This window comes from Ornithodoros turicata, unplaced genomic scaffold (genome assembly GCF_037126465.1).
Source record: "Ornithodoros turicata isolate Travis unplaced genomic scaffold, ASM3712646v1 Chromosome49, whole genome shotgun sequence".
Lineage (NCBI taxonomy): Eukaryota > Metazoa > Arthropoda > Arachnida > Ixodida > Argasidae > Ornithodoros > Ornithodoros turicata.
The window spans coordinates 598631-886988 of NW_026999379.1; the positions used below are offsets into that span (position 1 = coordinate 598631).

Consider the following 288358-nt stretch of genomic DNA (forward strand, 5'->3'; position numbering starts at 1 on the left):
GCGAGCCTGATTTCGAAGCCACTGAGATAAAGTTTAGGTCAAAGGATGTGTACCTCAGGCAGATCGTGGAAACGCAACTCATCATAAAACAAGGTAGAGATTGTGTTAGTGCCCCCACTGCGGTGCTTACAAAGAAGCAAGAAGAAGTGATAAAGAAAGGTTGTTGGTTTGGGTGATATCGGTGTTTGGCATCAAGTGTTATCTGTGACATAACGTCATGTGGGGGGAGTGTCGTTTAGAATGTATGTTTCGCTTGTTTTCAGCGTTAGTAAACGGTTGAAAGTTGCGTCGTCGCTGTCTCGTTGTTTCCTCTGTTGTCGCCTGGCCAAAGGATATGTGCAGGTTGGGACAAAAGTTAACGGAACACGCGAGCGGCGTACTTTTTCTTCGGTGCGACACCCTAACGGCTGCAGGAAGCGGGTGAGTTCACTGTTTCGGAGGGGTGGAAGGGTACGCTGTTAGCGACACGCAGCGGTAGCTTCCACTTCCCAAACAACCAGGCGATACCAGAACTACCACTGTGTCTCTGGCATCGCACGCTTGCACCCCTCCGAAGCAGTGAACTCACCCGCTTCCGCCAGCCGCTAGGGTGTCGTACCGACGAAAAAATACGCCGCTCGCGTGTTCCGTAAACTTTTGTCCCAACCTGTACCAACCGGCCCCATACATTATGTGTATGTGTAAGGAACATTACACTGCGCTGTGTATACCACACTCGGTTGTCTCGCGACGTAAACCCCCCATTTATTATATTGTGTACTCCATATGTTCAACGAGGCAGCACTTCCCATACCCGATTTTTTTAAACATGTGTTTAAATTACACAACTGCCACTCAAGTAACTTTGCCACGAAATTAGTCAGTGACAAAAGGTATATGCACTTTATGACAAATTTAATAACCTTGGTGGAAATGGTTGATGCCCTCTGCCTTTTACAGTGCACTTCGTAGCAAAATACACAGAGTCTAAATGTTTTCCTTGTCCACAAATGCCCTGTCTAAGCTGAAATACCCTTATCGAAATAGGGAAGGCGGGCTTGCTCGTCCAGAGAAACAAATATGAAACTGCAACGCTCAACGTAAATAACTGCATGCTCAGCAACTAAGGCTGCTGATGCCGAAGACCTAATATTTCTAGGTTAAAAGGAACAAAGGAGTAAAGACCACTGCGGCGTATTAATGTTGTTTCAAAAATATAACAACACAAAATTTGTTAGAGTCAGTTGGTGTATTTAGTTATGTTGGTCACCTCCTGCACTAATTTTTAATAAGGTTCAATTGCGTTGCTACCAACCAGGACCTAAGCCTGACCTATGATCTAATAATAATAATAGTATCTATCTATGACCTATATGGACCTTCAACACTAGTTTGGTCTAGGTTTCACACCTGGCTTCTAGTGAAATTCGAAGCTGCTCTGTAGAGCTGACAGGAGACTTGCAGAGTAGAGAATTTTTTTATTTATATTTCACAAAGAACATGTAAAAAACAATGTGCTGTACCAATTGCATTCAAAGAAATACAAATACACTTTGTTTTAGCTATGTGCATGTTACCAGATTACAGGTGACCGATGACATACAATGGGCGTCAAGGGTGAGAACACAAGTATACTACCACTGCAGGCACTGTCCTGAAATTCTAAGTCACCATTTGTCAGAGAGCAATGACCACGCACAGCATAAGGATCATATTGAGATCTTTCCATTATTCTTTTTATTGACAGCATGTTGGCTGCCATCCAGTTCATGAAAGTGACCTTTATCGTTGAAAGAACGGTTCAACAGTAAGCGAGCTGGTGATAGTGTCCATGATGGCGAGACCTGAAGAGGAGATACCAGAAAGGACATACACACACTATGTTGAGACATTGTGTATGTCCCTTCCTATCCCTCGTCTCAGGGTTTTTTCTCTATGGACCTTCATGATGTTTCCTTCCGGAAACTTTACATATTTTTATGTAGAATTGTGAAGGTACAGCCAGGCGCTGTTAGCAAATCACGCAGTACGTTTCTTGAAACAAGAGTCCGGAGAAGGTACACAATCATCTTCAGCATTGCACACATCTATGGGACATGTTAATCACTTTGGAATGTCACAGACATGTCATGGAGGCCGGCACATGATTAGTGGTGTTGAACAGACAACTATTTGTCATATTTTAGGCACAAAAAGCAGTTTTGGCGCCTGCATGTTGAGACAGGTGTATCTCTACATGCTTTTCCATGGCAACAAATGTACTCTCTACTTTATTATGGTTATTAGTCAACACTGCCAAGAATGTGGGAACACAGTCTGGTACCACCTACACTCTTCAAAATGACATTCACACACGACACATTGTAGGTCAACGAGACTCCAGAATGATGTCCACCTTCCCATTGGCCGAAAACATTTTTCTACTACTTTGCATAAGGGAAAGTTAGTACAAGAAACGCACACATTCATTTTTTTAGCAAATCAGTATTCAGAGCGATACCATACTGTGGTGGGCCTGCAGTGCATTACGTGGTACAGCACACACTGTAAAAAATTTCACCGTAGAACATGTCCCCTGTTCTAATGACAGTCTTCTCCAGGTTTTCAAACTGCCATTTCCAACAGTACTTTATGGTATGACACAGTATTTCTAAATCTTTACTGTAGTTTACCGGTTGCAGCAGAAAAAGATACCGCTGTTTCCGATCAAGGACGCAAGCCATAAATGCTATACGGCAACAGTACATGCTGCTGTCTAGCAGTTGTTTGTGTTTGGACGTGGTATGGTGCATGCAGGGCAAATTCCATGGTTAAAATATCCAACCGTGAACAACTGTTAGATTACATGATGTAGAATGCTGTATAGTACAGTAAAACCTCCAAAGTCAGACACCTCCCTATACCTCCGACAACTCCCCATGCCGGACAAGATTTCATTGCACTTGCAGGCTCCCATTGAAACTACATGGGGAGGAAATTCTCTATGTCGGACACCTCCCTATCTCGGAAGTAGGACAGGGTTTTCCCTGCTAAGTCGGACAAAACCCTGGCCAAATTACCTCAATATCGGCCCATCTTTGCACCAAAAAGACCCAAAATGAGCCAGTGGCCTTGACTTTCACCCCTTTTTCCCCTATACTGGTCTCAGCATTTTGTTGCTTTAGTTTTTAGAGTCCAAAAAGAAGTGCTGTCAGTCTACATTGTAATTCTTTGTGTAAGCACTTGTCTTCGGTTTGTCTAGAGGCTTTTAACGCGCGCTGCACCAAAGCAATGAAAAGCTGTCTGACGCTTCAGAGACAAGTCCTAGCTGCTCGAAAAGCTCACCAGGTAATGCCATTAAGTGGAATCTAAACGGAATTGAATCTACTAAAATCAGTAATAATTATCAGTGAAGAGTGGGTAGAGGTACCACTACCACTAGGTGCCGCTAAGGACAATAAATTGAAGAAGGGCGACATTTCTGGCAACACAGCTGTGATCTTTTCCATTTTTTGTTTCCCTCATATTCTGTAACTCGGACACCTCTATAAGTAGGGCACAATTCGGCTGCACCGCGGGTGTCCAACATAAGAAGGTTTCACTATATTTATATCCTCTGTCATGTGACTAAAAACAATATGTGCGTTTGCTCATGCTGCCCAGCACAGGCGAAATGAGCTGCATGTGAGGATAACAACATGAAACACGAGGCGCGGAGGAAAAGGCATGACTTTACGATCTCTGTGGGAGTCGTTTCATGTTGTAATTCCGTACCAGTTCTCCTGTACCTGAGAATAGGTTTGATGCATTGTACACGCACCTTAGACATGCAGTGTGTTGTGTGTTGTGATGCCACTGCCAATTGAAAAATAATGCTCCAGGTGGTACAATCTTGCACTAAGCATACCAAAGGGTAAGACATCTCCGTGACAGGTTTACCTGGAAGTAAGAATGTAAATGTTAGCTGAAGTCATTGAATAATTAACATTATCAATATACTGCTGCAGATCATACCAACAATAGCACACAAGATGCTCCGATATGGTCTGCAGGAATGTCTCTGTACTCACAATATTAGTACAGCAGCTACAGAAAGGTATAAAACAAGTTTTTGTATACATGATACCACTTGAATGCAACACAAGCTTCTGCTGCATTGCCAGAACACAACAGCGGACAGATTTACCTTACTTCACCTGAGAAAAAGAATGTACTGTTGCACACATCATGCTGTTTGAATGTAATCCTGAAACGTCTCGAAAAACATAATTTATGACCGAAACACATCAACTGGAAGATTTCGATTTACCTTACTCAAAACTGGGAAAAGGTATGTGTTGTTGCATACATGGAACTGCTTGAACTGCCCTTGAGCGCTCTGGAAGAACACCTTACTTGTGACCAAAATACAACAGCTGAGCCAACATTTTAATTTATACCTTACTCGAAATACACAAGATGTGCTGCCGTGCATATGATACGATGATACTGCTTAAATGTACTCTGAAAGCGCTGGAGTAAGAACACAAGCACCTCAGGCATGGTTGCTCTAAGCTAGCAAGCAACAGCAAGGGTATACGAATAAAAGAAGTCGAGCACAAGTGATGCAATGCACTTGATTCATCAGAAAATGAAATGTCTCAGTACCAGGCGTCACTGTTCCGTCAACAAAAACAGATGAACTTTGAAGGAGCGTCTGGTTGGCACTGGTGACAGCCTTCAGCTTGAAACCCCGACGGTGGCAGTTGAGACGTGGAGTGCAAGCTTTTCGGTGGTGCCAGAATGCCTGCGAAATCATTTAACAAGTAAGGCATTCCAAAATCTGTACTGAGAATACACTCGCTGGGCCTCTCTAAAGGATGAAGCAGTAACTGACAGATAGCGTACTTTTCTTTTCTATGTGATGGCATTTGCACCGCATGACTGACTTGTCTAACATTACGCGTCTTACCTTTATCTGCTGCCTAGTCCTGCCCCTGCAATCTCCTGGTGCAGATAAGGTTGGCACAGTGTCCCACACGAGACATCTCCGGCTTCCTGTGGGATAAGTTGCGCATTGCTTCCGTAACATTCGTATGAGCCAAATGAACAGATCAAATCGCTGCTTTCGAAGGTGGCACCCAGTTGGAGCTGTAACCGAGTGTTGCAGTCAATAGCTTTTTCTTTCGCCTTTTGGAAAGTTGTGGTTTGAAACATTGGAACTGCATGCTGAAGTGTGGAAGTGTTCTTGCAGACGGGAGCAAAACGCTCACTCATTCTCGGCACGCAGCACAGAACACGAAACACACCAGGAAGTCTGTACTGGCCTAGCTAATGCTTTGCAGTCGAAGGAAGCAAAACTCACGTTCCTCGTGGGTTCAGTGAAGCCCAGAAATGTACTGGCTCCCTAATAGCGAACTGTTTATCACTTCCCCAATGTCAATCTGCGCAGCAGACGGCTAGGCAGAAGAAACTAGCCGGCTTGGCTGAAGAAACCAAGCCAAAAATCATGCCAAGCCGTAGCACGGGCAGACCACGAATGTGTCGTCGACACAGGGTTTGCGGGCCACAAGACCGAATGTCAGTGAAACTAAAAATTCACTTTTTCGAAGTACCGCGAGGAGTTTGGGATAACTATTTTGCACACATAATCAGTGTTCCCTTATGAACACATCCTGTGAGTACCATTCTATTCTGTAACACTCGAAAATCGGCGTAGCTGAGCTTTAACGACAATTGTGTTTACGCGCACTGCGTTTCACGGAATGTGGAGTTGCAATTCACTGATGCCAGCCTACACAGTAAATTTTTTACACCCTTTCAATGTAAAAATCTTGTCCCACGGTGAACACCTTTTTGGTGTCGCTTTACACCGTAAAAAAGGTGGAAATTTGAACACACAGTAAACCTTTTTACACTTTTTTGGTGTAAATGGCTTGTCCCATGGCGCACACCTTTTTGATGTTGGGTTTGCACTCAAATGGTGGGTGCTTTCTAAAACACCCTTTAGTGAAGTGTGATCCTAATAAAACACTCTCATAATGGGCGTTTAAAAACAAAAACACCCTTCAAAGGGGAATATTCTATTGAAAGCACCTTTTATGATGGAATTGTTTCCTGACAAATATTCCCTCTCAAATAGCAATTGTAATACAAGCTTCCGCGGCAGCTTGCCGAGACCACTGGCCGAGACGTACAGTTCGACGCTCTTGTTTCTATGGCAAACACCATCCTGAACATGGTAGATTTCCAGCCGTGGCTCCATCGTTGAATCTAAACCGGAGCGCAATGCGTCGCAGGCACGCCTCGTTATAGCTTGGTAACACTGTGGGACCAACGTGAGTGCCCAGGTTTGAAGAGACCTCGGGCACCCTCAGTAGCCTATATTGGCGTGTCGGATGGATCGCATACTGAAATACAATTTGTTGTGACACGTTCGTTACATGTGATGCGGCGGGAAACGCTTGTAGCCGTGACGGGAATGCGTTTTTTCAATCAACACCCATGCCCGCAACGAGTCAAATATATCAGCTAAATTCCTAACATCCTTTGCTGTGAAATGCTGTGTTTTTAACTCAGGTTATCGTCTATAATGTGAATACTTTCTGAGCGGAGCTGTGAAACCAGCATAATTTTTTCCTCACGAATTAAAACACCATTTTACCACCATATTCCGAATTCAAATGGGATGTAGAAAAGGTGTATTTAACGTACAGACCTGTTTCAACACCACACTTTACACCCTTATAATCGACATTGGATAAAACGTGGTCTATGTCGATGTTACACCTTTAGTAATGCTCTTCTTGTGCGGGAATGGAAAGGGTGTTTTTACTAAAATACACCTTTTTTGAGCGAATAAAGGTGTAAAATGATTTAGTGTGCACCCTTAAAAATATGTGTAATTCATGCAAAGCATCCATTCTATAGAGTGTAACATCCTGTAAACACCACGTATGGGGTGTATTGTGCCAAAAAATATGTTTGAGAGAGGTGTTTTTGAACAGTAGCACCAACTAAAAATGGTGTATTACTACATGCAGAATACTGCTTGCAGGATGTTGCATGCACTTGCAGGATGCTGTGTGTGCAGGTCAGACGTTCTGATATGACGGTATTCCAACGAAGTTGTGGCAACCACGCGTGGTGCCAGCAAGTGGACTTGTGCAGCGGATTAGAGCTTCCTTTGAAACACCTCAATGGAGAACATCTGCTCCATAGAGGCGTTGGACAGGCCTCAGCGCATGCAATATGTTTTACAGATCTGGAACAAGGAAATGGAACATAATTCATGACTGATCAGTTTATTGCCAGGGCAAGGACAGTTACCAACAACTCCGGTATGCAAAGAAACCTGACGTATCAATTAGGTATCTAATGGACAAGTAATGTTCACTGGATAGACAAAAAAAAACAGTAAACCCTGGAAACTTCAATGTCCCGCGTACCTTGCACAACGCAATACAATAGTGACTTGTAGTTTCTTGGCACTACCGTCAAGAGCAATGGGCTATCACACTATACGAGAGAAAGGCACATGTTTAAAGTCATACAAAACGTATGTAAAGACAAGGCTCTCCTATATGCTAAGAACAGGGTTACTGTGTGTTCAAATTTCCACCTTTTTTACGGTGTAAAGCGACAACAAAAACGTGTTCACCATGGGACAAGATTTTTACATTGAAAGGGTGTAAAAAAATTACTGTGTAGGCTGACATCAGTGAATTGCAACTCCACATTCCGTGAAACGCGGTGCGCGTAAACACAATCGTCGTTAAGAGAGACTCTAGCTCCCGTGTCGATAAGGGAGATGTAATATCCTCCCAACGGTGTAATATCCCAATATTCGAACAGCGGTGTTTGGTTTGGTCAAGGATGTTTTCTCGGGCAACGAGTGGGAGCTCCGAAACACTCGAAAACAAAACACTCAACCCAAACAAAAAACGCCAGCTCAGAAAAAAAAAAGAGAAGAACGACACCCCGGAAAAAGAAAACGGACAAACCGGCGGAATCCTAAGGGGAAAAAGAAAAAAACTCGTACCCAATTAAAAAAGGACCACACAGTGCTGCGTCCTCCTTGCTGTGGAGGTCTCAAGATTCCGGTTTCCTGGCGTCAATATGCGTGGAATTTCCCGCAGATAATCATGTATGTACTGTGTGTTTAATTATCGTTGAGCTTTTTAATTACAAATATGCTCTTTTCTTTTCATGATATACTGCGAAATTAAAATATACCTAGTGCTTGTGTCACAATCACGTGAATACTGCGAACATTTCAAAAACTGCCGTGTGACGACAACAAACTACGGTTCACGGTAACCGCGGTTCGCTCGGGTAACGGAGATTAACCGTAACCCCGGTTAAGACTGCACGTGTGGCAAGGGTATTACAAGTGTGAACCGCCGTAGCCCGTCGGCCATCCAAGATTCTTCCCGTACATCGTGTTTACCTGCTTTATACGCTCTGTAAGCGCGCGGGGTCACCGCGCATGACGCGAGAGTGACGTTTCAAGCAGAGCCGTATATTAAAAGGGAGTCTGGCCATTAATGGGTCATGCCTATACCTGAAGCTCCACCCACTTTTTCAGCTTTCCGACCAATGAAGTCTTGAAATATGGGGCGCTATCAATCAGCCTATCCTCACTATTTGCCCCCCTATCCAACATGGGCAGCGCCATTTTGGGTGGCAAGTGGATTGGATGGGATTGAAATGGATACCTCTCGCAATCTGCAAAAGTAGTGGATTGTTGGTGCAAATTTGATAAGCGCCACCTAGGGAACGTAAGGCACGTTGGGAATTGTCGTCTGCTTCCGTCGTTGTACCGCTGCCGTCAGAACCACGTGCTGGGACACATTCTGTTGTCGGTATGATTTTTAAACAAATCTACATGAATAGGTGGAATATAAGAGGCAATAATGTTTATATCCATGAAATCCAGCTGTTAAAAATAAGATCGTACAGCACAGCGCCGTTTTTGTTATGATTTCCTTGTGATCGCCGTGTTCACTAGGCCTAACACCGGCGACAAAACGTATTATTTTCAGTTAGATATTGATGGATGAGCATAAGTTGAAACTGATTTCCGAGAAATTTATATTAGGATGTACATTTGCAGCATAAAATCAGGTTAGTCTGTGAAACTTTTTTGTCACGAAATCCCCGCTTCACTGTGTTTGTTTTCGTCGCCATTTTGGGTGGCAGTATGGTGTCATGGCGACCCCCTTGGTAAAAAGCAAACCAATCAGAGGAGCGAAACTGTGATTGACAGGTCGAGCCTCTTTTTGTGACTCCTCCCAATGGCCAGACTCCCTTTTAATATACGGCTCTGGTTTCAAGGACGCCTTTGATTGGCTGGAGGAGAGTAGAGTCACTAAATACGCTACACTTGGCAGCATCGACACTGAGTTCCAAGAGCGAGAATCGCCATCTTGTTACCCATCCATCGTTCCATGTTCGCCATCCACGCTACCCATGCGCACGCGCAATAAGCACTTTAGCGCACGATACGATCTATCGTGCGCGGGTGAAATGTTCCTTTCGTTTGCAAGCAGCAGTTGACGGCCTTGAGCTCACCTTGACATCCTCGGGACACTCTGATTGACAATACATGCACTATAGCCCAACAGTCATACACGCTTCTCAATCCCACAGGGAACATTATATTATCCGTCTTTGATCCCCAAATGGGGATGATACCGATGTCGTGCGGAATCAAGGTGGCACTCCTACTCTCCCTTGGACCTCAATGTCAATACTCTGAAGCGAAGCTTATTTAGTGACTCTAGAGGAGACATGTGCTCTCTCCAAAAAGGTAAACAAGGCAGCGTTCAGCCGAAGCGGAGCGGTAGAACAGCGAATACGGCTCTAATATCGACATCAAAAGTATCGTTTTCCTTTCGTGATGATCTTGGCTGTTTGAACCAACGTAAAAAAAAAGTTAAACGTAGGAACGTGCTTAAGTTTGGATTCCTGGACGTCTGTATTAGTTCGAAGCGCGTGTTTCATTCAGAGATCGTTAGTACAGCGTGAGGGTTACGCTGTCAACCTATGGACGGATACAGTGTGCTTTGTGTGAATGCCCCAACGGAAATGGGAAATGTAGTCCTATAGCACGCTACATTGGGGCATGCTGCCATCAAGGACGTGTCAAAGACTGATGTACTGCAACAGTAGATACGCCGCCCCAAAAGTAGCATACCACTAGACTTGTACAGTAACCTGAGTAGTGTATTTAAGTATATTTTTTAAAAAGTCGAATTTAGTAATCGAACTTGAATACTTTTTCGGTACTGCTACGCATTTTCCAACTTACTTTGAAGATACAACTCTGTGCGTCAAGTGAAAGATTTCCTTTTGTCGCCGCAATGCGTCATGTACATAGTGCTTTTGCGACTGATATATTCGGCACATCCACGTCCCTCTTGGGAAGGGGTAGCGTACAGTGCCTTGGGTGGTTTGGGGGCACGCAGGAGGCGATGTGAGCTCCTGAATGATATGCGTGTAAACTATCCATACCCTATCAGACAGGATGGAAGTCCTGCGCCGAAATATTACTTTTAAACGCGTTACTTTTAAAAGCTCTGAAGATTGTGCCTCGGTACTGCGGCGTCAAAGTAACGACTACAAACAACTCTGGTATCCGTAGCTTGCCAGTAGCGACGGTTGACCACTTTTTCCCACCGCCGCGGTTCCCGTTTGTCTTTTGGAACACGGAAGACAGATACTCCATCCAAGTGTCCATAACACGTATTTATCACAACACGTACTCCACAACACGTATTTGCCATTTCGCCGCTTAAAAATGAAGTAAAACACAACAAGTAAATTCACAGCGTGAAAGCTACCGATCCAGCTTGTGCAATGGGCTTCTCCACGAATAGGAGCACGCCACATCACCGCGCGCGTCACCCCACCCTCTCCCTCTCCTCTTGTGCGCAGAAACTGACTTACAAAGCGTATGTAGCAGACGACGATGAAGTGGTCTGCGGCCACCGGTTGTATTCTCGCGAGCTGTTGTTCTTTTCCATTTAGTTTGGGGCCAGACAGCCCAGAGTAAACCTCCACTGTTGATCCCTCCGACTGTGTCGTCTGTCTCTACCTCAACACTGGTGACCCGAACGTTGCCCTGTCATGGCCAGCCCTCTGCAGAGCGCTGCCACAGGAGCTGGAATCGACGCCACCACGGCTGAACCCGCCATTCGCCACATCGCCGTCCGCCTGCCTCCCTTCTGGCCGCAGAACCCCACAGTCTGGTTCCTGCAAGTTGAGTGCCAGTTTTCCCTGGCAAGCGTCACCAACCAGCTGACGAAGTTCCGCCACGTCGTGTGCGTGTTTCCGCCAGACGTCGCCGCTCAGATCGCTGACGTCCTTGGCGCTCTTGCTGTTGCTCCGTACGACGCTTTGAAGGCGGCCATCCTTGACCGAACGACTGCGTCCGAGCGCAAAAGGATACATCAACTCCTAATCGCAAAAGAACTCGGCGATCGCAGACGAAGTCAGCTTCTGCGCGACATGCAAGCCTTACTCGGTGAGCGCGCGCCGACGTTTGACCAGGCTCTCTTGAAGAAGCTTTTCTTCCAGCGCCTTCCCGCCAACGTCCAGATGATACTGGCCACAGCCTCCGACTTGCAGCTTCCACAATTGGCGGCGCACGCTGACAAGATAATGGAGGTGTCCACCCCGCACATCGCCGCTGTTTCCAACGCCGCACCCAGCATCGCCGAAGTCCTTTGCGTACCACCCAAGCTTCCACCTCACACCCGGGTGTTGCACCGCCACAGTTCGCCAGCGCACTCGATCCAGTTGCGCAGCTGCGTGAGGATTTCACCCGTCTATCCGAGCTGATGGCCTCTGCGATTCACCCGACCCCCCTTCGGTCGCGCCGTCGGAGCTTTGACCGACGTCGATTCCGGTGCGGCAGCCGTCGGCGTTCTCCACGATTTCATTCCCCCGACCAAGAAGCTGGCCCTTGCCACTACCATCGTCGTTTCGGCCCCACGCCCGAATATGTAGGAGTCCCTGCTCCTGGCAGGGAAACTTTTACAGGGTCCGCTAACGGCTGCGGCCGTCTCCGACGCCTCCAGCAGCTGTCTGTACTTCGTCACCGACCACACGTCAGGGATAAGGTTTCTCGTCGATACCGGCGCCGAAGTCAGTGTGCTGCCCGCAAACGCTCTTGACCGGCGACTCAAGCCCATTTCTTACCTTACTGCCGTGAACAACACCGGCATTCCGGTCTACCGCCAGGTGTCCCTTACGCTGAACCTTGGGGTGCGCCGAAATTTCCCATGGCTCTTCCTCGTAGCGGCCGTCGACAGAGCGATCTTGGGGGCGGACTTCCTTCAGCACTTCCGCCTTACGGTCGACGTAGCGCGCAAGCGTACACTCCTCGACCCTCGTACACTCGTCCACGACCTTGTCTGTCCGAGCTTTCTCCACTAGTGACGTTCCATATCCGACGCTCAGGCCCATTTCTGCCTTGCTGTCACCGTACGCTGCCATCATTGCGTGAATTTCCCACCCTTACGCAAGCACCTGATGGTCGAAGCCTGTCAGTCACGGCGTGGTTCACTACATCAAGACCTCCGACGACCCCGTTTTCGCGCGGCCTCGTCACCTCGCCCCGGAGAAGTTGAAGATTGCGCGCGCGGACTTCGGCCATATGTTCGCTATCGGTGTGGCCCGGCATTCCTCAAGTGACTAGTCATCCCCGTTGCACATGGTCCCAAAGAAGACCGGTGACTGGCGCCCATGTGGCAATTATCGTGTCCTTAATCTTATCACCGTTCAGGATCGCTACCCACTGCCTCGCCTTCAGGACTTGCACGGCACCACTCTCTACAGCAAGATTGACCTGATGAAGGCGTACCACCAGATCCCAGTCGCAGCCGAAGACGTCAAGAAAACCGCAATCACCACCCCTTTTGGTCAAACAGACCAAAAGGGGTGGTGATTGCGGTTATCTTTGAGTTCCCGCGCATGCCGTTCGGCTTGTGCAATGCGGCTCAAACATTCCAGCGGTTCATTGACTGCGTGGTTCGTGGACTACCCTTCGTATTTGCCTACATCGACGATCTCTTATGGCAAGCTCGACGGCAGAAGAACACGAACTGAACCTTCGGCTGCTCTTCGAACGACTGGCCGCACATGGAATTGTGGTAAACGTACAGAAATGCGAGTTCGGCGTCGTCTCATGTACCGAATTTCTGGACCACAAGGTGACACCCGAAGGCATTGCTCCTCTCGAGGCAAGGTAGAGGCGATCACCAAATTTCCTCGCCCCCATTCCTTGCGCCAGTTACGCCGAGTCCTCGGCCTCGTCAATTTCTACAGGCGTTTTATACCCGACTGTGCCGAGACTGTGCGCCCTCTGGACACCCTCCTCGCCGGGCAAAAACGCCTTCGTCCGCTCATCAGTGGAGTCCAGAGGCCGATGCCGCATTCACTCAGGTCAAAACCGACCTCGCCCGCTGTACCATGCTTTGCCATCCGAAGCTGGGCGCCCCCACCTCCCTGATGGTCGACGGGTCAGGCATTGCTGCCTGTGCAGTACTTCAGCAGAAGATCAATGAGGCGTGGAAACCCGTCGCTTTATTCTCCAAGGCCCTCAAGCTGGTGGATCAGAAGTACAGTACTTTCGGCCGCGAACTGCTAGCTGCCTATCTTGCACTGCGCCACTTCCGCCACTTTCTCGAGGGTCGGCAATTCACCATCCTAACGGATCACAAGTCGCTTACGCACGCATTCCGGTCGGCGAGCAGCCGATACTTGCCACGGGAAATCCTGCACCTGGCCTATCTCGCAGAGTTTTGCGCGGACATTCAGCACGTCCCCGGCACCGCAAACTCTCCTGCAGACGCCTTCAGCCGGATTGTGAGCGTATCTCCCATCGTCTACCGGTTATTCCCGGCCGAGGCAATCGCTGCTGTTCAGGCCACTAACGACGAACTTGTGCAGCTTCGTCGACGTGGCACATCCTCGCTCAGGTTCACCGATCTCCCCATACCTGGCTCTCACTTGACCATCTGTTGCGACACCACCGGGGCAAAGCTTAGGCCTTTCGTCCCGGCGCCGTACCGCCGCGCGGCCTTTGCTGCGGTCCACGACCTGGCCCACCCCGGTATTTGTGCCACCCAGCGCATGGTGACCGCTCCCTTTGTTTGGCCCTCCATCAACGCCGACGTCAGATCCTGATCCGTTCGTGCATCCCGTGTCAGCGATCCAAGGTGCACCGGCATACAATATCGCCGCACCAGCAATTTGGCCTCCCGGACAGCCGTTTCGATGTTGTGCACGTCGACATCGTCGGCCCACTTCCGCCGTCGTCGGGCTTCCGCTACCTGTTCACAGCAGTGGACCGATACACCCGGTGGCCCGAAGCCTGCCCGGTGCCCGACATGTCTGCCGAAACTGGCGCTGCCACGTTCCTAGCCACATGTGTTGCCCGTTTCGGAGTACCCACCCAGGTTACCACCGATCTCTTTGTCTGCGGATTCCCCTCTTGCAAATAAGGGTTCCTAATAAATCAGATGAAGGCATTTCTCTGTTTTACACAAATATTCGTAGTGTATACGTGCTTGTGAGAAACGTGAGTGTCTCTTTAACTACATCAATGATTGCGAGGCTGATTTGATTGCTCTCAGCCAAACTTGGCTATCACATGACATATCTAATGAAGAAATCTTTACTTATAGTGATGTGCCATATCATGTGTTTCGTTGTGATAGAGTTAACCGTATTGGTGGTGGTGTAGTGATTGCTGCAAAAACTTGTCTTAAGCCTCAGTTGATAACATTGTCTGTTATTGATCTCGAAATGATTTGGATCTGTCTCCATGGTGCATATAGTACGATTGTAGTCGGAGTTTGCTATCGCCCGCCATCTTCACCACCCTCCTTTATTCACTCCTTCCGTGACGCTCTTTGTGAAGTAACTACCCGATTAGCCTCTTGTTTGTTATATGTAATAGGCGACTTTAACTTTCCTACCATTACTTGGGGATCACTCCGTCCTCACACCCTCGAAGTTCTATTTGTGACGATTTCCTCAATGCTGTATCCACCTTTAATTTAACTCAGTTAATCTCAGAGCCAACCCGCTTTGGGTCATCTTGCTCGAGTACTCTCGACTTGCTGTTCAGTTCTCATCCGGACACTGTCAAGTCCGTTCAGGTCTTACCTGGTATTAGCGACCACTCCATTATTGTTGCGACAATTCATACACCCTTTGTTAAACAGCACACGGCTACCAAAACCATCACTTGCTATGCAAGAGCCAACTTTGAGGCCATTAACGCAGACCTCCACACCTTTTCGGAAAGCTACCTTCCTGAATTTTCTTCGAGGTCCTTAGAGGAGAACTGGTCTCTTCTGAAGAATGAGTTCAACCGTCTTATCGATCTGTATATACCACGCATTTCCATTCCTGTCTCTAGTAATACGCCATGGTTCAATCGTGAGCTTAGGCGTCTCCGTAATAAGAAAAAGCGCCTATTTCGCAGAGCCCGTAGAACAAGTGACCCCATGCATTGAGCTTCTTACTATTCTAATGCTAATCAGTTCAAGGAGTCCTTGCTATCGGCAAAGACCGCTTTTTTTTAGTTCAACCCCGCCTAGCCTCCTTCGTTCCAACCCCAAACGATTCTGGCATCCTGTTAAACCGCATGAGGACCGAACAGTACATTTATTTCTTGACGGAGTAAGTGTACCTGCCACCTTGTGTCCAGCTGTTCTGAACGACGAGTTCACAAAATCGTTTACTGTTTCTGACTATCTGGGGACACCACTTGTTAATGTTACATCCCCTGCTATCGTATTCCTATGGATCCTCTGGCCCTTGATGTAATAGGCATTTATAAACTTATAGACAAATCAAAACTCTCGTCTAGTTGCGGGATCGATAACATTACAACCAAGTCCTTGAAAAACACGAAGGATATATCTAGTGTTCTATTGTTTAAACTATTTTCGCATAGCTTGCTCTCTTGTAGAGTCCCGGAGGACTGGAGGGTTGCAAAGGTGATTCCAGTTTACAAGTCAGGTAGCAAACACGACCCAGGTAACTACAGGCCCATTTCATTAACGTCAGTTCCTTGCAAGTTACTCGAGCACGTAGTTTACTCTAATCTCATTAAATTCCTTGAATCCAATTCATACTTCTCTAACGTACAACACGGTTTTCGCCGTGGTCTCTCATGCGAAACGCAACTAGCTTCCTTCACCTATGACTTATTTTCATCTATCCACGCTGGTTCCCAAATAGCCGTCATATTCATTGACTTCCGCAAAGCCTTCGATAAAGTTCCTCATCACCTTCTCCTTCATAAACTGTCTCTCCTAAGAATTGATTCAAATTTACTCGCATGGATTGGGGGCTTTCTTCACAACAGAACTCAATTTGTCTACGCAAATAACACCACTTCCTCAATTACATCTGTCTTATCTGGAGTTCCACAAGGTTCTGTTCTCGGCCCACTTCTGTTCCTAATTTACATTAATGACTTACCGCATGTCATTTCATCAACCATTAGACTCTTTGCAGACGACTGTGTGATCTATCGTATAGTTACAACACCTCTGATAAATCTGCCTTGCAAAGTGATCTCCATACCATTTCTTCCTGGTGTAACACTTGGCTTATGCCATTGCACATTAACATGTGCAAACACATGTCATTATGTCGTACTAACCATACACTCTCAGAAACGAAACGGATAAATTTACGCTTACGTGCAGTCTTACCCTTACTAAGCGTAAAGTTCGACAAAATCGCAGACGCCGTATCCGTCAAGCTCTGTTTTATTCCTAGTACCCGTAAACGCGCTCGCTGTAAGCGTAAAGGGCAGAGTTTTATGCGTAAATGGGACGGAGGTTATGATTTACTCTTATATCTTGACGCGTACGATTTCGTCTTGACGGATAAACTGAAGCTCTGCGTTGGGGTATTAGCTCTTTACGCGTATATTGACGCATATTGTTTTTTCAATTGTTATACGGGCCCTGCCTTCTGAGAACACGTGCATGGTTCCGTGTGGAAAGCGTCTTTCCTTTCGCTTGGTTAACGGTCACTCTGGCTTCTGGCGTCTCATATTATCCATTTACGCCTATATTGACGCTTATTGTTTTTCAATTGTTATACGGGCCCTGCCTTCGGAGAACACGTGCATGGTTCCGTGTGCAAAGCGTCTTTTCTTTCGCTTCGTTAGCGGTCACTCTGGCTTCTGGCATCTCACGGTCTCACATCATGCACGGTCGAGCAAATGTAAGTTGTCACATTTTGCGCTGGGTGTCTGTAGTTTTTTTAATCCCATATTTCATTTGTGTCAAACTTATCAGAAAAAGAGATGGCATCGAACTAGACAACGTCGCACGATATGTGGGCAAGGCGCGGGGACGATGCTGCTTGAACAGTTGTGATTCTCCACGCTATCTCCGCGCTTCAAATTCGTATGCGTATGCCCATTGTCCACCAGGTGAGACTCTTTTTGTTCTCGTTTTTCTCGGATGTGCGTTTCTCCCCGTTGAAGCATCTTTGTCAACGATTCCTCAATCCGTTCTTGTAATAGGAGTTCGGATGATTATTGCTGATTATACCGCAGCATGATGTGTTGACATGAAGCAAATCGATTTTCTGATGGTCACGATTTTCGATAACGTGGTGCAGGTGGTGGTTGTGGTGGTGCTGCAAAACACGTGTGGAATGCCACTTCTTAGACAGCTGAAATGAGCTACGCGTCTAACATTATTCAGTTAACTGTTATCTTAAAGGACTAGAGTGTTTTCAGTTATAGTAAGTGGTTTTTGAAGTCCATGTTACGTTTATGACTATTTCATATAAGCGGCCTCTGCGGGGATGGACTCAGGTCTGGCAAAGAGCACCTCATCGGCATGATTTATTTCGGCGTTACCATATTTACGAGACTAGCTTTCCCATTTAAACGCTAGAAACAGTATCAGTTCCGCGATATATACTGCTGCACAGACACGTGCACTCATTTGACAGTACCACAGATCACATCGATGACATGATAAAATAATTTACGGGTCTAACAAAATTCAGTTGAATGCTACTTAAAGGATGAGAAAGATTTCAGAATGCTATGTTTGCCAGCCTGTGACAATTTCATGTGGGAGGTCTCTGGAGATGACCCAGGTTCTGCGAAGAAGACCTTATCTGCATCACGTATTATGACGCTAGCACATTTTTGAGATTAGCTTTCTGATTGAAATGCAATACCATATCTTTGGAATCTACTGTTGAACGGACATGCGTAGCCATTTGACAATGTCAGCAAGCACATTATTTTGCGCTCATGATTATAAACTTCTATGTCCAGCATCCCAAGGAACAGGACACGACATGCTCTTCGTAGCCATGCTGGACTGCATAATACCACGCATGCACCCTCAGCTGCATGAGGTGGTGCTCCTAAAATTTCTACTGTGCGACACATTCTGGGAAGAAATACACAACACTCTACTCCCTCACGCGTGTACAACCAGTACAACTCACCTGTAAAGATGACTTGTAAGTTGTTACTGCTTCATGAGTAATGATGCATTGCTAGATAAATGCAACGTCTGCAATGCACTGAACTGGGTGTTCACAATTAAGCTTTCACGAGCGCTGCGCAAACACAGCGATGACAGGAAACCGGATGATACCTTTACGCTACTTGTGTAAGAAACAGCTGCTGCTAATTATGTAGCACCTGTTTCTTACTCAAGGAACAGAAAAAATAGCAGCCAGTTTTCTTTTGTTCGCTATTTATAAAGTGCTAGTGAAAGCTTAATTTTGAACACCCTGTATACTTCAGTTATTATACGGTGATTTCACGCCGGATCATGCACGGTGGTGAATTTTTTTTCTTTCAAACATATATTGAAACCTCGTCCTTAGGAGGCATATTGGCGCTGAAAGTAGCTGAAAATAATCGGTGGTTCTATTTTAATGAATTGTCATTCTGATGTGGACATTTCGACCATTGCGTTTCCTACGCAGTTTGACGCCACGTATCTTCATAACTATTTAACACTTTTTTTTTTCTTTTTTTGTCTGGGGTGGGTAGCATTGCATCGTAAGTTGTGAAGATCCTAAGGTTTGCCTTTGAGGAGATAAAAAAATTGCAAATTTGCCTCACTTGTAAAATATGGTACGTTTTGGGAACCTCACAACTCGGCTCCCAGATGAGATACCCGGATCTGATACCCGATGTCTAAATGACATAATTAACATTGATGTCAATTGTGAATTTATTTCGTATGCGGACAATGCAAGCGTGTTTTCCAGTGGCTCTGATATTGATCTAATCGCCACTACTACTAACGAGATGCTCTGCGACTAGGAAAAATGGGTTAATTTAAACTCTTCACACATTAATAGTAGTAGAACTGAAGCAATCATGTTTCGACCAAAAACAGGAGTGTTAGTCTAAATAAAGAGGTAGTATATCTTAATCGTCCTGTTGATATTGTAAAATGCATCAAATGTTTGAGTGTCATCTTTAACGAACAGTTGCTATGGGATGAACACATTGAATACGATCGTTACTAGATGGGCAGGTTGATACGTGATCCTTCGATGCATCCAAACAGGAACGAGGACAAACACGAGGAGACACACTACGTTCGCATTGAATACGTTCAGAATAAACTGTGCAAAATATTAGGCATGACCGCTAGGCATATACTCGTGTTTCCTTTTCGAATAAGCTACTACTATACCGTTCACTGTTCATGTCTCACCTAAACTATTGCCATTTAGTCTGGGGTACGGCAACTAAGAATAGTCATGATGAACGCTTGCGAGCAAAATGAACGATGTTACGAGTAGGAATATATGGGATGTGCGGTGTCGAATTTACGCATTTTCCGTAGATATCCCTCACATAAAGCCTATTGGGAGCGTCGCCCCAATTCACAATACGACGTACTCGCTATGCGAAGAAAGGGCATTTCGAGACGAACACAATGATGTAGATTACTTTCGGGTATCACAACTGGGGACGAGTTGTGAGGTTCCCAAAACGAACCCTATTTTACAAATGAGGCAAATTTTCGATTTTTTATCTCCTCGAATGCGAATCTTAGGATCTCCACAACTTAGGATTCAATGCTGCTCACCCCAGACAATACGTGAAAAAAAAAAAAGAAGAAAAATGAAAAGTGATAAGCTGAGTATGCCAAAAAGTTTGAAGATGCGTGGCGTCAAGCTGCGTAGGAAGCTCACATCCGAATGATAATTCATTAAAAATATCCACCAATTATTTTCAACTACTTTCAACACCCATATGCCTCCTAGGGCCAAGGCTTTAATATGTGTTCGACACACAAAAAATGAAGAGACCGACCGGACCACCCTGCCTGATCCGGCGTGGAATCACCCTATATACATGTATAATTAGTTTATGACCTGTCTGCTACGGATTTCTTTTTGTATATGTCTGATATTCTGTGTACCTCGATGCCTCATCCTGTGATATAACGCTCATTAAATGTTTTTCCATTATAAAGATGATCTAATCAAATGACTAGCTCATATAGCTAGTCTACAATTCATATTTTGTTGTGTTGAAGTGTTGTGAAGATGCACAAATGTCATCTCATAATTCTCTAAAATATTGCAGGTGTTGTAGTCTGTTGGTTTATGACTAGTATGCTGTTCCCATTTTTTTAATGTTTGGTCACGTGCACCTTAAGACACACCATTTTCATGCCATAGGTGCAATATTCTATAAACACATGCATGTATCTATTATTCTGGGCGCTTTCCTGCAATAAAGTGGAATTATTTGGCGAATTTTTGTTGCATTACGGTGTAAATGCGTGCTACTAACGCTGTGGGAAATACTTCCATGTATTCAGATGTTCTGATTTAAATGAGATAGCGGCGTACGCGGTCTATAGTGAGGCGATGAACCCGGTTCAAGTGATGCACTCGTGCTTCTTATTTTTCTTTTGACTGCCGCGAGAACTCTTGTATATTGCTTGCTTTGCGCAAGTACGTGCTTGCCTTGCGCAAGAACGTGCCTTTTATATCTGTTATTCACGTGATGGATGGGTTTGTCTGTGTCATACGATTTTGCAGTGAAGTGGGCCTAGCTATTGTGGCGCACTGTCAATTGCCAAGTCTTTTGGATGAGCAACAAAGTATGCCTATACCATGGATATCTTTTAAGCGATAGCATATAAAAGTGAACGGGCTTCCGTCCGTATACGTGCTTCGTGCACCTATGTGGTACTGCTGACGAGTGTCGGATGATACCAACTGTTTTTTCACACCCTGTGAGATTCGCATCATCGAGATCCTGTTGTAGCAGCTGTTCTTTTTTGCCTATGAAACAATTTCGCATGGTATGCCGTCTTTGCACAGATAACTGCATCCCCGAGAATGCCTCACAGTACGCACCATATCCGGGAACCTTACGCGCTCCGATTTTCCGTCTACTGCTCTGGAAGCTTCTTTCTGATGCTTTTGGCAATCGGGAACCACATACTCTTTTCCAGAACAGCCGCCGGAAAACCGCATTGCCAGTCATTTCAGAATTGCAGCCGTTGCCTGTACAAGGACCGTGAGGTCACGTGTCGTCTACGGTGCTCAGGTTTGACGCGTACTATGTGGTATTTTTAGGTGCAGTAAGCGGTATCACAAGGGTAGCCAAACAGCCCATAGAATAACCGGCATCGAACACCGCTTAAAATAGGGGTAAAAAATTTGACGATTTTTACGCTTACTATCCGTCATACTTTTATGCGTAAGGTGTTGACCCTTAGAATATGGGTCAAAAATTTGACGATTTTTTACCCTTAAGAGGACATACCACCCCCCGTTTTCTATGTGAACTTTGCATAGGTTTTGTGGCTGAACTACGAGACAGATCGGAATGCGGAAACTTTCATTGGAAAGGTGACGTCAAGATCTCTTAACTCTGGGAACTGAAATATCGCTCTAGCGTTCTAATTTTTTTTTTACGGACCCCTGAAGGTGGGAACCACTCTGTTTTCTATGTGAACTTTGCGTAGGTTTTGTGGCTGAACTACGAGACAGATCGGAATGCGGAAACTTTCATCGGAAAGGTGACGTCAAGACATCTTAACTCTGGGAACTGAAATATCGCTCTAGCGTTGTAATTTTTTTTTAAAAAAGAAAAAGAAATGAATTTTGTCGCTACAGCTTAAAAAAATCCAAATAAATAAATGAAAGCAAATAAAAACAATCCGCTTCTGAGGTTAACCGGGGACATGTTTCAGGATTCAAATGACGCGTTTTTTGTGTGTTTTTAGCATTCTGTTTTTCCGAAAAAGAATTAAAAGTGAGTACAGGCATGCATCCAAGGCGTTTACCACTGATTCCGGAAGGTGGCGCCGTCCGCTCGCAGCGCCCGAACGTAGTCCGCTCGTAACCATCCGCGTATTGCGCAGCAGCTGATCGGCGTCCGTGGTTTCGGCGGTTCGTCCTGAAGTGACCAATTCGTGGCTAAGTTACGCGTTTTTTTCACTTTCTTGTCCTGTTCATTTGCTCTCTGTCCTTGTGTGTTTTCTGCGTGTTCATAGTATTTACCCATTATGGCTCGAAGTCACGTCTACGGACAACGGAAACGTAAGAAGAAGGACTTTGCGAATTTACGTGGTAGAGGCAGGCATGTGACGGAGCCTGCGGATTTGAGAGATTTTGGTAATGCAGGATGCTCCAGCCGTGCTGTTCCCAGTGATCGTTGCACTTCGACGACTCCACATCGCGCAGATACCCTTGTAGGCTCAACCTTTGGTGGTAGTGTTGTTCCTCAAACTGTAACTGATGCCGGTCGGAATGCTTGTTTCGCTTCGAGCACAAGCGAAATTCGTCCTTCAAATTCGTCATTTGCTGATTCAGCTGAGGTAGATAATGTAGTCCCCTGCAGTTCAGGTTGTGACGAGCTTGCCGGTTCCAGAGCAAGTCCCGTTCCAATCACTGCCGCTGTTACACCCAGTCGATCTTCATCTTTCGATACTGGCAATGTTCACCAGACACAGAGTCAGCGCACAAGCAGTGTGAATGGTCGGCGTATAGTGGAGATTGATCACTTCTTCTCGTCTTTGCAAAGTTTGTCGGTACATAGTCCGTTTGGTTGCGGCCTGGCTGACATGGAAATTGTATCAGAACATCGGCGAGGTCTGTGTAGCTCTTTCAGTTTGAAGTGCAGGATGTGTCTGAGGAAAGATGTAGTCACAACAGAGGCACCAGTTGATCAACTTGTTCAACAACGCATGGACGTCAATTCCTCAGCAGTGAACGGTATCGTGTCTATAGGTTCTGGTTTCTCAGGCCTTCTCGAGCTCCTAGGTGCTCTGGACATACCCGGCATGGCTAGTAGCACGTACAGTAAGTATCAGGATATTGTTGCTAAAGGAATCGACGAAACAGCTTGGGAAGAAATAAGAAAAGCAGGCATTGAGGAAGCTCGGTTAGCTAGGGAGGCTGGGGACGTCGATGCTGACGGTTTTCCTATAATTACGGTCGTTGCGGATGGTGCTTGGTGCAAACGTTCATACAAGAACAAGTACGACGCTCTTTCTGGCTTGGTAAGTAAAAATTTTTATCTACACTTAATAAAGGTGCCCGAAAAAGGAGGATTTATCTTGCACACCGCTTGGCAGACGGGATATACAGGAAGTCTGTGCCCACCATTTGTGGAAAGAACACTATGAGCATTTATTTGGAGGAAAAAGTTGACCCCTCTGGTGCTATTAGTGGCACTGCTGTCTTTTGGTAAACACACTTTCTAGAGTGGTATACATCCTGTGGCATTAATTCGTATGATACGCGTACAAATGCATAATTCCTCGAAACATTGTCATTGGGGGTAGAGTTTTGTGGAATACAATCCTGACATTTTTTCGTTTTTGCAGGCTGTAATTGTTGGGTACCGCACAAAGAAAGTACTGTTCCTAGGCGTCCGGAACAAATTTTGTACACTGTGCGCAAGTTCCAAGGCAGGGTCGAGCCCAAAAAAGCATCTGTGCTTCAAGAACTGGGACAGCAGCTCTACCAGTATGGAGAAGGATATCGTCGTTGAAGGCTTCAGGCGCAGCATTGAGTTGCACGGGGTAAAGTACTTGCAGTTGATCGCTGACGGTGATTCGAGCACATACAAGTCAATTCTTGAAGCTGCACCGTACCAGCATCAGGTAGTTCAGAAGGTAGAATGTCGCAACCACCTTCTTCGAAACTATGTAAGTCGTCTTCGAGATGTTGCTTTGGCAAAGAGAACAACCCCCATTCCCCCATCGTTGAAGAAGCTACTTCTGGATAATGCTGTTCGACTAAGAGTTGGAGTTGCTAGGGCTATTCACTATCGCAAAGAGCAGGCCGAGTTCAGCAAACAAGATCAGATTCGGAACCTGGTGGCTGATATCCGTAATGGGCCACTCCATGTGTTCGGCGACCACGCAAAATGTGCGGGTTACTTTTGCAGTGGTCCAAAAGAAGGGGAAGTCAATCACGTCCCAGAGCTCAGGAAATGCGGACTTTTCAATGAAATCCTTGTAGCGATGAGTCGTTTGGCAAACAATGGTAGCAGCTTGATCCTTGACGTTAACAATAATGCTGCAGAACATTTCAATTCTCTCGTTGCAAAGTTTTCTGGCGGTAAAAGAATAAACTTTTCCCAGAGGGGATCATTCGGAATGCGGGCTTCAGGAGCTGTCGTGTCTTTCAACTCTAAGCAGTACCATCGTGCTCTACATAAGGCAGTGTACAACACCAGCCCTGGGAAGTATGCAAAAATTATGCTGAAGCGTAAAGCAGCTGTTCGTGCTGCTTGCATAAGGCATCGGAGTTCTGGGGCTGCTCGCTGTAAACGTTCACTTGAAGGTGCGCCTTGCAAGCGTGCTTCCAGCGACAACCACTATGGTTCCATAGTGGATGCTCCAGACATGAACCACGATGACTATGTTGAAGCTGCTGCGGCGTACAAGGATTCCCTTGTGCTCTCCCAACCAGATGCAGAGCAGCTCGAGGCTGATACTCGAGGTCAAGAAGGGAGAACTTTGTGGATGCAGGAGAGGCGAAAGCGACTCACCGCTTCTAATTTTGGCAAGGTATGCAAGATGCGAGATGCAACGAGCAGTGCAAGTACTGTTCGTTCCTTGCTCTATGGTCATTTTGACACTGAGGCTCTCCGATATGGTCGCGACACTGAGCCCATTGCAATTGCTAAGCTGCAGGATGAGTTAGGGGTGACTGTTTCACCATGCGGCCTTGTTGTTGATCAGGAGTTTGCATACCTTGCTGCAACACCTGATGGGCTTGTCGGTGACGACACTGTCGTGGAAGTGAAGTGCCCTTATTCGGCTCGGTCCCTTACCCCTGTGGAGGGAGTGCGGGCAAAAAAAATCACCTTTTGCACTATTGATAACTCTGGTAATATTTCGTTGAAGGAAAACCATGACTACCACTATCAGGTGCAGGGACAGCTCCACATCACTCGACGTCAGTTTTGTCTTTTTGTGGTATATTCTGGTGAGGAAATTTTTGTCCAGAAGATCGAGAGAAATGATGGGTTCTGGAGCAAAATGATTGGCCACCTTCAACTGTTCTACTCGCATAGCCTTCTACCGGAGTTGGTTGACCCTCGTCAGTCCCGTGGGCTGCAGCTCAGAGATAACAAGAAGAGTGACCATCAGGTTGCCTCGCTCTGTGATGCCGCCAAAACAACTTCCAATCAGGGCGATTCATCCAGAAAGAGACGGAAGACTGGTAAAGATAACTAACCTGCCGCTGTTCTGTAATTATGGCTAGACTGTGGATTTACGTGTCATTTAGTTTGTGCGGCTCCACCTTTGCCACGTGTTTTAATGCATATTCATCCATTTTGCTTCATAATTTACTGAATGTTTTTCCATATCGACTTTGGCTCAGGCTGCATATCTTCACGTTTGTGTTTCATATTTAAGTTACCTTTTTCCATTTTGACTGTGCATATCTGTGCATATTTTTCAATTTTCCTAAATATTTGTATTAATATATTTCTATGTATAAATCCACACACTAGTCGTGGGATGCTTGTCATATTTTAAACATGGCGTAAGAGTGTGAAATCTGAATCCAGCCATCAGCACGTGAGGATCTAAGTATGAGAATGGTGCACAGTCTCCCAACCGTAGAACCGTCTTCCCCGGCATTGTTGAAACACGTCCACACGTTGATGCTATATGTGTGAGGCCATCATGGTATTCTGCCTTGGCTTGAGTGTATGAAGATATAGCAAAGCTGTCCCCAAACCGTCGTTCTTCCCAGGCATGGTTGAAACACGTCCACACGTTGATGCTATATGTGTGAGGCCATCATGGTATTCTGCCTTGGCTTGAGTGTATGAAGATATAGCAAAGCTGTCCCCAAACCGTCGTTCTTCCCAGGCATGGTTGAAACACGTCCACACGTTGATGCTATATGTGTGAGGCCATCATGGTATTCTGCCTTGGCTTGAGTGTATGAAGATATAGCAAAGCTGTCCCCAAACCGTCGTTCTTCCCAGGCATGGTTGAAACACGTCCACACGTTGATGCTATATGTGTGAGGCCATCATGGTATTCTGCCTTGGCTTGAGTGTATGAAGATATAGCAAAGCTGTCCCCAAACCGTCGTTCTTCCCAGGCATGGTTGAAACACGTCCACACGTTGATGCTATATGTGTGAGGCCATCATGGTATTCTGCCTTGGCTTGAGTGTATGAAGATATAGCAAAGCTGTCCCCAAACCGTCGTTCTTCCCAGGCATGGTTGAAACACGTCCACACGTTGATGCTATATGTGTGAGGCCATCATGGTATTCTGCCTTGGCTTGAGTGTATGAAGATATAGCAAAGCTGTCCCCAAACCGTCGTTCTTCCCAGGCATGGTTGAAACACGTCCACACGTTGATGCTATATGTGTGAGGCCATCATGGTATTCTGCCTTGACTTGAGTGTATGAAAATTGTGGAAAGAAACATGAATGGTATTCCTAGCACTTTTGAAGCTCCACCAGCCTGTTCAGATGTCGACATCCTGAGTATGAATCCATTTTGATATTTTGACAAGGTCGGTAAGTATCATAATTGTGCAGAGCTGTCTCCCAACTGTCGCCAGTTCCCCGCATTGTTGAGCACGAGCAACATCCCAACATGTCGCTCTGCGTTACGTCCTCTTGCCATCTTGCCTTTACTTGGGTGTCATTTCAACATATGAAAATTGCCTTTTCAGATTCAGGTATCCAGTACTACTGCAAATATGATGGCCAGACGCCCAAAGGTCAAACTTCCTAAGTGTTACTGTCTTTATCTGTCATTTGAAAATTTCCCACCCTCTCCCTGATTATGAAGCACCTGCCCTTGCCAGTGTTGTACCTGGTTCAGCATTATGTGGCCAATGATGAATGGTGCCCTGTTGGACATTTTTTTTCCATAAACACACACTCTGAGGCCTTAGCTGCCAACTGACAAGCATGGCAAAAGCAACTATCAGTTGCTACTTCATTGCTCAAAAAGGAAACTCGTTGCTGAGTAACACGTTCCAAGTTTTTACTATTCCCATATTATGAATCTGGCTGTGTCCACCAGGATGCTATATGTTGATGCCGTATGTGCGAGACCTTCATGTCAAAGTGCGCCTACATGCAGCGGACTGTATAGTACTTCATTATGTGTGTATGCCACATCGCCAATGATGAAATGCTGTTGGATACTGTATCCACGAATGAACATTCTGAGGCTACAAGCATGAGCTGATACGCATAAGTAATGCAGAAAACGTGACGATGTATACATGCTGCGTTCTTCAATAAAATATCTCCAATCTACCAATAGTGAACACATGCTACTGATTTCTTTTTAATCTTTCGGGTGCTGGCTGTCTAGGATTTTCTGCTTGCAGGAATCTGTGAACCAGTGGTTACTAACAATGGCTATTGGTCACCTTGACCAGATTTCATCTGAAGAAAAACTTGAGACCGGGGGAACACTGCAAACACATCTGTACGGACCACAATACGAATTTGAGGAGAAATACATTTTTTCCCTTGAAAAGCTTGCTATGAAGCAGAATATATTTTATTAACCAAAACATATCGCACGAGTTGCACCCGTAGGAAAATACCCAGCCATCTCATTCAGGCTACAGTGGGCATCAGTGACTCGCACTCATAGTGGCAAGCAACGCAGTAGTCTTTCAATTTCAAATTTCACACGCATTATCATGCACCACCTCGCTGTGTTTAGAGTTTCTGCTCCAGGAAATATCACGAGGAGGGGGGCATATGTGCCCTGGACCAACTTCTAAGGAAACTACTGGTCTCAGGGTGCCTAGGGTAACGAGCAGACAGCCCAGCCGGAAGCTGGCAGACGACATGGAGCCATTACAAAATCGCCATTGGAATGATGATAGTTGTTTACAAAATTTTATCAGGCAGGTCTTGTGTAAGATGTGGGGCATTTGTACACTAATCATGGGACAAAGTATGCGATGGCAGGAGCAACAGGTTACAAAAAGCTTTGGCTACGTTGCTGCTGCTGACAGAAGTGAGCATAGGATTGGGGATCAGATGACGTGGTTGTTATAATACAGCAGGTAATGGCAGGTAAGCGTTCACCACGGTGAGCGCACAGGCCTGCATGCACTCGTGGGGTGTCCCTTAGCACGACATTCTTCACACGACTCCATTGGCTTGAGTACGATGCCACGACGCGGACCCGGTGCTTTCAGCCATCGTCCATAGCGTTTCACGAGGGCTGTGCGGAGGATGCCTGCTAGGCACGATAACCCCCGTCCCCTCGAAATGTGATAGCCATCCCGTGAAAGCATCCCCTCTTTCACCTCCTTGTTCCTGGTAAAGACCTTGTGCTGGAAAAGATATTTGAACATATATACGGAATGTTTTTGCAAACAGCACTTCACAAAGACAGCAATACAAATAAACCGGAATTCCTGGTAGGCATGTGCCAGTACTTCGTACGCATTTTATTTTCGGAAAAATTGCGCGATAAAAAGCAACTGGAAACTACCTTTGTCATACTTGAATTACAAACAGGTACCGCATCAAGACCATCATCTGTTTGTAATTGTAATTCAAGAACCACAAAGGTAGCCCCAGTTACTTTTTGTCGCACTGTTTTTCCAAAACTAACGAGCATTATAAAATACCTACCATGACCACCAGGAAGTTCCAGAGTTAGCGTTCGAGAAGCGACTACTCACGTCAATGCTCAACACCGTAGCGTCACCGGCACGGACAGCTGGAATCGTGCGCAGCATCGCGTTATATCCCTGAATTGTGCCAGAAAGTTCAGGCCGCCTTGTCTGTGGCATCAGCTTATACAGGAATATATGCTCCGCGTAGCCTTTCGCCACCTCAACGGTATCCTGTGAAAGAAGACAATTCATGGAAATGAATCTTCCCTGGCGTGTCAGAGGAAATGGGTTTTAGCAGCACAGAGATTGAAAGCGTTGCAATCTGTACTTACTGAGACTTCCCGCAAAACAGCTGCGGCACTCTTCCCATCCTGGATATCGTTGCCACCGATATACATGACGATCCAGTCTACTGCTAGGTGCAGTCGATGGATTTTTTCTCTCAGACGGGCCGCTGTAGCTCCGGGATAGCTAAAAGTGACGATTTCCACGTCAGAGTCCACGAACAACCTGTCGCGCGTCATAAACTTCAGCTGGCTACTGCCAACCAACGCACCTTTCATCGTTTACGTTTCTCTGGGATCACAATGCGTGATGCGGCGAACTGCAAAGTCAGTTGAACGCTAAACAAGTAAATCTCCGAAGATGCTGCAAGGGAGAACCATGCGTGCGTCTGTGCCGTGCGCGAGACGCAGTTGGCGCCGTTGCGTAGTCCTCCTCTCCACAGCTGTCTGGTCGTCTGCTCGCTGAGGTGGACGCGACCACCAAGCCTTTGGCAGCCCGCTCGTGCAGACGCGGATGTTCTGTGACGGGGCCCACACAACAAACCCACCGCATGCAAAAATATAAATGAAATCAAATGCGTTTGTGGTGTTTTGCACATTGGTTTAGGGCCTTATGGACCAGCCAAACCAAATATATTGGGATGACCGTGAGGGTGGGGACGTTTGCCACAAGATTTCGCGGCACGCTACCCAAACCCGGATTTATTTGTCATGAGCATTCTGCATTATTCCTAAGAATCCTTCGCTGTAGTGGGACGATCATATGTTTAAACACTAAAAACAACAAATTATTTATCGAGCGGTCAAAAGCTTCCTTTTATGAACTGTATATGCACCGCGGAAAGGATGGAAATTCGCCTGAAATCTCTGACGGTGAAAATGAAATTATAGTTCGATTGCCGCGGAAATAAACACTTTCTTTTATTTTTGAATCGGATAGTCCGCAATTGATACAAACTACACTATGATAAACAGTCGCGTCCGAAATATCGAATATTCAGACAAACAATTCAACACGTCAGCCTGAACAGACTGGAAGACAGGTTGCTTTATCTTGGAATTATGAAATTTTTATCGTGGTTGAGGAAGGCCCGGCTAGCATTAAACCCCATAAAAAAGTAACAATAATACAGTGAAGGAAGTAACAAATTGATACCTGCCGTCTGCACGCACACTGTATCACGAAATTGGCCAAGTCCGGCGGCCATTTACTCAAAATCGCCGCCAAAATTTTGGCACGATTTTCGGGTACGTTATGGAGCTATCCTTCCCGAGAACACAGAAAGAAAATTGGAATGGACAAATGGGACTGGCCATCGGGCCCGCTGCGAGCCTGGGGAACACTTAGAGCAAAGGTGGGTTTGGATAGGGCCTCAGTATGGAAATATTGGTGGGCAGGGCACGGGCCTGAAAATCCGGCCCATGCAGTGCTCTACCCCTTCTCAAGAGGCGAATACAGTGCCAAAATGCGCATGACCTGTGCAAACGTGCTCTGTTTGGTTTGTTTGATAGCTGAAGAAACTCGGGACGGGGGACGAGACAGCCGTTTCTATAGAAAAGCGCTATCACGCATTTTGTTTTCCCAAATGTTCGCGTAAGCCAGACGGACACTTGGTAGTTTGACAAAATGGGCATTTGGACCGTATGACGTGCAACCCATTATTTGAGGGTGAAATCCATACCCGACCCCTAAATCCCCTGACAAGACCCGCCACCCGCGCTCTACCAGAAAATGAAATCCGCACCCAACCGGACCCGACCAGCAGGGGCTGCGGCGCCTTTGTTTACTTATTATTTGGTATGATCTTTTCTCTTCGTTGTTGCTGCTGTAGCCGTTGCTTGTTCGTGGCCGACCCGCCAGCAGTGCTTGTGCCAAAAACGCTGCCCGCAACAGTCTCGCTACCCGCGCGGGTGTCAATAATATCACCCGCAACCGACCCGTTACCCGCGGGAAACTCCAAACCGGGATCCGCACCGCAGGATAGAGCGTGTCGTGCAGAACCCTGCACTACGCCTGAAAACTCCGCACTTCGGCTTTCCTCTTGATCAGCGTCTCACTCTGCTTCACGGAGAGAGCGGTGTCGTGTGTACGCGGTTGCTCCTCTCTGGCTTTGTTGAAGGACGCTCCTGCTGCTGTTCAAACGCGCCCACCACGCCTGTGGGCCCCAACGTGTGTGAGTGCATGTGTGTGGAATTTTGAGTAGCAAGCCGTAGCCATCTGGCTGACATCTCCTAACCCCTATGTAGAAGAAGAACCGAGACCCGACACAAACATTCAGCTGTCGAGTCTCATGAAGTCTGTTGACGTACATGCCGCACCATGTGTTGTCGAATCCGAACCTGGCACGGGCACGTGCGAAAAACGTAAAGCCCGGCCCGACAAGGCCCGCGCAATGCTCTAAAGGGGAGTGCGAAACCCTATCGAAATTTGCTAGCAGTCCTGTGCGAGCGCACCGGCCTTGAGTTCTACTATGAAATAATGGGAGCGCTTTCACGACACCAATCGACAGCAACGAACGTCATGGTTCAACAGCGTAAGTGTCACTGGCAAGAAAAGCAGGGATGTTTTGCAACGGGATGTTGCAGTGTCATATGACCGTCGACAACCCCGCGTCCTTTCTGGATACTGCTGCCTCTGACAAAAATCGCTATTCAGCTCAACTGGAGTCCCCCGATACTCTCAGGGACACGTGATCCTGTGACACCACGAAAACTGAAAACTACGATTACTATATCACGAATAGACACCTCCACGGACAGTCTCTGCGTATCGGGTGAAAAGCTTTAGCCCGCTGCTACCGATCAGAGCAATCTTCATCCACGAGAAAGCGAGGTGGTAACGGCGGTACGCGACAGTCACACGGCATGTTCGAGAAATGCCAGTAAAACGTAAACAGCAAACGCGAGACAACGAAATCCACCGCGCAAAAGCAAATCGGGGAAAGGAGAAAATCTAAAAATAAAGGAAACACAACCCAGCTCATAGGTCTCCGCCTGTCACGTGGGCTTGTCGTGTCCTCCAATCAGAGACGCGATGGACTTCTTACAAAGTCGGAGGAGTGAGGGCCCTCCTCACTCCTCCGACTTGTGGCGCCATCTATCGCAGAAAAAAGTTCATTTTTGAGTTGAGACGTATGTGATATGTCCTCTTAATATCCGGTTTCTTTCTGAGAGTGTACGCTCAACACTTATTCTCAAGATAATATCGTACTTGACACTGTAAGTTCATATAACTATTTGGGTGTTCATATAACTAACAACCTCACATGCGATCTTCACATTAATCATGTATGCTCGAAATCTAACCAGATGCTATAGGCTTCATCAAACGTAACTACTCCAAAGCACCTATCGAACTGAAGCTTCAACTCTACACCACACTAGTTGGCTCTAAAATTGAATACGCGGCGTCTATTTGGGATCCTTACCAGGATCACCTAAAAACGGATTTTAGAATCTGTACAGAACAGGGCTGTTCGCTTCATTTTTTCTGATTACCCCGTCATTCCAGTGTCAGCGAGCTCAAATGTCGCGCTTCTCTACCACCTCTTTCTCTACGCCGTAAACTCTCTCGACTGTTGCTGTTTCATAAAATCTACTATAATGACACTCTTCCCAGGTATTCTCTTTTTTCTCTTCCTCACCGTATATCTAGGTACTTGGATCATCCTGAAAAAGTCCTCATTCCCTTTAGTCGAACTAATCATTTCCAGAACTCATTCGTTCCCAAGACAGCAAGTGACTGGAATGACCTACCTGCAGCCATCGCAGTGGTCTGGGACTCAACACGATTCCGTTCCTTACTGCACGACGTATTTCATGTGTAACTTTGTATTTTTTTTCATTTGCTGCCTTCCACTCCCCTCTGTAATTCCATGTGACTTGAGGGTAAATAAAGAAAGAAAGAAAGTAAGAAAGGTCGAGGTCGCCAATTGGAGAGCAACTTGTTCTCCGCTTTCGCACGAATCCTTGGCACCTCCTGCATTAGCACGACATCCTACCACCCGGCATCTAATGGTTCGTGGAGCCTTTTCACGGCCACATGAAGACCGCCCTCATGGCATCAGAAGACGGCGAGCACTGGGCCGCTAACCTTCCGCTGGTTCTACCCGGCCTACGTGCTGCATTCAAATCCGACCTGGGTTGTAGTCCTGTCGACATGGTGCGCGGCCGCGTCCTTCGCCTTTTTTCGCCTTCGCCTTCGCCTTTCGCGAATTTTTCGCCGACACCCCCCGCCGGCCTGACCCATCCGTGTTTGTTCAACGACTACACCGGTTCTTCCGCACACTGCGCTCGGTGCCCCCATGTTCTTCAACCTCTTACACCCCTTTCGGCCCGCTGGATCTTCCTATGGCGACGCATGTGTTAATCCGCACTGACACCGTCCAGAAGTCCCTGGTTCTTCCAAACTCCGGTCCCCACCCGGTTATCGGACGCTCCGGCAAGAACTACCGCGTCAACGTCAACGGTACCGAAGACACGATCAGCGTGGACCGGCTCAAGCCAGCCTACATTGGAGCACCGCCCCCCTCCGACCTTCTCCGATTGAACCACTGTGACTTCAGCCCTTCAAGGGACCGAAAAGTGAAACATAACCCCCATATTTTGGCCCACCATCCTGCACATTATCATTGTTTGATAACACAGAGAAAGCATTACCTCACAATTCGGAATATTTTTTACGTATAAATATTTTGAAGGTTGCCGGAACATGGACGGTGCTGCCAACGAACGGCAAAAAAGAGTAACTTGGGTTTCAGGTCCAGGGCGTCCGGGATTGGTCAACCTGTACCACGTGACAATTAGTTTGTAGAGAACAAAGTTGACACACATTATCGTTATAGCTAAATGTCATTTTAAAAACGATGTTCACTTCCAGGCATTTGAAGAACATAGTTTCTATACTAATAAAACATTCAGCTACTTCGCCGGCACGACCCGCTGTGCCGTTTGCAAGGTCGTCTGCAAGGCCGTCTGTGTTATCGCGTTTATTGTCTACGCCGTGGGTGGTCATACTGGCCGCGCGAAGCAGAAAGTGAAAGTCTGTGAAAGTAATCAAATCACTTGTCTGTCACTGTTGTGTCTCTTATTTACGTATGCCTGGTGTACGTTGTGGCGTTCGGGGATGCGGAAATCGTTCATCTTCGACGACCTGCGTTTTTTATCACAAGATTCCACAGGACAATGCGCGAAAACGAAAGTGGTTCGAAGCACTCGGCTATGCGATACAGCAGTCGTGTCGTGTGTGCTCAGCCCATTTTGCTGCCGGTGACTACGAAGATGCCGCAGTAGGCGAAGTGCGAAAACGTCTGAAGCAAACTGCCGTTCCGTCACCTGTTATTCTGCTTCGCATTGGTGACGGGCTCAACACAACGTCTCAGGTATGTACAGGTGTCACACATGTATAAATTATAATATAGCGATGATGTATACCATTTAACTTGTGTTACCCTACCTACTGGACATTGTGAACATGAACATTCCGGATTTGAAGTGGCGCCAGACTGCTTCCTAGTATGAAGACATCTCATCATTTGGTCATCTTTTGAAAATTTCTCTTTTGAAATAGTTTTAAAACTGTTTCAGGTCGACTGCAATAATTTCATGGACTAGTGGATGGAACTCACCGTATCGAATGACACTACTGATGCTGCCAGCACACATTGTCCACGTCGACGGACACTGTTTGTGAAGTACGCAGTAAAAAAGACTATTGTCCAGATCTGCACTGCAAGAATTCAGAACCAAATATACTCAGTAAACTTGAACTTTCCTGCTTTGCGGGAAACAACTGTAATCGAGTTCTGTTGCCATCCTCGCCAGCTGATGTCCGACAACACAGGACCTCGACTGACTTCCACTTCTTCTCCAGTGAATAATAAAAAACAGCTGATTGTCACGGGGCACGCGATGACACACAGTCATTCTGCCCGCAGCCTCAAAACGGTAACGATGCCTTTTGTCTGACTCTAGTCCTGTCTCATCATTGGTTATGGGCCCAGGGACGTACATGGATTGAGCGACTGGGAAGATTTGAAGTGGTAAGGCAATATTAACCTTTTGGATTTCTCTGGAATTCTTCGAAGAGGATGGCGGACGACGTAGTGAAGAGTTCTTGCATCGAAAAATTGGACGGAACCAATTATCCTACTTGGAGGTTTAAGATTATGCTTTATTTGAAGACGAATGATTTATGGAGCGCCATCGACAGCTTGCCACCAACGACCGCAGAAGCACGGACCTTGTGGGACAAAAACGACCAAAAGGCGTTGAACATCATCGTCCAAACCCTGTCAACTAGCCAGACTACTTACGTGCTTAATCAAACAACAGCGAAAGGTGCCTGGGACCGCCTAGAAGGAGTCCACAGGGGACGAATTCTGGAAAAGAAGCTAGGCCTTCGACGGGACCTTAACTCTATAAGATGGCGAAAAGAGGAGACTGCTACCCAATACATGCAACGAATTGAATCTTTGGGAGAACAGCTTCGTGGCCTCGGCGACAGTCTTGATGATGCTGAAATCGCCTCCATCGCCATCCAAGGGCTCCCACGAGCATATCAAGGTGTGGCACGAAGTTTTGACGTGTGCTCTGCCTCGGATCTCACACCTGAGAGGATACGATATGCTCTTATAAGAGAAGAACAGCGGCAGACCGCCTCTGACGCTACCGATGAGACCGCCTACAAAGTAAGAGCGAATCACAGGCCAAGGGACGTCGAATCTTTCAAATGCTACAACTGTGGAAGACCGGGTCATATTGCACGAAATTGTTATGCTTATGCAGGACGAGGTCAAACTTCACGAGGAAACATCGCGCCTTTTAAAGGACATGGAAATGCCCGGACTGTTCACCGAGGAGCCTATCAGCCAAAGGCACGGATAGCTAGGCTTGAAGAACAACCCGACACTCCTCGTGATTTCGCCTTGCGAGTCGCTTCATCTCAACCTACATGTGCTGACACTGCCTGGTCACTCGACTCCGGCGCTAGCAGCCACATGACCGGCAGAAAGGATGTCTTACATGACTTCAAGGAGGATACTACCCGCAAAGTTACTCTAGCGGATGGGGCTGAAATTGACTGCGTCGGAACCGGGACAGTCATATTCACTGTCGACAATGAGGGAGTACGCAACACATTGAGAGCGTCTGATGTATTGTACATTCCCAGCATGGTAGATAATCTCGTGTCTGTTTCGAAGTTGACGGATAAAGGTATGGACGTGACTTTTTCCGGCAATACGTGCGATGTATATCTCGGCAGCGACTTCGTATTCGGTGGAACGAAAATCGGCGGAACTTACAAGATGCAAGCGAATGTTGCATTACCTATGGCACAGCAGGCAAGCAGAGCACAAGAAATTGAGACCGTAGGATGGCACCGCCGCATGGCCCATTTGAATCATACTGCACTCCTCTTTATGGCCCAAAATAATATCGTACGTGGATTACCAAGTCTACTTCCTCCGGTGACTGATTGCGAATGCTGTATTTTGGGGAAATTCGCGCGGCACCCATTCAAGCTCACCAACAGCCTGCCAAGGCGGAGAATTCATGACTTGCTTCACATGGACCTGTGCGGGCCTTTCCCGCCTTCATTGGGAGGAAGCAGATATTTTCTAGTCATAATTGACGATTGCAGTAGGAAGATTATCGTCCATTTTTTGAAACACAAGGATGAGGTGCCATCACTCATCCGTACAGCGATTCAACGGGCGGAAACTCAAACTGGGGCAAGAGTACGCACCGTTCGTACTGACAACGGCGGAGAATTTACTGCACATTGGCTCGAAACTTTTCTGAGAGATAAGGGTATCAAGCACGAAAAGACAGTCCCCTACTCCCCGGCACAAAATGGAATAGCTGAGCGCACCAACCGCACACTGCTGGACACTGCCCGGACCTTACTCCAGGATGCGCAATTACCACAGGATTTCTGGGCAGAAGCGGTTAACACGGCAGCATATGTACGAAACAGGTGTAGCAAGCAAGTACTGAAAGGAGGCATCCCCGAGGAAATTTACACAGGACGAAAACAGTCAGTTAGTTACTTCAAGGTTTTCGGATGTACTGCTTACGCCTGGATTCCACCGCCTTCTAGAAACAAGTTGGATGTTAGAAGTTCTCCATGCATATTTCTCGGCTACTCCGGAGACACCAAGGGATACAGGTTATACGATCCTCAGCGTAAGCGAGTTTTCATCAGCAGAGATGTCACGTTCATGGAGCATAAAAGAGGTTCTGACCTTTTGACCTTGGAAGCGGACGATATCGCCCGACATCACCTACGTCCTTCTGTTGTGACCCTACCTGATTTAGATGTGCCAGAAGAACACAGTGACAGCTTTATAAACAACGACGATACCTGGTCCAGTACCCTGACTAACCGTTCGAGCCCGGGCTTAGCTGATCGCTCTGCATATAATGAGGAATCATCCACTAGTACCCCCAATTCTCACTCAACCCCCACATCCGTCAGTGAGCAGATAATACCCGCGATCCAACCGCCGCGTCGGTCGACCAGGGTATCAAGAGCCCCCCAACGTTTGCAAGTTGATCCGACAAAAACGACTTATACTGAGCAGCCCGAGGCTATCCAACAGGCCCAAGAAGTTGGGACTTCTGAGCCGCAGGAGCCTTCCAGCTATCAAGAAGCACAATCGTCGCCAGAGTCCGGAAAGTGGAAGGAAGCAATGGAAGACGAATTACGATCACTGCACGAAGCACGAACATGGATACTTGTCGACAGGAAGCCAGGAATGAAGGTTGTAAAGTCAAAGTGGGTGTACCGGATAAAACGAGATGAAAAAGGAGCAATTCAAAAATATAAAGCTCGCCTCGTTGCAGTCGGTGCTAGTCAAGTTCACGGCATCGATTACTACGAAACGTACTCGCCAGTAGTCAAGTTGGCAAGCTTACGATTGCTACTTGCTCTTGCTAATGAAGAAAGCATGCACTTGCGTCAACTCGACGTCAAGACGGCGTATCTGCATGGTGTTCTCGAAGAGGAGGTATACATGGAACAGCCGCCCGGAAACACAATGCAACCACACAAAGTCTGTAAACTGCACAAATCCATCTATGGCCTGAAACAATCCGGAAGAACGTGGTACCAGACCTTAGACAAAACTCTGCGAGGCCTCGGTTACAGACGACTCGAATCAGATAGATGCGTCTACGTTCTGGAAAACGCGAATGATAAGATCCTCCTGAGCGTTTACGTCGACGATATGCTTATGGCCGCAACTAGTCAGCATGCGTTGGTCAAGGCAATCGGTGACCTGGGGAAAAAGATAGACCTGAAAGACTTAGGAGAGCCGAAATATATTCTAGGCATTGAAGTGAACCACGAAAAGCGTAATCGCTGCATAAAACTGCATCAGCGGAAGTATATCGACGAAATCTTGGAGAAATTCGGAATGGCTTCATGCAAGGAAGTCGGAACGCCGATAGTAAAGGGCTTGGGCACAAAACAAGAACACAACGTCGATCAAGATGGCGTTCACCATGCAAACACGCAGCAACAGTGCACTCCGAGAAACATCCCGTACCAAAACCTTATCGGAAGCTTAATGTATCTAGCCCAAGCAACGAGACCTGACATCGCTTTTGCTACTAGTTATCTCAGCCAATTTAACAACAACTTCACCGAATCACATTGGCAAATGGCTAAACGAGTGCTGCGTTATCTCAATGGAACGAGAAGCACCGGGATCACGTATCGTGCTTCTGGTTCTCAGTGAATAATAAAAAACAGCTGATTGTCACGGGGCACGCGATGACACACAGTCATTCTGCCCGCAGCCTCAAAACGGTAACGATGCCTTTTGTCTGACTCTAGTCCTGTCTCATCAAGTTCGACCATGCGTACTGCAGCACTATCTCTCCAACCACTATGAAGTCTGCATGTAAGAAATGTATACAAGATTAGTGCTCAATGTGATCCACATTTCTTATTACTCTTTTTGCTTGTGTGTGTGTGTGTGTGTGATCCAGGCACTCAAGTTAACATGACAGGAATAGCTGGAAGCTGGTATGCTAAAAATGATGATCAGGATTTGCCAGGAGTGACAGCATTCCTACCTGTGGATTCGTGAATCTAGGTACCTTAATGCTCTTTCGCTCGATGCAGCAGAAAAATGCATGTGAGACAATTGAAAGGGTACAATAGAAACAGAGTGTGTATTGGAGCAGCCCATATCCTTGGTCCTAACTATGCCAAGTTATCCAATTTCGGACGCAAGTCGTTTATTGCTCTCCCGATTCTACCTTCCCCGAGATTATGTGGTTCTACAGGTGTTGCATGGACGATACCTTTTTTTACTCATGCTTTCCGTTTCTTGTTCTGATGAATAATTGTGAGTTTGCAGCCATCATGTTGTCTATGTTGTCATGTATGTTGGTGTGCACTAATGACCTTGTGAACATGCCAAATATTTTTTCTAGCCACAGATTATAACTTCCACCTCTGCACCCTGCCGCGACTGAAGAATGTCGAGTAGTCCTACTTTTGGACGGAAACTACATGAGGTAGTAACATCTAGATTTCTAAAATTTTTGTCAGCAGACATTTGCTGTTTCTGTACAACTTTCATCGTATATTTCTTTTGTCACAATTAGCACACTCTCGAAGAAAAGTTCTCAGCTTCATCTATGTGCTCCATTATTATTCCTGTACCCTTTTCATCAACAGGAGAATACAAAAGCGCCTATATGGTAAAATGTAACTTTCTTGTTAAGCTCGAAGGTGAAAGGCAAAACTGTTTATACTTCTATTTTCTTTTCGTTTTTTTTTAGGTTTTACAGCTCTATGAAGTACATGGAAACATCAGAGGGCAGAAAGTCCTACTCTGTCTTTTGAATTGCTGGACATTAAAAAAGAAAAATACAGAGTTGTGACAAAATGTTGTTTCGGCAAAATATTATTTTGTTCTAATGTTGTTACGAGCTAGATCATGAAAGTCCCACTCTTATATAAAGCGCTGAAATAAATCGAATATACCAGTTTTCCAAGATTAGACCCCGGGTTTGAAAATACACATTCAAGTGGATATATGTTTATAGCATTAGGCGTAAATAATATACCTTCTGGAAGGTATAAAATTACTTTACCTCGAAGCGTTTATACCACAAATGGTATGCGCCCTGGGATAAGCCGTTTATACCCTAAAAGGTACAAACTTTTCTAACAGTGTGTACGTGGGCTGCTCTTTTTGACAGGCGGAATAGCTTCCTAAAATTTATTTCATCTAACTGAAATCTATCTTGACGGTTACGGCTGCGTGGTTCACGGTTCGCAGCTTCCGTTATCTTACAGGCAAAGAAACCTTCCGCCATTTTAGGTAGAAATCCAGCGAACCGGTAGAATGTAGGAAGGGAGTTGCCTCAGGACAGAAGCCGCTGATATTTCGAACAGAGACTGTTCAACAGTCTCTGTTCGAAATATCGGCGGTTTCTGTCGTGAGGCAACTCCCTTCCTTCCGCCATTTTGTTGTTCTCTGTGGGCGCATGCAACGTTAACATCTTTTCACTTGGGTTACCCTCTCGTATAATACCGATCACGGTATGTAGTTTGCCTAAGCCAAAGATTGCTCCACTTTTAACGAAAACGAGGAAGTTACGTCATGCGTCACGAGGAGCAAATCACGGGCCCGCTAGACAGGCTGTGACAGCCTCGTTTCCTCGTTATGCGTGCAACTTGCAACCTGACGTAAGGAGCCATCGATATTTGCAACCAAAATAGGTATCTGGCTGTTTATTGGGCGAAGAATCAAGACGAGACTTCGTTATGAAACAAAGTACCCCTTTCCTGATAACGAATTGTTTCTCGTTCGGCGATGTGAGAAGCGCAGTGAAAGTGTACCATTTTATTTGCGGGTCATTTTATTTTCGTTATTTTATTGTTCTGTTACCTTCTCCGCTTCGCTGTCTTTGCTGACCGTTTGCCTTCCATTTGCTTTCTTTTATTGAAGCTTATGTTTACGCCATTGCTTCTCAGTCTGCATACAACAGCAGAAAGCTGGAGTTGAGGAAACAATAAAGACGTATCCGTGGTACAACCTTATTAACCCTTATACAACACTGGCATCTTGTGCGTCTTGTGCGTGCAGTCCATTAAATTGCATCCGGCAGTTCTTGTATGTCTGCTTGTTATAGTAGTTATTATTTTGTGTGTCGAACATTTTTGTTCATCTCCATATGCCCTATAGATATCGCCGGGAGTGCAGGAAACGTCAATCAGATGTGTGCACAACAAAGCGTCGCTCACTCGTCTCTTTTTGTGCTTTCATGATAAATCCATTTTAATCGATTACATAACGACTCTTTGCTGGAGACTTCGGGTATAAGATGACCGCCAACCGGAAACTCCGTTGTTATTGGTGTGTGCGCTGCGGACTATGTTGCTGGATAACCGTGTCCCTGTTGTTGCGCTAACATTGCTGGCCGCCGTGTTCTGCGCTGGTGAGTCCCGCATATTTCGCTAACATGCACACTGAGGGAGGAATGAATTTGTTAGTAATGCTTTTCCGTGGCTCGCCTCAGGAATGCGGGAGGCAGACCTCCGACTTATCAATTTTCTGTAGCAAGCGTTAAATGCATTGCCTCGCCTCGCCAGGAGCTACCGGGCGAAGGCCAACCCCAACATTTGTTCAGGATCCTGGCCTGCCAAAACAGCTTCCGCTTTGCGTTGCGTGGGGGTTGGAGAACCTGAAAAATAAGTGTAACGTGTGCTATACGTGAGTTTGGGCCTCAGATGCTGTCATGAATAGTGAACATTCTCAACGATGCTTCACGCTGAATTGTAGGCAATAGACGCTCTTTTTCAAAAAGCGGAAAAGCGAGAAGCTCTCTACTGACGGCAGTTTTTGTACAGTCGATCGCATGATATGTAGGATTTCAACGAGTGTTTTGGTTTCGAAAAGAAAAAAAACGTATTTGACCAACCGAGATCCATGCCGATGACCGTCCTGTATGATGTCTGCCCGGGAACACTCCAAGAGAATAATAGAGAAATTTTAGTAATTTCGAGGATTAGATGCATTGCGGTAGTCATTGGTCCCTTTCCAGACTAACTGCACAGAAGCTTATGCGAAACTTAAGAACTGTTTGCAGTGATATAAAGTAAATTTCAAGGTTTGTCGAAATTGCGCAATAATGGCTAGCTGAGGAAGGAGAGACTGCAGTTGTTCACCAATTTACTCAATTTATTTCGTAGGGTGCAGTCGCAGAGATCCACCTGCTGAATTATGAGCGTTGTGCTTGCACTGCTTCTCAAGAAAATTCCTAAAGTTGATTTGGAGCACAGCTTACAGCTTTATTAGTTGTGTTCATAGCATAAGTCCTGATCAGAATACCAGCGGCATGGCCGAGTGGGCTAAGGCGTCCGCTCGTTGGTGGTAACCAAGGTCGTGCTAAAGACTGGGAGGTGGTGGGTTTGAATCCTACCGCCGGCTGTGCTGTCTGAGGTTTTCCCTGGGATTTCCGAAGTCTTTCCAGACGAATGTCGGCAGAGTTCCCCCTGAAGTCGGCCCAGGACGCATACTAACCCCACTCCTTCCTGCTATCCTCTCTCCGTCTGTCCACATCTGTACGTCGCTCATAGCCACAGTTGCTTCGCGGCGCTAACACCCAATCAAGAAAAAAAGAAACCTGATCAGAAAAAAAAATTATATGCAGTTACACTCACAAGGTGTCCGAATTTATTCGTTAGATATTTTTACTTAAAAAATCCAGGAGACGAGCACAGATGCGCGTTCCTTTTTTTTTTTTTCAACATATAACTAGTATAGGGACGTTGTTAAACTCAGACAATGTTAAACTCAGACATGGACCCCTGGGCCCTGCCCCTGAGCCCTGCGCGTATTTTCCCAGCGCGGCGCCAGTGCGGAGGGTTGTCCGCGCGCTTATAACATGCAGAGACATGCAAAGAAGGGTCATACACAAAAAGTACAAGTGAAAATATATTTCTTAATGCCAATTGTAATGCCAATCAAGTTGAGATATGTTTATTAAAGCCAATTGTGCTGGGAATTGTGCCAATTGTGATCAGGTGAAGGAGAAAAACCCAGCCTGTGCGGAGGGTTGTCCACGCGCTTATCGGCGAGGGGAGGGTTGCGTGCGTTTTCCCTCTCACATTTTTTCAGCCTGGGCCAACTTCTTTCGTCATTTTTCAATCTGCGCCGACTTTTTTCGCGACTTTTTTCCAGTGCGCGACAGGCGGCGCTCGGGTGGAGGGCTGCTGCGGTGGGCAGAGCGTGACCGGAGGGTTGCGTGAGCGTTTACTCGCTCACATTTTTCAGCCTAGGCCGACTGCTTTCGTCATTTTTCAATCTGTGTCGATTTCAATCGTAATTTTTTTTCATCTACAACGGGTGTGCAGTAGGCGATTTACATGCAAAGGATAGCCATACACAAAAGTACAAGTGAAAATATATTTATTAAAATCATTAGTGTCGAGAATTATGTTATGACTCTGTGTGAAGGAGAAAAACTTAGCAAAAAATCTGATGCAATAGCTTTGAAGTGGTATTTTATTAGTGATAATCACGCAAGTTTTCAATTAAGCAGAAGTGGTAGCACATTTTAATCAAAGAATATCAATACGATTACAATCAAAATTAAAAGTTTTATTATAAAAACTCTAACGTGACCACAATAGTGGAGTTTTAATTACAAAGTTCTGATATGTAACTTCAAGAACAATATCTAATATTCCATTATGATACATTTAATCAAAAAAGATATTTTTAATCAATATGATTACAATCAAAATTAAAAGTTTTATTATAAAAAGTCTAACATGACCACCACAGTGGAGCTTTAATTACAAGTGCCGATAGATGTATGTGGACAGCAGAGAACCTGGAAGACCATGAGACACGAACACGAGAGGAAATAAAATCTATAACACTACATTGGTTAATCAAAACAACAGAGGAGGAGACTATCATTTTAAATATCATAAAATCATCCTCGTGACTTCCCCATGCAATTTTCATTCTAAGAGACACTACAAACCTTACTTTGTTTTATGAATTGAACACAGAAAATATATATAAAAAAAAATGAACATCAACACATAGCACGCTCCTTGCCAACAATCAGCTCTAATAATATCTGCCATGATTTGTTGAAGACGGGAGGCGTACACCTGACAGTTATGAACATTTTCGAGCGCAATAGGGAAGATTATTCCAACATTACACAATTAATCGATTTCTTATTAAGTAAACAGCATAGACATACGGAAATAATGAGAAAAACGATCAACAGCTAATAGAGAACCAGAACACATCACATAAACAACAGACACATGCAAGAAAATAAATGGAAAAGAATATATCAAAACGGTCAACATGCACGGATGAATGGCAGAGAAACACTTTGTACAGCACATGATGAATAATTTAATACAGCACAGAGGGGACGCTGAATAGCAGAGAAACAATTTAAACGGCGCATCTGCCAACGTGTAAACAACAGACAGGAAAATATTACTGAAACAGCTAATAGAGAGCCAAAATCCAACACGTAAACAAGAGGTACACAAAGGATAAATAGTTGAAGAACAATCTAACAAAACAAGAAACATGCATGGATGAATAGCGGAGAAACACTCTAAACGGTGCATCTACCAACGGTAAACAACAGACACATGCAGGAAAATAATTGAAAAAGAATCAATCAAAACGATAAACACTCACGGATGAATAGCAGAGAAACGCTTTGAACGATGCATCTACCAACATGTAAACAACACACAGGAAAATAATAGCGAAACAAACTATCAAACATTACAATTTGAAATAATATATCTTTTCAACTATCATAAAATTAACCTAGCGAGCTAACAATATAGAATTTTCATCCTACTCAGGCACTATAAACATTACCTTGACAGAGTTATCCAAACACGCAACACAGCTATGCTTTACACAATACAAACAGACTCTAGACTCAGTGGAGTCACTCTCTCCATCTATGCAGCCTGGTGGGGTCACTCTCTCCATCTATACAGCCCAAAGCAAGGAACCGGTTGTCAATCTGTGGGTGGGGAAACCATCTCTCTTTTTCAAATTCAAATCCTCCAAAAGGAAGTACTCTTAGGACCAGTGTACAGAGGCGAAATTTTTATTGATCGCAAACAGACATTGGAATTATTCGATTCTCAAGAGCACAATAAGAATTCTATAAAAAAAAATCTAGGAATTGACATTCTAAGCAAACGAGAAATATTATCGACGCAAACAATACCAAACGAGAAACGATGCATTTTAATGTATTTCAGATCAGACACAACTATTAGGCAATCATTATTCTCAACTTACAAAATATCAATTGAGTGAAAGTCAAATTTATTCAATGATAGAAACAATACTCACTCTAAAACGAGAATCAAATTTAATTAAGTCGTTTTATGTTAACTTTGCAATACATGCAGAAGCCGCAAACAACTCATCTGAAATGCAAATTATTGTGTTTGCTATAGCGGAAATCAATGCACACAACATTCCCAACTAGTAGAATATTTTTATTAATATCAATCGAGTGATCATCTGAAACAAAGTCAAAAGCAGTAATTAATTTAGGCAAACATTTTTCGTAACCACGCAGCGCAAATATACATCACAGAAACATGTCTTTTTTCATTCAGGACCCACTAGTGGAAACAATGTGAGAGAGGGAAGCTGATTTCCCGCACACTTTCGTTAAGGTTACACCCGCAGGGAGTAAGGGAATCCAACAACGGTCTTGGTATACAAAGCCATAAACTCGCTCCTACAAGTCAAGTTAGGGAAGGAGGGGCTCTAGCGCTGTCTTGTACATAGAATCACTGAAAGCACACATTTTTTCATTACGCATCACATCTTTTTTGTAAATTGACTTTCCTAATTCTAACGTCAGGTGGAAGATTATGAACCTGATAATAAAATTTTTATAAATAAAATTAGCACCAATATGATTTAATTAAATGTCGGGGCGCACTACAAAACAGAACAGACAACTGATATACATTGAAGAGATGGACAGATTTTGTACTCGTTACCATTCGTCATGGGAGGACCTGATAAAAAGTTGCTTCGAAAAGGAGGAGCCGCGAAACGATTCATTTATTGCTGCATTTCAATACGTCCTAGACATGGTCGTATTCGGAGATATGGTGCAAATTATGGAATTCAAGATGCGAGAACTTGTATGTCGAATCTACAATAGTTATAAAAATATCTGCACATCAACGTCGGGTAACAACGGGTAAACAATGATGGCTCCATGTGTATCTTTGTGAAAACTGAGGGTGCAGTCTCTAATCTTCTTGCCCTTCCGTCTGTCGCCGGCATTGATGTTACCGTTGCCATCCCAACGTCGTATGTCACGAATCAAGGGAAAATCACTGATGTGCCGCTGGCGTACTGAAATCAAGACCTCGCCGCCTATTTGGAATCAGAGGGTGTTCTATCGGCTCGGAGTCAAGCGCGTCATGTCTCCAATGAAGATGGGTCCGACAGGAACATTCCCTTGAAGAGTGTCATACTCACGTTTCGGCCCACACAGAAGCTACCCCAAGAAGTTCATCTGGGATTCTCCGTCCACAAGGTACGCGAGTACGTGGAAGGTCCACTGCAATGCTTCATTTGCCAAAGGTTTGGCCACCTTGCCCGTAACTGCCGTTGGCCTCAACGTTGTAAAGTTTGCTCTGGCCCACACCATGTGAAGGATTGCACAACTCGTCGTCAACCGAAATGTGCCAACTGTGGTGGCCCTCGTGTCGTCTCCCATTCCCAATGCCCTCATAACCGTTCAGCAATACGACGTTTTCAAGCAACTCCCCGCAACCCCCGCAGCAACCTAGCCAGTGTGGAACAGGTTCCACCAACACCCCTGTCACTTATACTGGTGCTGTAAGCAGCCCAAAGAGTATCACCTCACGAAAGTCGGTGACCTCGAGTTGATTGAAGCGGTCCTGTAACACAGCATCGAGTGCTGGCGCTGTAATGCCTGCGCTGCTTCCTCTTTTGGTCGCTGTTCTCAAAGCGATAGTTTCTGCGTTCCCTGCCACTCCATCGTTGCCTCAGGTTCAGCAGCTTTTCGCTGTAGATGGCATGCTCGCATCGTTCCATCACGGACAGTCTCTGTAAGAGGGCCACGGTGATGCAGTGGAATGCAAGAGGTCTCCGCAGCAAGCTCCCTGAACTCAAATTGTTTTTGGTTAAGTAGCCTATTCCGATTCTGGCTTTCAGCGAAGCGTACGTCAAGGACGACTTCAGACTCAGTGGTTATAATATTTTTACGTCCGGGAACTCAAGTATGTCATCGAGAACTGTATTATGTGTAAGGACAGATTTGATACCTGTCCGTTTGCAAGGCCCCCAGATTGCTTCGACCATTGACCATGTAAGGTGCAAGGTCCGTTTGGGTAATCTGTCGCTTTCAGTCGTTAGTTTGTATACCCCAGCATCTTCACCCCTGATGCCGCAGTACGTTCAAAATACCTTTATATGGCTAGAATCACCTTTTTTGGTTGTTGGCGACATCAACGCCCACAATCAGGTGTGGGGAAGTAGAACGACAGACAGAAGAAGAATCTGGAGTGATGCCATCGAAGATCTGAATCTCTGTCTCCTTAACGATGGTTCACCCACTTACTTGCGCAGGGACTTCACTTTGTTCCAAGGACATTTCTAGGTCTTTATCATGGGCTACCGACGTTGATGGGCGAGGCAGTGCTCACCTGCCTATCTATATCTCGTGTGATAGGTATGTCTCACAACCTCGATGCAAAACGGATAGATTGACTAACTGGAGCACATTTCGCGCGGCGGTCACCAGTCATGTGCACCAGGGCATGTCGGCATACCAGTTAACAGAACTACTGCCATCTTCTCTTCGATCATCATCTGGACATGTGAAGGTCACATCAGGTCACATGGGTACAAATCATCGTGTTGAACAGCTTAGAGCATGCAGGAGCAGGGCTGAACGGAAGGCAAGACGGTCGGGATTGCTCGAAGACATTGCAGCAGCTCGGCGTATCGCCAGATCTGTACAGAGGGCACTTAAGGTAGTAGATCGTCAGCGATGGCGTTGCTTTTGCTCAACCCCCTCGCCCTTTCACTCTGCCACGACAGTTTGGAGCGTGGCTCGTTGTCTGAAGGAGACTCCACCTCAGAGAAATCCGCTGCGTGTGTTGGCCATTTCGCTCAATAAGACTGAGCATGATGTTGCTTCCGCTTTTTGAACAGTCATCACAGCCAGTTCTCGGGCTGCCAGTAGTGGTTAGTATCAAGCACATACCTCTCGTCTTCAGGAGGTAGTTGCACGGGCGGACCTGGTCACTCACCGAGAAGTGGACATGAATTTTTCTTTGTCTGAGCTCAAAGCTGCGCTATGTTCATCTCGAACCCAATCATCGCCACTCCAAGATGGCATTACTTGTAGAGTCCTCCGTTACCTTAGTGCTGCTGCTATGTCCTATCTTCTTCACGTGTACAACGCGTCGTGGAACAACAGCGTGGTGCCCAGGGGCTGGAAAGATGCCCTGGTTGTTCTTCTGTTAAAGCCTGGGAAGCATCCCTCAGACCTTGCATCGTTTCGCCCAGCCAGCCTGGCAAGATGCCTCGGCAAAGTGCAGCAGCGCATGGTGCTTCTTCGACTATAATGGTGGCTCTTACGGTATCGGGTAATTCCGAACGAGATGTCTGGCTTTCGTCGGCGTCGGAGTCCAATGGACTCCGTCCTTGACCTTGTCACCACTGTCGAACAAGCAAAGTTGTATAAGAAAATCGTAATGGCAGTTTTTTTGGACGTGAAGAGAGCGTACGACACCGTCAGCCATGCGGTGGTGTTGCATGAGCTATTACAAGCTAGTGTTCCCGCTAAACGTTTCCGGTGGCTCGCTGACTTTCTACAGCAGAGATTTGTATCGGTGCGCACACGTGATGAAGCCACGCCGGAAGTCGTGGTAACGCAAGGAGTACCACGAGGTAGCGTGTTAAGCCCTATATCATTTAACCCCGTCATGGTGGGTCCGAAGTCCTGCACAACATCCAAGGTCAATATCTCCATGTATGCTGATGATGGTCGTACCTGGACAGTTGGAAAATCAAGACCTGCGATATGGCGTCGTCTGCAAAGCTCTCTGGACAGAATCATGCAGTTCTTGACTAAAGTCGGCTTGGATATATCAGGGAACAACTCTGAAGCTCTCGCGTTCACAAGAAAGCATATCAGCTGTCTCTTGCTGGCTCGCCGATCAAGCAGGTGAAACATCACAGATTTTTGGGTGTCGTCCTCGACTGCAACTTGTCCTGGAAAAAACACATCGATCACCTTGACAAGAAGGTTCAGCGGTGGACCTTTGTCCTTCGTCATTTTGCTGGCGCCAAGTGGGGTATGGATGACCAATCACTCCTGGCTGTTCACAAGGCTCTTGTTCGTGGTTCACTTGTGTATAGCCTTCCTGTTCTTCACGTCATTTCTGAGACGCAAGTTCAGCGGCTTCGGTGCTTCCTTGCACGCAGCCTGAGGATCTGTCTTGGCGTCCCCAGAGCTGCAGGAACGCGGATGGTCATCGCCGAAGCTCATGACATACCAATTGAACTCCGCAGAACGAGGGAGACTGTACGCCACTATTTACGCCTTATCGTCATTTTATCTACGCCGTTACCCATTGGTAGCAAAACTTATTGGCGGAAACAGAGCAACCTCTACAAAATCACTGCGGAAGCAAAGCCTAAATTTCCCTCGTTCGTAGTAAACCCAACAGCGTCTTCGTCTTCCCCGTGGTCTCTGCCACTGCCCTCGATCTCCCCCGGCATTGCGGGACTCAACGTTCAAAAAATAAAGTGCCACCGTCAGTCCTTCGCCAGATGTCATTGGACATGATGTTAAGCGTCTACGCTGAGCACACTGCCGTGTACACCGACGGGTCCTCTACACCTGTAAGTTCATCGGACACCTTTGTTATTCCATCGGTCCAGGTGTCTCACGGGTATCGACGGGCACATTGCACTTCCTCTACGTCCGCAGAGATTTACTGCATCTTGTCGTTCCTGCGGTATGCTCTGCACGAAGCTCCGCGAATGTAAGTTGTACACACGGACTCCAGGGCAGCCCTGCAGTGCATAGAAAGCATGGGTTCACGAGGTACATTGGCTCCAATTGTCACGGACATCCTCAGCGACGCTCAGCGTCTCTGCGACGTAGGTCACTCCATCACTTTTCAGTGGATCCCAGGTCACTGTGAACTAACCGGAAACGAAGAGGCTGACAGAGTGGCTGCTGCTGCCAGACAATGCCAGGGGTGATACCGAATATGTTGACCGGTGGTGACAGGAGGGCATTCATGTCGGCGATGATCCTACCAATGGCGTCCCAAGAATATCGTCGGGACATTACAGACAGGTCCTTGTTGCACGCCGTCGATGCAACTTTGTCGTTATCCCTCCCTGACCGTTTGCCCCGCTGTCTCACCTCCCTTCTGCATCGGCTTCGCCTCAGCGTGGCCTTCACCCCGCAGTTCAGACACAGACTTCTGGTTACGGTTATGCTTCAACCAGCTCGTGTTCCAACTGCTGCATAGTGGCAAGCATTCAACACGTCCTCATCGACTGCCCTCTATACAGTTCGGAGAGAGCAACGCTCAACTGACCCGTATCAACAACAAGCCCCTCAGCCTTGCAGCAATTTTGGGTCCTTGTTCTAACCCTGTGCAGCACCGTCAATGCCTGCACTCATTCTATGTGTTCCTGACGTCTTCTAACCTGGTTGAACTCCTATGACCTCAGAGCTGTTGCCATGAATGCGCAGATGTTATCTTCACAGCATTTCACCTCAGGTGGCCGACCGGATGAACTACTATCCCCATCAGTTACGACGCACCTGCGTGTGTGATATCTCATGTGCGTGTGTCATGTGTGTGCGCGAGTGTCTATGGCTGAACTTTTTCATCGTCATCCCACTCAAATACTAACCTACATGCACTGAGGAATGGTACCGCAATTGTTGCGGTGAATCACTTCATTCCATCGTCATTCATGTAGTAGTAGTTGTTGTTGACAACTCCAAACAGAAGGGTATCGTCATGGTCATGTAGAAATTAGGAAGGTTCACTTAAGGTGCATCTCTCCCCTAGAGTGTAATGTACACGTAGCGATTAGCCGTTTGCGTTTCTTCACTTCCTGTTGCGGGGCCGGCAACAGGGAATGCTTTGTATTCATCTGTTCACACGTGTTAATCTTGGTCTACAGCTCCGAGATGTGAACGCCGCTTCCTGTTTAACCCCTGAAGTGTACGAACTCTATATTACTATGCACGGACTTACATCACGGATACAGGGGGTGCACGGATACAAGTCCACTGTGACACATGCGCAGGAGAGCAGGATACGGAAACGTACTCGGGTGGTAGATGATTTCGTATATCTGTACGAGTCTGGCAGATAATTTTTCCTAGATTGAAGTTATGAATAAACTATTAGTACACACAAAAACCACGCGGGTGTCGTAAATATTTTGTTTACGATCGTACCTCTGCTACAACACCCGGATCACACCATCACTCGCGTCACGGAGATTACATTGTTGCCGGGTCAGATCATTTGGTTTCGCTTTTGCTACCTGGCTAAATGTACATTGTATTATCTTCAAAGGAATGTCCTACTGGATGCATAACCCACCTGTAAAGATGGTATCTATATGGTGACTTTTGATTTAAAAAATATTATCTGTATACATGATGTACATCAAGCATAGAAATGTCGCAAGCTAGAACTCAACAATACAAATATTAAATTGACAGCTCAAAATATGAGATAGAATGCTGCTTTCCAAAATTATTTTATTGACGGATTTATTCGCTCTGTCACTGATGTATTCCCTGAACAGAATACACATATTGATTCTATAGGAACGAAACAAAGCACTCTTTCCACTGCATATAGTCACAAAGAATACTGCAACCACGTGACTGGTTCTTATTGTTCTTATTGTCCTGAAAATTGTGCTCAATCTACAGGGTGTGTCTTTTATTTCGTTACATAACTTTCCTAGAAAACCTAGCAGAGCAAAATAGAGGTCGTTTTACCAGGTGGGATATACGGCCATGCGAACACTTGTAGGACAGCATATGCAACTTCTGGACGATTAATTAGCTATTAATTATATGTTTTGTGGGAAATGTGAGATGGCCGTATTGGAGCCAGTCATTATTCAAATTAATCGTCCTTAGTAAACACCCCGAGAAGCGAACGTACTTCGAGATCGAAATTGCGAAATTTTGCTATGCAAATGAGCCGAAACCGGAACTAGTACGCACCACTCGAGCGCAGACACAGCGACCATGTGACACGGCCACGTGCTTTGGAGCGATGGAGGTGATTGGAAGAGGCACTAACCTGTTGGCCAGATAGACCGCTATCCGACTCAGATAAGGCAAGGGTCGCGTCGTTTCTGCGCTCCAAAAGCGGGTTTTGGCTCATTTGCATAGCAAAATTTGAGAGTTTACATTTCAAGGTACGTTCGCTTCACAGAGCGCTTAATAAACACTGTGGATCTGAATAAGGACTGGCTCCAATACCGCTGTCTCGCATTTCCCAGAAAATATCTAGTTAATAAGTAAATTATTAAATCTTAGCGAATTAGTCGTCCAGTAGTTGCATACGCCCTACCGGATGTTCGCCTGGCCGCACCCCACCTGCTAAAATGGCGTCTATTTTGCTCTGCTAGTTTTTTTAATAAAAATTCTGTAACGAATAAAAAACAACACCCTGTATGTATCGACAATCAATGTGCAACGCTCCATGGTACGTTTGAACTGTAGTAGTCGTTTGGGCACGAGGTTGTCGGGAGGTGGAAGGTACCGCGTACCGTCTGGCTTCAAGGTTGCTGGAAGTTTCTTCTGACGGCACAGAGGTTGCGGTAAAGACAGCAACTTGGGTAATGGGAGCACGATAGTCATACTTGCTGAACACTTCTGGAGCGCATAATGCGGAATTGTCGTCCCGAAGGCGGCAGCAATGCATAAGCTTGGCAGCGAACTTGCGCGTAATTCTAAAGCGAATCCACGATGGGCTAGTCCTGGGCAGACGTCAGGCAAACGCTATCACTGCATGATAGCAGGGTTTGAGAGCGGCTATAAAGAATGAGAGTAGTTCTGAAGGACAACACCGTGCTGTTTTGTATTCAGTAATCTACTTAAAGGCGCGCACAGTACTAGCCTAACCGCTCATTTCAGATTTTGCCCAAGAAACTGTCGTGTACCCACAAATCGTTCAAGGCAGGGCGGATGATGGCGCAACAATACTCAAACTCACCGATGATTTGACACTAAATCTCCGACAGAAGCCAGCTTACGGGGATCAATTGCTCCTAAGGACCACACGTGAAGACGGCGTTCTTGTCAGCGAATATGTAAGTTGTTCTGGAACTAACAAACTCTAACGTCTTTTACGAATCCTCTAGTTCTATGTTTTGCAGATCATTGCTTACACGGTTTCACGTTTTCTACACTCTTAAAAGAGAACTTTACCACATAGCATGCTGAAGGCCAAACATTGCACAAATTGATCACTCCTCGTGCGTGGGAAACACGGGCCGTATACCTTTCTGTGACAGTTATCAAAACAACAACAACTTTATTGTAAGATGATGAATGGGGAACAAACTCGATTATCATAGCTGCATACTGTCCCAGAAAGGCGTATGCCTCCCGTTTTCAACAAATAAGGAGATAGAACGATGTCACTCGGGATGTCGATTAGCTAGGATCGTGCTGTTTTGTTTTTTGAGTGTGCTGTATTAAACGACCATCATATTTTTAGAAGAAAGTTCACAGAAGGCTTGTCATTGTTATAATAAAAGCACCATCGCCTTGATAGAAAGTATCTGCTCTGAGGGTGGAATATATATACACGCACACAGACGAACAAAACACAAGCCTCAAAGTATCTAAGAGCATGAATGATTCGAATAGCGGACTTAACGGCAATCACGAGGTGCATGGTTTCGATCTCTCCTTGCTACCGGGCTTTGTCGACGGCTGCCATATTTCAATAACCCATGCACTTCTTGATCCACTGACGAATTACTCCAAAACGTGAAAAGGGTACGATATGCGCCATACACGTGTATTGCAGACAGCCGCTCGGCTGTACATGCAAAAAAGCCAACGACGCAGGTCATGGCGTTGACTCCAGGTGCTCTTACTGAGACCCAAGTAAACATATATTATGTTCATCCCATGAACTTTGAAAATGTATAGATTTAAAATTGGTGCCTACAGCCAGCGCTATTCAATGCATGAACAAAACAAAAATGCATCTTCTGGCCTCATGTTTCTATGTGTTCACAACGAATTCCAACAGTGCCCAAGCAAGCATACTGGAAAGACATAAATCTCTCAAAACCGCATTTCCGTTCAATTGTGCCACGCAGGATGTGAAATACCATATAGCGTCTGGTTAACAGCAAAGCGAGACAAACATATGTGTTGCAGCATCAATTTTTCGGCTTCTGCTCCCAGGCATGCGCAAAATGGCAACTGTTGCGTCTTTAGTACGACGGACCTCAAGAATGAATCAATCATCGATTGGTGAACAACGAAACGAATACGCAGGGAAACAATGAGTAATTTTTCTGCGTAGTTCCCGTTATTTTCAATACAGGTCCGTCATCGTTTGGGAGGAGCCTGTATTGCAGTAGAGAAGCATTTTGTGCTTGTGCGGCAGGCATTTATGCACCGCTTCTTACATATTTTCATCCGATGCAATTTACAATTTTTGCAATTTTGAATTTACTCCTTCAGGCGGCCCAGGACGTGGTAGTTCGATGCTCAAGATCTGCCGAACAGGGAGATGTGGAAGGAAATCAAATCGATGATCGCAAATGGTTGAATTCGTCATAGGAAACCTATGCGTTGTGTGCACAGGCGTATCATGCTGAACAACAGCCCACTTACTCAGCCATCAATGGCGTTTTGTTTCAGAATTTTGTTTCGTGGCGGGTTCCAGATGTAGCACTAGCAGAATACAATTTGTTTTTGCGTTCATTGTATACCCCGTAAGCGTATAATGATCTACAATAGTACCCTTGTGATCCGAAAAACGCGTCGAGAGAAATTTCCCCACACTCGAGTGACCTCGAAAGTTCTTCGGTTTCGGAGGCGGGCTTTTTCGCCATTCTATTTTCACCAGTGGGTCCGATATGATGAAATTGGTTAACCCAACACTCACGGGCAAAGATTTGAGGGCGATTAATGTATTTAGTGCGATGGCAATGCGTTAGCATTAGACGTTCATCTTGCTTTTAATTGCTTCCTAGTGCGTCTTATTCTGACTAGTAGAAGGTCCGGGATCCATTGGAAAACGTTGCAGTTTCAAGAGATTATGTTTTTTTTTTCTTGTTTTCATCAGAAAGAAAACGTTTCCCTGAGTCTAGAATGAAAAATTTTACCTTCGGATATCTCCGTGACGCCAGCATCCGCGCGATGGTCGCAGTCTATCGCAATCGCATCCTGTAGTGTTTGCCGATGCCGAGACGATGTTGGGTGGGTTGTTGCCCTAATTCACGTCAATATTCGCCGGGCATCGAATGCCATATGCTTCCCAGTGACGAGAGGGACAGCCTTTGATGGCACGAAGCAATCGGACCGCCGGAATGGAAGGACGGTGCGGTGCCATCGACTGCTCGTGTTTGCAGCGAACATTTCCATGATTGGGGATACGAAGGGGACGCTGGATCTCTTCAACGTTCTGGGTACCGAGCTCAGTGTCGCTTGAAACAAGGTGTAGTGCCATTATAACACTTGTCCACAACGGGGAAACAACATACACCTAAACGGCGCAAAAGCGTGAGTACTTTTCGTTATTGGGGCTAACAAGGATCGCTCAGTCCGTGTGGTCCAAATGCTATGACTGATGTCAGGATTGTGTAAATGGCTTAATTCGCAACTGCATGGCTTCGAACCTTACGGCCACGTACGGCACACAAGAGGGGGAGTAAAGGGAGTTAGAAGAATAAAAGAACCTAGTCACTAAACTCGGGTGGTGCACTGTTCATCAAAATAGACTTCGCTTAGCGTGATCTTAGAAACCATACTTTAACAGAATATTTATGTAATATATTGGACATATGTATCCATTCTTTTCTCTTCACTCATCTGCTTTCATGTTTACAGGTAACTTCTTCAGCGGAGCCTGAAACCCCTGAGGTGAGACAGCATGATCACTGCAACCCACTATTCAGAGCAGACAAATGCTGTGCAGCCTGCTTTTAGAGACCTTGAAGAAGGAGGAACCAGAGACACGGAGGAGATTGGGACGGACACAACACATTATCAGTCATTTTTGAGACCTCTTTGCAACATTGTCTTGCCTAACATTCGGTCTCCGTATATTGCTTGCAAGTTTTGTTGTTGCTGTTGTTCGATATCAGTTTACTTTATCATGTGCACAAATGTGATATTGAGGAGGACGTACCATCACAATTACCTTAATAAGCTAGGTTGCTTTTAATAGCTACAGACTTTTGTTCCTTATCTTATAATCATTAGTCTGGTGGATTATATTCATTTGCATTCACCGGAACTGGAGCTGCATACTGTGTGTGTTATTCTCTTTCTTCTCTCAAACCGGGGCGGCGTAAGTGTATGGCAGCTAACGTCTTGCACCGGGGTAACATGCCAGAACGATTCCAGCAAATGCTCTGGAGTTCACCTCTAAAATAGAGACATCTACGTTTGATGTACCATGTCGTCAGGAGATTTTGTTCCTGCTACAACTGTGTTGTTTGTTTTACAATGCAAAACATAACCTTACCAACCATTACTATATCAGTGGTGTACTGCTGTATTCAACCAGTTCAACTTGCCCTGGACATCCTGTAAAGTCTGTGCAGTGACTTCAGCCCTTATTTTCTGATAACATTGATGCCAATACTGTTCCTAAATGAGCTGTGTGGCAGTGTGAAATAGGATACATCGTTTGCTTGCATACACTCCAAGTCCAAATGCGCCTATTGTACAGCTTGCGATGAAAAGAACGCATATTTCAAGCCTTTTTCATGTCGATTTGTATGCGATACGAGGCTGCATGTGTCATTTTACTCCTCATACGCGGCACAAATCAAGGCCTACGCAACATGAGAGGAAACATGAGAGAACTGATGTACTGAGGCTGGAAACACATAGAAAGGACAAATACATACAAAGCCTCAAGTGCCTAAGAAATTAATGATAAAAGATGGAAGTTACTGCAAAGGCTAGCCAGCTGTAGGGATCGAACCCACATCATCTGGATTACCGGTAATCCAGAAGATGTGCGTTCGAGTCCTACAGCTGGCTAACCTTTTCAGTAACTTCCATCTTTTATCATTAGTTTCTTAGGCACTTAAGGCTTTGTATGTATTTGTCCATATGACATCTGACATGACATGTCCATATGACATGTTCATATGTTTCCATATGACATGTTCATATGTTTCCATATGACATGGGCATATGACTTTTGCCCTCGAGTGTTTATGAGGATTAGATTCCTCATCTGTGTCTTGGAAAGGTCCGTCATAGGGAGCAGGCTTGAGGCGGTTCGCGTGTACAACCTCAATTTTTCCACTGGCAATGCGCTGAATTCTTAAATTGACGGGAGAGATCTGTTTGACTACTCTATAAGGGCCCTTCCATTTTGGGGTCAACTTTTTCGCGAGACCCGGAGCACCTTCGCCTTTCTCCAGGTAGACACGAGCCCCTGGATTAAAAGTCACTCATTTCGCCGCTTTGTCAAATCGATACTTTCTGGACTTCCCGGTGGATTTCAGTGTTTCGCGTGCAATTTCATGAGCTGTCTGCAGCGTAGCCATAAGCTCTGCCTTGTAATCGTCGGCTGTTGCGTAACTGAACGCTCTGAAGTCCCCAACGCCCACATTTGGAACAATCGGATCTCTTCCGTGCAACAGGAAGAATGTGGTTTCGTTGCAGCTTTCGTGGACGGCAGTATTGTATAAAACATAGCGTATGGCAACCACGAGTCCCAGTCGCGCTGGTCTCGCGCTACATGATGGGACAAGATCCTTGCGACCGTTTGGTTGAAGCGCTCTACTGTACCATTACACGCCGGGTGATACGGAGTAGTGCTTAGTTCCTTTATGCCTAGAAAGCTGCAGACACCTTTAATTAAATCCGACAAGAAGTTCCTGCCCCTATCTGTCAACTACTGCTTCGGAACCCCATGTCTCAGTACAACTTTTTCAACGAATTCCCTGGCAACGGTATGTGCCTTTTTTTCCGGGAGCGCGATTGCCTCACTGTACTTGGTGAGGTGGTCTGTGAAAGTTAGGATGTATTTGTTTCCCAATGTGGTGACAGCCAACAGGCCCATGATGTCCATTGCTGTTCTTTCAAATGGGCTCGTTACCTCTTCGAACATCTGTAAGGGTGCAGGCTTCCTATGCTTTGGGGTTTTACGCTGCAGACATGACTCGCATTGTGAACAGTAGTTACGGATATCCCGGGTCATTCCCACCCAGTAGTAAAAGCGCTCTATCATCCTCTTTGTTTTATTGGCGCCAAGATGGCCAGAAAACGGGGCATCATGGAAAGATCGCAACAAATCCTCTCTCAGAGACATCGGGACCACTATTCTGTCCCATGCCGCGCCTATCCCTCTGCGACTTCGGGGAAAGCTGCGGTAACGAAGGATACCATCGTTGTCGATGAAGTAACGGTCGTTGGCTGCCTTTTCATGTTTTACTTGAACCTCCTCATGACTCCTTGCACTGTGGTATCACTCTGTTGTTCTGAGCGTATTGTTCTTAAGTCAATATTAGGCACAAATTCCGCAACAGCATTCACGGGTACTGCTCTGCTCACGGCATCCGCATTCGTGTTCGCTTTTCCGGGTTTATGCTGTGTTAAATTCGTACTCTTGCAATCTTAACTTCCATCGTGCGAGACGGAAGCTTGGTTCGCGTACATTCATGAGCCATTCCAAGGCTAGACAATCTGTGATGAAATTAAACTTCCTACCGTATAAGTAACAGCGGAACTGCCCCACAGCCCACATCACAGCCAGACATTCTCTTTCAGTAGCGCCATACTTTTGTTCTGCCTTATTTAATTGTCTACTACTGGATGCTACTGGGTGCTCCTGACCTTCGAACATCTGGGACAACACGGCTCCTACAGCGTTCTTAGACGCATCTGTGTCTAGAATAAAATGCTGGCTAAAGTCGGGGTGCCTTAGAATGGGGGCGTTAGTTAACATGTTTTTAAGCGTCTTGAAGGATGTTACTTCTTCCTCTCTCCAGCGAAAAGTGGCATGCCTAGATGTTAGTGCGGTTAAGGGTCTTGCTAGCTTTGCGAAATTGAGCACATGCCTTCGGTAATATCCAATCAATCCTAGAAATTCTCGCAAAGGTCCCACGGTCTTAGGTCCCGGGAAGTTTCCGACGCTCTCGATTTTGCTCGGATCAGGTTTTACACCACTAGCTGAGACGATGTGACCCAGATATTTTACTTCTTCTCTGAGAAACTGGCATTTTGAGGGTTTTAGCTTCAGCTCCGCTGTCCGGAGTCGTAACAAAACCTGTTCGATGTCAACGACGTGCTCTGAAAATGTCTGGCTATAGATGATGATGTCATCCATGTACACGAAACATTTCTTTCCCAGAAGACCCATTAGGATAACATCAGCAGTCCTTTGCAATACGGCAGGACTATTTACAAGACCCATCAGCATTCTTTTACATTCATAGTGGCCGCTAGGAGTATTGAATGCTGTCTTTTTGCGATGTCCTTCATCCATTTCTATCTGCCAAAAGCCACTAGCAAAGTCAATGACTGAGAAATATTTGGCTGAACCTAACTCTGATGAAGTCTCTTGAATGTTGGGTAATGGATATGGGTCAGCGCGGGTAGCGGAATTGAGCTTACGATAGTCCACTACAAGGCGATGCGATCCGTCGGCTTTCTGTACAAGCAATGCTGGTGACCCCCATGGCGACTTAGAGTGAGCTATAATGACCTTGTCGAGCAGATTTCGCACTAGCTGATCTAGCTCTTCCCGCAGGGCGTAGGGTACTCTACATGCCCTCTGATAGACCGGAGCGGCGCCATTTGTTTGAATGCGGTGTTTAATAATGCCACACTTTCCCAAATCTAAACTGGATGTAGCAAATACATCGGAGTATTTATGCAACATCATCTCAAGTACATCACGCTCCTGTGATTCGAGACATCCTAAGTCAAACTTCAACGCCTCGCCTACCTTCCCCGGAAGATGCGCTTTCCCACATTCTACCTGTATCGCTCGAGCCGCTTCAAAGTCGCTGTCTACCTCCGCCCAGCTGAAAAGCGCGACGGTCTTATTCGGCGGGAGGACCAGTTTTTGATGGGAAGAGTCGACAACTGAGAAAGGCACAGTCCGCTGCATCCCAACCTTAACCAGACAGCTGGCACCTTTAACTCCGTTCGTGATGTCTTCTATTGGGTCAAGGACCCCTGATTGGGAGCTATATATATATATATATATATATTGGGAGCTATATCGAAAGGAACCACACAGCTGACAACGCACTCCGACCTTGGAGGTAGACGTACCTCCCGAACTAACGTAACCACTATTGCTAAGTGAGGAAATATTGTAGATGCATCTCTCCTGACTACGTATCCATCTGACGTTTTGCGCAAGGGTATTTCCTGATTTCAGATTCGAGTTACTTCGTTGGCAAAGGATATTTCTACACATTGGGAGCTCAGTATATCTTGTCCCAGTATGCCCGATACATGTTCTGGGATCGCAAGCGTATCAGAACATATGAGGCAAATGTGTTCGAATTCGCTTTCACCGAGAGTTACATTAAGCTTGCACTGACCATTCAGGGAGATCGACTCTCCAGTCACACCCACAAATCTCCTGTCCGATCCGCGGTCACAAGGTGCCATTTGAACACATTTTCCTTGCAATTCTTTGACGGCACTTTCATTTATAAGAGTGACCCCGGAGCCCGTATCAACAAGGAGCTCAATCGGATGACCATTCACTTTACAAGGCACGACCGGGCATGATTCACTCACATGTCTAATAAGCACTACCTCGCCGTCGTCACTCCCACAGCTCGTCGTCGACAGCTGCCCTCCCACGCGCGTGCCCCGCGTGGGAGTTTCTACACGTTTTTTGACTCCCGGTTAGCGTGCCCTGGTTGGTACACTTCCTTTGGAATCGTGTGATTTGCGTAATCCCTCGGGTGACTGATTGGCCACGACTCATAGAAGACCCCACTTCTGACATCAATGTGACGATCGCATTGACTGGCGAAGCGTCCACGCTGGGAGGAAACACACGAGAGACTTGGGTGCAGTTAGGAGACATTCGTTTAATTTACATAACGCAATTAACTCTGCAGCTGCGGCGTCAACAGAAACGACAAAAGGTCTGAGCTTACAATTGCACAATCGCGGTGATCCGACGACCTAGTTCAAGGCGGCTGCATCGGTATCATCTCATACGGCCGGAGTGTGCATAAGGCCCAAGTGATCAGAACGCCCAAATGTTCATAAGACCCGGAAAAAGATTGAGCCTTTTGAGCATTTGGGTCAAATAAACAGGGCAAGGTAAGGTGTCCAGACAGCCGAAATAGTCATATGACCCAAATGGTCATATCGCCCGAAACCAGGAAGGAAGACTATTGTTGAATTCCAATGGCAGATTCGGAGCGCCTCCCGAGCAAGTTTTGTTGCTCCGCCGAGAGCAAGTCTGTTCGATTGGAGTCTTCCAGTTCTGGAGTCTTCCAATCGGAGCTTCGGAGCGGCATTCGAGCCAAGGTCGCTCCAGGGAGCAACCCAGACTGCTCCGCCAAAATAGGCTGATTCAACCGGAACTCTATGTGACGTGCCACTTGTCGCTCGTGCTTCCTATTTCCTGTCTCTGCTTCGCCGACATGGCCCCTTCGCAACGCATCTTCGCCGTGACTAATCTTTCGCGTCGTATGTTGGCGATTTTGTTTCATGAAGGAAGCGATAAGTCAGGCATTACAATGGCAACGTTAGGAGATTCGAAGGACCTTGATGTTGCAAAACATGGCGTTATAATGGAACATGAGTACCTTCTTATTCTTCTTCCCCTGTCTCTGGCCGCCATCCACTAAGGGAGATTGGCCAGGGCTAAACTCCAAGTTGGGCGCAAGTGTTCCAGTCGCAGATTCGGATCACTTGCTCTAGGCCAGATCAAGCCGCTCCATTGCCGAGCCTGCCACTTGCTCCGACTCTGCCATTGGAATTCAACATATGAGTGACCTAAATATTTTCTTTGCTCATATGCCCAATATTAAAGGGGCACTAAACAGCTCCAGGAATATTCTGCAGTTATTATGCTCTATGAAAGAACGTGGCTCACGGTATCCAATTATGAAACTCATTTACTTCTAGCGAGCGCCTTTACCACGAAACAATGCCATTCAAAGAGCATAATCCGCGTGAGACTCTCCTTCCTACTCGGAGAGCACCTACGTCACACGTCTCGCACGTGGAGCAAAGCTGCATTCCAGTCACTGGAGATGGGGGAGATTTCGGACTCCTAGTCAATGACGGGCCTCGTTGACACAAACAGCAGCGTGCGGGGGAGAACCGGTTGTGAGAAACTCCGCTGTGACCTCGCGGAGCAACACAACGCTGAAAACATAGTGCGCACATGAAATGGAATATTATGGGCTTTTGGTACCTTTTGATCTGGCTACCTTGGGTTTGACAAGTGTAAATATGTTTAGAATTGACCTCAATACCCGATATTAAAACAAAATCAGTGTATAGGCGCCCCACATTTTGAATAGTTGATGGTCCGCGACGTCAAAATGACGTGTGGCTATTGTCGCCAGGGCATCCCAGGGCGGGGCATGAGCGCGAAAGTGTCCAGTGAATATTCGGTTGGTTTGGAGCCATTACTTACTTTTTTGCGACAAAAACTTTTGCTAAACGTCACTCTAGGAAACGAATCACACTGCATTACAAAAAAGTGCACCTTGCATACCTGTTTATTGCCCCTTTAATTAAATGCAGAATGCGACAGAGGAGGAAAAGTTATCTGAATTAAAAATATTAATAAAAGCACAGAAATAAAGTACTGAAATTTTCAAGCAAATAAGATATAAACGTCGCAAAAGGTAAAGTACAAATAAATATGAATCCTTACAGCGTTCAGTATTTTCCTGTGCCTAATATTTTTATTCAATAGCCTATTCGTTTGCCACATTAAAAGCTTTTCAACCTTCCCTTGAAAACTGCTATGACGCACCATAAGTAGCGCTGTTTCTGCGAAGGTAACCAAACCGTGCACGGCAGTAGCGTAGCCAGAAAAAATATTTCTGGAGGGGTTCATGAGGAAATTTGCATAGGAGAGAAGGGTTTACACCTCGTTTCCACTCTTGCAAACGCGCTACCAAAGGTACGATTTCGGGAAGGGTTTGAAAGTCGCAAACCATGCCTACGCATGGGGCTGCTTTTTCCGCTCTAACCCCTCGGGACCATTTTTTCCGAGACCATTCCATGCGTTGCCAAATTTTCCAGGCCATTTTTTCGGGGCCGTTCGATCAAATGGCGTTCCATCAAATAGGCGGACATCTTCGAATTGATTCTGTAACTGAACTATTTGGAGACTATATTTCACACGGCGGAAGAAGCCCATTGTTTGTGTTCAAGTCAGATGCACGCTGCAGAAGAAGCATATTCCACTGAGTCACCGAGTCCAAAATGAACACAACTTGATGAACATAATAAATCTTAGTCCCGAGCAAAATACCAAGCCGTAGCGCTTCTCTGAAATGTGTTAAATTCCTGCGCTCTCACACCTGAAAAGCGATTTTACAGAAAAATATTCCTTACATATAACTCGCACTGATAAAAGTACCATATTTTTCTCCGTATAAGCGCCGTTATAAATTTTAAAAAATCCTCTGCAGAAGTCCTGCGCAGGGTGATGACGCGCATATGATGAGATTAAATGACGCGCGGCTTCGTCAGAGAACCTTTTCAAATGTATGTGTAACGGCTCCTATATACACAGAAAAATACCGTGCATTTATCACTGTAAGTTTTGGGAACCTGAGGCAACCGAAGCCTTCCTTTCAGGTGAGGGAGGCTTGGGGCTGGCCTATTTCTATGGGGAAATACACTTCCGTTGTTTGCGTCCTCACGTGACCTCAAAGGTCAATCCGATGCCTTCCTGGTTTTCTGCCATATGACCATTTGGCCCTTCTGGACATTAGAGCCTTGTGGACACCTTATCCTGCCCTGCTCATTTGTCACAAATGTTCAAAAGTACCAATTTTTTTCGGGTCTTATGAACATTTGGGCGTTCTGGTTACTTGGCACTTGCTCGTAGATTCCACACCGTTAGATTGACTGGCAGAGATTCCCCTGGCACTCTTCCCTGTCCACCGCTTTCAAAGGGTGTTCAAGGTCCCGTCCTTGCTCGTGACCCAAAATTTGGGTCCATCGGGTGCATTCTTTTGTCTTGTGAATAGGTTGCCGTCCTTCGTTGAAATACACTCTCGCGGAGCGGCCCCGCGATGTTTCAATTTCGGGAGACGAGAGTGTATTTACTACGTAAATACACTCTCGTCTTGGCTTCGAGGAACCCGTCTTACCCGTATTACGGGTATCTGCGTTTTGCGTTTGTGGGTAGTGTTACCCACAAATTCTGGCGATATCTTTGGGGTCTTGCTCAGATCTTAATGATATAAGGAATTGCTCCTCAAGTTGCAGGATAGAAAAAAATGGACAGAACGCGCCAGGCGTTGCGGTGCGCTTTTCCGGTCCAAATGTGCAAATGCAGGGAACCACAATACCCGATGCGAGGACAGCCGTGCCGGTGGACGACTGCCATAGGCACACGCACAAAACGAGAGCAAGCTAGCCGCAGATCGGGAAAGCACTTCGCATATCACACAACCTACACTTTCGTGTGAGGTAGTTGCGCATGTGTGGTCCCCCAAACACACCAGAGAAGGTTTGACTCATCTCCTCTCTTACCTTGGGTTCCAAACAAAACAAATCGGCGACGTTGTAACGGTAACGTGTCGGCTTGCTGAGCTCAAGCTCCCGGGTTTGATCCCGGTCGAGGACCGTAGCAATGTGGAGGAGGTAAACATTGCTTCCAGCAGCGCGTGTCTGAGATTTCCGACACACGTCAAAAGAACCCCAGGTGAGTTATATTATCCGCAGTCCTTCCCTGCGACGCGTGCAACATGTCGCCACGAAAATAGGCTGACACACCTTACGTGTAACATCACGGCACCATTATCATTATTATTATGTTGTTGATAAGGGCGCAGTTACCAGAAGGACACAGCTGACCCCTCGCTTGCATCACGAAGAAGACCTAAGCCGCTTATGCTTGGGACCATTGGCCCACTACGGACCGCTTGGCCCACACTCTAAATCCGGCACCCGATATGTACCGCCGAGGGCGAAAATCTGGACTGGTCCCAGAATGATTCCAGTTGAATCTGGACTGGTTCCAGTTGAATGTGGATGGTCCCAGCTGGATTACTAAGTGGGGTGGCTGGTTCCACTTTGGTGACATGAGTGGTACCACTCTGGTCTCGGATGGTTCCAGAAGCTCCAGCTAGAGCCTCACAGGTACCATTTTGTTCCCAGAATGGTCACTTGAGACTCAAAGTTGGCTAACTTCCCAGCTTCCCCCTTTGAGATTTCATCTTGTCCACACTTGCCATATATCCTTCTGGTTTTGTTTGATCTATTACTCTGATCAATTTTAGCACATGTATGATCTCTTTTTATTGTTGTTTATCCAGGTGCGCGCATCTGCCATCAAATATATGCTATATCCTTGTAACTCCAATTCGTGCACATATTCTCACCTGAAGGTAAATATCATCACAAGATATTAAGTACCAGAGAAATGTAAAAAAATACATCTCAACAACAACAAAAATTAAGCTAAATAACTAGAAGAAAGACAACGAAAAAAAAAGAAGAAAAGGTAATTTCAGAGGCTGATGCAATGTGAAGACGCCACGGCGGCTACAAATTCAAACTTCAAACGGCGAGAGCCGAGAGGGAGAGGAGAGGGCAAGAGTGGCAGTTGGAACTTGGACGCGTCGCAGCAAATTGGTTTTGTCTTCAGTTGCCGTCGCAAGGATAGTGTATCGCCTGTGCAGTATTTGCGTGTGTTTTAGTGCGCGTTCTAAGACAATGCGATGACAATGGTTACTGTGCAACGCATTGTCGATTTCCCGGAAGAGTTCTGACGCTAGGAAGACGTAAACGGAGTAGCGGCAAGAACGCACTGCGAAAGGCCAATCGGACTGCACGTCGCGAATGTTTGCAGGTATGAGTGATGACCGTGATGTTTTGATTACTATTAATTAGATGTTTCATTTTAGAAACTTAGGAGGAACTTGAAGAGAAAGAGGATAAGAAGATTCCGAGCGTACGGTAAAGTGGAAGGGGTTGTATGTCGCGACCTGCATGGAAAACATGAGTGTCATCTTCTCTAAGAAAATACAAGATGTGAGGTGGCCAACGAACGAAAGCTCCATGCGGTCCGTGAGTGCATCGCACAGTCAGGCATATGCTTTGTGTAACACAGTGAGTGATCAGACTTATACTACGCAGTATGTACATGTAGAGATGTATTGGTTATTTCTTTCTGCTCAGTGTATGCTTTTAGCAGAATAAACGATATTTACTTGAGCAATATGTGCATTTCTACGCATTATTTTCGGTCATGCATTCAGTGGTCCCAGCTGCTAAGTGGCCGGATCCCGGACCACTTAGCAGAGGGGACCACTGGATCCATTCCACTGGTTCCACTTCAAGTGGGACCATCGTGAAACTGGTTCCACTTTGGCCACTTTGAAGTGGTCCCACTTCAGATTTTTGCCTGGGGCATGAAAGAAGACCCGCACCTGCGCCAAGTGGTGCAAATGAGGTACGGACCTCAACCAGCAGGTACAGTTCGTGACCACTGCGAAATTCAAGCGGTACAAGGGCTCCGACACCCCATCCGTACCGGCTAGGTACCGTTTTAAGGGCAGTCCAGCAGCTGTACCTCATGTCTACTGCGTGTTTCCGGCGCATGAGTACGAACGCCTTCTCACGATCTCCATGCGCTGCAATAATATTTCGCGTGATTCCGAAAATCAGGCAATAAATTCCCTTATGCGCCAGTGCCGTAATGGGTCTGCACTATCATTCTATCAAATAAGTGCAATAACTAGAACCTTCAAGAGTCTGTTATCAGCATATCCCAACCTGTGAGAGACCATCATGTGTCCGATACTCGTGTGCAACATCACCGCCCCCCTCTGTCTGAGGGTCCCGCTACGCCACCGCGGCCTTCTCGAATTGGACAGAAGCCCCCTCGTCAGCTTGATGGCCACGGAGCTCGCGTCTTCCACAGTAGTAATGTGAAAAAGACGCTAATGACAGCTACACCTGACGCCGATACACTCCATCTTTCACGGGCAACTTATGCTGAAGCTACACGAATGCCTTGGAAATGCGCTACGCCGAAGCCAGTGGTTTCCCGACGATCAAAACACGCACACACAGCAGTGTCGAGTGACAGTACCACAATCTGTCCTCCTCCCTCTAGTTCAGGCCGCACTGAAAGCGATTGTGTCCTCTTTCACTGCTGTTGCGTCTTTACCCGTAGTTCAGCACCTTGTTGCTGCGGAAGGAGTGCTAACATCCCTGCATGGACAGTTTTTATAGGAAAGCCACAGGGCTGCAGTGAAACACGAGGGGCATTCGCAATAAGTTCCCCGACCTCAAGTTGTTTCTTCTAAAATATCCCATTCCCATACTAGCCATAAGCGAAGCGTACATTAAGAACGAGTTTAGACTCAGCGGGTACAACGTATTTACATCTGGCAGCCAAGGCATATCAAGGACAGTGCTTTGTGTACGGAAGGACCTAACGGCTGCCCAATAGGAGATATGCGAAATGAAGCGCCCTCTCTTGCCCGTTAGCGAAAACGCACTCGCGCCATTTTCGTTGAGGCGATGCTTGGAAAGCATGGCTCCGCTGTTCTGTGTACACGGTTTGCATTGCCCGTGTGTAAGTTTGATTGAATAGTGGCAGCTGAAGAGGGCTTCTGTTGTTCTTGTCATTCTATGTGTAAGCACCCCATGTACCACTGCGTTAGTAAAAGTTCGTTGTGCAGCAAGGCAGCATAGTGTGAACTGCGACACTGCAAGCTTTCCGTTCTGCTTAGTAAAGAATCGTCTGAATACCACAACTTTTTGTCGTGAAAAGGACTGCGTATGTCGAAACTCTGAAGACCAAAACACAATGTTGTTTAGTAATGATGAAGGTGCCACCGCACTGCTGCGCCAAGCTGTACTATATAGCAGAGAGGAATAAAACGACAAAAGGGTGCGTATTCATGAATCGCTGTAACTGAGCACTAGGAAGCGCCTGAAGTAGTACCCTGTAGTTGAGGCTACTATCGGACCAGCCTAAAGCTTAACGAGTAAAGCTTAACATTCTCGATAATTCAGAATTAATATGCAGTGTCTCATATCACTTCATCATTCTCGATCATTCAGAGTGAATACGAGTATGCAGTCACTTTAGAATCGGATATTTGCCGCCCGTTTATGCACCACTGCTGCAGAACCTGAGGGGCAGACCAATGTGATATGAGTGTTCCTGATTTGACTCTCTTGTAAAATCACTGAACTTATGGTGAATTATATCACAACCCGCAGGTGAATTTTAAAGTGTGATAGATTGGAACATTGTTTTGCATACAGCTTGGGACAAAAGTTTACGGAACACCGGGGTGTCACACTTCTGCATCGGAGCGGCACCCTAGCAGCAAACGGGAGCAGACAAATATACTTAGAGATGGCTAGCACAACCGGTCACCTGTTTCTTATTCGAACTATTCCTGATATGTAACAGGGGGCCGCTCCGATACGAGAAATACGCCAGTGGCATGTTCCGTAAACTTTTGTCCCAAGCTGTACCTAGTGCGCTCTCTTGACGTACAATCTAACTCCAAATAAGTATGTGCACAATAATTAGCGGTCTGTACATGTGTTCTCTACTGTGTTCCAGTTTTTCGTGCACAAGGGAAAGTAGGAAAAGAAATTAGTCGAGCCACTAAATAGGCCATAACACGAGAATAGGACATCATCTATGAATATTTGTTTTTATATCTTATGTGTGTGTGTGTGTGTGTGTGTATGAATTGCCTCACACAGTTAAAAGGAAAATCACTTCTTGTAGTTGAACTACATAGGATAAAACCACGCTTATTACAGGTTCAGTACCATGGCATTTATGTTGATCAAATGCTTATTTATTAAATAACATAAATAAATGTTCCTCATAAAGTCACATGCTCGGCAAACGGGTCAAGTCGTGGCTTAAGGAGAGCAAGCAGCAATGATAGAACCAGATACCTTTCAACATCTAAATCTGAAACCTAGTACTATATCGTCTAATTATATATCACAACTACCAAATGCAGCAGCACTACAACCGTGGCGTGGTTCCAAGAATCTCAAAACATTAAGGAAAACATTGCTCGGCGCACTGCGGCAAATGGTATGAAACACTCCTGTATCAAAATATTCCCCATTTATGAGACCAGTATCTCATTTAATCTTATCACAATAGCTGCTAAATAAATAAATAATAAACATAAATAAATAATAAACATAAATAAATAATAAACATAAATAAATGAAACTAAAAAGTGAAGTATTGCAGAAAACAAAGTAAATGCAAATGCCGAACGTCGATGATAAATGTCATGTGAGATCTCGCTGAAAATGGAATCGGCCGCAAAACTGTAGGACTATTTCTGCTGAGACTAGAGTTCTGAACAGTTTGTCATTCGTACATTCCGCCGAAATGTTCTGTACTCCACCGAGGAGTCGTGCTTCAAAAATTGCGACCGTGGATCCCTTTTTAGCGGAACCTCCCCTGACCGCGCTGCAGCTCGTGAGAGATCTGCCCTAGCCACTGCGATCGGGAGCGTCGGACTCGACAGATGGCGCTATTTCGCATATCTCCTATTAAAGGAGCCTCATATTTCTCCGGCTGACCAAGTGAGATGCAAGGTTCGACTGGGCAACATTGACTTACTGTTGTAAGTTTGTATCTCCCGCCTTCTATTACCTTGTCGCGGCAGAGCATACGGGACATATTTCTTGGGCTACCACCGCCGTTTCTGGTAGTGGGGGACATCAATGCCCACCATCCACTGTGCGGAAGTGCGCGTACAGACAGGAAGGGAATAAGATGGGTTGACGTCATCGACGAAATGGACCTGTGTCTGCTCAATGATGGTTCGCCAACGTCCCTGCGTAGAGATTTCTCAACTGGCGTCCTGGACGTGTCCATGTGCTCAAAAGATGTTTCCAGGAGTCTCTCGTGGTCGACAAATGTCCATGGGAAAGGAAGCGACCATTTGACCATCTACATTTCATGCGACAGGTATAGTGGCAAACCCAGGACCAAATTTGTTAGGTTAATTAACTGGAAGGACTTTCGAACGTCTTGTACAGAATTGACGCAGCCGAACATGTCTGCAGAGCAGCTAACCGAAACGCTGACTACTTCTCTTCGATGCTGTTCGCGAACCGTAAAGGTCACGAAAGGACATATGGGAACAGATCCTCGCGTGGAACAACTACGAGCGCAAAGGCGGAGAGCTGAACGAAAGGGTAGACGATCGGGGCTGTTTCAAGACATCATAGAAGCCCGGCATACAGCCCGCGTAGTACAGAAAGAACTAACGAATGTTGACAGAGAGCGCTAGCGTCAATTCTGCGCAACGCTGTCGCCTTTTACTCGCGCTGCTAGAGTGTGGAGCGTGGCCCGGAGTCTGAGAGAGACCCTCCCACCCAAAAATCCTTTGGGTGAGCTAGCGCTGTCTCTCATGCGGTCCGAGAACTCTGTTGCGCGGGACTTCTGCAAGATTGTATCCGCAAATTCGCAAGCTTCAAACACTGACGTATTCCGCGCCTTCACTTCCGAGATACAGGAGGCGATCTCACGAATAGAACCAGTGGTGAACGAACAGATGGATATGGACTTCACATTGGGTGAATTCAGAGCCGCGGTGTACCTGTCACGAGTACAATCGACGCCAGGTGGAGATGGAATCTCCTATTGAGCCATCCGAAACCTTAGCGACGACTGTGTTTCCTGTCTGATCCATGTCTACAATACATCATGGAGAAGCAGTGGAGTGCCGCAGTGTTGGAAAGATGCCGTAGTATTCAAGTTGTTAAAGCCTGGAAAGCTTCCATCTGACCTGTCATCCTTTCGTCCAGTTAGCAAGACGAGTTGTCTTGGTAAAGTCTTGGAGCGAATGGTCTTGCATAGACTGGAGTGGTGGCTTGAGGGTCATCGTACCTTCCCCGGAGAGATGGCAGGCTTTCGTCGGAATCGTAGCTCCATAGACTGTGTTCTCGATCTCGTCACAACCGTCGAGCAAGCGAGGATCCAGAAGAAAATAGTCATGGCAGTATTCCTGGACGTCAAGAGAGCCTACGACACCGTCAGTCATGCCAACGTTCTGCATCTATTGTTGCAAACAGGCGTTAACGACAGAATGTTCTTGTGGCTGGCTGATTTTTTGCACCAGAGAACACTCTCTGTTCGCACGCGAGAAGGAGTCACTTGGCAAGTTATCTTGACTCAGGGCCAACCACAAGGCAGCGTTTTAAGTCCTATCCCTTTTAACCTTGTAATGGCAGGCCTAAAGTCCTGTATCGCCTTTAAAATCAATATATCTATCTATGCTGATGACGTCTGCATTTGGACTGTTGGGAAATCGAGGCCTGCATTCCTACGCCGTCTTCAGCATTCCCTGGATAACATCTTGCGGTACCTAAGAGAGGCAGGCATGGATATATCAACGGAGAAAACAGCAGTCATGGCTTTTACTCCGAAGCACACCGGTGGATTTCCGTCATTCGGCACTTTGCTGGGCCGAAGTGGGGAATGAATGAGAAGTCTCTTCTGGCCATCCACAAAGCCCTAGTCCGAGGGACTCTGCTATATAGCCTACCGGCCTTGCACGGAATTTCACAGACGCAAGAACAACGACGGCGGTGTATTCTAGCACAAAGCTTAAGGGTATGTCTTGGCGTCCCGAGAGCTGCTGAAACGCGGATGGTGATAGCAGAAGCCCGCGAAATACCCACTGAAGTCTTACGGCAGAGGGAGACCATTCGCTATTACTTGCGTCTCAGAGCACACCACCGCCGTCATCCACTAATTGCAAAAGTTTGTCGCCGGAAGCAATGTAACGCATACAACTGTTTCATGGAAGTGAAACCTAAGGTTCCCCCGTTTTCTGCAACATCAGTGGTGTCTACGACGCCTCCGTGGTCGCTTCCAGTACCATCGATCGCATTGTCAATTCCTGGTCTTTATGTCAAACGAAACCAAGTGCCTACATCAGTTCTGAAACAGCTTGCGGCGCATATGATGCACAGTCGATATTCTGACCACACTGCAGTTTTCACTGACGGATCCTCCAGTCATGAATGTTCATCGTCTGCATTTGTTATACCAACTGACACATGGATACCATCTCTCACACCGCTGGCCATCAACGTCGGCTGAGCTATATGCTATCCTGTTGTTTCTACGTAGGACGTCCTGTGACGATCCGCGGGCCTGGGTCATCTACTCAGATTCAAAGACTGCTCAATCTATAGCCAAAATGGGAATACGTGGATCGCTCGCCCCAGTTGTCACTGACATACTCCATCAGGTTCATGCGATGGAGTGGACTCCCTGGTCTAAGCGATCACGGTCATCATATATCCCTGCAGTGGGTCCCGGGTCACTGTAGTTTGAGCGGAAACGAAGAAGCCGACAGAGCGGCAACGGCTGCCCAACAGTCTCGAACTGTTGTACCAACGGTGTTATCAAGAGCAGACAGGAGATCACTTCTGAATGAGCTCATTCAGCTACTAGCTCGCCAGCAGTGGAGTCGGGACATCACTGACAGGTCTCTCATGTATTCGGTGGATCCAACTATGTCCTTCTCAGTTCCTATCTGCTTACCACGCTATTTTACGTCCCTCCTGCACAGGCTACGTCTCAACGTAGCCTTCGCTCCCCAATTGAAGTGCCGAATCGAATACTGTGACAGCAGCCTATGCTCCAAATGTGGCGTCGTAGCGAACATTGAGCACGTCCTAATAGAATGTAAGCTGTACGAAACGGAGAGGCGGCAACTCTGTGCTCAGCTGAGCGGTGCTAACCGACAGACGTTCAACCTGGCTGCAATTGTTGGCCCATGTCAGAGCCATGTCCAACACCGTCGAGGTCTTGTGATGTTGTTGGAGTTCCACTTGGCTACCGGCTTCCTCCAGACGCTGTAGGGTCCTTCCCTGCATCTCAAGGACCATTGGCTCTTCTTTCATGTGTTTCTTTCTTCCTTTTGTGTGACGTAGCGTTGCGCAACCAGACGAGGGGAGTTCAAGAGTTGTACTTGCACATAACTTCATTTTCATATTTCACATCTCATTTTTCTCGTGTAATGGGGTCGTGTACTGCTCTCAAGCGGTGAATCATGGCATAGTCATGATTTATTTGTTGTTGTCGTTGTTGTTGCTCATATATGCGCGCAATATATGCATTGAACAGTCACTTTCAAATGATTTTGGACAAACGCATGGTACGATCATCCGCATGACTATGGTCCTACAACCCAAGTTTGACAGTACAGGATGTAATTCACTGCGCCGGACTCACTACCAGAACGTCTTGGTGGGGTCACCTGAGAAATTTCAGGGAGGGTGTCGCAAAAATGCAGGGAGGGTGTATACCCCTCGCCGCAGGGGGGTGTATGTAGAATGCAGGGGGTGTAGGGAAATCCCTGGAAAAAAGCGGTGACGTGGTAGATAGGAGTATCCCATGAGGCCATGCGGAGGCCGGCACCCTGCTCCCCGTTGAAAAGAGGGTGAGAGGCCGCGCCTGTGTTCCCTTCTTTCATGCTTTGGTCGAACGTCTCTGCCGTGGTCGCTAGAGGTTTGCGTTGCTTGTGGATATCACTGTGAACTATCAAAATTTACGTCGCCTTCACGTTGCGAGGCTGAATGGAGGAAGCAGCCGAGGCAACAATGCAAAGTGTAGCTGTCGTGTAGCACATCATTTTTCTTTTTTTACACCTCGAATCACAAAAATGTACAGGGATGCCGTGAACGTTTTGGAGGTGAGGTTGTAGGAAGTGCATGGACTCACCATTCCTGGTTTATCAATTTGTCCGCTCTATGAATTCGGCAACATTCCGTGTGATGCAGATAGATAGTGCACAGCAGTTGAATCCGAAGGTATAGGCGTTTTTCTCCGTCTGGCGAACCAGTTACCGCATCATATTTTTTTCGGTTCAGTGCCGGTTCGTTCAAGGCGAGACAAAAAATGGTTACGGTTCGGTTAGGCAAAAAATAACTTTTTCTGTGAACCGTGCGTGACGACACGAACGCGAGCAACGGAAAGGCAGCAATATTTCACACGAACAAAAACGGTATTTGGAACGTATATTCCGTTACGAAGGAACCAGTGTTATTCAAACGAGGTACTATGAAGAACGCTGTCATCATCATGCGCTTCCGCGGTTACAATATATCACACAGAGTCACATGCACGAAACGAAAACACTGAACATACCTATAGCGCTTAAGGCAGCGTGCTTCGACGGGGAATGATCACAGCAGCAGCACTGCACCCTTGTTGCACAACCTTATCGTCGTGGTCCGTAAGGAATTCATCATAGTCGCAGTCCTCGTCACAGCAGCGTCCTCTTGGGACGCTACGGATGTCGACGTCTGTCAAAGGGTCATTCCAGCTCAAACATCCCAATGGCGTGGCTCGACCATCGCAATTTTCGTGAAAACAATATATGTCCTTCTCACTGAAGTACATACGCTCAGTGTGAAATATTTCTTTCGGGATCCGCGCGTAATCGCCGCTAGGGGACTTCGAACTTCCGCTCCGAACCCAAACCGTAATGCTTTTGAGCAGGCGCAGATGGTGAACGGCTTTACATATCTGAAAAATTCGAACCGGACACGCTTCCGAAAAGTTAAGACTACTTATCATGGGATTTGCAGTCGCCGCGAGTGGAGAAATAGCGAGCTACGCTTCGGCGAAACAGACGCAAAATCGAACGAATTCAACATTTCTCTAAAAAAACACCATAAGCAGAAATTACTAAGTTACATTTTTTATTTGTAGGGGCCTACCAGTACATTCCACCAAAAAAGTTTGACGCCAGAAAATTAAACTGTTGGACTGTAAAAAAATCGGTAGGTTTAGGAACAAATTGAAAACTTCACCGCAGAGAAAGTGGCATTGGCGGACGAACGAACGAAAACAAAATTTCCGCACAAATGGAGGATAGTTTCCCTGTTATAAGTGCACAAAATTTCTCCAGGATGTTTTTTGTTATACGATCGCGACGAATTTTTAGGTTCACCCTGGTGCGCCTCTCGCGACGCGACGCACGGGATGGGCTTCCTTGCGCCATCCTCCACCTTTCCGCTCAAAAGTCAGCGCAGAAACACTGGCCTTGACAAATTTCAAACCGTTACTCAACTCTGATGCACGATTAAGCATTTATGAGACTGACGGTGGTCCTGGATAGGGAATAGCAATAAAGCAAGCAAGGTTCCCCCAACACCCATTTGCGGCCCTCATAAAACAGGCTTTGGTGGCTAACCCGTTCCAAAGCTGCGGAGTTAACCCTCTCATACGTAAATGAGCATGTTGCCGATTTTCGTTTCTTTTTATTTATCTATTTTCTTAGCCCCAAGTCAGATACATACATTCCTGTACATACGAGGGTGGTTCCATAAGTTTCCGGCCCGACCAACTTTTAATAGTCACAGAGACGAAGCAAGTGTGTCACTTTACGACATAGTCACCCTTAACTTCGATGGACTTTTGACATCTTTCAGCCAGCATTTTTATACCCTTGAAAAAATAGTTCTAAGTTGTGTCCGCAAAATGCTGGAAAACTGCCTCTTGCACCTCACTATCGTTTTGAAATCTCCGTCCTCTGAGATCCCTCTTCAAGTTTGAGAACAGGAAGTAGTCACTCGGTGTCAAGTCTGGACTGTAGACTCTAAGAAAAAAAGGAGTATTTTTACTCCTTTTGGGGACTAAATGCATTGCCACAAAAAATAGTCCCTTTCGAGAGTAAATGCGTGGGAGTAAATGAATGTCACGGAGTGGACACTGCATTTCACGTGCTGTTGTAAGAGTCCCAGGTACATAATTCGTGTGCATGCATGAAAATACTTCGAAGCAAACCATCAGCCGTGATATATCGAGTGATATCTTGCGCCATACATAGGGGACAATTCGCGAAGAAAGATGCGCCAACTGTTTCTTACTCTGTGTGGCTGGAAAATTGCTAAGTTGGCTGAGTTACATACAGCCTTGTGCCATCAAATTGACAAAGGGCACATATTTACGTAGACTGTTGCATTCAGGAGACCATTCGCGATTTTCACCGACAATTTCCAGTCCTGGGGAGTAAATGTCGAGTTAGGGGACTAAAATGGGGAGAAATTGCAGTCTAGGGGAGCAGAAGCTGCAATTACTCCCCGTTTTACTCCTTTTTTTTCTTAGAGTGTAGGGTGGGCGGTGGATTTCTCGAAGCCGCACTCCTTCAGTGCAGCATTGGCAACAGAAGCCGTGTGGACAGGGGCATTGTCCTGAAGCAGCCGGACACCTCGACTCATCCTGCCGCACCTCTTTTCCTTGATGGCGTCTCGCAGTCGGTGCAAGAGCGAAGCATAATAAGTCGCATTTACTGTGGTGTTCCTCTCTTTGAAGTCGATGAGGAGGATCCCGTGAGAATCCCAAAATATTGTTGCCATGATCTTCTTTGTGGATTGTGTGACCTTGGCTTATCTTGGGGGTGCTTCTCCTACCTTCGCCATCCCATCGGCTCCTTTTTCGAAAGGGGATCATAGTAGAGCACCATAGTCTCATCCCCTGTGGCAATTGTTTCTTCTTCGTTCTCTTGACAGAGCTCCAAAAACTCATTGGCACAGACGACGCGGTGTTGCTTTTCAACTGACGAAAGAAGTCGTGGCACCCATCTCGCATTGACCTTTTTCATGTGAAGGCCCTTGCCGATTATGCGAAAAACGGTTGTTTTGGAAAGCCCCAGCCTTACTGAGATTTCCTTCACCTTCAGACGCCTGTCGCTCAGCACTTCTTCTTCGACAAGAGACAAATTTTCTGGTGTCACCACTTCCACTGGACGACCATCGCGTGGATCATCTTCAATGGACTCTCGCCCCAGTCGAAACTGCTTAGCCCAGTCTTTTACCGTTGTGTACGACGGAGAGGCTTCCCTGTACACGTTGTCCAGTCACGCTTTAATTTCCTTAGGTGAAAGTCCCTTTTTTGCCAAGAATTTTATCACAGCGCGGTACTCGATTTTTTCCATTTTAACTGAAGAGTGCACCTTGGCTGTTTGAAATGCCGCTCTCCAACCGACAAAAGCATGGAGAGGGTTAAGGGTGGTGCTCCGGCCCTCCAACAGATGGCGCCACGCGTCCTTAATCGCATTTTCAAATTCGCGCGCTTTTTCTACCTCGGGCCGGAAACTTATGGAACCACCCTCGTACGTGCAGGAATGCCGTACGTCACATTCCTCAAGCTCGGAACAAGTGTTTAATGTCTCTGCCATAGGTACACGATGCTCAGGCGACAAGCGATTATCCGGAGACACCTCTCATAAAACAGTGGGACCCTTGTACGGTTCTGGCGTGAATGAGCGATGTCCACCTGAAGCAGAATCATGCTGAGATGTGAATTATATATTCTTTTCCCTTTCTTTTTTCTAATCCGCTGTTATCTGACTTGGGGCTAAGAAAAGAGATACATAAAAAGAAACGGAAATCGGCAACATGCTCATTTACGTATGAAAGGGTTAACCCCGCAGCTTTGGAACGGGTTAGCCGTCAAAGCCCCTTTTATGAGGGCCGCAAGTGGATTTGGGGGGAACTTTGCTTGCTTTATTGCTATTCCCTGGCCAGGACCACCGTCAGTGTCATAAATGCTTAATCGTGCATCAGAGTTGAGTAACGGTTTCAAATTTGTCAAGGCCAGTGTTTCTGCGCTTACTTTTGAGCGGAAAGGAGGAGGGCGCCGCAAGGAAGTCCATCCCGTGCGGCGCGGCGCGACAGGCACACCAGGGTGAACTGAAAAATTCGTGGCGGTCGTATAAGAAAAAACACCCCGGAGAAGTTTTGCATACTTATAACAGGGAAACTATGCTAAATTTGTGCGGAAATTTCGTTCCTTTAGCGCGTCCACCAATGCCACTTTTCCTTCGGCGAAGGTTTCAATTTTGCCTAAAACTACCGGCTTTCGCATTTATTATTATTATTTTTTTACAGTCTAACAGTTTAATTTTCTGGCGTCAAACTTTTTGGTGAAATGTACCGGTAGGCCCCTACAAATAAAAAATGTAACTTAGCAATTTCTGCTCATGGTGTTTTTTTTTTTTTTTCATAGAAAGATGTTGAATATGTTTTATTTTGCGCCTCTTTCGCGGAAGCGTAGCTCGCTATTTCTCCACTCGCGGCGACTGCAAATCCGAAGATAACTAGTTTGAACTTTTCGGAAGCGCGTCCCGTCGACATTTTGGTATTTCCTTTTAGACAAGCACACGCAGCATGTCACGTGTCCCGAATTCAAAATCTTGGCGACATATCGTAACTGTCTTTTTCTTTTTTAAGGGTAACTCAGGCTATGCGTAACCAGTCTTTTACGAGTAACGCGCGTGGTGTCTAAAAACCGCTCAGACACCAGAAGCCACTTATAAATCTGTCGTAACCTCTACGGTCAACAACAGTAACTCTTATTCTGGAAGTTATGCCGGCTTAAAAGTAACGTCTAAATAATAATTGAGGGTTTACGTCGCGACACAACTGAAATCATGAGCGACGCCACAGCGGTTGGTGTGTGGATTGCTTTTTCCCACCTGAGGTTTCTTTAACGTGCGATGAAAGCTCATCACACAGCACCCCGTATTTAACGTCCCTCGCGGAAGACGGCGTGTCTAGGCAACTTATACCCTGCCCCGAAGTTGGTAACGTCTAAAGTTACTGGATTTAGAGTGGAGTCACGTGAGGGGTGTAGCATACGTCACGACTTCCTCTCGTTCTGCGACGCGCTCTTTGCACGAGAAGAAGTATATTTCAACGGTGTGCGAGACAGAACCCTCGCACTCGCTCTGCAGGTCACCTGTGCACATCGTTCTTTGGCATGAACTCATTTCATTCGTTGAAAAACACTCCACTGAAAAACGAAAAAAAAAAAGACTTTGGGGGGTCACCTCCATGCTCCTTTAAGTCTACGGAAGGATCAACTTATTCAAGATCGTCTACGTTCGAGTCCTGCGATCTTTGTCGTCATCTTCTTCTGGCCACTTGACACACAAGCAGGACAATTGCACAAGCAGGACATTTGTCGATATTTAATTTACGCAGTGCTGCCGTTGGCAAGAACTGACGCAGGAAAGAAATTGTCACCGATACATTTTGGGATGTCTACGGCTGCAAAAGAAATTCTAACAGCTATAAAATGTCTGCAATTGTAATAAGCATTTATAATCACATCTTACCTGCTTAGACTTGTAAATAAGTCGCCGCAGCAATTACGAAGGAGTGTAGTTAATTGATCGAACTTCTTTACGGGGGTTCACATATGGTGATTCCCTACATGACGTCACACTTTTGCGCTGCCGCACGAACGGTTCAGGCGCGGTTACACCTTATATAGTGTCGAGACGTAAACACCCGTAATATGAAATACATAGATTTGTCTTGTACTGGCTCAAACACCTAGGCCTCCTGCAATAGATGTGCCTCCAGGTGGATGGTGTTTTCATTTCAATAACATCACGCACGGCGGTGTTTCGGACGTTGCTGTTGTTATTGCATTTCTGTTGTTTAGTCATTTCTGATCCTTTCGTACCGTAATTCGAGGAGGATGTGGCTAGACATTGGCCTCACACACTCGCCCATATTCACTGGACATCGCGTGCTCCATGCCCTTACAAGCAGGGTACACAAGTGTTTCAATAATTCGGGCAACTCGTAAGGAATCAAACAGCCGAACACATGTGCACAATATATTTATTTCATCCCACAGCCACCGGGCGATGCGCACTGAACATATGCAGAACACGATTTTTGGGGAACACTCAAGGCATTTACATATGGGCATCCGTTCGCCAATGCACGGCACTTTTCAGGTCTTCCGCCACCGCCATGAGCAGGGTTCCTTATCGGCCAAGGTTTCGAAGTAGCCATCCCCGCCGGGTAACACCTGATCGTGCGGGGTGTGTTCAACCGATACTCGAAAAACGATGCGGGGTGTGTAACCGATACTCGATGATGAGCACGGTCAGCGCGACGAGATCACGGTGCCACGCTGAGATCAGAGAGGAAGCGAGCGAGCATACTTAGGGCGCACTTTGGTGTTGTTTCATTATGCGTGTTGGACCTTGAATCTAGTCTCCCTTGATGACACAGTCTAGAAGTATCTGCACCTGCATGTAAACTGGAAACTCCATTTCCAGGTATCTGCAGCCAGGTACAACGACAGGCTCTTCCAAGACGACAAAAAGATGGCGTCTGTTGTTCTCACACAAGGCGGAGGAATTCATGTGGTGAGAACAATGTCACTAATGTGTGCGCATGTTATATATCAAACTTTAATTCGTACGTAACTTATTCGTGCCAAAAAGAACGGAATCATCGGCGAGGAGCTGCGAATCAAACCCCTGCCCACAATGGAACGATCCTCAGAAGGACACTTACCACATCTATTGTACCGTGGCGATCCAGTTGATAGTTATACGCCGTTGCAAGATTACAGTAAGTATAGTTTGAAGATGCAGTGAACATTTTGATATTCAAGATAATTAATAAGCGGAAAACGTCATTTTCTTTATTGTGGTGAACATCCGGGCTGGACAGGAACGGTAGCGCATGGCAAACAAGGAATCCGTGGAGTACCTAAGTGGGAGTGGTTCTTCGCTACCTCCATTCACTACAAAGCGCACATACTGTTGTACAGGTTATATGTATTTAGCTTTGGCGTAGAGTACCTATCTGAAGTAATTTAGGCGGTGGCCCGATGGCCAGCACCTAGTGTTCTAATTGATGAGAACAGAGAAATATAGTTGTCGCTATCATACTTCCTCAAACATACGGAGACATGAAACTGTACACATATTTCGGTTATTACTATAATTTTTATAATTCTTCAATATCCGTGTCATACCCTGCGACATGTAACCAGAGCATCAAGCCGAACCGGAACCGAAAACCGTAAAGAACCGTTTTTTTTTTTTTTTTTTTGCCGTAACAGAACCGTAACCGACCGGATTTGGAAACTTTCGGCTACTGTTTCAAAGCCGGTTTCAAAGCATCGAGAGTTCGAGACTGACCGTTTTTTTATCTACCTTAAAGGAGTACCGAGAGACGTCCAAACAATTTTCAGGTTAAGACATCTGATGAAAGTGCGTGTGTCATTTTACCGAATGGCGCTGCAGGTTTTGATGCGTGCAATTTGTTTCCCAGAAAAAAACTCACATAAACATGGGTCCGCACTTTCACCCTTAACTCGCCATTCCAGGTATTACGAGGAGAAGAAGGTATGATGCCACGTCAGTGATGACACTGGAAGGAGAACTCGTTCTGGTTCGCCGGTCAGTGGGGGTCAGCGCCTTGTCCCTTTGCCGCCGCAAACCAGTTTTGCCAGTTCTCCCGGGGAAATGGGGATAGAAGGAGCGGCCGAATCATTAACGAACCAGGAGAAGGGCTTTTCCAGAACCCCGAACAGCCGAGTAGCAGACATTTCTCTAGACCAATCAGTGAGCGTTCTCCTTATAGCGTCAGCGCGAGGTTCCAAGCAGATCTCAGGCTGGTACTGCTCTTCACCGCCGTTGCGCACAGTCGCTTTTTTCGACGTACTGTAAATTCAATTTCTGCGATAATTCTGACTTTGGGGTGTGAATTACTTTGCATGGTGCATCTTACTGGTCTACTTAACAGTTTTACAGGAAGAAAACAAGGTGTTAAAAATGACTTCTGTGCTACTTTAAGTGCCTGAACCTGTTCCAAAAGCGACCGGTTCATGCGGACGTTTTTTCCAACACGAGTCTCCCATGCCCAGCAATTCGGTTCAAAACGTAAAGCAGGCTTCACCTTATACTGCTCCCATAGAAGCCATGTGTTAGCAATAGAAAAGCACGTGCAGCACGTTCCGTTGTTACCGCTTTGCATTCGTTCTCTAGTGGGACGTTGCCTGTGTCATAACGAAACATTTGGTGAAGTTTCGTTGGCGAATATTGGGGGTCTTCGAGGCTCCATTTTCGTTCCAAATTTCCGACCTGTGAAGGTGGCTTCACGAGATGCACTGAAGCTTGAAGCCTCCTTGTTCCACGATGATTGGTTGAAGCCCTCAACCTGGTGAATTAAAGCAAATACACCATATATTTTGCAAGAAACGCGTGAGTTGAATGCTCTGCACGGCATCTCAAGCAGCCTACAATACAGATCAGTTCGCAAAATTTGTTGCCCATGCAAAAAAAAAAAAAAAAAGAAATAATAATAATAACTTGCTGTCATCTTGCTTCGATGCACGCAGCTTGCGAGGAGGTCTGAAACCACCCACCACACTATCACCTACTTACGCAAACGCGATAGTGTACTTTGCACTAAAACTCGATGTTCGATACTCCGGTAAATAAGGTACTCTTTACATTGGCGATTGAATGAATGATGCGAAAAGTAAAAATATAGAGTCAGCTAAAGGGAAAGGATCATACAGTGCTGTTTTTTTACACCGGAATTTTTGGCTGATTCGATTACAAGCAGCTCAAGAAGTACTACATGTCTTCCGCATAACACCAACAGCAATTTACCTCAGAAGCGTGATGTAGAGTACGATTTGACTTTTCGCTTTTATTTCGTTTTTCCGTGCGAGTGATCCCGAGCAGTCTGCACCACACTATTGAGGCGCCTCAGTCTGTATTTTGGTTTGGTTTGGTAGGAAAAACACTGAAATTTCAGTATACAGAAGGTCACTGAGACAGAAAAGCACAAAACGTTTAAACAAGAAATGCAGTGGGAGCTTTACGGTTGTTGCTCCACGCACATCGCAACATTTGCTTGAGCTTTCTTATGTCCTTCGAGGTGTCACTATGACGTTTGCCTCGAGCTCCGTACGCAGTTCAGCGTGCGTCATGGAGTCTGATGATGCTTGTGTCTTCCTGTTCTTACCTTTGCCGCCGTTCTTTGCAGCAGTTATTCTATTATGTTTTATGTACTAACTATCCCAATACACTCTTGGCGTTTGTGGTATCTTGAATAAATAAAATAAATACAGCCCTTTGATTCAGGTCATGCAGTCCACTGATATGTGGTTCGATCAACCTGAAGATAAAAAAAGATATGGTGCGATTTGGCGGCGTGAGAGGCAGCGTTGCTTCCCTATTACGTGTCTCTGAAGTACCGATAAGCAATAACTGTAGGAGGGCGTTGTATGTTTTCTCATTGATATTTTACTGGTGAAGTGAAGATGACGCGGTTCTATCGTGGCACGTTGTATACACTCGTGGAGCTTCGTTATCGCATACAGCATGGTGCTTTAAAAGCGTCTGGATGTCACCTTTATGTACGGAGATGTTCAAACGAAAATTTCTGGAACTGTGCGCTGCACTATGATGACCGTATACCCAACAAAGGGGGTTGTGCTTGCCTTTGACGAATTCTGCCCCGCTGCTGGACAGTTGGTCTTCCGCTAGATGTACAGCTTGGGACAAAAGTTTACAGAACACTATGGTGTCGCATTTCTCCGTTGGAGCGACAGCTGAGCAGCAAACGGGGGAGGACACACATACCGAGAGATGGATAGAATAGCCAGTCACCCGTTTCTCATTCGATCTCTTCCTCGTAGTTAGCAGACGGCCGCTTCGATGAGGAAATACGTCATTATACGACATAATTCGATACGACGATAATCAATACGACATTATTCACCCCCAAATCTGCATTTAAAGGCAACGCCATAAGAAAAACAACGCACTACACGCGCTCTTCGATTTTCAATGCGCGCATACCGCAGCGGTAGGTTGATGATGCCTGCTTTACGAGGCGAAAGGAATCGACTCAGTGCTCTACTATCGGCCTCTGTGCTCGTTTACCACCGCTCAAATCACGATAATCCTTGCCTGCGCGCCACTGGACTCAGAACTCCTCACAAGCTGCGCGCATCTAGCAAGAGTCTCGTGACAACAAGATATTATTCTATTTTTTTTTAGCTTTTTTGCATGCGCAACAAATTATGCGAACTTATCTGTCTTGTAGGGTGTTTGAGATGCCGTACAGAGCATTCAACTCACGCGTTTCTTGCGAAATACATGGTGCATTTGCGCTAACTTACCAGGTTGAGGGCTTCAACCAACGCTTCAGTGCATCTCGTGAAGCCTCCTTCACAGGTCGGAAATTTGGAACCAAAATGGAACCTCGAAGACCCCAATATTCGTCAACGAAACTTGCACCAAATGTTTAGCAATGACACAGGCAACGTCCCACTAGAGAACGGATGCAAAGCGGTAACAACGGGACCTGCTGCACGCGCTTTCCTATTCCTAATACATGGCTTCTATGGGAGCAGTATCAGGTGAAGCGTGCTTTACGTTTTGTCCCCAATTGCTGGGCGTCTAGCTATGCATTTCCGATTGTATTGAATACAAGAGGAAATGCATAGCTAGACGCCCGCATCGATGGAGACAACGTCGGACAACCACGCTGTATAGTTTAGTTTTCCTGTGGGCAAGCGTTCTTGTCGCAGCTTTGCGACCAGCACGTTCGCAGAATACGGAGGCCCATACCTGAACCGTTTTTAAAGGAAACAGGTGATCTCGCTGATGGTCGTTTCGTGATACAGCAGAGCTTGTACTACGTGTGTGGCGACGTCTGTTGTGTGACAGTTGGCGGAGCGATATGTAGGTCACTGAAATATTGGCATTCCTCCCCTGCGGTTGGCATTGTCATATTGTAAATAAAAACGACATCAATGCTAGTGATTGATTATTTAAATTGTCGAATATTAATAGTATAGGCAGCGCGTGATTGTTAGAGACAGCAACGATTGGAAGATGTCATGTCACATTACACGATTGTAAGCCACAGTTTCAAAACCGTGCACATAGTTGTGCAATAAGGTCATCTGCTTTGTAGATAATGCGGCTAAAACGAAAGTTCATATGAGGTACGGCGCAGAACGACATACTTATATGGACAGAGATAGTTGCTAGGTGTGCTTAATTGGAAAAGACCCAAAATAAGAGCTTCCTTCTTCTTGTAATGTGCATCTGACTCGATTCAGGATGTCCAGCAGTTGACATGATGCTTTATACATTGGTGTAAGCAATGCAAGAGAAATACCTCAATCAATGTATACTCTGGAACCCTGCAGCCAACACAACAAGGAATGAGCTGACATTTGTGCTGCAAGGAGGACCGTATTTGTGATGTTGGTTGGGCAAGACGAATGCCGACGTGTAATTAGCGTTAAACAGTCAGCAGCGCATTCCCGTTTTTCTCTGCGACTTCGGCGGGGGAAGTCATAGTTGTGAGAGTCAGGAAATGGTTGCAAGGCATAAATACATGATCACCGTTCGCTCGCATTGCAAAGTGAGATATCGTATGCTGCTACCTTAATATGGAAGACATCACCTTAGATTGAGACATTGCGGTGCAGATTGAGGTTGAAAATGCTGCTATCAGAAAGAGACTCGCGTATATTCACAACTAACTATTTGACTACCTCTCGTGTTACAACTAGTTCCAGTTCCTCTCAACCAGTGGGATGCGTTGCCCCTCCACGAAGAAGTTTACGGTAAGATCACGTTTCCTTGTTCTTTAGATTTCTATTCCAGTGCACAACTTTATTGGGACTTTGCACGTAGTAACAGTATGCGAGCTAGCTGCTGTAATTCCCACGATGGTAGCATCTCTTCAAGTTAGAGTTCAGAGCATGGACAATCTGGACGGCGTAAAACAGAGTGAGCCGTGACGTGTGGACCTGTTCTCGCCGTTTCTTCGTCCAAACTGTGTTAGAAAGTGAGCGTTCATCTTATTAGCGCTCATCCTATATTCGGACCAACCGAAGAAGCGCAGGTAACCGCAGCGATGCAAAAATATCGAAACTTTCGGTATCGATAAATAACAAGATCGTAAAAAATAATCTATGAAATCAATTAAAATATCGACATTTTTGTATTTTAACAACAACAACTTTATTTTCGGCCTTGGAGAGTGGGGAGTTTCATCGCAACAGGCGATACTCTACCCCAGTGCTTGGTGGAATGGGGGGAATAAAATAACGAGCCCCTTTACAATAACGATCGAAGTCCGATGGTGTCCAGAAATGTCAGAAGAGCTTTGAGCGCAGAGCGTTGCTGGGCTGGATTGGGCCAGGGACCAAGCAATTTCGGTAGGGAGAAAGGGCGAGAGTCCAGCTGACGAAGAGACTCGGAGAGTGTCATTCGGGAAGGTTCGTAGTGAGGGCAATGAAGAAGAATGTGCTCCAGATCCTCAAGAGAACCACAGTGGCAACAGGTGGGAGAATCAATTTGTCTCAAGCGGTAACGCCACTGAGCTGTAAAGGCCACATCGAGGCGCATGCGGTGGATTAATGCAGCATCCTGACGAGATGTGTTTCGTGGCATGCGGAAAGCGAGCATGGGATCAACTCTGTTCAACATAGAGGGGGGAAGAATGTCGGTTGTCCGTTGGCGGGAAGCCAGGGGTGTCACTAGACGTCGCAGAATTGAACGGCGGTCTCCTCTGAGCAGAACAATACGGGTCCGGTTCCGAGACGAGAGTGCTGCTTCTGCGGCGCTGTCAGCCTGCTCGTTCCCCACGACACCACAATGGGCTGGAACCCACTGGAGAACCAGCCTGTGGCCTGCGGCGTAGATAGTGTGGTAAGCCATTAACACGTCGGTGACTAGGGGTGCGGATGGGCCTCGTATGCCGGAAGTTTCAATTGCTTGAAGTGCAGATTTGGAGTCTGTAAAGACTGCCCATTCCCGGGGTGGAAAATCAGCGATGTGTTGTAGAAAGAAAAGGATGGCATAGAGTTCCGCAGCTGTGGAGGAGGTTGGATGTGAAAGGCGTCTTCCGTGCACGACGCCTTCGGATGGAATGACGAAGGCTGAGGCGGACTTGTTGTTTCGGGATGCGCCATCAGTATATGCTGCCGTAAACGTAGAAAACTTCTCGTCTACCAGAGCATGAAAATGGGCTCGGAGGACTTGAGGGGGGACCTGATCTCTTCTTTGCAGAAGGTTTGGGAGGCGTACAAACGTGGGCGGTACCGGGAGAGACCAGGGGGCTTCCGGCGGTATAGTGTCCTTAGTTATAAAGCCAGTGAGAGTCTGGCGTGTCCTCTGCGCTACTCGATAGAAGTCGCTTCCAGGGCGGTATCGAATTTTCCTGAGTAGCGGGTGGCGGGGAATGTGAGCACGCAAACGGAGGTAGTGCCGAGCCGTTTCCCGTTCACGGAGAACTTCAAGCGGGAGCTTACCAGCTTCAGCCAGTACTTGTCGTGTTTCAGCCATTCTGGGAACATTTTTGTATTTTGAAAATAATGTTGCTAGTTGAAAGCAGTTATCTATGTTTAAAATGCCATCACTCCATTACTGGAACAATATAAAAAACAAATTTCCCTTGTTTTATTACCTTTCATGCGTGCCCAAGAACACCAACTGTCCTTAGACGTCGTCAAAGTGTCATCGCGCCCTCAAACGTGATGGGATGTGCGGAGGAGATGTACAAAGTGTCAGCATATAGGAACTGCCATTGATGGCCATATGCGTATGTCCCGCGGTCGTCAACTGGAGAACATGTACAGAAGAAAATTATTTTGATACTGCGTTGTGCATTTTATTGCCTGCTCAGAACTATTAAGGTTCCGGTTTGTTTGCCATAACCAAATACAACACAACAAGTAATGACGGTTCTGACGTGTATCTTTCGGCTTCGAATTCTTTGTATCAAATCTACTCGATTTCACGTTTCCTGACCACATAGTTACCCGGTTGGGCAAGCTCACGGAAGAGCCGCTTGCGGGCTCTGAGGTCCACGCTTCGGCTGGAACCCCGAAAGCTCCCAATTCCCTTGCAGGAAACGGGGAGGGCTCACCCGAGACAGCAGTGTATCCTGCTAAGCGCCACATAGAGGAGAGTAGTTTCACTGAGACCAATGAGATCACTGAGATCATGGAGGATGTTGAACTGGAGGTAGATGGAGATACTACGAAAGCCGGGAACGGTGGTTCTGGAGGTGATCATAACGACGATAAAGGCGGACCCTTTCAAGTCGTGATTCCGTGTACACATTCCCGTGTACATTCGGACGGTGGATCCTCTACAGTCGTTTTGGACAGTTAACCCAAACTCTGTTGCAAAAGATATGGTCAAGGAGACGCAAGGAGAAGATCATACGTTATCGAATAACCAGAGATGGCAATCTGATAATCGTAGTTTTCTCTGAGGGATTCGCAAGAAGTTTGCTTCTCAGGAAGTTCGTGGCAGCGGTGGAGGTAGAAGTATGTGTGCCGACTGCCTATCTGAAGACAATGAGAAAAATAACCGATGTTCCAAAGTGGTACACGAAAGATCAGCTGTTAGAGTGTCTCCTTCCTTGTGGAGAAATAGCAGTGAGGAGGGAAATGTTTTTTCTCCATGCCGTACACCAAAAGGGGCGTCATACTTACCTTTCGTGCGGGTCAGCATCTACCTCGGGAGGTAAAGCTTGGTTTCAACTGCCACCCCGTCACAGGCTATGTTCCCCCACCAGTGCGCTGCTTTAAATATTAACGTTTTGAGCATATTGCGAGAATATTGCATGGGGAACCAAAAGTGAAAAATTTGTTCAGGTCTCACAATCTTAAGTCATGCACAATACGTCGAGAGCCACGGTGTGTGAATTGTGGAGGACAGCATGTGGCATCCTATAGGGCATGAAAAGCGGCCAGGTCGGCGGCAGCAGCCCATCAACGCATGGTGGTTGAAGGGGGAGAACGCATTGGATCTTCTGCGAGACCTGATCCAGATTATGTCAAACCATGGGTCAAGCATCCTTCGCCAATGCACAACGATGAAGAGCATCAACGACCAACGGCACCATGTGCAGATGCGGTCAAGGTAGTACCAACTCTTAAGCCACTGCCGCGGAGAGGTGTATCCAAGCAGATGTCACGCCCTGCGGCTCCGGAAGACCCGGATCAAATCAGTGGAAACGTACATCCTATCGTGTCCCGGTGTCCTAAGCAGACTGCACCGCACCAACCTAAAGTGAACGACGCGACATCAAGCGGGCAACATCAACGAAGGGGCTTTCTGGTGATAGTCCACATGCTTTTTGCTGCCCTTCATGCAATAGTCAGCGGAATGCCGCATATGAGAAATTTACCTGAAGTTCAGGCGCTTTTGGCATTTGAGCCACTACTTACACGTGTTGACACCTGCTGTACTTTATACTGGTAGTTGCAAATAAGTGTCCTCAAACTGCGATTCTTCAGTGGAACTGCAATGAGCTCCGTATGCTTTGCATAGGAGGAATATTGCGCATGACCTCACCGAAACGACCACGGATGATCAGTTTGAGTACGTCGTATGCTCTGTTTTTCTGGGATTCCGGAAGGTAACTGTGGTAAGCTGTTACGCTGCGCCCTGTGTTGCAATCACTGAGCAACAATTCCTGGACTTGTTTGCATCGCTACCACAGCCGTACACTGTGTGCAGAGATTTCAGTGCGCATAGTGGACTATGGGGAAGCGAGTATACCAACGGACGCGGAAGGTTGTTAGAGAAGATAGTAGAAGATATGGACATCACCATGCTCAATAATGGATCTCCTACATTCTTTCGAGGGCAGAGATCTAGCAGCTGTTTCAACATTTCATTACGCTGGCGCAGTTTTCCTCGTCCAATATCCTGGATGGTGAGCTACGATGCTATGGGAAGTGACCACGTCCCTGTGCAAATTTCTTTCCCTCAGGGACAAATGCTAACGCGCAAGGTTAACGTTACTGAAGTGTGTCAGTTCAAAAATGTAATGGAGGCAAAGGTGCACAATGTCACCTCATTTCACGAGCTCGGCACTACAATAGCCAAATGCAAAGACCATGTCACGAAGTCAATCACTGCACCTTTGCGATATAGCGCTGTGGACATTAGAGACTTTTAGTATATCGTACGCCATCGCCTTTGCGTACGTAAGGGATCGCGTTGGTGGTTCTGCGCACGCCCATAACAGAAGGAGAGCTTCGCACAGTGCGCAGAACCACCAACGGTATCTGCTACGTACGCTACCGCCTTTGCGTACTATGTACTAAAACTATCTATTGAATTCGAGAGACTTCAGTCCATCCGTCGGCGAGCAGAAATAATGTTCCGCAGAACAGTGGAGTACGTCCACTGCAAAGAAGCCTGCAGACTTCGTGGGATCATCCGATGTCATCTGGCGCGGCTAGTTCGTCAGTTGTGGATGAGCTTATGTGCGTCACTAACTCCCTCCCCACCGTCTACATGAACTTGGCAGATTGCCAAGAGTCTGAGCACTCCTGTTACCCAACTGAACCCTTTTCATGATCTCGCCTTGCACAGCAGATTACATGAACGATCTCTAGCGGACCAGTTCTGTCAGTTAGTTCTGAGCCCATCTGCCGCATCGTCTAGCAATGTCCGCTTGGAATCAGTGGTCACGGCAAGTTAAGAGTTAAGTGCTGCAGCTCATGGAAGCAACAATGATCCAGTGGACACAGGCTTTACGCCATGGCAGTTGGAAGCAGGAATCCCTTCGTGTAGGAAACGCTCTGCACCGGGTCCGGATGGGATTACCTACAAAGCGATTGCCAGCTTTGGCCCTCTGGCGTTGAACTTGACTTTAGAGTTGATCAACATGAGATGGCGTGAAGGTGTCCTCCTCGGATCCTGGAAGACGTCGCAGATCATTCCAGTCCTGAAACCAGGCGAGTCTCCACAAGAGCTGGGTTCCTTCCGCCCGGTCAGTCTGACGAGCTGTCTGTGTAAGGTAATGGAGCGTTTAATTCTCAACAGAGTCGAATGGTAGCTGGAGTCAAACAGGCTCCTTCAGGACTGCATGACAGGGTTTCGGAAGTCCCGCTGCGCAATGGACTGTATACTCGGCCTAGTTACAAGTATTGAAGAAGAACAGGCTAACGGACGCCTAACGGTCGCCGTTTTCCTTGATATTAAGAGTGCCTATGACAGTGTCATACACGTGCATGTGCTACACTCGTTGTATAACCTGGCCTTATCCGGTCGTTCATTTCGTTGGATTGCGGCATATCTGCAGGGTCGCAAGGTGTTCATGCGCACAGGCAACGGTGACAGCCACTATCATGTACAGGAAACGAGAGTGCCTCAAGGTGGTGTTCTCAGCCCGTTGCTCTTCAATGTAGTACTCTCGTTCTTGCCACATTTGCAGCCACGGGAAGTAAAAATCAGTTTGTATGCGGATGATATCTGCCTCTGGACTTCAGGGAAGCAATGGCCGGCACCAGGGTGTCGAACCGAAACGTTTTTCGTTCCGGTTTTCGTTCCGGTTATATCATAAACGATCCGGTACCGGTTCTGCTCCGGATAAAAAAAATAACGGTTCATACCGGTTTTTAACCGGTTCCGCTTCTGCTGGGAATATTTATCCCCACACAAAAAAAAATCAATGTTACAAAATGTAAACCCGTTTATTCCGCATACATGGTATTTAATATTAATAGACAGCTGTGAAATTGGTAGCTCCTGGTTCCTGTAGGTTACTGTCTGTTCAAATAGGCTTTCTCCTTTCTTGAAGCACATGCTACAAACGGACTTGTTTGTCGTGATGTCATACGTAAAGTACTTTCTTGCTGGGTTGGAGGGATCGCGTCCCATCCGAATGTCTGTTGCTACTGTCTAGCCAGCAAGCACCACCGCACAAGTACGACGCAAATCGAGGAACACCTTTACTCACAAACGCGCTCGACGGCTCCGTTTTATTTTCTTTGTGTCCTGTCCACGAAAGAGTTGCTACTTCGCACGGGCTTGCCCTCGCGTATGTATTCACCTTAGCTGTATTAAATGTATTCAACTTAGCTGCTCTCAAACAAGGGACGCGTTGCACGACATTACATATAAAGAAGCCGGTATGCAGCCCCCTTGGGTCGCTGTTTAGTTGAGGAGAGTTTGCGGGGATCAAATTAGAACGAACAGTATACGGCACATTGCTAGAGAGTCACATGTACCTCTAAGCCTGTGTGCGTGCGCGAACGATAAACCATTACAAAGGGAGCCTAAGGGTCATATTATACCGACACACATTCCACCGTAACCGTAACCCTCGTATGGTACCCATGACATGACTTCAGAGCACACGACGTCTGTTTCATTCGCCTATCCGTAGTCCAAACCGGCGAAGTTTTATTTTGGACCGAAAACCGTTAAATATATTTTTCGGTTTCCCTCCTGAGCGAAAAAAACGTATACGGTTTCGATTCCGTTCCGGTTCGCACCAAAATAGCGGTTTTTTTCGGTTTTCGGTTCGCTCCGACACCCTGGCCGGCACTGCAGGCCCGGCTGCAGCGCTTCCTTGACCTGGTGATGAGGTTTCTCACAGAGCGGGGCATGAACGTCTCTCCGGTAAAGCCAGCCTTTCTTCCGTTCACGCGGAAACGGTTGCTAAGGTTACAGCTGGCGGTACATCGACATGCTATGTCACGAGTTACGCATCACCGGTTCCTTGGAGTCATCGTGGATTGTTCGCTCTCATGGAGACCTGAAGTCCTAAGCCTGAAGACCAAGTTGCATGCTAGTACCAATTACCTACGCTTTTTGGCAGGTTGTCGATGGGGATCATGATGTACATCAATGCTTTCCCTACATACTGCATTGGTACGGTCACCCCTCATGTTCCACCTCCCAGTTCTTCAAGATCTAGCGCCGTCGTCGGAAATGATTCTAGAACGTGCGTTGGCAAAGAGCATGAAGATCTGCCTTGGTGTTCCCAGAGCAGCGTCCAATCCAGCTGTTGTAGCCGAGCCGAGACGGCCCCCACTTGCTGTGCTACGGGTGGTAGAATCGCTTCGCCATTACGTTCGACTAACAACGAGATTTCGCCGGCACCCGCTCCCGAGAACTCTTTCAACACGAAGTTGTTCGAGGTTCCATCAAGCTATTATGCCGTGCCGCGCTTATGTCCCCCGGCATAAGCCTTTGCCAGTGCACTTCAGCCCTCCCTGGACTTTGCTGCAGCCGCGGGTGTTCGCGAAACTACCGGGTCTCACGGGAAGAAAGTTCGTGCCGTCAAGTGTTGTGCGTCAGCAAACTCTTCAGGTAATGCACAGTCAAAGGGACAGAGTGTGCATTTTCACGGATGCGTCTACAGGATCCACGTGTGCATATGTCGTCCCTGAGCTCTCCATTGAGGGCTGCGTACGATTGCCTCATTGCACGTCGTCCACGGCCGCAGAGCTCCATGGGATGATCAAGGCGACGCAATTGATAGAAGGATATGAAGACCCCAAATCATAGGTTGTTTACAGTGATTCACAGACCGGATTGCGAGCATTACAAGTGCCGGGCAGATCAGCAGGTCTTGCTTCAATCGTACACGACGCCATTATCATCATCCTTCAGTGGATGCCTGGCCATTCCTGCATACCTGGGAATGACGTGGTGGGTGCAGCGGCTTCCCGGGCACATCAGTTTGTCCGGTTCGTAAGGTGTATTTTACTCTCTTTGACGCCCGCTTAGTGTTGTCTACTTTGACGAAGAGTCTAAGCAGAGACCTGTGGCATAGTGATTCTGGAAGGCCTCCACTAACCAGCATAGACCCATACCTTTCGTTCGTGGTCCCAGCCTTGCTTCCTCGGTCCATGGAAACCCTAATCCACCGGTCTCGTCTGAAGGTCCCACACAGCCGTAGCTTTCTACACATGATCGGAAAAGCAGCCTCCCCAAACTGCTCCATGTGCGGTGTTGTTTGTGCAGTGTGCACATTTTGATGTCGTGCGTACGATACACTGAAGCTGGTCGCCTTCTACAGTCGGAACTAGCAGCAGTGCAAGGCCGTACGCTCAGCGTTTCAAAAGTATTTGGGCCCTGGAATCACAATGTCAGACACCGGGCGTTCTCCGCCATAGTGAAATTTTTCAGGGACATTGATGCAGACAACAAGTTTTGAGCCTATGTGTGTTTTGTGGGTTTTGCTGTTCGAATGTTTGCGTGTTGCGTGTTTGCGCGTTCTGTGACATCTCAGTGTGTGTGCGCTTGCTTTCTGTCGGAATCACCACCACCACTAATCATCATCATCAGCATCATCATCGCCATCGTCATCATCCTGCGTACCGTCATTGGCATCATCATTCCAGAAGTTTTCCACCAAAGTAAGTGGTGCAAGTGATGTGGAGTTGCGGGCCTCACATTAGTGAAGACAAAATCTCAATTTTATTTTTGTTAAAACCAAACAAAACCAACATTACTACAAACCTACATTATTACAAACAGAAAATACAAACAGATACAGGGGTACAAATACAAAAAAAAATTTTTCCACGTACTGGTTTTGACGTGCAATAAAACATAGCTTGCTAGATCTTTCATTTTGGTCTTGCTGCATGACCGTCCGGGAAAGGTCCCTAATGGGATGTTACATGCAGCATATATAGCGAAAGAGACAGAAAAGCGATAGTGCACATGTTTGACTTTCGATATACGTTTCAAACCGAAGCAGTAACAAACGTGGACGTTATCGTGATTGTGGGTGAATACTCCAAGCAATTCCTCATTTCAGTGTTAGTCATATAAGGAATCCAAGTCGACTCAGGCACCTCATCCTTCGTTTTAACTCAGATTCAAGGCACGCTCTCGAATTTCGCAAGTTCGCGAGTCTCGCGAGTTCGCAAAGCAAGCAATATGTTATGTGTTTTGTCTTAAAAAAGAAGTGCCACTATCACACATTCCTTTCAAAGCATGCTCCCTTGACTTAGAGGCACAGGGACCTTTTATTTCCATTTTTGCGTTTTAAACCGCGGCACCCAGGTTTCTGTGAACAAACGAAGAGGAGAAAGAGCAATCAAAAGCCACTAGCCGGGATAGAAAAAAACATCAGAAATGAAGTGTATCGGAGCGGGTTATAGCAACATAACACATTCGATACTAATCAATAGGGCTACATGTCGAGTACGAGCGAGTGGCTCCGATGCTCGAAGAAAACCGACTTTTTGCGAAGTGAGAGTCCACCCTGACAGCGTGGGTGCACTGTGACACGATGTTATGGGCGCCCCTAATGTGGGCCTCTCCGTGTGGAATGCACCATTGGCTTGGGTGCCGCGACTGTTGTCTTTTAGCCGCATGTTTGGCACACAGCACACCTCCCCATTTAGTATGTCACCGGTTGCCCATAGCTTAGCGGAGTCAGGAGAGCTCAGTTGTGAGCTTCCACATCAGACATCCAGGTGTCATCCTCTGTGGCGATCCGCGACGCAGGTCGTCGGCGCATTTGGTCGGAGTGACGCGTCATGTCTCCGACCGCCGTTTTCACAACAGCCATCCAGGATCGTTTTTGGTTCTGTACCACTCCACGAATCCATTTTTGTCCTCGCCCGTAATTTCGAGCGAGCACGTGCGCCCCTGGCTGGAGCACACCTGGTTCCGAACTTGAACCTTTTTCTGGGCTTGGTCGTGCCGGGTCAGGTTTCGAGATAGCTGCATTGTACAGTTCTCGGATGCTGATTGGGTCCAATCGTGACCTGATGTTGTACCCAAGGTGCATTTCCGAGGGCGATTTACCGGACAGAGTGTTTGGAGATCGACGGTATGAATGCAACCAGCGGTCCACATTTGTGCGCAAATCCCCAGCCTTCATTTTTTTCAACGCATCCTTCACCGTGCGTACTGCCCTTTCTACTGGTCCGTTTGACTGCGGGTGGTATGGGGCTGTACGACTATGTCGTATCCCATTAGCTTTCACAAAATCCTCGAATGGTTTTCCTGTGAACGTTGCGCCGTTGTCTGACACAACGCAGTGTGCAATTCCAAAACGTGCGAATACACTGCGAAGTTCATTCACCGTTTGCTCAGTCAAAGCATTCTTAACCGGAATTACTTCGATCCAATGTGAGAAGCTGTCCACTACGATGAGTAGCATCATTCCCTTGATTGGTCTGGCATAATCAATATGCACGCGTGACTATCTTATAGTTGTCGATGGTTAGGACAGAGGTTCCTTTGATGGTGGCATTGGCTGTGCCTGTTGACATTCCAAACAGTGCCGTGCCGTGCTTTCTATGTCGCCATCTACATATTCTATTCGCCATCTATGTCGAGGAAGAATGGCTGTTGCCATTCCAGAGTATGTAGAGCGGAGTTCCAGTTGCTATGCACGGCGTGCTGTTGCTGGGACGATTAACCTCCTTCCCCACATGATCACTCCTTGGTACGTCAAGAGCTCATCTCTTCGACTCCAATACGGTTGCAATGCCTTGTCTTGTAGCTTATGTGGCCATCACCGCTGCATGGCATCCCTGAGTGATGACAAGGTAGCATCTTGGGTTTGTCAAGTCAGCTAGCTGCTTTGCTGACAGTGGCCCCTCCTCCAGGATTTGGATGAAACATACTGCTTCTGAATTTGCGAGTTCTTCCTCAGTTGCAGTTCCTTTTATGGGAAGGCGGCTTAGTGCATCCGCATTGCCGTTTCGACGTCCAGGTTTATATTCAATTTGGTAATTGTAGGCGCTCAGTGTCAACGCCAATCGCTGAATTCTGCTAGCTGCCGTGGATGGTATAGCCTTGCTTTCTTTGAAGAGTCCTACCAAAGGTTTGTGGCCCGTCCTGAGAATGAACTGTCGTCCCCACAGATAGTCTCTGAATCGCGTGACTCCGAAAACAAGTGCCAATGCTTCCTTCTCCAGGTGGGAGTGGTTCTGTTCTGCAGCCGTGAGAGTTCTCGACCTGAACGCAGTTCGTCAGTCTTGCCCATCAGTGCGGTGTGATAGAACTGCTGCTATTCTGTACGGTAATGCATCGCACTCAAGCTGAAGTTCTCGGGACGGATGAAAATGTGTTAGAATTCCATAATTTACCAACACATCTTTCGCGTTTTTGAATGCTTCCTCTTGGGCAGTATCCCATTTCCAGACGGAATCATTTTTCAGTAGGTCGTACAAGGGTGTGAGCAAGGAGCACATGCTACGAATGAAGCTGCGGTAGTAAGTAAGCAGCTCCAAGAAAGATCTCAATTCTTGTACGTCTTTCGGCGCTGGCGCTTCTACTATTGCTCTTAGCTTATTTTCTTCGGGGTGAAGTCCTCTTTTCTCAATGCAATGTCCCAAGCACGAAATTTTCGACTTGTGAAACTCGCATTTTTCCTCCCTCTGGCGAACACCGTTGTCCTGTAGGCGCAGGAGTACCTTGCGCAACTTCGCCTCCTGTTCTCCTACCAGGATGTCATCGAGAAAGACTTGCGTTCCAGGGACTTCTCTCAGCAAGAATTCCATCCGATGCTGGAAGATCGCGGGTGCAGAAGCTATGCCATAGGGTAGACGCTTGTAGCTGTACAGGCCTCGAAGGGTGTTTATTACCGCGACTCTCTGTGAGTGGAATCCAGTGGAATCTGCTGGTATGCGTCGCCTAAGTCCAATTTCGGAAAGCACTCCGCTCCACTAAGCGACGCAAACATGTCTTCAATCTTCGGAAGAGTATATTGTTCAACGTCACAGACTTGGTTCAGGGTAACCCTGAAATCGCCGCGTATCCTTACTGTGCCATCTTTCTGCATGACGGGCACGATAGGTGTCGCCCATTCGGAATGGGTCACCGGTGTGAACACTTCCGCTTCACACAGCCGATCAAGTTCCGCGGACACCTTGTCGCGCATTACATACGGAAGAGATCGTGCTTCGCAGAACTTCGGCGTTATGCCTTGCTTGAAATGCAGGTGGACCTACCATGAGACCGATTCCTGGCTCAAAAAGGGATTTGAATTCCTGCTTCAGATTGGCCACCTTGCCTTCGCTGTTAACGGCATTCACGTTGACGATAAGCAGATCCAGCGCACCAATGCCGTCACGACCACATAGGCTTGGTCCCTCACGGTCAACGACGTAAAGCGAAGCTGTTGCCGTCCGGCGTCCGTAAGTGACTTCCATTTTCAGAACGCCCAGCACTGGTAGCTGACCCATGTAGCATGATAACTTGCGTTGGCATGGCAATAACGTCGGCCAGGAGGCTTGATATTTCCTGTATTCGTGCTAGCAGGTATCAACGTAACCGACGAACCTGTGTCAACTTCCATGTCGACCGGATTGTAAATCCAACGAGTGGTGATAATCCACGGACGTGAGCTTGTCTGGGTGTCGACACTGTGTATTTCATGCAGGTTAAGGCTTGCCTCTGAGGTCACCCCCTCTGTTGAAATAGCATTTGTTCGACCGTGTGCTCGTGGTCTCGGTGTCGTGAGTCTGACAAGCACATTTTTGCAAGATGTCCCCGGGTCATTCCACGCCAAACGTCCCAGAGTTGACGCTCGACCATCATCGATTTTAGTTTGCAAAATCACACTAATTTATTAGCACGAGAAAACACTATGCTGAATGTTTTAGACTCGTGAAAAAAATATTTGTCTAAGAATGTACATTTAAAAGAATCGGAATTGACTGTGACCGGCCATGTACGAAACAAATAGCTGTAGCGCAAAAATCAAGATCAGATCTCGAATATTTTTGCGCTAGCGCTATTTTTGCGCTATTTATGCTTTGCAAGGAAGAAGAGTTGGTCTACGTGTCTGGAAACTCAAAATGTTCTCATGACTCACCGTATGCGATGCCACGGGTGTCTGAAAGGCGAATCCAACCTCAACTTTTGCTATTTTTTTCCCCAACACTTCGAGTAACGGTGTTCAAAAAATATTTTAATCTACGAGATATCGAAGAGATGTATGAGCTTAGAAATTTTCGTTCGCAGGCAAGGACGATAAATGGGTGAAAAAATAGCGAACTCAGGCCAAACTCGAAAAAATGACAAATTCACCCTCAAATATAAAAAAAATGGTGGACAACAGAAAAGTATGCGGCAAGTGTTAGAACATAATATCATGTTCATGGAACAAACTGAGCAAGTTTTAGAAAAGTATATTTTTTGATTCACGAGAAAATAATTTTTGAACTTTGGTGTCCGGAGGAGTCACGGTCTGATCGGCAAACGTCGCGCTCGCTTCTTCGCGGCAGCCCATCGATGCTGCATCAAGCACTATCCGATGTCGTCTGCAACTCGAAGGGGGCACTTGAATGGAGAGATCTTTGCGCGGAGATAAACTTGTAGTGAAAAGCACCTTTCCTGAGTGTGACGTCAGGGCAACATTCATAGTACAGTCATCCACTGAATCAAAACAGTGGTAGCGGCATGTACCCGGTATGGGCGTGCACTTCGGTACCGTTCTTCTAGGAATAATCTTGCCTCCTGTACAGAAACTTCTGAAACCCAGGTCGGTTTAATGTTAGTGAGGCCTTCTTGTGCCCATGTGTATAGCTGCGCAGGTTTTAGGATTTGATCTTTCAACGGTCGCTGGTAAGCTCGCTTTTGCAGTTAACCGTTTAAGAGTTCCTCCAACACCGTCGCAGGGACTCTTTCCAAAAAAGTTCCACGTCGCGGCGACGCCGAAGTCGTTGGTGTGGTGGTAGAGGTTAATAAAAAAATATATTCTTATATTGAGATGCTGCACCGTCGGCAAAATAGTGAATTTTCGTTACATCTGGGAGGATGGACTTCATTTTCTTGAGAAAATGTTTTTGAAATGCGTATACTGTGGCATTATCGTGAGTCAACTGATCGGAAATTATGGCGAAGGACATCGCGTGGAGGGTACCGTTGGCGTCACCCTGCTCGTGGTAGTAAACGCATACAGGGTGGACAGTGGCTTGTGTGTTGTTCCAGTGGTAACCTTGTGGAGCGTCCTGTACAATAAAGCCATAATTCTCCGCAAAATCCATTATCACAATGGCTTACGATCTTGGCAGACGGCTCTTGAGATCACGCAAATACTTCGCTTGTGATTTGCTGAAAAAAGTGGTGCGCGGTAAGCTCGGTGATCGGTTCTACCATCCTCTCTCTGAAGTCGTCTATTGCAAGAGTCAAAGTTTCCGGTCTGTATCGTTTACCACTCACACACTGTTGGAACGCGACAGACTCCGCTGAACCTTGGCTGAGAGCAATGGTACTGTCCAGAAAGATTTTTAGATTCGTCGAGCCAGGGCATCTGTAGCAGCCGACGGAAATGGACGACGAGCGCCGCCATGGACGTTTCGTCACGACGCGTATCTCGCGCACGATTTCTATCGAGCGCGCGTACCATCGATTCTTTCAGTTGTTGGCCTGGCTGCCACATTAAACACTTCGCATTCAGCCTTGTCTGCTGGTCCTTCTGTACCCTACACATTTATCGCAGTTTCCGGTCATACACTCCTCTTTGTGAATGCCACAAACGATGTGTGAAATAAGACTTTCACAGTCGTCTTTTAGGCCGGCTGCATTTAACATTAGCTTAGCGTTCTGGTGATACTGGCACACGCACACGGAGTGTGTTCCCGAGGCACCAGCCAGGACACACCATTGTGGTCTCAAAGCGGCAAAGCTAGAAAACCCAGCTTCCATATCAATATTTTCCTTTTTCCATACTTTGAACGCTTTCATTAGGTTTAACAACATTAGTCTTTTTTGCTTCCCACAGACTATATCTTTTTTTTTTTCGGGCAGGCAGACAGATACAGAATCATCCTCGTAGAATGTCAGTATGCTGATGACTTGACTGACTCGTGGAGTGGCCTATTCTTTCTTGGCTTTGGTTCGCTTAAAATTCCATAACAGTCCTTAAGTTGCCTTGCCTGTCGCACCAACCTTTCCGAAGAGGCGAAAAAGTCGATGATGTTATCACGGGATCAAGAACTCGAAGCTAGTGTGAGAATGGCTGTTTTTTTTTTTTTTTTTTTTCGAACGACTTTGCTCCGTCTGGTACTTCTCTTTTGGTTTATTCATCAGAGTTCGATAATCGTCTTCAAGGAATGTGTGGTGCTCGCTTGTACTGGTGTGTGCACTGTGCTGAAGGTCTACTTCCAGTGATTCCCCGACTTTACTCGGAAGTTTTTTCTGCAATTTCGCGATTTTGTTTCTACCATAAGTTCGGCGCCGTTTGTAGTTTTGCCTCCTGTTTAGCGGGCTTGGTCCAACTGCTGTCAAAACGGCGTTTAATGCCGCTACATCGGTGTGATCTTCCTGACAGGAGCCGGACGTCTCAGTTCCCAATTCATTCATAGACTCTACTTGTTCACGTTGTTCTTTCGCTTTACTACACTGTATGTAACAGCCCGGGCAAAGTCTGTTGCCAGGTATAAGCTTCAAAGAGAGCAACTTTCGAGCGAGTTTTAACGAAATGACGTTCGTCCCTCGTCTTCGAGACACGTGCCGAGACAATGGGTCCATACATTTGTTGGGTGCGAAAACAGACGCGTACTTCTCTACGTATACCTGATAGTGGTGCCCGCATATAACTCGTGGAGTGCAACTTGGCTTAGCTCGAAGTACGATTAGTTCTTGTTCAACCTCAGGAAGGTCCTCAGCGTTCATCAGCATCCTATGCGAATACACAGTTTGGTGGCAGATGGTCCAAGAGAACAAGGTGGAAGGGCCCCACCTACAAAGTAATATCACAATGTTTAAATGATGTGCAGCGGACTGTGATAGTGTGGCACTCGGAAAGGAGGCAGTGGTCATTCAGATCAAGAGAGGGGCCCCTAGATTATTTTCCGATTACAAATTGCAGCAGGGTTAAGAAAACCTCTGTACCTGTTATGTTCTGTAACAGATGTTGTCGTGATGTGGGCTTAACATCCTGTTTAATGTCCCTGAGCATGGATTGCACAGTCCTTTTAAACAGATTCCCAGGAATGGCAATTACACTGAAAAGCGACACCAAGAAAGGGCCCCACGAGCCCATATGAAGAGGGCGCCACTTACAACATACATAACATGCCCACCTTTTACATATAACATGGAAATCAGTGCCACCTTAGAAACTGGAAGAACAAAGGTCACATTGCATAACGCTTCTCATTAAACAATGCTGAATTAGAAAGATCAACTCAAACAGGAAATGAACAGCCGGCCAAATTCAACGCACTGGGAGTCCGAAGTCCGTGATGGTCATTCAAAGAACTAGAAAGGCAACAACCATCACACCCCTTAACTAGTAATTAACAGTTCAAGACATCGCTATCCACTTTTCCATTAGACACGTAACTTACAATTAGCCAAAACACTTCACTTATCAGTTAGCAAGTTACTTAGCTTACAATTGTTCAAAACACTTCACATAAAAATTAACGAGTTCAAAAGTCCCATGTTTCCATTAGCACTTCACTCACGACTGATACCTTACAGGGGGCACAACCACGCGGCCGCTGCGTGTAACATATCCGTCTAAATTGACACGTCTAGATTCTTGTGGCTCGATATGACACTCAGGTCTCATAGCAACGAATTCCTGGGGCACGGGTGCGCTACCTGTCTCTTCTCCTTGGCTTCCTTGACGTTCAGTTGTTTCGATGTCGTAAGCTTCCGCTGATGGTGGTGGCACGAGCGGGAAGGCTGGCCTTATGTGGAAACGGTTGCGCCGATAGTGTCTGCCCTCACGTGACCTTATCGTGTAGGACCTAGCTCCTGGCCCCACACGTGCGATAACACCCAGGCACCAGCTGGTGTTACGTCGGTACCAGACATCTTGTTGAAGACGCTTTGACCTCACATCGCCATGGATGTGTTGACGTGTCTGCCGTTGCTGCAGTGTTTTCTGTGTGCCTTGACAGTCAAAAATCGAAAATGGTTAAAAATTGGGCTGTTCGGTACAGCATACTTTAAAAGCGATAAAACCCCCGTGCCGGGGAACAAGTCAACAGACGACACAACACAGACTGTGCCTGTGTGTTGTGTCGTCTGTTGACTTGTTCCCCGGCACGGGGGTTTTATCGCTTTTAAAGTTAAAGTTGGCAGTCAAACTGAGGCATCAAGTTCGACGGCAAAGTAGCCCCCCCCCCCCCCCACACACACACACTTTAGTTCTAAGCTTTCTTCCCATTAAAAGTTCTGCTGGTGACTTGAGTCCATTGATGGGTGTACTTCTGTAATCCAAGAGTGCTTCAGATAAGTCTTTACCGTCCTCAGCTGACTTGATCAACGAAGCTTTAATTGTCTGCACGGCACGTTCAGCTTGCTCATTTGAACGTGGATTATACGGAGAGCAGGGATTGAAGATAATGTCCCAATCTTTTAAAAAGCACCGAAATTAAAAAAAGTCAAAAGGCGGTCCATTATCACATATTACTATCTCTGGGACACCAAACCTTGCAAAGCATGTCTTGAGTGCGTTGACAAGTGCTCTCGCATGAAAGGGTTTCATTTGCTGAACGTCCACATATTTACTGAAGGAGTCAATGACTAAAAGATACGTGATGCCATTCAGATGAAAAAAGTCCATGCCAATTTGCTGCCATGGTCGTTGTGCTAGCTGTCTGTCAGCCTGAGGCTCATGCTGGTTGCTCCTTTGACGTCGTTGACAAATTGCGCAAGTTTTTATCATATTGTCGATATCACGGTTCATTGATGGCCAATACAGTGCATCCCTAGCCCGGTTTTTACAAGACACTATTCCTCGGTGAGCGTCATGAAAGCGGTTTAAAGCATCATTCCGACACGATGATGGAAGAACGAGACGCTTACCTCTGCATACAAACCCATCAGTAACGTACAGTTCGTCTCTTGTATCGTAGAAGGGTCGAACCTCGGGTCGAACTAGGAACCTGTGTTGTGGCCATCCGTTGTTGAGATGGAAAATCATGGCCTGCAGTGTTTCATCCTGAACAGTTGCAGCGCGTATCTCTAAAGCGCTAACCGCATACGACGAATTCTCGACGGAAAAATGGCCACCGTCACCGTTTTTCCGGTGTGCCGACGCGAGCAATGGGAACTTCACCGATTTCTCGACGACGGCGGTGAACAGAAAACTTCGGCGAAGAGCGGAAGCGGCCACTCGACGGCAGCCAATAGTACCGCTCCACGCGCTGTCGTTCCACGAGCGGATGTGCCGGACCAGTGGCGGGCATTTCGGATGCCCGTATGGCTAACCTGGGAAGTGGGAAGGATGCTGTCATCCGCTCACTGCTGTCTGAAGGCGCTTTTGTAGCGCTTGCTTCGAGAATATGCTTTGACCGCAAGAACTCTTCTGTGTGCCACTATAACTTTTCTATGTGTAGCAAAATATGTATCAGTTAATTTGAAGTCAAAATTTAACACTGAGTAACGAAACGCCCGCTAGAACGCCACCGTCCGCCGCAGTGGAAATCTGTGCATGCGGTTCGTCCTGCCGTTTTTCACTCGAGTCGTCGTGCCGGTGGGAAAGTTGGCCGTTTTTCCGTCGAGAAATCGTCGTATGCGGTTAAGCGGTAACCGCATACGACGATTTCTCGACGGAAAAACGGCCAACTAATCCACCGGCACGACAACTCGACGGAAAAACGGCGGGATGAACCGCATGCACAGATTTCCACTGCGGCGGACGGTGGCGCCCTAGCGGGCGTTTCGTTACTCCGTGTTAAATTTGGACTTCAAATTAATTGATAAATGTTTTCCTACACATAGAAAAGTTATAGTGGCACACAGAGGAAGTTCTTGCGGTCAAAGCAAGCGCGAAGCGAGCGCTACAAAAGCGCCCTCAGACAGCTGCGGGCGAGCGACAGCATGCTTCCCACTTCCCAAGTTAGCCATACGGGCATTCGAAATGCCCGCCACTGGTCCGGCACATCCGCTCGTGGAACGACAGCGCGTGGAGCGGTCCTATTGGCTGCCGTCGGGCGGCCGCTTCCGCTCTTCGGCGAATTTTTCTGTCCACCGTTGTCGTCGAGAAATCGGTGAAGTTCCCATTGCTCGCGTCGGCTCACCGGAAAAACGGTGACGGTGGCCGTTTTTCCGTCGAGAATTCGTCGTATGCGGTTAGCGCTTTACCGCTTAAAAACTTCGGCGTAGAAGCCGTTGCGAGGGTGCAAACTGTTATCGGATATGCGCCTTCGTTATCGTCGATCATCTTTGCCGGGTCAGGAGCGCGTGATAAGGCATCGTTAGTCATCTATCGTTAGGTATTTCCCCGGAACGTAGGTAAGAGTGACGTTGTAATCGTTGAGACGAAGCAGCAGCCTTTGTTATCTTGAGGACACCGTATCATACGGTTTTTCTTTTAAGCCGATGAGCGGTTTATGGTCCGTGCGTATTTCAACCGACCGGCTGAAGATATAGTAATGAAAATGCGCACATGCGAAAACACCAGCAAGCAACTCCTTCTCAATCTGCGCGTACGATTGCTGTGTTTCATTCAAAGCTGCGGACGCGTAGGCATCAGGGCGACTATCTTGCATAAGCACTGTGCCGATGCCGTAAGAGCTCGCGTCGGTAGACAACGTGACGGGCTTCGTTTTGTCGAAGTACGCCAGTACAGGTGCCTTCTTCAGGAGTTCTCTGCTGTAATCAAACTGCTTAGTCTTATTTGCGTCCCAGAGCCACGGTACATCAGATTTTAGGAGTTCACGAAGCTCACTTGTCTCCTGCGACAGATGAGGCAGAAATTTTGCGAGGTACGTAACCATGCCAAGGAACCTCTGAAGCTCTGCCTTATTTGCTGGCAGCTTCATTGCCGAAATAGCCCGTATTTTATCTTCATCGGCGCAGATGCCTTGGTCAGTCTGAACGTGTCCAAAGTACTTCACACGAGGCTGAGCCAACTGAGTCTTTGATGGATTGAGTTTCAGATTATTATTTCTGGCTAAGGTGAGGACTCTCCGAAGCTGTTCCTTATGCTGATCCGTAGTCTTTGCGGCCAGAAGTATATCATCGAAGTATGCACGAATGTCGTTATGCCAAGCAAGACATCGTCCATAGCGCGTTGAAAAATCTTAGGTGCACTTGATAATCCGAATGGTAAGCGTGAAAATCTGCAACGCCCCCACGGCGTGGCAAAGGTGCACAAATAAGAGCTCTGTATGTCAAACGGGATGTGCCAGAACGCATGATTAGCGTCAAAGTGAACAGTTTACATTCGCCTAAGGTTTGCTAACATTTCTTCTTCCGTCGGAATTTTATAATGTTCATGTTTGATGGCTGCATTGAGCTTTCGAGGATCCAAACAAACGCGAACAGTTCCGTTCTTCTTGGACACAACTACAATGGGGTGGACCCAGTTTGTTGACTCCGTTACTCTTGTTATGACTCCATTACTTTCCATGGATTCCAGTTCTCGTTTGACACTGGCTTCCCAAGCCAACGGGATTTTCCGGGGAGCGGACACACTGGGAGTTACTCCCTCCTTTAACGATATGCTGCATGTTCCGGGCAAACAACCAATTTCCTCGAATACACCACGAAATTCCGCAAGGGTAGACTGGAACTCTTCGTTGCTGCGAGTAGTACTCTGCACTTGTCTAACTCGTTTCACCAGATTCAACTCCTCACAGGCTAGTTTCCCAAGAAATGCACTCACGTTCATTCGTACTACCACAAATTCTAGCTGACAGTTCTTTCCATTAATGACACAGTTCAACTGGCATTTTCCAACAATAGATAGAGGCTCTCCGCTGAATGTTTGCACCTTAATCTCTATTGCCTCGATCACAGGTTTGCAGGAACAAGATTCAATAACGGTGTAGGGTAACACATTTACATCAGCACAGTGTCAAGTTTAAATTCAATAGTGCGATCCTGAATTTGAACACTCGGTAGCCATTGAGATGAGCTTGAACGGGACAAGGTGTCAATAGTGAGCTCACCCAGTAACGTTTCGCTGTCCGTGGCTATCCCATCGGCGTAGCAGTGTCCAGCATATCGATGCGGCGCGCTCCTGGGAGCATCCTGTGGCGACACATTCTAGCGAAATGTCCGAACTTTCCGCATGAAAGACAGTGCTTTCCATATGCGGGACAGTGCTGTGGACAATGGCGCAAACCATACCGTGAACATGAAGCTGCATACTGTCTGCCGGAGGGCTGCGGAGGGGGGGGGGGGTGGCAACCCAGGAATTTGCGGTAAAGGACGAAAGCGGTCTTGTTTAACTAACTGGCGTTCACCTCCATGTGCGCGACCTTGATGCTGTGCGCTCCGTCCTTCTTTCCATTGCTGCTCATGTAATGCGCTGACCGATGCTTCCGGGCCCATATTGTCTATATCGCGCATATGTTTCTTGGATAGTTCAGCTGCCTTGCAGAACTGTACAACCTTCTCCAGCGGAAGGTCACATTCTCGAAGCAGACGTTCTCGAAGTGCCGGGTCCCTTATCCCCAGAATAATCCTGTCTCCGATCAGTCGACTTGTTTTGTCTCCAAAATCACACCTTTGCGCCTGCAGCTGAAGTTCCGTTACATATTCGTCGATAGATTGACCTTCCCGCTGGGCCATCATGTTGAAGACAGCCGTGGCATGCGTCACATTTTTGTACGGCAAATAAAGTTCGTCGAACTTTCCCAGGATGTATTTCACGGAATCCGGGACACTTCTTTCCGTTGCGCCTTTTTTCGTCGAAACACTTTCTTCTGTTGCGTCTTTTTTCGCTGAGTCAGTTTCTTCTGTTGCTGGCTGAGGCGCAAAAGTCTTGTAGATATTTCTTGCCGTAGGCCCGAATGAATGAAGTAGCAGGGCGCGTCGAACGTTGTCTGGCTTACCGGAGTAGTGACAGGCGGCTTCGTATAACTGATAAGAAGTTTTCCATACTTCCCACGCCTGAGCCGGATTATCAGTAGGGACGAAATGCGATGGTGGTTGCACAAAAATGTTAGCCATTTGTAAAAGGTCCAACTCACTTTCCCGCCAAAAATTCCTGTGTCCCGGACCACTTCTGACACCATGTTATGTTCTGTAACAGACGTTGTCGGGACGTGTGCTTAACATCCTGTTTAATGTCCCTGAACATGGATTGTACAAACCGTCCTTTTCAACAGATTTCCCAGGAATGGCAATGACACTGAAAAGCGACACCAAGAAAGGGCGCCACAAGCCCATATGAAGAGGGCGCCACCTACAACATACATAACAGCACCCACCTTATCTTACACAGCTTACTATAATTATGTGTTACGTTATGTTTGAGAACTCTGTAATTCTACTAGTAGTAATCTAACCAGCACAATGGCTAAACTGGTTTGCCTGACTAACCTTTCCTTTTCCTTTTTAATAAACATATCCCCCCTCCCCACCACCACCACCATCTACTGAAAGTGTAAATGCAAAGGGCTGGATGGTGCTTGTCAATTTTTGTGCGCAACCCTGCGAAATCAAGCATCACGCTTATTAGATACCCGCCAGCCAGCCACCCCGTCGACTTTTAGAGCATTGCAATGATTGGATATGCAAAGGGCCCGACTTTTTCGGGTTAAATGCCTTTTCCAGATTCTGGAGGGTTCTGGAGTTTTTCTTTCTGTTCAGCAAGCGCCCCGTATTGCTAGAGGTGCACATATTGATCAAACATGCATTCTTCGCGACTTATAGTCACAAGCACCACACAATTTAACATTAGTAAATGTGCTTCGCGTAGTTTAGCGTTGCACTCAAATAATATTTTCATCAGAAGTGTACCCAGATGGCTACTAAATCGTGTACGTGGTACATAATACAACCTAATATGTGATCAGAATTCGGAGAGAAATCGGGCTTAACCCGAAAAAGTCAGACCCTTATATACCCAGCCCCATCTCCGGTTGAAACATTGTTCGGCTGCAGTACAGGACAAGAGACATCTCAAACAAAGCTACATGTAAAGTGTAACGCTTGCCTTCCTCACTGTCACTTGCTGGATGGTACAGTTCTGGTATTGCATCTCTTGTTCCGGCTTCCATCGCTTCCGAAATCGCGTGCGATTGCTCGCTTCCAAGTAGCAGACGACAACAAACGGACGTGGTGCTGATGCAGCATCGATGGGCTGCCGCGAAGAAGCGAGCGCGAGGTCTGGCGATCAGACCAGGTCCCCCAAGGTCGTCATTTTCCCATGTATTTGTTCCTTTCCCGATGCGTGCAATGCCGGAGGCCGCCCTTAGATATCCCATTGTTACCAGACGTTGACTTGCGTTGTTTGTAGCGCGCTAAAGATCCAGTTGAAGCACAATCCAAGCCAGGCCAAGTCACCGAAAGAGAAATGGACGACTGCGCCTGCGGCGCCTGGTACGACAGGTACGCTATGTGATGCACGCGGCCGTGCACTAGATCCTTCCGATCGCTCAACACGTTCAAAAACGGGACAAAAAAGTGAAACACGACACAGAAAGTTGTTATACGCGTTTTATTTGGACATATAAAGACTAGATTCATTCGCAGAAACAACAAAAACATTTTGCCGCTAAACTTAGCACGCTGAAGTGATCCGGAACGGCAACAGTGGGGTATCTAGTGGCGGCCTTCTTCGTTGCACGCTTTTCCGAGGTGAGTTTGGGGGACCTGTATCAGACCCTGACTCCTCCGGACACCAAAGTTCAAAACTTATTTACTCGTGAATAAAAAAATATACTTTTCTAAAACTTGCTGAGTTTGTTCCATGAACATGATAGTAAATTCTAACACTTGCCGCATATTTTTCTGTTGTCCACCATTTTTATATTTGGGGGTGAATCTGTCATTTTTTCGAGTTCGGCCTGAGTTCGCGTATTTTTTTTTTTCACCCATTTATCGTCCTTGCCTGTGAACGAAAATTTCTAAGCTCGTACATCTCTTCGATATCTCGTAGATTAAAATGTTTTTTTAACACCGTTACCCGAAGTGTTGCGGGAAAAAAAATAGCACAAGTTGAGGGTCGATTCGCTTTTCACACCCGTGGCATCACATACGGTGAGTCATGAGAACATTTTGAGTTTCCAGACACGTAGACCAACTCTTCTTCTTGGTCAGAGTCAATTCCGATTCTTTTAAATGCACATTCTTAGACAAATAATTTTTTCACGCGGCTAAAACATTCAGCATAGTGGTTTCTCGTGCTAATAAATAAGTGTGATTTTTTAAAACAAAATCGATGATGGTCGAGCGTCGCCTCTGGGACGTTTGGCGTGGAATGACCCCCCAAGGGTTCTTTTTGTAGCGGTGGCACTCAGTAGTCTTAAATAGGCATGCTGGTGCTTCGTGATCACTTCCTCCGCAACGTATGTACTTGAATTTCTTGAACGTATGCACTTGCCTGTCTTGGTGGCGTTCCCTTAGGCTCTCGACCAACCGGACGCTGTCGACCCTTTCGGTCGATCATCCGGTTCACTGAGTTGTCCGGAGGCTGACTCAGTTCCGTGGCATTCTTGGTTGCCATCTCTACAGCGCACGCAAGTCTAGTAGCTCTTTCCAGGGTCAATTCCTGGTCAGCAAGCAATCGCTTTTGTATGCCAATGTCGGTAACAGCACATACCAGCCTGACCCGTATCATCGTATCCAAAGTTGTTATGAATTCGCAGAACTCAGATAGTTTTCTCAGTTCAGCGATAAATGTAGATACAGTTTCGTTTTCTTGCTGGACACGAGAGTTGAAACGGAAACGTTCCACAATTTCAGACGGCTTCTGGGCGAAGTGACTGCTGAGTGTTGCTACTAGTTCCACGAAGGTCTTTGTGCTCGGCTTGGCCGGGGCCAGGAGACTCCGAATTTTCGGTCCCCTCAGGTTTTCGGTCCCACAACCGAGATAAAAATACCAGTGCGCTGATTCCCGTCTGTAATCTTGTTTCCGACGAAGTACTGTTCTAACCTTTCAACGTAGTGGCACTATGGTTCCACGTCTGCGTCGAAGGCTGGGGCGGTTCCGAAAGTAGCCATCTTGCTTCCTCGCTCCGGAGAATAAAGGGAAATGCAGTCTCGTCTGATCAGATGTTTTCAGACGTGCGGTGACTGACGTGTGGCCGCGTACTGGCGCAGCGCCGTCAGTATCCCATCCTTGTGGCCAGTTGAAGTGTATCCAAGTGGGTTATAGCAAAATAACACATTTAATACTAATCAATAGGGCTACATGTCGAGCACGAGCGAGTGGCTCCGATGCTCGAAGGAAACCGACTCTTTGCGAGGTGAAAGTTCATCCCGACAGCGGAGGTGCACTCTGACCCGATGTTATGGGCGCACCAAATGTGGGCCTCTCCGTGTGGAATGCACCATTGGCGTGGGTGCCGAGACTGTTGTCTTTTAGTCGCATGTCTGGCACACAGCAAGAAATAAAGCAGATTTCTACTGAAAACGTCTGCTCATTTCTTAAAACAATAAGAATAATGATTCGATTACTACATAGGACAGAATATATGTTCCTCAAACTATCCCATTTTTATGTACAGTTTTTCTTTTTGTTTAATGGAGCCACATTTTCAATAAAAAACTATAAGGGCTATAGCCATGCTAATTTCACTTTATCATCTCTTGGCCGGCGGACGTTCTTGGCCATGTGTTGCTCAACAGTCAAATGACCAATTACCTAAAATCGTTAATTAACTTTTTAATTATAAAAGCTACGAAGTTGTCCCAATGAGTGCATCTGTTCCTTTTGCTGACCTGATATAGTAGCCGTTTTCAGAACAAAGATCCGTTCGGTAGATCGTCCGCAAAAAATTCGTGAAGGAACACCATTTTTTTTCTTTATTTTGTTCACTGCGCATCTTCTTGACCCGTCTTTCCTTCACACAAGTGTTTATGTATTGTACATTTAACTACTTATTTTATTTCTTAGCTTTCACTTTCACCAGCGTATCGCGTCAAGCCATGGAACATGATCATTTTAGTAGCCAGAGCAGCTGTTGAGCAGCACAGTGAGAACATAGCCCGTGTGTGTTTGTCTTTTCCGCCGTACCCCTTGGTTTTCATCCCTGATGCTACACATGTTAGGGATAGGTTTTAGAATCGGTAGTTCCAGCAAAGTGACAATTACTTTTCAGGGGATTATCGCACTGGCAGATGAAAGATACGGTTAAATTGTTTGGTGGACAGGAATTGCGTAGCTTCACACAAAAACTACTACTACTACTACTAGGACGTAAGAGTAGTTTCAAATCTAGCTTTCTTGTGTTCCTGACATTGTCGCACAAGATGTAGTATCCGCTATAATCCTTTATATGGGGGGTATGTACAGTGCAATCAACAGATGCTATTTACAAATCTGTGTTTCCTACTGTGTTGAAATGGGGCAGTTTGTATCTGAGAGATATAGTGAAACACAGGCAGCCAAGGTGCCCTCGAGAAACTTGGCAACACATTGTAGGGACCCTGGATGCTCCTTAAATTTCCAGAACACAGAGAGCAAGGCTGCGTTTCAACAACAAGTGGTTAGAGAAATTCAGGATAGATGCATGTGTAAGCATTCCGCTGTTGGATTTGCTTCTGTCCCAGGTACGTTATCTGAATGGGGACGCGGGAAGATATATAACCCTTTTTCTTGTCTGTGATTCTGTTGGTTAAATTATCATTTGTTTAGCAGTGTGTGTATTCGAGAGTCTGCTAATAAATATATCAGCTGAGGGCTAGGGGTTGTGCTGCAGCTGTATCAACCGTGCTTGGGTGCTTGTGTTTCGCTATGGCCATGTTTGCTATAGCAAAAAAAAAAAAAAGGAAAGAACGACCATAGAAAAACACGAAAAGAGCGTTGAGGAAAGCTACCTGTTCTAGTGCTCACATGGAGACAATGCAATGAGGTAGCATGTTTCATTCATGAACTGTACATAGTAGTGCAGATCAAAATGGCAACCAATTATTCAGATTTCGCGGGAACTATTTTGTCTTTTGGGGCTTTGAGTGTCTAGCCTATTACAGGCGCGTTATGTGATTCCCCACTCGAGATATTTTAAGATTGCTGGTCCTGTACAGTTCGTTAATTTTGAAGCTGTACTGTGCTAAGATGCTAAAAGAGAATTGTCATATCTGCATTTGAACTTATAGGAATAGTTCGTAAGTACATTCCTTGTTGACATTTATATTTGCACGTCCCAATATTGCTGATTGATGGAAAGTATAAATAAAGCGATTTATTTTATTGCCAAGCAGCACACAAGTGTTGTCTTTTCTAGTGAGATATTCTCTTTTCACAAGACATAAGTTGCAAGGCAAAGGGTTGTAGGGGCACAATGATGGTAGACTCTAGCATCGTTTTTTGCCACTTCATATATATTCAATGTTATTCGTGTGCACATGTATGACTAGGAAGGTACAGCATGTGCATAAAAAATAATTTCGTATGCAGCATCACATATGGTTCAGAAGATTAGACGGTGCAGTGCATATGCACTAATAATTGAAGAATGGAGCAATCTACACTATGAAATGTGTAGCTCCTAGTCGAATGTAACATAGTTCCACGTAACATAGTTCAGATTCATTTCGCAAAGCAGTATCTCAGCTCCTGTTGTTATAACGTTGTTCTTTGTTATAGTATTGTTATTTTCATACTATTTTTATATGTGTAGTTTTGTGTATTATTTTGCCTCACTCCTCTCTGTAATGCAATTGCGCTTGAGGGTAATAAAATGAAATGAAATGAATGCAGGTTTTACAGAAAAGCTGGATTCCCATTTCAAATTCTCATCGTAGGATCCCAGACGGCTTTGATACCAGTTGCTTGCCTTTTTCTTGCCTTTTTGCCTTTTTTTTGCCTTTTTCTTTTGTTGTTAGTTGGTTGCCGTGTGTGAGTGTACTTCCGATGTTGTTGAACTTACCGACTGTTGCAACGGTTCCAGGAAAGCCAGCGGTTTCTTGAAACAAAGAAATACGTAAATATTAGACCTCCAAGTATATATAATTGACTTCATGGCCGATGGTTATGCTAAAGCATAACTTCCATGAAGGCTTTGATTACACGGGCCCTGTACTGCTGGCCTTTGCGAATCGCTTGATAACGTGTCTCTAACTGTAAAAGTAAGAGGCTGACGTGAATGCTGCAGACACGGTTGCATCTTACAAATCGCTTCTCATGTGCTACATGGTAAATATTAAATACGATATGTGAAACAATTCTTAAGTAATTATTTAATTCAGAGGCTGGCCAGCGAAGTCATCCATTACGACAGTCACATAAATTGCTTCTAACACTTTCACGCCCCTTGGGCTGAGTTGTGAGTGGATAAGGTGCACCTACTGATTGGATTTCTATGACCTATGCTATGCCCTAACTCTTCAGACACCTGAAACAACATCTCTAAGTGCTGCAACATGTGATCTGCTTTTTCTTTTGAGTCTGCATGGTGTGCAACCACACGGCTACTGGAACGTTCGCGTGCACATTTTGGTGCTACGGTGCCCATTAAAAACAAAATCCAGATGTTAGACATGAAATGCAGTAGATTGTAGCGTACTATACAACGCAGCATGCCATAGGAGAAAGACAGCATCTGGAAAGTGCACAGAACCCCACAAAAAGTTTAAAATGCGATTGGTACTTTGCTTGACGTCGCTCGTCCTGTTTGTCGACGGTGTTACACATTGATAAATCGTACGTAAGACTTGTTCCATAGCATTGTGCAGTTTCTCAAATACATAGCATGCTTTTTTCCTCCAAAAATAAAACGTTGTCGGCATGTTCTTGCTAAAACGACTTTCGCAGCGTCAATCTATTTCCTGAAAATAGTTGACCCTACACTGGACAAGCGCTGTAAATGGGATAACGCAGACGCGACTTGATACAAATTGTTCGAGCACAAAAAACACAAACGGCGAATTCCAGTCACAACATCGCACAGAGCTTCGTTCACGAAGGAGTTCGTACCTGCTGCACTGTACCTTTACTCATTGCGGAACCAGTGGAACATGGATGTCCGGAATCTTCAACCATAGATAGGTGAAGCCATGAAAAGGCGAAGCTGGAATCCACTGACAAGTACGAAGGCGCGTACATGTCGCAATGTCCATTCGAGTGCATCTATACCTCATCAACATGACTGTGGCCATGTGTGTTTCGGAATGACTTTTACATGGTACTGTACCGGACTAAGAGAATGAAGGTGCATTTCGGGGAGAGTTGGATGCGGGCTTTCAGAATATCACAACCGTTTCGACTATTTGGGATATCGGCATAGCTGACCTTTAAGGAGACGTGATAAAGATAAAGTGAATTCGCATCCTGCTGGCGTTAGCAATACAAAGAGGAAGGGTCTCGCATCACATAGACATAACAGTGGCCTATCTGAATGTGTCGTTAGAGGAAACTGTGGAAATATCTACGTGGAGCAAACTAGGAAATAAAAACCACGTTTGTCTTTCGAAGAAAACTCTGTATGACTTGTGTGTGTTACGACGACAATTTAACATCCGACTGGATGAATTTCTGAGCCAGGGACTAACGAGACCAAAAGCTGATCCTTGCGTTTATTTGAGCCGCGAGGAAGAAATTATCGTAGCAGTATATTTTGATGATATCCTCAATTTGACTTAACGCGAGGAGAAGGTCAAACCTTTCACAAGACACATCGGAAGGCAAGCCACGTTTTGTCTTCATAATAGGTAACCTGTAGTGCATGAAGCGACCGTAGCCGCGGGAACTGAAGTCGGTCAGGACATGGGGAACGACAACGCTCCCAAAGCTTTAATGGAACAGCAAGCGTCTCCAGCACGAGACACGGGACGTGCAGATTACTGTACAGAAGAAAAGGGACAAACTGGCCAACAGCCCGCTGGAAGCGACACATTGCCATAAACAAATATAACCTAACAAATTGCCCATGTTATGAACCTGGCACACTCAAAGAGATGCTACCACCGTGGCGATGGAACTTTAGTTTTATGTATTATGTCATTCCTTCTTTGACAGAAGAACGCAATGATCTGACGCTTGATCCAGAGGTTCACGTCGTCTTCGATTCGACATATGTGAAGCAGTACAACAACAATACGACTGATATTATCGTTTACTTTGGAGCCGCCCTGAATTCTGTGAGTAACTTGGAATGTGCTTCATAAACATTTTGCGCGAACACTAACGGAAACAGCTGTGCAGCCTGTATTGATGATTTAAGGAGCGTTTTAGCTGCGGTCAACCAAACGGCTACATTACATTTTAAAGTGCGAATTTGATCTCACAACAACGTGTTCAGTGGAGTGCAATGCGACTGAGTGTCATGATTCAGTGTGCTGAGTTATTTATGTTTCCCTTCTATTTTCAGATTAATCTGCGATATAAAACAATCGAGTCAATAAAAGTAAGAATCCGTGTCGTTGGGTTTACGTTTAATTCCCACGTAAGTTAACTTGGTCCTTGTCATAATATCCGTTTCCACGTAGAAGTGTGAAAAGCTAACGAAATGTGGTGTGTTTTCCTACCCAAAAATAGGTTCGCGATGAGCCATACATACTGCGAATCCGGAATACTAGGGTAGGCGACTTTAAGGCAACACTGTACAGCTTTGGGAACCATTACAGGGTCAAGGAGCCAGGGTTGTACGAGCAAGTGGATATGATGGCATTGATCACAGGGTGCGTATAGGCCGCTACGCCGCCAAAAACTGGGCAAATTTCTCGGCCATGACACGATACCGACCGACGCAAACGAAGGCCCTGCGAGAAATGTTTGGGACAGGGTCTCCCCACCGCAACTCATTGCGCAAGTAGCAGAGTCACGCGCTATATAGCTGTAACTCCTTTTTATTCAAGAATTTTAAAATTTTTAAACAAAGAGATGCTTTCCCAAATTAGCGTTATAGAAGATACCTTATACTAAGTCACGCGTGTTTATTTCAATCCGTTTCCGTGGCTCTACTTTTCACACGAGTGTGACGCGCGTTCATTTGGGGTGAGTTCAGGTACCATCGCTATTTTCGAAAAAATAGACTGCGGGACTCCGATGCGCCAAGCACAGCTGGAGTACTGAGCACGCGCAATGAGACCACTTACCGAGCAAACGCTTGCGTACCTAAGTCTCAAGCTGCCAAATTATCCCTGAATGTGATAGCCTATAGCAGCGATTTCGCGTGAAAATTTTCGGTGTTTAATCTCGTTTAACATGCAGTTTTACTAGAATATTAGCCCTATTAATACACCCAAACAAACAAACACACATACACGCAAAAAATTCCTAATACAAAACCATTTTTTGGCTGTTTAACGTGGAGTGAAACATAGCTATCGTCACGTCTACAAACTGTTTGACTGTTTGATTTGTGCAGGAGAGACCTGTGTGCCGTACAGAACAACAGGATCGTATGCAACGTGTACGGTGCGTGGTCATGTTTATTTATTATCATCTCTCTCTATACAGCACATGTTTCCTGTGACACCATGAATAGTACAGCTCGTCCAACCCTACCTTAAACACGTCCAGGGCCTTCGGAGCAAGAGGGGCGACACCCTAGCGGTACTCAGTGGAATTATGGGGTGAGAACGTTGAGGGTTGTCCTGCTAGCGTCACAGGGGTGCTCGTCTCGGCGCTTCGAACGGACGGTGACTCTTTTGTGGACAGCTGTTATCTACTCCCCGTTAGTCTGCTTTCGATATTTTTGCGGGCGATTGCGATCTCTTGCATCTGATTAACGATTAGCAGCTATGTCAAGAAAAATGTCACTGGTATGGGATTCAGTGGCATCACATTAGTTGTTATGAAAAAACGGAATTAAAGCAATGGGGCAATAATAAATGCGAATGCATGGCAGCTTTATTCAGTTGTTTAGAGCACTACATTACGCGCCATGTTGTATCACATGTTTACGATGGCTTTTCGACGTTCTGCATAGCTTTGTGTTGAAGGAACTCCTGTTGGGGACAAATGGAAACCTTTAGTGTCTTACGCATACATGAACATAAACACGGCAAGTGTTCCGTAAGAGCAGAAATAAAATGATACGACGGAGATGGAATAATGGATAGTGCTTGTGAAGGAAGTGATTAACGGATCGTTTACAGTTCATTGCCATTACATGCTGCTTCAAGAATAGAGGAAGTCTGTTATGCGCGTGAAATCATCTTGGTTTGTTGTGAATTGTTGCATCTGAATGCACGAAGCCTTTCCCATGCAATCAACAGAAAGAAAACGAGACTTTTGACGCAACTGATCGCTTCACAGCAATATCGGATGGCACAAGCTCGCGTAGTCACGCGTAGTCGTCTTGGATGGACGTTCAGTCTTAGATTCCCCCCCCCCCCCCCACTAACACAATCATACGGCTGGCCGAAATCGTCCTTAATGCTAATGCTTTTGAGTTTAATGGGGCTGTGTACAGGCAGAAATATGGTGGCCATGGGTACCAAAATGGGCCCGCCTTTTGCAAATCTTTTTATGGGTTTTGTTGAAGAACGTTTCTTCACTTACTAGGATAAGCCCAAACCTGAATTCTTCAGATGTTACATCGACGATATATTTGGTTTTGCAAGCATGCTATCTCTCACCGAGGTCCAGCAGTTTATAGATTCGTTTAACAACTTCCATCCTGCTTTGAGATTCACGCACGAAATTTCTCAGAAGGAGGTTAACTTTCTTGACCTTACTATATCAGCTGCGTCCTCCACGCTACAAACTACTATGTATTATAAAGAGACATATTCGCACAATTATCTCTCTTATTCTTCATGCCACCCACGGCATGTTAAAGACGCTATCCCCTTTTCCCAATTTCTACGGCTCCGTCGCATCTGGAGTGCTGATTCTGACTTCTTTGATCAGCTGACCAGAATGAAACGTTTGAACGTAAATGAACGTTTTTTCATTGCCCGCGAATATCCCTCACATCTTTGTGATAGAGCATCAGCCCGAGCAGCAGCCATCACCAGGTCTGCGGCTCTTAATCCTTCATCATCCAAAAAAAGGTCACACTTCCCCTTGTAGTTGGATTCCACCCTGCCATCCCTCCCTTAATGGGCCAAATCAAATCTGGTGCAGATGACCTCTTCACTTCTGAACACCTTTCTGCGAATATTATAGACGGCCCCTCAACTTGAGGTATCCTAGTGCATAGCCGCCTAAAGTCTGTCAATTCACAAAATGGAACTTTCCCTTGTCAGGGACCCCGTTGTCTCACAAGTACTCATGTGGGCCCGAACCACCAGCGCCTTAATAGTTCCAATGGCCGGGTACGATAATATGTCTGGTCGTTACACATGCAAAACCACTAACGTAGTCTACGCTATCTTCTGCTCTATCTGTCCCAACATTCTCTATATAAGTGAAACCGAACGAAAGCTTCATGAAAGGTTCCGGGAACATCGTCGACTCGTATATTTACAAATTTCTGGAGGTATCAGCAACCACCAGATAACCTTGGTTTCTAAACATTTCTCTAGTCTCGGCCACACTATTGATAACATTCGTGTTATTGTTCTCGGCTCCGGTTTCCATTCTGCAAACGCGCGAAAACGAGAAGAGAGTCGCCTGATACATTATCTGAACACTACCCATCCAACGGGCGAGAGCGAAAGACTGGGTCTAGGCTTCTAATCAACTGTCGACCGGTGTTACACATGCTGCCCTAGTTAACATGTTCACGTGCAGCCCCCTAGCGGGCTGGGCAGTATGTTTAACTTCCTCCGGCACTATTTTCCTGTTCCTCCTTTTTTCTGATGAAGAGCGTCCGCTCGAAACGTTAGGTATAGTTTTCCCCCCTCCTTTCCACTTTTTAAGTACATCAGTTCCGGTTGTTACTCCTCGCGTAGTTACTACGAGCAGACTGAAGCGATGTGTTCGTAAAAACCATGATGGCCCGTTCGAAGCAGAGCGCCAGGGCTCAGACGGGCACCCCCGTTACGCTAGTAGGACAGCCCTCAACGCTCTCCCCAGATAATTCCAGTTAGAGCCGCTAGGGTGCGGTCCCTCTTGCTCCGCAGGCCGGTGCAGTGTTCAAGGTAATGTTGGACAAAGGTCTACATATTGAAACATTCAGAGAAGGGATAACCTTATATTTCCTGTCCGCATCTTGTATAACGCCAGTGGAGCCTCTTTCACCCGAACCTAAAGACACCACGAAAATCGGTTCAATCGATGAGGATTCGCAATTAGTTCGGAAATGAGATATAGGATAATAAATACTGCCCTGCATTATTTACAGAAGCGCACAAGCTGTAAACGACTCTTGTGCACATATTGCTTACAAAAAGTGGAATAACGACAAACAAATTCTGGTTAATTTCTGAGCTGCAAAAAATGCGACAATCATTGTTTGCGACATCTCTCGAAGGCGCTTTTTTCTGAACCACGTTCTCCATGGCTGAGATGTTATGCAGAAGGAGTTCTTAACCTTCTTGTTAAAAGAAAAGAGTCGAACGACTTCAAACTTTTGTTGAAGCATCCGCTATATAACTTGTTGTTAGGGCTGGCTATTCCATCTCAAATCGAACAGTCCGGTACACTTGATGTCTCGAATGAACGGGAAAAAAATATATGTTGAAGCCATCGGTGAGTTAGGAGAAATAAACGCTTTCCGAATTCTCTGCGCTGCGCGGTTCGGGAAATAGGAGAGGAGGAAAAAACTGCCTCTCATAAGGCGACGTCGTCGCGAGCGGGTTTGAGCGTTCGCTACAAGGCCATTTCTTCTCGCATTATAGTAGTTTCTTGATCTGGCTTTGGACCACGTAGGGCACAATAGGATCCTTCGTTGGCAGTGCTGTACCGGTTTTTGTTTGTCTGTAAAAAAATATCAAAGTTGACTCAAAGTGCCGAGAAACACCATATTCACTGCAGCTTTGCGGACGATGTACAAAACGGATAAGACTGGGCTTTATGCCGTTTCATTTGCCATTCATAGGGCTATCGAATGATGTATAATTTGTTGCTCTGCTGTGTAAGGAACGTAAGCGATACTTCTTTTAGGAGCACCATACCACCGAAAAGTGACGAATTTCGGAAGCCTTTATCTAAAAAACCCCACCAAAAACTTGCCTCGAAAATTCTATATGTTGTAGGTAGTTCCTTAGACTATGCACAGAAGCAAAATCAAAATTCGGACTTGATCGGTAGGCGCACTGTGAATTTTTTGCCAGCCCTATACGCGGAGCGCATTCAAGCGGAGGAACCGCGTCCCGCGTGTTGCAAAATCGAATTTTCCAAGGGGACTTTCAACTTCTGTCTTCATATAAAAAGTAATTGCTGTCATTTGAAACCATTCTGTGGTTTCAAGGTGTCCTTTTTGAAGGTTCTGATCGTTTGCGTTCATAACAATGGTGTAATCGCTGAATCTAGATTGTGGAGCAACCAGATGTGCTCGCATTTTTTTTGCGGGATGTCACACATGCATTGCAAGTGCTGGGATCCCGGGAAGAACAGAATGGAATGATTTTACATGTTTGTAAGAGGCATATCTGTTCAGGGTTATTCTCAACAAGCATGTTTACTGTACGCATTATGGCAGGAGGGACGCAGTGACTTCCAGTATTCTTTGAAACATTTCCTTTCCTACGGCCCCATGACCTCGGACGGGGGAAATTGCACTGAGGAAAATGTTGTAGTGTCATACGCACACACTCAAGGCTAATTCATGGTGCCTTTTGTGAACCTTGCCGAAACAGCCCGACTGGCGCCGCTGTCCAATATGTTATTCGGTTCGACATGCTGCGACCATGGGAAGGTCCTGATCGAATTTACTCCCTGAAGACACCTTGCGCAAAGTTTCGCCTACACACAGAAGACGCTTCACTCACTTCTCGATTACAGAAGTGCATGGAGTGCCCTTATACAGAAAGTGCGACGACATCTGCATTACTGTAGTGTGTCGTCCTGGTATCACACCTACCTCCATGGCCTCTTCGTTGTACAGTGCTGATCGTGTGGATTTCGCTGACTACTACCTCATACACAAGAAAAAAGTGCTATAGACAAAGGATTTTCGCTTTGCTTCGGAGATCGGCGTAGCTGCCATGAAGACTGTGGTTCCAGCAGATCAAGCCGAAGGCGTAACAGAAATGGGCCAGCTATGCAGAAGCTGCTTCAAGTACTTCACAGCAAAGGTGGCTGAATCACAACACGCAGCAATGTTGCCCACATTTGAAAGAAAATCTCACAAGAACCTGCCATCAAAAGTAACATTAAGGAAAGTGGCTTCCACAACGGCCTAAAGCAGTTCATGACACGAGCACTCTCATCCACCCGGAATGCTCTGCATAACTTACGTTACCTTCTTACCTTCGTCACCTTGTCTTCTTCGCTGTCAAGTTCTTGTTATTCTGTGTACTCTAAATATGCTTCGATATGATCACCGTGGACAAATATACCTCTTATAAAGACGTAAAAGTATTCTAAAGCATTCTGTTCTTCACGGGCTCCCCTCCTGTCTGTGCCTTATTGTGCTATAAAAATTAGTGCTCAAAAGATTAAAAAAGTCACAATATAACTGCATCATCATACACTCGTTGAAACAAAATCGCGTTCTGTCACGAAAGGTTAGGGTAACATCTGCCAGTAATGGGCGCCAGAACACCAGCTGTACGACGCCCCACATCCTCCTCATCACCATCAGAACATTGTTGACGGGAAGTGAGGTTGCGTATGATTGAAGCTGCCATTGAGAATGTCGTGAGGTACGTAGCCTACAGCGACGTAACTACAGGGCTATGGAGCATAAAAAGAGGGGGGGGGGGGTACTGCAAGGGCGCGTACTGCAGGAATTTTGCGATGCGTACCTGATAGAAACCAATGATAATGATCGTATGTTGTCTTGACTTGTACATCCATCTTGCCATAGACGGGACATGTCACCTTGACTCTTGCCGATAGGGTACCCATGTGTGCGAGCAATGAGGTATAGACAAGAGTAGAAGAGTAGAGGTCTGTGAGTTGCGAAACGAAGACGAGGTCTGGAGGGGAGTGGGTGGCAAATGACGTGGAGAGCAGCAGTGGCGAGAGAGGAAACTTACCAGATGAGGTAGGCGGGCTCTATCCTGTCGATACCGATGTTCTCATGTCGACCGGAAATGACCATGGTGAAATGCTTTGCGTGTCGGGACATGACTGGAAAAGGGCCGTCCTAGGGCTGCTGAAGAGGACGGCGCACGGCGTCATGTCGGATGAAAACGTGGGTGGCTGATTCCACCCATGATGCCTGGTGACGTATGCACTGGCGTCGTCGGGCGCAACAGGGGAACATATGAGACAAAGAACTGCCCGGTGACGCGGCGTGAAGTGCCATATCTAGCTCAGCAGCAGAATACACCATGTCTTGCTTGTAGGCTGTTCTAATGCCAAGGAGAATAAGCGGAACGCGGTCGCACCAGTGAGTAGGATCTTCCGAAGTCCGCAATGCAGCTTTCAATTGACGTCGGAATCGCTCTATCATTCCATTGGCTTGAGAATGATATGCAGTTGTTTGGATTTGTTCCGTGCTAATGGCTGCACAGATGTGGCGAAACAGCTGGGATGCGAATTAGCGGCTCGATCTGTGGTGATAGTTTCTGGCGGTCCAAAACGGGCGATCCAAACTTCGAGAAACACACGGGCTACCCTCTCAGCACAGGCAGAGGGCACACTTCAGTCCACTGAGTGAAACGATCAATGCACGTGAGCACGCAGATGATGTTGCGGGAAGGGGGGAGTGGTCCGACGATGTCGCTGTGGAATTATGTATCTTATGTATCCACGTTATGTATCTACTTTGGCTGATATGCATGATACACACACTATGGAACCAAAGCTGCGGACTTTAAGCCACACTAAAAATTGCTGGAATATCATGGTGGGTGGAGCAAATGGTGTCAATGGTGCGACAGTGTGGCGAGTTATCTCCGAGGGCTGGCAGGGTATGCACGTCTTGTGCCAACGTCGAATGTCGACGTGCATACTCGGCCATACTTGACTGGATGTAATGAGACGTTGCGTGGCACACACTAATTTTTTTTACACCTGTGTTAGTGTAAGAGAGGTGTATTTTGAAATATACACCCAGATCATACTCTTATTACACCCTTTCGAGGCTGATCCTCTCATACGTGGGTGTGAATTGGGTGCACATCTACATTGGTGTGTTAAAGGTGTACTAAGGGCGTAATAAGTTTGCGATGGTTTAGGGGCGTTTTGCGTTATTGTGAACATTTCATGGAATATAAATGGCGTGTACTCTGAGTCTTAATTTTCCGTCATACCAAAACAAGTAAGAAACACAAACGTTATCTTGATGGTGAGTTGATACACCAAGCAATTCCTCGATTCAGTGTTTTTTTTTTTTTTGTGTATAATCAAATTAAACTTGGACATCTTATCCTTGGTTTTGACTGGAATGGGAGCAGGGCTATCGAATTTGCAGACGCTCGCAAGACAGGCAATGTATATAGTGTCTGTTTTGCTCTTAGAAGGGAAATGCCTTTGTAAGTGAGCTTGGTTCGTCATCACATTTATGTGATGTTTCGAATTTATCTCTAAGCGCGTCTAAATGTAAGCGCGTATATCCTTATCCGTATATCATATTGGTCCAATATGGCACCAGTTCGTAATTGCTATATTGGGAGCACACAATGCATTACATGTTCACGTTATGTATCTACTTTGGCTGATATGCATGATACACACACTATGGAACCAAAGCTGCGGACTTTACGCCACACTAAAAATTGAATCAGTCTCAGTTATATGGCATCGTCCAATCACCAGTGTAGACCAATAAGCAGCACACTCGCTAAGTAGATGTTACAACCTTTCAGAGGTGTGTATGTGTGAGTGTGTTGTGAAATACACCCTCAGAGGTAGGTGTATTTCATTACACCTAAAAATTTTTACACTCAAAAGGGTGTGAGTTATGGTACACCCACCTTACACTGAAAATGGTGTAAAAAAGTTTAGTGTGCACGCATTCCAGGATGACACAAGTTACGCAGCTAGTGTAATACGGTGGGTCTTTAAGCCATGGGCAAGAAAGGACGAAGTGTACCGGTGGAAACGACGCATATAATGGGTATGCTCGTACCAGCTGGGATGAGCTCTTGGAGCACATGGGAGGACTGGGTGGTGGTGATATGGTGGAGCTCTTCGTCGGCGCAGCGTCTTGGGCAGCGGCGAGGTCGCCGGGGTCGAAATTGCTGACATTCGATGAGCGTGACGCCAGAAGCTTCCTGAGAGTCGGATAAGACAAATTGTCAGCAACCGCGTTCTTGTATCCCGAAATCTATTGAACACGTCGTGAACTGGCTGATAAAACTGAGGTGACGCAATTCACCGGGAGAGTGGTTCTGCGAAGCAGCATGAATGGCGTGGATGAAGGTTTATGGTCTGTGAAGACCGTGAAAGGGCGACCTTCAAGGAAACGACTGAAGTGGCGGTTAGCGAGGTACATGGCAAGTAATTCACGTCCAAAAGGGCTCTAACATGTTTTGGCAGCAGACAACTTGCATGAAAACAAACCCAGAGGAGTGTATGTATTCTCCGATGTGCGCTGATGGAGAGCTACACCAACAGCAGTACCTGAATCATCCGTCACGAGGAAGAGTGGCGCGTCCGGTATCGGATGAGCGAGGAGCGTTGCTTGTGCGATATGGCTATGTATATGTCTGTGAGGGCAGCTGTGGGGTAAGGCTTCGAAAACAGAGGATGGGGTATAATTGCGGACAGGCCAGGATGTTCTTTAATAGCACCAACGTGTGAGCGCAACGACGGATAATTCACCTGAAGAAATTTACGAGGCCGAGGAATTCCCGGAATTTTCCGCGGGGAACGGGCTGGGGAAAGTCATGGAGGCCTTTGGAAGGGAGAACCGTTATGCCGTTGCCGTCCATGATGTGTCCAAGGAACTGCAGCCTCCTAACGGCTAACTCGCATTTTGAGGCATTGACAACGACGCCAAGTTCACGTTGTCGTTGAAAAAGTTGGCGTAGGCGGTCCTCGTGTGAATAAGCCGTCAAGCATAAGCATGCCGTGCAGCAGTAAGCATGCCAAGAGTGAATAAGCCGTCGAAAGGTCTGCGCAGCATTCCTGAAGCTGAACGGCACACAGGTGAATTCGAACAGGCCGAAAGGTGTGATGATGGCCGTCTTTGGAATGCTGGCTGGCTGGCTGCGTCGAGTGGAATCTTTTGATAAGCTTTGGAAAAGTCGACTTTTCAGAAATCGTTGGCTCCTAGGAGATGCAATATCATGGATGTGGGGAATGCTGCTACCCCAGTCAGGGACGGTGTTTCAGAGCACGATAATCGCCACATGGCCTCTCCAGGCTCTTTGTTTGGGACGATGTGCAATTGCGAAGCCCATCATTCACTTCCACAGTGCCTATCTTCAGCATGTACTGGAATTCCTTTCGAGCAATGGCAAGGCGATCAGGTGGTAATCGTCGGGCGCGGGCGTGCACAGGTGGACCAACAGTGAGGAGGCTGTGAGCTGTTGGATGGGAGCTTCATGGTTGAGGGGTTGAGTGAACTAAAAAAAGTCCTTGACGAGAAAGATGACGAGGCAGGGCTGGTACCAGCAGTATGTACCAGCAGGCTGCGGTCGACGAGGGACAGACTCGAGGGGTTGAGTAGATCCGAGGGGTTGGACGGCGGTAATGAAGTGGACTCGAAGAACGGGGGCGGGCACGAGTGACGATGGCGCCCAGCAGCTGAGTAAGGTTGTTGGTAGAAGCAGGAAGCTTATGTACGCTCGCAGGGAGTGCGGAGACATTGGCAAAGATAGGGTCAGCATGAGGGGGTAAGGGCCCGTACCGTGTCATCGCATGCTGCTTAGTCGTGACAGCTGGAGGAAACGAGGTAGTCTGAACAATCAATGGAGGACCGGCACGAGCCGAAAGGTCCACAATGTTATCGGCAAGACGAGCCTGCTCTTCGAGAGTGACGTTACCAGCAGCTGCCAGGAAAACCTGAACCTGCGTTGGCAGATACTGCAGGAAAAACTGCGTCAGAAGCGGAGTGTCAGCAGTATTATTGCCCAGTAGTAGTTGTGTTCGTTTCCGGTCCCCGAGGTGTTCGTCATGAAGCTGCTATTGCAATCGGCGTTGTTCCGACGTCGAGGTGCGGCGGATAAGTTCTTGCTTCAATACGTCGTAAGATCGTTCCGGAGGTGGAGAAAGGATTAAGTCACCAATTTCAAGTGCCACTTCCGGGTGTACGGCGGCAAGAACGTGACCAAATTTAATGGTCGGTGATGTGCAGTGCCTCATTATGCTTCAACTTGTACGAATCAAAGCAGAGGATCGGTGGCCCAGAAAAATGGCAGGTACAGATGAACGGTGAGAGATGACGATGACACATGGTAGGTGACGAACGGAGTCTGACGTACCCTATCTGAAACGTCTGTGGAACGGGCGGGAGCCCGAGTTCCGATGCGATGAAGATGAGGCTTCCACACCTTCATGCGCCTTTTGGTCTTCCTTGCATAAACCTCTGCACTTTTTGTGACATATAAGTTGAAGCATTACTTGTGTACCTGTTCCAGATGAAGTTTCATTTCGCAAGCCTCGCGATAAAGTAGAATGCCCTGTTTTTTTTTCTTCTTTTTTTTCGGCAAATGATATTTGTTTCTTGAGACACTGGTTCACAACACCCAGACGTCCTCAAGTCATTTGCTACTTGCATTGCGGGGTCGATAATAGAGAGTTTTAGTAGATCGTACGCTATCGTGGTTGGGTACGTAGGGGATAGCGTTGATGGTTCTGCGCACGCCCACAACAGCAAGAGAGCTTCGCGCAATGCGCAGAACCACCAACGCTATCACATACGTACGCAAAGGCAACAGCGTACGATGTACTAAAACTCTCTATTGCCTTAAAATAGATATACGGTTGAATTCTCTCGTGAATTAGGCCAACGAGGACATACGAGGTGTATAAATAAAATCATGAGACTAGTAGCGTAGCTTTCGATCTGGCAAAACTGGTGACCTCAGGTTTGGAGAGAAGGTAGGTTAAGATGTGATGCGCCGCTAGTACAAGTTTGAACTCAATTGAGTCATTTGGTTGTCTGTAGGAATTTTTTTTTGTAAACCGTTTTTTTCCAGTGCGTTCTGAAATTGAGTAGCATAAATTTCGAGCGACCTTGTGCGATCAAGTTTTCCTTGAGACTTGGGAACCGTGGGACAGAAACTTTTACAAAGCTTCAGCAGGGCTATGGAGACAATGTTTTGTCAATGGCCCAGGTTATCAGGTGGTTTAAGGCATTTTCTGAAGGACACAACAGATTGAAGATGGACCTCGCAGCCGAAGGCCATCAATTACAAAAATTGACGAAAACGTTTTCAGAATCCTGGATTTTGTGACCGTCGCTTGACAGAAAGAATGATCGGGGAACACTCACACCATGAGGTTTTGACCACTGAATTGGGGATGAGGAAAATCTGCGGGAAATCGTTCTGAGAAACCTTTTCACACTGCATTTTCAATTCATGAGTTTTTGGCAATTAAGAACATCCCTGTAGTTCCTCAGCCCCTTATTCTCTCGACTTGAGTCCTTGTGACGTTTTGGAAAAATTACCTCACAGGGCGTCATTTTGGGACGCTAGAAAACGTTAAAACGTTCGTGACCGACCAGCTGAGGGCTATTGCCAGAATCCGAGTTCCAGCATGGCTATAAAGAGCGGAAAGATAGCCCCTATCGCTTAGTGGCTTCCCAAGGCAATGACTTCGAAGGAGACAATGTAAAATTGCAATTTTAATTGAATAAAAACTCCGTCTATAATAAAAAAAATCCGTCTCATTACTTTATTTACACGCCACGTACGTAAGGATTGCTTCCTATGAAAGGAAGCTTGTAGACTGAGTCTCGAATGTTTATTTCGATACTTTTGTAGTTTGGTAATGTTTACGTGGGGCCAACTTTCAGATGTGTTAACACCAGATTAAAAGAGCATTTTCCTAATGTTTCCAATAAATATAGCACGCCAGGGAAATCACTTCAGAACGTGTGAAGCTTGTGAATCAATGTTTTCAGGCACCATGGAAGAATCCTAAAAAAAAAAAAATTCTAATATCTCTAACGAATTCCTGGACGCCAACGAATTCACCTTGTGGGATATCAACCGAGCGTTGGTTAAAACACGGCCATTTCCGCGTATCGCTTCGCCCGGGCAGGCGGGTGGATACGTAGTATAATTCTATTTTTTGAGAAAACTCACGTGACCTCTAGCGTCGGGCCAATCGTTGGGCGGCCGTTGAGTAGCTGTTTTCTTTCCTTTGTTTTTTGTCTCCCTGCGTGGTATGTGACGCTGGCGAGGCTTTCCCTTTCTCATCTATCTCTCCCTCTCCCCCGTTCCGCCGCTTTGGCGGTTCTGGGTGGTTGTGGATGGAGCAGTCGCGTGCCGAGTTTGCGCCAAGCGCAAGGCAGATCAGTAGCTCCCCCCACCCTCCAACCTCCCGTTGCAGGCAGAAACCCTGTAAACAAAGACGACTAAATGCTTATTTGCACTGCTGAGATCGTGCATTCAATTTTTTTTTTCATTTCCAGTTTGACTGTGCAACCAACCTGCTAGGGACCAGAGCCGTATATAGAGAGAGTTTGGCCATCTTTTGAGCTTTTGCCGCTTCACAGGAGGAGCCTGTATTGACGTCAGAGTCGCCGTTGCACCACCCAAAAAGCCTCAATCGAAGCGAAATCCGCTTATCAGCCAGCAGATAGGCGTCATTTTGACGCAGTCCACCGGCTAGTCCACATGTGCTATTGTCGCGCTCAATACAATCTACCGCAATCGCCGGCTTATGACCTACAGGCGCCTATGTTAAAAGGAGATTCCGCACCACAAACGTGTTGAGGTAACAGTGAGACATCAATCCGTACCGTGAGATATTTGCAGTGAATACAATCTCTCATCCTCAAGTGGCACAGATAATTAGAAAAGGAATATTTTTCTTCGAGTGATTAGGCGCTCCTCCACGGAAAAGCAGTCCATCAACACTGGGCTTCACCTCACCGGTATTCCTCGTGTACGGCTTTCGTGTAGGTTTTGCTTTTACCGCTGGCAAATATTTTAGAGCGAAATCAAAGAAGCAAACGACTGATAATCCATGCGACACGAAGAAGTTACAAAACACGTGCCCGAAAAACAGCCGGTGGCCCGCACGAGACTGCCGGTGACGTCAGTCATGGTACAGGAGGTAGTAGAGGTAACCTTCAGAAGTTTCGGTTTCGTTTTGAGCTTACTAGTTTTTTTGGCAACTACCGGGTCCCCGATCGCCAAACCACTTATACTTCTCAGTCTGGAAGAATGTACCGAACTTCTTTACACGGCTATTATATTAGATTTGGATTGTCCCGGAGTCTCCCTTTAAGGGGGGGGGGGATTTGTTACCAAACTGATGATTCAAGAACGAAGGGTTCTCGAAGGACGCGACACGCACGTGTCTTCCCCATTGTATGGTGAACTGCGCTCTGCATCAAGATGGCGTCGGCGACTGGTTGACAACTGGACAACACTAGAGCACATTGCGAGAGGTCATTCAGCCGTGACGTCGCATGACGCGGTACAAGTTAGGCTCCTCTTAATGGCCAAACTCTCTCTAAACGGCTCCGTCAGGGACTGCCGTTGGGCGCCCTTTTTGGAAAGGGCGCCCGCTGCGGCTGCCCCTCTCGCACCCCCGCCGCTACGGCTGTGGATTATCGTCCGCGTCGATGAAATAAATAAAAAAAAACGCGGAAGCGCTGGCTGTTTCTGTCACACAAAGTGTCTTTATTTGTATGAATAGGTATTTCCAAGCCACAAAGATGCAGTCTGCTGTAGCTGCACCAAACACGATCATGACATGCACATTGTTTCTGAAGTTCGAATGATATGCCGAAGCAACTCTGCGTTCGTTGGTATCTGATGTCTCACGTGGAAGATTTCACAGTTGAACAACAGTGCATTGACTACACAGGAGCACACATTCACAGATGCAGCATGACAGAGAACATGTCTATATCGCTTTGCTGCTTGAGCAGGCGTCTGGTTCACCCGTCACAGAGGAACTTGTGCAGCTGGTATGCCGAAAGATGAGATGCCTCAACCGCTCAGAGTGGCTTCTCTTTCCTGAAGCAGATATCCCTTGAATACTTACCTGAGCAAGAAAGATCAGAATAGAAATCAGAAACGTGAAAACCAAAAATTCTACGTGCCGAAATCATGCGTATATGCCACAGGTGTGGTGCTATGCTATGCTAAGCAGAAGAATGGAGTAGGAACTGAGGCATCGAGTAGGTAATGGAAAAACAAAATTTTTTGTCCTTCTTGAATCGTTGTCGAAACAAGGAAGCAAAGCAGACCTATAAAACAGATAGGGCGCAGACTAACTGGTGCATGATGATGAAGGAACGAATAACCGAGAGACACCAGGCCATCCTTTATCCCTCCCCCTCCCCTCCGGGAGTTGTTAGGTATTTAGGAGGCTTGGTGTTATTGAATCATTACTGTGTCTGAGAACTCTTCTGCTTGTCTTCGTGTCCCGTGTCTCTCGGTTATTCGTTCCTTCATCAAAGCAGACCTGCCTTCCAGTTATCTATCATTGAATTGACTTGCAGAAGTATCCACGGGGCCTCGAGTTTTTCAGAGTCAATATTGACACCATGTTATGGGAAGGGCACTAAAAATCATCCAACCGGTACTGGCATGGATGCTTTGCTGGCGTCCCTGCTGCTCCTACCATATTTCAAAATTTCACGCCTAGTTGCTCCGGCATCACCGACACCAGTGGAGTGCAGCTGTAGCTACCACAGTTTCGCCAGGCTCCAACATCTCCCCATAGAGCCCATAGTTTGAGATAATTCACACAACACTGGGCACGCGACCAATCAGAGTGCAACGTTGTAGAAATTACGCAATGCCGGTCGGCCAATCAGGATCCTTAACTTTGGCTGAGCTTTCGGCCGGTTCTGGCTACCACCGACTTCTACCGGATTTTACGCCTACCGCCGTTACCCGATATTCAAAATAACTGAAGCTTCTTTTGGCTAAAAGAAATATTAATTTGACACAAAGCACTGAGTCAAATATCTAATACATGGGTGCACTGTGAATACAATGTCCACTGCGTTGTTGACGCACTGTAACTAAGTTCGAACTTGAAGCAAAACGAACAGCCTTCGAAATCCGACACGGCCCGAGCGTGTTCTTCACTCTCCAACCGCTCCAACTCACAAAGCATTCCAGTTCCGGAGTTGATAGACTGTTCGTGGGATAATAGTCGTGTCCAGCAACAGCACAACACACGTTGAATCACATCGACGCATGAATAAACCAGCGAACACTTCTACAAACTGTTCTGCCGATTGACATGACTGAAACACGGAACACAAGAGGACGCCGTGCCGGCCGATTTTATGATGGGCATCTTCTTTCGTTGCTTGCAGAGCAGAAGGCACCTGTGTGGCACGTAATCGTAATCCTGTCTTTGTCGTTAGCCCTCAAAATCCAACGGCGCAAGAACGCGTTCTTCACTCTCCAACCGCTCCAATCCATGAACCATTCCAGCAGTTGATAAACTGTACGTGGGGTAATAGTCGTGTCCAGCAACAGCACAACACGCGTAGAATCACAAACTGTTCTGCCGATTGACATCACCGAAACACAGAACACAAGACGACGGACGCCGTGCCAGCCGATGCGAGCTATTTCGAAACTATGCTGAAACTGTTGAAACTGCCTCCGGGACGCTGCACGCACATGCGCGCGAAGAAAATGCGATTTGAAAACATTGTCGACCAATCGGAGCGCGCGCGCAGTCTCGGCCAATGAGCTTGCGACGTTGTAGATTGGCGTAGTGGTACATACTCTACAGCCGCATCCTCGGTTACCTGAGGAGGATTGGTTTCGCCACGAAAACCACCGCCCCCCTTGGCCACGTGATCATCCGTAGCGAATCGCGAAGAGCGGGCGGGAAAATGGCGCCAAAAAGCGCGCGCTGACTTGCGCTCGAACTGCGCATGCGCTCTGTGTGCCCTCCTCTATACCCTCTCATTCGGATGCTCCCTCCCCCCTCTGTTCCCGGCGCTTCGCCAGGCCATCTGCTAATATGATTGGGAAGCAGAAAATGAAAATCCAGAAAACGAAGGAATGCACATGTACAAATTGTTGACACGGTAAACATATAAACAAGAAGCAACATTTGTATCTACACTATTATTACAGAATACTGCAGAATAAATAAATGAAGAATAAATACTGCAGAACAACAAAAACCGTGACTATCATATTATACAATCTTTAAGGGAACGTTTTCGGTTTGGAGAAAATAGATTTTATTATACACATACAGAGCACGTAATGAAGCGCAGGACCCATTCGCTTCATCCCAGCATAACTGTCGATTTTTCAGGTGACAGCGGCTACATACTTATGAATCGCAGGGCCACGAACAGCTGTCGATATCTGAATGAAAAAAAAGAACGTGTTAACGATATGGTAAAGCAGAGCAGAGTACTACAGAGAGTATTACAGTATACTGCAGAATAAATAAATAAAGAATAAATACTGCAGAACAGCAAAAACCGTGACTATGATATTATACAATCTTTAAGGGAACCTATTCGGTTTGGAGAAAATAGGTTTTATTATACACATACAGAGCATGTAATGAAGCGCAGGAACCATTCGCTTCATCCCAGCATAACTGTCGATTTTTCAGGTGACAGCGGCTACATGCTTGGGGATCGCAGGGCCACGAACAGCTGTCAATATCTGAATGAAAAAAAAAAGAACCCGTTAACGATATGGTAAAGCAGAGCATAAGCAACGCTAATTAGCAAAACACGCAATGTAAGACATGCTATCGTTACGCACCATTCGGGGAGCCGGGCGCACACGATACATGATGTTTTCCTTTTCTTGCACACCAGTGTATTACACATCAGACACATTCAAATAGCAGAGAAAAACGCAACTAGTAACGCGATACAGAATAGCACATTAAACCAGGTCATGACAGATGACCGGCAGAAAGTGATGTAATACGGGACAAGGCGTACCTCAGTTATGTACACTGTTAGGCGGCAGTATTAAACGTCTGACCACTGACATGCATCATACTTACTTTTCATTCCGGTGTTTGTCTATGGCTCGAACATCTTGGAAATCCACGAAACGAAATCACCGTCTGCCCACATTGACGCCAGCCGCACAAAGGTCAGACGGGACGCGAGCGAATCCACCAGTTAAATGAGCCTGAATGCCAATCATGATCGAGAATGGTCACATGTCGGGACCGGAGCCAATGAAAAGCAAGTAGCGGGAATTTGGCGGGGAATGCCAACAGCGACATTATTTTCGCGGCGGCGAAACCCGCTTAGTGCCTCCTCTGCGGACACGGCGGCACCCCCTTGCGCGCGCCACGGAAAGTTCATGTTTTCAAACTGACCACTCAGCAATCGGTGGTGGTGGTGGTGGTGATAGGGCTTGCCGTTGTCGGCCTCACGTATGTGGGCAACGTCACGACTGACGCCCTGGGGGAATGTGCGTCCTGGGCCGACTTCTAAGGGAACTGTGCCGACATCTGTCTGAAAGCGTCTGAGGAAAACCCAGTAAAAACCCCAAACAGAACAGCCGGCACCCGGATTCGAACCCGGGTACCTCCCAGCACTCGCATACCACGGGAGCGGCCACGGGAGCCAATGGGCTGGTGAAGGTTGAGAAGTCGCGCTTCGACGTAAAAATTCTGACATTTCATGACGCTAAAAGCTTACAGCGCCTCACTTTGTTCCGCAAAAGAACTGGGGATCCACTTACTCCGACCTGCCGTTTTAGGGAATCAGTAGTGAGCTGTGATTGTAGAGTTGCGACATTCCGTCGTGCCGGCGCTGCGCAACGCGGACGGGCGGGTGGGGAGGAAACGCATATCAACTTGTTGTCATCACGCGCTGCACGTATTTGGTACTTTGTTTTGAGGTACGGGGAGCCTGCTTGTGCAGAACGGTAACTGTACGACTGAACTCAAATGTGGCAGCAGTGATCGGCGTTGAGCACGACGCAGAATATGCCAAAGAACTCTTTGGTGCCGCTATGTCCGTCAACAGTGAGGACAAATTCAGGCTTATCGTACCACGAGATACCGTCGGACCAGACAGTTCGTGATGCATGACACAATGCAATATCACGTGAAGGTGAGCGAAAGGGAACGCGCTTGGTGCCAGCCTTACGCTCGGTCATTTGTTGACAGCACTTCAAAAAGGACTTAAGGCCAGGAGTAAAAAGAACTCTCGCAGGTGGATTTTTTTGCAACTGATGTATGAAAAGATTTCCACTTCGAAGAACCCCTTAGAAATCACCAACTTAAAAAAAACAACAACAACAACAAACACTTGCAAGCGGTTCCACTTCTGTAGCCCGCTTGTAGTAAGCCATAGGCACATGTTTAAGAGCATAGTACCTTTATTTCTTACTTTTACAGTCACAGCTGATTTTGCAGCAATGTAAAGCAGCATTGAAGTACAAAGACAGAAATAAATACCAAACGGGTAGAAACACGTGACCTCACGCTAAGCTGTCACGGATAATTCTACGATGCAGTTATTTGCACCGATGTGATCCCATAGATGGATAAGGATAACAGAAACGCAGAGAAAACATGTAAACGAGACTTCGAGGCACAGGTGCGCCGCGTTCCTGAGTGCCCGATGTCGTCTGCTCGTCCGCGACGCGTGGCGCCCCTCGCGGTTCCAAAACGAAACTCCGCTGTCACAGGGATCTCCGCGATGGCGTCAGGACGAAGGAGAGAAGAGACGTGCGGAAGTGGCCGCTGCCGGCGCGACAGAGAAAGTGATGTGACTAAATGATGCAAGTGGCGTAAGTCCGCTTGTAAAGGGAGTATCTGTGTCACAAATAGTGATTCTGGCGTATTTTGAAAAAATTGTTCGAACATGGGTTATGTAGACAAAAATACGGTAGCCGAGGGTTGCAGTTGCCGTTTTTACTTGTGCTTTGTTTACACGATGAAATTGCCTTTTTCCTGGAAAGAGATATCTTCTGACCGAACAAGGAGGGGAGTGAACCCCTGGCCGTGTCATCGCGGGTGTCAAGTGACAGCACAGAGACTATGGCGTGTGGAATTCCTCCACACCTGGACTGAAAAAAAAAGGTGCAGCACAAATAAAACAAGCAATGGACCAGACCAAGAAACGCCAGTCATGCTTTGGAAACAAGCGTGTGCGCTCTTTGCTTTGCTTTTTGTAGCGCCCCTGTACTGTCGTTCTGCTATATATTCCATCACACCCACAATCTCTCGAATGCAAAAAGAGATTCCCTTGCCTACTATTTTTATTGTTGCCGTGCTCCCTTCGATGTCTGCTAGGCATCTGCCCGTCTGCTCAATATAGCTTTTTCTACAGCCGAATGGAAAGTCATAGAGTACCCTCGACGGGCATTTTACATCGGGATCTTGATGCTTGACAGAACATTATGCCTTATTCTTGTTATTTACAATCGCAGGCAACCCTGATAATTTCCTGTTGTATTCACAAACAGCATTTACTTGATACCCTTGTGCCACTTTTTTCAGTCTGTGAGATAGACCATGAATATATAGAATAAGTGTTTCTCTATTATTCAACACTTGCGTAATTCTCGCACCTCTATGGAACTGTTTAACAATCTTCGAACATACACTAACAAGCAGTTATATCGAATACCCTGCATGCGTAAGCCTTGTTTTCTGCCTGTTAAATCCTTCCTTGACCTCACGTTGACACGATCTGGAGATGTCCTCTTTAGTCGCACGCTGTATCAGATTTCGTTTTACAGTTTTCGATACATTTGACGCAGGAGGCATACACGGTTTTTTGATCCTCTTCTAGTATATCCAACATTCGATCTTGATCTTTTGAAAGTATAAGCAATTCCACGAATATTTCGGCAACCATATCTTCTATGGTAACCTCTCTGTTCGTGTTTTTAGCGCTTATAAATGAATGTTTTAGGTACCGTAATTTCACGCGTATTAGCCGCGGCTCACGCGCGATTTCGTTTTCTCACGGGCGCTCTGCGGCTTTATCCGCCGGTCCGGCTTATCTGATGACTGTTTTCCCTGGTATTTTCCCGATACACCGGTTTTAACGAGAGGGCCGATAGTGTCTCTGGAACAGCACCGTCCTGCCGATGCACGAACAGTAAGTAACAGGGGGGCGTCCACATTCTAGTAGATTGACCTTCCCGGTGCCTCCCGCAAAGCAGCGAAAGTGGCGACAGTGATTCGTGTCTTCTGGAAGACCACAGACCCATGGATCCATGAAAAACACGTAACAAGGGCGCAGTCCGAACTTGGTAGAACATTGAACTGAGCTCGGAGGTGATGGTTAAGAACAGCCTGGTTGACCATATTGCGAATGCCTGGCAGTCACCTTCCAGTGCAACGTATTTGTGTGCTCATCCCATACTGCCGACTCCAGTTTTGCTTTTCTGTTCCGTGTTGTACACTGGGGAGACATTGATGGGGATAGCTAAGAAATAGTCCATCTTAAAAATAAGACTCAAGTGCGGTAGTCGTAATCAAAAGGAAAGGCTTCCTCCGCAGGTATGGCCTTCATTGGTGGGGCATGCAGCCACCTGAAGACATCTGTAGAAGAAGACAGGCCGTGGTCTTTCAACATCGTCCGCACAATGGCGCACGAGTTAGCGCACAAGTAAGCCATTCTTAAGAATCGGTCTAGAATTTGAACCTAGTATAGTGTACGTCCATGCGGTTCCTCCTTGCTACAGTGAAAGGACGACAACTGAGAAAATGCCGGGAAGTATACCAGTGACGCGACTGTCACTGACACCTTTGCTGCCCTGGTGTTTATCTGTATGCGCGTAATATGAAAACAAAACGAAGCGCTGGACAATGCGACGTGGAGGACTTTCTTTGTCATGTTCGACAGAGAAGATACCGCAACCGTTTCGCCCTTTCCTTCTTTCTTTCTTTCTCTTCTCTTATCGTGGGAGATACGACTGCCAAATTTGATGCTAGTCAGGAATCCTATCTGGTCCCCGCGTATAAAGCATATGCAGTGGACTTCTTTACGTGCTTCATAATGTGAACAGGCTCGGTTTGGGCACAAATATGTTTATTTATGTCTCGCTACGTTTCTTTTTTATCATGTGTGTGATTTATGGTGCTTATAGGTCGTGAGTCAGGTGACAATGTTTGTTAACTTGATATCAGTACGATTGTATGTTACCATGTAACTGCTTGGACTCGGGATGGGTCTGTGCTAAATAGAAAAATAAAATGAGGGATAGGACAAACACGCAGCTCAACTGAGAGTATATCATAAATGTGGACCAGCTGGTGGTCAGACTCCTTAATGTAATAATAATAATTGGGGGTTTACGTCGCGAGACAACTGAGATCATGAGCGACGCACTCCTTAATGTGAAAAAGTGAAATAAAAAAGGCTTTTCACATTATCGAGTTTGTCCACCAACGCTATATAACATGTAAGGTGGATGTTGTACACCACGCAACTGCGGCATTCATGTTTTATGTTGGAAACAGGGCCTTCTGGCACTCCGTTGTTCTTCCTGCGCAATCGTTTTATTTTAACGGGTGCTCAAAAACACACACATACACACACGCAGAAAAAGGAACACGGTATGCCATTGTCCAACCTTCTTGAAGTTGTGCAATATCGAGTGGATATATCGAATAAGGTATGATCGCTGGCTTACCGAAGACCCTTTCTTTTGCCTCTTTATGTCTCGGTAGCTGTCTTCCTTCTTGATTACTCCGGATATAAGGTAGATTTCGAGTAGTTCCATGAAGGATTGCATGGGCATCCCACATGTATACTGGAACGTTACAATTCCATTTTTCTTAATGGAGGCTTCCACACCAAATAAAAGATTGCTCTGTGGGAACGAGTAAAAGAGGTCTTCCACGTCAATAGAGAATATTTTAAGCTTGATCGATTGCTTATTTTGAAATTGCGCCAGAGGAGTAGAATTCTGGATAGAAAGCAGGTCTGACAGATGCAGCTTGTTCCCTTGATGTGTAACGTAAAAAACGCGACACATGACTTTGCCAGGAAGGACTTTCCGATACAATTGGCCTGAGCGGAATGCCAACCTTTTGAGCTTTTGTGGTTAAAGAAGTCCTCCAGGAATCCATGCTTACCAACTAAAATGCTCACCCTGACCATGATAAGTGATTGCTGCGCTCATTGTACACCTGTATCATAGATGGCTCGTTCACCGAATACAACGCCTCAAATGCCTGTTTGACATAAAGTATGGTTTCTGCCTATTATATGAGACGTCTTCTAGATATTTCGAATGATTGTTATTCGCAAAGAGGGAGATTGATGATTATACGATTTGACCCTAGCCTGTATACTCCACACTGACTCTCCGGATGTCCAAACTGCAGCGTTTGCACCGATTCTGAGGGTCTGAAATTTGAGACCTTCAGAATCGCTGATCAGAATCACTTATATTTATGTCAGCATCTGCAGATGGCCTGGCCACGTATCAGCAGAAAACGCACCCTAACTGAGCATACATTGCGTTCCAGTAATACTAGGTCATGTCCGAATTTCTGCAATAAGGAGAAGGTCCTGGCAGCCTCGAGCTGGCGCTCACAACATTTTGCCATCTAATAATATTACCGAGAAGGGACCTTGGATTACTCATTTATTCATAAATTGATATTCATAAATGATTTCGGCTACATATGCAAAGAGGATGAGAGTACAGCGCCGCCATGACATCACGTCACGCTGTTTCCTTTACATGTCGTTCAACCGTTATTTCTCTGATGCTTCCCAATCAGTTATCATGTTCATTTTCAGTCGTCTTTCTTCTATATGCAGTTACACGGCGCAATCGAAATTTCTCCAAAGCTCACTCAAAGAGCGTCTTGACCTTGCAGCGTACCAGAAGCATGCGGGAGGGGGTATAAGCATTCGCTAGTTGGTGGTGACACCAAGGTCGAGGTGGTGGGTTCGAATCCGGCTGTGCTGTCCGAGGTTTTCATTGGGTTTTGCCGGCCCAGGGCGAGTATACTACCTGTCCCCCATCCTTTCCATTTGTCCACGTCTGTAAGCCGCTTTTAGCCATAGTTGCGTCAGGCGCTTACACGGCAAGAAAATAGGCGACTTCCTGTTCTACTTGTACGACATGCTCATGGTGTGTATCGGGTCGTCGCCAGCAAGGGCGCGAGGTTATGTAAACGGCGATATGGAATAAACTGAACGCTGCATTTCCAAAATTGTGGGTCATGGTCAACTACCTTACATAAGCTTCTGGGTCTTCTGGAAGCTTTCAACGCAGGCGTGCCTCGCAAACCAGCTGTAATGCCACGATGTAATCTAATCAAAATTGTCCCATGTCATTAACTCTTCAGACGGCGATGGAGGACAGGTGGGCCTTCACGGCAGACAAGACTTCTGCATTGTTATCATATCTGTATATTGCACTTCCTGTCTGTCTGTCTATCTCTCTGTCTCTCTGTATTTGTGGCTTGTAGTTCTGCCGTCTCAACCAAATCAATCAAATAATTCGTTGTAGAGTCATCACGATTTAATTGCTATTTAGATACGACTAGTGCACTGAGATGTGCCATGCTGTTCCAGCTTAGGCTGCGTTCATGACGGGGAAGGACCAAGACAAGGTTTCATCGGTCATCCCGGAGCCATTGACTGCCCCTGGGACTGGGGTTACATCATGAGTTATATTCAGAGAGACACAAAGGAATACCACTTCTCCCAGTGCTGCGTTGATCAGATCAAATACTTAGCCCGGTAAGAAAAAAAATAATTCTCTTTGTTTGCCTTCATAATAGGGATTCTTGTGGGCACTGTATCCAAGGATGCGGATTCCTGCCCACATAAAGAATATAGCTGTTGTTAGAGAAAAAGGTGAATTTCTTTCAATTTATCTTTGAATTTGTTTTTGAATTTCGCGATACCCGACCACGAGACTTCCGTTATCCGGATTTATTTTTCCATAGATTCCTGTCGGACCGGAGATGATCAGCGTCGGTTCTGTTTTGAAATGTCAGAGTGTTTAATGATATTTAGTCTTGAAAATAATTGTCCAAATTCAGGTCCAAATAATTGTCCAAATGCCAAACACTGGAACATCGTTGTGCGCGTTTCCTCTCGACTCGCTCCGCACGGTCAAATGGGGAGGAGGAACAGAAGACGACATCGGCAATGTCATTATGGTTCAAATGGGTGACCGCTCTTCTACTGAGGTCAGCGCTAACAGGTTTTCTTTTCCCTTTTTTTTTCTTTTTCGTTGCTTTCTCCCTGTCAAGTGGTGAATGATGGAGGACTTCGAACTGCCTATGGAATATCGACACGTGTTGCCACTTTCAGAGTGGAAAATTGTGAATCTGCAGAGATGCAGAATGATGAGCTGTACCCGAACCGTGATGTGCCTTACATGTCAGCAGGCGCCAACGTAACCGGCGTTGTCGGTCATCTTAGTAGTAATTGCCCTGGCCGAGGCTTCGGCCGGTCCAAACTAAGGCACCCCTGCCCCTGAGCCCTGAGCGTATTTTCCCTGCGCGGCGCGTCCCTGCGCGTATTTTTCCCCGTGCGGCGCCAGTGCGGAGGCTTGTCCTCGCCCTTATAACATGCAGAGACATGCAAAGAAGGGTCATACACAAAAAGTACAAGTGAAAATATATTTATTAATGCCAATCAAGTTGCCAATTGTAAAGCCAGTGCTGGGAATTGTGATGCCAATCAGGTGAAGGAGAAAAACCCGACCGAAAAACCTTCACAACCTGTAATAGAAGAAACACAACACACATAATAAAGAACATACTTACTCATTACCAATTTCACATATTCCATATGGATATGACTCAATGGCATTAAAGAGGTATCTCTTATCAAAGTGGGCCAACTTCTTTCCTCATTTTTCAATCTGCGCCGAATTTTTTCGCGACTTTTCCCCGTGCGCGACAGGCGACGCTCGGGTAGAGGGCTGCTGCGGTGGGCGGAGCGTGGCCGGAGGGCTGCGTGAGCGCTGACTTGCTCACATTTTTTCAGCCTGGGCCGACTTCTTTCATCATTTTTCAATCTACGTCGACTTCAATCGCAATTTTTTTCCCGCTACAGCAGGTGTGCAGTAGGCGATTTACATGCAAAGGATAGCTATACACAAAAGTACGAGTGAAAATATATTTATTAAAGTCATTAGTGTCAGGAATTATATTATGACTCAGTGTGAAGGAGAAAAACTCAATCAAAAAATCTGATACAATAGCATTGAAGGGGTATTTTATTAGTGATAATCACGCAAGTTTTCAATTAAGCAGAAGGAGTAGCACATTTTTAATAAAAGAAGATATTTTTAATCAATACGATTACTATCAAATTAAAAGTTTTATTATAAAAAGTCTAACATGACAACCATAGCGGAGTTTTAATTACAATGTTCTGATATGTAACTTCATGCGCAACAGCTAGTATTCCATTATGACATATTTAATCAAAGAATATATTTTTAATCAATATGATTACAACCAAAATTAAAAGTTTTATTATAAAAAGTCTAACATTATTATACGTGACCACCATACTGGAGCTTTAATTACAAATGCCGATATATGTATGTGAACAGCAGAGAACATGGAAGACCATGGGACACGAACACAAGAGGAAATAAAATCTATAACAATACATTGGTTAATCAAAACAACAGAGGAGGAGACTATCATTTTAACTATCATAAAATCACCCTCGTGACTTCCCCATACAATTTTCATTCTAAGAGACACTTTGTTTTATGAATTCAACACAGAAAATATATTAAAGAATGAACTTCACCACATAGCACGCTCCTAGCCAACAATCAGCTCTAATAATATCTGCCCTGATTTGTTGAAGACGGCAGGCGTACACCTGACAGTTATGAACATTTTCGAGTGCAATAGGGAAGATTATTCCAACATTACACAATTAATGAATTTCTTATTATGTAAACAGCATAGACATACGGAAATAATGAGAAAAACGATCAACAGCTAATAGAGAACCAAAACAGATCACATAAACAACAGACACATGCAGGAAAATAAATGGAAAAGAATCTATCAAAACGATCAATATGCACGGATGAACAGCAGAGAACCTGGAAGACCATGGGACACGAACACAAGAGGAAATAAAATCTATAACACTACATTGGTTAATCAAAACAACAGAGGAGGAGACTATCATTTTAACTATCATAAAATCATCCTCGTGACTTCCCCATACAATTTTCATTCTAAGAGACACTTTGTTTTATGAATTCAACACAGAAAATATATTAAAAAATGAACTTCACCACATAGCACGCTCCTAGCCAACAATCAACTCTAATAATATCTGCCCTGATTTGTTGAAGACGGGAGGCGTACACCTGACAGTTATAAACATTTTCGAGCGCAATAGGGAAGATTATTCAAACATTACACAATTAATCGATTTCTTATTAAGTAAACAGCATAGACATACGGAAATAACGAGAAAAAACGATCAACAGCTAATAGAGAACCAGAACACATCACATAAGCAACAGACACATGCAGGAAAATAAATGAAAAAGAATCTATCAAAACAATCAACATGCACGGATGAATGGCAGAGAAACACTTTGAACAGCACATGATGAATAATTTAATACAGCACAGAGCTAACGCTAAGAAACAATCTAAACGGCGCATCTGCCAACGTGTAAACAACAGACAGGAAAATATTACTGAAACAGATAATAGAGAGCCAAAATCCAACACGTAAACAAGACGTACACAAAGGATAAATAGTTGAAGAACAATCTAACAAAACAAGAAACATGCACGGATGAATAGCAGAGAAACACTCTAAACGGTGCATCTACCAACGGTAAACAACAGACACATGCAGGAAAATAATTGAAAAAGAATCAATCAAAACGATAAACATGCACGAATGAATAGCAGAGAAAGGCTTTGAACGATGCATCTGCCAACATGTAAACAACACACAGGAAAATAATAGCAAACATTACAATTTGAAATAATATATCTTTTGAACTATCATAAAATCAACCTTGCGAGCTAACAATATCCTACTCAGGCACTTACCTTGGCAGAGTTATTCAAACACACACCACAGCTTTACAATAATTACAACCAGACTCGAGACATGGTGGGGTCACTCTCTCCCTCTATGCAGACCGGTGGGGTCACTCTCTCCATCTATACAGCCCAAAAAGCGGGGAGCCTGTTGTCAATCTGCGAGGTGGGGAAATCCTCTCTCTTTTTCAAATTCTTTCCTCCAAAAAGGAAATATTCTTAGGACCGGTGTACAGAGGCGAAATTTTTCATTGATCGCAAATAGACATTGGAATTATTCGATTCTAAAGAACACAATAAGAATTCTGTAAAAAAAAAAAAAAAAATCTAAGAATAGACTTTCTAAGCAAACGAGAAAATATTATCGGTGCAAACAATACTCAACGAGAAACGTTGCATTTAATGTATTTCAGAGCAGACACAACTATTAGGCAATCATTATTCTCAACTCACAAAATATCAATCGAGTGAAAGTCAAGTTTATTCAGTGATAGAAACAATACTAATTCGAAAACGAGAAACAAATTTAATTACATCGTTTGATGTTAACTTTGCAATACACGCAGAAGTCGCAAACAACTCATCTGAAATGCAAATTATATTGTTTGCTACAGCGGAAATCAACGCACACAACATTCCCAACTAGTAGAATATTTTTATTAATATCAATCGAGTGATCATCTGAAACAAAGTCAAAAGCAGTAATTAATTTAGGCAAACATTTTTCGTAATCACACAGCGCAAATATACATCACAGAAACACGTCTTTTTCATTCAGGACCCACTAGTGGAAACGAAGTGAGAGAGTTCCCGTACACATTACGCCCGCAGGGAGTAGGGGAATCCAAACAATGGTCTCGGTATACAAAGCCATAAAATCGCTCCTACAAGTCAAGTGAGGGAAGGAGGGGCTCTAGCGATGTCTTGTACATAGAATCACTGAGAGCAAACATTTTTCCTTTACACATCACATCTTTTTTTGTAAATTGACTTTCATAATTCTAACGTCAGGTGGAACATTATGAACCAGATAATAAAATTTTCATAAATAAAATTAGCACCAATATGATTTAATTAAATGTCGAGGCGCACTACAAAACAGAACAGACAACTGATATACATTGAAGAGATGGACAGATTTTGTACTCGTTACCATTCGTCATGGGAGGACCTGATAAAAAGTTGCTTCGAAAAGGAGGAGCCGCGAAACGATTCATTTATCGCTGCATTTCAATACGTCCTAGACATGGTCGTATTCGGAGATATGGTGCAAATTATGGAATTCAAGATGCGAGAACTTGTATGCCGAATCTACAATAGTTATAAAAATATTTGCACGTCATCGTCGGAAGGACCACTTGGGCTGATGGTGGAGTTTTTGAGGTTCGCTAACGAAGAGTTGAAATACACTAGACCAAACGTAATTGTAATCATTGCAATGGGCATTGCATTAATCAAGAAAGCAATCAGATCAAATTATCATATACAAGCAGTCTATATCGCACGATTCATTACGGATTTGTTGAAATTACACCTAACGGTTGAAATGGAAAGTACATAAAAACATCTTATCACGTGGTATATTCCACCCTAGAACCTCTACACATTTATTTTATTCTACCAGTCAAGGATGTCAAATGAACAGAAGTTCAATATTGTCGTGCAAGGTCTGATGTATTATCACCTGTTGAAACTCAACAAACATATCAATTGCGGTGGACCACCAGACGATTTTCATCTAATACTCTCTTGTACACCATTCAAGAACATTCATACAAAGAAAGGAAGCATCAATAAGAGATTGTGTAAGTTCATCGCGACAAAGTGCAAGTTGTTGAAGCAATACAAACACGGCGACAACATATCACCTGCCTTAATCAACGCTGGATTCAAGCGCCCAATAATCAGAATAAACTACCTGATGTCTTCGGAATTCATCAATCAAGACAACAAACGAAAACTTCGGAGTTTGGAATAGAACTGTAATTTATCGAAATAAACAAGTGTATAATTGAAATAATAATTGTATTCTTTGTCATCATTCTAATGTATTCTACACAGCGCAACGAAAACAGCTTATGACTAGATTGCTAAGGAGACACTACATACAAGGATCTTCGCATGGAATCAGCGCCGGCAATCAAAGAGATTTTTTTTACACGACCACACTCTATACAACACCGACACCCGAAGGAAAGAATTGTAGAAGAATCGATAATAGAAATTTAGAGGCATGTTACATCAATCTTTGTTTACAAAGAGGATCACTAATATTTTGCGAAAGCTTATTTTACGAATTAAATTGCACAGTGTATATATTTTCTCAGACTATTGGGCAGTTGACAATACTATATTGAAAGGAATCTATTATCAAATGACGCGATGCAAGTGATGGACATGCATGACGCGCTAGCGGAGTCTACAATTCTAATCATCATAACATGCGGCACACAATTCCAATAAGATTTTGGGAGAATCGAATCACGCAACTGTCATCAGAAATACTTAACCAATGAAGATGTGCACTATCCATAAGATATGTAATTATAATAAGTAAATATTCCTTTTGCAAACTTAACCAAAGCAGCACCCATAAACAGAGCTCCAATTCACAGAATGTACCCAAGGTTTTTAATTAGCCATACTGAAAAACTATGAGTCTGTTCATTATGTCACGACATATAGGCACTACAAATGGGAATGGCATACTTTAATTTTAGGAGATTTTAGCTCATAATGAAACAAAACGCAAACTGCAACACCAAAGGTTCTTGTTTAAATTTTCAAAGTCAAAACTGTATACTCTTTCTTACAATTTTTTAATATATAGATTAAAAAGCTGTCTATATAGTCACACATTGTATACAATATATTTGTTTGTACATTAATTGCTAAAATTTATCAGATCACATTCCGGAGCAGTGGTGACTATCGGTAAGTGTTTAATTTGAACTGCTGCCGCAATTTACGAACTGAGTTGTAGAAAGTGTAATTTCACGGCTTTGGCTGGCTCACTTTGATATGCGAAGGTTTTAAGAACTCTTTCACGACGACAAAGAATTTAATCGAGTGTATTGATGTTTTCTATATACTCTATAACGTAATGTGAATTCTCCACGACGTGGATAGTAAAAGTTACGAATATTTTTCGAACAAAATTTACTTAAAACTCGGAGAAAGGGTCACCCGCGTCGACGAACCCGTTTCCGGAAGAAAGCAACACGCTCGCGTGGGATGCCGCGTTAACGCGTTGGGCGCCGAATCGCGTTCGGTTTCGGAAGGGTGTCCGGGAAACGCTGCCCGGCGTGTTGCCGAAACGCATTCGACGACGCGAGTGACCCTTTCTCCGAGTTTTAAGTAAATTTTGTTCGAAAAATATTCGTAACTTTTACTATCCACGTCGTGGAGAATTCACATTACGTTATAGAGTATATAGAAAACATCAATACACTCGATTAAATTCTTTGTCGTCGTGAAAGAGTTCTTAAAACCTTCGCATATCAAAGTGAGCCAGCCAAAGCCGTGAAATTACACTTTCTACAACTCAGTTCGTAAATTGCGGCAGCAGTTCAAATTAAACACTTACCGATAGTCACCACTGCTCCGGAATGTGATCTGATAAATTTTAGCAATTAATGTACAAACAAATATATTGTATACAATGTGTGACTATATAGACAGCTTTTTAATCTATATATTAAAAAATTGTAAGAAAGAGTATACAGTTTTGACTTTGAAAATTTAAACAAGAACCTTTGGTGTTGCAGTTTGCGTTTTGTTTCATTATGAGCTAAAATCTCCTAAAATTAAAGTATGCCATTCCCATTTGTAGTGCCTATATGTCGTGACATAATGAACAGACTCATAGTTTTTCAGTATGGCTAATTAAAAACCTTGGGTACATTCTGTGAATTGGAGCTCTGTTTATGGGTGCTGCTTTGGTTAAGTTTGCAAAAGGAATATTTACTTATTATAATTACATATCTTATGGATAGTGCACATCTTCATTGGTTAAGTATTTCTGATGACAGTTGCGTGATTCGATTCTCCCAAAATCTTATTGGAATTGTGTGCCGCATGTTATGATGATTAGAATTGTAGACTCCGCTAGCGCGTCATGCATGTCCATCACTTGCATCGCGTCATTTGATAATAGATTCCTTTCAATATAGTATTGTCAACTGCCCAATAGTCTGAGAAAATATATACACTGTGCAATTTAATTCGTAAAATAAGCTTTCGCAAAATATTAGTGATCCTCTTTGTAAACAAAGATTGATGTAACATGCCTCTAAATTTCTATTATCGATTCTTCTACAATTCTTTCCTTCGGGTGTCGGTGTTGTATAGAGTGTGGTCGTGTAAAAAAAATCTCTTTGATTGCCGGCGCTGATTCCATGCGAAGATCCTTGTATGTAGTGTCTCCTTAGCAATCTAGTCATAAGCTGTTTTCGTTGCGCTGTGTAGAATACATTAGAATGATGACAAAGAATACAATTATTATTTCAATTATACACTTGTTTATTTCGATAAATTACAGTTCTATTCCAAACTCCGAAGTTTTCGTTTGTTGTCTTGATTGATGAATTCCGAAGACATCAGGTAGTTTATTCTGATTATTGGGCGCTTGAATCCAGCGTTGATTAAGGCAGGTGATATGTTGTCGCCGTGTTTGTATTGCTTCAACAACTTGCACTTTGTCGCGATGAACTTACACAATCTCTTATTGATGCTTCCTTTCTTTGTATGAATGTTCTTGAATGGTGTACAAGAGAGTATTAGATGAAAATCGTCTGGTGGTCCACCGCAATTGATATGTTTGTTGAGTTTCAACAGGTGATAATACATCAGACCTTGCACGACAATATTGAACTTCTGTTCATTTGACATCCTTGACTGGTAGAATAAAATAAATGTGTAGAGGTTCTAGGGTGGAATATACCACGTGATAAGATGTTTTTATGTACTTTCCATTTCAACCGTTAGGTGTAATTTCAACAAATCCGTAATGAATCGTGCGATATAGACTGCTTGTATATGATAATTTGATCTGATTGCTTTCTTGATTAATGCAATGCCCATTGCAATGATTACAATTACGTTTGGTCTAGTGTATTTCAACTCTTCGTTAGCGAACCTCAAAAACTCCACCATCAGCCCAAGTGGTCCTTCCGACGATGACGTGCAAATATTTTTATAACTATTGTAGATTCGGCATACAAGTTCTCGCATCTTGAATTCCATAATTTGCACCATATCTCCGAATACGACCATGTCTAGGACGTATTGAAATGCAGCGATAAATGAATCGTTTCGCGGCTCCTCCTTTTCGAAGCAACTTTTTATCAGGTCCTCCCATGACGAATGGTAACGAGTACAAAATCTGTCCATCTCTTCAATGTATATCAGTTGTCTGTTCTGTTTTGTAGTGCGCCTCGACATTTAATTAAATCATATTGGTGCTAATTTTATTTATGAAAATTTTATTATCTGGTTCATAATGTTCCACCTGACGTTAGAATTATGAAAGTCAATTTACAAAAAAAGATGTGATGTGTAAAGGAAAAATGTTTGCTCTCAGTGATTCTATGTACAAGACATCGCTAGAGCCCCTCCTTCCCTCACTTGACTTGTAGGAGCGATTTTATGGCTTTGTATACCGAGACCATTGTTTGGATTCCCCTACTCCCTGCGGGCGTAATGTGTACGGGAACTCTCTCACTTCGTTTCCACTAGTGGGTCCTGAATGAAAAAGACGTGTTTCTGTGATGTATATTTGCGCTGTGTGATTACGAAAAATGTTTGCCTAAATTAATTACTGCTTTTGACTTTGTTTCAGATGATCACTCGATTGATATTAATAAAAATATTCTACTAGTTGGGAATGTTGTGTGCGTTGATTTCCGCTGTAGCAAACAATATAATTTGCATTTCAGATGAGTTGTTTGCGACTTCTGCGTGTATTGCAAAGTTAACATCAAACGATGTAATTAAATTTGTTTCTCGTTTTCGAATTAGTATTGTTTCTATCACTGAATAAACTTGACTTTCACTCGATTGATATTTTGTGAGTTGAGAATAATGATTGCCTAATAGTTGTGTCTGCTCTGAAATACATTAAATGCAACGTTTCTCGTTGAGTATTGTTTGCACCGATAATATTTTCTCGTTTGCTTAGAAAGTCTATTCTTAGATTTTTTTTTTTTTTTACAGAATTCTTATTGTGTTCTTTAGAATCGAATAATTCCAATGTCTATTTGCGATCAATGAAAAATTTCGCCTCTGTACACCGGTCCTAAGAATATTTCCTTTTTGGAGGAAAGAATTTGAAAAAGAGAGAGGATTTCCCCACCTCGCAGATTGACAACAGGCTCCCCGCTTTTTGGGCTGTATAGATGGAGAGAGTGACCCCACCGGTCTGCATAGAGGGAGAGAGTGACCCCACCATGTCTCGAGTCTGGTTGTAATTATTGTAAAGCTGTGGTGTGTGTTTGAATAACTCTGCCAAGGTAAGTGCCTGAGTAGGATATTGTTAGCTCGCAAGGTTGATTTTATGATAGTTCAAAAGATATATTATTTCAAATTGTAATGTTTGCTATTATTTTCCTGTGTGTTGTTTACATGTTGGCAGATGCATCGTTCAAAGCCTTTCTCTGCTATTCATTCGTGCATGTTTATCGTTTTGATTGATTCTTTTTCAATTATTTTCCTGCATGTGTCTGTTGTTTACCGTTGGTAGATGCACCGTTTAGAGTGTTTCTCTGCTATTCATCCGTGCATGTTTCTTGTTTTGTTAGATTGTTCTTCAACTATTTATCCTTTGTGTACGTCTTGTTTACGTGTTGGATTTTGGCTCTCTATTATCTGTTTCAGTAATATTTTCCTGTCTGTTGTTTACACGTTGGCAGATGCGCCGTTTAGATTGTTTCTTAGCGTTAGCTCTGTGCTGTATTAAATTATTCATCATGTGCTGTTCAAAGTGTTTCTCTGCCATTCATCCGTGCATGTTGATTGTTTTGATAGATTCTTTTTCATTTATTTTCCTGCATGTGTCTGTTGCTTATGTGATGTGTTCTGGTTCTCTATTAGCTGTTGATCGTTTTTTCTCGTTATTTCCGTATGTCTATGCTGTTTACTTAATAAGAAATCGATTAATTGTGTAATGTTTGAATAATCTTCCCTATTGCGCTCGAAAATGTTTATAACTGTCAGGTGTACGCCTCCCGTCTTCAACAAATCAGGGCAGATATTATTAGAGTTGATTGTTGGCTAGGAGCGTGCTATGTGGTGAAGTTCATTTTTTAATATATTTTCTGTGTTGAATTCATAAAACAAAGTGTCTCTTAGAATGAAAATTGTATGGGGAAGTCACGAGGATGATTTTATGATAGTTAAAATGATAGTCTCCTCCTCTGTTGTTTTGATTAACCAATGTAGTGTTATAGATTTTATTTCCTCTTGTGTTCGTGTCCCATGGTCTTCCAGGTTCTCTGCTGTTCATCCGTGCATATTGATCGTTTTGATAGATTCTTTTCCATTTATTTTCCTGCATGTGTCTGTTGTTTATGTGATCTGTTTTGGTTCTCTATTAGCTGTTGATCGTTTTTCTCATTATTTCCGTATGTCTATGCTGTTTACTTAATAAGAAATTCATTAATTGTGTAATGTTGGAATAATCTTCCCTATTGCACTCGAAAATGTTCATAACTGTCAGGTGTACGCCTGCCGTCTTCAACAAATCAGGGCAGATATTATTAGAGCTGATTGTTGGCTAGGAGCGTGCTATGTGGTGAAGTTCATTCTTTAATATATTTTCTGTGTTGAATTCATAAAACAAAGTGTCTCTTAGAATGAAAATTGTATGGGGAAGTCACGAGGGTGATTTTATGATAGTTAAAATGATAGTCTCCTCCTCTGTTGTTTTGATTAACCAATGTATTGTTATAGATTTTATTTCCTCTTGTGTTCGTGTCCCATGGTCTTCCATGTTCTCTGCTGTTCACATACATATATCGGCATTTGTAATTAAAGCTCCAGTATGGTGGTCACGTATAATAATGTTAGACTTTTTATAATAAAACTTTTAATTTTGGTTGTAATCATATTGATTAAAAATATATTCTTTGATTAAATATGTCATAATGGAATACTAGCTGTTGCGCATGAAGTTACATATCAGAACATTGTAATTAAAACTCCGCTATGGTTGTCATGTTAGACTTTTTATAATAAAACTTTTAATTTGATAGTAATCGTATTGATTAAAAATATCTTCTTTTATTAAAAATGTGCTACTCCTTCTGCTTAATTGAAAACTTGCGTGATTATCACTAATAAAATACCCCTTCAATGCTATTGTATCAGATTTTTTGATTGAGTTTTTCTCCTTCACACTGAGTCATAATATAATTCCTGACACTAATGACTTTAATAAATATATTTTCACTCGTACTTTTGTGTATAGCTATCCTTTGCATGTAAATCGCCTACTGCACACCTGCTGTAGCGGGAAAAAAATTGCGATTGAAGTCGACGTAGATTGAAAAATGATGAAAGAAGTCGGCCCAGGCTGAAAAAATGTGAGCAAGTCAGCGCTCACGCAGCCCTCCGGCCACGCTCCGCCCACCGCAGCAGCCCTCTACCCGAGCGTCGCCTGTCGCGCACGGGGAAAAGTCGCGAAAAAATTCGGCGCAGATTGAAAAATGAGGAAAGAAGTTGGCCCACTTTGATAAGAGATACCTCTTTAATGCCATTGAGTCATATCCGTATGGAATATGTGAAATTGGTAATGAGTAAGTATGTTCTTTATTATGTGTGTTGTGTTTCTTCTATTACAGGTTGTGAAGGTTTTTCGGTCGGGTTTTTCTCCTTCACCTGATTGGCATCACAATTCCCAGCACTGGCTTTACAATTGGCAACTTGATTGGCATTAATAAATATATTTTCACTTGTACTTTTTGTGTATGACCCTTCTTTGCATGTCTCTGCATGTTATAAGGGCGAGGACAAGCCTCCGCACTGGCGCCGCACGGGGAAAAATACGCGCAGGGACGCGCCGCGCAGGGAAAATACGCTCAGGGCTCAGGGGCAGGGGTGCCTTAGTTTGGACCGGCCGAAGCCTCGGCCAGGGCAATTACTACTCATCTTGTGGTAACCAAACAAAAGGCACCGCGACTGTTCCAATGAAATCAAAGAAGTGGCGTGTCTTTTATATATACGAGGGGTGTTCAAGTCAAACCGGGACTTTTCACTTTTCGCAAAACTAAAATGAACTTACAGACTAGAAATTTTCCAACGTAATCTCCAGCTGCACTAATGCAGTTGTCCCAGCGTTTCACGAGGGCTTGGATGCCAGCAGCGTAGAAATCCTTGCCGGCGCGTAGCAGCCATGATCGAACCGCATTCTTGCCATCGTCGTCGCAGCTGAAGTGGCAGACCCCAAGGAATGCCTTCAGTGGCCCAAAGAGATGGAAATCGCGGGGGGCGAGATCTGGACTGTAAGGGGGATGTGGCAGCAACTCCCAGCCGAGTTCCTGTAAGGTGCGTGTCGTGAGATGCGCGGTATGCGGGCGTGCATTGTCCTGTAGGAGGAGGACTCCTTTGGTGATGAGGCCCGGCCGCAGTAATACACAGTAAATCATTTTACATCTTTATTTGCTCAAAAAAGGTGTATTCTTATGAAAACACCCTTTTCTATTCCGCAATGGGTGCAAGAAGAGCATTACTAAAGGTGTAGTATCGACATACACCACGTTTTATCCAATGTCGATCATTGAGGGCGTAAAGTGGGGTGTTGAAACAGGTGTTTACCGTCAAATACACCTTTTTTACACCCCACTTGAATTGGGACTATGGTGTTAAAAATGGAGTTTTATTTCGTGAGAGAAAAATTATGCCGGTTTCACAGCTCCGCTCAGCAAGTAATTACATTATAGACGATAACTTAGACGAGTTAAAAACACAGTACTTGACAGGGAGCGATGTTAGAAATATAGCTTACATCTTTGACTCGTTGCAAGCGTGGGGGTTGCTTGCAAAAACGCATTCCCGTAACTGTCACAAACGTTTCCCGCCCCACCACATGTAACGAACGTGCCCCAATAAATTGTATTTCAGTATATGATCCATCCGACACGCCAATATAGGCTACTGAGGGGTTGGTTTTCCACCATGATGCCAATACATACTGAGGGTGCCCGAGGTCTCTTCAAGTCTCGGCACTCAAGTTGGTCCCACAGTGTTACCAAGCTAACAAGACGTGCATGCGACGCATTGCGCTCCGGTTTAGGTTCTACGATGGAACCAGGGCTTGAGGTCTGCCGTGTTCACGGTGCTGCTTGCCATAGAAGCAACATCGAACTGTATGTCTCGGCAACTGGTCTCGGCATGCTGCTGCGGAAGCTTCTATTACACTATTTGTGAGGAAATATTTGCTAGCAAATAGTTCCATCAAAAACGGTGTTTTCAATAGAATACTCCCCTTTTAAGGGCGTTTTTGTTTTTAAACGCCCATTATAACAGTGTTTTATTAGGAATACACTTAACTAAAGGGTGTATTGGAAAACACCCATCATTTGAGTGTAAAGGCAACACCAGAAAGGTGTGCGCCATGGGATAAGCCATTTACACCAAAAAAGTGTAAAAAAGTTTATTATGTATGCACTATTGATGGTGGTAACACTGGACAGAAAATCAACATGAACACCAGCCTTGTCCCAGAAAACCGTGGCCATGACTAGAGGTGAGTGCGGGTAAGCAAACTTGGACCCGCATCCGCACAGTACCCGCGCGTGTGTGACCCGCACCCGCAATAATTTTATCTGGGCGACCCGCACCCGCAGTGCTATCTGTATACCTGCATACTCGCATTGGGACCCGCAGGGGGAAGTGTTTCTCGTCCATTTTACCGCTGTTCCTACTTTAAAATAATGGAAATTCTGAGTGTTGGCTACGTGTCTCGGACGGCTTCAATCGTACGCCAATAAAATTGAAATTCAACAGTGAGCGATATATTTATTTATTTATTTCAAAAAAACCCAAGGGTTCGAGGGACATTACATGGGGGGTGGGAACATCATATTGGTATGGAACATTGAGAAGGAAAACACAAGGAAATAAGGAAAGAAAACAACAACAACATCTTGGAATAACAGGATAAGAACAATACAAGTAAGTATACAAAGCGATAAATTCAGCACAACAACAGAACTAACACTAGTATTGAAGACGAAGAAAGCGAGAGAGGGAGCTACGAAAAACTGTATGGTCGTCAATGGTAGCGATTTATGATGGGAGGTTGTTCCACTCAATGGTAGTGGTGCAAAAAAATGATTTAGAGAACGCGTTAGTAATACAGTGGCACTAACTGCATTAATAATCGCATTAATACCATATAATTAATACTAAGTGCATTAATAATCGAACTCGTCCGCCAGCACTTGTCTGCTGCAGTCTGCACATGGATTTATACGGCCAACGACATAGGGCACTGCTGAGCTCGCTTGTGACAGAGAGGGATCACTTAGTTGGCCATGGAGTGAGGGTAATGCGAGTATACCCGCACTACCCGCGGTCGCATTGCGGGAACACCCGCATTTTACCCGCTACCCGCAGCGATCGCGAATTCCTACCCGCAAATCATGACTTTGTGCTGGGTGCGGGCGCTTGTCCAAAGTAGTGTGAGTAGTGCCCGCTTTCGCTGTCATATCTCCAAAGCAGCCATGGAGTGGCATCAGTTGCAAGCCGCGAGGCAACCGTGGGCGGTCAATACTGCTGTTCGTTCCCGTAAAATACGTGACAGATAACGACTGTAGTCACAGACACAGCCTCTCCACGCAAATACGTTGCGAGGTAAGTATTTCTTCTCCTACGCGACAATCGAAAGTTAAAACAAGGTCGGTTTACCATGTGCTTCATGGTGGCTTTTACAGCGGAACCCTTGCAGAGGTTGCATTACCTGTGGCAGACAACCAACTTTTATGATTTCCTACTTTGTAATGCTCACCTCATGTCAACTAACTCGAGTGGTAATTGAAGGTCATTTATTATACTGCCCAGTATCAACGCGGGTACAGATTGCTACAGTGTACAATTGAATGTCTCTACGGGTACAACGTGGAGGAATACGTAACCGAATCCTAGCTTTTCCTACATGCATAAAATGAACGAAGGAAAAGAACATCGTCGAGGGCCTCAACACTGAGCTGTGTTCGCCCTCTTGACGCTGACTTGCGTCGCTGGAACCGCAAGGGCAACAGTGGCAAGGGAGTAGAACTCTGAGCGGCGACACTTTTCTTGCTCCCGTGATGTCTAGAATATTAGCATTCTTGTTTATCCGAGGCGTTTTCTCAAACGCATCGAGGCGGCTGGCTATTTCTTCGTACAGCTGGGAGTGATCGCTGAACTGACGGCCTTCTTCTTTGTCAATGAGAAATGCTTCCACCTCGTCAGCTGCACAATGAGATCTTTCAGGAGACACACCTGATCGCCTCGCCGTTTGCTGGCATTCTTGCTGGAGCGTAGTAAGCCTCTTCCAGGTCACTAGCAAATGTTGTTTTGCTCTGCATCTCTCTTCAGTAGTTAACGCTACATGGTAGCGAGGATCCAAAAAATAGCAGAACAAAATAGATCATTTCCCAGTAGGAGCTTCTCTCGCCGTCTCATGGCGCTAACTATACGTTTCAGGAAATCCCATTTTGCAGTCTTGACATGTCAATACGGCACTTCAGCCAACATGAAAGAATTGATGTTCTTTCATCGTTAACTTCAGCCAAATTCCGTAGAAATCTCCAATTGTAAGCTGATCTCCTTGGAGCTCAGCTGTTGCACGTTTCAGCCTGCGTAAAGGCGCTCACCATGTTCGTGATCTCCTGCCAATCTTTTTCGCTCATGTGCGCATTCTCTTCAGGCCCAACAAAATTGCTGCAGGACTCTTTGAGTTCGAGGAGACGGCGGAGCATTGCAGAAGTAGACATCCATCTTGTCGAACAGTCAATGATTGGTTTCTTTAGTCCTAGCTTGCGGAGCATTAATAATAATAGCGGCTCAAGGACATCGCCGTTTGTGTCCGCATTTTTTTACAACACTTCGGGATCTTTCTAGAATGTCATTGGCCGGTGGGTACTTCAGAGCGTCGTGAACCGCGAGCTGGAAAGTGTGTGCCGCGCATCTCATGCCTTGTAGAAGGGGCCCGTCATCTGAGAAAGCAAAAGCTCCCTCGAACTCATCAAGGGACAGAGTAGGTGCAATATCGAACGAATTTTCTTCTTCTTCCTCTTCGCCTGAAACTACAAACACCATGTGCAAGCAGCCTCGCATGTTTCAAAAGTGATGACAGCACTGAAAATATGGAGCGGCAAATCCCGGAGCCGCGAATATGAGCTGGGAGGCGCATTATACGTGTATGTTTTCACTTTATTATTTTACTTTGTAATTGTCTAAGCAAGTGCGAAATCATTGTTTGTCCATGGCATATTAGCAGAGCAAACTTTGTACCCATGCGGCTTCTCGCGCGCCTGTTTTTTTAAGGATAGCAAGCCGGCACTTGCCTGGCTGACATCTCCTTTTTGTGTGAATAAACATATACCCCCATGCGTTTTACTGCTACTACTATTTTATAGTTTTTGATTACTATAGATTACTATTACTATAGATAGTTTTTAACTATCGATTGTTCAATTATTGAGTGAACCGGAATAAAGATAGTATCGCCATAGTTTTTCGGACTATGGATAGTATCGTGACTGGTGCACTTGGTGCGTCGGTGGAGCTCTTCAACAAAGTTCACGTTGCTTAAGCCAAGCCAATCCAGCACTGCGCTCCTGCCTACAAACTATCCATACTTTATTCACTCCAAATTTAAAATTTTAGCATGCTTCTTTTGAAAACGAAACCTTCAGAATTCGCGTTGCGCTTCTGCACACTATCAATAGTTTGCCGAATCCGAAATTAAATTTTAGTTTCGCTGCTGCAAACTATCAAGAGTTTCTTCACTCCCAATTTTAAATTTGAGCAGGTTTCTTTTGAGAGCGAAATCTTCTGAATACGCTTTTGCTCCGGCAGTTTGCTATTAAACACTAAACCTTCTCATTTCGCGTTTTACTCCTGCAAACTCTCAATGGTATGTTCACTCTAAATTTAAAATTCGAGCATGTTGCTACTGAAAACTAAACTTTCTGATTTCGCGTTTTACTCCTTCACACTCTCAATAGTATGTTCACTCCAAATTTAAAATTCGGGCGTGTTGCTACTGCAAACTAAACTTTCTGATATCACGTTTTACTCCTTCAAGCTCTCAATAGTATGTTCTCTTCAAATTTAAAATTCGAGCATGTTGCTACTGAAAACTAAACTTTCTGATTTCGCGTTTTACTCCTGCAAACTCTCAATAGTTTGTTCACTCCAAATTTAAAGTTCGAGCAGGTTGCTATTGAAAACTACTACTCTGATTTCGCGTTTTACTTCTGCAAACTCTCAATAGTTTGTTCACTCCAAATTTAAAGTTCGAGCAGGTTGCTATTGAAAACTACTACTCTGATTTCGCGTTTTACTCCTGCAAACTCTCAATAGTTTGTTCACTCCAAATTTAAAATTCAAGCAGGTTGCTATTGAAAACTAAACTTTGTGATTTTGCGTTTTACTCCTACAAACTCTCAATAGTTTGTTGAATACGAATTTTAAAATTTACTCACGTTTCTTTTAAAGAAACGTATGACTTAGCGTTTCACTCGTGCAAACTGTCGTTTAGTCACTTGCAATTTAAAAGTGACCATATTTCCATCGGAAAGAAACCCTTCTGAAGTCACGTTTTTCACATGCAGTTCGACGGTCGCGTGTCGCTCGTGACTGATAATTACCTCTCGGGAAAAAGCAAAAAATAAAATAACTCTGACAATCGGAAATAAAATATGAAGTTAATGAAATATGAAATATTGGAGTAGACATCTGCGCACAGCTATAAAGTTGGCATTCCTGAGGAGGAATTAGTGGCCTTTAATTGTCACAAAGCCGTATTACTGTAACAGCAACATAAACTAGTTACAGTTTGACAGCGTATGCCGATGCTCCGAATAATACACGCATAGCGCACAACAATCCACGAAATCTCTTTTTCTGCTTTGTTGGTTTAAGCACAACAGGAGTTCCCGTTCGTCTTTCGGAAGAGCTCCTCTGTTTTATGTAATCGTTTTTTTATGCTAACGGTGCGAAACTATTTGAGAGACATCTACTGTGCAACTATAAATTAAGGTATTTGATTAGATTGATAAACAACTCGGAGCAGTGACTTCTACATTTTTGCAGCAAGCGGGTTTGGACTGTGTTCAGCTTACTATCGATAGGTGAAACTGTCGATACTCAAATGAGTAGTCATCTCAACCACCGATAGTACTATTGATAGTGTTTCGATGACTATCGCCCATCACTACGAGCAGCCGTTTCACGCAGTCTCACGTTTTGAGGACACTGCTGGCGTCTCTACGGGTCCACTCTCCTCCTGTTCTCGCACACAACAGATTCCGCCCGAAGGAGTGCGAGAAGGAAGGGGGAGTCATTGTCGGAGAAACGGCGAAAGGGGATAAAGCGCTCATTTGACGCCCCGCGGCTCCCTTCTTTTTCTAGAGTGTGGCGTAATAGATACAAATATCGTGTGGCACAGTATGGGAACTAAAACATTTTCCACGAGGGTTGCATGAAACACTCTCGCAGTATTGTGTGCACTTGTGTGTGACACAAGCCGTGGGGGCACACCCGCCTCGGACACACTTTGAGAAGCATACAACACAGCGATTGTTAATACGGTGGATGCTTTTTTTCTTCTTTTCCGCATTGATGAAACATCTTCTGCCAAAATGAGACTACCTCCGGCCGTAACGGGACTTCGGCCGTAATGAGATGTTACCCTTACTACAGCCGTGGGGGAGGCCCCACGGCTGTCGAATACATAACAGATTGTAAGGTTTCCCCGCACTTATAGAATTTGTCGTACTTCATTGCCAGCAGCAGAGTTCGCATACCCGCCAATCGCTAACCGTTTTAAATTGGACATGTGCCGTGCTCGGCGTAGATGATTTGTACAAAAATAGAAGAGCCTTCAAAGGCGCATTAGTTATCCTAATGAATACGTATTTTGTCATCCTCTCAAAGTGACGAATATAAAAGAACATTTTGTTGTGTCATAGCAGAGCAGAGTTTTTTCTTTCAAGACATTTATCTTCAGTTAGTTTTCTTACTCTTCCGCGCTTCATATGAGATTATTGTGTACCTAAATCACGATGAACTTGTTTCGTTGTGGCGCTGTATGTAATGCAACTCTACACCAGATAACGCATATGCAACGGTTAAGCACCGCTTGGGCAAGACGTACGGTTTCTAACAAATGTACCTCTTAAATTTAAGAATAGCTTAGGATACCTAGGACAAAATACAATGTAGAAAGACATCTAACAACAGAAAGGCTTGCCTGAGAAACATGCTTACTTTCTTGTGTAATCCAGGTATAAAGTGCAATCTAGACTTCTCTAACTCACGGATCAACGTTTGTGCATGAAGCGCAGAGTTCGTTGCCTCCATCCCTCAGTCGTTGTGTCCAGCCTGCCGAGGAGCGAAAGAGGAACGAAAATACGTCGTGCGGACCAATAATTGCTTCATAGATATAACACACACCTCATACGACTCCAATTTTGAATGTGAATCTTGAATGTGTGTGTGGCTGGGAAGCTAAATAGACAAACAGGTATCACCAACCAAAAATCCACCAAATGGATTTCCCGCCGTTCGTGGCTGACTTGGCTCCTTCTTCACGATTGAATAAGTTGGGCAGGAGTAGCGTCTTTTATAATGTAGGAGGCGAAATCGGGACCACTTGCGGGCGTTGATTGTGGATGACATGTCGGAGGCCGTTGACCTAAACCGCAGGTAATGTCCCAACCCAAGCAGCACAATGTACTGAAAGTCCAGTGCAATAGGGGTGGACCGGTAGGTGGAAGGCCTTGAATAGACTCGTGCAACTAAAGAACCTTGATAAGACACACACCGTCCACTCCTATTCCACTCGTCTTTCCGCACACTGTGCTGCTTGGGAAGGGATCCGTTGATCGTTCCCGGGGTTAGCTAGAAATACCAAGTTTCCAAGAAGAGTCTCCTTGTCAGATTAGTCTCTAGGTCAATGACAGTGGCGTTCTCAAAGTCGATCACATGGTCGCGGGCGTCGTAATGTTCGACCAGGGCACTCCGTTCTACATATGCACGTCCTTCTGATGTTGTCGAAGTCTCTCTTGAAAGTTCTTTGTTTCGCCGCACATCGAGCAAGAGATGTTGTACACGTCCCCTTCGGCTTTTGTTCTGGGAAGTCGGTCCTTCGGGCGGGGGATGCGGAGGCCGATAGTAGATACGGGTTTGTGGGCGACCTAAGTTGCCTCTTTCCCTCGAACACGTGCCAAGGCTTCTCCATTGAATCTAAAGAACGGCAATGCGCCTGTTACGGACGCAGAGTTGTCCGTCCGAGGTGGGCGGTGACGGATGTCGCCGTATTGACGGCGGACGACCCTGCGTATGAAGCTCTTCCTCTAGCCATTCTTTTCCAAGTGTGTCCGTACTGCTGCCTCCTCCTGTCCCCTGCTGCATGGGTCGAACAAACTTCGCGTGCGCTTGATAGAAGCTATGATACGACTGACGCCTTATCGGGTGGTGGGAATCAAACTGTAGATACCGTCCACTGTGCTTTCGGTATGCAGTGTACTTGAGGTGCGTTCCTTGTCTCTTCACAAGCACATCGAGGGACGGTAAACTGTTGTCTTTCTCGCGCTCGACGGTGAATCGTATCGATAGCTCGATGCCGTTGAGGTACCACAAGAACCTATAGATATCCGTTTTCTTTAAGATGGCGAAGCAGTCGTCTATCGACTCCAATCTTGAAGGCGTCCAGCGCGTTTCTTCAAAGACCGATCCGGCTCATCCTCGCTCCCCGACGTTTCGAAACAAAAGGATTTGCCAGCGGTTCGAAGAACCGCATTCTTCCCAAACGTGTGATGCCTCACTGACCAGCCTCGCTCACATTGGTATTTCACGTTATCTGGTGAGTGTGCTCATTATATTAGCACGCTTACCAGATAACATAACACCAGTGGCCAGATAACGGCAAAGTAACACAGGCTCAGGTCAAAAGTGAAATATTATCTGGTGAGTGCGCTAATATGTAGCACAATGAAACTCAGGATACCCCATGTCGACCTCACGTAAGTTAATGGCCCTAGTCTGAGTTCACACCTTATCAGATGATTGTCATCATGCGTTCCGCGTCCCGAAATGCCGAGGTATGCTTGTGGGACATAGAAGGCTGACGATGAACTGTGAGCAGTGACAGACCCGTCTGTGGATAACATCTTTCGTGAAGTACATATCGCATCAGTGTGACGCAGCCTTAACTGTCCTACCACTGCAGTACTTTTGGCTTAGTTTTTCCTGATGCCAGGGATGTGTAGGCATACCGAAATCGGTAGTTTGGTCCTGAATGGCTTCACAATGCCGCTAGAGAAGAGAAGGTTGTACATGGCAACCACGCGGTGATAACGGCAATGCTTTAGACATGACATGCTGAGCACTTGTGTCGTGACGAGACCCAAAATGTGGCAAAGTATTCTTGAAAGTGGCAGGTCTGACAATTTTTCCCCAGTGTTTTTTTTTTGTACCGAGACAACAATACTATCCCTTCATACAGGGTATTTCACTGAAAGTGATAAAAAATTCTAACTGGCGACATACTCACCGGAGGATTAATTGTGGGACTTCCCGCAATTGCCTTCTGGAAACTGTTACCACCATTGAGGAAGGCTTTGAATTTTTAATTCTGGAATATTTATTTTTCAATTGAACTTTGAAAATTACCAAGCGAACCTGACTTTTTGACAGAAATATGAAATACTCCACGTATAACCACAGTCCCAACGAAAATTCTGCACAATATCGCATCAGAAATTGTCAATAATTTTTTTTAAACTTCCGCTTTAGCACCGCCTGCTTGATTGTCGCAAAGAAGCGCGCGTGAAATGTGCGTCTACAGGAGGAAGTGTTCCTGCCTCCATTTGTTTCGCTTTCTTTGTGATAAGACGGTAGTCACCAGCATCAGGTGAATGCGGGTATGCCGGTCACAATATCAAAGCAGGGTAGGTCAATGTGGGGTCTGTATAACAAATTTGGTGAACTATTTGTGTGCCACCTTGGATAGATAGAACCAACGCGCACTGTGAGGCCCATCCAACTCGGTAGAAATTTCAGCGCGAAGAATGGCATTAAAGGTTTCCCCCTCTCCTTCTCGCGAACGTTTCGTCGCTCGAGGCCATCTTGTCTGTTGGCACGCCGTTCAACGTACTTTTTTGATTCACATGAATAGAAATGTCGATTTTCCACCTTGATCGATGTAAAATGGAATAGCCAAGTGGTTACAGTCACAGCGTAGTTTCCGAAGAAAATTCAATACACGGAGGTTTTTATTCGAATTGTAGAGGTCCTTCTCGGTTCATTGAGAAGGACAACTCGACCAGACATGGCAACACTGCAGCGATTTTCCGTAATGCCAATGCCCAATTCTGGGACGCAAGGACAATGATAGACGACACACGTCAGTGCGTGTTGTTGACCTTTTGTCCCAACACTGTTTTCCATTTCTTTTAGCGATTTAAATAGCTCCTCATAGAGTGTTTGATGAACTGAGCAGGGCTCGAGAAATATCAAACGTCACATAACGCCTCTTGTCACTCAGACGTCTTGGTTTCTCACCCATGCAGGCTGCGTTCACGGACATGTTTGTACACGAACGACACATACAGGGAGGTGGAGGGATCCCGAAAACTGCCCGGGTCTATAACAACGCTGGACATGATGTGCAACATCACTCATGCTAACTCCGGGTACACCCATGTTTATGACAAGGTAAGCCCAAATAGTTTCCATTTGTGTAGCGAGTATTTTTTTTTTTCAGATTCGATAATTCTAAGTTGCGATGTAAAGCAATAGTAACTCATGCCGTAAGGTCGCCAGACAACCGTGGCCCTATGATGAGTTCCATGGGAACTTTAATCACAGTCTTGTGGAAGTCCGTGAGAGTTGTGGCTACAGACCACGCTCTTAAAAATGAACTTCACCGCATAGCACGCTCCTTGCCAACCACAATCTCGAATGATATTGTTATATGACCTGATTGGTTGAAAACGGGAGGCGTACGGCGTTTTTTGTGACTATTATGAACAACATAAGTGTCAAAAAAAGACGTTGGCCTTCCGTTCTAAACAAATTAGGGCGGAAGAGTATATCATTCGAGGTGGTGGCTGCTTAGGGGCGTTCTATGCGGTGAAGTTAATTTCTATGAGTTCAGATGTTCATGCACTAAAAACGTAGTTTTCGGTGCCTAATTTTTTTTTACTTTTTACGCTTTTTACTGCCTAAAATAGGAAGTAAAAATGTCTGAGAGGCACATATAGGCACAGTCATTACTTACGATAAGAATGTTTACTCTTTAGATGAGGAACGACAAAATGAATACATTTGATGCGGCGATACCTTTATTTCTTCAGTTCAATAAGAGAGAAGAAAGAGATATTCACGAATGCAAGTACGCTTCATAAATGCAGCACTCAGCGGAACACCTAGTGTTACACACATACAAAGACCATTTCCAACTTCGTGGGGTGTTAGTTGTGCTTTGTCACTCAAACTGAACGCTCAACGTCCACTGACGGTATTGGCGCAGTTATGTTTGCTGAGGGTAGCATCCATTGCAGCACCTGGAACCTTACTATCTTCACCGGTTAGTGATTTTGCCACTAAACCAGATATTGGAAGCAGATATTATAACTATCCTCCATGGTCACGCTTTCCTCCTCAATTCCCATTGCCCGCGCTCCGAACGGCACACTTTTGCAGCCACGGTGCTCTCCGGCGGTAGCAATTGCAGGAATTGGAGCCACCTAGCGGCGATTTGGAAAAGCTGCGAGAGCGGGTCCGGAAGCACGTCCGGGCAGGGGAAGCGGTACACGTATCTCTTGTTTTTGGATAGAATGCCGAAAACAAAGAATGTATCGAAATCAAAAATAATTATGCTGCACTCTTAGAAGAGAGAAAGTGCATACCGGAGTAAAAGCGCTAATACGAGACAAGACGAACGCGCCGAAGCGCCAAAAGCAACAAGAACGCGCCGAAGCGCTTTGTTGTTTTGTGTTTCATTGGTGTCGTCTCGTTTGAGTGCACAGTTAGGCACTAGTTAGGTGGCGCCCAGAAAATTGTCTCGTAGCGGTGCTCTGTCTCGATGGATCGGCAAGCTCAGGAGACCGAGGATGACGGAATTGCAGATACGGTTTGCAGTTTGCTTCATTTTCTTTGGTTCCTTTCTTTTGCTTCGTCTTTCCCCATTTGCTTCTTTTCTTTGGCTCCTCCTTTTTCTTCCTGTTTTTGCGTTTCGGGGTTCGTGTTACCGTTTAACCAAAGGAATTACCGTAAGGCGTTTCGAAAGGGTTATACTGACGCATTTCCAAGGAATCGATGAATGGATCACCCTAAAGTTTTTCATGATTTGCGCCACTCTAACTAAGGATCCAGAGGCGTCGTTTGGTAGACGTGGTTCACGCACGTTGCTCGGTCAGTGGTGATGGAACCTTTTGAGGACAGGAGAAGGAACAAACCACAGACAACGCATATGTACGGCGAACTGAAAATCTTTAAGTCGGACTCACCTCTTGAGAAAGTTCATGGGTAACTTTTGTTGGCGGGGATGTCGTAAACCACGCTAAATTTCTACACAAAGCAGGTACAAGCATGTCCCTCTCGAGTTTTTGCTACGAAATGACACATTCTTGAATGCCTGAAGCGAACCACTCATTTTTGGCGAAATAAAGTTTGTCAGATTTCGAATACATGGTAGTCTATTGGAGATGCAGCAAAACGGCTCGTCACGGCACGGACGGCTGCGGTATCTCGGCCAAAATAGGTCATTCCCTACAGTGACAATCTAGGAACTGATTTCAATCAACAAATTCGACAAACTTACACTAGTTTTCCAGATCCCTGCGCACAAAAATAGTGGTTTGGTAGTGCAAGCATCCACTGCAGTGTGGCGCCATCGCTGTTTTCTCTCGGTACAAAAGGCCCTCTTCCAGTTACCTTTTTCCTTCTATTTTGTATCTCATTTCCCAATGGCGGATGTGGAGGCAGCGCGTGATCGTACGCACGGTTTGGGCTCTGCGCGTGCGCCTTAGAGCTGTTGTTTGGCATGCTCGCTCAGCTCGGGGGCCGCTTGTAGCTGCATCATGATTTGGTGGAAAGCTCGTTCTGCCGCGTCAGCGACTGGCGTCCACATTTTTGCTGTGGTTTAGGAAACTGGTTCAGCCAGGTGTTCCGCGCGAATGTCTCAAAATGAAAGCACCGGCAGCTCCTTTTTTTATTCTTTTTATCACGACTCTAAAGGAGTCGAAAACACACAAATATATTTCGGTGTTGTTTTGTTTTGTCAAGCTTGTTTGAGCTGCCAGTGGTCGGCACGGTACTTCAGGTGTACAAAGTGGAAGAGAAATGAACAAGGGAAGTACTGAGCAGAGCACAGCCAGTTTGCGCACTCAATACGTCCGCATCGAGCAGCGTCAGAAGTTCTTCACGGCAGTGGCGGGGGGGGGGGGGGCACGGGGGGGGAGGGAATGTAAATGGTGTACAATTGTTTCTGTAAAATACAACTACCTACAGCGTGCATATCCAGACAACCGCTGATTGATATATCCAACACAAAATACATTTACAGAGCCAAACAGTACTTTCAGTTGCAACGACGGCAATGCACCACAGGCGGCGGGCGGAGGGGGTAATCATTGTTCTACTGGGCCATGGTTATGAATTATGCGTGACTGTAAATCGACGAGATATATATACAACACATTCTTGACACTTTGAATGCAGTGCAAGGATGCAGCACAACAGACAACTTTGGCAAAAGCGACAGAGGTACGCAATGATTAAGAATGTTATATACTTTTATGCTCTGTATTCATGTGGCTCTAATAAATCAGAGCCAGCAGTTACGTAAGAAACTGGTGTACGGCCTCGATAGCTTTCCGACACGAAGCAGACAGTCCCATTCGACGCAACTGCTACTAGGAATTTTACTGTGTGGCAATCTTTGTGGATAGAAAAGAAACACACACACACACACATAAAAAAAGAATCACGTTGTGTCTTAGGTGTCTCAGTGCAGTCAATTATGAATTTGCACCCTCCAGTGAAGGGATAAATATCCAAGTCGACGTACATCCTCTTGACAACTCCATCCGGAGGTGGTTTTCTCCGTCTTTCCAAATCTCCGTCTTTCCAAAATTCGTGCGAAAAACACCGTCGCCCAGTCACTCGCCCGTTTCTTTTCTCCACGACTGACGATCTTACTCCAGAAATGCCACCTTCCACAGCACGCAACAGTTGATAACTGGCGACGGTTCGGCGATCATGGTGTTCAAAATGGAGTTACGATTCCAGGCCGCTACCCGGTGCCTGACTACATCACTCTGTGAAGCGACATTCGCAACCACTTATGTCTTTGCCAGGCTGACCAGTAAAGAAAACAAGAAATGTCTGCGGTGGTCGAGCCACGCGATTCAACCGCTTCTTGTGGAATAACCCCCAGGCAGACTTGTACGTAACGCGTTACAAGTAATTGCGTTACTAGTAATCAAATACTTTATCGAGTAATTTTGCGAGGAATCGATTAGTTTTCCGAGCAAATAATTTTCCAAGTATTCCAAGAATTAATTAGAAGTAATATGATTACAGGTTAGAGTGATCGCTTACAAGTAATCGATTACTTGTCGACTTAATGCACCTGTCAGACGTACTAATTTAGTGTCACTTTTTTGAAGTGCACTCCGTCCTGTAATGTCAATTTCTCGACGCTCCTGCTACACGGCATAAATAAGTTCACTAAATAGTGTTCACTAAATAAGTTCGGCATAAATAGTGTCACTAAGCAGTCATGGTGATGACGATGGGCGATCTTAAAGTCCCACTTAACATCGGGGAGTGCACCACACTTTCTTGGTAAAATCGTTTTTCTTAGGTCCAGAAACATTTCATAAAGATCTTCTGCGCAGTTGAAGTCGATTTAACGTCATAATATAATTGCTGCGAACCAACACAAGTATATTTATTTGACAAATTTTCAATCTTCTTCTTCACGTCTTTGGTGGTCTTTACTATGTCTTACGCGTGCCACTGGCCCGCGATGTCAGCGTACACTTTCGTGTTTCGCTTGGTCTTCCCATGGATAGCGTAGGTTTCTATCTCAGACCACGACGCCCTGTCTTTTTCCCTTAGAAGTCGGCACAGGACGCACATTATCCAGGGCGTCAGTCGTGACGTTGCCCACATAAATGTGTGGCTGACAACGGCGAGCCTTTTCACCATCAACATCACCACCACCACCACCATGTCTTTTTTGTCTTCCATTATTCAGTGCTTCGCTGCGAGTATTTCGCGATTTCGCCGGTAACAATTAACCATCGTGCAATGTCAACAAATATGGCTGCCGTGAAGTGGATTACGAACTCTACTGAGCAGTCTGTGAACGAGAGTACCGGTAAATCACGCCAAAAATCCTTACGTCTTTCTTATATAAATCAGCGCTGTCTTAACAAATCTCTCCAAGAATAAATTCCGAATGGGTTGTTTCTTTCCTTTTCCAAAAATATGCTTTTTGTTACGCAATCCCTGCCGTGGAGGCTACGTACTTGATTGTCGCAGGCAAAGTAAAGTGAGTTTGGCGAACTCACTTCATCGTAAGTGTACTTTGCATTTAGTGTCACTGAAAGATACCGTGTGACTCGTAAAGAATGACACCTATTGCAAGTGCACTCGCTGAAAGTGACACTAAATTAGTACGTCTGACATTCGTATACGAAACCAAGCCACAGGCTCCATCACAGCCTTTCCTATTTGTTTTGCTTTCCACTATAACCATGAGTGGAGGTCATTGTAATAGTATCTCACACATGCATTTTGAGTGTCTGGGGACACCCTAATCACTTCCCACCGCAATCTGATGCTTCGCGCAGCTTCGAACATAGTGAGTCACCTGGAATTTTCAAGTTAGAAGGTAGCGCGGTCGAGCCATCCAAAATGCTATGACTAAGTAATTGCGTTGGTTTTCGTAGGTATTCATCCATACAGTGCGCCATGGTATCGGAGGATACTCAGTCTGTAGCAGAGGCTCGGTTTCAGGCCTCCCGTACGGCTGGCATGTCCCTCTTTTGCGAAATGTGCGATGTGTTGGCTGTTGCCTGCCGCCATACATTACCTTCTCGTAAAGCTCCGCGCGCCACATATTGACCCTAAGTCTTACAACTGGATCCGCGAGTTTCTCACTAACCGTTCCTCATTTGCAATGTGCAACGACTGTCCTTCTTCCTCCTTTGCTGTGACGTCTGGTATCCCCTAGGGTTCGGCACTTGGTCCCCTTCTTTTCCTAATCTTCATCAATGATCTCCCTAAGTACATTTCCTCCACTATACGTCTTTTCACCGATGACTGTATAATCTATAGGAAAATATCATCACCTGCTGACCAGATTGCATTACAATATGACATCTCTCTAATTCACTCCTGGTGCCTGACTTGGAACATGCCTCTTAATCTTGATAAATGTAACTTCATTTCTTTTCTTCGTCGCAGTCTTAACCAAATGTTTTCATTTCCTTATTCGCTTGACAGCTACGTTCTTCTCGGGGTCGACTCTTACAAATATCTCGGTATTCATCTTTCCCAGGATTTAACTTGGAACAAGCACATCGAATCAATAATTAAGAATGCTAATCGCCCCCTGGGGTACATTAGACGTCACGTTAAGTCGGCCCCACAAGGTATCCAAAAATTAGCTTACCTCTCACTAGTTAGATCCAAATTGGAGTATGCTTCAGCTATCTGGGATCCCCCTCAGCGCTACTTGCGCTCTGGTTGAGAGGCTGTCCAGAACAGAGCAGCTCGTTTCATTGTCAGCGACTACTCGCGAAGTTCTTCGGTAACGGCAATTAAACAGCTACTTGAGCTCCCTAGCCTGGACAGTCGCCGAACCGTCGCCACGTTATCACTTTTTCACAAATTCGTCCACAGTATCCCACCTAACCTGTCCCCGCTTACCCGCTCTACAGTTATATTCCCACGTTTTGAACATCAATGCAAAGCAAATCCTTACGTCTTTCTTATATAAATCAGCGCTGTCTTAACAAATCTCTCCAAGAATAAATTCCGAATGGGTTGTTTCTTTCCTTTTCCAAAAATATGCTTTTTGTTACGCAATCCCTGCCGTGGAGGCTACGTACTTGATTGTCGCAGGCAAAGTAAAGTGAGTTTGGCGAACTCACTTCATCGTAAGTGTACTTTGCATTTAGTGTCACTGAAAGATACCGTGTGACTCGTAAAGAATGACACCTATTGCAAGTGCACTCGCTGAAAGTGACACTAAATTAGTACGTCTGACATTCGTATACGAAACCAAGCCACAGGCTCCATCACAGCCTTTCCTATTTGTTTTGCTTTCCACTATAACCATGAGTGGAGGTCATTGTAATAGTATCTCACACATGCATTTTGAGTGTCTGGGGACACCCTAATCACTTCCCACCGCAATCTGATGCTTCGCGCAGCTTCGAACATAGTGAGTCACCTGGAATTTTCAAGTTAGAAGGTAGCGCGGTCGAGCCATCCAAAATGCTATGACTAAGTAATTGCGTTGGTTTTCGTAGGTATTCATCCATACAGTGCGCCATGGTATCGGAGGATACTCAGTCTGTAGCAGAGGCTCGGTTTCAGGCCTCCCGTACGGCTGGCATGTCCCTCTTTTGCGAAATGTGCGATGTGTTGGCTGTTGCCTGCCGCCATACATTACCTTCTCGTAAAGCTCCGCGCGCCACATATTGACCCTAAGTCTTACAACTGGATCCGCGAGTTTCTCACTAACCGTTCCTCATTTGCAATGTGCAACGACTGTCCTTCTTCCTCCTTTGCTGTGACGTCTGGTATCCCCTAGGGTTCGGCACTTGGTCCCCTTCTTTTCCTAATCTTCATCAATGATCTCCCTAAGTACATTTCCTCCACTATACGTCTTTTCACCGATGACTGTATAATCTATAGGAAAATATCATCACCTGCTGACCAGATTGCATTACAATATGACATCTCTCTAATTCACTCCTGGTGCCTGACTTGGAACATGCCTCTTAATCTTGATAAATGTAACTTCATTTCTTTTCTTCGTCGCAGTCTTAACCAAATGTTTTCATTTCCTTATTCGCTTGACAGCTACGTTCTTCTCGGGGTCGACTCTTACAAATATCTCGGTATTCATCTTTCCCAGGATTTAACTTGGAACAAGCACATCGAATCAATAATTAAGAATGCTAATCGCCCCCTGGGGTACATTAGACGTCACGTTAAGTCGGCCCCACAAGGTATCCAAAAATTAGCTTACCTCTCACTAGTTAGATCCAAATTGGAGTATGCTTCAGCTATCTGGGATCCCCCTCAGCGCTACTTGCGCTCTGGTTGAGAGGCTGTCCAGAACAGAGCAGCTCGTTTCATTGTCAGCGACTACTCGCGAAGTTCTTCGGTAACGGCAATTAAACAGCTACTTGAGCTCCCTAGCCTGGACAGTCGCCGAACCGTCGCCACGTTATCACTTTTTCACAAATTCGTCCACAGTATCCCACCTAACCTGTCCCCGCTTACCCGCTCTACAGTTATATTCCCACGTTTTGAACATCAATGCAAAGCAAATCGTTTTGAATGTCGAACAGACGCCTTCGCGAAATCATTTCTTTTTCTTTCTTTTTTTTTTTTGTCGAACCGCAATTAACTGGAACGACCTTCCCTCGGACCTAGCTAAGCTCGTTGACTACGATAATTTCTGTGGCCAACTTTCCGTTTGATGTCTGTCCTCTATTTTTTTATAATGTACTATTATGTTTTTTTTTCTATTATACTTTGATTTTCGTGCCAGCCAGGAAATGTGACTGGTTCAGTGTTTTGTATATACTGATATTTGTTTTCATCGTCTTTGCGTTGCTGACATGCTTCTATCGTCCTACTCCCCCATGTAGCGCTCTTATGAGCCTTTGGGGTACTTTAAATAAATAAATACCGAATACTTAAATGTGGTACCCATTTTCAATCGCCAATTTATTTATTTACTGGTTTATTTGTTTGTTTGCATCAGGTGGTGGGTGGAGCCGGGCTAAAAGGTCTCATGAGCTTGAAAGGGTGCCGCGGCTCCACATTGCAGTGACAGCACAAATAAGTAGTGTGAGTTAAATATAAAGAGTAGTCACGGTCACCAACGCACGCAGAGTCGGTCGCTCGTTCGGGCACAAACGATCGCTCAATCTTCTGAATAGACCGTTTTAGTGCATCGTACGCTATCGCCTTTGCTACGCAAGAGGAAGCGTGGTGGTTCCGCGCAATGCGCGAAGCTCTCTTTGTGTTATGCGCGTGCGCAGAACTGCTAACGCCATCCTTTACGCACGCAAAGACGATAGCGGACGATGCACTAAAACTCACTAATAGCAAACCAAACCGTACTGCCGAGAGTACGAAGCAGTACTTCCTACTCCAGCGATTCGTGCCAAGGATGATACGGTACCCTGTGACAAAGTCTGCTTGGCATTCTCTCCTGCGTTTTGAACAAAACAAAAGGTCGCTCGAAGTATTGGCCGATGAAAACACTTTTCGTGGTTTGGGACCGATTAGAAGGGTTCTATGTTACATCAAAATGCATGTTTTGGCATATTCCGCATGGAAATGCAAGCGTAGTGCATATCTTGCCAGATGGCCAGGTGCACGAGCTTTCTTCATCTTTACATTAAGGTTTTGCTGGCTTCAGGCCGGTTACGATGATGACATTCCACACGGTTCCAGCCCGGGCGCAGGCTGTGATACCTGGGTCTTCTCCTGCCTTTTCTTTATACGCTTTAAGACGAGTGGAACTCACTGGGGGATGCAACTGAAGGTTAGCTTGGCCCAATGGGACCTGGCTAGCCTCCTTAAAATCCCTTTTGGTATCCTAATCTTGTCTCCTTTGTCTAGTTCCCTCTTTTGAATAAAATGTTCATTTGCTGGATTTGAGTCGTCTTCGTCCGTTCTTGTCCTGTCGCATTCTTGTTTCTCCGTGTTCCTCAGACGAACATGTTTCAGTTGGATCGCATATACCAGGTCACTTGCTTCTTCTTTTTATGTCCTAGAATATATTTGATGTTAAGCTGCGATATTGTGTTCAGCCACAACCATGGTGCTCCACTGCGTGAAATATTCGAGATATTTTCTCACGGCGGCGTTCAAGGCGGAGGCCGTTTGCTGTAGTCGGTTCAAAGCGAAAGCTTTGTTGGACGCAAATGACAATCCTGCCGAAAATTGACAGGTTGTCTCCGGTGGCAGCGCAAAGGTCGGTGTCGGATGTCCTGTACCTTCTAATCACGCGTCTGTCTGAGGTGAGTAGGACTGTCGAACGGTCGCCGGTAGGCGACAACTGCTGCAAGGGGACGCCCGGCGAGGTGTCTGGTTTACCCAAGTTACGGACTCACTTGCAGAAGGGTCGGTGATTCGTCGTGAGTTGTCCGTTCGGGAAAGAGTGTAGCCATGGGAATATCTACGTCACTCAGGTCGAAAGATTCAGTTCAACAGCACTGGTGGACAGAAACGGTAAAGGCATGAAATGGCCCAGCTCCGAGCCTGCAGGCCGGTAGGTTGCTGCACTCTTGTTGGATTCTGAAGGATAGCAGACCATGCGCAGCGAGATTTCAGCGCCTGCGAGACTGGAGGCGGGGGTGCGTACGCAAGTTCCGCCAGCAGGTCTCCTTGAACGATTCCTGCTTCCTTTCCCACCGCTTCAAGGGCTTCGAAACGACGGTCTCCAAGAAATGCGCAAAAGCGGGGATGGCATTGTCGAATGACACGTGCCACCTGTGTTGCCTGCGGAACAGACGGGTTCTTGCTGTTGAAATAGGCCCTCTAGGGCCCGTATAGGCTCCACCAGACTTCCTCCCGATGCTGATTTCGCCAGTCCAGTTCTTCCAGGACGCTATGTTCTAGGCGGGGAGTTGGAATTAAGCTTGGAAACGTCATTTGAAGTCTTTATTCGACAGGAAACTAGAGTGGAGGCGGTACCAGGGTGCTGCATCCCTGAGCAGCGAAATCGGCAGGACCCGCTCGATCAGATCTGCGTCGGTTAGTGTCATGCAGGCCTGATAGGCGTCCAAGTCACCGAAGAAGTCGTGTTTCGCTTACTTCGGATACCTGTAGCTCTCGTATCGTCGAGCGCAGTACACGTGCACTAGTCCTCGTGTTCCTGCTACCAGTCTGTCCCCCTGCAGTCTGTCTCGTGTCGCCTTCTGCTTGGCCTACTAACGCAATACATTACTGTGCTACGCTCTTGGAAATTCCTGTGGGTTCCCCCGAAAAGTCCGGCATGGATGGCTCCACGGGGACTGTGGGTGCAGACACATTTTTATGGCAAGGTATTCAACGTGACTCCTCCCCTCCTCCCGTATGGAGCTTTGCGTACGGATGTTCGCTTGAGCACCCTCTGTTGGCTGCCTCCCGGCACCCTATATAGTCTCAGATCATGGGACTACGCAACTGTGAGACGAAGAGTGCCTAGTAAACCATAGGACGCGCAGGAACTTTGTTATGCCCCCCCAGGAAAAAAAAAAGACAAGAAAAGAAAAGGATGTGCAAGCGGAAGGTGGGCGGTTGCAGTGTTGTGCGTCCTCCACAATCATTAAGTGACCAACTATGGGCTCGCGGTTCGTTCAGTTACATAGGGCGACTACGTTGCGGGGTGGTTTTGTGTGCTACTTAATGTACTCATGGTGGTGATAAAAAAGTGAAAACGGCCTCTTACTATAAAGAACAGAACGTGACAGACCAGAGCGGGAGAGACTTGCAAGGTATACTCCTACGAGATACAACAACACCTTACCTTGCGTCAGTCCCAGCGACAAAGAAAGATGACTAAACAGATGATAACAAGAGGGCTGAACTCGCTGAAGTGCACAGATAATACAGGGTGTCCCAGCTAAATGTGACCATATTTTTGAAAAATATATCTATCACTTTTTCCGAGGTGAAATCAATTGCAATATAGCGTATGCTGAAGGACACTTCCTAGGAGGGCATTAGCAGACTCCTAAGGCAATGTCTTAATTAACTTTCAATAATTAACTGTTTAATTATAAAAGCTACGTAGTTGCTCCAATGAGAACATCTGATCTCTTCGGTCACCAGATACCAAACCGTTTTCAGAACAAAAATCCGTTGGATAGATCGTCCGCAAAAAAATTCGTGAAGGAACATCATTTTTTGTTCTTTATTTTGTTCATTGCGCATCTTCGGAGAAGCGTCTTTCGTTCACTCCCAATACGATAGGATGAAAGAGCACAGTGCGGCATCATGCGTCGAAGATTAGCTTTAACCTGCGGAAACAAACCAAAAACAAATGTATCGGGTGACCGTATCGCAACGGCCCTTATCTTGGGCTGCATTTTCTGTTTTCTCTTAATCTTTTTCCAGGACGCAAGAGGCGATAGTGTACTCTTTCATCCTCTCGTATTGGGGGTGAAGGAAAGACAAGTCTCTAGGGGTGCCCAATGAATAAAATAAAGAAAAATTGCGTTCTTTCACGAATTTTTTGCGAACGCTCTATCGAACGGATTTTTGTTCTGAAAACGGATTTGGTATCTGGTCACCGAAGAGATCAGATGTTCACATTGGAACAACTTCGTAGCTTTTATAATTAAAAAGTTAATTATTGAAAGTTAATTAAGACATTGCCTTAGGAGTCTGCTAATGCCCTCCTAGGGAGTGTCCTTCTGCATATGCTATATTGCAATTGATTCCATCTCGGAAAAAGTGATAGATATATTTTTTTTAAATATGATCACATTTAGCTGGGGCTCCCCGTATAACGTATTTCAGTACTGATAAGCCGTTACTATACTTATATTAGTGAATAAAATATAAAACCAAAAGCACGGCACAGTACCCCTTTAAAATGTACGACATCAACATGCCGGCCACCAGTAGTAAAATGGTAAATGGTAGGCAGCAAATTTTACGTGGTGCACACCATCCGCGAATAGCAATAACGAAATCACGGAAAGGGAGTTCGGGTGCCCTTTAAAGTGTGCTACTCCACTCTTTGAAAGTCTTTCAAAAGTGACCACTAACGGATTTAACAGCGCCTCGCTGCCATCGTAGTGAATGAAATATGAAACCCTAAAACACAGCGCATATCACCCCATTAAAATGCACAATACCAACATGTGGGGCATCAGTACAAAGTGGTAAACGGTAGGCAGGGGATTCTACATGACTCACAGGACCCGCAATAGCAATGACGAAATCATCGGAGGAGAGTGTGGGTGCCCTTTAAGGTCTGCCACTCCAATCTCTACAAGACTTTCAAAAGTGACAACTAACGAATTTAATCGCGCTTCGCTGCGATTCTATTGATTAAAATATACAACCATAAAGCACAACATATCACTCCTTTAAAATGGATAATCCAACATGTGGGCTACCAGAACCAAAGTCGTAAATGGATGGCAGCAAGTTTTACATGGTTCACAGCAACCTCAATAGCACTAACAAAGTGACGGAAAGGAAGTACGGATACGCTTTAAGGTGTGCTACTTCCCTTTGCGCTCATGAGTGAGTTCGCACAGCTATGCGGCAGACACAACATAAGTCGTCGAATTCAAATTCAAAAGCCATCATCGACTTCAACTTCAGAACCCATCGCCGACCTCAGAACCCACTGCCACTGTCATCGGAACTCAACTGCAAGATCAATCACCGAGCTCAGACCCTATCATAGGAATTCAACTGCAAAAACATGATGGGGTCTTAAGTTGAAGTCGGCGTTATCGGTTTTGAAGATGAATAAGGGGCTGTGATGCGATATGTTCTTAAGTTGGAGTTGAATGAGGGGCTGTGATGCGATGGGCTCTGAAAATTAAGTTGAATGATGGGTTATGATGTCATGGTTTGTGATATGTGATGTGATGTGCTGCGTTGAAATCCGATCGTGATGTGATGTTGAATGAATTTTTAGGGAACCTAGGCATCTGAAAGCCCCTGTGCAGAGCGAGTGAAGTATAAAAGGAAAAAAGGAGTCGAGGCTCCTGTCTGAGTTTAGATTTATACTTGAAATGTGTTACTTTTGTGAAATACTTGCATGAAATGTGTTTAGAGCTCATATTTGTCGTTTCGTTACCTGCAATCGTTAGGAGAGCCTTCCTGTTTTACAATCTTCAGGATGGGAAGATTTATCCCGATGATCCTACACAGAGGCGAAAATGACTTATGCCTAAGTGTTGGGAAACATACAAAGAGCGATAAGATACAAGAATGTCCATAAATGTTCAGTATGTTCTTTTTATACAGACTAGAGAGTTCGACAGATGTTGGATTCCGTGCAAGATGCAGCACGAGCATTCGGGATATTATCAGAGAAGGGCGAAAGCAGTCGACGGCACAAATTGCTCATCAACCGGCGACATGGTAGGTGAAACTCTGTTTAATAAGTTTTGAGCTAGACGTAAATTCCTGTCATGAAAGTGCGCCGCCATAAAACTGTTGGCTATAAAACTGTTGCCTGCCCCTATTGGAAATTCCTACTTGACTCCATATGGTATTATGACACCAGGTCCTACATGATGAAGGAACCTACATACAAATAGGATCCTGTTTAATTGTGGGTCCTACATGCAAATGCGATCCTATATATAAACAGGATCCTATTTGGTTGTGGGACCTACATGCAAATGCGATCCTACATATGAACAGGATCCTATTTGATTGTGGGACCTACGTTGGGTCCTACATGCAAATAGGGCCAAGTCTCTCGTGGTGATCCTGTATAATTTGTGCACCCTATTGTGCTGTGTATATTAGGAAATAACAAATCATGCAGCTTCTATTTTTTATTGATATCGTTCATCATCCCTCTGACATGTCTGTTGAACAATCACACTCTTGCCTGATGTGCAGCGTCTTCAACACATTTACAGATCATGCTAGATGATAGCTCTAAGATATATTTCTTGTAGGAATCTGAAACAATAAAGCGAGTTAGGATGCTAGATTTTACAAGGGATAATACATTGTGTCACATAAAATATGCCAAAACTCGTGCACCGGTTAACCAGACTTCCCACATATGCTGTTACTTGAGGTCCAAAGAGAATGGTTTTGTTTGTTAGCAGTAAGATCAATTAACTATGACAACTGGGGCTACAGCAAGGGTGTCAGTAAGGCATTACCTGAACAGGGTGAAAACAATGCGCGTTGAGTTATAATATCCGCAATTATTTACATTCTGTACATATTCCTTCCACACTCGGGGAAAATATGCATGACCCAAGCTGAGTTATTATAAATTAATAACCAAAAAAGGAAGATCTGTATCTTTAGAGCACCGGTACCCTGTAGCAGGGCCGCTGAAGCATCACACATGATATCAACCTGATGTGAAGTGATGATACAGGTTAACCAACAGGGTAAGAGCACAAGATTACAGATGGAGGATAAGGAAATAGGTAACAATAGGGTAATAATCGCACTGAGCGGATAAAGTTATAGGAACCCACACGCTACGAAGAATACAAAGCAAAAGGTGCACGAAACATGGCATTACATGCACACAACTAACCTTCAATTCACGAAATCCAACAGCTTTCGGTCTTCCAAGGTACACACACAGAAACAAGTCCAGATACCACTAGTAAGGCATGAAATACTGTCACAGCACTGCGGGGCACCAAAACCACCAAAACTACGACGAAAGACGCTTCCCGAACGAGAGCACTCTGGACATGCGTCCGAACGCTTCTACGATTTCCCCATCCGCAGGAAGCTGCTGTTTACGCAATGGTCCAGGGAAAATGGCGGGCGCCCAAACCACGTGATGTCGAAGAGCCACTCACAGCGTCCCCGAGCTGCTGCGCGGGAAAAAAGCTCAGGCCCAGTGCGCATGCGCAGACCGACCTCCTTTCCCAACCTCCTTCCCCTTCTCTGCTCGGGTTTTTCGTCTCTCCTCTCGTCCCCCCTGCCCCCACCCGACTCGTCCGTTGGTTTGTCTTCGGCGCTTGCTCTCTTGCTGTAGAGCAACGATCGTGCTGTCCCGAAGCAGACAATCAAAAAGCGATAGTGTATGACAAATCAACTTTATTTGTCCTCGAGAACTGCCTCGAAAAAGCTACAGTACATATCATTTTATGTCTTGTAACAGGCTTCACTGGAGCTTTAGGTGCATCGACATCCAAGGGCCGTTCAAAAGCCAATGCTGAGCTATGTGCGTCGTTGTTGCCGGTGGCTGCGGGAGAACTAAAACAAAACAAAAAATATATTGATGATCCGTAACTATGCACGAAAATCACTGCTATGATAGGCAATCTATCTTGATTTCGTATTTGAACACCGAGGCATTTGTCACGAATGTTCTTAGATCACAGTAAATGAACGGCTGCGACGCGCATGAGGGGCAACTGGCATAACCACACATAATTTGATTAACGGCATATCAGAAACGTACACGTTACGGCAATGCACTGCACAATGAAACGCCGCTAACATACCGAGTGACTCGTAAATGTTGTACGTAATACACTTAACGTGATAAACCTGCATTACTTCCTTCAGTCACAAAAAACTAATCAAACTTGTCTTACCGTTCACCTGCAGTACGTCGGAAAGAGTGCAGACTTCCTCTCTGACGATTTCTGCGTCCTTTGGAAGTGCAGGGATTCCATGTCATGTTCGTCTTCCCGCTGTTGCGATGATAAGGTGGATGTGCCATTCCGTTCTCACATTAGCAGTTCGCCACACCAATCTAAATCTAAAGCATTCAAAACCCTCAAACTACCCCGTAGCGTTTGCGTGCACAACGGTTGCAGTCCAAGAGAACACGCGTGGCCGGACAGACGCGACGTCGTTCTTCCTCCTCCGTTCGACCGCTTCCGTTGAGCGGTTCGCGCGTTCGGATGCTCGCTCCTCAGTCAAATGACTCTCGCCCTATCAGCGCGAAGGAAATTGACGCCAGTTTTTTAGACCAATGAACATCCAAATATTTATACATATAATGCGCAGCCAATGAGAGATCTTCCGAGCTGGCACGCCGGTGGCGACAATATTTTCGAGGCGGTGCGTTTCGCTTTAGAGCCGGCGGCTGGAAGAGAGTCGCGCGTACGGGTGACCAGTGCCATTGGAAAGAGGACGTTTTCCCCGTCAAAATAAGTATTCAATCACATTTCTACGCCAACAAACAACCGACATCGAAAAAAATGCCCCCAACCCCATGTATAACGAGCGCTTTTACCATGTTGTCCTCACTCAAAAGGAGAGAGATAAAAAGATCCCGCAAGTTTCTAGCCGTTCGGTGTTCGGAGTGCACGAATCCGTTAATAGGTGATTCAGATCTCCCACAGGGTTCAAACCTAAAAACAGGGACGAAGGTTGCAGAAGGAGAGTCAGGCTAAGGAATTTCGGGAATAACGCCATAACCTGTAGTAAATAGACGGAAGGTGCGCATTGAAAAGTTGTAGAGCAAAGAACGAAGAACACGTATCCAAAATTTCCAGTAAATTGGACGTTAGGTAAGCGAGATTATGGCACTAAAGGAACAGCACTAAAGGAACGGCACCCACGGAAGCGTCTCCGAGCGGCGTCAGGCAGACTTGCTGGCGCCAGTGCCACGACCCTCCAACTCCAAAGCCCATATCTGGGCAACGGAGAGTCACGCGCTTACGGGATTAAAGCGGTTGGAGAGAGCACGTCAAGGGCTTCAAAACTATGTCAAACACGACTCTGTAGGTGCGATGGAAACGGTTTTAGGAACATAACAGCCGGCAGTCCCATGTATTGGGAGGAGTGTAAACACGGAAACCGGTAGCTCGAGAACCAGAACACTTTGACAGCTGTAGTAAACTTTGCCACGTTCACCGAGTTGAGGCGAGTACACTCTAGAAAGATGAAAACTCTCCGACGCGGGCTTCCATCCGAAAAAGGGCATCAAAGCTTAGAAAAACAGAGTTACGAACGCGTCTATGCCCACAACCCCCGAACTGCTAAAGACCGACCCATGGTTCCATTTGACCGATCGTAGAGCGACTCAAGTCCTACTAGGGCGGAAATTCTGGCGTCGACATGACCAGCGGGGCGGATGTTACGGAGCTCCGAATGTATCGGAAGTGCAGACGGAGGCCTGGAATTTTCAAGTATCTCGACTACTCTTAGGATTTCCTGCGAGCCGTGAGCGTGCACCTGAAGGCGAAGGATTGGGGAATCCGTCACAACAAACCGCGTCCTGATAGAACCGGTTTAATTCTAGAAATTAGACCGAGAACCCCATCGACACCGCAATGTCGCTCGATGGGGTTCAACCGCCACCTCCACCTGTTGCGCACTGCTGCCGAAGTTTGTGCTTAAATAGCACTCAAAGGAATGCAGGCATCATAGTATGCTTGATGTTTCGTCGACTAGTAATGGACATGCTCTATGCATGTTCCATAAATGAATGCAACCAGTCCATTCAGTTGTTTTCAAGCTAAAAAAATATATTCATTTGTAGTGGTTCTAATAGAATTCGCACTTGATAACCTGCCGTATGTGTGCGCGTTGGCAAACATGATTGAAAATGACTAGTTCGTTCTGGGCCCCAGTTTTGAAGGATATATATATATATATATATATATATATATATATTTAGGAACAGCCACAAACATTATTTGATTACATATATATATATAATAGATCACTTCCATATCTCAAAATAATTCTCCACGTCCTCCCCACATGAAACCAAACAGGTCACGTAAGATCTCCCATAGCGCCTTTTTGATGCCTTGTAGGATCCTACAAGTCTGCTACGTAGCCGGATATAGGCAACGTAGTGTCCTAAAACTCTCCTATATTGCCGAATATGGGACAAGTAGGTCACCCCAACTCTCCTACATAGCCTAGTATGAGACATGTAGGATCCTATGACTCACCTATATGTGAATGAATATAGGACATGTAGGATCCCACAACATTCCCACATGATACAAAATAGGACATAAAGGATCCTATATCAATTTGTATAGGATAAATAGGATCGCATACAACCTCCCTGTCAAAAAATGCTGGTATGCCTATATACCAGATGGATTATCGCCCTGGTATAACCTCCAGAAACCAGCATACCTGTAGTACCAGCTCAACCGTCTGGTACCACTCATATAAGCACGTCTGATGAGCCTCCGGATGCCAGCTACACCAGTGTACCTGTAATACCAGCTTCTGACTGGTATCACCACATCAGTAATATTTCATACTGCGTCAGTGGATGACACATTAGTCCATATGTATTGTTTGTGTATTGTAGAGTGGAGATGGGGAGCACACATGTACACAGCTTGCATAGGTTATTTTGTGATTGTAATATGGCTCCATCCCTATTGAAAAAAGCGACATCAGGTCCGATGTGATTTGGGACACTGTCCTGATGCTAACATCAGCTGATGTTAGCATCAAGACACTGTCCCAAATCACATGGGACCTGATGTTAACATCAAAGCTGCTCTTATGATGTTAACATCAGAGGTGTCCAGGATGATGTTAACATTAGAGCTGCCCTGGCTGACGCAACCGTCAGAGTTGTCTTGATGCGGACGTTGGCATGAGAGCTGCATTGATGCTATTTATGGCAATCTCGAAAATGCTGCAGTCTTTTTGGTTTCTGAAATGTTCTGCAAAGAAAGCCCCTCATGTCTGCGGTAGATGAGTACCGGCAATAACCCACACATGCAGCAGGTAGTAGCAACGAATCACTTTATTCACCACTCCGGAGTACGTACCTTTCAACGCGTATCTATTTATCATCAACACACCTGAGCGCTGAACTTCTGGGGCACAAAATTGGTAATGGTCGAACGGTGAACAACAATGAAAAAGAGAGCAAACCTAGGTCCTCATTTCCAGTCGAACTTGTCCTTCTTCCGCAAAAGCACATGTAAGCATTGTCATGACGAGCAAGCGTCCCCACCACATTGAACACTGTGCTCGCGTCTATCTTGCTCTTGCTGGAGGCCGCTGCGTCGCACACGCCCAGCCTGCAAGAAATATCACTCCAGAAAACACGAAAGCATGATACCCATGTAGAGTAGTGTAGAGACATATGACATACCCTCTGCACAAAGTATACAGTCACTAACGGTTTCGCCTGGCGTTCTATGTTCCTGTCGTTGCGCAGATCGCCTGTAAATAGAGTAAAATGAAGAATGAGAATGCATTGCGCAGTCGAACAGATTACTTCACAGTTATATTAATTACACACCTGAAATGGCAAGACTCCTGAAGGAGAAGAGCGATTTGGCTTCACATCCAGGGCCGCGTCTCCACTCTGACATTTCAAACGAGACTGACTGGTCTGCTCGCGGTTAGAAGAAACGCTTCCACTTACGGACAGTTGCAATATCAGACGCGTTGCAAGAACGACAGCATCAAGTGGGAACAACAACACAAAGCCTCTAAAACGCTGCAGACTTAGTACAACGCTCGAAATTACGCGAACTACATGCGGCGACGAGAAACGTCCGCTGCAGCAGCCGAGGCGAACGGAATAAAACCGCGCATGCGGGACAGACACGACAACAGCGCTGGCTGGTGGCATGGGGAACACGCAAGGACGCGCGAGCGCGGGCTAGCCTGTGCTGAAAGTTGAAATGGGCAGGGAGCCAACATCTCCGCGCAATGGCTAGCCTGACGAAATATGACGACTAAATCGTACTACCTCTTGAGATTGTGGCCGTTCCAGGATGTTTCGGGAGATGGTGCTGTTTTCATAAGAACCACTGAATGTTGTGTTTGAAGCAAAATTGCAACTTGAGATTGGCCAAGGCTAAGCTATTAGTTATGATTGTTGACAGAGCGGCAGTGAAACCTGAGAGCGAGAGATCAATGGAATAAAAAAAGTGCACTCACTGTGTTGCAGACCCTTTATCGTTTTTCTTTTGTTTGTTTGTGATCAAAGAAAGCAAGGTTAAATGTTACAATACAGAACGTGCGCAAATGAAAGGCACAGAAACGATTTGAGATGAAACTTTATTGTACTTGACGAGTGTGAGCCCGGTCCCTATATTATCTGCGCTCGGGTGGGCTATATATGTGTGCTGTGTCAAATGCGAGAGAAATGTTTACATCTTACTTTATATATTCCTACAGGACATGTTGCTACAAATATAACTTTGCATTAAGCATCTGCAACCGCCCAAACTGTGATTGCATAATTAAGTTTGCTGGGACAGTAGCTAAAATTCACTAACATGGATAGAGACAATAATTTAACGAAAGAGGACGCTGGTGTCTCTCACATTGTACTGACATTTTCCAATACCAGCACTGGTGCGAACTGCATAGATCAGTTTCTGGTATGACTGATGTTCCTAACAAGTTGCCAAACCAGGTGCATGCGCCGCTGGTGTATGGTGATGGCAATGCTGATACAGCTACATCAGTTTCTACCATGACTGGTGTTTCTGACAAGTTGTCAAACCAGGATGCAGGCACTGCTGACATATGGTCATGTCAGCATGTCTGTTGTCCTGGTGCGGTGCAAACCAGAAACTGACATTTCTGGTGTTGATATTTATCAGCAAAAACGGAAACTGGTATAGTTATACAAGTTCTGGCATAATTTCAAACCAGGCTTTTTCAGCAGGGGCGTCTGTGACTCTAAGATGACACTTTTACAAAAGACGTCCATTCGATGGGCGTTCATACGCTACTCTGTGCATGGGTAAATCTTGTGTAGACGCCTGTGTCGCAATTATGCTGCAAACATATACAGTGTAGACCGCGATTCCAGCGAAGTCGTCGCCACCTGGCGGCGATTGCGAAAAGCTGCGAGAGGAGGTCCGAGCGCCCGTCTGCACAGGGAAGCGGTAGGGCGTTACACGTTTCTCTTGCTTATGGACAGAATGCCGGAAATAATCTATGGAAATCGAAAATAGGAATGTTGCACTACTAATTTCTTCTCAGCCTGTGGGAATACCCCAGCCTTTCTTTTAATAATTTTTTTAATCAAGGAGAACAGAACGGAAGCCCCGTGTGTGAACCCATCGCACGAGTTTCCTGATCAACTCTGTCACCGCGATCTTATCTTAATATTAATCTTAGCAATACAGAACGAGGAACCGGAATTTCTTTGTCGTGTTGACATGTATGCATTTTCACATCTCAGGCATAGTAAACAATATCACCTTAATAATGCGGCGTAGCCGAGCTTCCACTATGGAGAGACTATGGGACTATGGACTAGCCACTATGGAGAGACTAACTTCCACTGTGGTAGAGACAGCTTCTAGTCTTGTGCCGCACACGTATCAACGAATGACTCGAAAAGATAAAAATACCACACCAAGTTGTATGTGAATACCACGAGCAGTGCAGAAAACGAATACTTCACTTTGCCAAAGCATCTCTTGCATGTTAAATAGTTGCACATGCATGGTGTTGAGTCAAGACGAGGTGTCAGATATACGCATGTGTGCCAAGGATTTTCAAAATATCTATTGTTCACGTATGCTTTTGTCATACAGTCATAGAGTTCTGCAAACATCAGGGTCGGAGCCAACGTCGCATAGCACGTTTTGTCATCACCACACAAAGTAAACAAACAACAACTTTATTTCGGGATGATGGGTGAGGAGTTTCATCGCCCGGGCGATACTCTACCCCATTGCTGGAGGTGATGCGAGGAATGTAGTGTTACCCTGAGCTCTTGAAAAAGCCCATGTGAACCTTAACTTTGCATTACATTTTTTATGATTACTTGTGTTTCAAAGTTCCGACAAAAGATATCTGATCCCTAGAAACACTACACTTCAAACGGAGCGAAAAAAAAAGTTTTCAATAAATTATTGGTATGGATGGTTGGCTATGCGCGTGTTACGCGCCGAAATTCTCTTTTATGTGTACCTCCGCATTGACGTCTGACTGGGTGCCACAGCAAATGCTCAAATGACGTAACAATGGCGCTGCTGTTCCTTTGCAACACTCACATGTAAATATTACGAGATTATCGGAGGAGAAACTCAAACACGTATTGCCTTGCAGACTACTAATCCACATTCCAAAACACATGCTACCTCACTCTTCTCAGCAACTCTGCTTCTCTGTTTGCCTTGTTAGATTCTAAAATGCCTCCCTTGTTCGCTCGACTCCCGACGGTATGTAAACAAACTCCGACTACGGAAACTGCTACTGCACAGTATGAGATGGCCAGCAGACAAAATTGATTCCTTTTTATGAAACATGCCAATTTGTGGGTATTAAAAACTGAAGCAGATGAACATAATTTGGCCGACGCCGCATTCCCTACGCTGGCTTTGGTCGGAGACCTCCTTTCGTCCGCCATCTTGGAAGTTCGGGGCGCCACCTGTAGTTTTTGGAATCGCGATTACAAACATCGCATAATGTAAAACATAAAGGAAGGACGCATGCTAGCTAATGTAAATGTGATGAGGTGGTATTCGTTTGAGCCTGGGGAGCAACGAGACGATGCCAAATGAAAGGTGGAGACGAGAAAGATGTGACAAGACGGACCTCCATTTGTGTCATCTCGTTCCCGCAGTGTAGCCCGTGCTGGTCAAAATAAAGTCGAGACGCGTGCTTGGTGGCTTTGAGTCCCTATCGTCCGCTTCTTTGCAGATTCCACTTTGCCGTCGTTCGTTACTTCTCAGACTCGAAGAGATGCTACCTTCGTGACGTTTTAGCGTGCAGCAAGAGCTCCATGGTACGTTGACCACATGTCATGATGTCATCAACAAGAATGCTAATAGTAATTATTAAGGCAAATTGGTCCTGTTGGTACAAGTAGATCATTGTAGGCTCGTCGCCGGAGGAGGCTCCACGAGCAGCACATCAATATTTGTCGAATAGCGGTCCCATATCGCCCCAATGTGACAAATGTAACACTAATATTGGGGCCAAATATGGGGACGCCAGTATTGCTAATGTCCTCTCACTATTGCGCATATTGCTCCAGTATTGACATGCCACTTTTGCCAATGTTCTGCAGTACTGCCCTATATTACTCCGATATTCCCAGGTTTCAGATTGTGATCCGAGACATAACATGAATAACAATTTATTTGGTCATACCACAATGCCATGTCTGCTATCGTCGTCCCTTCCCTACTGAAAAATCTTATATGTAGATCTTAATATGATGTTATTGGATATAGGACCTATAAGTGCTGTAGGTACCACTGGAGTTATAGTAGATGGGTAGAAATCCAGCGAACCGGTAGAGATGTAGGAAGGGAGTTGCCTCAGGACAGAAGCCGCCGATATTTCGAACAGAGACTGTTCTTCTTCTGGGCACCGTCCTCATCATTGGCATGGTATTTAAAGGGTTAGGTGTGACGTGTTTAAAGGTTCATGCATCAAAGCCATTCTACAGAAGCACGAGCCCCTCCTCCAAAGCAGTGACCGACTTAACAACATATTCACAAATCCCATACAGGTGACATACCGACGCGCAAGAAACCTGGCAGACTCCTTGGTCAATGCCAAAATCAGCAAAACGAGCGCCCCGTACACGGGAACACGACCCTGCAACCTCCCGCGCTGCAAAACATGCAAGCACGTTCAACACGCTAACTCCATCAAAAGCACTGCGAGCAATTACACCCACCCCGTTAACCACGCATTCACATGCACAAGCTCCAATGTTATATACTGCATTGAATGCGGCGACTGCTCTATGCAATACATTGGTGAAACTGGCCAACAAATGAACAACCGCCTTACCGGACACAGAACCGACACGTCCAACAAACTCCCCAAAGCAGTCGCCGAACACTTTAACGTTCCTGGTCACAATTTTGACAACATTAAACTATATATTCTAGAAACCGGGTTTAGATCCACACGTGACAGACGTGATAGGGAGTCTTATCTCATATACAAGTTCAACGCTCTTCACCCGTCCGGTATCAACAAATCACAAGGCACCCTAGAAACACTTCACAAATGAAATATGCTTTTCCCATCTACCTCCATTATCATCTGTTATGTTCTGCATGGCCACTACTTTCTGCTCTCTTTATTGCATGCCACAACTTTGTATTACAAGTATAAAAAAAAAAAAAAATTGCTCGTTCTGGAATTTTCCCCACGTAACCACTAACCTCCTTATCTTTCGCTATGCTTGCGAATTCTTGCCTGTTGTCCCGTTTCGTCCACGTGTTCGTGAACCTTCCATTTTTCTGCAACCGGTCTGTAGCCTAGATCACTACGTTCACATAATCCCCTCCACACTCTAACAAAGCAGCCATTCACTCCCGCCGTAAAAACCCGTACGGACCTTTCTTCCCTCCGGGCTGTTGACCCACAATTCGCATGAACCTTTAAACACGTCACACCTAACCCTTTAAATACCATGCCAATGATGAGGACGGTGCCCAGAAGAAGAACAGTCTCTGTTCGAAATATCGGCGGCTTCTGTCCTGAGGCAACTCCCTTCCTACTGGAGTTATAGGTTTTATAGGAGCGATATAGGTATTATAGGAGATGTAGGACCTGCGTCTCCTATATGATCTGTACACTGCGTGCATGGGGACACGGTATTAAATTTGGCTGCGGCGATACATGCATACACATGCAATGAACAAAAAAAAATAAAAGAGTAGTACCGTCTACTTCCCTGCAAAATATTTATTCATACTATCCACTTTTTTTTACATTCAAGGACACAGCTGTAAAGGTTGTAGTGCCGTGGAACAGATGGCGGAGTTGAAGGGGTGAGGCGTATGCCTAATCTGTTTCACAGCAAAACACAAATCAGTGAAGAGCTCTGCAACGTACTTTGACGCGACTTACTTTATGACTTTCAACATTTCCGTGACGTATCTGTTCAGTTTCGCACGGCGTGTGTGTGCTGGCTCAGCTGCGTTCTTCACGGAAATCGACCTGTGAAAAGCATCTGAAATTCACAAATTAGTCATAAGTAGCAGGGCCACTGGAGCGTCACATGTGACATCTTCACTCTGATAAGCGTTGGAGGTTTACCAATAGGAACACTGAGCTAACAGATAGAGATAACGTAATAGGAATCACAAGGGTAATAATCACACTGAGAGCATCAAGTAGGAGGAACCCACATGCTAGAAAGGATACTGAACAAAAAGCACGAAACATGACACTACTGGCGCGCAACTAACCTTTACTTCACCAAATCTAAGGGCTTCTTGACGTATCTTCCAACACGCACACAAGAAAGCACGTCCAGGCATCACCTGTAGAGCACAAAAACACATCCACAGCAGTTCGGTGCACCAGAGGAGCCTAGAGCCACAACGAAACGCGAAAATCCGGAGGCGAGAGCAAACGCGTCCGCCCTCAACAAACTTTGCAAGCGAAATGGACGCCAGAGCGGCAGAGCCTCGACTGGTGGCGGCGGTGGAAGGGAAGGAAGACGCAGGCTGTTCATGCACTCCTCGCACTATGGCAAGCGAACGGAAAGGCGCGCGAAGACGGGACTAATACTATCGGAAAGAGGACGCTTTCTCCGTCAAAAAGAGATCTCAATCGCCTTTCTGCGCCAACAAAAACCCGATATCGAGGAAAATGCCCCCGGTCCTATGTATAAGAGGGCCGCCGTTGCCACGGTGTCCTAACTCGAGAACGGAGAGGGATAGAAAGGTGCCGCAAATTTCTACGCGTTGCCTATGTCGAGTGCATTTATCCATTAAAAGGAAATTCGCATCCGCCGCGGGATTGAAACCTGAACACGGGGACAAAGCCAGGGAATGGTGGTCGGTGTCAGGAATTTCGAGAATGACGCCTTAACCGCAGGAAATGGACGGGTGATCTGAATGAGAAACGTGTAGAGCTGAGAAGAGAGCACATGCACACAAAATTTCGACTGAATCCGACGTCGGGTAAGCGAGTTGAGACTCCGAACAGTGGGAAGCGTTTCAGTGTTGCGCTAGCCAGACTGGTCGCCTCATCATACTCTTAAGCCGATATCGCGAGAACGGAACGTCGCGCGTCAACGGGATCAACGCTGTTCGAAAGAGAACATCGAGACGGTCACATCGAAGGGAAACACGACCATGCCGCAGCAAGGGGAACGTTTTTGGGGAAAAAAGCCGTCGGTCCGATGTACTGGGAGGCTAGTAAACGCGGAAACCTGTCACTCGAGAACCGCTAAAGTTGGAAAAGTGTGGTAAATTGTACCACGTGAACCGCGTCGATAACAGTATGATCTCCAAAGATAAACCATGTCCGAAGCGAGCTTATTTCCGAAAAAGGGCCCCGAATTTCGAAAAAACGGCGTTTCTACGCGTCTCCTCGTACAACTTCTATACCACTAGAGATCGGCTGCTAGTGTGATTCGAGCGATCGTAGAGCTATTCCAGACCTGTTCGCACCTAAATTTTGGTCTCGATCCGACAAACGGGGCGAGAGTTACGGGACTTTGGAGGTGTCGGAAGCACCGGCGGGGCCTTGAATTTCCAAATATCTCGACAACTGTCAGGATTTCTCACAAGCCACGAGCATGCAGGCGAAGGGGGAAGAAACGGGAATTCGTCACAAAAAAACCGCGTCCCGATGTGACAGCTGCAGGCCGAGATATTAGACCCGGAAACACATCGAGCGACAAAGCAATATCGCTGGATGGGGTTCAACAACCACTGGACGGTTGAAAAACGCGAAGTACTGTAATATGCCAAATGTGTGCATGGAACGCACGCATCATTTTATGTTTGATGTTTGGTCGATCAATAATGGACTTGTATGTATGCTCCAAAAATGAATCGAACGTCAGTTATTTTACGCTGCAGCTTAAAATAACTGATGAAACACATATCAGCCCTCCTATATGTGCTCCTGCACGTTCTTACTTGTTTCAGAGTTTCAGGGACTTATAACTCGTCGACAAAGGATGACTCCTATGTGGCCGTATGTGACCCTGTATGACTCCTGCTTGGTCTACATATAGGACCCGTGTAACTCCTACATCCTCAGTGTAGGAGCTTATGGGTGCTGCATGATCCTACATGACTCCTGCATGGGCTCGTTTAGGATCCCGTAATGGCCTACACAGGAGTTATATAGGACTTTATGGCTCCTACATGACTCCTGCATGGACTCGTATAGGATCCCATAATGACCTACACAGGAGTTATATAGGTTCCTAAATAACCCATATGGATCCTGTAGCATCCTATATAATTTTACACAGGACCTATATGAATTACTTATGGGTTTTTTCAATAGAGTTCTTGGGACAATGCGCTTAATAAAACATGGTTAAAGTGATGTATTAAGGTTGTGGAGTAACATCTTCCGGTAATGTGGTGCTATTCATAAGCTGTTTCCCTTTTAGAAAAAAGGGCTATTATTACCTGAAATTGTGTTATTTACACTGTATTTTTATGTTGCCCGTGAATAGCAGTTGCGTATAGGTATAGCAGTTGCGTATAGGTGCGCACCACAAACTGAAACACAACCAACAACATAAGAGAAAAAAGTAAAAGTAATAGCGGCACATACAGAACATAGGAGATACTCAAGTACTGAAATACAGAGTCTGAAATGGAAATGGTGGTAAGCGAGCAATCACAACACATAAAAGTCAAGTGAAAATCATACTAAAGCATACTAAAATCGCACGCACAAGAGATATTATTAAAATTAGCCATAACACTTGATAAAGGACAGCTGCCGCAATACCTATCGACATATATAGAACACGACAATATAGAACAGTGTTTTCATAAAGTACAGCAATGGCAATTTATCTGATATACTTAGCGGACTTCAAAATTAAGAAATGGAAGACAATATAAATTTTATGGGAGCAATAAAATATATTTTGCATTACAGGGTCAAGAGCCCTTTTACTAAGTGTGGTTAACTGCTTGTACATTCCTCTGCATTGTTATTATTTATATCCTACCAAGCGACGACAAGAATTTGCAATACATGCGTGCTCTATAAACGTGTAAGAGGGATCCCACCCAAAATAGATAAACGTTAGAACTTCAACCGCAAAGTCACAAAATATCTGCTTTGTCTAACTTGTGGTTACCTGTGATGGTAAAGACCATGTGTTACTGCCCATTGAAGAGAGTCCAGGTGAGCCTTGCGAGTTAACTAAAGTTGGAATGCCGAGGAAAGTTCGCACTGCGATAGCGATAGTTTAAAGTACCTCGTTAGGTACGAGAAAGGGTTGTTTGGGTATTGCTTGAGCTATGAGAATTTGCGCGAAATACAGACATTTAACAACTGGACCAGCTACAAGAAGCACACTGTGCTCATTGCGGGAAGCAAATGAATCATATTGGTAATCCATGCTTTTATGATAAGTGACATTCACAAGACAGAGAAAATAAGTTACCCCGAACTAAAACGTTGAAAAGGCAACTGTCTCAGATGATCGACCTTGTCCTCGGTCGTCGGTGTGAGGTATGCTGTCTTCTGGCAGTCTCAAAGCTTTATCTGTATGGAGCGAACATACGGCATTCCATTCTACATTACCGTGGGGGATGACATAATGGCAACTCGCTAGCTTTCTCACTCTGAAACACAATCCAAGTACACTGCTCAATGGTATGCTCTGTAGACTAGATAAATATAAGCGCTAGCACCACTGTGCCGTGAAGGCCACATCGAGGCGCATTCGATGAACTAATGCGGCATCTTGACGAAAGATATGTGCAGGCATGCGGAAAGCGAGGGCTGGGTCAACTCTGCTCAGCATTGCGTGGGAGGGGGGGGATGTCAGCAGTACGTTGGCGGGTAGCCAGAGGAGTCACGAGGCGGACTGACGATCTCCTCTCAGCAGTGCAATACAGGTCCGTCTCCTAGACGAGAGAGCCGCTTCGGCGGCGCTGTCAGTCTGTTCTTTGCCTTCGACACCGCAGTGGGCTTGAACCCATTGGAGAACGCGCCTGCGCCCTGCTTCGTAGACAAGTTTGTAAGCCATTAAATCATCCTTAACCAACGGAGCGGAGGATGCCATAATTTTCAATTGCTTGTAGTGCAGATGTGGAGTCAGTGAATACCACCCAATTCCGGTGAACGGTGAACCAAGCGAACGGTGTGCTGCAGAAAGAAAAGTATGGCATAGAGTTCTGCAGCTGTGGATGAGATTTGATCCGAAAGGCGACGCCCTTCAACGACGCCTTCGGATGGGATGACGAAAGCCGACGCGGACTTGCCATTTCGAGATGCGTCATCGGTGTATGGAGATGTAGAAACGCGTCTACGAGAGCATAAAAATGGGCTCGAAGGACTTGAGGAGGAACGTGATCTCTGCGGTCCTGGAGGTCCGGAAGACGGCGAAGGTGGGTGGCACAGCTGCTGTGACTGTTTCGTCTTCTCTGTGTCCAGGCTCAGGCTCCTTCAAACTCATGTAATTTCGCAATCAACTTCTCTGGGAAACTGCGTAGTCTTGCATACAACCACGGACTGTAGGGCTCAGCAGCCCCATATATTTGGTGTGCTTAAGTTCACATGTTCATATTGTGTGTAAGCCATAGTGCAAGTTCGTGCGGACAATTACCTGTAAATTAGGTCCTTTGGTGTGTCCTCTTTGTGTCGAGTTTGTCGTGTGTTTGGTGTCGAGGCCGGTGCCTTTTCAGCGACTTTTCGAGTCCCAATCGGCCGTCGAGTTAATGTTATTGTAACATTCTGACGCAAAATGCTTCGAGCGCACACGGCTGTTGCTTTGATAAGGTCAGAACACACAACCACTGGTTTGGTACCACCCAATCACGCACAAAATCAACTGGTGACATGGTATGAAACATCTTTGTTGTTACCTGCACGTACGGCGGAGAGTACGGCATTCTCACAGTTCTCTCACACCACATCTCTCACAAGGTGACACATTGGACGAAGTTGCATGTACTTACCAGCCGAAGGAAAACGATGAGAATGAAATTTAGACGAAGAGAACGGTGCTCGTAGTGCTTGTATGTACGGGCGACTCTCAATTTCGCTTTCAGCCTGACGATTGCTAGCGATTGCGAAACCGCGAGCAAGTCAACAAACCAAGAAGAGCCAAAGCGAAAGCTGGCCGTGATGTCACAGGTTTGAGCGGACGATCGGACGCAAACCAAAAATTTGTTTTTACGTTACTGAGTATACGTCCAAACTATTTTGGACGTATAGGAGCATATAAGCATAAAATAAAGGAATTCTCTAGCTATATGGGCCGCCATTTATCCGCAGAATCATATCCAGTGGGGATCGATGCATTTTCAGCAGCAGTGAAGAAAAAGACAGTACGCCATGTTTGTATAAATCTTTCCCAACGGAGTTCAACCAGTTCCTTACAGCAGCAGTGGCGGCGCCGTTGTGAGTGTAACATTGCACGAGCAATGCGTTCTTCATGGGTCCGAACAGATGGAAGTCTGAAGGATCCACATCGTGGCTACGTGTTTCCTTCAGGAAATGCTGTTTCCGTCAGCCTCTTACTGTTCAATATGTTCTGACACACTTCTGTGCGGTGGCCCTTCTGGCCCTGTGTAAGAACCGTCGGTACTCATCTCGCATAAAGTTTTCGATATCCCAGATCAGTCAGCATCCTCTGCAGGGCATTGAAGCCTGCTTCAAGCGTATTGCAGAGCTCCCTCGACGCAATCCGACTATTGGCACAGATCAGCTGGTCGAGGCGTCCTTCATTTTGTTGAGTGGTTGCTGTGCAGGGCCGCCCCGAACCTGGCTTGTTTCTCTTACCGCTGTCGGATATAGGGAAACGCGCCCACCCGTCTCCTAACTGTGCTCACATCGATTGGTTCGTCTCCATAAACCTTTACCCAGAAATATACAAATTGTATTATGAGGATATATTAAGTAAATATATATCAACATTTATATACATAATATACAGGCTGTTTCCTTTTACCCGTAACAGGGGGAGTTGCCTTAGTGGCAACTGGCCGTGACATCATACACAGAACATATTGCTGATTCGTGGACGGGCTTTTGCGAGAGCAAACTGCAAACTCTGCAGACAAGCTTGCATACTTCGCCATGAAACATGTTTTAATTTGACCTGGAGACAAGATTGCATCTAACCATTGACAGATAATCTTATGAGGAATGTAATACAGGCGTTGACTGTCAGCATAGTTGCCGGAGCACGTTTTCCTCTTTGAACTTCTTCGTCAGAACATACCTCCGTCGATGACATTTTACGAGCTGTTGAGTACCAGGCGATTCATAGACGCTGTGTGTGTCGCATTATATCTTCCGCCATTGCTGGCAATTTGCCTTTCCCCATATTTCAAGTGATTTGGACGGCAGATATACGACGTGGTTGTTGTGCATACCGAAACAGTGCACCCCCATGGTCCCGCGAGGTGTGTCCTCTTCGTTCACAGTTGCCTGAAAGAATTGGATGGCGATGACGTAAGCCCGCTTCGAAGGCATATATCCAGCGGTCACGTACTGCTATTTTTGTCTGCTAACTGCGCCTGCGTCGTACTGAATACGGTTAAAAGACTATGTGTGTACGATAGTGAGAGATCATGAGAATGGTTTCCTGCAGAGTACTCGGAATTCCCGAAAATCATTTCATGGTCCCTGTGACGTCCCTCGCGCAAGACGACGTGTTACAGCAACTTGTAGCCTTCTAACAAGTTGCCATCGTCCTCGGCTGGGTTTGGCCCTACCCATGAACCTGTTCCATAATATATTGCTTTTTTCTTTAGAAATTCTACCGCCAATATTGTTTTCGGACTACCCGCACCTTCACGCGTTGCCGCTGGTGAATATTCACGAAACAAGTGTGCTGTACGTAATTTCTAATACTGCACATTTTATTTTGTAGTTCTTACTCCCAACTTTATGAACGTTCTTCCATTGGTCGTTATTGAGTATATTCAACAAGCTAATTATATACAAATACATTTTATGACATTGACCTGATGGTATCGACAATGAAACCAGTGGTAGTTGTGTACCTGCAGGCATCATGGACTACACCAAGTAGTGGGTTCCCAAAACCCACTTCCTGCAGTTCTGACACAGAATCTATCTTTCTTTCTTTTTTTTCTTTTTGAAAATAGCAGCACTAAGCAGGAGTTATAATGTGACTCTGAAAACCAGGCACATTATCGCCCAAGTTGTTGCCACTTGTAGGAGTACACCAGCTAAGGGGGGGGGGGGGGCTATGTTTATTAAGAAGAAGAGAAAGGGAATGTTAGTCAGGCAAAGAACCGGCTTGCTATTCAAAAAAAGGAAACGGGGAAAAAGAAAGAAAAGCTACGCTAAGGGGTTCAGAACAGCGGAAATAGAAAGGCAAGAAAACGTCGGATGGCTTATAGTGAAGAGGTAACAAGTGGAGATGTTGCATCTGTCGTTGCCGCATTCTTTGAAGTAATTCATATTGCATCAAACGCATTGCTGTGTAGTACATATCGTAACTGTTATTTGTTGAGGCAATGTCAGTAAAGCACGGTACCTATGGTAAAGCACTGCAAGATCCTATACGTCTGTCAGCCGGCCAATGTCCGAAGCGACGAGGGTATACCTGAGCCTAACTCAACCGTCGAACGCTCGGCTGCTTAGCCGCACACTTACCGCTCTTTTCTACTTATTCCGACCAGTTCCCAGCCCAATACTACATGAAAGGACGCGGATCACAAACCCCGACCCCAAGTCAGGTCCGAGAATTCTTGCACCGTGCACGAAACCGACCTGTACTCTAACCTGTGAGTCACACAAACGTTTTCCAGGAACTGTGTTGAAGTTGCGTGAGAAAATGTAATCTCCGATGATTTGTTCCTGCTGATTTCTCATATTGAAACGGTGCTGTCTCGGTCATCCTGGAAGATCCTGTAGTGGCTCTTCCCTTACCTTCGTGACACAATCCTGTCATACTTGTGCCTGGACGCCGTCCTTATATGATAGTCGATTTCGAACAGCAGGAAGCAAGCACGGCTAGATTGCAAGGAATAGCCATTGTACTTCGTCTGACCAAATCTACCCGTACTTTACAATCAGTGATTTATCGAGACCCCCTCCACTCCCTAAAACACCCAATGTTTGGCGACAGGTTGTCGGTACGATTCCGGCCGAAGACGCTATCAACCTGGTGGCAAGGTACAAGTCGCTTACAGACATTTGTACTCAAACGGCGATGATTTTCGCACGAGGAAAGCTTTTGAAAACGATAAATTGAACAACGCTACCGCAAGCATGTACAAACCCGCCCATTTGTTAACAAGTATATTTGCTTAGACACGCTGTATTTTCAATGGACCTTAAATACGGTGTGCCGTGTGCTGAACTTGGGCGCACGTAAAAGAAGCATCAGGTGGGCAAAATTAATGCACAGACTGACCACTGTTTCGTCGCTCATGATCATAGTTGTCTCGCTATGTAAAGCAACAAATTATGAATTACAAGAAAGAGAGAGAGAGAGAACCTCATGCAGCAAGCAACGACCTTGCGCGGAGTAAGACCTCGTGATGCTCGAATATGCCATCCGTTGGCACTGTTCGGTTTCTTAGTCGGTGCAGTGCGAACCTCTGAACTGTCTCGAAACAGAAGGGTACCTCGGATCCGCACAAAAATCCTACTGCAAGGCGCACCGCGACCGTCAGCGCATCCATGTAAGCAATCATAGGATACTTCCGAGGCCAAGCGCTCCCACGCATTGGATAAGCCGGTAAGCACGCCAGAGTAAGATCGAGACTAATGCTTTCTGCGTGTCCGCGACCTCACCATTCAAGACGCTCTGCCACGATTCTCATCCATTCATTGCATTCAATATTCCTGTGCTCGCTACGAATGGCTTCCTGAGCTCGGCTAGTGATCTGCTGCATACTTGCCTGCTGAAGCTCCCCTGTAAAGCAAGACTAACTTGCACACACGCGCCTTACAGCTTCACCCACCATCATTCCTGTCCCATGTTCACCGCACACCGCCGCTCTTTCACTGCCGGTCGCGGCTGCCCACGCCACGGCATGTTCCAGCCTACGCCTCGCACAGCCTCAGCCTCGCCACCCCTGGGACTGTCAGAGCTTCGGATCCCGTACTGGTCGAGGCACGGACAACGACTTCGACAGCGCCTCGCTCTCTTCCCTGCTCTTCTTGGACTAACGAATCGTCATACTCGTTGCTCACCAGCTCTGATTTTTCGCCACATGTGCCGTGCCGTGAACCTGTTCAACCGTGCACGTCATCCACGGTCGCTCTCGCTGTCCTCCTCCATTGAAGTCGTGGTGTTCTTCTGCTGTATCGCCGCTGCGCATCTGAGGGGAAGTGATGTCGCGGACAGTGGACAACGACGACGATGGACACGCGCCTGGAACACCAACTTCTCAGTTCTACCGGCACCGTCTTACAATGAGGCCAGGAACATCGGCCATTCCGTCACCGGGTCATGGGACATTCCGTCACCGCCGGTCAGGACTCGTGTAGAGGGACACCAGCTCCTCTACAAGTTTATGGGTGAAAGTATATTCTGTTCAACGAAACTCGCTACATGAACGTTTCTTATTCTTACTTGTAGCGTAATTAAGCATGTTTCTTCCAAAAATAGCTCAGGCCAGTTTTAAAGTGCTGAGGATGGCGCGTAAGAATACATTCACAACACACATGTTGTTGCGTTGACCTGTGAACGAGGCTATTCATTGAGATCGCAGCGAGTGGCAACCATTTCGTGTAAAAGAAGCCCGCAGAGAAGAAATACGAAGTACACGGTCGAGGTATCTACAAAGTCACAGCGCAGCGGATACACCGTTCATGCCACCGAAACACAGGCCACATCATGAAGGAAGACGCTGCGCAGTGAATTTTTACCGAAGCACGGAGTTGGTAACCATTCCTGAAGAAGTATAACATGAAACGAACGCCGCCACCACATAACGGCGTTTGGTGCAATCAAACAAAAAAGAAAGAGCAGAAAGAGTAGAAAAACAAACGTATGTACACATCATGTACACATCGTATGTACACATCCGGTGCAGCGAAGTCATCGTTCCAACACGAATGCTCGGTACCAAGATTGAAGAGCGTGCCGGTTTCACGTCAGTTCAGGCAGAAAGGTCCCATCGACCTCCTCGATTTCCATTATTTTTTTTTTATATTTAGAAGCTCATCGCACATGATGACCAATAGCGGTAAAATGAATAATTTCTACGGAATAGTTTTCGCGCAAAAAAATCGAGAAAATCCAGCCCAGAATTCGAGTGTTTCAGTTTTGCCGTGTTTGCACGCGTATATCTCCCGAGTCTTAAAAGATACTGCAGTGAAATTTTTTATGCTATAGCATGCCTACATGCCAGCAGTCCGAGCGCAAATTTGGGGGAACAGGAGCAACGATCTGTGATATAAAAAATGGCGAACATGCTCTCTCGTGCAGTTTTGTTCCAACTTCATGATTCGCATGATTTCTCTGACTGTAGATATTCCTCATTATCATATTTGGTATCACTTCACTCAGTTTTTAATGATCTTTCATCTGATATATATCCGACACGTACGCACGCAGACTAGGGCCGCGTTTTAACGCGCTAATTGTCAGTGTACGCCTTTTGAAGCAGAATTTTTTACGTAAGATGAAAGGTCTACCATCGGGCCATGTCCTGGCAAAATATAAATGAATTAAAGGGGGCCTTTTCGAGAAACGGACGCTCAAAATCCTCGTTTTTTTTTAAACATACCCTAACATTTGCCTGTTTCGGCAGATACCTGTAGGGGGTGTACTCGCGATATATATAGCAGATGAAAGAGCATTAAAAGCTGAGTGAAGTGATACCAAATATGGTAGTGGGGAATATCTACAGCCAGAGAAATCACGCGTCGAAGTTGGAACAAACCGGCACGAGAGAGCATGCTCGCCATTTTTTATATCACAGAGCGTTGCTCCTGCGTCCTCTACGGAAAACTATTCCGTAGAAATTATTCATTTTACCGCTGTTGGTCATCATGTACGATGAGCTTCTAAATACAAAAAATTAATGAAAATCCAGGAGGTCCCTGCCTGAACTGACGTGAAACCGGCCAGCGTACTATTTTCCGAGGCGAACGTAGCACGCTTCCGCTGTTCACCAATCAGAGAGCGTGGATTTCGGAAGATTTATTTCAAAGGATTGAATTTGCAAAGTGTGTTTTTCCGAGTTTATTTTGACGCTGCGGGTATGTGCATGATTTATTTTTGAAAGTTTGTTTTGGAAGTTGGAATTTTATTAGATTTCTTTTTCAACGTTGTTTGTAACTGCTTTATATCAGCGTCACCCCCTGAAGTGACACCAGGAGATTCCTTTCTCCTTGGGTGCTAGACTCGTCGCATCTTGAAACACGAACCAAGTGCAAGAGATGAGAATGAAGGCTACCATGGGATGCTTTCTGTGGTCTACGGAGCGCGCCTGACTGTCAATCAAACCTGAGGTCAAGGTTACCGAGACGCGCGTACTTTGAAATATTTTTGCGACGTCAAAATGACGTCTTGGATGCTTGGGAGTACGGTGTCTTTGCAGGTATCGACAATGTAAACAGTTCTGGAGATATGAGGAAATGCAGCCGTTGGACCGGTTTCGCTTGCCCACAGGACGGCGCGTGTTACCAATCAAAGTCCAAGGAACGAGAAAATGCAGCTTTTGGCAGAACTTCCGTGACGTCAAAATGACTTTGCGCACCTTCTTTTGCCACCGAGAAAACTTCAAGGACAGATAGTGGCGACTTTGAAGTTTGTTAGAAAGATAGCGGCTGCTTTTGTTGCCGTGCCTTTACTACTCCGCATTTATCATGAGTATGAAGACACGTTTGAAATGCCAAACGAGGATTTTCGCCTGTGTTACCGACTGTCTAAGGACACTGTTCGTTGGCAGTGTGACCGTCTGCGCAGCGCCTACACTCTCAGAACAGAAATTCACCGCATAGTACTGTTGCACGCCATCCACTGCCACGAATGATATAGTTATTGCTTCTGAGTTGAAGAGAGAGAGGGGCATACGGGCCTTTTTGTAGCAATTATGATATATCCAAATTGCTACAAAAAGGCGCCCCTCTCTCTCTCTCTTCAAATCAGAAGCGGCAATCCTATCATTCGTGGCAATGGTTGGCGGACAACGTGTTATGCAGTGAAGTTCTATTCTAGGAGTGTAGGGTTCACGCAAGATGCGCTTCACGTCACGGATAATAATATAATTGCCCACAAGATGGCTGTGTTCTTCACGTATCACACTGTACCTCCCATGATTACAGGTTCCGTGATGTTCTCTTGTTTTCATGTGGTTTCCTTGCTGTACAAAACTGAGGTTTTTCATTGAAACACGGGCAAAGACAACATCTTTCCTTCTGATTAAGAGCTGCAGTCTAAATATGAAATGCATACAATAGAGACATGACCACTGCATGTGCAGGGCGTTGCAAAACGTCGGCGCTCTTCTATGCAGCGGAGCAGCACCTCGAAATCACCGCTTGCAAGAGCAAGGACCCAGGGTTTTTCGGCATGCAACTTTTCCTCAATTTTTACCATAAAGTGGTGGTGTCGTCGCAGTGAGGGATCTTGTCTGTTCACATGTGCTCAAATTTACACAGGGTCGTTTTGAAAAAGTAGCGAGCAGATAAATAGAAAAACGAAATACGAAGCCAATAGTTTTATAACTGAAACGTTGTTGTGTTCACTGATCCTGAATACACGTATATCACACATGCGGATACAGCGGATGTTTAATGTTATGTGTCACAAAATAGACGTTTAAAAATATACCTTGCGATGTCACTGGTGCTTGTCATCGACAAACCTTTGCCGTGACTCTCAAGCACTTGATTGATTTTCAGTCGCGAGAAATAACGTTTTCTGAATAGAATTCTGACATGATGCGAAGTCAGCGCAACTTTTTTATTTATTTTGTTTGATTGTTGTTTTCTTTTTGTTCTTCTTGTCAGAAACTGTAAGGGCATTTCGTATTTTCCTCCAATTTCAGCGCAAAACACATTACCCTACTACAATGAAAATAGGTGGGAAAAAATTCAAAATTTTCTTTGACGCGCAAATTGTCGACCTCGTTAAGTTCACCGTTACGTAATGTACAAACCTGTGGGAAGAAACGATGAGTCTCACCTTCAGTTCCCTCTTCCATGCTTCTGCTGATAGCAACAGTAAGGTGAAACGACACAGCTATGTGAAGCAACAGTGAGGAGATAATAAGAAAACACGGGTCACCGGGTGTTTCGTTTCCTTTTGTTTTCTTTTTTTTTACTTTTGCGTAACTTGACGTAGGACTGCCCGGCCAGCAATTTCCCCGAATCGGAACAATGGTTCTTTTTTTCTGTTTGCTATTGCCAGGTAGCTAGGCTGTTTTGTGATACTATAGGATCCATCTTCATGTCATGCTGTTTCTGCATGTATTGGGTATGGAAGAAACATTGATTCGATTCAAAATTCAAACATATAATTCCATATTCGATTCGATGCACAGTTGTGCGCCTCGATATCCGAAATGTTCGCACAGCCGAAATATATTTGGCAATGTACGATTTGGCCTTAACGCCTTCAAGGGTGTATTGCTGTACATGTCAGTCTTCACCAGAGCGGACAGAAGCGGTACACTTTCGGGTTCTTTATTCTGTCACGCTCGTGCCAGTGGGCGGGTCGCTCACAGACTGATTTTGATCCACATAAGTAGACCCAACTTCGGTTTCCGAGAAAGGGAACATTTTTCTTCAACTTGGCAAAGTTCAAAACTCCTCCCCACTCGACGTCATCTATTGAACTTAGTTCGGCGTTGACTAGTCTAGCACCCCTGGTTGTGCACAACACTGCTAGGCATGTCTGCGTGCTGTGCATTGAGAGCATTTGCAGAAACTTTGGCAGAAATCAATAAAAACCTACTTGTCTACGTACCCACCTACGGAAGTGGCAGTAGTATTCCTTCTGCTATCTTTCGTTTCCGAACTGTGCCAACTCCCCCAAGTCAATTGTAGCTCCCTCACCGTGTTCGCAGTCCGTGTTAGTGTACTGAAAGCCACCTTGTCAGTTTCCTTTTTCTCGCCCTTACATATGACAACAAAAGGGCACAAAGTTCGTTCTGTTCTAACTTTCAAAAAAAAAGAAAGAAAAGAAAGATGATGTAGCTGCACGCAGGATAAATTCTGTTTAATGCGAGATAAGGCTGGTCATCTGGTACGGAAGTGGCGTTATTACTCTATATATGTGGCGAGAAAGGAAGGCTGTCACGCCTCCCTTCCAGAATACAGCCCTGGATAACATGTTGATGCATGTTCTGTTGCAGCTCCTAATGCGCATACTGGTATTCAGTGGTGGCATGCGGATGTAACACCAGTAAAGAGCACGCTCGTCAAGCGGACCCGTCTTAATTTACGTGCGTTCGTCGTGAAGCTAATTCTCGAGAACAATATAGATACAGCCGCATCATGTCGCGCGGATAGGACATCTGTGTGTTCTGTTCTCTGACTGTATCCAGCAAGCAGAAGAAACCACTATGCGCCGGTCCCTGTGAAAAGTGCTTCCACGCTAAGTGTGCCAATGTCGCAACTAAGGATTATGATTTGTTGTTTGTGAACGATGTGAGCATTTACAAATGCACAGACTGTTCGAAGCGAAGAAATTCTTTAGATGCTGTACTCTTGTCAAACGGCACCCGCCCCGATACGGCCATCCTGCCCGACACTGATCCTGTTGCCGTTGCCTCGTTTGCATCTGCCCATGATGGAACCGACTCTTGCTCCAAGGACGATGTGTTCGCAATTCTGCTGGCAAAGTTAGATACGCTAACACACACTGTTAACGATATGAGCCAGAAAAACGGGCAGCCTTGTCGTACAGTTCAGTCCCTCGAGAAAGAAACAGCTTGTTTGAGGATAGAGCTTGTAAAGACCAAGTCTGAACTTTTAGAAAGTGCTGACACTCTCCGTGGAACCCAACCGTTGTTTTTGTCCAACAGAGCTTCATACGCAGACGTCTTCGCTGGAAATTGTACAATTCCCCAAAGACCAAGAAGAAAATGGCTCTGGTGGTCGACAACGCTGCACGTCGCAATCCATTTCAGCTATCCGGAACCGTAATGTACCGCTGGACTTTCCGCGTTCCCTATACGTTGTCTTCTCGTCAGCCATCTGTGCCTAGTATACAGAATACAACCCGTGACAACCGTGACAGCCCTCATGTATCGCTCGACAGTGCCGTGTTCCAGACGATGTATTCTCGGCAATTACACCGGCCATTAGCACTTCGTACACGAACCCAAACAGTGACAGCCGTGACCGCCGTGATCCTCCACGTCATCCCTCGCCATCTGTGGGTACGGCGAAGTCATCGTCTCTGAGAGTCGCTTAGCGCCCGCCTCCGGTCGTTTTTTGTAACGCGTTTTGTAAAAGGTCATTTTTTGTAACGCGTTTGGACCCATCAACTACAACTGACGATATTAATAATGTGGCACGCTCTGCACTTGGTGACAGAGCCTTCCGTTGTGTGCGACTCAGAACGAGGGTAAATACTTATTCCTCATTTTGTTTGACCACTAGCGCTGAAGATTTTGCAAATGATTAATACGCCAGAGATTTGGCCTGAAGGCTGCCTATTCAGGATTTTTCGAGGCAGACTCCTTCCCAACGAATGATGACACGAGACTCACAATACTAACGATAAACGCCCGCAGTGTGGTTAACAAAACAGAAGAAATATAAATGATACTGTTGGTATATAACCCTGGTATACTTTTGATAACTGAAACCTGGCTTCACGGGAATGTTCAGGACAGAGAAATTGTTCCCCCATCTCATGTCCTTTTACGAAAGGACAGGTCCAGCAGGGGTGGTGGAGTAGCCATTGTTCTCAGAAAAGAAGTTCATTATAGCCGGACGCCTGAAATTCAAAACGTTGAATCACTCTGGGTCAAAGTTTTTGTTTTTGTTTGAGGAGATTATTGTTGGCGTGTTGTATAGGGCTCCCAACTCTGATATTCGTGTTCTTTCTTCACTGGGTCGTTTCTACTCGCAGTACTGTTCTACCCTACTGTTCTACCCTACCTTTTATTCTAATAGGCGGATATTTTAATCTGCCTTGTGTCGACAGGGATAGTTGTACGCCTCTAAGTGGGGCTTGCGCCAATACAGTATTTGCCGATATTATGTTCTCGTCAATGTTGTCCCAGATTGTTCACAGTCCGACACGTATCACGCAAAGGGGCGGATCTATTCTGGACCTTGTTTTCTTATCTTCTCGAATCGCTTCCAAGCCCTTTTCCGTGAATATACGTACATGATGGCATATCAGATCATTGCATGCTGTTTCATGCGAACTGGCACAACCTGTCTGCTCGTCTCCTGACTTTGAAACGTTGTATGACTAACCACGCTGATGATGCAAGTATTATCGATTATCTGGCTTTTAATTTTGACGGTTTCGCGGACATGTTGGACAATTGCGACAACATAGACGAGGCCTGGATAACTTTCAAGGGTCTTGTTGACACGTGTATGCAGCTGTTCGTACCATACCGAGTTAAGGAAGTGCGGCAAAATAACCCTTGGATCACTCGAAAGGTCTTACATCTAAAGAGGCGGATTTCCAGAATGCGGAAACGTAAGGTTGACAGCGTATGTGTATCTATATTGAAACAAATACTGAGGGCGGAGATTAAGTCTGCCAAATTTAGATTTTTTAATGTTAGCATGCATAATTACCTTAAAGAAAGTCCCGAGAAATTCTGGTGCTACCTAAGAGGTCCGAAATCATGCATTAATCGGATCACGCATAATAATGTCGAGACCGATGATCCAGGGCTCATAGCGCATACTTCTCAAATGTCAGCGTCGTCAGCATCATCCTCATCACCATCCTCTCATTTTCCCCCAATAGCAATGGGGTAGCATTCTGCTCAATGAGCGGAAGTCCCCATATCATCGTCATCATGTATTTCTCTCTCTCTCTTCTCAAATGTTTTTTTTTTTTTACAACAGACAACGGGGCACGAACTTGGCTCTTGTTGATCAGACTGTTTTTATTCCTGATCTTGTTATACCTGAGGAAGGAATTCTGGCGTAGTTGTTAAATCTGTCTGAAAAAAAAATCACATTGTCAAGGTGACACAGCTGCTGCATTTTAAAAACGATTCCTGATGTGGTGTGCCAAGTAGCTGTTTTTGCTTTTCAACAAATCCTTGTGTCTTGGCAAGATACCAACACAGTGGAATTGTGCACACGTTGTACCTGTCTTTAAATCCCGGAGCGCTTTGTCTCCTGTCAATTAGAGACCGGTGTCGTTACTATCGGTTTGTAGCAAGTTAATAGAACATTATGTCTGTAATCACATGGTCGGTTATCTAGAACAAGACGGCTTTTTCACCAATGCCCAGGATGGATTCAGACGGGGGATTTCAACTATTACCCAGCTAATTGAAACAGTTCACACACTAGCCGACGTATTGAATAATAATGGTTAGGCTGATGTTCTGTTTTTGGACCTACCAAAGCATTTGATCGTGTTTCTCATGTTAAACTTATGAAGAAGTTGTCTTCTATTATCAATAACGAACGCTTAGTTAATTGGTTACAATTTTACTTGAAGGATAGATCGCAATTTGTTGTTGTCAATGGTTATTGTTCGTCCAGGGCAGTAGTGCGCTCCGAGGCACCGCAGGGTTCCGTCCTCGGTCCCGTACTTTTTCTTATTTTTATTAATGATTTAGTCAGACGGGTATCAGTAAATTGTATGCAGATGACTGCATTGTGTTCAATAGTATAAACACTGTGCAAGATCAGGTAGTACTTAATGACTCAGTGGATCGCATATCTGAATGGGCCACGGAATGGCAGAATCTGAATCCGGTTAACTGTGTTCAAATGACAATTACACACAAACGCTGCCCCCTTTCTTACTCCTATTCACTAAATAACGTGCCGCTCCGTGTTGAGAATGCGTACAAGTATCTCGGAGTTGTAATATCTTCAGACCTGCGTTGGAATAACCATGTGGGTGACATCACGAGCAGAGCAAGTAGGCGCCTCGGGTACCTTAGACGCTTCATGCGACACAGTAACCGTACGACAAAGTTAGCAGCGTACCAATCCCTCCTCCGTAGTGATTGGTATGCTCCTTGATCCTTGAGTATGCGACGTGGTCTGGGACCCTTACACAGCGTCCAACATTACGAAGTTGGAACGCGTGCAAAGGCTCGCCCTTCGCTTTATCTGTGTCTCGTACGATATGCGATCACCTGTTACTGCTCTATACAAACAGGTTAGTATTGAGCCGTTGGCACACCGTCGGAAATTGCGTAGACTGAAGCTATTCTTTTCGATTTTAGCTGGCGAATTGAAAATTGATTATCGAAATTTGTTTTCGCTGGGTCCCATTCAACAGAGCAGAATTCGCTATTGCCGGTATGTAGACAATTTTCGACCCAGGGTGAATTGTTATCAGTATTTTTTCGTTCACCGCACTGCTATTGAATGGAATGTTCTTCCAAACAGTGCTGTATGTGCCCAGACATCGCAGTCTTTTTGTGATGGATTAGATGCTATATATGCGACTTAGCGAAATGTTGTACATTCATGCCTTGGCCGACCTCAGTTGGCTGGCGTTATAGTGAACTAGAAATATATCATAAATACATAAAATTCTACATGCTGCACAAGCCCATTTAAGGGAGGAATGTGATCACATTTTGTATGGCTCGAAACTTTGTTTCGTTCGTTGTGGTGTTTGTCAAAAGCCACCACGAAACATATTTTCACTCTCCGGCGTATTGACACTGCGTAATCGAACTTACAAAACACACGCGCGCACACACACACACACACACACACAGAGAAAGCAGCCTCAGGCGTGTCGTCGCCTTCTTCTTTCTTTCTTTCTTTCTTCCTTCTCCGTAACACCCTTATGCTTGCGCTTTTGATAATGCTGATGAAACTCACTTGAGCTGCGCCAGTCACGAATCACATGGTTGGCTGTGTGAGCAGGACACGTCACGACGTTACCCTCTTCCCTCCCTCATTCTTGGATATACTCTTTCCTAGAGTGGAGCGTTTTTGAAAGGTGTGCGGAAGAGAGGCCCTGGCGTTCTTCGTTCTTTCACAGGAACTTATTCTGTCTGATGGAGAACGCGCCGGAACAAAACTGAAAATAAATGAAATACATAAAATGTTGGGGTCACCTCAATTCTTCTTTAACTCTCAGGGATCTGTACCAACGATCCCATGCCGTTCAATGTTCACAGGTATCATTTCCTTCTTCTTCTAGATATGCAAACGTGGAGAATGTGTGCCTCGGATGAAAACGGGGAAACCACGACGTCCGAGGTCTCCTAAAGCGGAGCATAAATAAAGAATGTTAAACTCTGAAAGAAATATCTCGTTAATATTTGAAACATTGTGGACGTTCGTCGTATGCAAGCTGTACATACTCGTCTTTCTAAGGAAAGAAAGACAATTGGAACGGTTATATTGTTTATCTTGTGGTCGTGTAACATGATGTCGCGTGATAGGGGAGACGCCCCTATCTTTTCTTACGCATGTGCGTAGGCCTTCGGGGGACGGTTACGCTCAGCAGGCCAGCGGCGGTCACCGTCTCGTCGGCTAGAGGTCCCCGGGAGGCTGCGGACGGCTGGGAGCGGAACAGTCCCCGGACATCAGGGTAAAAAAGAAAAAAGAAAAGCAAATACGTCACCTTGGAGATTTACGAGGGCGGATGTTATAACGAGAAGACCCCTGTAACTCGCCATGAGCTGTGCCATCTTCAGCGGGCAGCGACTCCGTGTCGATGGGTGCGTTGAAGCTTTGAGATTGCGACGAACTTGTGCCGGAGTCCTCTTGCTCTTCGTCCTGCTCCAAGGTGCGATCGATGTACTCCTTGAGATCTGTGACGTGGACTGGGCCAGACTCTTCGCTTGTACTACAACGTTCAAGTCTATAAGTAGCAGGTGTAAGTTGCGCACTCACGCGGTACGGTCAGTCCCCCGTATCGTACGCGGTACGGTTGTCGATCCGCGAGAGAAGCTGGAAAGCCCCTCGCGGCGTCGCTAAGTGGATGCTGTATGCTAAGGACTAGGTCTGCGACGCGGTATACGCGGTATGCTACCTGGTATCGATCCTTGTTGTACTGGGATGCTTGCTTCTAGTCGTGCGACATGAAAACTCTAACGAGCACAATGAACTGCAGTTGAAAGACGGTTGGCGGACGACGGGACTGGACTCTTTCTCTGTTGCTGTATAATTTCGTTCGCGAGACGTTAGTGTGCGGCTTGCAAATACCACGGGCCGAAGTTCGCCATCGTGCTGCTGTAGCAACACCGTAGACAGTCCATAATCGCTTGCGTCTGTCAAGAAAACAAGGAGATTAAGATATGGGAGATGCAGACAGGTAATCTGCGCAATCGGTTCGTCAGGGCGGAGAATGCATTCTTCTGTGCTTCCCCCATGACCAAGGATAATGGACGCATCGAGTCCAAGCGATGCGATATGAAAATTGTCTATAAAATCCAATCATACCAAGGAAGCTATTTACATCCTGCTGGTGGCGGTTAGTGTATATTGCAGCTTCCTCTCGTTTCGCCCGACCTTGCCGTTCTCCACCGTAAGCCCAAGCAGGTCGATATGATTAGTCGCCAACTGTATCTTCCAAGGATTGTCTGCCAGTCCATAAGCTTGCATGCGTCCCAATACCACTTTTATGTGTGTGAGGTGCTCTTGGAATGAGCATAAAAATTACTATGTTATCCATGTGAGCCATGGCGAAGTTGTATTTCGCATCGCTGGGCACCTCGTCCATCATTCGCTGAAAACTAGCTGGAGAATTGGATAGCCCGAAGGGAAGCCGGACGACCTCAGACAGTCCCCTATGACAGGTAAAGGCTGTCTTTTCGACATCATCGGGTGCTATCAGAATCTGCAGGTATCCTCGACTGCATTCCAAGATTGTAAACGCACGGGCTGAACCCAAAGTGTACATGATCGACTTTACAGAGGGAAATTACTAGGGATCTCTCACCGCCACCTCGTTCAGCCTGCAGTAGCCCACGCACAACCTTGCAGTTCCATCCTTCTTCGCAACGAGCACCACGGGAAAGGCCCACGGGCTGCGTGAGGGTCGCCCATTTTGATCATTTCGTTCAGCGCAGCATCGAGCAACTTGCGCTTGTTGACCCCAAGAGGCCGCGGGTTGCATCTTAATGGGCTTGCGTCGCCGGTTGCGAAACCATGCTCAAAGACATCGGTCAAATCTGGTTTCTTCGTAATCATCTGGGAAAAGGGTAGCAATGCTACGGAAGTGGAAGACTTTCCTTGCTCCAGCATTTCCTGTTGTTCCAAGGTACCTGGAAATCCTCGCAGACCATCGTCCAAGGCTGCAGTTGCAACGGCAGGTGTGTGGTATTCTATTCCGCGATGCTCTCCAACGGGTAGATATGGTCCACCGCTGCAGTGTCCACCAGCGGTTTCCTGCGTCGACTTATCGCTGTTCCCAGTCGGTTCCCGGTTTCGCCTTGAGCAGACGTCCTGGGTTTTCTTACCAGTCCAACGTCGGTCCATACCAAAGGTTGTCCACTCCCGGAACAGGTATAAGACACTGCTGCATGCATGCTGGTAGCCTCCGTGACATAAGTCCAGGACGACTCCCATCCGGATAATGAAGTCGCGTCTAAGATCATCGCACCTGCCTGTCTAGGAAGGTAAAGAAAGAGTTGCAGGCCCAGTCGTCCATCGATGCTCAAGATAAGGCATACCGCACCACCGCAGGAACCGCACTAAAGGTGAGCCTTAGGCGAGTCCTGGTCGTCCGTACTGAGATATTCCGCTTCCGGCACCAATTGAACCTCTGTATGCAATAAGGGGATAAGTCGACTTATCCTCATTTTAGTATTTTTGCTGCAAAGACATCTACATACCAGTATGTACCTGCCAAAGGAAATTTAAGACTGTATTGCAATTTATTGACCCGCTACAAGAGGGTACGAAACAGGATATGCATGTGCGTGAATGGGACGGATTATCGGATCAGGATGCTTTTCTGCACACGCATACAAATGCTCTAGCTTAAACTTTGCTACGATGTGGACAGGAATTTCGACTTCCACTCGAGAAATATGTTCTCCACACATCACGTGATCGTGTCAGCAGTGTCATGGAGCGTTGTAATCGGAAAAACGTGTGTACTAATGTAACAAGTCATATTATGCTGGCCATCTAGGACATTATTTTCGACATTATGCTACTTTAGCAGCCGGATAAGCCCCATCCTGGCCGCTCCACTGCACAAAGGTCAATTCGCCCTACCTGGCATCTCCATCAAGGTTCGACTCGTGAAAAAGTATTTTCAATGCGTTAGCATTAGGACTGTGTCCGTGTGTAAGATGGTGAAGCCTCACTGAGGCAGAGATATAAGTCCATATTTAAAGGGGATATAAGCGTAAATGGAGGTAAATTATTTAAAATTGAAGTAGTCGAAGGTAATTAACAGCTAGAGGTAAGAGTATTTGAAAGTAATGTGAGGTAATTAAAGGCAATTAAAGCAAGAAAGCTGAGTTAAACGTAATGAATGTAAGGTATATGTAAGTAAGAGAAAGATGAAATGAAACTAAAGATTACCGAAGGAAATTAAATGTGATTAAAAATAATTAACGTCAATTAAAGAGGAACTGAGGGTAATTAAAGCAAGCAAGCGAAATGAAAGGGATTAAATGAAAGTCAAATGTTACCTATGATATACTGCGGTTACCGTCGAGTAGTCGAGTAGTAGGAGTCCAGAGATTCTGCGACAAGAGATACTGATGACCATCGGTACCCCCCCCCCCCCCCCGCGCTCCAGATAGGAAGGTATTTGGAGCAAGATACTTTGCGCCAAGGAGGAGCGCGCGCCAAGACCGCCCCGCGCGTCGCGTAGAGAGGGCTTTCCTTCTCGCGTTTCAACATGCATCAGCATGCAAAGTACATCTTATTCCTTTTCCGCATCATTTATTACATCCCCGAACAAGGAGTGTATTCCCCCATACAACACTCGACATAGCATACTTTCTTCCTCAAGACATAAAATCAACAGACATACACATTTGTACAGGTGAAAAGTATTTTATTAATGCCAATTATAAAGCCAATGGTGCTGGGGATTGCCAGTTGTGTTGCCAATCTGCGTGAAGGAGGAGAAACAGAAGAAACATACAAGACAACGAAGATGCTACAGGGTGGCAATTAAAACCTGAGAAAAGAACATGCTCACCCAATGTCTTCGTTGATTTTGCAGCTTCCATAAGGGGATGAATCGATGGCATTGAATTGATAACGCTTATCATCATAGGGCATGAGAACAAGCTTCGTATTCTCCAAGGTAGACATGCACTGACATTTGCTACATATTGATCTTTGCACATGAGATACGTGTGAGATGAGATAAAAATGTGTTGTTCAATAGTGAAAACGTCCTTTTCACTATTGAACAACACATTTTTGTACACATCATGAAGCAAATGCTTACGGGGTATGTCCTTCACTCCTTTTGCTCTAGCTATTTGATCATCACCAACCAACTTTATCGAATACATTTTAGCCTTTAGAGGAACCACCTCCTCAATTCTGCGACCGCCAGTCTCACACATGAATCTAAACAACTTACCCTTATTTTTGTCTCTGTACAATGTATGATCTCCAGGATGTGATGACAGGTCCAGATGTTCATCTGCAATTTTCTACAGTTCACCCTCATAATCGTCAGTCATCAACTCTAGAATAAAACTATCAGTGTCTGTGTACATGAGAATGACTGAACAGGACAGCATGCTCTGTAGAGTATAACAGAGGAATTCATACATGACAAACTTCGAGTGCTCGAGCACGTAGAATCTAATCTGCAATGGGAAGTTACATTTGATAGTCCTTTTTTCATCTCATACAGCACACAATTCTCAGAGAGAATTTCGAAATGAATACAGTCATTTGAACTACTCTATCCCTCAGCCTCCTCTAGGCTAAAGGCTACCTTAATGTTCCTGAAACGAGAAGGATTAAGAAGACTTCTTCCAAAGATACTATTCATGAAGAGCTTCATCAAGCTCTTCTCAAACTTTGTTTGTGCTGCTCTACGACGCTCAATGTTCAAATGTTCAATGATGTTCAATGATATATGGTTTAAATATCTTGCTCTGCTTGAATTGTTGTATTTTATGGATCTTGCTCACTTTCATATCCAATATGTAGTACAACCCTAGCAAGCGATAGTGCACAACATACCCTGTTTTGTCCATACATGTGAGAAGCAACTTCTCTTGAGTGGATGTTCTGTAATTAAGCTGCTCGATTAGTTGATGTTGGTATGTTGACAGCCAACTTGAGTCCACCTTCTGCTTGAGCGACACCAACGGGAAATACCGGGTCTTCTCATGCAACTCTGGAGGGTACACTAGATCACATACATATATATAACCGATAGCTGCATCCTCTGGGTGATTAACAAAATCGATACGTGAGAACTTTTCTTCAGGCACCCATTCGAATCCTCCAACTGGAAGGCACTTTATGAGACAGCCACTATACAAATAATTGGCATCATAGTAGGCCCAATAGCTCGACGGTTTTTCTTCATCGTAGTCAGGGCAATGCTTATTGCCCTGAGCTCGAGCATAGCGTTTTGATTGCTGGCAAATACCTCCAAGAATGGAGCCCTCAATCTTACGGTACATTTCTTCATCAGTGAAGAGCTGTATTTGCGCTGAAGTGTGCTTCAGAAGCAGCTTGCCAGCTGAAACCTGGGAAACTCACAAAGCGAAGCACTTCCAACCCATACGTCTTGAAGGATAGAAACCTAAAATGCTGCATTACATCAAACAACAACAATGTGTCACGTAACAAATAAAGGTTGTTGTAATCGGCGAGAAAAGTGCGAGAAAAGTGATTAAATATATCCTGTGCATAGGCATAGTCGTCGTCGCTCACAGGTGTCCTAGTTAGATCATTAAAAAAGCTTCCTTGGGTGGAAGACTTTCCTTATTGTACACATCAAAGCTCTTAATGTAAGAATACGGAAGTAGTAATGACTGGACACAGACTGCCGCCAATGCACATCTTGGTCTAAACACGATTTAATTAGAAATTAGAGTTAATTGGGACCCCCACATTGATCAGCACTCACCACACTAATGGGGAGCATCTAACTCGTGTCCAGACCAAGCTGTGAGTTGGCGGCAACCTGTGCCCATAAAAAAAATAGATAGAGTGGAGAGAAACAATTTATTCGAAAATCAATGATGTCGTGGCGAAGAAACAGCTCCTGAACGCCCGAGTGACCAGCGCCCGCCATGTTGCTTGTTGGCGTCGGGTAGTTGCAAGGCATCACACCAGATGATGCCACCATCACGGCTCTATGTGAGACAGACAGAGAACAACAAGATACTGCTCAACATGCCAGATCGCATGGAAAAAGTCTAACCGCTACTGCTAAACAGCACGGAGAAAATGATACACATCGGGGAAAAAGCTTATGGGCGACCGGTTAGGCCTAACCACAGCGTCACCACAAAACACTACGCAGCTAACACAAGGCAGGAACCGCAGAATGCTAGGCACACAACACTAAACATGTGACAACACGAACAAAAGGCCGCTACAGGTCACTGCTAAACAAGTCTAAGCATGCACGTACGGGGAATATCCATTACGGCAAACATGCAAGAAAAGGCTTAACACAAGCGCAGTCAAATAACGCGCAAACATCGGCAAATCACGCACCTTTTCCTCCGCGGCGACGGTGCGACCAATCCCCACGACAGCCAGGCACAAACAGGCACGGGGACTGCGGAGCGACAGAGCGCATGTCTGCACTCCAGGAGAGAACGTAATATAGAACGTATTAAAAATAACGAGGAAGCGTACCTTTAGACCACAATCCACCGCTGTTGGTGCAGAAGAAGCGGGCGCTGCCAATCTCACGAAATATGTGAGGCGGAAAAAAAAAGAACTTCGCGTGCCGCAAAAGTGTTGTAAACAGTAAACGAAACTTGAAACATTTCGACGACGATGATGACGTCATGGGTATTACTTAGGAGGATCTACCAAGCTGAGCATGATGACGAGAATGACGATCAAACGATTGCTTCGACTTTTATGGTAAAGCTTTTCCTCCCACTCTCTATGACGTACTTGAACGTGTTTGGACTTGTTAAGACATGATGTTAAGACAAGTCTTGTTAGGACTTGTGAACATGTTGTGACGTGTTTGAACATGTTGTGACGTTTTAGACACGAACCCCGCGATAAGAAAACGTCATGCAGCACGAATCCCACACAACCATCAACGTCCCGAGGACATCGAAGTTTGGCCCTAACGTCCAGATGCATGCTGGATGTCCATTTGACATTACATCGATATTCAAAAATATCCATAAATTTCCTACATTCATCCAGGGGTGATGTTGCAAGCGGGACGTCCTCTGGATGTCCTGTAGATATATATTTAGGACGTGTCGTGAAACTGACAGTTAGGCTAACATTAACAGTTACATTAACATTAACAATAACATTAACAGTTAGGCTCTGGTACATTCTTGTCGCAACTAATATTAATTACATGCCTAAAATTCCATAACGTAATTTTTTGTTGCCCAATCTTAGCAGCTATGTTTATTCATGACTTGAAAAGCCTAGACGAGGTAGGGACGATAACAGACAAACACAAACACGGTCTCAATTTTATTTGTTTTTTCATGGTCTCAAACTCAGCTGTCGGGTTTATTGCACAACAACATTTAAATAGACACTAGATGGGAGAGTGGGGAAAAGCCAACAAGTTCTTCAAAGCGGGAGACAAGGTCAAAGAAGTTTTGCTGACACAGTTCCCATAACTGAGGATACAAAGGGTTTCCCGAAGCAGCCTTTTATGAAGGTCGTCACCACCAGCTCGCTTGCTACCTTAGCCGGCGTTCACACGGGGCAACTTTTCCCACCAACTCGAAGCAACTCAAACCAATGTCTTTCGAGCAATTTCGAGTCCGCGTTCACCCGTAGCAACTCTGTAGCTCCACCCACAAGACCTTATGGCGACCGGAGAATGTGGGTTCGAATCGAACTGGTGGAATCTTTTCTTTAGCTGTTGTTTATCAAATTTCAGTCAGTTTTATAGCCCCAATAGATCATTATTACCTTCCAGAAATGGCAACTGATATGTTTACGTGAAGTTAATAAAAAAAAGAAAAGTTATTTCTCAGATGCACCTTCAGGATTTGAACCCATGAATCCACGCACAAAATCCACAGCGCAATCGGGAGTCACGTGGCAATGCTCCCATCGCTGATTGGCCGGTGCACGAGCAACTTCTCAAGTTTTCGGTCGGCGAGCGTTTTGCAGCAACTCTGAGCAACTCGAGTTGGTGGAGGTTGCCGGCTAACAGCAACTCCAAAGTTGCTCATAGATGCTGGAAAAAGTTGCCCCGTGTGAACGCAGCCTAACTCTCCTTTCGTTAGCTATGTTTAGTTTCTACTGGCGTCCTGCGAGAAATATTACACCAGTTTCACTTACTCAATACCTCCTCCATAAAGTAATGTATATATAACTGCGACAGTATCAAATCAGAATATGTGCTAGGTTTGCTGGAATCAAAGAGCAAGAAATGTTGCCTGCTGTCCACTGCTAAGCGTCGTCTGCTACACTAACTTGCACTGCTGCAACGAAGGCAGAAAGCGCCATGGAAATCGACAATAGCGCCACATTCATCATCATGATGATTCACCCTTTCGTGCCGGGCATGGAGGAAAGAAACACAAGGAGCCCCGACAGTTTTCTATCGGGACGAGCGTAACCGGCTTCGCATTGCATTCTGGGATGCTCCTGTCTACCAAGTGACCCTCCAGACAGCATGGCGCCAGCAGAGCGGACGACACGAGCTGTAGTTGTGTCACAGTTCAGATGGCAGCATTATGTTGAATGCGTGCTTGCACTTTATTTCTGTGTGTTCGAATGTTTACTGTTCTATTAGAAGACCAGTCACAGTGTGCAGAATGCAAGATGAGTACGCAGGATCAGAAACATCACGGGTGGCAACCCCAGTAAACCACCGATGTCCCATGGACGTCCTGAAAAGATCCCGAAGTCCTGATCCGCGAAAAATGTCCCAATGATGTAAAGAAGACGTCATTCGAAACGTCCTAGCGTTGTCTAGCCAGGATGTATTTTAATGATATCGCTGGGACTTCGAAATGGCGTCCCGATCGGATGTTGATTTAGAAGTAGAATACAAACATACTTTCGATGCTCATTATATTTTTGTATCCTTATGATAACGTTCAACAGCGTGCAGCAAGAAACTAAAACAGTGACACTAATTTTTATCCGTGTTACCGAAGTGGCAACACACAAAAATTATTCATCTGAATTTACAAAGAAACTCCCGACATGGTCCGAGCTCAGCAGATGTACCACAGTATCTAGCTTCTGTTTCCTTTTACTGTGGTGCTAATAAAGGTAGTTGGGAAGGCCGAGAAGACCTCGATATCTCTTGCAATATCTCCATGTAGAACGGAACACACACAACTACATCTCCAGATGTGCTTCCCTGCAGGAACGAGAAGACATAACATCATTGAATTGTCGCCACAGTTCCAACGAGATCCAAAGACAAATCAGACAGTCAATTCGTTCATTACGTAGCCGTCAGGTACAAGTTCCTCACTGACAGAATCAGGGTTTTTGAAGAGAAGCTATACCTTCGCGACATCATGTTCCACTATGTTGTGTGGCGAAGACCGTACCCACGGAATAAAGAAGCAATTCAATGAATTGGCTTAATGGATATCAATGCTAAACGCTGATTTCCACTTGATTTAATGTAATCCAACATGTTTTGTACACACTGCACCAGTTCAAAGAATGCGAAACCAATTGAAGGAATTGGCTAGAGTATCAATAAAACAACAACTTTATTTCTAAGGTTAATAATGAGGAGTTTCGTCGCTAGTGTGGATACCCGAGCCCACTGGCATAAAATGCGATGAAATGTGCCCCTTCACCATAAGGATCGAAGTCGTGACGTGTCTAAAAAGACCAAAAAAAGCTCTCATCACAGAGTGTTGATGGGCTGGATTTCACCAGGGGCCAAGCAATTTTCATAGAGATAGAAATGGTGAAATTCCAACTGACTAAGGATCTGAGAGAGCGCGGTTCGGGAAGGTTGGTAGCATGGACAAATAAGAAGAATGTGCCCAGGTCCCCTACGGCACCGTAGTGACATCATCGGTCAGAATAGATCAGATATGCATAGAGATTCCAACTGAGCACTGCGCATGCCACTTGAGGTGGCGGTTGATACCGCGGCGTCTTTTAGCCATCCAGTGATGGTTTAACCCCATCAGAGTGACATCGCGGTGTTTCGCGATAGGTTCCCGTGTCTAATATCTTGGCCTGCAGCGGCGATATGGGGATGCTGTTTCTTGTGACGAATTTCCCTTCCATCCCCCTACGCGTGCACCTTGCGGCTTGTGAGAAATCCTGGCGGTTGTCCAGATATTTGAAAATTCTAGGCAACCGTCGGTGCTTCTGACACCTTCAAAGTCTTGTAAATTCCGCCCGGACTGTTGGATCGAGACCAAAATTCAGGTCCGAACGGGCCTGGATTAGCTGTGTGATCGCGCAAATCACACAGGAACTGATCTGTAGTGGTTTCGAACTCGTAGGCGGAGACGCGTTAGTAAAATTCGGTTTTCCGAACTTCAGTGCCCTTGTTGGAAAGAAGTTCGCCTCGGACAGGGTTCATACTTGGAGAACCCACTGTTCTCGACGCGGAGCACATGATAAAATTCACCGCGTCTCTCTAAATTTAGCAGTTCTAGAGTTAGAGGATTCCGCGTTCACACTCCTCCCAATACATGGGACCAGCGGCTTCCCCGCCCTCCCCCCCCAAGAAAAAGCCTTCCCGTTGCTGCCACATGGTCATGTTTGCCTTCGTTATGAAGGTCTCAATGTGCTCTTTCCAACAGCGTTTGTCCCGCAGGCGCGCGATGTTCCGTTCTCCCGATATCGGCTTAAGAGCATGACGAGCTGCGAGGCTGGCTAGAGCCACCCTGAAACGCTTCCCGCTTTTCGGTGTCGTAAGTCGATTACCCGATGTCCAATTTAGTCGAAATTTTGTGTGCGCGTGCTCTGTTCCCTGCTCTACAACTTTCCGATTGAGACCAGCCGTCGATTTCCAGTGGTTAAGACGTCATTCTCGAAATTCCTGACACCGACCACCGTTCACCGATTTTTGTCCCTGTCTTCAGGCTTGAAGCCCACGGCGGATCCGACTTCCTTTTAATGGGCACACGCACTCGACATGGGAAACGCGTAGAAACTTGCCGCATCTTTCTATCCCTCTCGGTTCTCGAGTTAGAACACCGTGGCAACGGCGGTTCTCTGATACATGGGCCTGGGGTATTTTTTTCGATATCGGGTTCTTGCTGGCGTAGGAAGGTGATTGAGATGTGTTTTTGAAGAGGAAAACGTCCTCTTTCCGATAGCGTTGGTCCCGTCTTCGCGCGACTTTCCGTTCCCTTGCTACATTCCGAGGAGCGCCTGGGCGCTGGGGCATGGCGCATGGCCTGGCGGGCAGGTGGCCTTCCCAGTCCTCCTCAGGTAACCGAGGATGCGGCTGTAGAGTATGTACCACTGCGCCAATCTACAACGTTGCAAGCTCATTGGCCCAGACTGCGTGCGCGCTCCGATTGGTCGACAACGGTTTGAAATCGCATTTTGTACGCGCGCATGTGCGTGCAGCGTCACGGCGGCCGTTTCAGCAGTTTCAGCATAGTTTCGAAATAGCTCGCATCGGTCGGCACGGCGTCCGTCCTCTTGTGTTCCGTGTTTCGGTGATGTTAATCGGCAGAACAGTTTGTGATTCTGCGCGTGTTGTGCTGTTCCTGGACACGACTATTATCCCACGTACAGTCTATCAACTACGGAACTGGAATGCTTCGTGGGCTGGTGCGGTTGGTGCGTGAAGAACGCGTTCGGGCGCCGTCGGATTTTGAGGCCTGACAACAAAGACAGGATTACGATTACGTGCCACACAAGCGCCTTTTCCGCTCTGCAAACAACGAAAGAAGATGATCTTCATAAAATCGGCCGGCAAGGCGTCCTACTCTTGTGTTTCGGTGATGTCAATCGGCAGAACAGTTTGTAGAAGTGTTCGCTGGTTTATTCATGCGTCGATGTGCTTCAACGTGTGTTGTGCTGTTCCTGGACACGACTATTCTCCCACGAACAGTCTATCAACTCCGGAACTGGAATGGTTCGTGAGTTGGAGCGGTTGAAGTGTGAAGAACAAGCACGGGCCCCGTCGGATTTCGAGAGCTGTGTTCGTTTTGCTTCAAGTTCGAACTTAGTTACAGTGCGTCAGCAACGCAGTGGACTTTGTATTCACAGTGCATCCATGTATCAGATCTTTGAATCACTGCTTTGTGTCAAATAAATATTTCTTTTAGCCAAAAGAAGCTTCAGTTATTTTGAATATCGGGTAACGGCGGTAGGCGTAAAATCCCGTAGAAGTCGATGGTATCCAGAACCGGTCGAAAGGTCAGCCAAAGCTAAGGCTCCTGATTGGCCGACTGGCATTGCATAATTTCTACAACGTTGCACTCTCATTGGTCGTGTGCCCAGTGTTGTGTGAATTATCTCAAACTATGGGCTCTATGGGGAGCTGTTGGAGCCTGGCCTTCCTGCCGTTTCTGCGCTGCGGGCGGCGTCCATTTCGCTTGCAAGCTTCGTTGCGTTCGCACGCCTTTTCTGGCTCCCGTTGTCTCGCGTTCCGTCGTTGCTCTGGTGCCCTGGACTGCTGTGAATGTGTTTTTATGCCCTACTAGTGTTGCCTGGGGGGCTTTTATGTGTGCACCCTGGAAGATAGGTCCAGAAGCCTTGCGATTTCTTAGATTAAAGGTTAGTTCTATGTTTTTACGATTCGTGCAACGTTTGTTTGGTATCATTCCTAGCGTGTGGGTTCTATTACTTTATGCTAGCAGTGTGATTATTACCCATTTGATTCCTATTACCCTATGCTTTATCTTTCAGCTAAGTGTACTCGTGACCCTACCAGCACTTTTCAATGTGAAGATGCAACATCATCAGTGGCCCCGTTACTAATGTCTAATCTATGAATTTCAGATACTTTCGACGTATTCATTGCGGTGAACAACGCGGTTGGGATAGCACACTCACGACGTGGGAAGGTCACAGAAATGTTGAAAGACATCAGGTAAGTTACGCTAAAGTGCGTTTCAGAGCTATTCAGTGACTTGTGTTTACTGCGAAACAGATTGGGCATACGCTTCACCCGTGCAACTTCGTCATGTGCTCCACGGCAGCACAAGCCTTTACGGCTGTGCCACTGTATGTAAAAAATGCTGAGTGATTTTAATAAAGAATTTGCAGGGAAGTATACAATGTGTCGCACCTTGTTGACTCTTTTACAGATGTGTGGAAACGTCGTAGCGGATGAATGTGAATTATGGATCTCCAAGTGGCGTCATTTTCAAGATTTTACCCGTTTTGAAGGTACGTAGTGAATGTGCGAGGCATTCACGTTCCTACTACGTGGTTATCCATGCGTTTCCCGTCTTCGCAGGCAATAGGGCTGTTGACAGGGAGAATGCTAGGCTACTGCAGACTGCAACCATAGGCGCTGTGTCTAAAGGTATGCGTATACGTCGATGCGTACTTCACAGTGACATTTTGCTGTAGTAGTAGTGTTTTTGAAATTACATTTCTTGCAGGTTAAGCTCACATGACGCGGCAGGGAAGGGAGTCCGTGGCGAAAAGTGAATATAGCCGAAGTTGGATAGCGTTAATTTTTGCGCACGAAAGGCAAGCTGGACACACCGCAAACCTCCAGTTGTACGAAACACAGTGCAGCATGGTCGTCGGTTATGCCCGTGCTTCAACATATGTTTCAGCGTCGCACTTCGGACATTGCGGGCATATACCTTTAAGTTTTTCCCCTTGTGGACCGATGCTGTGTGTGTTCATGGACATCATGTTTTCAAAGACATGTAAGTTCTCAATAATAATGCGAAAAAAATGCTGGTCATGTTACGCTGTGATATAATACCTGGTGAGGTAATACGATGCTATGACGCTCAGTTTCATACGAAATAAAGTGTTTGATCTAATGTTGCTTGTTTGTGCCACTGATACGCACTGCTGTGCGGTGTTGATGTAATGTTCCGAGAACGCCAGTAAGCCTGGCTAAGGCACGGGAAAAAGGTCCACTAGAGGTCCGTAAAAGGTCGTCATTGACGTACTATGGACTTCCTTGGGACGTGCGCGGATGTTATTTTGGCAGCTCTGGGTACGTCCCAAGTATGTCAAAATTATGTTTCAGGATGTCCTCAGGATGTCTTCATCGTCCTGAGGGTAACATCATGTAGACGTCCTTGGGACATCGGTGGTTTACTGGGACGGTTACTTCTAAGTACGTTCCTTGATTAAGTGGTAAAGAACACTGTTCTCAAAATACGATTAATCAGATTTGTACAACAACAGAAGATATGAAATGAGTCTGCGGCACACTATGAGGTCCCAAATGAACAATTCAAGATGACTCGAACACACACGGGCGACTAAAACAACTTACCGTGTGCTTACGGACAAAACGCGTTCCCATGACAGAGCTGCTTTTAGTTCAACGAAAGCCACAGCCGGGACAGGAACACATTACCATACGTCGTTTCTACAATGAAGCTCACATTTTCACAATAAATTACTTTCAAAAAGCAAAATTATATGGAGAGGAGCGCGAGAAACAAAGCCTTGCTAAACCGAAACTTTAGAGGGGATGACGTGGTGGACAGGAAGCAATGGCGATTTTGACTCGAGTGACCGCTAGAGGGTAGCTACGCTAGTCTGGCGCGAAGAGCCGCTCCTTGTGTTTCCTTCCTGCATGGTGCCGGGTGAGCCTTTTCGGATGCTGCCTTGGTACAGGAGGAGGAGCCGATAGGATCACATGGTTCGCTGACATCGCTACGTGAAAGATGGTCACGTGACTTTGGCGCGCGAGTTTTGAAAGCTTCCGACCCGATCCGGACGAGTTCCCCTCGGGCTTCGTTTCGTTATCGTCGCACTCAAGTCTAAATTAAGTTTCGGGGGATATTTTTTGCTGGTATGGATAGGGTTTTGTATCGTTGAGTGGCTGTCATGCTGTAATCCCTCGTGAACAGCACTGAGGGCTAAACCCTTCAATGAAAGCCTGAGTAGGGATTAGGTCATTGTGGGGGTTGTGGACTGTATACCGGAACATTGGAAAATGCACTTTGCAGACTATGGCTTAATCGGTCGTATGGTTTAAGTTTTCTGGACCAATAACCAAGACACCGATGACATGGGTTCTCCTACTGAACCAAATTCACTGCTAGATATCTCCCAGACGGAAATAAAAAACCCACGGTTGTCCATAGGATATCCGAAGCCGGACATGTGGATGTCCGTGGGATATCAGCTATTTTCCATCAGACGTCCTAGAGACGTCCGAGTGGCCACCTCGCGGACATTCCGAGAAACGTCCGTGGCAGGTAGAGTTACGGACATAACTACTAGCAGGGTTTCTTTTATTGTTTGTTACTATTAATATCCTTTCTTGCATCTAGAGCACATGTTAACTATGAAGTCACTCATCACACTGGATGAAAGTGTAAAAATGACTAGCTTTATTTAGAAAACCTTCAGGTAGAAGTAACATCACACTTCAACTGCAAATATAAGTCAAAGTATCAAAATATTGCGAAGTACGTACTTTTATAAGATGTAAATTGAAAACAAAACGTGATATGTCAAGAAGAGCACACGCGCCCTTAGCGTACAGGGTGAACGTAAACTTATAGAGCACCAATAAGATCACTGGTAAAGTTGCTATCACAAAAGTGTCCTCTGCTTTGCCCTAAAGGCAGAGACAAAACTGTTTGTACCTTCAGGTAAATGGTAATACGTACAAATGTATAGCTAAGGATAAAGGCTAAATAAGGATATAAAAAACCACTAAGGTAAAAAAAGGCACATATTACGGGTGTCTCAAATCCAGTTATTCTGGTCCATAAAAAATGCACATTACAGGGTGTCTCAGCGAAATCCTCGGGCTAAAGAATTTGTACACGGGTGCATCAATCGAAGAACTTTCTTTCTTACAAGTACCTGTCCGATACTACCTACAAGCTGCGTACCGTGTGAATCAGTAGGAGGCGCTCATTATTTAACTAGAAATTCAAATGAGGTCAGTGAAAATATAACTTCTAAATGAGCTGCTGTCAGCATTAAAATGGGTGCTATCCCTTTTAGGGCCTTCAGTGGTCACAATTTTGATAAAAATCTGCCACTGAATCTGGTCATTTGTTGCAGCAATTAGTTGGTTTTTGTGGTGGCTGGTCTCCATGAAGCGCAAAAAAGGATGCTCTTGAACTCCTTTATCCACCAATGAACTTTTCTTTCAGCACTCCCTGTTGCAAGATAAGCTCAAGAACACTGAATTCATTGGGGGGTAAGGGAGTGGAAGGCCATCCTTTTGCGCTTCACCTGACAAAATCTAAGCCAAAACCAGTTACTGCAACAAATGACCCGGTTTTGGTCCCATATTTTTATCCAAAAGGTGTAGTACCCATTTTAATGCTGACAGCACCCTGATTTAGAAGTTATGTTTTCACAAAACTCATTTGAATTTTTATTTAGATAATGATTGCCTCCCACTCATTCACATGGTGCGCAGTTTGTAGGTAGTATCAGACAGGTACTTCTAAGAAAGAAAGTTCTTCGATTGGTGCACCCGTTCGCAAATTCTTTAGCCCGGGGATTTAACTGAGACACCCTGTATTATGCATTTTTTATGGACCAGAATAACTGGACACGGCTGTGTAAGAGCTGCAATCTGTGGCTGGAAAACTCCCCCGTGTCATCCTGGGATACGAAAAAGACACGAAAACTTTGAGAAGTTCGCCCAAAAGATGAATGTCCAACTAGTGGCCTCCGGAATTCGGGGAATCGGGATCACCTCCGGAATCTGCTTCACCCATACCTGAAAGACAACAACAGACTATAAACAATGCACATAACACAGTTCCTGTGTTAGTCAATCTGGGTCAGAAGTTTAAAGACTTAGGATATTTAAGCGTGAAATAACTTTTCCCCATTTCTCCTAGAACTATTCAATGGTCACTTCAGGTGAAATTTACATCCCGCTGCAACATTAGAGAGAGTTACAAAGCCTAGCTTTTGTGAAGTAGTAGGAAAGGGATGCATGCAAATTGCTAGGTAACACATGATTCTATTTTCTCTAATACTCCTGCAGGCGCAGTGACCCTAGCAGGAGTTACAGCAAAGCAAATAATATTGATACGTGACGAAGTGTGGGTGCCGCGCGGCTTAGCGCGCGAAGATTCATTCTCTCGGTTGCCCGGCTTCCGGCTGCTCATTAAAGCTTGTTGTTCCTTTATCCTACCTATCCTACAACTCGCGTCACTTGGTGGAGGTCTGGACACCTCGGCTTCGCAAGGACGTACGACAGGGTCATCAAGCGCTTCTTCTGGCCTGGCATGCGGCGATTCATATCCGGATACGTTCGGCGATGCACCGATTGTCAGCGCCGTAAGCACCTGCCGTCCGCTCCCCAGGGTCTGCTTCAGCCCATTCCGCCCCCCGCGGCCCCCTTCCAACGCCTCGGTATCGACCTCCTTGGTCCCTTCCCGGTCTCTGCCGACGGAAACAGATGGGTTGTTGTCTGCGTAGACCACTACACCCGGTATGCTGAGACCAAGGCCCTCCCTACGGCCACAGCACCCGACGTTGCCTCTTTCCTGTTGGAACAAGTCATATTGAGACACGGCGCACCGAGGGAACTGCTGAGTGACCGAGGGTCAGCTTTCCTGTCAACGCTTGTCTCAGAACTTCTCCGTGCCTGTCGCGTACATCGTCTTACCACCACGGCATACCATCCACAGTGCAACGGCGCCACCGAGCGGCTCAACCGCACGCTCTCCGACATGCTTTCTATGTATGTGGACGCGTCCCACCGAAACTGGGACACTGTTCTGCCGTTCATCACCTATGCCTATAACACCTCCCGCCACGAGATAACCTCCTTCAGCCCCTTTTTCCTCCTGTTTGCCCGTTCCAGTGACACGACTTTGGACACCCTTTTTCCCTACGTTGACGCCGGTCACAGAACAGACTTCGTGACCGAACTAATGAGCCGCGCCGAAGAAAGCCGCCAACTCGCCCGCACCTACACTCTGATCTCTCAATCGAACCAAAAGGACCGTTACGACTCCACGCACTCGGACCCCTTGTACCAGTTGGGCGACCTCGTCTGGGTGTGGAAACCGGACCGTAAAGTTGGGCTTTCCGAGAAACTCATGCGACGATACTTTGGCCCATACGAAGTGCTTCGCCAATCTTCGCCCGTAAACTATGTCGTCCGCACGGCTGACAGCGCGCAACGCCGAACTCACAGGGCTTCAAAAGAAGACGTCGTACACGTGTCGCGCATGAAGCCATACCACACTCCCAATCATTGATCAGGATGATCAATACCTCCACGGGGGGGATAGTGATACGTGACGAAGTGTGGGTGCCGCGCGGCTTAGCGCGCGAAGATTCATTCTCTCGGTTGCCCGGCTTCCGGCTGCTCATTAAAGCTTGTTGTTCCTTTATCCTACCTATCCTACAACTCGCGTCAATATCAACACAAATTGCTGTCAACTCTTTCTCAGACTTTTCAGATTTCCGCACGGCACACTAGAGAATTCCAATTCTGCTCAGTATGGTGAAACTAACTACTCTTTAAAAAATTGTGAAAAAATGTAAGACTTTTTATTTTCCTACACACACACAAAGCAAGAAAACCATTTTACTGCATTTGCTGACAGTTTACTACCAGACTAATACAGGTTTGTACATATAGAAATTTGTGAATACGAATAGTACATGTGTATCTCTAAAGTTGCACCTTGAATATGGATGAAATTTATAGTGGGCTTCTCCGCATGAAGTGGTGCTGAGCTGCAGGCAAATGTCATGGCTGTAAAGCATATTCGAAATCGGAAACTTTCAAATATGAATAAAATATGAAAACTATTTGACAAGTATTTGAAATGTCAAATACTGGCACACCGCTGATTCAATGAGGTTGGCTTGTGCCTCGGGAAGTCCCATTTATGATATTCAGGAAACATCAGCAAAAAGCACAGTGCTTCATTTTATGAAACAACAAAGGCAGGATGCCAAACAAGGCATGGGATCTATACTTACGGTTCTTTTTGTAGAGACGTTCGCTCGCGTGGCGGAGCCACGACTTGATGGCTTGTTCTCCCTCGTAGTCAGAAGCGCCTCCAAAATTCTTATTCTCTCTCAAAGCTTCTATTAACGAACAGAAAAATATAGTCCATAAAACATTTGTGATTATTCACCTTGTTTTCTACAGTACATTTGTAGAGCGACATGACAGCAACATGTGAGCTGCACAGAAAACAGGATACAAAGACACCATTTGTGCGACGGTACAACTGCTGCTACTGTGACAATGTAAGGCACCTCTGGGGGCAAAACAATTAGTGACGCACATATGGTTGCTGACAACTGATTTAACCCTCTAGAAGCCACAAAGTTTATCTAAATTATAAGACAATGATGACTATTCAGCTTGATATCAAGAATGTTCAAGGTGACCAATTAGTGTACTGCTTCGCACATTGAACAAAAGTCTATCCTGTGTATTTTGTCAACGGCTTATGCGTCACGGATGCACTTATTAAGGGGGGCAGTGTGAGGGACACCGGGACCAGAACTGTGTGTGCACTCTCACGAGAGGAGAGGGAGAACGGATATATGTACGGGAGACATGCAGGAAGTTTAGGGTTATGTGAGGACCGAAATGGAACAAACCTTACAATACTATTAATGCAAAGAGTAGAAGTTCATACCACGCATAACTGCCCAGCACCACAGATCTTTAAACTTCGACTTTCCCTTCTTGCCTTCCCAACTGTAATTAACGGCAACATTGTCCAGCGTCAACATATTCAATATTCTTGTTGTGGCGTCCTTCGCACTGCGTCCTCCGTATCTTTTCCACTTGTTTTTCTGCAAGAACGTTAAGAAGGAGATGATCAGGATGACGAACACCATGCACTTGGTCAATGCCAAGCACAGATCAATCATGAAACTGCTATTCACATTCACTGCTATTCACAAGTCAAATACCCGCGAGTATTCATGGTTCCCTGAAAACACATCTGTGCATGTGAAAGCAATGTGAACAGATATTGAATGATGGGCTCAGCAACTATTATCTACGTCGCATATCACTAAACGATAGCTGCTGTTGAAGATACACAGCAGGGACACTATTTCATTGCATGTCCTCTCTCCTCCACACAGATATTTCAGTAACTTCATCAGATTGTGCAGCCCTTCTGTTTAATAAAATGGACACCAAGCCTCGTGTGCGCTGTTGTTTTACATTATGGAGAGGACTACATGTCGTCTGTATCTCGTAGTTGTCTCTCAGTGGTTGAGCGGCAGTGAAACGGAACCCAAATTAGACAGACAGGTTAGAATTGGCAAGTTAAGTTGACAAATGAATGGATGTTATTAGGTCAGTAATTTTCAATTTGACAACAACCTCAACGAAACACAATGTACCAGCCCATTACGAAGCAAATGCAGCTACATGCGAGTGGCAGATCAAGAAGCTATACCATCTGTATTGAAAGCAGAGCAGCCATCCTGAAACTGAGAACCCATTTCAGCATGGTAGTTACTTGTATCAAAATCTGAGAACTCTACACAAGAACGTGCTCAAGCGCGATCTCATCTTTTCTCTCAAATTTGCTTTATGCATCCGGTTCAAACGCTGAGTACGAGCTTGACATCGAACTCGTGTGAGAGATCAATCTCAAACAGCTTCATGCAAACAACCCCTGGAGGGCAATGGTGGCTATGTCATTGACATTTTTAAACCCGATACGCCTTATTCGTAAGTGCTGCAGTATCGTGGCGGCAGCAGGCGGAGATGCCATGTTTGAGTATTCGTGGGGGGGGGAGCGATCTTCTGTAACAGGGCCAGGTGAAGTGTCAGAATCCTTGAGATTCAAGCTTTTTAGGATGGCAGGTGAGCAGGAAGAATGAGCCCATGAACCCGACATATTTTTCGGAAAATTTGTTTTCTATGACAAGTAAACAGCGAGTACGCTCGGTGTAGCTGCAACTTTGTGACAATTTTGCATCGCGTTGCGCACTCTTAAGACTGTTGCTTTTGTACATATGAGTACTCAGCTATACTTTCCCCAAGTTTACACTGGAGTATTTTAGTACGGTGTCTTACAAGGTAACATAGTGGGTCTCTATGTGCACATTTGTGCAGCATGCAGTGGCAATGGAATTACTACAGGGCTCCCTGCTTAGCTACTGGGTCTGTTCAGTAAGTGATGCTGTGGAAGCACCTGATGTTTCTTAGCTAACAAATAAATGAGACTAGCAGCAATTCAGTATATTTAGTATTCAGTAGCTGCAAAATCCAGAATTACTAATACCCTGTATGTATGGACATAATGATGTCACCACATCCTGACTGTGTAGTTTTTAGAAGAAAGGCTAGTAACCTGTTTACAGATACTACACCTAACAGTAAGGACTGTATCATGAAAAGAGCAACCATTTTATACAGTGATTCAACCATAATTCCTCTTTGCAGTGTCAGGCGCCACAGAAAAAAGCAAAGTAGGTAGAAATCAAAATCAGAGCTATTTCATGTCTTACGAGTGCCTTCCGCTTTGAAGCTGACTGTCCAAGTGACTTGTCAAAGTCCTGAAAATCCTTCAATGAGGTAAAGGGAACTGGTTCAACATCATCTTCGATGATATCTGGCTGCTTTGACATCCGTGCCAGCAATATGTCAAGTTGGGACGACACGGCCTCTTGCATCAGCTCAAGTTTTGATACCATAGTATCTTGCACCAACTCAATTCGCCTCAGGAGTCTCAGCGTCTCCTTCTGTATATCTGGAAACAGGGCACCAGTAATGAGCCACTAACCATGTAAGACAGAAGTACAGTCACGCAGCTTTGCAACTAAACACAACGGGAACGAATTTCGCACTTCAAGAGAAGCTCACAACCCCAGTCAATTTCACATAACAGACAATGCGTTTCTATCCCCAATTTAACAACTCAATGAACAATTTGAGTAATAACAAGTGATAAGTTTTTTGTTTGAACCATTCTACAGCAAGAAAGACTCCTAATGAATGTTCTGATAATGATAGCAATGTGGATGCAAGATGTGTAGGTAAGGAGCACAACACCTGTGGCAGTGCCAGTGGAGTGCTTCTTCGCTGTTGATGCGGTGCTGCTAAGTTCAGTGTCCTCCACTACACTTTCGCTACTAAGCGTCAGTAACGAGCGTCGCTGGCTCGATGGTTCTGTAAGCAGTATATTGCATTTATAAGGCCAGCATTACAGGAACCATGATGGGGTATCAAAACAAAAAACGAAATCTGGGTTACTGATGATGACGGCCATCAGCAAACAGGTCATTCTGAAGAACAACTTCTTTCTTGCATCGATTGTTATTCATTCGACTCTGACTGCTTTGTGATATTTCTGTGTGCTTAGTCTATCGAGCAAAAAAATAAAATAATGACTGTCACAGGGCAGTTCCCAAAGGCGCAGTTGCCATTTTTTGCAATTAACCATTACTCCTTCCTTGCTTGGGTTCTTTCCAAATATAAGAGCAAATGGAATGCACTACTTTCACTGTTACAGCCATTCAATGTTTTTATACTTGAAATTTTCTACACCCGTGTAAAGTGAACTCAAAAGTGAAAGAAAAATAAAAATGAATAAAAACACACACACATCTATAAACAGGGTGTCCCCCCTTTATTATAATAAAAAAACTACACCACCTCGAGTCATGCAGTCAATGGCATTTGTTCTTACTGGGTTTTTGTCACCTCCTGCTGTGAATGTCGTGTAACGTAAGCTTAATTATGCAAATTTTTGCGAGCTTAAGTCGGAAATTTGCCTAATAAAGGTCACTTTTTTATCCCACCAATGTGAAGAGCATGTCTAATTTAATCAAATTAATGATAATTGACAGGGATAATCAGGAGCTATCCCATCGGAAAAAATAGCCGAACATCATGCTCTACGGAAGTCGCACAGAATAGCGGACGATGAATTTTTCAGCGCAATCTTTGTCAGTCTGACGAAAGGAGGTTGGAAAGCCAGCCCTCCCCGACATCGCAGAAAGAGATAACACAGGCGCGGCTTATCACGTCCGACTTTTGCTTGGATAATACTTTCCCTCTTCCAATTTTAGGAACTGTTACTTTTTCTACTATCACCCTGTGGGCTGGCTTCAGAACCTCCTTTCGTCGGACTGACAGCGATTGCGCTCAAAAAGTCATTGCGCATTATGGTCCGATGCCCCGAAAAGCATGATATTCGGCTATTTTTTCCGATGGGATAGCTCGTGAGTATCACCGTCAATTATCATGAATTTGAGTGAATTTGTTACGCTCTTCATATTGGTGGGCTAAAAAAGTGACCTTTACTTGGAAAATTTCAGAGCTCAGTTCGCAAATATTTACATAATTGAACTCTGAGTACGTGACAGTCACATTAGGAGGTGGCAAAAACCTAATAAGAACAAATGCTGTTGACCGCGTGATTCTAGGTGGCGTAGTTTTTTTATCATAACTCAATGACACATTTTCTGGGACACCCTGTGTGTATATATATATATATATATATATAATGAATGTATAACTGAGTACAGATGGACGCGAAAACAAATAGACTACAAGTAATGAAGAGACTTGGGAGGCCGTATAAGGGTTAAAAACACTTGCTACTTTTATTACATTAATAATTAAGGGGGCGCTAGGAATAGATTTACAGTTAGGGGTCGACGTTTCGGCAGTCAGCGCTGCCTTCAACAGAACTAAACTTGGAAATAGGTGACAAGGGCTTATATACAAGGGACAGGGGGAAAATGAGAGGGGAACAGTGCACATGGAGCGGAGTTGGTGATGTTGCAGGAGCATTGTTGCTAATGGTCCATTGAGCACTTGCAGGAGCGTTGGCTGTCTTCCAGGAGAGTTCTCCTTGGTCGTCTGATAAACCTGAAATGGTAACAGAGAGACGGCAGAAAGAACGAAAGAGGGTCGGGGGACTTGGTCTAGGAGCTAAGGCTGCGAACTGTAGACAATACGCCGGGGTCTTCGTTTATCGTGGACTGGAATTTGTGGATTAGGAATGATTCACGCTGTTGCCTGCTATGGTCTGAGGGGAAACCAGATTGTAAGATGTACACGTGGATGTCCTTGAATGAGTGGCCGGTTTGATTGAAATGACGCGACACAGGGAGATTTGGTTTCGTTGTAATATCGCACCTGTGATTATTAAAACGAATTCGGAATGATGTTGTAGTTTGGCCGATATATTGTGCTTTGCATGCGTTGCATTCCAATAGATATACTACGTTGGATGAGTTGCAGTCAGAAGTAGTTTTGATTTTTACTTGGAAGTTGCTGTTTGTGCTTTGTACCCTGTCTGCAGTCTGCATTACAATACAAATTTGGCATCTTCGTCCGTTGCATGGGTGGCAGCCTTCGGTTGTAGGAGGTGGCTTATTGACTTTTGCGTTGACTAAGTGGTCTTGAAGATTCCTTGCACGACGATATGCTATGCGAGGCGGTTCTGGGAATATTTCTCCAAGGCGCTCCGACTGTGTTAAAATTGGGTGATGACGTTTCAGTATGTTTTTAAGGTTAGGGATCGCGCCATTGAAGGTGACTGTAAGATTAACCCGCTTGGGGCGTTCGGGGCGTGTTGAGTTTTTTAGAAGTTCACTGCGATTAGTACGGTGGGCTCTACATATCACGTCCTTCACGAGATCCTGGGGAAGTTTTGGCTGACCAGCGTGTTTTGAAGATCGTTAAGGTTTGCGTCCAGCTCGTCCTCTTGGGAACAAATGCGCCGGTAGCGGAGGGCCTGACTGTACGGGATGGCCAATTTTGTATGTCGGGGATGGCAGCTGTGAAATGATAGGTACTGTGTACTGATAGAAACGTCATCACCCAATTTTAACACAGTCGGAGCGCCTTGGAGAAATATTCCCAGAACCGCCTCGCATAGCATATCGTCGTGCAAGGAATCTTCAAGACCACTTAGTCAACGCAAAAGTCAATAAGCCACCTCCTACAACCGAAGGCTGCCACGCATGCAACGGACGAAGATGCCAAATTTGTATTGTAATGCAGACTGCAGACAGGGTACAAAGCACAAACAGCAACTTCCAAGTAAAAATCAAAACTACTTCTGACTGCAACTCATCCAACGTAGTATATCTATTGGAATGCAACGCATGCAAAGCACAATATATCGGCCAAACTACAACATCATTCCGAATTCGTTTTAATAATCACAGGTGCGATATTACAACGAAACCAAATCTCCCTGTGTCGCGTCATTTCAATCAAACCGGCCACTCATTCAAGGACATCCACGTGTACATCTTACAATCTGGTTTCCCCTCAGACCATAGCAGGCAACAGCGTGAATCATTCCTAATCCACAAATTCCAGTCCACGATAAACGAAGACCCCGGCGTATTGTCTACAGTTCGCAGCCTTAGCTCCTAGACCAAGTCCCCCGACCCTCTTTCGTTCTTTCTGCCGTCTCTCTGTTACCATTTCAGGTTTATCAGACGACCAAGGAGAACTCTCCTGGAAGACAGCCAACGCTCCTGCAAGTGCTCAATGGACCATTAGCAACAATGCTCCTGCAACATCACCAACTCCGCTCCATGTGCACTGTTCCCCTCTCATTTCCCCCTTTCCCTTGTATATAAGCCCTTGTCACCTATTTCCAAGTTTAGTTCTGTTGAAGGCAGCGCTGACTGCCGAAACGTCGACCCCTAACTGTAAATCTATTCCTAGCGCCCCCTTAATTATTAATGTAATAAAAGTAGCAAGTGTTTTTAACCCTTATACGGCCCCCCAAGTCTCTTCATTACTTGTAGTCTATATATATATATATATATTAATCTCTTTAACCTATATTAACCTATATTAACCTATAACAGGTTAAAGATATTAATATATCAGATGGCTGCGAAGCTGAATAAAAGTAAAATAATAAGACGTGGATGACAGACTAACAGGAAAGTTAACAAGAACTAATTTATTTAACGGGTAATTTAACATATACGTATCATAATATGCTATGAAACGTTTAAATGAACGGTCGACACTTCAACAATAGCACTCTCTTTTGTCCTGACAAAGACAGTGCCACTGTCGAAACGTCGACCTTTCTTGTAAACGTTTCATAGCATAATATAATCTATGTGTTAAATTACCCGTTAAATAAATTGGTTTTTGTTAACTTTCCTGTAATGTCGTTCATGTCTTATAATTTTACTTTTGTATATGTGTACACATATATAGATATACATGGGTTCATATATCTGACGGCTACGAAGTTGAATAAAAGAAAAATGCGACATGAATTACAGATTACAGAAAAATTAGCAAAAACCAGTTTAGTAGGTAATTAACACAAAGATTATAATACATTATGAGACGTTTTAAAGAAAGATAGACGTTTCGACAGTGGCACTGTCTTCATCAGGACTGAAATGTTACAATGCAGCACATGGCTTAATTAAGTTCTTGGAGTGACGTCAAGATTGGTAAAGGTGCACCACATGGCAAGCGCACCTTCAGGAATTTTCTCCGAGGAGTGATGCCCTGCCTCTACCCAAATTTGATTGAAGAATAGAAAGGGCGACATCATTTACGGAATAACAAGGCTGTTTGAAATGATGAGGAACAGGAAGATTTGGCTTTTTCGTTAACGTCCAACCGGTGGTTGTTGAAGCTGACCCGAAAAGATGTTTTGGTTTGACCTACATATTCTGCTTGACATGCATTGTACTGAACAGCGTAAACAACACTGGATGAATTACAGTCAAAGTCACCATGAATTATGATGAATAAACTAGTTACGTAGCGGTTGACATTGGAGCAGACTAGATTATCATAGAGGTGCCGCGTGCGCCTGTAGATTCATCATCATACCCTTGACGTTTTGCGCCGGTTTGAAGGAACGACAGAGGAGCCTCCAAACTGGCACCCTTATTCACATTTTAACTACAAGCAGCAGAATGCGTGAATCTCATTTCTTTTGCATTATTCTGATGATGACCAAATCTTTCATAGAGCGAAGAGATATTTTTGTACTTCAGTGCCCCTTTAATAACTCATAAAATTCCCTGACAACTTCACATTATCCTGGGTTTTAAACAATTTGTATACTGTAGACAAAAACTCTCATTAATGGGCACAGCACCTTTGCCAGTTCGAAAAGGGTGATTCTTTGTAGTTGACTGGATGGCGGCAGGATCAGTATCGTCCGCTGTTGGATGTTGCCAGCTTGACAGACCTGAAAGCCAGTAATTGAGAGGTTATGAGAGGCTGACAGGCTCCTGACAGTTGGTGACAAGTTAATGACTGTGCTTTTAAGACGCTGACCCTGAAAATAATAGTTTGAAACGACGGTCAGAAGGAGACAGGGTGACTCTATGGCGCATCAAGTCTTGCTCACATGCGTATGCTCGTTCCTTAAGAACCACAAGGTATCTTTCAGGAAAGGCAGTCTAACACATTCCATGCGCAGACTATAACTGTAGCGGAGTCGTAGAAAACAGTAAGTTTAATGTTATGCGTGTCTCGCGTAGCTTGGTGTCTTTGGCTTCTTTTGCTGGCGATACTACAATAACAATGAATGCTAGAGCGTGCCAAGCATTTTTCTTAGGACTTCTAGCAAATCAAATGTAAGCGTCAACAAAGCAACAGCCAAATGTAAAAGAATGGAGCCTTGAAACATGCTTCAGCTTTCTTAATGCTGGCAGGACAAGTAAAAATAATTCACTGGGAAGCATAACACAATATCACTGTCTTCCTAGATGAAGTACTAAAAAGCTAGGCAAAATTTTCTCATTTTCCAGTTCAAGTTAACCTGGAAAAGTTCGAAGTGTGGTAAATGACAAGAAACATTTTGCAAACTGCCTTACCTGCACCTGCATAGTCTTTAGTGGCCAATGTTTGACCTAAGGATCAGCCATGAGTTGTAGTATCCTTTCTTTTCTCCTTTCTGGACAGCACTACAAAGAACAAAATGATCAGCTCAAATCTGACATGTTGGTAATGGCCTGTCTAGGGTATATGTATGTCCTGTAGGATATTTCGCTATGTTATGCCCCTTTGCACAACTGCCCTTAGCCTATTCTTGAATAAAACATGTCAGAAGTTCAGCCCGGAAGCCGGGAAGAAAATGTGAAAGGGGTTAAGCACGTACTCTACAACAATGCTACATTATCACTGGGAAATGAATACCACACGTTACGTTAAGTGTTCGCACCCGACATCCTGTGTGACGTTGTGACGTAGCCTGTGTGACGTTGAGAATGAGGTGGTGAGGGAAACAGAGGAAGACCAGAATCTGAGAGTTCATCAGAATCATCGCCCGAGGAAATTCGACGCCTTGCACGTTTCCTTTTCGGCGGTAGTACCTTCTCTGTACACAAGTCTGAGGTCTCCACAGCAAATGGAAGTTTTATCCTTGCTTCATCATATGATCCTTTAAAAAACATTATTCGATTTCCAATTCCTCCTGAATCAAGCACACAAGAAGTAACGCACAGGATATTTCTGCTGTTCTGTAACATATATATATATATATATATATATATATATATATATATAACTGTTCTGTAATAGGATCTGATCATTTGACTTTTTTCCCATAAAGCATTGATTGACTTTTCTACCCGTAATGTACGCATACCAATTAGCTTGTGCTTCATCACTTCATTCAGTATTTGCTGCCACTTTATCGTCACTATTTGGTCACTATATTAATGAGAATTTTATTGCGAAGTCTAAGAGAGCACACCGTTATTTAAAACCTAATTTTATTAAATACTAATAATATTAAATAATTTATCAAGCTAGTATTATTAATATAAATAACACACCTAATTTAGATGCAGTTTACTTTTTACTAACCAACCAACAAGGTAAACAACAGAAGCAATGGTAATCTTACCAAACCATTCCATAGGCTTGCATGGGCACTCAGCCCAGTTTGGCATCGGATGAACAGATCTCCTTACAAGGCTTGGGATTTGAGAGCTTTTCACTGGTGGCCACATGCAGTGATTATCAACGATCCAACTGCTGGGGACAACGGCCACCTCATCATTTTCGTCAGTAAATCTGACTATTGCGAAAGAACGGCCGTCTGCATAAAAGTACACAAGCTGCGATAAATATGGCAAGAACAAATTTCTTTTCCCTGTGTCTTGTTTATGATGCAACAGGTTGTCAGCACCAGACAGTTAACCCAGGACATGATACACAAGATTATCAATAAGGCCAGAAAATGGTATGCAAGACAAACGTGGATGACTCGCGTAGGAAGCCATCCGAAACAAATCCAAGAAAACAGAAAAATACCATACAGTACTACAAAAACTGAGATAATGCCAAAAGCAGGCCATAGTCTGCGGCACCTGCACAAGGGTTTCTAGAATGTGTGCAGAAGAGGAAAGACCACAAACTTCCCATCGAAAGGAAACTTGATGCATTTGCGTTTCAAGTCACTAATTTTCCAAACGCGCAAGGAGGACAGCTGGGACACCACATAAATAGACAGTAGCGAGGAGCGGCATGGTTTAGTGTAGAAGTCATCCTTGATCAGGTACTTTCTTCCCGCCAAGCAGCATGAACCTGACATTGTGTGCGCTACATTTTCTACTTGAACTATGCTGCCGTCAAGCATCACACAACAGTTGTCAGGCTCCTTCGTGCGTAGTACAAGTTTGTCAATGACAACTTTTTTGTGCTGTGGTCCCTTGCAACCAAGTGGAAGTGGGCCTTCTGTGTGTCTTCTTGATAATAAGAGCCCAGGCAACCTAACCGAAACGGAGACTGGCATTCTGTTCTCCTCGCTGATGCGGTTATAAAGCTGTTCAAGTGGTTTTTCTGGCTTTCGCTTGAGCTTTTTTAGCTTCTGCATGAAGTTCTCAAAGCGGAAAGCACTCCACTCCTCCAATGGGCCATGGCGTCTCACATCAGAGGTCAAGTGGAGCAAAGCATGTACGTTGTGTGAAACATGGGCTTTTCCATAGAGAATAATGAAAGACTCCACAAAATGCTTCAAAAGCTGGTGCGCATAGTCCATCAGTTCACTGCTGGGGGTATGTGATGAAAGGATACTGATAGCACAGTGAAGTACCAGAAAATGCTTGTAAAAGCTTGGTGGAAGTGCACCATTTAGGACAACCGGGCCCGCATACAAGACAAAAAACCTGAATTCGGTGGCCTTCCACCGTTCAACCTCGTCACGACGACGTGGCTTTCGATTGAACTCTGCTGCGGTGAAAGCTCGCAATGACTCAAGTTTGTCCGAAATGTCTCCTTGTACTGATCTGCTAAACAAATGATTCTGGGATCGAAACCACAGGAGTAGCAGCTTCCTGCACACCCCAAGATAAACCACATGCATGGGATCAAGCGGTACTTGTGCTACAAGGTCCATTGGCAGCTCCTCCAGAATAGACTCACCTGTGTGGTGGCATTCCTGGCTCCGGCTTCTAAAGGACTCATCAGTACGAAGTTCTGCATTTAAGTCAGGGAAACAGGTACGGCCCTTCAAATATTCGCCTGCGGTAACACATTTCGTACAACTATAGTACCCTGTATGCCCTTTGATAGACAGCACATAGGACCTTGCGGGGGCATCACAGACAAGGGCCTTCAATGCCACAGCAACAGTTCTGTCATTAATGGAAACAGACTGTTCAACCACCTGCTTGATGTCATCAACAGATGGACGCAAGAAAGCATTTGCATCTAGTGGCTTGCTCTTACCATAGAAAACACCAATTGGAAATGGGTCTCCAGAACCACAGCCAACAACCCTGCATAAAACTGGCCAAAATTGGTCGAGTGCACTCTTAGCTAATGGAAGCCCATCTACGTTTAGGATGATTTCCACTAAAGCTGGCACATCTGCAATACCCGTCAGGCTACGACGAATTCCAGCAGCCAAACCGAAGTGACAATATCTACCCCCGCTCAGTGATATTACAGGTGATGAATCACGAGGAGTACTGAGAAGTGTCTTCGAGGTGGACGGGAGGTCAGGGTGGCCATGGTTGCGAAGCCGTTTCAGAAGGGCGGTCAAAGCATCGCGTGTAACGAGAAACTCGAGACTCCAGTCACGCAAATCGTCTCTTAGCGTAGGATTCGCTCGCACAGCACCATCTCGTTGCGGTGACCCCGACAAACCCGACTGGGAGTCAGTCTCTACGAACGAATACGGCGAGACGTTGAAGCCCGGGGATGGTACATCAGCCTCTACGTCTCTATCATTGCTCGAATTAGACTCGCTGTCAGAACTTTCCACGTCTGTGTCTAATACACGCGGTATTTCAGGCGTTAGATCTCTGTAATCAGCCGGGCTAGTTGGAGACTCGCTAGCCGGACCTTCTACATTTGTATCTGAATCAGACGACAGTTCAGGCGTTGAGTCTCTGTCACCGCTAGCGTGGCCCGGTTCATAAGAATCGATACCGACACTCAGTGGCGTATCTAGAGCTACCTGCGCCCATGGCAACATGGCTAACATGATGTCCTTGGGGATGCCTTTTTGTGTGGTCCGCACTAGGTTTCACACTACAACCTCTCTAATGGCAGGTGCTTTAGATCATTTATGAATGTGCCAGGTTAAGTGCCCGACCTGGCACATTCGCACCCGACCACATAATGGCGCCCCTGTTCATCTGGCGCCCATGGCACCTGTCCACACCTGCTACACCCTAGATACGCCACTGCCGACACTTTCAACGAGCTCAATGCTTTCTTCCACGCGCTTTTGAATGTGTCGGCGGAAAGTTCGTCCTTTTTGTTTTGGCATTATTCGAGACGTAGCGGTTAACTAACTAGAGGAGGTTACCTCTGTTCATGACAGAATCCGAGTTGCGGTATGGTTTGACGCCAGGAATGAGAACGGCGTGCACCACGTATCGAAACCGTTGTAACAAAGCAAAACCGCCACAACAGTTCACGTGTAATGGCGGCCTATCCACCTATCCACGAGCCAACGATACTCAGACAGCAAAAACAGAAAAAGTAAAAAAATACCATAAAGAAAAGCCATTTTTCTCATCAACAAATCCTCAGTTACATTTATTACAAAATTTGCGCTAGTCATATCTTTTTATACATTTGCAAAACCACTTAGATCCATTTTTAGCGCAGCAACATTTTCGGCCACCAGGCAGCCCAACGTAGTTGCGCGTATCATTCGTGTGGCAAAATGGCTGCGCGCAGGAGCTTTATGTTTTCATGCGGTCGTCTCTCTCAAAACCTTCGTAGCTAGTGAGGTAAATGTTGTGTGTTGATGTGTGGGACTCGGACCAGTAACGGACTTCCTGTCACCAACAAAGTGACCGTTTTAGAAGCTCATCTCACTTCTGAGCATTCATCACGCTAATCGCAGTGATGTGTACGCCGAAGGTGCCTGCGAATGTCCTCTACTTACTGAGGCAGACGAAACCAGAAGGCAAATATATATATATATATATATATATATATATATATTTGCCTTCTCTGAACCTGTTCTGAGCGGGACACAAAAGAAGATAATCCAGAGGCCAACCTTTCAGTGAGAAGACTTGACAAGCAACAACCTTATGACAAAGTTAGAAACACTAAATAAGTCATGAAACAAGTGCATCTCTAAATCTCGTAATTAACCATTGCAGTTGAGCTCAGATTTGCGAACAGGACGAAAATTTTGGGAGGGCCTTATTCACTGTGTGAACGACTTCACTGGAGTAACCCAAAGCAGAACGTCAACATTGCATAACATGTGGGACTCAGTCCTAAGTAAGTTACTTCTAAAACGTATAGTAACTAAGTTACAGCTATAGTTACTTTCTTGGTCGAATAACTAGTTACAACTACTGAGAGAAAATAACTTAGTGACATGACAGTTACTTTTTATAAAAATGATGACCATGAGAGGGTGATACAATTGTTAAAAGCATACATTTATTTACATTTACTGAAGTGCGATAAAAGTTGTCTGGCACTTAACGAGAAGCGTATAAGGTAATATGCGGTTATCCCACACGGAAAAATACGACATGTGCATGCAACTTGGCGCATCGCGGTGAAAAAGAAGAGCACGGTCACACGCACGCGTTTCGTACCGTGTAGAGAGACATACACAAGAACAAGGAACTCTCCTCAAGATGCTTTTTCAGGTTTGAAGTTGACGTCCTGTTTGCCGGTACGTCTTATTCCATAGCGTGCACATTGCAATTAAATTATTCTCGTCCTTCCGTGATAAAAACTCAAAGGTTGCTTCACATAGCAGCCACGGAAGCTTAGGATAGCAACAACCGGGGCCGGAATAGCCATTGCACTGGTCGGAGTGTAAGTGAGCTGACCGGAAAGTTCCTCTTTGTGTATAATCATTCCTTTGTCCATATCCACCGAAGGCAGGATCCCATGCAAGGGCAGTGACACTGTTATTTACATATGACTCACTCCGAACGTTGAGGGTCACTAACTTCAAGGAATTTCTGTTCCCAAAGTTGGAATTCCCTGCTTGGTCAAGATCTCAAGGCAGGGGGCACATACCAATTACGGATAAAAGGAAGGAAGACACTGTTAGGGGGAAGTAGGGGAAGGTAGGGGGGAAAAAGGAACGACATTTATTCGAGTATCTAGTTACATTTTGCAGTTACATTCACAGAAATAGTAACTAGTTACAGTTAAAAGCTACTTCTCTGGAAATGTAACTCGTTACTGTAACTAATTACCCCCAAAAATAACTAGTTACAGTTACAAGTTAAAGGTAACTTAGTTACTACCCAATACTGGATCAAGTCATGCCTGCCAAATACTGATTACACTTGGTATAATTCTATAACTGTATTGGTTATGTGTAGTATAGCGAGCTATCTTTAATATGACCGTAACCGTTTCCGTGAAGGGATGATTGCCATATTTGCGTCGCCCCTGGCGGCGGAATGTCGAACGTCGTGTCTTTCCCCCAGTAAACATGACACTTTTCAGACTGGCACGTTGCGTGGGAAAGTAGCAAGAGAAGATTTGAAGAAGAATGCAGAAAGAGTGAAGTCACATTGTACTCATTACCAGACCTCAAACATTTGCATAACCTTGAAACTGACTATCTTCCCCAATGAGCATGACAGTCGGCCGCAGGTGGCTCCACATGCCCATACGCTTACTCGGAAAAGGTCCAGTTTGGTCAAAAAGTGGATTACCATACTAACCAACAGCATACGTCACAAACACCTAGTGCAGCACCTTTGTGTCACGGAGCGATGACTAACATAACTGCTTTTTGTTGCTTGTCATCCGGTTCGTTGTAACGTTTATTCAATTCTGTCTGAAATCAGCCCGGCAGCTTAGGTCTGCATCACTCTTGATTATCTCAAGATAAGGAGCACATCTGTAGGTCAGGAAAACGACGCATTCAACAGCTAGCAGTTACATTAATGAGGGAAAAGTAGACATATTTTCCTATATTCCTCTAGAAAACATCGGTCATAGATACAGGAATGGTCATAATTAAGCAGAAGGATTTACGCAGCAAAGGAATGGTTCCCATGGGAAGTGGTCATAAACCGTGCATGTCATAATCACAAGTGTCATTAGCAACCCGAGAATGCATGACAGAGTAAATATTTTTAATATTTATTATCATACAAGTGCCACTTTTCCAGTCGACGGGGTCGTCTTATTAATTGGACCATGTATGGTGTCATTTTTAGGGATCCATGTTGTCCACATCGACTGACAGCAGGTTACATCGACTGGTGTATATTGTCAGATTTTCCTTTTTTCAGAGAGCATTTGTCTGTACTTTCCTTTTTTGTAACTTTTGTACCTTTCTGTAATATAAAGTTTACAAAACCAATGGCATTTTCGTTCTTTACTACATGCTTTCCAACACACTTAGACACCAGTATATATGTCCCCACGTATTCTTATGTTAGATATCTTAATAAGCACCAGTCGCTGGACGACTGATTCGAACGTTACAAATGAGTCTTCTTTATAGGTTTATTTGTAGCAATTGAAAATTGGTTAGATGACTGCTTTAATGGCAACAGTAACCTTATTGTCAAGGTAACAGCGATCATTTTAGAAGTGTAGCTGCTGACCCCAGTCAGAGATAACAACAGGTGACCTTTCACAATTCTCAATAAACATGATTTGTAATTTTTATATCTTTATATTAAAGTGACGAAGCTAAGAGCTCCAATAGTAATGAGACGCCACAATATCAGCCTAATTTTCAAAAATTACCGACTGGCTCTCCTCTATACGTGATGATCTTCCACTGAAATTTAGTGTTCGATCCAACACTTATGATCTATTCAAATGTCCATAAAAGGACGTCCCACGGATCACAAAATTTCTACGTCCACTTACGGACGTCCGTGGGCTAAAGTAATTTCGGTCTCCGTAGGCTGATCTCCGAGGGACGTCCGGCGGGTGTCCGGCCTCGGACGCGGACGTAAGGATCAATCTCGGATGTCCGGGGGACAATATGTTCCGTCTGGGTTGTTCTCTACTGAACATGCATATTTTTGTCTCCATTCTTCTAAAAATGCTTGTAAACCCAGCATATGTATATAAGCTCCTCGCTGCTGTGGTACTATTGTAGTTTCCTATCTTACTTTTGTTTCATTCTAGTCGAGAGTATTTTCATGAAAAGCTGTCTTACTGTACTCAGTCAGTGCACCAATAAACGTTGAAGCTGAACCACATATTTGCATCATGGTATTGCTCAAAGTGTATACACCTAGCATAACATAAAAAGCGTCCCAACGAGGTACCAGATCATGTCTCTGAAAGACATCCCAGTGACATGATATGGATGCTTGTTTTAACATCCACGGGATGTCCACTCTGACATCATCGGGAGAATTGTGGACGTCCACAGGTAGTCCTCATATCCTGGTAAGGATGTCTTGCAGTCATCCCAGGGACATTTATGGTTTACTGTGGCAGTGTTCTCCGGGACCATCGTGTGGGTGTGTATTGATAACTATAAACCCTTCTGTCGGTAAACTCGGTATCATATCATTTGCGAAGGCCCCGCGCGATACATATTCGTTTCATGGTTCAGAGAAAACAATAATTCCAGATCAAACACATTCATACTTAGTCCACTCGAACAACAAGATCACCATCGACTGATAAAATCTTGGGTGCTTGACTAATAAGTATAACTGACACTGCACAAGGTAATGGCTTAACTAACTTCATTTCAATCCTGCAATTGCCCTTGTGCAATGAATTAAAGTAGGAACCAAAACTTTCGTCAGCACTCAAATTCCAATGCATGATAAAGGAATTTTATATTTTTCATAACTTAACTCAACATGCTTTTCATTCAGTTGATACAAGAATTCATAGTAGCTTGCTCTAGACAGATCATTTTCCCAGTCATAGGATAGTTGTTTCCTGTATCCATCAACTGATAGTGCTACAGAACTAACGTTAAAATGTTCAAAACAAAAGGGGCTCGACTTGTAATCACCCTGATAAGCCTCGGTGCGAACTAGACATACAGTAAGTTGACCAGGAATTCTATCAGGGAATAAGTTTTCAAAGATTGCATCATGAAGGCCCGGCAAAAGCGAGCGGACTTTGCTTTCTAGTCCGCGCATGATGTAACATGCTGGGGATGATCTAAGGGCTTTCTGGTGTACAATAAAACTTGAGTTGCTAACTTTGACTTTGCGTGCTACAAGTGCCGCGCTGTGGATTTTCAATTGATGGTTATGAGTTTCATTGGTGCCAGATAGCAATCTAAAGGTATCCGTATTATGTAGAGCAGTCACTCGAACCCCCACACCAGATAACAAAAGCCTCCCTTGGTTTGAGAGGTTGGTGTTAACTTTCATGACAATTTCAAATAGTTTCCCACCACTTGTCCTAGCAATGCGCAACTTTGCATCCCGAGCGCGTGGATCATTTGCTGCATGTTCTCCTGTGTCATATGTATACATTGTACAATCATATAAAGCCTTCTGCAGGTGAGTATTCGTATGAAGTAGGGTATCAGTCATACATCGATAGGAGTTCAAACCATTACTGCTCGCAAGACATTGATTCAAGGGAATGGTTACATAATTAAATAAAGCGGCACCCAAGTTATTGACTGGGAATACAGTGTCCTCAGTGATACCGTCCGCTCATCGGGTAATTGGTTCACTCCCATCCGACCTCAATATCTGCATAGTTATATTAAAATACAGTGATGATAAATCGAGATACAAGTCTGAGAGATTTGTTATGTTCCATTTGATTGTCGATTCTCCTCCGCTGATTATAAGAACAGGATAATAAACTTGCGTCTCGCATGATTCTATTGAAACTTGGGTAGGAGGTATGTTGAATAATCCACACTCACCCTTCAAAGCCAGCTGGGACTGTGCGTGTACAACGTTGACCTGCGACATCTTTGCAAATGAAAGAGCACAATGCTTTCCTCATAGCTTTATTTATTAGCATCTTACCTGAGCAAGAGACTTTTTTCTTCTAATCCCCTTACCTTTTGACATTGCCCTCAGAACCCAACCCTACCTGGGCCACCTGTTTTTCGGAATGCGACGCCGATCGCGATTCGAAGCATTGTCCACCTCACTTTCTACAAGTGAAAGGCGACCCATTGTCCGACTTCTAACCCGCTTGGATGCTGATGCACACTTTTAAACCCCCGCTGACCACATTTTTCAGAATGCGATCCGGTTCGCGATTGGAAGCATTGTCCTCCAATCCCCTTACATTTTGATATTGCCCTGAGAACCTAACCTTACCTGGGCCACCTGTTTTTCGGAATGCGACGCCGATCACGACTCGAAGCATTGTCCACCTCACTTTCTACAAGTGAAAGGCGACCCATTGTCCGACTTCTAACCCCGCTTGGGCGCCGATCCAAACCTGTTTTTGGAGTGCGACCCTATTCCCAACCCTTGTTGCTGTTCTTTTCCATGCAAAAACCTTTTCTTTATAAAGAAGCAACATCAATGTGTGAAAAAAGTGTCTTATTTATTTCATGGTTACAGAGAATTAATTGAAAATGTCTCTTCTCTTACTCTTTTTCCTTCGAGATCCACTGCCGGCAATGTCCTTCAAAATCTGTCTCCCTAATTCATTTGAGCTTGCTCTCAGTGCTTGCTTGATGTTTTGCCTTTCAGATAACTTTTTCGCCAAATTTTTCGCTGTGTTCATAGCAGTCTGGGCTATGTAAGGCTTTGCACGATGCAAAAGTGGCAATGCTAGCTTGCGCAAACAACTAAAGAAGCCATTCCCAGTTTGAAACAGTGGCCCTTTGTATGGTACAAGATCACCAAGTCCTGATTTAAAATGGATCTCTGGCACTTCTTTAAGATACATTTTTGAAGTATAGAACTAGACCTGTATGACCTGGTCCTCTAAAATGAAGTGGACGAACTGTCTCATCATACAACCTAATCAAAATTGACGTGATTTCGTTCTGTAACAGCTTCAAATATTGCACATTATGGAAGCTGTAATGAATCTGGGGATCATCTTCATGTAAATATGGGACGAGTTTCAAAATGGGAAACTTTTTTGCACCTATATGAGATGATTCGATAATGTCACAATAAATCATAAAATTATGAAACAATGGTTTAAGATTGAGTGGTGTGGTTCCTGTGGTACTGGTTGCAATATATTGAATTGGCGCGAAACCCAACATATTACTCAAATATTCAGAAATATCTATAGTTACTCCATCAACAGGGGTGAAAGTAAACAGTCGTGTATCTTCATTGTACGTTAGTATAGCATTGCTACCTAGCACATCTCTGACAGCTTGTAGAAGCGAACGCGGTGTCTCGTAATAATTTGGTGGATCTTGGACTTCTTCCGTTGCAAGTATTACTTTTTCTAGAATGCCACCAAAGCTGAATGTAAATGGATCTTCAATGCATTGTGTTGTATTTTCTATCAGCTTACTGGAGTTTAATTTGAGGAGTCTCTTGAGCTGTTCCGGGATAACAAAAAGACGTGGGACCAATGATGTATAGGTATTGTTTTGGAATGGTATCTTTGCATCGATTTCATATCTTTTAAAGAAGCGATTTAGTGCGACCTGATACAGCGACCTGGTGTGAATATGATTGGACCATATTGTGTAATGATAGTCACCTCTTCCTTTAAAAGCATCCTTTAGATAGCTTCCTCTCCCAGGTACATATTCTGGCACGGAACTTTAGCATCTACAACTTGCAAACCTTCTATAGTGTACACACCCATGGCTTGTTGCAGTTCTTCGTCCAAAAACTTAATAGAATGAATTATTTGAGGTAGTTGGAATGTGTACCTTCCGTCAACATAACCAAATGCGATGTTGAATTCTTTTAAAAAATCCTGCAGCACGTGTTCCAAAGTCGATATCATAACAACTTCCTTACACAGCTCAATAATGCTTCTGGAAGTAACATGTATAGTAGCATCGATAATCCGTGGAACGTTGCCAAAAAAAATGAAACTTTAATTAATTTTTAATTTTAAACTTTTAAATTAAATTTTATTAATTTTAATTAAACGTAAAAAAAATAAATTACGTTAAAAAATGCCAAACTTGGCGTAAACGTTCAAAAAGGGCAAACTTTGTTACCAATTTGCTTCATGATGGAACGTCTGATGACATCGAGCTTAGTGCCATTCGATAGGACGTTGAAACACCTTTCGTGCTGTATAAAGTTCGTTTTTCTTAGTCCAGTGCTTTCTGTGTTATTAGCTTGATAATCGCACATGGTAGGCGAAAATTGCCAATGTTGCATCTCAAATTTCTCAAAAATGCCATTTTCGATTTCCTTGATTATTTTTGAAAAGGTGGCGTCATGCCTCTACTTTAGACGCCAAGTGAGACAATCTTTTATTTTTACCCGAGAGACGCGCAGAGATTTTTTTTGTCAGGCAGGGTCCGCGAGGATGCGGCCTTAGGGTGCCCCACCTACGAGCACGCGACCTTCAACCTCTTCTTTGCTACAAGTCTCCCGCTGACGGAGAAATGAATGGCCACACTGCGTGAGCTTGTTGTAGTGTCCCCAGAGCATCACTTTACGTTTACCCAATGGTCTCCCAGTTCCGTCAGGCTCATTCAAACCGTGGGAGAGTACATGAGTTGCCTCTGCACCCTTGACGAGACGCCCCAGTCCTCAAACATACCGACAAAGTAGTGAGAAGAAACGATGCGCTTCGTAAAGATCTTTATCCAGTGGTAACATCGTAGCTTTTGTTTCAGGTTGTCACCAGTCCCCCAAGCAGTGTGAAAGTCACATCCTTTTCATTGGTAAAAGAACGTTGTGGAAGTTTTGCAAAACGTAAAATGTGCCCATTGTGAGACCCCTGCAGGTGATGGATGCAACCATTGGATTAGCATCATCCGATAGGTTTAGATATGACCTTATGATTAAAGTGACTGGGTTCAAGCGCATGGATGCCAAAAGTATTACTGAAGACCGCACCGAGGGTTTAAGGTACCAACGGCTACGGGAAACGACGGATTTTAGTTGTGCATTGTTCTGTCAGAAATTTTGATTCCCACGGTGGCACTGACACAGCTCGTGGAGGGCGAACGTGTTATACTTGAGAGCAGCAACATACTGTCATCACAGCGGTCTTACGGGCTTTGTATATAGTACTCATCGTGGTTCCGAAATAACGCTGCGGGGCATAAAACTAATTAAAGGTAGCATGGACAGCTTCGGAACTATCACTTATTGTGCCCAAGCTAAGAGAAGGCTGCAACCACGCGGCCACAAATTTTTACTCTCAAGTGTTATAACTTTCTGTCCCCTGTGGCCGTAGTTCTGCATTCCTAATAGTGATACGTGACGAAGTGTGGGTGCCGCGCGGCACCCACACTTCGTCACGTATCACTATGGATCACGATATCACTATGGATCACTACGTATCACTATGGATCACTACGTATCACTATGGATCACGATCACTATGGCTCTTACGACGCCATTTTAGGTATGGACTTTTTATCCGCCCACGGTGCCCTCATTGACTGCAGCGCTCAACAACTGCTCGTAGCCCTATTTCTGCACACGTCATTTTGGGAAGAGAATGCCGCATGTGGAGCCCAATCCGGCAGACTGAAGCTCAAGCAGACCACAATACTTCCACCGCAGTCGACTGTGGGCGTCGTGACCACAACTGATATTCATCCCGACCTTGGCTACATTGACGCAGATATCATCACGGAGCCGGCGGGCGCACTACTTGTTCAGAAGGGTGTCACGTCACCATGCAGCGTTACCTCCCTTCACGGCCACGATGCCAAACTCTGGCTCGTTAACACGGGGTACAGCCCTGTACTCCTTCCTGACGGTATTGTCATAGCTTCGTTTGATTACACTGCCCGTCCTGCTCCCCTTGCTCCAGTGCATCTCGACCGACACACCGAGGCAGCGACAACAGCCCTGGACCCTATCACTTCTAAGGTTGCACAGGAGCGCTTGGCTACGATGGTCGACAAAAATCTTGATCTCGGTCAGCGTGCGCATGTGCTCTCCGTTCTGAAAGACTACGCCCACCTTTTTGATTTAGACCGGAAACAGGGCCACACAGATCTTGTTCGACACCCCATCGACACTCAGGGTCATCGGCATCTTCGACAGAAACCGTATCGCGTGTCATCCGCCGTGCGAACAGTTATACAGCAGCATGTCCAAGAAATGTTGGATGATGGCGTCATCGAGCAATCTTCCAGCCCTGGGCTGCACCAGTTGTTCTCTTCCGAAAAAAAGATGGTTCTTGGCGGTTCTGCGTTGATTTCTGGAAGCTGAACAAAATCATCAAACGCGACACATGCCCCATGCCACGCATTGATGATGCCCTTGACTGCCTTCAGGAAGCGCAATACTTCTCCTCCATTGACATGCGTTCCGGATATTGGCAAACCGAGGTGGACCCGAAGGACGCAGAAAAAACTGCCTTTGTCACTCCCGATGGATTATACCAATTTCGAGTCATGCCCTTCGGCCTATGCAATGCTCCGGCCACCTTTGAGCGGATGATAGGCAATGTACTCGGGACTCTTAAGTGGACGTCGTGCTTATGTTACTTAGACGACATCGTCGTCTTCGGCTCGACCCTTGAACAACACAACGCTCGCCTACGCCAGGTCCTGAAGTGCATGACTGCTGCTGGCCTCACCCTCAACCACAAGAAATGTCGCTTCGCCTGCCAGGAGCTTACCGTCCTGGGACACCTCGTCTGTCCGGACGGCATCCGCCCGGACCCGAAAAAGACCGATGCACTGACGAATTTTCCCCGCCCAACTACAATCAAGGCCGTGCTCAGTTTCCTCGGGCTATGCTCTTATTTCCGTCGCTTCGTGGAGCACTTCGCAACCAAGGCGCGGCCCTTACAAGACCTCTTAAAGAAAGACGTCACATTTCGTTGGGAGGACGAGCACGAAATTTCCTTCAACCGTCTCAAGGCTGCACTCACTTCGTCTCCGGTAATGAGGCACTTTGACCCCAACGCACCGGTCGAGATCCACACAGACGCCAGCGGAACTGGCCTTGGCGCCGTGCTGACACAACGCCCCGATGACGCTGAACACCCCATCGCCTTCGCGAGTCGTTGCATGTCCGCACCGGAACAGAATTATAGCGTCACCGAGCAAGAGTGCCTCGCCGTGGTGTGGGCCATAAACACGTTTCGTCCCTACCTTTACGGCAAGCCCTTCAAGGTCGTGACAGACCACCATGCCCTCTGCTGGCTGGCCAACATAAAAGCGCCATCCGGGAAGCTCCCACGGTGGGCATTACTGCTCCAAGAGTACGACTTCGAAGTTGTCCATAAAGCTGGTCGCAAGCACCTGGACGCTGACGCCTTGTCCCGCGCTGCTCTCCCCGACATCGCTAATATTACGAACTCCGTTGACACGATTCCATTTGACCTCTCGGACCTCCCCGCTGAGCAACGTCGTGATTCATCGTTGCAAACCATCATCGAAATGTTACAGCCACACACCCCGCTTTCACGACGTGACGCTCGACGCTCCCAAAACTTTGTCCTTCGCGATTCGGTCCTCTACAAGAAAAATTTTGATCCCTTCGGACGACCCTATTTGATCGTTATCCCTCGCCATCTTCGCCGTGCACTCCTTCAGACCCTGCATGATGATCCAACATCTGGACACCTCGGCTTCGCAAGGACGTACGACAGGGTCATCAAGCGCTTCTTCCGGCCTGGCATGCCGCGATTCATATCCGGATACGTTCGGCGATGCACCGATTGTCAGCGCCGTAAGCACCTGCCGTCCGCTCCCCAGGGTCTGCTTCAGCCCATTCCGCCCCCCGCGGCCCCCTTCCAACGCCTCGGTATCGACCTTCTTGGTCCCTTCCCGGTCTCTGCCGATGGAAACAGATGGGTTGTTGTCTGCGTAGACCACTACACCCGGTATGCTGAGACCAAGGCCCTCCCTACGGCCACAGCACCCGACGTTGCCTCTTTCCTGTTGGAACAAGTCATATTGAGACACGGCTCACCGAGGGAACTGCTGAGTGACAGAAGGTCAGCTTTCCTGTCAACGCTTGTCTCAGAACTTCTCCGTGCCTGTCGCGTACATCTTCTTACCACCACGGCATACCATCCACAGTGCAACACGCCACCGAGCGGCTCAACCGCACGCTCTCCGACATGCTTTCTATGTATGTGGACGCGTCCCACCGAAACTGGGACACTGTTCTGCCGTTCATCACCTATGCCTATAACACCTCCCGGCACGAGATAACCTCCTTCAGCTCCTTTTTCCTCCTGTTTGCCCGTTCCAGTGACACGACTTTGGACACCCTTTTTCCCTACGTTGACGCCGGTCACAGAACAGACTTCGTGACTGAACTAATGAGCCGTGCGGAAGAAAGCCGCCAACTCGCCCGCACCTACACTCTGATCTCCCAATCGAACCAAAAGGACCGTTACGACTCCACGCACTCGGACCCCTTGTACCAGCTGGGCGACCTCGTCTGGGTGTGGAAACCGGACCGTAAAGTTGGGCTTTCCGAGAAACTCATGCGACGGTAGTTTGGCCCATACGAAGTGCTTCGCCAATCTTCGCCCGTAAACTATGTCGTCCGCACGGCTGACAGCGCGCAACGCCGAACTCACAGGGCTTCAAAAGAAGACGTCGTATACGTGTCGCGCATGAAGCCATACCACAGTCCCAATCATTGATCAGGATGATCAATACCTCCACGGGGCGGATAGTGATACGTGACAAAGTGTGGGTGCTGCGCGGCTTAGCGCGCGAAGATTCTTTCTCTCGGTTGCACGGCTTCCAGCTGCTCATTAAAGCTTGTTGTTCCTTTATCCTACCTATCCTACAACTTGCGTCAATATTAACTCGCACGACAGCCTCATAGTGTGCGTATGTGCATTGCCTCAAGCACATGTGCGGGAGAATAGTGAATATGCGCACTGCATACGCACACGTCGTGCGTGCGACTCCCATGAAAGTGCGTAACAGCAAGTTCAAGGCGCCCATGAAAGTATTGCCCTGCGTCTCCAAAGGAAAAAATAAACATTCTGTACCATAAAAAGGTACAGAATGCAACATCTCGGCAATAAATTACAAAGCAAAGACTACGAAGCAAAGCGCGCTCGTAAACATACGACGAGCGCCTTTGTGTGGAAAAATCGCTCCACGGAAAGGTAGCCCAGCGTCTCAATCAAAAAGAGAAAAGGTACCTACCTTACCAGCAGTGCAAAGTACAGGCATAATTCTTCCCCTGTGAAATTAATCGTGAAAAATATTCTGGCGTTTTAGAAATAATTAAGACCGAACATGCAAAATTTTTGCGTACCACTCGTGGTTTTGCGATACTAGGCGGACGAAAAATGCGCTTGTACCCAGTCACTTTATATCACGTGAAAGGTCCTGTAAAGCTTTCAGATGATACTAATCCAATGGTGGCAGCCATCATCTGCAGGGGTCTCGCAATGCGCACAGCTTACGTTTTTCGAAACTTCCATAACGTTCTTTTACCAATGAAAAGGATGTGAATTTCACACTGTCTGGGGGACTGGCGGCAACCTGAAACAAAAGCTACGATGTTACCACTGGATAAAGATCTTCACGAAGCGCTTCGTTTCTTCTCACTACTTTGTCGGTATGTTCGCGGACTGGAGCTTCTCGTTAAGGGCGCACAGGCGCATGTACTCATGTACTCATGTACTCTCCCACGGTTTGAATGAGCCTGATCGAACTGGGAGACCATTGGGTAAATGTAAAGCAATGCCTGGGAATACTACAACAAGCTCACGAAGTGTGGTCATTGATTACTCCACCAGCGGGAGACCTGTAGCAAAGAAGTGGTCGAAGGTCGCGTGCTCGTGGATGGAGCCTGCAAGGCTCCAGTCTCGTGGACTATGCCTGACCAAAAAAATCGCTGCGCGTCTCTCAGGTAAAGATAAAAGATTGTCTCACTTGAGGTCTAAAGTAGAGACATGACGCCACCTTTTCAAAAATAATCAAGGAAATGGAAGATGGCATTTTTGAGAAAATTGAGTGCAACAATGGCAATTTTCGCCTACCATGTGCGATTCTCAAGCTAATAACACAGAAAGCACTGGACTGAGAAAAATGAGAAAAATACAGCACGAAAGTTCTTTCAACGTCCTATCGAATGGCACCAATCTCGATGTCCTCAGACGTTCCGTCATGAAGCAAATTGTTAACTAAGTTTGGCCTTTTTGAACGTTTGAACGAAGTTTGGCATTTTTTAACAGAAAATCTGTGGCCCTCAGAATTCTGTGGGTGGCTGTCGACAGTGTCTATGGTGCAGCCTACAATCACAAAAAACATCCAGTTCCTAGGCAAAAAATCAGCGGTGCTAGATCCCGTCAAAGTCGGTTCAGAAGCAAGCGCGCACAAGCAGCCTCAGACTTTCCTCCTCTCCCACGCGTAAAGTACTCCACGCACGAGCGTCGCAGGTGGCGCGATTTGCGTGGTTTGAGCTGTCATCTAACATATATTTTTTCTAGACGAATTAAAAAATATGACTTTCACACGTTGTTCGATTTAAAATGAAACTACCCAGTCCTAATCGAACGCTCAACGACAGCGGTCTTCAATAGAGAAAATGAGCTGAATAAATATATTGAGTGACGTTTACACCATGTTTTCACATGTTTGTTGTAGAACTCTCTCCCTCTATCCACCTGCAACAGATTCGGATAGTTCTTATGGCGATACAACTTGATCAAGCGTTTCTTTATCTTCACCACGCTTGGTCCTAATGGGTGTAGCCATGAGTCATCTTGATAAGCAATCTATCACAACAAGTATGAAAGAAAATCCTTTATTTTGTCTCTTGTACTGCAGGAATGAAATCATGTCTGCTTGATGAAGATCATCGATGTGCAGTGAGATGGTCTTTCTTCTCTTAAATCTATGTCTTCCTTCTTTGTAAAGTGTGTAGACGTCATCTCGCTGTAGTTCTTCGATTGCCTGTTTCTTAGGGATATTTCGACCTCTGCAGTATCGGGCAACCCCTCCCAAACCAGCGTTTGGATCCCCATAATTCATTCATCTTCTTCTGTGATATATTCATCTGATGATGATGAAAGCAACTTTGTTCTTTGGGGCGATTTATATGTTTCCCAGAGTATACATTTCCTTGCTTTCCTCTTCTGACGTATGTTTTGTGGCTGCAAGATCTTTGCCACTTTTCGGTACCAAGGAGGCTTCCCTTTCTTGTGTCTAAACAGATGCAACACCAATTCTTTTATATTAGAACCAGCAATTGTTTGGTTGTTATGAATGATTTCTCCCTTATCATTCCAAGTCAAGCTCCTAGGTAGCATTGAGACTACGCGTCTTACTTTTTTAATGTTGACATTAGGAGGAAGCGAATTGTAATCAAACGAGCATCCCATTGGAAGTGACTCATCGTTTTTTTCTTCCTGTACTGATGTCTTGGGTGGTGGCTCTGTTTCATTAGATGGTTTCTAATGATTTTTTATAATGTAGTACATGGCAGTTAGCATTCGTTTTACTTTAATATCATCGCTTTCGTTAGATTCCAGAACTGATTCGATAGGAGTCAATACCTCGACCTTTGTAGCCAATTTTTTAGACACCTACCGTTTTTGATAGAGCACAACCGGCGACACCAACGAGCACAGTGGTTAATCCCGTGAGCAATAAGGGGAGCAAAGGCACTAATTCTCTCCTCTGACGATAGAGGAAGGATCTTAGTCTTTTTGGTGATTTGTGCAGCGTTTTATATGCAATGTATCGAATGGTGTGTTTATACTTTTCCAGCTCTTTGAACAATCTGGGTGGTAGCTTAATATTACCATCAATATATTCTTACAGACTTCAGAAAGGGCTTCTATGCTACGAGGTGGCGCCTCCTTTAAAATCTCATTGCGCTCTTTAGGAGTACACATTGCAAGGACTTTTAGATAAGTTAAATGATGACGCAGACTTTTCATTTTGGGAAGAAAACAAACTGGCAAACGTTTCCAGTAATGCCTGTTCGCAGTCGAAATTGAGACTGCGTCAGAAGGGTGTAGGTCAATCACTAGATAAGCAAATGGTTTCTATGTTGCCTGCTCAAATGCACTGATAAAGTACGGTAATTGTGCTTTGCCAAAGATCTGGCGTCCTAAAAGTTCCAGTTGCGTGCGTGACCTTAAATTATTAAATAATATTATATATGTGCTATTGTGAGATAATGTTGTTTAGTTGACATCGTTGTTAAATAAGTACTGACAAAGAAAAATAATGGATGCATTATTATGATGTGATGCTCTCATATAGAGATGAACCATTTCTTGCATCACATTCTTCTCAGTCATGAGATCGTCGACTATAATCAAAGTAGGCACGCTCTCATCCTATGTCTTTGGTAGCTCTTTCTGGAATGTAACCTCATTTGCGAATTCATTTTGCCATGTTGCATCATATTTACTAACGTAAAAGATTTGCTCTCGGACTACAGTGAATACTGTAAGATTTCTTAGAATGTTACGAACGAGATAGGTTTTACCCGACATATGAGGGTGGTTCCATAAGTTTCCAGCCCGACTAACTTTTAATAGTCATAGATACGAAACAAGTGTATCACTTTTCGACGTTGTCACCCTTAACTTCGATGCACTTTTGACACCTTTCAACCAGCATTCTTATACCCTTGAAAAAATAGTCCGAAGTTTTGTCGGCAAAATGCTGGAAAACTGTCTCTTGCACCTCACTATTGTTTTGAAATCTCCGTCCTCTGATATCCCTCTTCAAGTTTGAGAACAGGAAGTAGTCACTTGGTGCCAAGTCTGGACTGTGGGGTGAGTGGTGGATTTCTTCGAAGCCGCACTCCTTCAGTGCAGCCTTGGCAACAGAAGCGGTGTGAACAGAGGCATTGTCCTGGAGCAACCGGACACCTCGACTCAACCTGCCATGCCTCTTTTCCTTGATGGCGTCTCTCAGTCGGTGCAAGAGTGAAGCATAATAAGGCGCATTCACTGTGGTGTTCCTCTCTTTGAAGTCGATGAGGAGGATCCCGTGACAATTCCAAAATATTGTTGCCATGATCTTCTTTGTGGATTATGGGACCTTGGCTTTTCTTGGGGGTGCTTCTCCTGGTTTGCGCCATTCCATCGACTCCTTTTTCAAAAGGGGATCATAGAAGAGCACCATAGTCTCATTCCCTGTGGCAATTGACTTCAATATTTCTTCTTCATTCTCTTGACAGAGCTCCAAAAACTCGGACTGAGACGACACGCTGTTGCTTTTGAACTGACGAGAGAAGTTGTGGCACCTTTCTCGCATTGACCTTTTTCATGTGAAGGCCCTCGCCGGTGATGCGAAAAACGGTTGTTTTGGAAAGCCCAAGTCTTTTTGAGATTTTCTTCACCTTCAGACGCCTGTCGCTCAGCACTTCCTCCTCGACAAGAGACAAATTTTCTTGTGTCACCAGTTCCACTGTACGAACATCGCGTGGATCATCTTCAAAGGACTCTCGCCCCAGTCGAAACTGCTTAGCCCAGTCTTTTATCGTTGTGTACGACAGAGAGGCCTCCCTGTACACGTTCTCCAGTCGCGCTTTAATTTCTTGAGGCGAAAGTCCCTCTTTTGTCAAGAATTTTATCAGAGCACGGTACTCGTTTTTTTTCATTTTAACTGAAGAGTGCACCCTGGCTGTTTTAAATGCCGCTCTCCAACCGACAAAAGCATGGTGAGGGTTGAGGGTGGTGCTCCGGCCCTCCAACAGATGGTGCCACGCGCCCTTAATCGCATTTTCAAATTCGCGCGCATTTTCTACCTCGGGCCGCAAACTTATGGAACCACCCTCGTACAAGGACCGCAAATAATTGCCCTTGCAGGGTGGATAAAGGCAAACCGACCTACGTCAGACATCACGTTGCAAAAGTAAACGAGACAATGAATAAGTGATGATGTGAGAATCGGATTTATTGTACATCTCACCAATACCCATCGGTTTGATCGTCTTGACTTTTTGCGGTACGACGCTTCATTTCTATAAGACGCTCATGTGCGAGGAACCTCCTCACAGCTTCTGCTTTTGCTTCATATATTTCTTGTTTAAGTTGCCATTTTTTCTTGTCCGTCGTTTCCCTCTCATCCTTTTTCTTTCCAAAACATCTAGTCAAAAGCTTCCATGCAGCTCCCATTTTGTGTAAACAAACAACTTTATTTTCGACCTTGGACAGTGGGGAGTTTCATCGCCACAGGCGATACTCTACCCCATTGCTTGATGGAATGGGGGGAATAAAATAACGAGCCCCTTCGCAATAACGATCGAAGTCCGATGGTGTCCAGAAATGTCAGAAGAGCTTTGAGCGCAGAGCGTTGCTGGGCTGGATTGGGCCAGGGACCAAGCAATTTCGATAGGGAGAAAGGGCGAGAGTCCAGCTGACGAAGAGACTCGGAGAGTGTGGTTCGGGAAGGTTCGTAGTGAGGGCAAAGAAGAATGTGCTCCAGATCCTCAAGAGCACCACAGTGGCAGCAGGTGGGAGAGTCAACTTGTCTCAAGCGGTAACGCCACTGAGCTGTAAAGGCCACATCGAGGCGCATTCGGTGAATTAATGCAGCATCTTGACGAAAGGTGTTTCGTGGCATGCCGAAAGCGAGCGTGGGATCAACTCTGTTCAACATAGAGGGGGGAAGAATGTCGGTTGTCCGTTGGCGGGAAGCCAGGGGTGTCACTAGGCGTCGCAGAATGGAACGGCGGTCTCCTCTCAGCAGAACAATACGGGTCCGTTTCCGATACGAGAGTGCTGCTTCTGCGGCGCTGTCGGCCTGCTCGTTCCCCACGACACCACAATGGGCTGGAACCCACTGGAGAACTAGCCTGTGGCCTGCGGCGTAGATAGTGTGGTAAGCCATTAGCACGTTTGTGACTAGGGGTACGGATGGGCCTCGTATGCCGGAATTTTCAATTGCTTGAAGGGCAGATTTGGAGTCTGTAAAGACTACCCATTCCTGGGGTCGAAAATCAGTGATGTGTTGTAGAAAGAAAGGGATGGCATAGAGTTCCGCAGCTGTGGAGGAGGTTGGATGTGAGAGGCGTCTTCCGTGCACGACGCCTTCGGATGGAATGACGAAGGCTGAGGCGGACTTGTTGTTTCGGGATGCGCCATCAGTATAAGCTGCCGTAAACGTAGAAAACTTCGCGTCTACCAGAGCATGAAAATGCCATTTGTGTAGAAAGTTGATAGGGGAGTTGATCGTTGGTAAATGAGGATTGGACTTCCTCGTTCGGGGATGTAATAATTGATGTGGAAAGGGAATAAGATAATTTAATAAGATAATAAGATAATAATAAGATACTTTGCATGCTGATGCATGTTGAAACGCGAGAAGGAAAGCCCTCTCTACGCGACGCGCGGGGCGTTCTTGGCGCGCGCTCCTCGTTGGCACAAAGCACCTTGCTCCAAATACCTTCCTATCTGGAGCGGGGTGGTGGTGTACCGATGGTTACCAGCATCTCTTGTCGCCAGAATCTCTGGACTCCTACTACTCCGTCGGTAATTAAAGGGTAATTGAAAGTAATTGAGGCTAATTAGAGGCTAAATAAAAACTTACATACAGTAAGCGAGAGTGTCAATCCAGAAGTTAGGTACAGACTGGAGGCGGACAACTGGAGGTCAGGTTAGACCCAAAGTGGAGAACCAGAAGTCGAGTTGGACCGGGAGTGGTACCGGAAGTCAAGCATATATGGGAAATGGACAACCGGAAGTGGACAACCAGAAGTTGGATTTAAACCAAAAGAGGATGCCCAGAAGTCAAGTATAGACTGGAAAAGGTGTTTAAGCTAATGCATTTCTCTCGCATTTACCTCTAAATCGCCACTGATTTTTTTCCTGCATGAAAACCCTATGCGTGCGATGTTACCTTGACAAAGGGGATATGTCATGCTGCTTGATTTTGTTCAATTTCTGTTAAGTCACACGTTCGAAAACGATGCTAACAGTATATGCATGTAGAGTAGACACATACATACATGTTACACATATTCCATGCTTAGGTTACTCGAAGAACCCAGCTGGAATTGCTTCACAAAAACATTGACTAAGTTTCCTCGCTTTGGGATTTTCCAATTTATCCCCTTACTGCATACAGGTTCAATTATGGATAGTGTCACCGATAAGGGAAACAGCTGTTCTGGTGTCCACCAAACGTCCTATAACGTCCTTGCGCTAGTTGGTCACAACAGTCAGCTAGAAGAAACTATAGGAACTTACCTCAATAAACCTGCACACAAACCAGCCTGCCACAAACTGTAAAAACCTGCCCTTTGTGATAAACTTGTGTAAAGAAAACTTGTTACTTGATACGAAATAGTTCAGAGCATATGAAATAAACTGTTTGAAACTGTCTTGTTAGACTTTCACAAGGAATGTTTAATATATGTTTAAAAACTTTCCCCTATTCGGTGTATATTCGGGGTTCTATATTTTCAAGAAAGCCATAAATTATTTATTCTGACCTTCCAAGCCTCCGAAACATTTCTATACAGAGTTATGCCGTAACGTAAAACACTTTCACCCACTGCTGTATAAACCATTTTAAACCATTTTCATAACGTAAGGGGATGCACATTGTCTCATTCTATACAGATACCATGAAACTACACGAAGTGTTTTACAAATGTATAGAACATGTGAAGGCCAGACGTGAAACTGATCGAAACTTATTTTCGAAATATTTCATGTTTGCAGAAAGTTCTAGTGGTACTCACTTGCATGGCTTAGATCTGCCCTCATGCATATATATCGAAGTTTCAATTATTGTTTTTGAGGGCTTCTAAAACACACGACTTATGTTTTCTTTGGATTTACAAACACTTTGTTACCCTTGTAACATTTCCTGACTCTTAAAATGTCTTCTTGAATGCAGCATGCAGGTATTTCGGTAGCTATCTCCTTCCTCAACAAGCGCTGTACCGTTAGCATACTGATAAATTGTACTATGTAGACCTAATCCATTGATATCATTCACATAAACATTAAACAGTAGCCCAAGTATATATCCTTGTGGTACATCTGCGGTAGTTTTCTCACTCTGAATATCGCAAAAATAAGAAAAATACGACAGAAACAGACCCGGAAACCAAATTTCTCTAGTTTATGTAGTAGAATTGATTAGTTCATAGTGCCAAATGCTTTTGACTAATCCACACACACAAAAAAACAATCGCTAATCTGCCTTAATCTAGAACAGCAGAAATCATGTGTAAAATCCTCGAGGGTAGTCGTAGTACCTGGTGCCTCTAACGAACCATGTTGCGCAATAGAAAATAAATTGTGTTTACGGAGGAACTTCATATTACTTCTAGTAACATATTTTTCTAGTACCTTTGCTTTGCTAGAAGCGGGAATAGCGACATCGGTCTATTATATGTGAAGTGAACAATGTTCTAATTAGCGCAGACGAATTATTTCAGTAGTATGCCGGTACGCAGACAGCCATTGAAAATTACAAGCAATACGGGTTTTTGAACATTAATATGATAAATGATACTGATCTGGCCGGACACAATCTATACCAGGTGATTCGTTACAGTCCAGATTTTTGACAATATCGTCAAGATTACTTTGACACCTATCACACAAGTATGCAGTTGCACACCCATGTGGACCATAGTAATCAACATAATCAGTGTCACCATTTGTGTATCAATTTATTGTACTAAAAGTAACACTAAACTTGTCAACAAGTCTACAGGTTTTCCCGTCGTATTTAATCCTTACACCGCGGAAATTAATCCTTATACCGTGGAATTCAATCCTCATGCGGCCACTTTTAATCCTTGTTTCGCTGGATTTAATCCTTATGCCGCCACATTTAATCCGTATACCGTGGGATTTAATCCTTCTTCTGTTAAGTTTAATCCTCGTGCTACCAATTTTAATCCTTACGCCGTGGAATTTAATCCTAAATTCTCGGGTTACCTTTTCACTACTCTTTTAACTACAGTCCGACAGTTTGGGACTACCAGCATGATTTATGACCTATTTTGACTATTTCCTCGTTTGCAGCCATACACTGACTTATTCCTGCTCAGTGCACTACTATGTGATAGTATGGTACTACTTGCATAATTTGTGATCTGTTATGACTATTTCCTTGTTTACGGCTATCAATTGACTTTTTATCACTCCACCTACTCTATGCGCTACTATCGGATGGTATGTGACTACCTGAGTGAGTTATGACCTCATATGACTCTTTCCTTGTATATGGCTATAAATTGACATTTTGTGACTATCACTGTTCAATGCACTACTATGGTATGGTATGGGACTATGTGCGCGATTTATGACCTGTTTTGACTATTTCCTTGTTTACGGGTATAAATTGACTTTTATGACGACAGCTACTCTATGCACTACTATGGGATGGTACAGGACTACCGGCATGATTTATGACCCTTTTTGACTATTTCCTCATCTATAGCCTTAAATTGCCTTTTGTGATTATGCCTACTGTATGCACTACTATGGGATGGTACGGGACTACCTGCGTGATTTATGACCTGTTTTGACTATTTCCTCTTTTATAGCTATAAATTGACTGTTTATACTATGGCTACTCTAAGCACTACTATTGGATGGTATGGGACAACCAGCGTGATTTGTGACCTGGTTTGACTATTTCCTTGTTTACAGACTGAAATTGAGTTTTTGTGACTATGCCTACTCTATGCTCTACTGTGCGATGGTATGGGACTACCTGCGTGATTTATGACCTCTTTTCACTATTTCCTTGTTTATAACTATGAATTGACTTTTTATGACTATGGCTACTCTAAGCAGTACTATTCAACGGTATGGGACTACCTGCATGATTTATGACCTGTTTTCACTATTTCCTCGTTTACAGCCATAAGTCGACTTTTTGTGACTATCTCAGCTCAGTGCGCTACTATGTGATAGTATGGGACTACCTACATTATTTGCGAGCTGTTACGAGTATTTCCTTGTTTACGGTTATAAATTGGCTTTTTATGACTATGCCTACTCTGTGCACTACGATGGGATACTATGGGACTACCTGCATGATTTGTGACCTGTTATGACTATTTCATTGTTTATGGCTATAAGTTGGCTTTTTATGACTATGCCTACTCTGCACTGCCATGAGATAGTATGGGACTACCTCCATCATGTATGACATGTTAAAGGTCAGCTACGCCGATTTCCCGATGTGTTGAAACGGTTGTGATATTCAGAACGAGCACATCCAACTGCCCCCGAAACGCACCTTCGTTTCTCAATTTTGTCTTCCTATTACGAAAATTAGTTCATCAAAGAAACCAAAACAAGCCATGGGCGCAGCCATTTTTGTGACGTTGATGGGATAAACCTGCTCCATCTACGTAGATAGAGAATCGTGCGTCTGATTGGATGAAAGCTGAGGCTTTCTCTGACTTCCCTGGCGTCTTCTCCCGTTTGCGAAGAAATCCAGTTATGGCCGCCGGCTACGATGAGCGTTTCGTCCGAGGTAATCCCGAGAACTATTGAACGATGGAAACAACAACCGCGAACTCACCTCAACATCATTTTCGGCGTGAAATTGTGATTATGTGCTCGAGAACTTCGCAGTTCAACCGTTCAGCTGCCATTCACGTCAACCCGTTTGCTGCTTTTACTACAAGTGCAGGAATGGGAGCGATTCAGCAACAACGTGAGACTTGGTGATCGTTTGAGCATATACCTGCAGAGGACTGGTCTTCAAAGAAAGAAGGCCGTATTTCTGCCCATGCACATCGTGCGATTGCCAGGCTTGTTACACGAGATACATATATTGTGCAGCATCATAGCGCGACTGCAATGAACGACGTAGGAATGTATCGTGACCACTCGAACTGCATTCGTTGAACCATTCGTCGGTTATATGAAAGTGCTCATTAGAGTTGCCCCGCACAAAAAGTGTTGGATGTGGTTTTGTAGTGTGTTGTTTGTCTCGTAGAGCGCGTCGCGGCATGTAGGTCGAGAGCCCTTATACGTGTTTTTTGCATGTTTACTTGAGTGTGCGCATTGTTCTATACCACACAGGCCATATTTCATTCATAATAGTTTCGCAAATAAACACGTACGGGTCGATCTCATATTGCTTTTGAGTTAGGCATAGTGTCTTCAGATCAGGGTATGTGTATCCTGTTTGCTGGGCCCAACAGATGTTATTAAGGCCAGTGTAACATTTCCCACTTCTTGAACCATTCTAACATTGCCAGAATAAGGAACATTACACTGTGCTGTGTATTCCACACTCAGTTGTCTCGCGACGTAAACCCCCAATTATTATATTGGGCACTCCACATGTTCAACCAGTCAGCACTTCCCATATCCTATTTTTTTAAACATGTGCTTAAAATTGCACAACTGCCACTCAAGTAACTTTGCCACCAAATTAGTCAGTGACAAAAGGTATATGTACTTTATCACAAATTTAATAATCTTAGTGGAAATGGTTGATGGTGTCCTCTGCCTTGTACGGTGCACTTCATAGCAAAATACACAATAGTCCAAATGTTTTCCTTATCCACAAATGCCCTGTCAAAGCTGAAAGACTCTTATCCAAATGGGGAAGCGGGCTTGCTTGTCCAGAGAAACAAATGTGAAACTGCAGTGCTCAACGTAAATAACTCAGCAACTAAGGCTGGTGATGCCGAAGACCTAATATTTCTAGGTTAAAAGAAACTAAGGAGAGAAGACCACTGCGGCGTATTAATGTTGTTTCAAAAGTATAACACCACAAAATTTGTGAGAGTCAGCTGGTGTATTTAGTTATGTTGGTCACCTCCTGCACCAATTTTTTTAAGTAAGATTCAAATGCGTTGCTACCAACCAGGACCTAAGCCTGACCTATGATCTAATAATAATAATAGTATCTATCTATGACCTATATGGACCCTCACCGCTAGTTTGGTCTAGGTGTCACACGTGGCTTCTAGTGAAATTCGAAGCTGCCCTGTAGAGCTGACAGGAGACTTGCAAAGTAGAGAATTTTTTATTTATATTTTCCAAAGAACATGTAAAAAACAATGTGCTGTACCAACTGTATTCAAAGAAATACAAATATACTTTGTTTTAGCTATGTGCATATTAGCAGATTACAGGTGACCGATGACACACAATGGGCGTCACGGGTGAGAACACAAGAATACTACCACTGCAGGCACTGTCCTGCAATTCTAAGTCACCATTTGTCAGAAAGCAATGACCACGCACAGCCTAAGGATCATACTGAGCCCCTTCCATTATTATTTTTATTGACAGCATGTTGGCTGCAATACAGTCCATGAAAGTGACCCTTATCGTTGAAAGAACGGTTCAACAGCAAGCGAGCTGGTGATAGTGTCCATGATGGCGAGACCTGAAGAGGAGATACAAGAAGGGACATAAACATGCTATGTTGAGACATTGTGTATGTCCCTTCCTATCCCTCGTCTCAGGGTTTTTCGCTATGGACCTTCATGATGTTTCCTTCGGCAAACTTTACATATTTTTATGTAGAATTGTGAAGATACAGCCAGGCGCTGTTAGCAAATCACACAGTACTTTTCCTGAATCAAGAATCCATAGAAGGTACACAGTCATCTTCAGCATTGCACACATCTATGGGACATGTTAATCACTTTGGAATGTCACAGACATGTCATGGAGCCCGGCACATGATTAGTGGTGCTGAACAGACAACTATTTGTCATAGTTTAGGCATAAAAAGCAGTTTTGTCACCTGCATGTTGAGACAGATGTATCTCTACATACTTTGCCATGACACAAATATATGAAGCAACAAATGTACCCTCTACTTTATTATGGTTATTAGTCAACACTGCCAAGAATGTGGGAACACAGTCTTGTACCACCTACACTCTTCAAAATGACCTTCACACACGACAGATTGTAGGTCAACGAGACTCCAGAATGATGTCCTCTCCCTCCCCCATTAGCTGAAAATATTTTTCTACAACCTTGCATAACGGGAAGTTAGTACAAGAAACGCACACATTCCTTTTTTGAGCAAATCAGTATTCAGAGCGTTATCATACTGTGGTAGGCCTGCAGTGCATTACGTGGTACAGCACACACTGTAAAAAATTTCACCGTAGAACATGTCCCCCATTCTAATGACAGTCTTCTCCAGTTTTTCAAACTGCCATTTCCCATAGTGCTTTATGGTATGACACAGTATTTCTAAATCTTTACTGTAGTTTACCAGTTGTAGAAGAAAAAGATACCGCTGTTTCCGATAACAGGACGCAAGCCATAAATCCTATACGGCAACAGTACATGCTGCTGTCTAGCAGTTGTTTGTGTTTGGACATGGTATGGTGCATGCAGGGTAAATTCCATGCTTAAAATATCCAAACGTGAACAACTGTTAGATTACATGATGTAGAATGCTCTATAGTACAGTAAAACCTCCAAAGTCAGACACCTCCCTACCTCGGACAACTCCCCACGATTTCATTGCACGGACAGGCTCCCATTGAAACTACATGGGGACGAAATTCTCTATGTCGGACACCTCCCTATCTTGGAAGTAGGATAGGGTTTTCCCTGCAAAGTCGGACAAAACCCTGGCCAAATTACCTCAATATCGGCCCATCTTTGCACCAAAAAGACCCAAAACGAGCCAGTGACCTTGACTTTTGCGCCTTTTTTCCCTATACTGGTCTCAGCATTTTGTTGCTTTAGTTTTTAGAGGCCAAGAACAAGTGCTGTGAGTCTACATTGTAATTCTTTATGTGAGCACTTGTCTTCAGTTTGTCTAGAGCCTTTGAACGAGCACTGCACCAAAGCTATCAGAAGTGGGCTGACGCTTCAGAGACAAGTCCTTGCTGCTCGAAAAGCTCCAGCGGTAGAATCTGAACGGAATTGAATATACTAAAATCAGTAATAATTATCAGTGAAGAGTGGGTAGAGGTACCACTACCAGGTACCACCACCAGGCACCACTAAGGACCTTAAATTGAAGAAGGGGGACATTTCTCACAGCAGTGATCTCTTCCATTTTTTGTTGCCGTCATATTCTGTAACTCGGACACCTGTATAAGTAGGAGACGCTTCGGCTGCACCGCGGGTGTCCAACATAGGAAGGTTTCACTGTATTTATGTTCCGTGTCATGTGACCACAAACAATATATACTTTTGCTCATGATGCACAGCACAGGCGAATTGAGCTGCATGTCAGGATAATAACATGAAACCCGAGGCGCGGAGGAAAAGGCATGACTTTACGGTCTCTGTGTCAGTTGTTTCATGTTGTAATTGCGTACCAGCTGGCCTGTACCTGAGAATAGTAAGTAATATATAATAGTAGAATAATACATATAATAGTAATATATAATATAATAATATATTATAAATATAATATATATAAGTAATATATAATAATAGAATAGTAAGAGTAGTAAATGTTAGCTGAAGTCATTGAATAATTAACATTATCAATATACTGCTGCAGATGATACAAACAATAGCACACAAGATGCTCCGATATGTTCTGCAGGAATGTCTCTGTACTCACAATATTAGTACAGCAGCTACAGAAAGGCATAAAACAAGTTTTTTTATACATGATAACCCTTGAATGCAACACAAGCTTCTGCTGCACCACGGCGGTGAGATTTACCTTACTTCACCTCAGAAAAAGTATGTACCGTTGCACACATGATGGTGTTTGAATGTCTCGACAAAAAACATAATTTATGACCAAAAGACATCAACTGGAAGATTTCGATTTACCTTAGTCAAAACTGAGAAAAAGTATGTGCTGTTGCACACACGAAACTGCTTGAACTGCCCTTGAGCGCTCTGGAAAAACACCTTATTTGTGACCAAAATACAACAGCTGAGCCAACATTGAATCTATACCTTACTCAAAATACACAAGATTTGCTGCCGTGCATGTGATACGATGATACTGCTTAAATGTACTCTGAAAGCGCTGGCACCTCAGGCATGGTTGCTCTAAGCTAGCGAGCAACAGCAAGGGTATACGAACACAAGAAGTCGAGCACAAGTGATGGAATGCACTTGATTAATCAGAAAATGAAATGTCTCAGTACCAGGTGTCACTGTTCCGTCAACAAAAACAGATGAACTTTGAAGGGGCGTCTGGTTGGCACTGGTGACAGCCTTCAGCTTGAAACCCAGACGGTGATAGTTGAGACGTGGAGTGCAAGCTTTTTGGTGGTGCCAGAATGCCTGCGAAATCATTAAACAAATAAGGCAATTCCAAATCTGTACTGAGAATACACCCGCTGGGGCGTAATCTCTAAAGGATGAAGCAGTAACTGACAGATAGCTTATTTTTCTCTTCTACGGGATGCAATTTGCACCGCATGGCTGACTTGTCTAACATTACGCGTCTTACCTTTATCTGCTGCCTAGTCCTGCCCCTGCAATCTCCTGCTGCAGATAAGGTTGGCACAGCATCCCGGATGAAACATCCTCGGCTTCTTGTGAAACAAGTTGCGCATTGCTTCCGTAACATTCGCTCCTTTCGAAGGTGGCACCCAGTCGGAGTTGTAACCGATTGTTGCAGTCAATAGATTTCTCTTTCGCCTTTCGGAAAATTGTGGTTTGGAACATTGGAACTGCATGCTGAAGTGTTCTTGTAGACGGGAGCAAAACGCTCACGCATTCTCGGCATGCAGCACAGAACACGAATCACACCAGGAAGTCTGTACTGGCTTAGCAAATGCTTTGCAGTCGAAGGAAGCAAAACTCACGTTCCTCGTCGGTTTAGTGAAGTCCAGAAATATACTGGCTCCCTAATATCGAACTGTTTATCACTTCCCCAATGTGAATCTGCGCAGCAGACGGCTCGGCAGAAGAAACTGGCCGGCTTGGCGGAAGAAACCAAGCCAAAAGTCATGCCAAGCCGGAGCGAGGGCAGACCACGAATGTGTCGTCGACACAGGGTTTGCGGGCCACAAGACGGGATGTCAGTGAAACTAAAAATTCACTTTTTCGGAAAACCGCTAAGAGTTTGGGATAACTATTTTGCATACATAATCAGTGTTCCCTTATGAACACATCGTGTGAGTACCATTCCATTCTGTAACACTCGAAAATCGGCGTAGCTGAGCTTTAAGACTATTTCCTTGTTGATAACTATATATTGACTTTTTGTGACTATCACTGTTCAATGCACTACTATGTGATGGTATGGGACTACGTGCATGATTTATGACCTGTTTTGACTATTTCCTCGTTTACAGTCTTGTATTGAATTTTTATGACTATACCTACTCTATGCAGTACTATTGGATGGTATGGGACTACCTGCATGATTTACGACCTGATATGACTATTTCCTTCTTTTCGGCTATAAATTGACTTTTTGAGACTATGCCTACTCTATGCACTACTATGTGGTAGTATGGGACTACCTGCATGGTTTATGACCTGTTTTGACTATTTCCTCGTTTACAGTCATATATTCACTTTCTATTACTATACCTACTCTGTGCGCTACTATGGGATGGTATGGGACTACCTGCATGATTTATGACCTTATAGACTATTTCCTTGTTTGAGGCTATAAATTGCATTTTTGTGACTATGCCTACTCTATGCACAACTATGGGACGGTATGGGACTACCTGCGTGATTTATGACCTTATAGACTATTTCCTTGTTAAAGGCTATAAATTGACTTTTTTGTAACTATCACTGCTCAATGCACTACTATGTGATAGTATGGGACTACCTGCACGACTTATGGCCTGATATGACCATTGCCTTGTTTACGGGCATAAATTGACTTTTCTATGACTATGCCTACTCTATGCACTACTATGGGATGGTATGTGACTACCGACATTATTTATAGCCACCTCAAGAACACGCTGACATCCCTCACTCATTCTGAGGGTGTCATTGCAGGACAGAAATGACATCCTGGGAATATCCCCATATGATCCTCAATTTGCTACAAATGTGTTTGTGACTGTCTATGCACTACCTGCGTGATTTATGGCCTGTACTGACTGTTTCCTTCGTTAACGCTATAATTTGACTTTCTATGACTAGGACTACTGAATGCACTACAGTGGAGTAGTATTGGACTACCAGCATCATATCTGACATGTTATCAGTATTTTCTTGTTTATGCTTATAAATGAACTTTTAAGACTGTGACTACTACGTGGACTACAATGGAATAGCATGGAACTACCTGGAACTAACGCGAACTACCTGGAAAGTAGTTGCTCTGAAGCCGGAACATACAAACTGACAAACCCAACACAACCTTCAAGTTGCCTAGAAACAAGAACAATTGAAATATGACATTCTTCGAAAAAGCCCCCTTCTTTTTCACGTATCTTTCCAAATGTAAGTTGGTCAGCAATGACATGCACATCACAGTACCACATCCTGGTCATCAGTTCTTTATAATGCTCTTCATTTTTCCCTAGAATTTATCGCTTCATTGATCTCTTTGCGCGTCACCCCCTTTCAATGTTAAAATAACATGAGCCCAGTTCTTGAGTTCTCACATAGCAAGCGTTATCGTGAAGGTAGCCTTATACTATCCCATTGCAGTCTGAGGAGTAGTCCTAATTATAAGATATTCATTCGTATACCCGTAAACCAGGAAAGTGTCATAACATGTCATAAATCAGGCAGTCTTATATTATCCAATTGGAGTGCAAAAAAGTTCGTTTGAAGCTGCGAACATGAAACAGCCATAGCATGTCATCAACCGTGCAGGTAGTCTCATATTATTCCTGGCCGGATCCAGCCCACCAACACTCCGCGCTCAAAGCTCTTTTGGCCTTTCTGGACACAATTGTACTTCAATTCTTATTGTGACGGGACTCATTATTTCATTCCCCACATCACCACCAGCAATGGAGTAGAGTATCGCTTCTGGCCATTAAACTCCCCTGCCATCATCTTAAAATAAAGTTGTTGGTGTTGTTGTATTCCATTGTAGTGTACATTGTAGTCGTAGTCAAGCTCATTTGTAGCTGTAAAGCAGGGATAGACGTAACAGGTCAGAGATTATGTAGGTAGTCTTATAATATCACTTTGTTGTGCAAAGAATAGTTGTATGCATCAAAATTATTTTATAGCTACAAACGAGGAAATAGTCATAACAGGTCATAAACCATTCAGGTATCTTAGATTATCCCCCAGTAGTTCAAATAGTACTCATAGTCATAAAAATCAAATTATTGTTGCAAACACGGGTTGAGTACAGCTTGTGTATTACGTTCATAATAAATTTACTCTCAACAACAATGAAATAGTCATAACAGTTCATAAAGCATACACGTAGTCCTATACCATCCCATTGTGGTGCATAGAGTAGTCATACTCATAAAGTCAATTGATAGGCCTAAACAAGGAAATACCCATAACTGGCTATGAATCGTGCCAGTAGACCCATACTATGCCATAGTAGTGCATAGAGTAGTCATAGTCATAGAAAAGTTAAATTATATCCGTAAACAAGGCAATGGTCGTATTAGGCCATAAATCGTGCAGGTAGTCCCATACCATCCCATTGGAGTGCATGGAGTAGGCATAGCCATAAAAAGGTCAATTTATGCCCTTAAACAAGGAAATAGTTCATAGAAATAGTTCAAGAAAACAGGTCATAAATCATGCAAGTAGTCCTATACTATAACATAGTAGTGCATTGAACAGTGATAGTAAAAAAGTCAATTTATAGCCATAAACAAGGAGATAGTCATATAAAGTAATAAATCATGCAGGTAGTCCCATACTATCCCATGGTAGTGCATAGAGTAGGCACAGTTACAAAAAGTCAATTTATGGCTGTAAACGAGGAAATAGACAAAACAGGTCAAATTGTGCAGGTAGTCCCATACCATCCCATAGTTCTGCATAGAGCAGGCATAGTATAAAAGTCAATTTATAATCGTAAACAAGGAAACAGTCAAAACAGGTAATAAATCGCGCACATAGTCCCATACCATACCATAGTAGTGCATTGAACAGTGATAGTCACAAAAAGTCAATTTATAGCCATATACAAGGAAATAGTCATATAAGGTCATAACTCACTCAGGTAGTCACATACCATCCCATAGTAGCGCATAGAGTAGGTGTAGTGATTAAAAGTCAATTTATAGCCATAAACAAGGAAATAGTCAGATCAGGTCATAAATCGTGCTGGTAGTCCCAAGCTATCCCATGGTAGTGCATAGAGTAGGCAGTCACAAAAAGTCAATTTATGGCTGTAAACGAGGAAATAGTGGAAACAGGTCATAAATCGTGCAGGTAGTCCCGTATCATCCCATAGTAGTGCATAGAGTAGGCATAGTAATAAAAAAGTCAATGTATAACCGTAAACGAGGAAATAGTCATATCAGGCCACAAATCGTGGAGGTAGTCCAAACTATCTAAGTGCGCACTGAGCAGTGATAGTTACAAAAAGTAAACAGGGAAATAGTCCTATCAGGTCATAGATCGTGCAGGTAGTCCCATGACTATCACTTGATAGTACATTGAGCAGTGATAATCATAAAAAGTATATTAATGGCTGTAAACGAGGAAATAGTCAAAACAGGTCATAAATCATGCAGGTAGTCCCTACCATCCCGTAGTAGTGCATAGAGTAGGCATAGTCACAAAAAGTCAATTTCAGGGTATAAACGAGGAAATAGTCAAAACAGGCCATAAATCATGCCGGTAGTCCTAAACCATCCGATAGTGGCGCATAGAGTAGACATAGTCCTAAAAAGTCTATTAATGGCTGTAAACCAGGAAAAAGTCATGTACTATTCATAAATCGTGCAGGTAGTCCCATACCATCCCATAGTAGTGCATGAAGTAGGCATAGTCACAAAAGGTCAATTTCAGTCTATAAACGAGGAAATAGTGAAAACAGGCCATAAATCATGCAGGCAGTCCCATAGCATCCCACAGTACTGCACAGATTACGCATAGTCATAAAAAGTCAATTTATGGCCGTAAACAAGGAAATAGTCATAAGCGGTCACAAATTATGCAGGTAGTCCCATACTATCACATAGTAGTGCATTGAGCAGGGATAGTCACAAAAAAGTCGGTGTATGGCTGCAAACGAGGAAATAGTCAAAATAGGTCATAAATCATACAGGTAGTCTCACACTGTCGCATTGTAGTGAAAAGAGTAGTGAAAGGTAACCCGAGAATTTAGGATTAAATTCCACAGCATAAGGATTAAAATTGGCAGCACGAGGATTAAACTTAACAGAAGAAGGATTAAATCCCACGGTATAAGGATTAAAAGTGGTGGCATAAGGATTAAATCCAGCGAAACAAGGATTAAAAGTGGGGCATGAGGATTAAATTCCACAGTGTAAGGATTAATTTCCGCGGTATGAGGATTAAATACGACGGGAAAACCTGTAGTACCAGCAACTCTAACAAAGTTGGCTTCCATCGTGCAATCAGTCCTCTGAGGTGGAGACCGCATCAGAAGTTGATTATCTTCCAACTTTCTTTCTTGTCGCTTTTCGCTCTTTTTTAATTCTATGTTAGCGCCGCGAAGCAACTGTGGCTATGAGCAGACCTCTGCAAAAAAAAACTCATGAGCGCGATAACTCACGATACCCACAATCACGATCGCCGGTCATATCGAGTGTGTGTGTCTCGTTTCACTCAGCATGGCAGCGCTTATGCAATATATATATACATGCGATTGAGAAACTCTCTATTGCCATATTACAATCCGGATTCAAGAGCGATAGGGATCGTGAAATGAAGGAATCATTTTTAATACACAAATTCAATCCGGCACTAAACGAACACCCGGGATCGCTGTCCACTGTGAAAAACATGAAGAAATAATAACGTCTACAACACAACAAGACGCTACACCTGTTTACGCGACGCAAACGAGTCCTTTCTACACAAATGCATCTTAGGGAAAGACCCCTCCCCCCCAAACCCCCACCCACGTGCGAAACACACTCGACAGGACCCCGCACACCGAATTTATGACCTCCCTTCGGCAACCTCAACGCACTGCGATTTCCCTTCCCCCGCCACTGTCGAAGCACACGAAAGTGAGTGTTTTCTGTTTGACCAACTCATTATATCTTTTCACTTGAAAAAGAACGGCCCACCGTTCGAAACGTCGTGTCTGTGTAATTTCAAAATGAATTAAATGAAGTCATCTGAAAATATTCCTTTGGTGGTGCTCTGTGCGAACTTATTTCTTCTGTGTATTAATACGGCGCCGTCTGAATCTTCAAGACCTGCAAGAATGTGTTTGCCAACGGCACGTGTTCCCTCTCACATCAGAGTGTCCACAACCAATGAACCTTGGAACTGGAGCAACATTGCAATCATCGGAACTTCTCTGCTCGAGCATCTGCATACCAGGTTTGACAACGCTCACCATCCTCCCTTGTTCATAATAAAAGATCAAGCTCGCATATTCGACACTATTCCTATGATAAATCAGCTTCCTTCCCACGTCACTACGATTTTTCTCTACGTTGGAACTCACGACCTTGAGGATTCGCATCCTATTGAATGTTTCGAAAAGTACAAGATTGTGATCGATCATATCTATACTGCAAGACCATGGAGAGCAAAAGTAATCGCAACATTCGTGCCTTCCCGCTTCGTCAATCGCCATCCACACTGCCCTGACTGGGGGCGCATTACGCGATTCAATATTGACACCCATCAGCTCAACACAATGCTCCTTCAGCTCGCTGCAAACGACGAAAGAGTTGGCTGCCTGGATCATCGTTTCTATGACCACGACCCCCTTCTAGTTCTCTCAGCCGACGGACTGCACCCCAGTCCGCTCGGAACCGACATAATGTCATCGCAACTGTCGCACATAATACCTTTGCTAGAAGCGCGATATTCTTCATGTACATCCAGACATCCGGCATGCTTAACGGATTCACGGACACTAAGACCCTGCTGGTACCAAAAACAACCAGGACTACACGAAATGCAAGACCGTAGACAGGACCGCAGCCGCACTGAATATGCAACCAACACGGTAAAAGAACCCATAAGTCTGTCACAACTAGACACCAGACTGCCTCACACACCGTCTACGAAAGGAAAGAAATCCGGAGCTTTCCTGGAATCCAGGAAGTTGTCTGACAAAATCATGCGCTACGAGAGTCATTTCAGTTTCATCTCTAAACATCTACAGAACAAATCAATTCCAAAGGGAGCGCGACTCTCAGCCAGGCTACCTTTTGCTAACTTCGACGCAACTCATCTGTCCGCGTGGGAAGCTGTCTTACATGATGCGTCGCTCGCCCTTCTGTCTATTGCATCACGCCACTGCGAAGATCAACTCATCGACCTAGGAAAAAAGCAACACGAAATGACCTCACTTTTGACGTCTACGGAAAAAAGCGCTCTCGCTGATTTTCAGACAAAAAAATCCAATGCCTTGCGGGCAGTAAAGGACAGAAAAATGGAACGCGATCTTCCGTCAGCACACCAGGGAACTGTGCAGTCGCCTCAGGACCCGACGAAGGCCATTATTGAATCACCTTTGGCAGGCCGATCTTACAGTTCCCCCAAATCCATGGTAAATCTCTCATCAGTAACGCTAACAGACATCGAGGAACGCCTTCTATCAAAAGGACTCTCCTTCTGTCCAAGTACAACAGGATTGAAAGAATTCCAACTGCACACAGATCTTGAAAACATTGCCCGTAAACTGCGCCTGAGGGAATTTTTCCACGATAAAGAGAACTCCAGACAGACGGCTTCCCCTTTCAAAACGGGTTCCAGCTGGTCACCCCCTGAACACAGGGACCGCCATCTCGATGATTACATCCAAGCTGTGCAAAAGGATATCCTCAAAGTAAAGTCCAAAAAAGGACCCCCACGACACAATCTGTCAAGTGAAGAACGCAAAGCACTCAGCGATCTTGAGAAACGAAAGGACATTGTCATCAAACCCGCGGACAAGGGAGGTGCTATTGTGGTCATGGACACTGACGCATATATTCGCGAGGGAGCCCGCCAACTGGAAGACACAACGTTTTATGAGAGGCTTGATCGCGATCCCACACCAGACTATGCCTCAAAGATCGAGAGGACCCTAACCGACCTCCGTGATAACAACAAAATCACGCCTGATACACATAGGCAACTCCTTCAACAATCTCCGAAGCCTGGTCGCTTTTATCTGTTACCCAAGATTCACAAGCCGGGCAATCCAGGCAGGCACATCCGGGCACATCAGGCCATTTCTCTATAAGAGGTATATCGATGACATATTCATAATCTGGGACAACACTGAGAGTTCACTACTGAAATTCATTCCGGACTTCAACAACGCGCGCCCCAGCATTAATTTCACCCACCACTATTCGACCACAACTACGAACTTTCTGGACGTCACAGTAACAGTTAGGGACCAATCACTGGAAACTAAGGTGTACCGAAAACCAACTGACAGTCAGCAATACTTACACTTCAATAGCTCACACCCCCGTCACTGCAAACTCTCTCTACCTTATAGTCAAGCATGCAGATACCGGCGTATCTGCACACAGGACAGCGACCTCGAACAAAACCTTGGAGAACTACGGCACGCATTCACCGATCGCAACTACCCTCCCGATGTCATTAATGACGCAATTGAAAAAGCTCGCCGTTTAGGTCCCAACCAGCCCACAGCTTCCTCAAAAACCGATGAGTACTGCGCGCCGAGCTTAACTTTAACCTACAATCAAAATGTAGCTGGCATCGGATCCATTCTGAAACGCCATCTCAATATTCTGCACCAATCTGAACATCTTCGGGAAGTCTTCCCAGAGGCTACCAAGATTGTTTATAGACGACCGCGAAACTTACGGGACGTACTGGTGAACTCAAAAGCCACGAGGGAACAAAACGAATTCCTTGGCTGCAGGCCTTGCAAAAAACCCCGCTGCAAAATTTGTCCCCTCATGTTGTCAGCAAGGGACGTTACCAGCACCACCACAAGCTTCAAATTCTATATCAATGGCACTTTTGACTGTGGGACTCAAAACGTAATATACCTTCTACATTGCACCATATGCCAAGCTCAATACATTGGACAAACCTGCAGATCATTCAGAATTCGCTTCAACAACCACAAGTCCCACACCAAAACAAAACCGGAACTCCCGCTGTCTAGGCATATGGCCCTTCCAGAACATGCGATTGAGAAACTCTCTATTGCCATATTACAATCCGGATTCAAGAGCGATAGGGATCGTGAAATGAAGGAATCATTTTTAATACACAAATTCAATCCGGCACTAAACGAACACCCGGGATCGCTGTCCACTGTGAAAAACATGAAGAAATAATAACGCCTACAACACAACAAGACGCTACACCCGTTTACTCGACGCAAACGAGTCCTTTCCACACAAATGCATCTTAGGGAAAGACACCTCCCCCCCAAACCCCCACCCACGTGCGAAACACACTCGACAGGACCCCGTACACAGAATTTATGACCTCCCTTCGGCAACCTCAACGCACTGCGATTTCCCTACCCCCGCCACTGTCGAAGCACACGAAAGTGAGTGTTTTCTGTTTGACCAACTCATTATACCTTTTCACTTGAAAAAGAACGGTCCACCGTTCGAAACGTCGTGTCTGTGTAATTTCAAAATGAATTAAATGAAGTCATATGAAAATATTCCTTTGGTGGTGCTCTGTGCGAACTTATTTCTTCTATATATATATATATATATATATATAGTTTTATTAGCTTGTCCATAAACAGCGCGATGGCCTTCTAATATGGTACAATGGTTAGTACAAAACAGTGGAACATGAATTAGTAAAACACTGTACAATCAAAAACGTCAATGTCACAAATTTCATTATTATAAAGACGCTGCACACGGGCCAGAGGACTCAGTGGGCTAAATCTCGGAACATGAAAAACACGACACTGGCGGAGAGTTCTCATTGGTGCATGAAAACTAATTGATTCGTTCAAACACTGGCTATCGAAAACGGCAATAGAGCTCAAAAGCATTGTTCCTGCTGTTCTCCCCAATGCCTGCGTGCATCTTTGCACAACAACTGGTTAAGCGGCTGCGATAACTGCTCACAATTAGGAATGAATTACCTGTAAAAACCAACCATACCTAGGAAACGCTCCAAGGCTTTTATGTTACCCGGAACCGGAAACTCCATGATGGCCTTTAGTTTGTCATCACTAGGACTGATGGTACCTCCATCCACCATGAAGCCGAGAAGGCTGCTCCTAGGCGATGCCAGCTGTACTTTGCGGGGGTTAATGGTTAGCCCCGCCTGCTTCATCCTTGCAAGGACGATTGACAGGTGTTCCAAGTGTTCCTGAAAATTTCTGGAAAACACTACGACATCACCCATGTATGCCATCGCGAAATTATACTTCGCATCTCCTAGTACGGTGTTCATTAACCGCTGGAAGCTGGCTGGTGAATTGGACAGACCGAAAGGCATCCGTACCAACTCAAACAAACTCCTATGACAGGTAAAGGCTGTCTTCGGGACATCCTCCTGGGCAACTTGGATTGCAAGAACCCTCTGCTACAATCAAGCGTGAAAACACAGCAGCGCTGCCCAGGGAATACATGGTTGATTCGATGGACGGGAAGGGATAAGAGTTCCTTACAGTTACTGCGTTAAGTCGACGATAGTCGACGCATAACCTTGCCGTACCATCACGTTTCGGAGCCACGACGACAGGAAATGCCCAAGGGCTCTGGGATCTCTGAACTGCACCGGTTTGGAGCATTTCTTCTAGAACAGCGTCTAACAAAGCACGCTTATGTATGCTCAACGGTCTTGGATTACAACGCCAGGGCCTAGCGTTACCCGTGTCTATGCTATGCTCTAACAGAGACGTCTTACCGGGTTCTTCCGTAAAGATACCGTCGTACTGCCGCAATACTTGTTGAAGCTGACGGCACTCCTCCTCAGGACCATGGAATAACCCCAGGACAGTCGGGAGTGCGGACGGTTCGGTGGAGACTGCTGCAGCTTGCTGTGCCTACTGCTGCTGCGGTGCCGTGGCGAAGGGGAAGAACCCTGTCGAGCCGTGGTATACGTATCCTCCATTGGGCAGGTCCAGCGCCAACTTCTGCCAGATGATGAAATCCCTGCCCAGGATAACGGGCACTGCCAGGCCAGGAAGGTGAACGAAGCGCTGCTTTCGCCGTCTCCGAAACGGAGCCAGAGCACAACTGCAGATTGAACTGTGTCGGATATTGTTCACATAACACAAATGATCCGTGACTGAGACGATGAAGATTACAGAGGAACGAGACACGCACCAGTTAGAAAACGCACATCACCAGCCCAACACTGATACGCAATTCCAGTGCACCCGATACGCCACTGCGGTGTGCGACTTGTCCCCGAGGTGGCCCGATAGGAACTAACTAGTTGTCGGGTTTCAGTTCCGGTCAAACAAAAACAGGTTCCCAGCACAGAACCTATGACGCTTGTCTATAGAATTGATACCACAATGTTGAGCATCACTCAGTGATCTACTTGGCCAATTTTCACGGACGGAAACCGCTTAGATATTAAATAAACGAATTTCAAGTTTTGCGCCCCCTCTGCAGCCGTGGAGGTTCCAGCGAGACCGACATCAATGTGACGTATTTATCTAAGCGAACCAGAGGGCTGCAAGGAGTCGACCAGGTTGTTATTGTTTCGAGTTCGTCTGCTCTGTTTTCGACACTTGTGAAAAGGGAAAATACGCCGACTATTTTTCCACTTCTGGAAGCTCCGAAGTTACCATGTCGGGCGGTTCACATTGTTACGTTCCTGGCTGCATGAAGACATCCATCGCTAACCCAGAGTTGGTGTTTCACAAGCCGAGTGATCGTGAGACGAAGCGAAAGTGGGAGGAAGAAATCTCCAATGCGCGCTAGGTGAGCGCTAGGAACAATAGGGCGTGTGAAGACTGGGAATCATTATTGAGATACATTATATGTATGTATGTACCTTTTATTTCATTTCCATTGGAAACGAGGATCACGTACAAAAGGGAGAAACCCTGACGAGGTACCTGACCCTATACAGAGCAGTCATGGCGGCATTTACAGTAATACAGTAGTACAATATACACAACAGATTCGATGATGGTAGGTATCGTGGTACATATCCTTATCCCAGTTATATTTCTAACATGATAATGTTAAAAAATATCCACCCTCAGTCATTAATCAGCGATGCTGATAAGCAACTCATTCGTTAACTTTCTCTTACAGGCACATGGATTCAAAAAGGCCGCAAAAAGGTGCCTCCAGTTATTTAGAAAGTTTGGGACAAGGTACCTAGTAGTCTGTGAGCCATAATTTGTTCTGCTGAATGGAAGAGTAAACGGATACGGATTTCGGAGTGAATATCGGCTTCTTGGAGATTGCACTGATACATTACCTGAGTAAAACGTTGTATATGCATGTATGCCCAGCTTTAATGTGAATAACAGTTGTATTGGTAAAATGGCTAATTGCTGAAAAGTTGCTGGTACAACATCTGAAGTGTTCGCGACAAGGCTTAGTACTCGCTTTTGCAGAGCATAAATTCTATTATAGTTACTGGAACTGGTTAGTTCCCATACTAATAGACAATAGTACAAGGAGGGGTAAATTAGGGCGAAATAGAGTGATCTCTTTAACCAGGCAGGTAGTAAATCCTTGATGCGGTACAATGCTCCTATTTTCCTGGCAACTTCTGATGTGACACTGCTAACGTGAACATTCCATAATAGATTCTCTTGGAACCAAACACCCAGGAACTTAATGTGAGGTACTCTTTCAATTCCATTCTGATCAATGCATAAATTCAGAGAGTCGTCAGTGATCGGCTTATTCTTTGCTGTGAATACCATGTATTTGGTTTTCTTCACGTTCAACTTCAATCTATTTTTTCCTAGCCAAACAGATAGTTCATCGAGATACTTGTTTACTACGCTATTTAAGTGTAACAAAGAATTGTGACTGAAAAACACGCTAGTGTCATCTGCATAGAGCACTGTATCGTTTGCGCCGAGAACTGCAATGATATCATTGATGTAGATAAGGAACAGGGTAGGACCGAGGGTCGAACCCTGAGGAACACCATATTTTATCAACTGCTTTGAGGAATTGTGACCGTGGATTGAAACGTACTGATATCTAGATGTAAGGTAACTGGAAAATAGGTTATGGGCTATTCCGCGAATACTGCAAAGATTAAGTTTGCCCAACAGGATATCATGACTAATGCTGTCGAAAGCTTTTCTGAGATCTAGAAACAATCCGACTGTGTAAAGACGGTTTTCGATATTCTCGATGATTTGATCTTTTATTCCCAGTAATGCAGTTTCTATAAATTTTCCTTTCTGAAAGCCAAATTGGGATTCTGTAATTAGTTTATTTTCCTGTAGAAAGGAAGATAGCCTGTTATTTAAAAGCTTCTCGACTACTTTAGAAAATACAGGTAAAATAGAGATTGGTTTGTAGTTATTTATATCATTTTTATTCCCACCTTTGCTTAAGATGACCACTTTGGCCGTTTTAAGTTGTTCAGGGAAAACTGCTGTGGTGAATATAGAGTTCATTATTAGAGTTTATTATAGAGTTTATATATTATCTCAGCTTGTTTGAGATCAATAGATGGTGTTCTTACACATTTACCACCTGCTTTGTGAATCAAGTAGGCTTCAAGAATCTCCGTATCAACTTGATTTTGAAAACTGCGGATGCGAACAACTATTAAAGAAAAACGCAATAGCAGATACTTTTCAAAACCAAGTGGATAGGGATATCCTTGAAGCCTACTTGATTCACAAAGGAGGTGATAAATGTGTAAGAACACCATATATTGATCTCAAACAATCTGAGATAATGTATCTCAATAATGATTCCTAGTTTTCAAGTGCCCTAATGTTCCTAGTGCTCACGAGTTTGCGATATGCTTACGCCATAGAAATTGCCTATTTAAGTGTGTCAACAATAAAATTTTCCTTTAGTTATGAGAACGCAGCTTCCTATCGGTTTCGTCTGTCCCTGTCTCTCTGCTGCGAAAAAACCTCTAGTGTAACTTATTCATTGCAACTGTGCCTATCAGCACAGTATAGCAGCTTTCTTGTTCGCTATATTTTGTGGAGGCTGTATATTTTTATAGTACATTGGCATCACCTCACATTCATCACTTCTTATTATCCTTCTATGTGTTCACTATCACTTATATAAAATTCCAACAACAACTTTATTTTGAGATGGAGAGTGGGGAGGTTCATCGCCAAAGGCGATACTCTACCCCATTGCTGCTGGGGAGGTGGGGAATAAATCCTATACATCGATAAAAGAGAAAGGGCGGAGACTAACTGGTGCATAATGATGAAGGAACGAATAACCGAGAGACACGGGACACGAAGAGAACTCTTGTGCTTGTCTTCGTGTCCCGTGTCTCTCGGTTATTCGTTCCTTCATCAAATCCTATAGAATTCCAAAGTGCTTGTGCAGGGCGAGCTACCCCTGAGACCTCGGTGCCTTATCAGACAGTGAGTCAGTACGGGTTCCTATACACCTTGGTACCATACAATCCTGAGCACAAGGACAAAAGAGAGTGCAGCACGGGGCGCACAGACAGCTATTACAACCTGCACACTGGGTAGTACTTCATTTACATTATGCCTTTTGTAGTCAAGATTTGTGTGAGATGCAAAATATTGCATGTGTGTACCAGGAACACATCTACGGGCGTCTTTCATCGGGTCAGGAAGTCCTGACCACACTCTCAATTTCTGTCAGCACATAGAGTTTCAATTGACCTTCGTACACTAAGAACGAACAAGGTATACCTTATGCAGTGTAAAATCATTGCCACTGAGATCACGCTTTTTTAGTGTAATGTCAACTACTTCTTTTGAAAACGTGTTACGCTGTCGCCCAGGAGCGTAACATAACACTGCACGGGAGTATAAATTACTCTGTGTTCATGCACTGTAAAATTATGTTACTGTCGTCCAAGTACGTTACTCTGCTAGTGCTTTTTGTCTATTGATGAAGAGTGCCCGGCATTCAGACCATGCGCCTGATGTTGCCATGGCCATGGGAGGGGTTATTTCATTTCATTTATTTACTTTAAAGACCCTTGTGTAGGGATTTACATAAAGGGGGGGTTTGTAACCAAAAAAAGTGTGAAATAATATTTTAAATACAATTTTGTAAAATATTACAACGATGTACACAAATATACACAAAATTCGTTCACTCAACACAAAGAAATGTATTTGTTGTGAAAATGATCATAGCACATGGAAATAAATGACGATATATTTTGTTCTAGTGCTATGTGGGCAGGATGGTCATTCCAGTTTGACACCATCAGCTGGTGCGGAGAGTAGAGGAATTTTTTTGGTCGCGTAAGTGGAGCAAGTACTTTGTCCGGGTGATCAAGTCTTGGGAATAACTTGTGAGGGGGTTGACAGTAAGTGGGGTGGGGAGTAGGGTGACCGTAACATAACTTATGAAAGAACACCAGGCCTGACACCTTTTGTCTGGTAATCAAAGGAGTAAGAGAGAGTTGGGCTTTAATGGCTGAGATGCTGGGAAAAGGATGATAATCTTTGATAATCTACTTTGTCGATTCAGAGATGTTTATATGGACAGACGTACAGATGTTGAGACCAGGGCTGACAAAGGATGGCTCAGTAACATGCACATACTTGGCAATCACTCGCAAGCAGTGATTTCAGAGTAGAGGCAGTCAACAGGCATGAACCTTTGTTTTCAGTATAGTATGGCAGCGTACAGTCGTCATAGCAGGGTAAAGAGAGTATCGGAACAGTAAGGCGGGGTTGTCAGACTAAAAATGGGCAGAAAAGGGTATATAAAAAGTGTAAATGTCATTGTATCACTGCATTTACTCCTATTTACTCTTTTTTTTTTCTTAGAGTGTAGTTAGCATGCTGTTCAATGCAATACCCCCATCAAAAAAATCCGGAATCTGCCACACGCACAGATTCAAATCGGGGCAGAATGGACTGATAATTTCAGCTGAAGCCACGGATCTTAATTATGAAATGAAACCATTTGATCAGATTAGACGTAACTTTTGCAAAACTGAAAGCACTTCAAGTGCAGAAGGATTCCACATACGGCACAGAGCATAAATAGTACCACATTAGCATGTCGCAACATTTCTTGTTCGGAGCAATATTGCATTATTGCTTTCCAAACTGGAGAACTAGGCTGAATAGGCGAACATCTCCACTGTACAGAATGATGTCTTACAAATAGTATTGTACTGCCATTTCATCGATACTTGATGTGATATTATGATATACTGAGCTTGCAGCTCTATCATCCTGTACGTAAAAAAAAACGCAACTGTTCGCAACCTTGTCTTCTAGGTACTCAGACCCGCTACCTGATGCCTAGTAGGACAAGCCAGACGACCCTGAGCCTTCCACCCTCTAGCACACTCACTCTTACAGGGCCTCAATCGGTCTTGGGGTGTGCTGAAACTAGCACAGCTGAAAGTTGGTGTCTTGGAATATCCTCTGCAGCATCAAAATACTTTGACACCTGATGATGCGTTTGTTGGAGGTATCCGCTCTTCTAATGGCAAAAGGGCAAGGGTGCAGGCCAGGTGGTACATAGTGAAAAAAACGGAACCCGAGAAAGGGACAGAGGAGAACGAGAACGTGTCCTGTCGTCCCTCCTCTGTTCCTTTCTCGGGTTCCATTTTTTCACTCCGCTCTTCTACCCCAGCACGAGACCTTGATGTAACAGCTGACTCGACTTGGTATGGTGATGCATATGTAATTGTAGATCCATAATTATTTCGCAGTTTTATTGCTGATGTTGTGCTACATGCCGCTACGCGTGACGTGTGTAGGCAGTACTGACAAAAGCAAATTAATTTCTCCTGATCCAGCCCGCCCGACCCTCAGACGAACTGGGAGCTCAGACACTGAAGAGTAAGTTCAAGCCCTGTGCTGGCAGGGAGATCTCATGTTTCAATACACCTTTTTCAGTAAGGAGTATTACGAGAAGCACTCGCAAGCTCAGCACTCAAAATCTCGTGCATATGAAATGTAGGTCATTTTTCTGCAGCATGCCCACAAGCTACACAAATAGTACTTGTCTACGTTTCACATTAAATCCAGAAGAATGCTTTTATCTGGTAGCCGAATCTAGCCTTCAAGAACTCTTGTCGAGGTGTCCATCTTGCGCCAAGAGCAATGCTCAAGTCACGAAAACAACAAGAGGCACGTGGCTGAAAGCAACATCTACCTGCTGTTGCGGCATCCAGAGCACGCGGAGCCATGGGTAGGAAACAGGCCACTGGGAAATATCCTCCTGTGCTCAGCCATTCTCTTTTCGGGCGCCAACGTTGCAAAGGCGTTTCGCATGTTTGCCATCACGGAGGTGGCCACCCTAACGAAATCTCAGTATTTCAGGACACAAAAGAAGCACCTCTTTCCTGCTGTGAATGATGTGAGTATGTGGCACATGCATGTAAACTTTGGACAACAAAATGAAATGCTCATAACTGTTTCTGACATGTAATTATAATTAAATAAACACACTCAGCGGCAAAACATTTGATGGTATCTCATTTGTCTTCTGTTGAGATATCTTCTCTTCTGCACTTCTGAGATTCTGCACTTCTGCTCTTCTCAATTTAAAGGAGCTAGGAAAGCACTTTAATCACTAGCATTTTTTTTAACCAAGTGGTTAATAAGCATATTAAAATGCACCATGCGAAGTAATACTATCAACAGGTGCATAAATATCGCAGAATTCGATTTTGAAAATCGCGACCGTGCGCAACGGTGGCAAAACCCGGAACGAGCCGTCGAGCCACTTGCGTCATTTTGACGTCAGAAAGGTGGATCCCCTGATTGGTTTCGAAGAACGTCGTCTGCTATTTTTCACTCGGAACCCCGCTGCAACGGTGGAAGAAGTTTCTTTTGCTTTTTCTTTGGTTTATAAGATACAGTAAACGAAGACTGGTCTACAGACACTGTTCAAGGTTAGACCGTGAGATTGTAGAGGCCTCCTCATTGAACTCCCCGAGCAAAGTCAACCAAAAATCGGTCAACTTCTCCCCGCTTGACCTTGCTTTCCCTAAAGCGACCTTCCGGAGTAGGTGGATTATGAAAATAAACTTCAGGTGCCAGTTGAACGCTGTTCTGTCCATGTCTGTGTTTTGTATGCTGTTCGTTATCGTGGTGACTGTTTCTTGTTGTGTTGTTGGTGGCAATACGTATAAACACAATGCGGCACTAAGCGCTGCTTCACTTCACGCCTCGAAATGATCGCTGCATGGCTATGACCGCTAATTCCGTCCGCTATGTCATTATATCAATATACGCTATATCACTAATTCGCTATGATCACTAGTGCCCGTCACTTTGACTAGCAACTTTTTTAGCCATTCAGTTAATTCCTTATTCAGCTGGAGGAGTGTTCTTGCCCATACGTTGTCAGATACAATCCAGTGCAATCTATCGCAATATGCCGTCGCCGGCACATCGTGGCATCAGGAGTTGAACATTCATTGCCTGAGTTAAACACCAACATAGCCACGCAGTGTCATAAGACCACCACAATTGATGGTCAACTTACCAACCATCGAGCTAAACGAGAATTGACCGATGCAGACTAGAAATGTGGACGACGCAGACACGCAAGTTTGAGTTCATCCGTGCTCGGCGCCATTTGTTTTGTCACATATAGTGCATCAGTTTTATCCACCATATAGTGACCGACAACGCCGGTTAAGTTTGCGTCCGACGACATACAGCGTGCACTGAAACAACACGTGACTAGCGTAAATTTTAGCTGACTATAAAATGCACATGTTGCGCGCGGAAATCTGCCAACGGCAAACTGTGACTAACCCACCCATAATATTGCAAGCACACAACTAACCAACCAACATGCCGCCCTGCTAAGCCAAATGGCTTCTAAATGTGTCTTTCGTTCGCTAAGGCGACTTGAACACAAAGAGAAAATTCCTGAATTTGAGTGGTTAAATAGTGATGTTATGTTCTTAATAACATCTTACGAAGCAGCATTTCCCCTTTTCCTTGTTTCCAGAACATGAATTTCGAGAACGGGGGTTTCAGGACCATGAATATCGAGGTCCTCCCTTATTCATCCCTTGACAGAGATGGTGGTGGTGGTGGGTGGTGAAAGGGCTTGCCGTTGTCGGCCTCACGTAGGTGGGCAACGTCACGACAGAGAGAAAGCAGGGTGAAAGAAAAGAAAACCAGTCAGCACTGACCCGGATAGAAGCGCGGTCACCGCTTTCAACTTTTATTACGTCACCAATGACGTTTTTTTCTTTCTCCTCCTCCTTTGACCCGGAGGAGCGAGTCGAGTGGGAACACGCGCGGCGATGTTCAAGTCTCTTTTTTCCTACGAAAAACATCGCGCACATAGAAAATTTTCGTGTTAATCATCAAGTTAAGTTACCTGCTTCCACAACGCGTTCGGAATGGAAAACTTTTTAGATGGCTTTCAGAGCTCCTTTAAAGGTCTACATGATCAAGCAGGCAGAGCTCCTGGATCAACTTCGTCCGGCGATTGCTCGCAGATGCACCTGTCGTTTTTGAAGTGGTCGTTTGTCAAGCACTGGATCGAAATTGACGAACGTAGTGATCGTCGATCGCAAGGTTTTGTACGTCCTGTTTTGAAATCGTCCTGTTGTGGGTAGTCGCGATCAGCTTCGTCTGTGTCGCTAGCCCAGTGTCGTGACAACGGATACGTAGAATAGGGATCGTTGTTCACTATTACTTCTTCTGCATCTCAAAATAAAGTCGTTGTTGTTGTTGTTGTTGTACTTCTTCACTGCTTGCTTGTTAGGGGTTCTGTCCTCGAGCAAATCGCTGGACAGTGACAGGAGATCACTTTCGCTCGTCAGACATGTTGAATGTCCCGACATCTTATAGACAACTGCGGAGCAGACGAGTCAGATTCTCAAGGCCGCGCCCTGATTGGTTCTTAGATAAATACGTTTGCATGCTTTTCCAGAGAGGAACTTCCGGAATACTCTCAACATCCGGCGTCTGCTCTTGTCATGTATTCCATCGAATAACAGCTGAACCACGCCACTATTTCGCGTGGGGTTTTCGATGGCGTGTTCAGCAGTCCACAAGGAATAAAATAACACTATAGTTTCGGACTCGCCAGAATCGGATGCGACTGTCACTTTAATGGCACTACACGGTTAAACTTCCATTGCAAGTCCGTCCAACGCCAACTGAAGCCGGGGAGACACAACGCGACAGCAAATCAGTTACACCTGTGGCCGTTTCTGCTTCGAGGCTCGTGACACGCACAACACGTGACACGCAAGTGCGAAATAAGGTGCTCTTGTATAGATCATTTTTATTCACAGCAA

The 288358-nt window shown here is 45.3% G+C and overlaps 3 protein-coding genes and 3 long non-coding RNA genes across 7 annotated transcripts; 3 read left to right on the forward strand and 3 right to left on the reverse strand.

Annotated features, from left to right (window-relative positions):
* The first annotated feature begins 11067 nt into the window (after positions 1–11067).
* LOC135374241 (uncharacterized) lies at positions 11068–11781 on the forward strand. Its single transcript, XM_064607239.1, has one exon. It carries the CDS (start codon positions 11068–11070, stop codon positions 11779–11781), a length of 714 nt encoding a protein of 237 aa, XP_064463309.1.
* A 29956-nt stretch (positions 11782–41737) lies between these two features.
* LOC135374247 (venom metalloproteinase antarease TserMP_A-like) lies at positions 41738–208722 on the forward strand. Of its 2 annotated transcripts, none has more exons than XM_064607246.1 (14): positions 41738–41823; positions 53593–53768; positions 80955–81044; positions 81123–81252; positions 86234–86287; positions 116275–116396; positions 116627–116701; positions 116794–116936; positions 117626–117675; positions 137815–137923; positions 140852–141019; positions 164112–164256; positions 177784–177900; positions 208616–208722. In XM_064607246.1, the coding sequence occupies exons 1-14, from the start codon at positions 41760–41762 to the stop codon at positions 208697–208699; spliced, it is 1527 nt and encodes a 508-aa protein (XP_064463316.1). In that variant the 5' UTR covers positions 41738–41759; the 3' UTR covers positions 208700–208722. The 2 variants fall into 2 exon arrangements, with proteins under 2 accessions (XP_064463316.1, XP_064463317.1); XM_064607247.1 differs by having other exon boundaries at positions 116278–116396.
* On the reverse strand, positions 183191–183963 carry LOC135374235 (uncharacterized). The gene is made up of 3 exons (XR_010416803.1): positions 183713–183963; positions 183563–183633; positions 183191–183488 (listed from the first exon to the last, which is right to left on the reverse strand). It is a non-coding gene; the product is annotated as an uncharacterized LOC135374235 (long non-coding RNA).
* A 12811-nt stretch (positions 208723–221533) lies between the features above and the next one.
* Positions 221534–221843, forward strand: LOC135374246 (uncharacterized). Its single transcript, XR_010416805.1, has 3 exons — positions 221534–221572; positions 221633–221706; positions 221790–221843. It is a non-coding gene; the product is annotated as an uncharacterized LOC135374246 (long non-coding RNA).
* Positions 221844–225103: 3260 nt separating this feature from the next.
* LOC135374242 (uncharacterized) lies at positions 225104–230298 on the reverse strand. Its single transcript, XM_064607240.1, has 4 exons — positions 230113–230298; positions 228276–228435; positions 227605–227712; positions 225104–225373 (listed from the first exon to the last, which is right to left on the reverse strand). Exons 1-4 carry the CDS (start codon positions 230296–230298, stop codon positions 225315–225317), a joined length of 513 nt encoding a protein of 170 aa, XP_064463310.1. The 3' UTR covers positions 225104–225314.
* A 6179-nt stretch (positions 230299–236477) lies between these two features.
* Positions 236478–240490, reverse strand: LOC135374233 (uncharacterized). The gene is made up of 4 exons (XR_010416801.1): positions 240384–240490; positions 237471–237665; positions 236784–237002; positions 236478–236526 (listed from the first exon to the last, which is right to left on the reverse strand). It is a non-coding gene; the product is annotated as an uncharacterized LOC135374233 (long non-coding RNA).
* Positions 240491–288358: the final 47868 nt, after the last annotated feature.

Coding starts and splice junctions, on each gene's coding strand:
- LOC135374241 (XM_064607239.1), top strand. CDS start 11,068: ATGGCCAGCCCTCTGCAGAGCGCTGCCACAGGAGCTGGAATCGACGCC.
- LOC135374247 (XM_064607246.1), top strand. CDS start 41,760: ATGTTGCTGGATAACCGTGTCCCTGTTGTTGCGCTAACATTGCTGGCC. Junction 116,397..116,626: donor TTGGAGCCGCCCTGAATTCT/GTGAGTAACTTG, acceptor TTCTATTTTCAG/ATTAATCTGCGATATAAAAC. Junction 117,676..137,814: donor GATCGTATGCAACGTGTACG/GTGCGTGGTCAT, acceptor CTTCCTCCGCAG/GTATGGCCTTCATTGGTGGG.
- LOC135374242 (XM_064607240.1), bottom strand. CDS start 230,298: ATGGTATCAAAACTTGAGCTGATGCAAGAGGCCGTGTCGTCCCAACTT. Junction 228,436..230,112: donor CTTCAAAGCGGAAGGCACTC/GTAAGACATGAA, acceptor ACGTTCTTGCAG/AAAAACAAGTGGAAAAGATA. Junction 225,374..227,604: donor ACGTCTCTACAAAAAGAACC/GTAAGTATAGAT, acceptor GTTGTCTTTCAG/GTATGGGTGAAGCAGATTCC.